Source organism: Oncorhynchus nerka, linkage group LG5 (genome assembly GCF_034236695.1).
Source record: "Oncorhynchus nerka isolate Pitt River linkage group LG5, Oner_Uvic_2.0, whole genome shotgun sequence".
In the NCBI taxonomy this organism is placed as follows: domain Eukaryota; kingdom Metazoa; phylum Chordata; class Actinopteri; order Salmoniformes; family Salmonidae; genus Oncorhynchus; species Oncorhynchus nerka.
In genome coordinates, this window is record NC_088400.1 from 43,461,240 (window position 1) to 43,749,597 (window position 288,358).

The following is a 288,358-nucleotide window of genomic DNA, read 5'->3' on the forward strand; positions in this document are numbered from 1 at the left end:
GGTGTGATGTTCGGATGTACCAATCCTGCGAAGGTGTTGTTACACATGGTCTGCCACTGCGAGGATGATCAGCTGTCCGTCCTGTCTCCCTGTTGTGCTGTCTTTGGCATCTCACAGTACGGACATTGCAATGTATTGCCCTGGCCACCTCTGCAGTCCTCATGCCTCCTTGTAGCATGCCTTCACGCAGATGAGCAGGGACCCTTGGCATCTTTCTTTTGGTGTTTTTCAGAGTCAGTTGAAAGGCCTCTTTAGTGTCCTATGTTTTCATAACTGTGACCTTACTTGCCTACCGTATGTAAACTGTTAGTGTCTTAACGACCCTTCCACAGGTGCATGTTTATTAATGGTTTATGATTCAATGAACAAGCATGGGTTTAAACCCATTACAATGAAGATCTGTGAAGTGATTTGGATTTTTACGAATAATCTTTGAAAGACAGGGTCCTGAAAAAGGGACGTTTCTTTATTTTTTTATCAAGGGATAAAGACAGCATCAGATATTTTGGCTACACATACAGTACTAATACAGTTTGATCTCTCGGATACTTTCTCCGGTGAGATATATTCAGCCTCTTGTGAATGAAAGGATATTTTTTTAACACCGAGAGACGGAAGATTAATTATTTTGTATGTTTCTTATTTTTTTACTTGGTCAAATGTTTGGGGGAAACCTTGCTTCCCTTGGCAACCATGAATACACGCCACTGCATGCAACATTATGGACTAAATGTTCAAATCCTGTTGCTGCAGGATTTTCTTTCTGTGACAATACAGATCAAATTACGATCCTATATATAATATTTCTGACTGTTTATGCAACAACATGCCAAATGAATGTTAGCTTTTTGAGAAGGTGGCACAATGTCTAGGTCGGTACTTTATTTGTGAATAATGGCTTATGCCACTGAGTTGAATTCAGTCTTGTAACTGTGAATAGAATATGGTTGCAAAGGAAAATGTGGAAATTCACTTACCTCATACCTCTGTCTACGAACATGTGCTTATCCAACAATGCACAAAATCTTATTTAGGATTCATTTGGATCCCCATAGTATACCTAAGTGGGTAACTGCTCGGAATTCTAAGGTCAAGACAAAGATGTGCATGTCCTAATAGATTCACTTATCTGTTTTTCAGTATTAAAAAATGTACTCAAAAAGTCCTATTTTTATCATTCAACCCCAATTCCGTTCTCCCTCCAGAAATCCCTGCTTGAGCTTCTTCTGACAATGCTCTCAATAGGGAATTGGCTGCTGGTCTTACAAATCTCCACCTTTGCAGTTCCTGAACCTCCAACAACAAGTGAAACCGTTACCTTGTTTCACAGTGCTGCAAGGGCTTGACACAAACCGCTGCCACAATGCACAGCACAACTCGATAATCCACGAGGGAAAGTACCAGACATCTACAAAAAGAGCCTTGGTTGGTCATATAATAAGTCTCTTTCGGTTAGACTTGTATATCTTCTTGCATATTGTTGGGGCACTGTGACATAAAAGAACAAGAGACCTGTTTAATTCTGGGCGAAGAAAAGAGACTATAGACTTCACTCCCTTTCTCCCACTTACATAATGTGATATCCATACACTTACATAATGTGATATCCATACACTTAGATAATGTGATATCCATATTGTTCATTCTATTTCCATGGCTGTTTGCTAGGTATGTGGGACTCCACCTTGGGCCATATGCAAGGTGAGCCAGTTCTACAAACAACGTGCGAGTGCCTCTTTCACAAACAATATTTTTTTTATTTTACCTTTATTTAACTAGGCAAGTCAATTAATAACAAATGGCCTACCAAAGATCAAAAAGGCCTCCTGCAGGGATGGGGGCTGGATTTAAAAATGTAAACAAATGATGTAAAAATATAGGATAAAACACACATCAGGACAAGAGAGACAACACAACATTACATAAAGAGAGACCTAAGACAACAACATAGCATGGCGGCAGCACATGACAACACAGCATGGTAGCAACACATGACAACAGCATGGTAGCAACACAACATGGTATCAGCACAAAACAGGGTACAAATATTATTAGGCACAGACAACAGCACAAAGTGCAAGAAGGTAGAGACAACAATACATCATGCAAAGCAGCCACAACTGTCAGCAAGAGTGTCCATTTGAATGAAGAGATTGAGATAAAACTGTCCAGTTTTAGTGTTTGTTGCAGCTCGTTCCAGTCGCAAGCTGCAGCGATCTGAAAAGCCGAGCGACCCAAGGATATGTGTGCTTTGGGGACCCATAACAGAATGTGACTGGCAGAATGGTTGTTGTATGTGGAGTATGAGGGCTGCAGTTGATATCTCAGATAGGGGGGAGTTAGGCCTATGAGGGTATTATAAATAAGTATAGAGTGCAGTGATGTCTCCTTTTAAGGAGCATTGGTGGCAAATCTGATGGCCGATTGGTAAAGAACATCTAGTCGCTCGAGAGCATCCTTACCTGCCGATCTATAAATGATGTCCCCATAATCTAGCATGGGTAGGATGGTCATCTGAATCAGGGTTAGTTTGGCAGCTGTGGTGAAAGAGGAGCGACTACGATAAGAGGAAACCAAGTCTAGATTTAACTTTAGCCTGCAGCTTTGATATGTGCTGAGAGAATGACAGTGTGCTGTCTAGCCATACTCCCAAGTACTTGTATGAGGGGACTAACTCAAGCTCTAAAACCTCAGAGGTAGTAATCACACCTGTGGGGAGAGGGGCATTCATTAATGCTCTGAGCATGTGGACAGTTTCCTCAGCAAGACATACACAGGGGTTGTCCAGGGCCCTGAAAGGCTAGAAAGCTGCTCTCTGCTGGGTTTGAAACATCAGACAGACCTGGCAGCTCAACCGTGAGATAGGTGCCATTCAGACAGCCTTCACCCACCGCTGTGCATTCGTCTGCCAAAGGGCATGTCCTGCCTGCTAGAACAGAAACCACCCATTGACAAGCAGTGCAATGCACACCTTGCAGAGCTGAATATCTTACACAATCATTGTAATGTAGCCCGCTAATAAACTCAAGTGAAATCACCTGCTGAAATAATGTGCTTTTTTTTCTTTACATGCAAACTGAACAGTTTGTCAAAAAAAGAGATTGACAGTATCGTGTGGATGTCATTGTCAAATAATCAAAGACCATTGAGTGAGCCTATCAAGGTGAGAATAGGCCGTCAAGCTGTGCAATGCATTGCTTGCATGCAAATGACGCGGTGTCATTGTAATGATACATTTGCACGGTCTCAAGGCCCAGCAGTAACTAACATATTGTATATCTTTAGGGAAGATGCTTTCCTTTGTGATAGGATTTAGACATCCTGTGAATGCACTCAAAAGGCATTGCGGTTCCATACTCTTTCATCGTTTCCCACATACGTACCGTATTTAATCTCACCCAGGTATGAAGAAAAATACGTTCTCTACGGTAAATGTTCAGTCTTCACCTCTGGATCTAATCGACTTATCATAACCCATGTAACATGCTAAATTAACCTTCCCTGATTCAATATGCACATGTCCATTCCTATTTACAGTGTTTTACCTCCTGTGTTTCAAGTTTGGATTCTGTGTGGCAAATTAATCTGAAGGCCACTGAGTTCTATTTTCAGTTCCGCTGTTTATGCCAAAGGCAACATTATGCAACATTATATAAAAAAAAGTATATTCTCAAGATGGATTTAGCGTAAAAAAAAGAGAACCCCCCCCACACTCCTATATAGATTTGAATGCATTGATGTAATACACTCAATAGGTTATTAAAAATGCCATATTCAACCATTGAAAAATACTTTGGACATGGCTAGTGCATTTCATGAGACCACACAGGTAATTATTGCCATTGAGTGTACAAAAATAAGTGATCTAAAGGCTCTGTGGTAGGGAATGGTCTTGGAATTGGGAGGTGTCATTTTTGGACCACTAGTTCCCCATTCTCCATAGAGTTGTGAGCACCAGCCCTTCTGCACCCTGGTAGTAGTAATCATTTTTACAGCCCTTACTTAATTAAAATGTTAGATCCATTGTAGCAATATGCGGCCGAGTTCTCACCAAATTAAAAAGAAATTAGGATGGAAGATGTGTAGTTTATGGCTTAATCAAGCCTTTACATTGGTTCCAATAAAGCATAGCCACAGTCGAATATTGTTAAAATATTTCTTGATCCATGAGTCATGTCAAAAAACGATTTGATATACAAGTGCATGGCCAGCTGTTTTGGACTTGTTAATGCTAGCCCTCCTGAGCATTGGCATCTGTTGAAACCAGATATGTGAATAACACAAAAACATGTAGACGGAAACTGTGGATAGATTGAAAATAGTAATAAAAGAATTAAGTTTGAACTCAACGGCAAACGGTTGTTGTTAATATACACATGAACATGCTGGTCTTGAGGCAAAGGTAGTGCAGCGGTCTAATCATGTGACCCTATGAGCTATCAACAGCTCCTGTAGGCAGAGATCAATCAAACCCACATTGCTGGTGGGTGCGGTATATTTCATTTCCCTGTTGCCAAATAGAATTGCACAATGGCCTTGTGTTCTAGAGGCTCCTCTCCAATCACAATAAAACATATAGGTTGATTTCAGTGCAGTGGTTTTTTAAACAAAGATACTGCGTCAAAAAAATGTTCTACAGGTTTGACGGAATCCAGAGTTCCAGAGCCAAATTTTCACCTCTTCCAAACAACCATCCCCGGTCTGCCATGACACTCACATGGAAGTGAGACAGCAAATGAATTAATCAGCCTCCCGGGCGATGCTGATGCCATCTATGCAGCTGGGAGCACATTTTTGCTCGATATATCCTCAGCAACATCTGCCATAGCAAAACCTTAGCCCTGTATTTTAACACAGATAACACCTTTAACACATGCACATAATGACACACACAGTGTCTGTGCTTCCTATTTCCCTTCGCCGCCACCTCTGTCTTCCATCCAACTCAAGTGTGACCCTTCGTAGGAATGCACCGCAACTCAATTAAACTGTAACAGTGATCTGTGAGAGTACTCTGGTTTCTGCTGTTACATTATTTACGATACTAAACGTTAAAACTGATGAAAGTGGAAATCAGATTGGAGAAAGAGAGGAAAAGTCTGTGTTACACCTCATGGCGATGAAGTGTTTGGGAATATGACGTTTGATTTTTCCCCCACATCTCGTCCGGCAGCGGTTCCTTTTCCGACGTGATCACATTTATTTCCAAACAGTCCCAATCTCTCCCTGCCACATCCTCACAGGGTGCTTATTGAAAACGTGACGGGAAAGGAGAATGGGGGGGGGACTCAAGAGAACTCAGAACCCTGTTTGGAATTCGGTTGGGCCATACACATACAACACAGGGTTGGCATTTGAAACTGAGCATTTAGCATTTAAGCATGTTTACTTGACGCGTTTGACATCTGAGAGTAATTTTCTGTCATCCTTTGGAGGATAGTGTCCCTCGGAGGTGTCAAAGGAGCGGGAAAAACAGGTCAAAGGTCAAATCAATCAAACTCTATTTTCAAAAGAAGCAGGCGGTATACCATGCCTTCAAAGTATTCACACCCCTTGCCTTTTTCCACATTTTGTTGTGTTACAAAGTGGGATTAAATTGGATTTTAATTGTCTATACAAAATACTCTGTCAATGTTTTTAATTCATGGAAAATAACACTAATATAAAACAATACAAGCTCGTGTCAAGTTGGTTGTTGATCATTGCTAAACAGCCAATTTCAACTCTTGCCATATAGATTTTCAAGCCGACTTAAGTCAAAACTGTAACTAGGCCACTCAGGAACATTCAATGTCAACCTGGTAAACAAGTCCAGTGCATATTTTGCATTGCGTTTTAGGTTGTTGTCCTGCTGAAAGGTTCATTTGTCTCTCAGTGTCTGTTGGAAAGCAGACTGAACCAGGTTTTCCTCTAGGACTTTGCCTGTGCTTAGCTTTTTCCTTTTCTTTTTATCCTAAAATGTCATAGTCATTGTCTATGACACCCATAACATGATGCAACCACCACCTTGCTTGAAAACATGAAGAGTGCTAGTCAGTGATGTGTTGGATTTGCCCCAAAAATAAAGCTTTGTTTTCAGGACAAAAAGTTCATTTCTTTGCCACATTATTTGCAGTGTTAGTTTAGTGCCTTAATTGAAAACAGGATGCATGTTTTGGAATATTTTTATTCTGTACTGGTTTCCTTCTTTTCACTCTGTCATTTAAGTTAGTATTGTGGAGTGACTGCAATGTTGTTGATCCATCCTCAGTTTTCTCCTATCACAACCATTTAATTCAATAGAATCACCATTGGCCTCATTATGAAATCCCTGGCCTCATGGTGAAATTCCTTCCTCACCGTCAACTGACTTAGGAAGAATGCCTGTATCTTTGCAGTGACTGGGTGTATTGACACACCATCCAAAGTCTAATTAAATACTTCATCATGCTCAAAGGGATATTAAATGTCTGCTTTCCCCTCCACCATCTACCAGTAGGTGACATTGTTTCAAGGAATTGTAATACCTCCCTGGTCTTTGTCATTAATCCGTGCTTGAAATTCACTGCTCAACTGAAGGATCTTACAGATAATTATGTCTGGGGTACAGAGATGTGGGAGTCATTCAAAAATCATTAAAACTTTTCCTTATTCATTCATTTGTAAAAAAATGTCTAAAAACATAACTCCACTTCAATCAAATGTATTTATAAAGCCCTTTTTCCATCAGCCAATGTCACAAAGTGCTGTACAGAAACCCAGTCTAAAACCTCAAACAGCAAGCAATGCAGATGTAGAAACACTTTGACAATATGGCACAAAATCTAAAAAGATTTTAAATTCAAGCTGTAACCAAACAAAATGTGGAATAAGTCAAGGTGTTTGAATATTTTATGAAGGCACTGTATTGTATTTACTCCATTTCTGACTAGTTGGTCAAACTAATAGCATAACTATAACTATCTCCTCTAGAATACATACAGTAAAATCATTTTAGCTGAAAACAAGATTCCTTGACCCATCAAAAAGTAACACGTGTGGGAATATTTACAGTAAATATGAGTACAATAAAAAATGTGAAGTTAAATATTATTTTCTTACCTGGCAGGGCCTCTGATAGTAGATGTCCATGGAGTGTGACTAAAGAGTAGTTAAAAGTCCCCAGTGGAATACACAGGTCACTTATTTCAAGATTCCGATGTCTGTAATAATTAAAAAAAGAGAAGAAATTTAAGCAGACATAGGGTAGGAGCTTTCCCGGAAGTAGCACAAGTCTAAGCAGTAACAAGCCCATCGAACCAAGATAAACATCCTTGAAGACTGTCAGCCCAAGGAAGACAGAGGAAGGCCACTACGTTGAAGAAGGAAAAGACCTCTGACATGCATAGTATCTTCCTTCAACGCTTGGGCAGATTGATCGTTTTTCTGCCCAAACGGCTGCCAAGGGACGCTTCATTAAATCCTAATTTCTCTCGGCACTGTAACCCCGACCGACTGGCCAAGGAATTTTATGAGAGAATATCCTGATTTAACTCCTAACTGTCATGTTTTGGCGACAAACGTGAGTATCAAAGCAGGGGAAGGGATGGAATTAATCTGTTGACCACAATTTATGGCATTACAAAATTATTGGCACCCCGGTTGCATAGCCTGCCAACAAATGCTTCTTGTAGCCATACATGAGCTTGCTGCACCTTCTAGTAGCAATTTGGCCCACTCTTGAGCAGCAAATTGCCTCTAATTCTTGTTTGAGGGGTTCCCTCCGCCAACTGCTGTTATCAGATACCACCGTAGGTTATGGATGTGATTCAGATCTGGGCTCTTTGCTGATCACTCCAGAACAGTCTCACGTTTTTTCTTGAATCATTCCAGTTTTCTTTTGATATGTTTTTGTGTTGTTGTCCTGCTGGAAGACCCTCGACCTTCAACAGAGAGACAGTTTTTGGACACAGGATTGAACACTGTACTCCAAAACACTTTCATAATCTGCCGATTTCATGATGTCTTGCACACATTCAAGTCTCCCAGTACCAGAGACAGCAAAGCAACCCCACAGCATTATTGAACATCCCCATGTTTGATTGTTGAGAGGGTGTTCTTTGTTTTGTCTTTGGTAAACATGCTGAAGGAGACACAAGAAAGCCTGATTGAATTTCATTTTTTTTTTTTATATACAAGCCTAAATCATGGGGAAAATGTTCTGTGGACCAATGAAAGAAAATTAGGCAATTACCGCTGAGTTTACTAATGACCAAATAAAGGGAAGGGGGATACCTAGTCAGTTGCACAACTGAATGCAGTCAACCGAAATATGTCTTCCGAATTTAATCCAACCCTTCTGAATCAGAGAGGTATGGGGGGCTGTCTAAATTGATGTCCATGTCATCGGTGCCCGGGGAGAAGTTGTTGTTCGGGGTTAACTGCCTTGCTCAAGGGCAAAACGGCATATTTTTCTACCTTGCCGGGCGGGGAGCATTCAATGAAAATAAGACCCTACAATCAAGCATAGAGGAGATTGAATAATGCTGTGGGGTTGCTTTGCTGTCTCTGGTACTAAGGGGATTTGAATGTGTGCAAGGAATCATAAAATCAGAAGATTATCAGTTGTTTTGGAGTCCAATGTTCATCCCAGTTTCCAAAAACTTCCATTGAAGGATGTGGGTCTTCCAGCAGGACAACGACCTCAGACACACATAACACAATCACCCAGGAATAGTTCAAGAAGAGATGCTGGACTGTTCTGGAGTGGCCAGATCTGAATCACATCTAAAAACCTATGGCACGATCTGAAAACAGTAGTTGGTGGAGGACAGTCATTGAAGAATTAGAGAAGTTTGCAAATAAAAGGTGTACCAAATTGCCAGTAAAAAGGTGCAGCAAGCTCATTGATGGCTACAAGAAGTTTGTCTGTAGTTATCTTGGCCAAAGGCTGTGCAACTAGTACTAGCTTTGGAGTGACAATAATGTTGTCCATGCAATTTGTCTTCATTTTCTGTAAACTAAACTTGTATGCATACATTTATTTAAAATAAAATTGCTTCTGCAGTATAGAAAATCCAATTACAAGATGTGGTAACCAAAAGTTGTTTTTAGTTTCAACTTATTTTAGAAGAAATAGGGAACCATTTAAGAAAAGTGTAAATGTGTCAATATATTGGGCCGCAACTGTACATGATTAGTCAACCAGTTTTTTAAATTAGTAGTCCCAGGATGCTACAGAATAGATCTGCCTAATGAGGGGAGGAGACTCAGTTTGCTTGAAGCATTTAGTGAGGAATACTTAATGAGATGTTAATAGGATGATGCAATGTTGGACAGAATACAGTAAATGTTGAAGTGCATTTACACTCCCATTGTGTGGATAAGAGCGTCTGCTAAATGACTTAAATGTAATGTAAATGTAAATGTAATGACTACTATTTATCCCATTCATATTAAATGAAATTTAGAGATGTGATGAAAGTCAATTACGATGACCTTCTTATTATGTTGCTTTTATCAGTCCCAGGTGTAGATAAACCTGATAAAATACATGTTTTAAATGTGACAATAAGTAATGATGAAATGCACTCAATAAGTAAACAATGAATTGCACTCCATGTCAGTGAGTGAGATGAGTTTGCTCCCAGAGGATAAGCCACTGATATGTTAATATGACTGAGGAATAATACAATTCCTAGTATCAAGTCATCGAGAAATTCACTTAATAACACTCGAGAATTGGATTAAGATCTAGAGTCTAACTTGTGTTCCATACAGTGTTGGTTGTTCAACTGGTGTGGTCGCAATTATAGGCTACATCAACCAGAATAAACCCAAATAGTACTTGTATTTAAGCAAAAATGACTTACAACGACACTTTCCTCATAGCCTACAATTAAACAAGGCTGTATGGGGATTTTGAATATATAAATTAAACTCCAACTGTGTCTCTGATTTTGGAAATTTTGCTCCATTTCTCCCCATATGAATATATTTTTTGCTACAAAGTTTGATGCTAGCATGTTTGCTAATTTAACTATGCTATCGCTGGTCCCATCAAACATTCTGTTTGGAATGTGAAGAACAAACACCAGAGTCTGGTAATCATATACAGTTCATTCAGAAAATATTCACACCCCTTGACTTTTTCACATTTTTGTTGTATTACAGCCTGAATTTAATATAGATTAAATTGAGATTTTGCGTCACTGAACTACAAACATTACCCTATAATGTCATCGTGGATTTTTTCTTTTCACGTTGATCAAAAATAAAAAGCTGAAATATCGTGAGTCAATATGGTAAGCCTAAATAAGGAGGTTTTCCAATTGTTAGCAGAGAAGGGCACCTATTGGTAGATGGGTTCAACAAAAAGCAGACATTTAATATCCCTTTGAGCATGGTGCAGTTATTAATAATTACTCTTTGGATGGTCTATCAATACACCCAGACACTACAAAGATACAGGCACCCTTACTAACTCAGTGGCCAGAGAGGAAGGAAAACACTGAGGGATTTCACCATGGTGATTTTAAAACAGTTTTGGAGTTTAGTGGCTGTGATAGGAAATAACTGATTATGGATCAACACCATTGTAGTTACTCCACAATGAAAAGAAGGAAGCCTGTACAGAATAAAAATATTCCAAAACAAGCATCCTGTTTGCAATTAGTCAATAAAGTAATACTGCAAATAATGTGACAAAAATAGATTTGTGTCCTGAATACAAACCATTAACACAACACTACTGAGTACCACTCTTCATATTTTCAAGCATGGTGGTTTTTGCATGATGTTATGGGTATGCTTGTTTTAATAGTCACAGTGGGTACAAATCTCAAATGCACTTCCTGATAAACTCATTCACTGTATCGGTATATGTGTCGATATTCTTTTCTGAAACTACTCTGAACATATCCCAGTCTGCATGATCAAAATAATCTTGAGGCGATGATTCCGATTGGTCAGACCAGCGTTGAATAGTCCTTATCATGGGTGCTTCCTATTTGAGTGTCTGCCTATAGGAAGGGAGGAGCAAGATGGAATTGTAGTCTGATTTGCCGAATGGTGGGTGGGGGAGGGACTTATATGCATTCTGGAAGGTTGTATAAATAACAATGGCCGAGAGTTTTAGCAGCACGAGTAAGACAATCAATATGTTGATAGAATTTCGGGAGCCTTTTCTTCAAATTTGCTTTGTTAAAATCCCCTGCTACAATAAATGCAGCCTCAGAATATGTGGTTTCCAGTTCGCAAGTCCCGTGAAGTTCTTTGAGGGCCGTTGTGGTATCCGCTTGAGGGGGGGATATAGACCACTGTGGCTATTATTGATGAAAATGATCTCGGGGGATAGTACGGTCAGCATTTGATTGTGAGATATTCTATGTCGGGTGAACAGAAGGACTTGAGTTCCTGTATGTTATCACAGTTACACCATAAGTTGTTAATCATAAAACATTTACCTCCACCCTTCTGCTTCCCGGAGAGATGTTTGTTCCTGTCGGCGCGATGTACTGACAACCCAACTTTACAGAGTCAAATAGTATATCTCGAGAGAGCCTTGTTTCCGTGAAGCAGAGTATGTTTCCAATCTCTGGGGTCTCTCTGAAAGGTGACTCTCGCCTTGAGCTCATCCATTTTATTATCCAGAGATTGGACATTAGCGAGTAAAATAATCTGAGCGGTGGGTGGTGTGCACGCTTCCTAAATCAGACCAGATGACCGTCTCGAGTACCATTCCTCCACAGGCGTTGTTTTGGGTTAGCCTCTGGAATGAGTTCAATTGCTCTGGGGAGAGCAAACAAAGGATCCACTCCAGGGAAGTCGTAATCCTGGCCGTGATGATGTTGGAATTTCTGGTGAGTTACCGCTGCTCTAATATCCAAACGTTCTTTCCGGCTGTATGTAATGACACAAGACAATTCCTGAGCTAATAACGTTAAAAATAATACGTAAACAAACAAAATACTGCAGAGTTTCTTAAGAGCTAGTCGCGATGCTGCCATCTCCTGCAACGCCACCATCAAAGAAACAAGTCATATTTTGAGTCTATACAGTGTTTGTTTACATTTACTTTGTTTACAAACATTGGAGAATATAACAAGCTTGTATTTTGATTTTAGATGGGGTACGACAGTTGAACTAAGCTCATGAGGCATTCATAAGTTATATTCTTCTCGAATCTATGGGTATGTATCATTAATGTATGCCAATGCTGCCTATGACTGGAACGAATTACAAATATCTCCTTCACAAATGTTAAGCACCACCTGTCAGAGCTGCTCACAGATAACTGCACCTGTACATTGCCCATCTGTAAATAGCCTGTCCAACTACCTCATCCCCATATTGTTATTTCTTCTTTTGCTCCTTTGCACCCCAGTATCTCTACTTGCACATTCATCTTCTGCACATCTATCACTACAGTATTTAATTGGTATATTGTAATTACTTCGCCATCATGGCCTATTTATTGCCTTATCTTACCGCATTTGCACACACTGTATATATACTTTTTTCTATTGTGTTATTGACTGTATGTTTGTTTATTCCATGTGTAACTCTGTTGTTGTTTGTGTCGCACTGCTTTGCTTTATCTTGGCCAGGTCGCAGTTGTAAATGAGAACTTGTTCTCAACTAACCTACCTGGTTAAATAAAGGTGAAATAAAAACAAATAAAAAATGTGTATGTACATAAATGGATGCAGCAACTAAGGATTCTAGCTTTAAATGTGTGAATGATTTTTGCCATTCCGCAGGTCTTTTAAGGATCCCCTTCCACCTCCTTCATGGGGAGCGGTTAGTTAGTCTAGTGAACATTTAGTATTGGCCAAATAAGTTTAATGTTTTAACCAAGTTAAGTAATTTCTGCATCTGTTTAATTTGTAAATATATCTGTGGGTCCATTCTTCCCCATCACGTGTTCTCTAGGCCTAAATACATACCACCTATTTTGTCTCCTGATTTTCTGCTCCACACCAGCCAAAAAGGACGATGGGTCCTCCGTTTTAACAAGGTCTTTGTCATTTTCAGTTCTGCTACTGAGGTGCACACATTGAACTACGAAATTAAGCTGCTCCTTCATTGTGCAGGCTGGAAATCGATGGCTGTTGGTCATCCAGGAAATCCACAGTAAGTTTCCAATGTGGCAATCTAAGATAGCAGTGTGGGCACTCAACTCTGTGGTGGCTTTAAAGCAGACAGCATTTCCTTGTAATCTCCAAATTGGTCAGCAGAATGCCAATCTCCAAAATGGACAAGTTAAAGTTCCGGTATAACTTTTTAAACTCAGCTTGACAAAGCAGAAAGGCAATTGACTGGGACATAGGCCTACAATATACTGTAGTAAACCATTACACAAAAGAGGCAAAGGTCTGGTCTGCTGAACAACACAATTATTACATTCCTGGAATTTCAGAGCATTGGTCTTGTGTTTCCCCCTGTAGTTCCAGCATGTCAAAACATCAGATTTTTTGATGGTATGCCAATTATAGCTTAGTTCACCTGAGTGTGCACTGACAATGTTCTAGAAAAACAAACAAACAAGTCTTAATTGCTATCAAAATCAAACCGAGACTTCCCATCCGTTCATTGCCTTGTAAATGACTCACGACGCACAGATTGGAATAATCCGCCATTGGACGATTTGGAAGACTGGAGTCGCGGAGGAATTGCGAAGCGGAAAATGAGTTCAGCTTAATTGGAGAAAATACTTAATAAGAGTCCCTTATTAAGGACTGTAATCAGCGGCACAGAAATGGCCCAGGTAGGGAGATAACACGGTCAAAGGGATCAGCATTAAAGCTTTCCAAATGAGAATAGAGAATCGTTTTTTGTGGAGATTCTAAACTGAAGCCTGATGGCGAGTATGATAAGAAGGATGTCTCTGGTGTCCCTCACACATCAGTCACTTTATTTTGAGGCTAAATGAAGGTGTCATTTTAGGAGAGATGCCTTAGTTGAACAGAACAAAAATGGCAACAGTATGTATATTCAATAGGCCCTAATTTATGGATTTCACATGACTGGCCAGGGGAGCAGCCATAGGCCCACCCACTTGGGAGCCAGGCCCAACCACTGGGGAGAAGGCCTATGTCAATCAGATTTTTTTTCTCCATAAAATGGCTTTATTACAGGCATAAATATTCCTCATTACCCCACAACCCCATCTTCAGACAATCCCGCAGGTGAAGAAGCCGGATGTGGAGGTCCGGAGCTGGCGTGGTTACATGTGGTCTGCGGTTGTGAGGCCAGTTGCACTTACTCTCAAATTCTCTAAAATGACTTGAGGCGGCTTATGGTAGAGAAATTAACATTAAATTATCTGGCAACACTCTGATGGACATTTCTGCAGTCAGCATGCCAATTGACACGCTCCCTCAAAAATGGAGACATCTGTGGTATTGTGTTGTGTGACAAAACTGCACTTTTTAGAGTGGCTTTTTATTGTCCCCAGCATAAGGTGCACCTGTGTAATGATCATGCTGTTTAATCAGATTCTTGATATGCCATGCTTTTCAGGTGGATGAATTATCTTGGTGGAAGAGAAATGCTTATTAACAGGGATGTAAATAAATTTGTGCATAGAATTTGAGCAAAATAAGCTTTTTGTTCTTATGGAACATTTCTGGGATCTTATATGATATGGGACCAACACTCTACATGTTACGTTCAGTATAGATAGATTTTTAAGTGTTACTCAGAAGTATACAGCTGTAACCTCATAACAGCCCCGGACAGTGCTGTTTTAGGAAGGTCACAACACCTAACGCCATTAACACACTGGTAACAGAAGACTGTACAATATGGCTTTGTTATTCCAGAAATAAACATTTTAAGCCTTTGGAATGAGGAGACTGTACCTGTTTTTAAAACCTGGTTAGTTGAAGTCACCCGTTTGCAATATATAGAAAGGATTTGCCATGTTATCTCTGACAGATATAATACATTCGTGAAGATATGGCAGCGCTTTATAGCATATCTTTCACATGATGATGGGCAACACAACATACAACCTGCAACCCACTCTGATCCACGGTAATTATTTTAATGCCTAGCATAATCCTTATACTGTACAGTAAGTCAAATGTCAATGAAGCAAGTTGTCAATTCCTTAAGAGCAATGTTGTGTTCTGTTTTTCTGTTTTGTTTTGTTTTTTCTGTCTCCTGTTGAAGGGTGGGGGGGTATTCTCGATGTATTGTTTGCCATCATTATCTGTCTGTTTGTAAAAATCGAAAATTCATAAATCAAATATATTTAAAAAAATGTAAAACTACGTTAGATTTCTTTGAATATGTACGCTATTGAAAAAGCGTTTACATTGTCTGGCATTAAGTAACTTTTGGTTTGTCATTTTGCTTCAGTTGTTTCTCTTCCTGACAATACTTTAGTGTGAACAGGTTTCTAACTATACAATTAAACACCAGGTGAATAAATGAGTGTACCTTTCAATGAAAGTATCAACACGCGCCACACACATTTCCTGTCATCTCACCCTATCCCTTCCTTCTCTTTCTCTCTCCACCAAAGAGAGAAATTGTGCTTGGCACAGTCCTGACCTCCCCCCCGTCTCAGACCAGAGTTTATTCAACTGGGGAGCCCATCTCCATTTGTCTATGATAGATCAGATATGATTGACTAAGACAAATAGCTGGCCTCAGAGTGCACATCAATCAATCTAGATTCCTCTTCTCGCCACAGACAAGAAGCCACAGAACCAGCCCTATTGTCTACCTTCTTACACAGCACCCTGTATCTTTTGTTTGATAAATACCCATGTATTAGATGACTGTGAGCATCCTTGTTTGTTAAGTTTTGTAATGCAGTTTCCATTGATCTACAGGTGTCTGTCTCTGTTTATGTTTAATCCCATCTAATTAATGGTCGCTGTCGTCTCATAGAAATCCTAAGAGAAAGGTAATGAGGTTATTTCCACTGGGAATACTGTGAGTACAGCAGCATTGTTGAGCTTTTTGTCTTAGTCTACACAGACACAAGTCATTAATCAATGTTTCTTCTTTCTCATAGCATCCTGAGACCCAGAATTCTTTTTTAGGGGGGATATAGACTACATGACCAAGAGTATGTAGACACCTGCTTGTCGAACATCTCATTCCAAAACCATGGTCATTAATATGGATTTGGTTTCCCCTTTGCTGCTATAACAGCCTCCACTCCTCTGGGAATGCTTGCCACTAGATGTTGGGACATTGCTGTGGGGAATTGCTTCCATTTAGCCTAAAGAGCATTAGTGATATTGGGTGATTCAGCCTGACTCGCAGGTGCCGTTCCAATTCATCCCAAAGGTGTTCGATAGGGTTGAAGTCAGGGCTCTGTGCAGGCCAGTCAAGTTCTTCCACACCGATATCAAAAAAACATTTCTGTATGGACCTCACTTTGTGAACAGGGACATTGTCATGCTGAAACAGGAAAGGGCCTTCACCAAACTGTTGCCACAAAGTTGGAAGCACAGAATTGTCTAGAATGTCATTGTATGCTGTAGCGTTAAGATTTCCCTCCACTGGAACTAAGGGGCCTAGACCCTTGGCACTATGCATTCGGTCAGGTAGTGATGTCCTGGCATCCACCAAACTCAGATTCGTCCTTCGTCCTGCCAGATGGTGAAGCGTGATTCATCACTCCAGAGAACGTGTTTCCACTGACCAAGAGTCCAATGCCGGCGAGCTTTACACCATTGTGCATGGTGATCTTAGGCTTGTGTGCGGCTGCTCGGCCATGAACCCCCATTTCATGACACTCCAGATGAACAGTTCTTGGGCTGACGTTGCTTCCAAAGGCTGTTTGGAAATTGATTGTGAGTGTTGCAACCAAGGACAGATTATTTTTACGCACTGCAATCTTCAGCACTCGGGGTTCCCGTTCTGTGAGCTTGTCTGGCCTACCTTTTCGTGGCTGAGCCACTCCTAGACGTTTCCACTTCACAATATCAGCATTTACAGTTGACTGGGGCAGCTCTTGCAGGGCAGACATTTTACAAACTGACTTGTTGGAAAGCTGGCATCCTATGATTTAAAAAAAATGTTTAACCAAGAAGAGCTCATTGAGATTTTAAATATCTTTTTCAAGAGCGTCCTGGCCAAGATAGGCAGCACCAAGTCATTACAAAAATTACAGACAAACAACATGAAAAACCACAAGTAATCTAGTAAAAACCATAGAATTCACAAGAGTATAACAAAATCAAAAACAGCTAATTAAAAACATTGACACGTCAGGGAATCAGTCTCAAGATCATTAATCAGTGATTTAAAAATACCAATCGGGACAAATTCTTCCAGTTTAAAAGTATTTTGTAAGGCGTACCACGACTATGGCGCAGAGTGATGGTGCTACGTTGGAAGTCACTGAGCTTTTCAATAAGGTTGTTCTACTGCAACTGTTTGTCAATGGAGGTTGCATTGCTGTGTGCTCGATTTTATACACCTGTCAGAGACGCATGTGGCAAAATAGCTAAATCCACTAATTTGAAGGTGTGTCCACATACTTTTGTATGTATAGTGTATATATATTTTTTTATGTAACACAAGTGTTTCGGATTGAAAAAACAAACAGATTAGCATAATTATTTAAAAACAAAATGTATATTTTATTGTAAGTGCAAAATTGTCCTCTGTAGTGGTCATTAGGACGTACAGTTGAAGTCGGAAGTTTACATTTACACTTAGGTTGAAGTGATTAAAACTCTTTTTTCAACCACTCCACAAATTTCTTGTTAACAAATTAGAGCTTTGGCAAGTCGGTTAGGACATCTACTTTGTGCATTACAGACAGATTAATTCACTTATAATTCACTGTATCACAATTCCAGTGGGTCAGAAGTTTACATATACTAAGTTGACTGTGCCTTTAAACAGCTTGGAAAATTCCAGAAAATTATGTCATGGCTTTAGAAGCTTCTGATAGGCTAATTGACATCATTTGAGTCAATTGGAGGTTTACCTGTGGATGTATTTCAAGGCCTACCTTCAAACTCAGTGCCTCTTTGCTTGACATCATGGGAAAATCAAAAGAAATCAGCTAAGACCTCGTAAAAAGCATTGTAGGCCTACACAAGTCTGGTTCATCCTTGGGAGCAGTTTCCAAATGCCTGAAGGTACCATGTTCATCTGTACAAACAATAGTACGCAATTATAAACACCATGGGACCATGCAGCTGTCAAAACCCTCAGGAAGGGGTCTCCTAGAGATTAACGTACTTTGGTGTGAAAAGTGCAAATCAATCCCAGAACAACAGCAAAGGACCTTGTGAAGATGCTGTTGGAAACAGGTACAAAAGTATCTATATCCACAGTAAAACGAGTCCTATATCAACATAACCTGAAAGGCCCCTCCGTAAGGAAGAATCCACTGCTCCAAAACCGCCATCAAAAAGCCAGACTACGGTTTGTAACTGCACATGGGACAAATATTGTACTTTTTGGAGAAATGTCCTCTGGTCTGATGAAACAATAATAGAACTGTTTGGCCATAATGACCATTATGCTTGGAGGAAAAAGGGGGAGGCTTGCAAGCTGAAGGACACCATCCCAACCGTGGACGGGTGTGGCAACATCATGTTGTGGGGGTGCTTTGCTGCAGGAGATATTGGTGCACTTCACAAAATAGATGGCTTCATGAGGAAGGAAAATTATGTGGATATATTGAAGCAATATCTCAAGACATTAGTCAGGAAGTTAAAGCTCAGTCACAAATGGGTCTTCCAAATGGACAATGAACCCAAACATACTTTCAAAGTTGTGGCAAAGCCCTGACCTCAATTCCATAGAAAATGTGTGGGCAGAACCGAAAAAGCGTGTGCGACCAAGGAGGCCTACAAACCTGACTCAAAACCTTTACATTGCAGTCAATGGGTACAGTAGGTGAAAATTTGTTGCAGCTTTCAGGTGTCCACGACAGAAGACATTTCTTGATAATATCATTTCTAGAGATACCCTAACAGTCAAAAGTTTTAGAACACCTACTCATTAAAGGGTTGTTCTTTATTTTAACTATTTTCTACATTGTAGAATAATAGTGAAGACATCACAACTATGAAATAACACATGGAATCACGAAGTAACCAAAAAAGTGTTAAACAAAACAAAATATATTTTATATTTGAGATTCTTCATATATATATATATATATATATATACTTTTTCTTTACATAGTTGAATGTGCTGACAACAAAATCAAATTTATCAACCCATGGAGGTCTGAATTTGGAGTCACACTCAACATTTAAGTGGAAAACCATACTACAGGCTGATCCAACTTTGATGTAATGTCCTTAAAACAAGTCAAAATGAGGCTCAGTAGTGTGTGTGAACTCCACGTGCCTGTATGACCTCCCTACAACACCTGGGCATGCTCCTGATGAGGTGGCGGATGGTCTCCTTAGGGATCTCCTCCCAGACCTGGACTAAAGCATCAATTGGATTCAGGTCTGGGGAACGGGTGGGCCAGTCCATAGCATCAATGCCTTCCTCTTGCAGGAACTGCTGACACACTCCAGCCACATGAGGTCTAGTATTGTCTTGCATTAGGAGGAACCCAGGGCCAACCGCACCAGCATATGTTCTCACAAGGGGTCTGAGGATCTCATCTCGGTACCTAATGGCAGTCAGGCTACCTCTGGCGAGCACATGGAGGGCTGTGCGTCCCCCCAAAGAAATGCCACCCCACCCCATGACTGACCCACCGCCAAACCGGTCATGCTGGAGGATGTTGCAGGCAGCAGACTCTGTCACGTCTGTCACATGTGATCTGTGTGAACCTGCTTTCATCTGTGAAGAGCACAGGGCGCCAGTGGCGAATTTGCCAATCTTTGTGTTCTCTGGCAAATGCCATACATCCTGCACGGTGTTGGGCTGTAAGCACAACCCCCACCTGTGGACGTCGGGACCTTATACCACCCTCATGGAGTCTGTTTCTGACCGTTTGAGCAGACACATGCACATTTGTGGCCTGCTGGAGGTCATTTTGCAGGGCTCTGGCAGTGCTCCTCCTGCTCCTCCTTGCACAAAGGTGGAGGTAGCGGTCCTGCTGCTGGGTTGTTGCCCTCCTACGGCCTCCTCCACGTCTCCTGATGTACTGGCCTGTCTCCTGGTAGCGCCTCCATGCTCTGGACACTACGCTGACAGACACAGCAAACCTTCTTGCCACAGCTCGCATTGATGTGCCATCCTGGATGAGCTGCACTACCTGAGCCACTTGTGTGGGTTGTAGACTCAGTCTCATGCTACCACTAGAGTGAAAGCACCGCCAGCATTCAAAAGTGACCAAAACATCAGCCAGGAAGCATAGGAACTGAGAAGTGGTCTGTGGTCACCACCTGCAGAACCACTCTTTTATTGGGGGTGTCTTGCTAATTGCCTATAATTTTCAGCTGTTGTCTATTCCATTTACACAACAGCATGTGAAATGTATTGTCAATCAGTGTTGCTTCCTTAGTGGACAGTTTGATTTCACAGAAGTGTGATTGACTTGGAGTTACATTGTGTTGTTTAAGTGTTCCCTTTATCTGTATTGATTTTTTTGAGCAGTGTATATATATACACGTATTTTGAATGGTTTGCGTCTCAATCAACCACATTCGCCGATGTTTCCCTTCCGCCTCTGTGGTGAAAGTTGTCAGAGCTAGAGCGGTGTTTGTCAGACCTTGTGACATCCAGAAAATCGGTCTTCTCCGATCTGCCAACTTCTGTCTGTAGTGTCCAAACAGTTTAGGCTACACACTAAAATCACCTCTCTGTGGAAAGTTAAGTTTCTCATGCCGTTTTGCTCTAGGACGCCCACAAGCATAACACGTCTAGTCTAAAAGTAGCCCGGTTCCAGTTTAAAGCGAGATTGAGTTTATAGAAACTTTGTCAGCAGTGCAGTTTCAACTTGGTGCAGAGTCTCAACTCACGTCTCTGTAACAGAACCATAAAACTCCCCTCCTGTCTGTCCCATAGCCCATGCTGTACCTTGCCACTTTTCCAGGTAGAATTTACAGTTTTGCTTTACATTCCCCTGCTAGAATTGTTTCACTGTTTAATTGTGTTGCTTTCAAGGCCCAGCGTCGTATCTCAGTTTGTCCCAGACAAGGCTGAGATGAACTTGTGGCTTTCAAACCTTCCAGTCCACTTCAATTCCCCTCTGGCTTGGTCACCATTGTGATTCCATTATGTGGCGGCAGACTGAAGCAAGTCTAAGCTTGTGCATTCAATTCGACTTGATGACACAAATCTGCCGAAGGAGGTTTTAGGCACAGCTGCATTGATCCACAGCTTAATTCGATTACACTCATACTGAGGACCATTAACAGCAATAATTTCTACTTCTGTTACATTGTGATGTTGAATTGCATTGTGTTCGGTCCTCAGGGACACTCTGGCATAGCCAAAGTTAGCCATCTAGATTCGCACTGACCATAAACATTTTACAGTTAGGATACTTAGACCAGGACGTGCAATTGCTTTTTTTGTACAATACGAAGAGATTGACCTTTTTATCATACTCCGTTAAGACAACCAGCTGGAGAAACAGCCATTGTACCACATGCAATTAATTGCTGCCTCCAAACTAGAACTAAATTAATGGCTTTTGTGACGTCAGCAGATACTCCACGTCACATTTAATCAATCTGAATATCTCTCTCGTCGTTGATTTCAATGGGGTGATTGGGGTCATTAATGTCAAGGACAACACATTTCTGTTTTATCTATAAGAGTGAATTCAGTGAGTTCATCCGAGCAGGATTTTTACCGTCATACAATCAAATCAATCACTTTTCAGGTTTTGAGATAAACCGGGTGGTTGCCTAGATACTATTTGCTGGATACAAAGACGTCATTTGTTGTTTTGGAGAGTGAGTGACACACCAAAAACAGAGAAAACATTGTCAATGGGCTACATAGCCTAGGAATTATTTTAGTTTCTTCCAAAAAGTCAAACAGAGGTCAGTATTCATATTGTGAGAACTTCAATATAAAAGCGATATTCAAGAGATCAAATCGATATGTCAACAATGAGGATGAAACAAACAAATGGAACTTCAGCCTGGAGGCACAGTCAGCAAAGTGTCAGCGAGTCACAAACATATGCAGACAGAGGGAAAGAAGTTGAATGCAAATTTACCTGCTGGGTCCCTCGAAAAAAGAAAAAAAAATATCCAGATAAAAAGAATGCCTGGAAAAAAAGATGGTTGTGGGGGACAAGGTAAAACTATTAAAGAGAACCTTTTTGGAAGATAAAAGCCAGTAGGGAAAGGGGGGGGGGGGAACAGCATGTGCCGTTGGCCTACGTTGAGAGTTGTTGATGAGAGCTTGGTGAATAAGACACAGTAATGCAACGTGAACGCTCTTCCTACACCGAGGTTATTACATTAGTACTCATACCGGCGCTGTGTATGAGTCAGACTCCGACAGTTCTCGACCGCAGGACTGGCTTCATTAGATGAATCTTACACAATGGGCAGGAAGAACGCAAAGGCAGACACCCCCAGGAGACAAAGTGCTCTTTTCCATCCGCAGCATTGTCAAGCTTCAACTTAAGCTACTGCGGCTATTGAGGAGTGTTAAGTCAGATCTGATCCAAACAGTTATGAGTTGCTGTTTTCAAGATGATGGATCCTGGGAACCACTGCTAGATGTCAATTGTTTTCACAGAAGTATTCAAATTGATAGGTCCCTCAGCATCAGTAGGTGGGGAGAAACTCCAAATACCTCAGAGACATGCAGAATATATAGTCAATTGCATAATTTCTACCACACACCATTATCCATATAATGTCAGCACAAATGGCACCTGCTTAAAGATGGCTCAGGCCAAAAATAACTGCCTCCCTACAGGATAGTAGGGTATTTCAGAACATGAAAATAGTCACGGTATAGCATTCTGGAGGAGATTTCTAAGTCATGTTCTGCTTGAATCCCAAACGTCATGGAGTCCTAAAGGGTCTCTAACCTGGTCACACAAGGGCTGCATGTACCTTTACCAGCGACGATCAACAGCTAGAGTGACAACTGTTATTATGCATTACAGCTGCATCATAATGCATTAGAATTGCAGATTTTAAGTAATGTGTTACCAGAAGGCTTTGCACACAAAGAAATAGAGACATAAAATAAACTTGTTCCCCAGCGTGTGCAAGCACGTGCACTCTCTCTCTATATATATATTTTACCCACAGACACGCTCTCATTAACACACACAGGAAGGCACACACACGCGCATACACACACACCATGTGGTGTTGTTGCAAGCGCAATTAACTTAGGGAGGTGATTTATACCCAGTGGCCTAAACAGGAGCGTGTGTGCCGTCTCTGATGTGATAACACGCTACCAAATCCGTATTTAATTGGGACGCTTTCCCCCCAACATCTCCTCACCCGATGGAAAGACAACAGCGAGCAAATAATACAGCTAAGACATGATCTGGGAGGAATTAGGGGAAAATACACTAAACCAACAAGCCGACAGATGTACTGTATATCTGAGTTAAAGAAACAACAAGTCTTTGAACGTGTAATCCTCCACATTCTGTTCAACTGATTAGCTTTTCCATGCTCAGCAGCTGGCACTTTTGCCCAATTTGTCTGGCTCCAAATATTAAGTGGAATCATGTCCGACACAAACTTCAAGCCAAATGGACAGTAAAAATGGTCGGCCACCAGGTATTGTGAGGGATCGCTTCACGATTAAAAAGGATTTCATGGAAAAGGATTACTGGAAAAGGTTTAAGGAAATGCATCGTAAATTCCTGCTCTCTTTTACCTTCAAGCTAATTTGTTGTGGAGACGTACACTGCATGGATGCCCATCTTTGCCTGAGCTCTTTATACAGCTAATCTATTTTGGATACACATTTGACAGATTCCACTGTCCACAGACTCCACCGCCCCCCTCTTAGGTTATTGTATTATTACTGTTTAGTGAGTGAAGCTTTTAATAATTAAATAAATGCATAACAATCAGGGGTAGTGAAAATGATCCATTTGAAATGGTTTTGCATTCCTTTGTTGAGAATGCTTCTCCATTTGGAAGAGAGAGAGGGAGAGAGAGATGCAGTAAATGCAGGCTGAGAAAGTATAGTAGCTTCAATCAGTATATGTCATGGTTGAAGTGACACAGAGTTGAAACATGCTTCAGTAGAGGCATTTGAAAGTGGAAAGCAAACAAAGCCCAGTCGGAGGGAAAATCATGTTTACCTGACAGTCAGCATCTACAGATGTAGGATCTTAATTTGAGCCAGTTTGCTACACCAGGAAAATAATCCTGCAGCAACATGACATTTAAATTATTATGTGGATTATAATTCATGGACATTGTTGTAGAGGGAAAATCAAGTCTGAAATGTGAAACTGAAAATTACAAACTTCAGAAGCTTTTTTAAATGTCAAGTACACTACAAGTTGTACATTTCCTGCATTGCATGAAGTTCTCCTGCAACAGCTTGATCAAATTAAGATCTTGCAAGGTATATTGCACACTGCCCTATCCCACCTGGACAAGATGAATACAATTGTGAGAATGCTATTCATCGACTACAACACAGCCTTCAACACCATAGTGCCCTCCAAGCTCATCTCAGGGCCCTGGATCTGATCCCCTTCGTGTGCAACTGGGTCCTGGAATTCTTGACGGGCCAACCTCAGGTGGTGAAGGTAGGTAACAAAACCTCTGCCACGCTGATCCTCAATATTGGGGCCCCCCATGGGTGTGTGCTCAGCCCCCTCCTGTAGTCTCTGTTCACCCATGACTAAGTGGCTACGCACGTCTCCAACTCGATCATCAAGTTTGCTGATGACACAACAGTGGTAGACCTGATTAACAACAATGACAAGACAGCCAACAAGGAGGAGGTGAGAACCCTGATGAAGTGGTGCCAGGAAAATAACCTCTCCCTCAATGTCAACAAAACAAAGGAGATGATTGTGGAATACAGAAGACAGCAGAGAGAGCACGCCCCCATCCACATTAAAGAGGCCACAGTGGAGAGAAGTTCCTTGGTGTGCAAATTACTGAGGGCCTGAAATGGTCCCTCCACACCGACAACGTGGTGAAGAAGGCGCAACAATGCTTCTTCAACCTCAGGAGGCTGAAGAAATCCGGTTTGGCTCCCCAAGCCACAGCCTGTTCACCCCACTACCATCTAGAAGGCAGAGATAGTACAGGTCCATCAAAGCTGGAACCGAGAAACTAATAAACAGCTTCTATCTCCAGGCCATCAGACTGCTAATTAAACAGTCATCACTAGCCGGCCTCCACCTGGTAACTTGCTCTGAACCTAAGACACTGTCACTAGATAGCTACCACACAGTACTCTACCCTTCACCTGCAACCTAGAGACTGCTGCCCTATATACAGTACATCGAGTCATTAAACACTGGTCACTATAATTATGTTTACATACTGTTTGACCCACTTATATGTATATACTGCATTCTAGTTACGGTTCATCCATTATAACTACTGCTGTACACACATTTTCTAGTCATATACTGTCCATACTGTCTATACACACCCTTTATAGATATACATATTTATATTCCGGAGTTTGACATTCATCGCTTTGTTATTGCTCGCTCTGATATTTCTTAATTATTGTTATAATTTTTGGAGGATTAAATGTGTATTGTTTTTGTTAGATATAACAGCTTTGTTGGAGCTAGAAACATAAGCATTTCGCTGCACCCACGATAACATATTAAAATCTTTGTGCTAGACCAATAAACTTTGATATGATATAAGAGACGCTTCGCTCATGCTATTAGCAGAGTTTACCTTAGGCAAGGCTATGTTTACCTGGCTGTTTTTGACAGATACACTCCCTTACATATTTAATTGGATTTGAGATCAAATGTTTTATATGAGGTGACAATACAGAATGTCACCTTTTATTTGAGGTTATTTTCATACATATATTTTTTGCATTTTAGAAATTGAATCACTTTATGTATTTCGTCCCCCCATTTTAAGGTTTCATAAGTATTTGGACAAATTCACTTATACAGTTGAAGTTGGAAGTTTACATACACCTTAGCCAAATACATTTAAACTCAGTTTTTCACAATTCCTGACATTTAATCAGAGAAAATATTCACTGTCTTAGGATCACCACTTTATTTTAAGAATAATAGTAGAGATTATTATTTATTTACACTTTTATTTCTTTCATCACATTCCAAGTGGGTCAGAACTTTACATAAATTCAATTAGTATTTGATAGCATTGCCTTTCAATTGTCTAACTTGGGTCAAACGTTTCGGCTACCCTTCTACAAGCTTTGACACCATACATTATTTACCATTATTTTATTTTAGGCACAGCATAATCCGAAACCCAACCAAAACAAACTGCAAATGCATCCAATACATTTGTAGAGTCACCAGCTTGATGTAGTCATTGCGTGCTAGGACTTTGGGACCAAATAATGCAACTTTGACTACTTTAATACCCTAAAGAAGAGCGTGTCAAAGACATTTCCCCTAACCACTAAAAGATGACACAATAATTCAATTCTGCTTCGTTGATATTAATATATTTCCTTATTCATGAACACTTGTACTCTTATAACTGACCTATCTAGGGAGAAAAATGACATCAATCCTCTTGTTGGTAGACCTGCAGCATTTTCCATCAACCCCGAAGTCTTGTGAAAATTGAATTTCATGGTCGACAAAAAAGCAAATTGGACACCTGTCCATGCATTTGATTGATGTAGTCCGCCCCCTCCCCCCACCCCAAAAAAAGTATTGATGTGGATCCCCAATATACTGTAAGCACTATGCCTGTACATTGTCCTTTGATGGTGTGTGCCCTTTAAAGTGACTTCAATATGACTGTGCCTAGTTAACCTGTAATGTAAATGTTATGGTTGTCACTTAATATTGCTCTCACACTGTACATTTCTGTCTAATAAAATAATTGAAGACTGAACTATGACGGTTCTTACACTGCATGCTGTCCAGAGTACAAGTTCATCGCTGTGTCCTATGGTCACAACACCCTTGGAGAAAGGTGAGCTAACGTCACTGAGCCTACTCCTGGACTACAAAGCGAGGTCCTCCGTTGAACAGGTCATGTGCAACATGCAACCCAAAGACCTATGCATAGCCATGACATGTCAGAGCATAGGGATTGCTGCTGTTTTGCCACCTCTATAGAGAACAATAGTAATGGTGTATTTTTGTAGGCACTAACGGAGGCTAACTCAACCCTCGGCTCGTTGGCCAAAGCCTATGGGGAAATTAAATGTTGTTTTTTTGACAAACTACAAAAGTAAGGTCTGTGTTAAACACAGGCTTAGGAGATCTGATACGTTTTGATCTATGAGATAATCTTCATCAGCTAACGTCACTTTTGAAGAATTTCCATAATCAGAGCAACCACATGAAGCACATAAAGGCTTCATAATTCATGAAGGTCATTTTAACGGACTGATATTATCTGACAGAACAAAACGTGTATGATCTCATAAGCCTGTGTTAACAGACCTTGTTTTGGTGTATGGTGTAACACCATTCTATCCCCAGTTATTGCCCCCATAGGAATAGCCAACAAACAGAGGTAGAAAACGCTAACTCATTTCAGTTTTTTAGGACTACAAGCTGGCGAACTCCGTTGATTGACTTGTTAATGGATGATTCTAATTGGCAGATTGTATGCTTCTCAGCCACAGAAAGCTGGAGTCAGCATACAAGGCCCACCTAGGAGTGCCGGGCCCCAACTTGCAATAAGGGACTGCCTTGTGTGTACTTTATGGTACTGATGAGTATGAATTATTCTTTGTCTTTGTGATAATGGCCGCACATTTCCAAGGAACATCCCAGTGTCTGTGTTTGCTCTGCCAATCTGTGTGTCTCTCCTTGCAAACCTCTTGTCGTTTGCACAGTGTTCTGCCCTAAGGAGTCCCTTGTTCTTTCTTTTATACAAGATGTTGAATCGTTAATTTTACTGAGTCTGACAGACAATTATTCATGCCCATTGAATTAAGTTGTATTTCTGTCCAAACAACAGTAAGAGGCAAAACTTGGTCACGCAGTCACGTTCCAGTCTTGTTTAATTATCGTCTTTCTTTACTTTATTCTTATTTTGTTCCGAAAGTGTACTTTTGTTTTACCGCTACTCTGTAATACAAGGTTTGTGACGATGGCTGGCTACCGGAACTCATTACAAGCTCATTAAACCCAAATTATTCATTCATTTCTGTGTTTCTACTTTCTGTATTACAGAGGCAAAATAAACCAAAACATAGACATTTTCTGTTGCTGCATTATAATAACAGGATGGAAATAAAAAATAAACACCGTAACTTCTGAATGACCAAATAACTCACAAACACCCACACCCCTAAAATGCAAAAACCTCAAGATATATGTTGTTTTCAAATGATGTTTTTGTATTCCTGCATTAGTGGCCTCAGCTGTCGATGACGATGGCCCCATCAAAACATCTCAGCTTTAACATTCAATCTTCCGGATAGCAATCTCCTACATGCTAGCGCAAAATGTCAGCTGTTATCTTTTTGATTTTCATTGGAATCTTGACAGGCATATATATTTTGCCATCTACTCATTCTGCTCACCTTGTTGCTGTTGACAGAAGCTGACAGAAAGTTGTACTTGCCCTTAACAGGGTCATTGTTTCATCTGAATGTCAACAACAAACAAAACCAAGATACCAAGTTACACATTTCTATTCTATTATTTTTCAATCTACTTATCAACCTGAAAGCAAATTGGACAACATTTGGCTGATAGGATAAGAGGAAAAGCTTAATCGAGGAGCTCAAGAACCAAATGCAATATCTTCTTCCACATACACCTGAAACACTTCCTGCTACTGCAAAACACTAGCTTTGCACTCAAAACACATTTGGCCATTGGTAACTAAAACATGCCTAAATTCAAGTGAATTAAATAGTTAGGGAGATATTCTGGAGGTCAGGCAGTACTTTGTGCTGTTTGACTGGTCACAAATATATGTGGTTTGCCCATGAGCAGTAGCTCCATAAATTAATTCTAACAATCCGAGTTGCCCTGTGGCCAAATCCCTAGCATGCTACTTTCTATTCAGACGGCATGCAGGCCTAGTCAACATTGAGCACAACTGAAAATATAACTGCTGTAATTGGATTGAAATACAATTTGTTGCTTTCAATATTAAATGTAACCTGCCTGAGCATTTCCAAAATGTGTAACTGGTGTATACCAATGACATTACTTATGCAGAAGCTGATTAATTTCTAAAAAAGGTAATGTTGTTTTTATTCAATGTTTTTGACTGTTTGTTTTGTATGCTCCACCTTTGAACCCTGTGATCAAAACACCATGCCCTAGTATCTGCTGGGTCTCCTCTCATCATTGCACCCTCGACAGTGACAGATGTTGACGTGACATCCGGCATGAAAACGTAGTATTTACAGAACATCTATGCTAGGTCAATGTATTTTTTCCTCCATACGTCTCTTTCAACTTTGCATAACTGACAGTAAATGGAGTCGTAGTGAACCTCTCTCTGCGTACCTCATAAGGGACCGAGCCAACTTAACCAGCACAGCTGAAATGAGGCAGCCGGTGAGTGAGTGGCTCGGCCCCCTTAACTCTCCATCAACTGTTTACCAGCGAGCCGCTGTGTCACTCTGATTTGTGTGGAAGGCCGTGTGAGGAGGCAGGTTGGAAAACAGAGAGGCCCGCCCGCGTTCCGTGAAGCCTGGGCCCCACTAATGGTGCGCAGCACAGGAGCATTTCCCATCATGGCAAACCGTGGGCGGTCGTTGATTTCCCTTCCTTATTTACTTATTTGTCAGATAATATTCCGATTTTTAGCCATTTGGCTTTTTGTTCGGTTCCTGGATAGTTTTAGCTTTCTTGTCTTTCACATATCTTCATGCCTCAATGTTGAGTTGAGATCTGGGTCCCCAGTAGGCAAAACTGGTTGCATCGACGTCTTTTGTCACGTCTAATTTGTCTTTTAACTAGAATAGGGTCATTATGACATCCCATGCACATTTTATCTGGAAGGTCTATCTTGGAGGTCTATGTCTATTGGACACTCATTTTACAATTAGGCTACATCTCAATCAGGGGTTGACATTTATTGGCTCTATAAGACATCTCTTCCAACATCTCTTTTCACAAAACACAAGTATGAGTATGCTGAGGGGTTCAGTGCATTTGGTCAGCCTTTTTTATACCACAGTCCAGTCCAGTTTTGATTAAGGATGCAGTGAGGTGCAACATAACAGATGAGTAGATTTGTACCATTATCACATTGGACAAACTCCAACCATATCATCTTTCAGCAGACACCAAAGACATAGAGACTTGCAGAATGACTTCCATCTTAGAAATATTACCTTCTTCTAGTAATTTATGATAGTGATGACTGTGAGACATTTTCCACAAGTACTGTGTGATCTTGACCTGAAGTCATAAAAAGTGCCTTTATCCTCTGTCATCCGAGCAGATCACATCCATCTTTATCAAATGTGTCAAAGGGAATACATAACAGCAACTCATGCCTAATGAACCACAGTATATGCAAGTTAACCTAGTTAACAATAAGGACTGGAAATACTAACAGCCACAATATGCTATGAGATCAGGTGGGAAATATTTGGGTAAACAATGTCATTTGTGAACATGGTTTAGATCAATGGGAGGCAGTGACACCGTTTTACTTTCGACTCGCTCTCAGTCTGTTATTTCCTCTCTCTCCTCTCATTCTCTCTCCCACCCCGGCTCTCTCTCCCTCTCGCTCTTGTGGATACCAAAGGATGAAAGGTTCACTGGCCCTACCGAAGCATTTGCATCTAGCTGGGGTCTTGGTTCACTGACATTCAGCAGACACATTGGTTGTGGATCTATAGGGAGATTAATCTTCACTTTGCATCACATGCCAAGCTTCTTAGATGTCTGGTGATTGCTGACTGCAGACCGATCCTGTTACTCTTTTCTTTTTCTAACCAACCCAAAGACTGTCTGAGCTGTCGGGGAAATAGGTGCTCTCTGAGCCTGTATTCAATCTTGTTCTTGTTCATTTGTGCGTGTGGGTGTATGTGTGTTTGTTTTATTGAAATATCAAAGTCACAAAGCATAATTTAGTTGTTGCATGGTAAATAAATGTAACAGCAAAGTGAACAAGTAAATATTTAGACATACTCCTCCTTCTTCAGGTTAATTATGCTCTTCTCCCAACTGCTGTTCTTTTAGAATTGCTTCTCAGTGTGCGCTAAACCTCCACAGGATCGGTGTCCGTCCACCGGGATGGTTGAGCTAATGTGCGCTAATGTGATTAGCATGACGTTGTAAGTAAACATATGGGCAGAAAACTTTAATTATTGTATAATTGTATAATTTACAGTATCTATTACAGTGAAAACTGCAATTGGTTTGATACATTCACCTCTGAAGATAAATAATGTACTTACATTCAGTCATCCTGCTCTGATTTGTCATCCTGAGGGTTCCAGAGATCAAATGTAGCATAGTTTTGTTTGATAAAATACATTTTTATATTCAAATGTAGGAACCGGATTCTAAAGTATGAACCCATGCTGGGAGTTCATGAACCCTTGCTCTTAAACTTGAACTTTTCTCAGAGATCTTCTTATGCTACTTTGAGCTTTATTCAACTGCAGAATGGTACTCGGAGCCTACCACATCTGGAGGGCTACCTTAATTTACCTCATACAGTATGTGACTGGGTCTACATGTTAGTCTGTAGTGATGCCCTTTCTGTTTAAATATCACTGGAGCAGGTCAGATGAAACATTATGTTGATAGGCAGTCTGAGATTCAGCAAGGATTACATTTAGATGTGTTCTAATATAGTCTCTTTAGTGAGGCACATCATAATTGTATTAATCAAATGTGTAAAAGAGCAGTTTTTGCTTTGTAGTTAGGCCGCATGTACTTACAAGGAGTCCTGTCTCAAAATGGCCACCAGCCATCTCAGTAATGTGAAGCATCAGGAGATGTCTGGCATCTTCTCTCATCTCCCAGTGACTTTCAACCACGGAGCCTACTGCTATGCTAACCATCAGACAATTAATTTAACCACCAAAAAATGGACAGCTGTGCCATATAAATCGCAAAATTAGTTGGGAAGAGATTTTCCATGTGCAAATTCCATGGCACAAGGTTTACTGTGCTGTTACTGAACTGATATGCAAAACGACGGTGGATTCAAAACTTTAAATTATTATACAAAATTATTTCAACCAATAGAATGTTATATATATGGGATATACAACCATCCCAGCTCTGCAGATATTTCTTAAAAGAAACAGAATCATTAGATCATTTGTTTTGGTACTGTCCATATGTAGCTTGTTTTTGGCCGAATGTCCAGGAATGGCTGAGGAATTGCAACATTTACCTGGAGCTAACTCTGCACATAGCACTAATGGGTGATTTGAAAAGTCATAGTCAATCAATCAATCAATCATATAATAATACATTTAGCAAAAATGTTTATCTTTGATTTACAATCTGTAGAAACTATGAGAATAGAAATAACATTTGTGAAACATTACAGCACAGTTGAAAAAATAAATGGCAATTTGAAATTCAATATTTATGGTGTTAAGAGATAGATGGGAGGGGTTGAGGGGAGCTAAAGGGGGGGGGACTAATAAGAACAAGTTAACTAATGTCAAATATACTGTGTCCGTAAAATGTATATTGGTTCTGAACGTTTGTGAAACGGCACAGTTAAACATATATGGCAAACAGCAATCAAATTGGATGGTCTTCAGAATTAGGTAGCGGAAAGATAGGAGTAAAAACAGACAAAGATAACTATTGTAAAATAGATTGTGTTCGTAGAATGTATATAGTATGCATAAGCTGGAAGTAGAAGCCTAAGTGTTGTTGTTCATTAGTTTACTCCAAACATCAGACAATTATGCAAATCACTAGCCAAGCTATGCAAAGAATGATTGGTGGAATCTATATTCTCTCTCCTTTTTGTCCAGGTAGCGACTAGCGAGTGTAATGATCAAGGCAGGTGTTAATGATGGTGAAGCCGAAGGTTCTCTACAGCCAGAGAAACCAAGAGCAGAGCTTAATGGGGTGAAAAGCTTACTTTTGGAAAAAAAGTTCATTATGGCCTTTCACAATCAATAGGGAGAGTGAAAGAACCCCCAATGGGCTATGCTTCAGTTCTCATAAAAAGGGGAGAAGCAACACATTGCTTTTCCCTCTTTGTAGGAGTGTTTTACTCTACCCATTGATTTCAATTAACTTCGTATTTACTGAAAGTTGAAAGTGGCAAGCTGTGTCATGTTAATTTTAATGGTACCTGATTCCAACAGAGAAAACAAAGGCATTGTCATGACCTGGTAGGACAATTAAAAACACAACCACACTGGATCAGAAACATAGGTGATGAAATACTACCCACCAAAGAGAAGGAAAATGTCTCCGCAATTTAACACATTGTCTGATCGAGGCTCACGTGCTTTGTGTGTTTTTCACTACTTTCATGGTGTCCATATTTGGACAGCCTTATCGTCACAAGTAGTTGGTGTCAGCTTAGACACTATCATGTATTACTGCGAACCTTGAGTAAGAAGCAAACAATGCAAAGACATTGCACATAACATTCGTAACATAACACATAACATGAAACAAAGTCTTCGGGCGATACTATATAACTGTATGTGTGTATGTTATAGCCTCTTAAATAAAACATCTACAATAGATACATCCCATATGAGATATATTACTCCAGATGCTGCATACAACCTCTGCATATTTTTGAATGATGATTTGGACTTCAGTTACAGATCACCATTTATCACCAATGATAATACTAAGTACTAGGTCCAGCAAATTCTATGTAAAGACACAATCCCTAAGGATGTAAAAACCCAAAGCAGTATGTAACGAAAGAGACCAATACCATTTTTGCAGAGACCAGCAATGCCATAACATTATTTAAAAGACTGTTGAAGTGAGAACAAGGATGACAGCTTGAGCTGTTAGCACAAGTTAAATGTAATTTCCCATTATTTGCAAAAGAAATGGCTCATGCTGTACTTTCAGAGTGCATTACTGCCAGCCTTTATACATTGTTTTCATGCATAATGTTTCAGGAGAATTGTATGTCTAGTCCCCAGACAATTTTTACAGCTTTTTCACTGATGTTTTTTACATTGCAATTATGCATTGCTATTACAATGCAAATTCATTTGTTTGGGGAAAATACCGATTTCTGCTCAATCAGTGGCTGCGTTTCTGCACAATGTTTTATTGAGGTGGTGGAACTAGAATACTTGGCTGCTGCAAAGAAATACATTGTTTTAAAAGAACCCTCACTATGCTAAATCTGTCAATGCCTATAGATAGCATCCCCATAAAGGACATGTAACAAATAACAAACTTTAGCGAGACAGCCAGGCCCAAGGTTTTCTGGTCAGGCAGATGGTACCCCTCCTAAACAACTGTAATTAAATGTTGCTCCCCACATCCTGCACCCCTCGTCCCATAAAGCCATTGGGTTCTATCTCGCCAGCCAATAAGACCCTAATGGCCGTAGTGGATGCAACCGACCCCTGGTTAACACCGGGTAATGATGCCATTACTGCCCAGAGTCCGGTGCGCCAACAGCCCAATCCCAGCTGGATCTCGGAGCCCCAGTGAGCCGTGTGAGCCTGTGCGGGTGGTTAAAAGCCACCCACACAGGCTCACCACAGAGGGAAGGGTGCCATCAATTTCCAATGTCAATGTACAAAAGGTTTGGATGTTTGGAGACAGTCATCCTCCCCTCACAGACAGAGACAAACAAGGGGAGCTTTTTTTAAAGGGCTCTTCCGATGATTTAGCCCACACCAGCACTCCCAGGACCACATGGTGTCTTGGCCCAATGCTGACACTGTCTCTAAACGAGCCCCAAACGATTCCTATTAATTAGAGTCTGTCTGGGTGACAAGCTAATTAATGCCTGTATTATTTTCCCTTATTTCGGAAGAGATAAACATCATCAAATGCAGAAGTTGTGGAACGATTAGCTCATTAGCCAGACCAAATGTCAGTAGATGCATGACGAGATCAGAGAGCTAATTCTGCTAGCGCCTCTTGTGTTATGCATACTGTAAAAGTGTATAAAGTTCAATAACAACAGCATATGTTGTTTACTGAATTTCTTATTAGTAGATAGCACATTATTGGCACAAAGCTGCCAAATTGTAGGTTTTTCAAGACTTCAACAAAGGAAGAACTTTGTGCTTTTCTATTGCTCTCCCTTGGAATTCTCAGGTTCAGAAGACATGGTTTCCATGGTTATGGATGTTGTAGCCATGACCTTTCTCCAGCCATCTGTGATGTTTTGTTGCTTTGAGCTTCACAGCAGTTTCATTGAAGTTAATTGGTCCTAGTATACAGGTCGAACATTGACCGAAAAAAAAAAATGGTGTCCAAGTTATGACGGCTGTCGAGATCTCCCTGGCAGGCTTCCTTAAAGAGCAACTGAATTCATTGATTCCCCATGTGTTTTTCTGTTGCTCATTAATCCTTAGGAGTCTATTGACGCACCCGTGCGACAGTTGAAGTAACACAATGAAAAAATCCCCATCAAAATCCGTCATGTTAAGCTATAGACATCCGTTCTTGCATGGGCTGCATCTCAGTCCATGTCGGCCTTCCGCATCTGCGGTGGAAGCTGGCCGAGATACAGGTGTATTTGTCAGTCCATGAGACGTCCCATAAAATCAATCTCGCGCAAACAACCGTAGCGTCCAAACGGCCTACAAACTGTTATGACCACTGTATGGAATCTTGATCTTCGACTCTCTCCAACTTTTGTCTGTAGCAACCGAACCATTTTAGCTACACACTATACCACAGGAAGTTGGTGGAACTTAATTGGGGAGGACGGGCTCGTGGTAATGGCTGGAGCAGAATATGTGGAATGGTATGAAATACATCAAACATATGTTTTCCTTGTGTTTGATGCCATTCCATTTGCGCCGTTCTAGCTATTATTATGAGCCATCCTCCCCTCAGCAGCCTCCACTGATATACTGGAGAACAATATAAAGTGTAAAGTGAAACCATGTAAAGTGTTGGTTTCATGAGCTGAAATAAAAGATCCCCAAAATGTTCCATATGCACAAACAAGCTTATTTCTCTCAAATATTTGTTTACATCCCTGTTTGTGAGCATTTTTCCTTTGCCAAGATAATGCATCCACCTGACCGGTGTGGCATATCAAGAAGCTGATTAAACAGCATGATCATTACAAAGGTGCACCTTATGCTGGGGGCAATAAAAGACCACTAAAATGTGCAGTTTTGTCACACAACACAATGCCACAGATGTCTCATATTTTGAGGGAGCATGCAATTGGCATGCTGACTGGAGGAATGTCCACCAGAGCAGTTGCCAGAGAATTTTATGTTAATATTCTCTAGCATAAGCTGCCTCCAACGTTGTTTTAGAGAATTTGGCAGTAATTCCAACCAGACTCACAACCGCAGACCACGTGTAACCACGCTAGCCCAGGACCTCCACATCCGGCATCTTCACCTGCGGAATCGTCTGAGACCAGCCACCCCGACAGCTGAGGAGTAATTATATCAGTAATAGAGCTCATTTGTTGGGAAAAACTAATTCTGATTTGCTGGGCCTGGCTCCCAAGTTGGTGGGCCTATGTCGTTTCATGCCCACCCATGGCTGCTCCCCTGCCTAATGTGAAATCCATAGATTAGGACCTAATGAACCTTATGTCCACTGTAACTCAGTAAAATCATTGAAATTGTTGCATGTTTGCGTTTATATATTAGTTCACTACGGAAAGGGGAGACTCTCAAGAACGGGATGGTGTGCTCCGTAGGTAGACCATACAAACAAATGGCAGTATGGCGGTAGTTTTGTGCCAACAAAATAAGAGGCTAAATATGTGCCCCCAAACAACTTTAATATTTATTGAGCTAGATATAGGACAGACACTTCAAACCCTTATGCCTTATGATTTATTCTTTGACTTTTTTGCCATTTCTTAATTTATTTTTCAATGCGTTCCTATGGGCTGTAGTAGGCCGAATTCAATATTTTTTCATATTTTTTATAAATATATTTTTTTGATACCTGAGTGACAAAATTGTTTTTACCTTGGATAGCCTTGGCTAGTCAATAAATTACACAATGTAAATGAGGCAATATTTTCATGTTGCAGACCTTTTAGTTCTCAAAAAAAATGCTTTCAATATTTGTACATGAATTTCTACAATTTATAGTTGGTTTATAATTGTTTAAGTCATTGAAATTTAGAGCTATTGGAATTGAAACATATTGTCCCATGTACATTGTATAATTTGCCGATGGTCCATAACTAGCCCCATAGGGATATCCAAAGTCAACTCGAATTTACCACAGGCCTTACAATCGGTTCTCGTGCAGCTGCACTCTCAGTTCATGATTACTTGTGTGCCAGCTGTGAGCATGTGTGCAGAATTTAAACAAACCAAACCTTAATTTATGTTGCGATGCAGCCACAACCACAAGTCGGACGAGACTGGCTTTATGACCAAAATTATCCTATTTACACTTTGTAGTCCATTTTGACAGTAGAATACATTTTTCTGACTATCGATGCCATAGTTTTGTCACAAAACACTCTTGGCATTCTCTCAACCAGCTTCATGACTTAGTCACCTGGAATGCATTTATTAACAGGTGTGACTTGTTAGAAGTTAATTTGGTGAATTTCTTTCCTTCTTAATGCGTTTGAGCCAATCAGTTGTGTTGTTGTCACGCCCTGACCTTAGAGAGCCTTGTTTATTCTCTATTTGGTTAGGTCAGGGTGTGACTAGGGTGGGCAAATCTATGTATCTATTTCTTTGTTGGCCTAATATGGTTCCCAATCAGAGGCAGCTGTTTGTCGTTGTCTCTGATTGGGGATCATACTTAGGCAGCCCTTTCCCACCTTAGATTGTGGGATCTTGTTTGTGTGTAGTTGTGGTCTGCATTGCATATAGCTTCACATTCAAGTTTGTATTTTGTTGGTTTTTCGGTGTCATTTAAATGAAGAAAAAATATACGCCTACCACGCTGGTCCAATCCATCTTTAAACGAGCGTGACAGTTGTGACAAGGTAGGGCTGGTATACAGAAGCTAGTCCTCTTTGGTAAAAGACCAAGCCCATATCATGGCAACAACAGCTCAAATAAGCAAAGACAAATGACAGTCCGCCATTACTTCTAGACATGAAGATCATCCAATCCGGAAGATTTCAAGAACTCTGACATTTTCTTCAAGTGCAGTCGTGAGGCTCTCATGAGAATCACCAAAGGAAAGGAAGACCCAGAGTTACCTCTGCTGCAAAGGATAAGTTCATTAGCATTACGAGCCTCAGATATTGCAGCCCAAGTAAATAATTCACAGAGTTCAAGTAACACTTTTTTTGGTAACTACATGAATCCATATGTGTTATTTCATAGTTTTGATGTCTTCACTATTATTCTACAATGTAGAAAACAGTACAAATAAAAACCATTGAATGAGTAGGTGTGTCCAAACTTTTGACTGGTACTGTGGACTGTTTTATAAATGAGAAGTTGTTTTATAGGGGCAGTTGCTCTTTAAGAAAAACAATATTTCAATCTTGAGGTTGTTGATCGAGATGTGGATGTGTTATGTTTGCTATGTCATATCCTGGCGTTAATGTTGTTTGCATTCTGTTTTCTAGATCTAGCTACGTATCTTTGATGGAAGTTGTGTTTGTGATGCTAATGTTAGCTCGCAAATGTGAGGACGTTTATAAAGAACAACTCTCATTCTTTCAACATAACTTTTGCGACAATGTCTTATATGTTGTTGTCTGAACATCTCAGAGGCATTGCATGCTAATTGTTACTTCTGTTGTTTGTAAATAAATGGGCGGTTACAGGTTGATTCTGTTGTAGGTTGATTCTGGTGAGCGATTGGATAGCGTGCACCGCTGCACACCGGGCAGCTGTTATGTTGTGACATACTTAGCTACAAAAATCTCACAACTCTGTTTTGGATTGGGTTGACTTTATTACCAAAATGACCCTATTTACACTTCTGAGTATATTTTGGCACTGGAATAAATATTTGACTAATATTGATGCCACATAGGCTCTTTTCAACCAGATAAGTTGTTTTTTTACAGCCTGTGCTCTACTAGCAATTAGCATGTTAGCTTTGTCCCCATGTGTCAGGTGTGTAGAACACGGAAGCTCCAATTTGGAAGGCGACTGCTCCTTCTGCAATTACTCCACAATGATGAATGGACTGTGTGACGAGGTCCTGAGTAACAGACGGTAAAAAACTGGAAAACACACAAGCTCTGACCTCTCTCTGTGACCAGTAGCCAGCCTTCTCTTCACTACACAGAAGATAAGGAGAGACGGGGAACTAGGTATGTCATTTCTGCAGGTAATTGCTGATGGTAATCATAGGCATATTTGATTGAGGGAACAACCTCTGGTATTTTTTTGGCAGTAGAGGAAGCCAATGGTCAGCTACCCTGTTAACCATGCAGAGCTAAGCTGCATGCACGCTCACGCTCTTCTTCCACGATCTATTCTTATCAGACAATTTAGTGGTAAATAATGTTTAACTATATAAATTCGATAAACCTGACTGACTCCATTTAACATTATCGTGAAACCATGTGCAATCAAGTATTGTGTTTAGCTGACTAAGATCCAGGTATGGTCCTGAAAAGTGAATACAAAATTCAAGTATTATTTGTAAAATAAATGAAATCACGTACATAAAGCTTAAAGCTTAAGTTACAAAGCATTAACAAGTATTACAAGGCATTATTCTAGGCATGATCAGAGAGGGAGAGAGAAAAGTCATAGCCTGAAAGGAAATGCCCCAAGCTTCCTTGGGGTGGATAGGAGAGAGAGAGAGAGAGAGTGTTTCTGACCAGCACAGGTCAGGAACAAAGAAGAGAAAGAGACAATGAATCTCCAACCCCTTTATAATATCTTGGTTGTTTGTATTCAAAATCTGAGTTGCTAACCAATAGGATACTGTTGAGTCAACTTCCAATCAATCAGATATCAGACCTACTGGATGTTATCACAACAGAACCTCTGCAATCCAGAGATGTGACAGAATCTGGGCCAGGGAGAGATAATGCAACATTCCTAAGGCAACACAGAGGAAATCTTTGCACTTCAGGGGCTGGGCCAGCCTACAACAACAAAACACAACCTATAAAAGCACAAACATTTTTGGGGGGTGCAAAATACAACAATCCTATTTTCCTAGAAAATGTAAACCTGTAAACCTTTTATTGAAATGAGTCCTGTATTTATTAGACCATATTCAGTGAGTTTGTCGGTTTCTGGCCAGATGACCATGAGCAGAGAACGCATTGTGATCTGATGCTGCATGGTGTCATCTGATTGAACACCTGTGCGTTGTGGTATAATTGAGACGCTTAGGCCGCTAAATGCAATGGGAAATCCGATTAGAGCATGGACATGTTGATTGCATAATGGCGCACATCTCTAAAACTGAATATACTAGGCGGAAGATGCATTTTAATACCAGGTGTGAACCCAAAGTCCATATGCATTTCTAGACATAGCTGTTTTATATACTGTATCTGGTCTACACAGTACCCACATGTACAGTATGTGTGTTTTGGTGTGTTAGTTTGTATTTTCTGTGTGCTACTGCGGAAACTCAAGAAAGTATCCACCCAGTATGGACTCTAAGTATGACGTTGGATAGGCAAACAGTTTTTCTGAGGTTTTCTTGCTCACATCCCAAAACTTACAATTATCCTCTCTCTCCAGAGTACACTTTGTCTATGATTGCTGAACAAATTACATACTTCTAGAACTCTTTCATGCTATCCTAAAGGAATGGCTGACTTTATGCCTTCTTTTCTCTTAAGCAAACTACTGTAGCTATTCATCTACCGGGCTTGTGTCCCCACCTTCTTCCTTCACTATGTTGCTGAGTAACTGTATTGATTTTCCGTTGGTTTGTTTTATTTCCTTTCGCACATTCCCTTTGTTGTGGAACATCTTTCAGTTGGCACCAATGGTTTTCCTTCTGCCTGTATCTGTGAGAATAGTTATGTCTGCGAGGGAAGTTTGCGATTTCATGCCTTTGCCACTTAAACTATATTCTCCTTAGCCTTTCTTTGGTCTCTTTTTCAGATTGTTTGTAACGGTGACTTGCGATTGAAGTCTGAAGGTGAAATAAGTGTTTTTGTCACAGACTGTTTCTGTTGCCTTTTTGACATAATACATTGGATGTCATAAGGTGAACGCACCAATTTGTAAGTCGCTCTGGATAAGAGCGTCTGCTAAATGACTTAAATGTAATGTAATGGATAAAGTGAAGCTATTTGGTTGGAGGACACCAGCATGACCATGTCAATAATGATGTGTTTGTATTCTCTGGAGAAATATTGCATTTCGCAGTAGCATACATCACAACATCATCATCGTGGTTTTGGGATTACAACCAAGATTGGTAACACTTTAAATTAAGTTGTCCCTATTACTATGTAACTACACAGTAATAACTGTAGTAACAACAGTAGTTAGATAGTAGTTGTACATATGTTTAACTATGTAATTACATGGTAATCGGGTTGTTGCGGTATCAATAATTACACAATTGGAACAAGGAATGTGTAATTACACATTCATTTGAAGGTTATTCTACCTGTGTAACTACTGATGTTATTGCACAATTTCGTGTTCAACTATGTAACTAATGTTTTGTAATTACACATTTGAAAGTCACCTGTGAATTACCATATTAATAACTCAAACCATAATATGACCTAATTAAATCAAATTGTATATGTCACATGCTTTGGAAACAACAGATCTGGACTAACAGAGAAATAAATTCTTAATTACAGTACTTGCCATTTTCCACACATTTTGTTACGTTACAGCCTTATTCAAAAATGAATTAATTCAATTTACACACAATACCCCGTTTTCTTTTTTTTGGAGTTGCTAATTTTAGAAAATACTCCTTAATTACATAAGTATTCAGAGACTCGAAATTGAGCTCAGGTGCATCCTGTTTCCATTGATCATCCTTGAGATGTTTCTACAACTTGATTGGAGTTCATCTGTGCTAAATTCAATTGATTGGACATAATTTAGAAATGCACACACCTGTCTATATAAAGGCCCACAGTTGACAGTGCATGTCAGAGCAAAAACCAAGCCATGAGGTCAAAGGAAATGTCCGTAGAGCTCCGAGACTGGTCGAGGCACAGATCTGGGGAAGGGTACCAAAACATTTCTGCAGCATTGAAGGTCCCAAGAACACAGTGTCCTCCATCATTCCTAAATGGAAGAAGTTTGGAACCACCCAGACTCTTCCTAGAGGAAGGCTCACCTTCCAACAAGAGAGGAGCTTGAGGATCTGCAGTGAAGAATGGGAGAAGCTTAAAGTGTCATAACCAAGACTACTCAAGGCTGTAATCGCTGCCAAAGGTGCTTCAACAAAGTACTGAGTAAAGGGTCTGAATACTTATGTAAATGTGATATATATTTTTATTTTTATGAATTTGCAAAAATGTTTTTGCTTTGTCAGTATGGGATATTGTATGTAGATTGGTGAGTGAAAAAAACTAGGATTCTGAATACTTACTGAATGCACTTTATTTATATAGCCCGTTTTACATCAGCTGATGTCACAAAGTACTATACAGAAACACAGTCTAAAACCCCAAACAGCAAGCAATGCAGATGTAGAAACACGATCAGTCCACTATAGTCCATGATCAGCTCCTTTGTATTGCTGACGTTGAGGGAGAGGATATTGTCCTGGCACAACACTTCCAGGTCTTTGATCTTCTCCTTGTAGGCTGCTTCGTCATTGTCTGTGATCAGTCCTACACAATTGGAACAATTGATGTTGGAGTCGTGCGCAGCCACGCAGTCGTGGGTGAACATTGAGTACAGGAGGTGACTAAGCTTTTGTACTACAAGTGGCCACTACCATCGAATCCACATCTAATAGCTGGGATGATAAATAGGCTTGGACCTTGCAACAATTGAAACAAGGCACACACTGTCATTAAATACCTGTCATTTTCAGTTTGCAATGTTATTTCAATTTTTTTTTACAATTGCACTTTGCACACTACAAACCTCTAAAAACAAGACAAATCAAAAAACAGAAATAGCATTTGGCTCTCATTTTGGCTGCAAAGGAGTGTGTTCTTATTCAAAAATGAATAAGAAATATCAGTTTTAGCAGAAGGACACAGACTTGGAAATGTGTGTTTGCGTGCGGCATGAAGACATTACTCACCTGCCAAATCGGTTTCCTATTGAACATACTTCTTTCCGTAAGAAATAATATAGTTTGATTACATTTTAGGCTATCTGAGGAGTAAATAGAAATGTATTTTGACTTGTTGAAACAAAGTTTAGGGGTAGATTTTCGGATTCCTTTCTCTGCACGTTGAACAGGTGGATTACTAAAATCGATGGCTCCAACTAAACTGACTTTTTGGGATATAAAGAAGGATTTTATGTAACAAAACAACACTACATGTTATAGCTGGGACCCTTTGGATGACAAATCAGAGGAAGATTTTCAAAAAGTATGTCATGCCCTGACCATAGAGAGCCATTGTTTCTCTATGGTGAAGTAGGTCAGGGCGTGACTGGGGGGTATTCTACTTTATTATTTCTATGTGGGGTTCTAGGTTAATATTTCTATGTTGGTGATTTGTATGATTCCCAATTAGAGGCAGCTGGTCATCGTTATCTCTAATTGGGGATCATACTTAAGTAGCATTTTTCCCACCTGTGATTGTGGGATATTGTTTAAGTGTAGTTGCATGTTAGCACTCCATTTCGTCACGTTTCGTTTAGTCTTTATTGTTTGTTGTGTGGTTCCCTTATTTCGAATAAAAGATATGGAACCCAGATCACGCTGCATGTTAGTTCGAGTTTGCTTCCAACGAATACCGTGACAAAGTAAATGAATTTTTAATCGTTATGTGAATTTATGAAACCTGTGCCGGTGGAAAAATATTTTGATGCCGTACGCCATCCTCAAACAATCGCATGACATGTTTTCATGGTAACAGCTACTGTAAATCAGACAGTACATTTAGATTAATAAGAATTTACCAATATAAGACACTTATATTTCCATCAATGTTTAAGGGACTCGTATCCCTAAGAAGTTCATTACTCTCCACACAATACCCCATAATGACAAAGCAAAAACTGTTTTTTATCAATATTTGCTAATTTACACAAAATAAAAAGCTGAAATATCATATTTACATGGGTATTCAGATCCTTTACTCAGTACTTTTTTGTAACACCTTTGGCAGTGATTACAGCCTTGAGTCTTCCTGGGTATGACACTACAAGCTTGGCACACATGTATTTGGGGAGCTTCTCCCATTCTTCTCTGCAGATCCTCCCAAGCTCTGTCAGGTTGGATTTGTAGCGTTGCTGAACAGCTATTTTCAGGTCTCTCCAGAGATGTTCGAAGTCCGGGCTCTGGATGGGCCACTCAAGGACATTCAGAGACTTGTCCCGAAGCCACTCCTGCATTGTCTTGGCTGTGTGCTTAGGGTCGTTGTCCTGTTGGAAGGTGAACCTTTGTCCCAGTCTCAGGTCCTGAGTTCTCTGGAGCAGTTTTTCATCAAGGATCTCTCTGTACTTTGCTCCGTTCATCTTTTCCTCGATCCTGACTACTCCCAGTCCCTGCTGCTGAAAAACATCCCCACAGCATGATTTGGTTTGGTTTTTGCTCTGACATGCACTATCAACCTTATATAGACAGGTGTGTGCCTTTACAAATCATGTCCAATCAATGGAATGTACCACAGGTGGACTCCAATCAAGTTGTAGAAACATCTCAAGGATGATCAATGGAAACAGGATGCACCTGAGCTCAATTTTGAGTCTCATAGCAAAGTGGCTGAAAACCTATGTAAATAAGGTATTTCTCTTTTTTGTATTTAATACATTTGCAAAAATGTCTAAAAATCTTTTTTCGTTTGTCATTATGGGGTATTGTGTGTAGATTGCTGAGGATTTTTATTTATTTAATCCATTTTAGAATAAGGCTGTATCGTAACAAAATGTGGAAAAAGTCAAGGGGTCTGAATACTTTCCATAGGGCACTGTACTTTATATCATTGCTTAGTGAATTATATTTCCTTCACCTTCTTAATTCAAAGTCAAGACAATATGTCTTAATATCTTTGGTTGATTTTCCGTCCGAGACAATTACTCACATTCAATGTGACAACCAGGAGATCGATCGTTTGAAAACAACCCGTCTTAAGTGGTTTACAGCTGAAGATGAGCAAACTTTCACTTTCTTTCTCATTGGAAAGAATGTGTCAAAAGTGTCCTACTTCGCACAGAAAAATGACAACGTGTATTGAGACATCACTATTCATTGAGTAGCTAGGAGCAAGGCCAATGCTGGAGTTCCACTTGTGAGGTGTGTCTTGACTTCCGACACCCTGCAAGCGATCTATAAAACATCCAGTCCCCTCAGGCTGTTGGGCAGCTCACTTAAATACATCAATACTGTGGGAAATGAGACACAGAGAAATGGCTTCTAAGGACTGAGGAGTTAGACAGTTGACTGAGATGGCCATATGTCTTATTTAAGCTGCTCTACTCGATGCACCACAGTTAATCGAATGATCTCTCTCTCCATTGGCGAACACCTATTGTATGGGTCTCAGTCAATACATGGGGTTCAGCTATTCCAAAAGATACATGACATTAGCACGAAGGCTCGTCGTCACTGAAGTGAATGTTTCAAGGATTACCTTGGCAGTCGATTGTCATCCTTTCAATAATGTCATCAAAGGCCACCGACAAAAAGTTGAGAACAAAGTCTAATCTCCTCGTTAGAAATACTAAGGTTCACGCGTCAAACTTCTGATGAACTTTACCAAAAATATTGAACAATACCTGTACATACTACATAGCGCTATAATGCAGACAATGCACGTTTGGGTTTAGATGTGCTCCATCAATGTGTCATTTCGCCACGTGTTTTTTTTCAAGGTCATTGTGACGCCAGCTAATTTAGTGTGTTGCTCAACCAAACAAATGAATGGGTGGACTTGATGAAATTCCAGCTCATCTTCAGTCAAGTCAACTCGGCAAGTGTAATTCAAATTAACTTCCAGTCTCCTCACCAAATAGAACTCCACTTGACAGTCTGTCAGCATTGTTAATAGATTATTCCAGATCATCTTCAACACAATTACATTTTCAACACATTTTTTTTTCCATTCCCTCTGTCCTCAGCTGGATATATTCTGGAGAGTGCACAAGGTGTAGAATTTGTTTTTATAATGTTAAATATTCAGATCATTTCCCAGCATCTCTCCTGGAACATTGACCTGTCAATCAAACATCAGAGTGCATAGCCCTCACAGTCAAATCCCATTTATTGGCTTGGCAACAACAAAAAGATAAGTGTACAAGGAATACAAATCGACTGGCGAGAGAGAGAAAGAGAGAGAGAGAGAGAGAGAGATAGCTGAATGAGTCTAAGATTAAAGTTTCATAGATTACTCATGACAGGTGGGCCACAATTATCAATTTCCCATTTAGTGTTTGTGCCTCGGTAACTGGAATTGATGCAGTATAAAAATGCTAGGTTCCAAAGGTTAAACTACTCAGTCTCGACTAAATCAGATAAATAAATTGATGCGAGTCGTGATATTTGGTCAATTGAACAATGCACTGTCACAGAGAACTTAGTACGCTGCCGTGTGTGACATTAGCCTTCCTGCAATCCTCAACTCTCTCTGCATCTAATGCAAAATCTCAGGTGATTGATTTGTCAGAAGGTGCCATCAGGTGTTTACGTCTCAATTTTGTTATCTCTTCAGCAAATTATCAACATGAAATGTCATCCTGGCACGTTTTTGCAAAAAAGGTCAACTGTCAGAGTAGCTGATGTTTTTCTCAGTACATTGCATTCAATGGGAAAAGGTGAGTGTCACAAGGTTTATGTTTTTGTCAATGCATTGCTTTTAATGGAAAAAGATGAGCATCACAGGGTTGACGTTAATCTCAATACATTGCAGTCAATGGACAAGATGATAGTGAGGTAAGGGGAGAGGGGAGAGAGAGGGCAGGGAGTCAACAGACAGACCGAGGTGGGAGAAAGGAGGGAGAGAGAGAGGAAGGAGAGAGAGATGTGAGGAGGGGGATGCAGGATAGAAGGAGGAAGAGAATGGAGTAGAGGAGTGAGAGAGAAAGGGGAGAGTGAGGGATGGGTAGAGAAACAGGGAGAGGGTGAGGGAGACGAGGGAAAGGGAGAGAGAGAGATAAGAGGAGGTGGAAGGAGGGAAAGAAGTAGGGAGATAAAATGTAGAGGGAGAGGGAGAAGGATGAGAGAGAAAGAGCGGGAGAGAGAGACAGAGGGTGAGAGGTTAGAAAGAAGGGGGAGGGAAGCGAGAGAAGAGAGCGGGGGATTAAGAGAAGGTATAGAGTGAGGTAGACAGACATGAGATAAACAAGAAAAAAGTCAATCCTGTGGATACATATATTTTCCCATTTAATGTATTCATGTTCACTTTGCAGCTGTGTGCCACCCATGGCACCATGCTGCTTACTGTCAGTTTTCCCGGGAGATCCACCCATGCAGCACCTCAGCCCTGCAGTTATGCTCCTTTAAAAAGCAAATGATGTGGGATGCAGCCAGGGAAGTGATGATTGTGTATGTTGAAACGGAGCAAACCAAGAAAAGACATTGAGTTCACATGAGTAAATTAAACAGGTACAGTATGGAATGGAACAGGTGTACAATGTCCATTTTAGGACATCTGGGCTACTCGATAGGATGAAAGGTGAAAGGTGAGATGACAGAGCACACCAAACAAAGCCATTGAGTTCACATGGGGAAATGGAACAGGTATGAAACAAGTGTATGTTGTCCATTTTATGAACTACTTGATGTTCCCAACGCTCTATTCCATAGCAACACTATACTGATGGCTTCAACATGGGTTATTTTGAGATCCTTTACAATCTGATTCTTACATACAATGATCGATAAATGTACCCCTTTATACCATAACATTTTATCCTGGTGGAGTAAAGCCTCATAAAGGGTCTATGTGTTGTCTGACTATATGAATAACAATGGTCCCTAAAACAAAAATGTTGTCATTTTATCTAGGTAAATGGGGGACTTTAACACATGATGGTTAGCTGTGATCAGTCTGGTTGGTGTACGCTTTGGAAGAGATCATAGGGCATTGAAATATTGTCATTAAAGAGCTGACTTTTCCCGGAAAAAAATAGGGCTACCAGAACTCCAAATGGTAATTATGTTGGTACCTCATTTAGGGCTGCAATTGTATCATTTTCTGTCAGTGTTCTCCCACCTGTGTCTGAACCCTCAGTTGTTATTATCCACCTTGGTAGCACAGTGGGGCTTTGAGTTTCTCATTTCATTTGCCTCCTATAGCAGAGGAGCTTTTACCACCATATACAGACGCTTCACACTTGGAAAACAGTAAATCCACTTTGATGAAGAGCTTGATTTTTTCCTGAAGATTAGAACTCAGGACCGGCTATCTTAATCTTATTGTTAGCACTTTGCCTGTGCCCTAGGCAGTAGAAACCTGTCTCTAAGTAAAATTTAAGGACTCCCTCTTTATTGAAAGCCTAAGTACAAATTGCACTGTTCGCACAAAATATATAGAAGAAGCGCTTTATTATCACAACATCTACCTTCTACACTGGACAATTCATCTTGATGCACGACAGCGGCAGAGAGAAGATAACAAATTCAGCCGGGGACAAACACAAGTTCATCTTTTGAGGGAGAGACTTCAGTGAGACATTCTAGTCAAAGGGTTCTCTTCAAACAGAGAAGAGCGTAGCCGTGTAGCATGGGCAATTTAATCACTTTGAAACATGAATCACTCCTACTCTCTTTGAGGAACACTTGTCAATATTGATTAGCCCAGCCCTCTAGAAAACAGCCTTTTTAAGTCCCTCCTCATGCCATAGACCTGAGCTTAATCAGGCTTTGCTTAAGAACGGAGCTGCTAGGAGTCCTTTTGTTACATAATGGATGGGGCCAAGTTACACAACTCACTCACTCTGTGGCACCTCACTCTCTCCTCCTCTCTTTCACTTCTTCATTTTTTGAATGCTCTACTGGAGATGCCACACTGCTATGACAACCGACCTCATTGACCCTCTTTATGTTTTCAAATCAGCGAGTGTAATCGGCACCTATTTAATGTGTTTTGGCATTCTGTCATATGATTTTCAGCAGACGATGGAGGATCCCATCTGTTTATTTGGCTCAGTCAGGACCAATAACACACCGGGATAGAACAAAGAACCCCCTTGAAAGACAGTCTGCAGTCTAGGGAAGCTGAAGGATAGGGACACAGCGAAATGACACCACCTCCCCATCTGGCGAGGTGTGTAGGGTGGGGATCTTGCCCTTGAGTCTTTGGGAGCCATGTAATTAAGGAATTAAGGCACACACCAAGTTAATAAGGCATTACAGTTCAATCAGCAAGTTAGTCACTAACGGGAGACTAGGTGAGGCGACTGCTTAAGCAAATAATGAATTTCATTAAACTATCAGGGATATGGAAGAATACCCCAAGGCTTAAAGATGGCAAAGACCTGGATCATTGGATCAAATGGATATTATGATAATGATCCTACCTAAGACTGCATTTACAGTAATTCAACAATTGTTTTTTGGAGTGTAGAGTGTGAGAAAATGGTGGGGCTGACATTTTGTTTCATTTACTGGCCAATATGCGAAGGCAATTTAAGAAGCTCATACCAAGGATAATTTTGTCATTTGATTTGGAAATTTTAAGACCCCTTGAAGGATAAAAAAATATTGAAAAAAAATTGGATGAAAATGTTTATTTGGCCTTACTGCTGTTAGCACATGTAAATGCAATGAATAACAGATTGACTAAATAGAACGACAGATAGTTCCACCAAAAAAAATGAAGGACGTGTCTGTCCTATATATGAGAGTAATATACGAAACATCAGGATTATTTGTTGTTGGTGTATTTAACCCCTTATTATTGGCACAAACTGGTACCAGGGGACCTTCAGACAAGTCTTGTGAGGCCTGTGGGCATCCTAGACCAAAACAATCAAAACAATCAACATGTACGTAGTCCATAGAGGGGGTCATAATAGTCTGCAGGCCAAACCTTTGTACGCCACTGACGATTTTTGTGAGAAGAGATTTTCAGGATGTCTCATGTTCTCACAAACATACCTCTAGCTGTCAACTTTCCCCGCAGATGCGGAAGTGCGACATCTGCGGATGCTGTGGATTGAGATGCATCCAACGCAAACAAATAAATATATATTTTGCTTAAACTGACGGATTTTTGATTGGGACGGATTTTAACGTGTTATTATGCTAACTCGATTTCCGTGGGGGTGTGGACATCGACCCTACGGGGTTAAATTGCGGACAGTGTCACTTTGTTCCTTGTGTCACCTAACGGAGACGGAAAAGAGAGCGAGGAAAAATGTCTCCTGTTCAATTACAAGAGCTGAGAAGAGTCGTTGTCGAACTGTCGGAGTCGAGCACAGGAGGTACATCCAGTAAAAGTGAAGGACAGTCATGCGATTAAAATTGCCGGTCGTTCACGAAATGAAAATAAATGGTTTACTCTCAAGAGGACAAAGAGAGTTACATGGGCTACATGTGGGTTTTACTCCTGAACTTCAATAAGGACTGTTAACATTTTGGCTGTGATCAGCACATGTGGAACAGTCACAGTTCAGGTTGTTGAGGAGAAACACCAGTCTGAACTTCATTCTTTTAATGACTCAGCTACAACGTGTAGTCTTGAATGTGAGTCTAAATAATTCAGAAATGGAGAGGAAAAGCTTTGTTTGATGAGCGTCCTCTTGAAAATTGGAGAGAGAGAGAGAGAGAGAGAGAGAGAGAGAGAGAGAGAGAGAGAGAGAGAGAGAGAGGAAAACATGTAGAGAGAGAGGAAAACATGTCAGTGGCAAAAATGATTTCATTATTAATATGTTGCCTGACGACGTTAGGGTTGAGCAGAAAACAGAAGGAAAACACAGATGGATAGACCCTTGGCTCTGGGCCTTGAGACCAATCAATGCCCTTCACCTTCATTTTCTGCACATTCTTTTCTTGGGGGAAAACATGATTGATGAGCATTAGTGTAAGATTAGCAAAACAATGTTTTAATGATTGATAACCACATACTGTTACTCCATGAATGATGACTGACCTAAAATATGCCCTCTGGTGAACTGATTGGAGAGGCTAGGTTTTGGTAATTAGTGGCCAATTAGAAAAACGCCAGAGATCAACATGGCATGTTTTTCCCTTCTCCCTCTCCTGAATGCAGGTGGTGTAGTGTTAGTGCACATGTGTTGTAGAGCGATGGGGGGGGGGGGGCTCTAATGTAGTATTGGAAGGCCCCCGCTCTTCAAACATTCATGTGGGAACCGCTCCAGGTAATGTTCCCTAATTGGGTGGAGAAAACAGCGGCCTGAAAAATCCATGGTGAAACATACAATTTGGTGCACTTTTTTCCCATTTTTTTCTCAACGTTCAATGTAAATTACGACCTGATGTATACTGAATTCATAATGAGGGGTTTTTCGCAAAAATTGCATTTTTCTTCCTCCAATGCATGTAGTGCATGATTCCTTTATAGTTTTGTTTCTACAATGTGGTATATTTGTTTATTTGATCCCCATTAGCTTTTGCAGAAGCCTCAGCTACTCTTCCTGGAGTCCACAAAAAAAACAAAAAAATATGGCAAGTTACAAAACACTGATACACTTATAGACAAGGACAGTCACACCAATGTAAAATACATTTAAAAAAAGTAAAGTGTGTTTGTGTGTGGTTCAAATGTTCCGACTGTCACTAAGAATTTGTCACCTACTTGTCCTCAGAATGCTCCATTTGCAACCTATTCTTCCTGCTGCAGCCTGCGTTGAACATTTAGCCCATAGTGTTTGGTATAAGAAGAAATAATTGTCTCCCGTAGCCTTACCATTTGTTCATTGCTTTGGAGTCTACACCTAAAGCAAATACAAGGTTTTTTTCCAGTCCACTTTCTACTGAACAGAACCATAAGGGAATACACTCTGCTCTGCATTCAACAATCACCTTTCACATTATCTTCAATCCCAATGAAATCTGTTTTCATATATTTTATTTAACTAGGCAAATCAGGTAAGAACAAATTCTTATTTACAATGACGGCCTGCCTTGTTCAGGGGCAGAACGACTAATTTTTACCTTGTCAGCTCGGCGATTCAATCTAGCAACCTTTCGGTTACTGGCTCAATGCTCTAACCACTAGGCTACCTGCCGCCCCATTGAACTAACTGGTTGGGCCATACATGCATGTGGAAAGATGTATGATATTGACTACTCTTTTCAATCAAATGGGTCACTTTTCCAACAGTAAAGAGTTGAACATAGTTGTCAATGTCTATTCAGACAACAGTTGTTACACTGTATATGAGTCCTGTTTGGAGATAGGCGCTATACTGAGATACCTGACTTTTGCCTACCATTGTATATCTAATTAAGATCTTCAATGAAAAACATGTGTGCTGTGATATGAAACACTTTATTTTATTATCAGGAAATCCATAATACTTAGATAAATATAATTTAAAACCCCTACAGGATCGCTTGGTCCCCCGCGGGATGGTTGAGCTAATGTAAGCTAATTTAATTAGCATGAGGTTGTAAGTAACATCAACATTTCCTAAGACATAGACATGTCTGATATTGGCAGAAAGCTTAAATTCTTGTTAATCTAACTGCACTGTCCAAGTAACTGTAGCTAATATAAGTGAAATAATGCCATGCTATTGTTTAAGGAGAGTGAACAGTTATGAACTTGGAAATGTATTAATAAACCAATTAGGCACATTCGGGCAGTCTTGATACAACATTTTGAACATAAATGCAATAGTTCATTGGATCAGTCTAAAACTGTGCACATGCACTGCTGTAAATTCCACCTGGGCTGAATAATACATTATGGCCTTTCTCTTGCATTTCAAAGATGATGGTACAAAAAAAGGCAAGCCAGATGGCCCTGCTCTTGAGTCAATATTCATTTTCTGAATTATAATATATGTCTTATTCAAACAGTACAGGACTTGACTTTCAATAGTTTTTTGACAGTTTCTATATTTGGTGTCATTAGTTGCTCACCGCAACCTATTGTCAGGGATGAATTAATTGATAGTGGACACTGGACATCAATTTGCTCAGAGAAACAAATAAACATCGAATAACTGATGCTACCAAGAAAACTAGCAACACTAGGTAGCCCGCTAAGAGAAAAGCAAACAGTCCAAAGGCAGTGGATTTAGTAGAATTGTTTACTGACATACTGTAAAAGTGATATTAACAGCTTTCATAGACTTGGCCTCTATTGGTTTGCCTGTCATGATATATTGCTTGTTTGTTCTTTTGCTCTTAAAGCACTTTGAGATTCTATGAAAAGTGCTACAGAAATGTAATACATTATTAACAATAGTTTTCTTTCTTGTGATGGCAGGAGATGTGCATTTCCTGTAATATTGCATGTAAATAAACTCAGGTAAAAAGTAATAGAAATTACTATCTACTGCAGAGTGCCACAAATATGATATTCTAATAACCATATTACTAATAATAGGCAAAGCTGTCTGACTGTGATATAATAATACCCCATTGAATATTGCTATGCAAAATGTGTTTTTTTTAAAACATCTCATTGGTATATAGCGTGAGCTGCTATTTTCTGCGTTCATCTTACGTAAAATGAAAAATATTTGCTTATTCCGACTCAGAGAGGCTCAGACAAAACTGTAGAGGTTTTCAGGGTCTTCTAAGGTAGTAAGAAGCTTCTTTTTTTACCAGAGCTTCCAAGCTTCCATCTCCACAAGATGAGGATGCCAGAGAGGGGCATTAAGGGGAGATTTCCCAGCAGCATTTGCTATAATGTTGAGGTAGGGCCACCCGTCCTTTTGTGATTATTGCCGTATTCAACGGTCTCCTCAAAGGCTTTATCTTGTTTTCAAACAGGAGTATGCCTGCTGATTACCAATAGTGTTGCTGTCGCCTTACCACATTCCTTCACAAAAGAAAAAAAGAAGAACAAAAGATGATGAAGGAATATGTACAAATATGTGATTAGCAGTTTACCGTGGCAGATAAATATCTATGTTAGAGTTTAGGATATGCACACTCCGTAGGCATAGTATACATTCAAGTATTGCGGTTGTCTTATTGTATAGTTGTTCCCCCAAAGCAAACCAGACACGGTTATATTTCAAACCACAGAGTGGATGTAGAATTTTATCAGAGGAAACATTGGGTTTTCCTCAAAATATATGTATTTGCCATTGACTTCATCAAAGGAGACCCATGCTCCAATTTTAGTCAAAGATGGCTTCATTAATCTTTTACAGGGCACATCCATTTGTATTTCAGAAAGCAAACTTCATATGACTACAAATATCTTTAAAAAAAATATATATAGAAAATAAGTCAACAAGAATTACTGTTGGTGCATGTAGGTCATGTTTACTGTCATCGATGGATTTATCGCATTGAGCCTGTAACAGTGATTCAGGGAATTCAGTTTTGTGACAAACTCTCTTTGCAGAGTTATGTTTCCTATTTCATAAGGAGGTAGAGCAATACAATTAAAACAGTGCTTCAGAGTACCAACTGGTTTATTATTCCAGGTTTTGTTGCCTGTGCCTAATGTAAAAACACCCCTGCATAATGCAGTCATCCGTGTAACGAAACCACAGTATTATTATTGTATAATCAGTGGCTTTCTTACTCTTTGACGCCAATATAAACATAGAACAAGAAAGAGTTTAGCTCTGGCGACAGAAATAATTGGCTCTGTGCTGTGCCAGAGTCTCTGTTCCAATGTGCAATGTCCTACCATTCCCATTACAATTTGGGAACATTTAATGGGTGGGATTGGGCAGCCTGATTGGCACAGGCCTCTGGTCAGCTGTTATCTTGTTGCACATAATGGGAGGATTTGTATTGGGTTTGAGTAATAAAAAAACGAAGGGCCCTGGGGCCCTATTCACCTAGAGCCACCGCTGTGTCCTGATGCTTAAGCCCTCCAGCAATGAATTATTCTGCCTCCGTTTTAAGGCTACTGCAGTAGAATGACAAATCCACTGTGTGCTATTTTCCCGGGAACACTGATCATATCTGATTTTATTTGTTATATGTGTCATTGATGTAACCCAGTATTGCTACAATCGAATAATTTATACTGACAATTGACATTGAAAACATACTAATGCTGAAACTGTCAGTGATAATCATATGAAAAACATTTGAAACCTTCATGAAAATTGTCAATGGCTGAATATGGTAACAAACATAACAGGATGCATGCCATTGCATTTATGCCTTATTTTTGCATGTTGTATACAAATTGATAACCTAGAGCTCGATGGCTTTAAAGAGATGCATTGCATTTCAGTTTCTTCAAATGCATTGCATTTCATTGTAGTTCAGTCTTTCAAATGTATTGCATTGCGGGCTCTACTGTACATTGCATTTCAGTCTTTTCATTTGTTTTCATCTGATCTCTTGATAATGCAAATTTGACACGTGGATGTCAAGTCTGTGTAATTTTTTTAAAGTGCTTCCACTGTTAGAATGCATATACATGTATTAGTATTTGAATCTGTGAAGGACACACTTGCACATTTTGGAAAGCCACCCACTGATTTTCCCTTTTCTTCCCATGTGATGCGTCTGTGTATAAGTACCAAGCCCAGATCAGACAGACTGATCCAGACTGAGCTCAAACAGGGAAGGCAGTGGTACTTTTCTCCATGTCACAGTTCCAAAACTGATTGAAGTTGCTTTTAATCGACTTTGACTATATCACGCGTCCTCCCCCTTAATCCTTGCTACCAAGTGAAAAAAAATATGTTTTTTCTCTGTTTAAAATAATATTCAGTGGCCGTGGCCAATAATGTACATTGTCTATGATTTAACTTTTCTTTTTTTGTGGGGTCATGAAGCTAAGGATGAATAGTCAGGGCAAACGTGGCTATCAAAATATGTAATACGTTATCCTAGCATGAATTCTGCCGCTTTAGCCCTTACATTTCGGCCTCCATTACACTGACAAACTGTAGCAACTTACCATATCAGAAGATGTTCAGACTACATGGTTCTTTTCCGGCTAAGAAGACAGAAGATGAGGGGCCATGGAACAGTCAGTCTGAAAGGCAGTGAGAGAGAGAGAAGGGCAGAGTTAGCATCAGGATTTCGTTAATGGTTAGGATTTTGGATTTAGCCTGTCAGGCCAATGGTCACTAAGTCATTCCAACAGTGTCTAGCCACGATCTAGCAACTTCTCTCGAAAACCATTATTTCTTAAAAGACGGAGAATGTGATGTGAACAATGTAAAGAGGAGCCTCCTGCAGAATTTGCAATGAAGTTAACTAAATAGCAGAATTAGTATGAAACAAACAGGTTCATTTAGGAGGTTTAAAAGAGATCAATTTCAAACCAAAAATTAGATACTGTTGGTTCCACCAGTGGTGTAGTACTGCTATTTTTTTTTATTGACGTCATTATTTCCACAATCAAAGTTTGTACCGACAGATGTAGCCTATTGAATAGCCTATCATTACAGAGCTCTCCAACCCTTTTCCTAGAGCGCTACCACCCTGTAGGGTTTCACTCCAACCCCAGTTGTAACGAATCTGATAAATTTTATAAACCAGCTAATTATTAGATATAAGGTTTGCTAGGTTAAGGTTGGAATGAAAACCTACAGGATGGTAGCTCTACAAGAACAGGATTGGAGAGCCCTGTATAGAATAGGCATCAAATGCATCCTCCAATTGCAACATCTGCCTATGCCCACACATATTGTCTCAAGAAAATGTTATATTTTTAATACCCTCAAAACACCAAATTAGGCATACCTAATTTCAAAATAGGCCATCACTGGCAATAGGAAATGATAATGCTTCACGTTTTACTGGTGAAACATCTGCATGCCAATCATTTGATTGATCTCAATCAGTTTCATGGGAATAGCCTATACATTTTGATCGATCTTCTTGAATTACTGTTTCGTGAGGAAATGAGTGCAGATGGTGTTAACAAACTATTAGCCTTTCTCGTATTTTGTTTCAATCAAATCATACACTACATTTGGAAAGTGATCAGACCTCTCTGACTTTTTCCACATTTCTTTTTTACATTACAGCCTTATTCTAAAATTGATTAAATAGTCCCCCCTCATCAATCTACACACAATACCCCATAATGACAAAGCAAAAACAGTTTTTGTTAAAATTTCGGGCAAATGTATAAAAATATCTGAAACATCATATTTACATACAGTAAGTATTCACATACAGACCCTTTACTCAGAAGCACCTTTGGCTGTGATTACAGCCTTGAGTCTCCTTGGGAATTACGCTACAAGCTTGGCACACCTGTATTGGAAAGTTTCTCTATTTGGAATTCTTCCCTGCAGGTCATCTCAACGTCTGCCAGGTTGGATGGGGAGCGTCCCTGTACAGCTATTTTCAGGTCTCTCCAGAGATGTTTGATCGTGTTCAAGTCCGGGCTCTGGCTGGGCCACATAAGGACATTCAGAGACTTGTCTCGAAGCAACTCCTGCATTGTCTTGGCTGTGTGCTTAGGGTCATTGTACTGTTGGAAGATGAACCATCGCACTGGCCTGAGGTCCTGAGCGCTCTGGAGCATGCTTTCATCAAGGATCTCTCTGTACTCCTGGCTAGTTTCCCAGTCCCTGTCACTGAAAAAGATTCCCACAGCATGATGCTGCCACCACCATGCTTCACTGTAGGGATGGTGCCAGGTTTCCTCCAGACATTACTCTTGGAATTCAGGCCAATCTTGGTTTCATCAGGCCATATAATCTTGTTTTTCACGGGCTGTCATGTTCCTTTTACTGAGGTGTGACATCCGTCCGGGCACTCTACCATAAAGGCCTGATTGGTGGAATGCTGCAGTTGTACTTCTGGAAGGTTCTACAATCTCCACAGAAGAACTCTGAAGCTCTGTCAGAGTGACCATCCGGTTCTTGGTCACCTCACTGACCAATGCACTTCTCCCCCGATTGCTCAGTTTGACCGGGCAGCCAACACCAGGAAGTGGTTTGTTGGTTGCAAACTTCTTCCATTTAAGAAAGATGGAGGCCACTGTGTTCCTGGGGACCTTCAATGCTGTAGACATTTTTTGGTACCCTTCCCCAGATCTGTGCTTCTACATCATCCTGTCTCTGAGCTCTACGGTGAATTTCTTTGACCTCATGGCTTGGTTTTTGCTCTGACATACACTGTCAACTGTGGGACCTTATATGGACAGGTGTGTGCTTTTCCTTATCATGTCCAATCAATTGAATTTACCATAGGTGGGCTCCAAAAATCTCTAGGATTGTCAATGGGAACAGGATGCACCTGAGCTCAACAGCAAAGGGGCTCAATACTTATGTACAGTGCCTTGCGAAAGTATTCGGCCCCCTTGAACTTTGCGAACTTTTGCCACATTTCAGGCTTCAAACATAAAGATATAAAACTGTATTTTTTTGTGAAGAATCAACAACAAGTGGGACACAATCATGAAGTGGAACGACATTTATTGGATATTTCAAACTTTTTTAACAAATCAAAAACTGAAAAATTAGGCGTGAAAAATTATTCAGCCCCTTTACTTTCAGTGCAGCAAACTCTCTCCAGAAGTTCAGTGAGGATCTCTGAATGATCCAATGTTGACCTAAATGACTAATGATGATAAATACAATCCACCTGTGTGTAATCAAGTCTCCGTATAAATGCACCTGCACTGTGATAGTCTCAGAGGTCTGTTAAAAGCGCAGAGAGCATCGTGAAGAACAAGGAACCCACCAGGCAGGTCCGAGATACTGTTGTGAAGAAGTTTAAAGCCGGATTTGGATACAAAAAGATTTCCCAAGCTTTAAACATCCCAAGGAGCACTGTGCAAGCGATAATATTGAAATGGAAGGAGTATCAGACCACTGCAAATCTACCAAGACCTGGCCGTCCCTTTAAACTTTCAGCTCATACAAGGAGAAGACTGATCAGAGATGCAGCCAAGAGGCCCATGATCACTCTGGATGAACTGCAGAGATCTACAGCTGAGGTGGGAGACTCTGTCCATAGGACAACAATCAGTCGTATATTGCACAAATCTGGCCTTTATGGAAGAGTGGCAAGAAGAAAGCCATTTCTTAAAGATATCCATAAAAAGTGTCATTTAAAGTTTGCCACAAGCCACCTGGGAGACACACCAAACATGTGGAAGAAGGTGCTTTGGTCAGATGAAACCAAAATTGAACTTTTTGGCAACAATGCAAAACGTTATGTTTGGCGTAAAAGCAACACAGCGCATCACCCTGAACACACCATCCCCACTGTCAAACATGGTGGTGGCAGCATCATGGTTTGGGCCTGCTTTTCTTCAGCAGGGACAGGGAAGATGGTTAAAATTGATGGGAAGATGGATGGAGCCAAATACAGGACCATTCTGGAAGAAAACCTGATGGAGTCTGCAAAAGACCTGAGACTGGGACGGATATTTGTCTTCCAACAAGACAATGATCCAAAACATAAAGCAAAATCTACAATGGAATGGTTCAAAAATAAACATATCCAGGTGTTAGAATGGCCAAGTCAAAGTCCAGACCTGAATCCAATCGAGAATCTGTGGAAAGAACTGAAAACTGCTGTTCACAAATGCTCTCCATCCAACCTCACTGAGCTCGAGCTGTTTTGCAGCTCAGTCTCTTGATGTGCAAAACTGATAGAGACATACCCCAAGCGACTTACAGATGTAATCGCAGCAAAAGGTGGCGCTACAAAGTATTAACTTAAGGGGGCTGAATAATTTTGCACGCCCAATTTTTCAGTTTTTGATTTGATAAAAAAGTTTGAAATATCCAATAAATGTCGTTCCACTTCATGATTGTGTCCCACTTGTTGTTGATTCTTCACAAAAAAATACAGTTTTATATCTTTATGTTTGAAGCCTGAAATGTGGCAAAAGGTCGCAAAGTTCAAGGGGGCGAATACTTCGCAAGGCACTGTAAATAAGGTTACTCTTTTTAAATATAAACAAATAAAAAATTAAGTCTATAAACCTGTTTTCACTTTGTCATTATGGGGTATTGTGTGCAGATTGATGAGGAAAAAAATGGATTTAATCCATTTTAGAATAAGGCTGTAACGTAACAACATGTGGAAAAAGGAAAGGGGTCTGAATACTTTCCAAATGCACTGTATATCCTGCCTAGAGGCTCTGTTGAGCTTTGGCGCATGTGATTTTCTGTTGTTGGCTTTTCAGTTTCAGGTAACTATCCTAAAATCTCATTGGAAATGAGCAGGTGTTTTTGGTGTAACAGTAAAGTTATAGGCCTGCTATGCTAGGACATTTTATTCGGTTCTGTTATGCAAAATATAAATGAATTGCTTTGTGATCTTATGAGATATTGATTCAGCTTTGATCTAACTTTACTAAACAAGCACCATTGTGAGAACTGGTCATTTTCTATTTCTAAATATAATAGTGATGAGTAGGACTATTAGAAGTAAGAAACAGATTTAAGGAGTGTTATTTTAAATGATTGGAACACCCATTTATGTTTTTAACGGATAACGCTAAATCAACTTTGATTTGCTTACACACATGGTTACAATATACCCTATTTTTTTTATTTAACCTTTACTCAACCCAGACGACACCGGGCCAATTGTGCGCCGCTCTATTGGACTCCCAAACACGGCCAGTTATGATACAGCCTGGAATCAAACCAGGGTGTCTTTAGTGACACCTCTGCCTTAGACCACTTGCTCCACTTGCGAGCCCATTGCAGAATAAAATAAAACAGATAGGGGAACTATCAATTCATATAATTTACTTGCTTAGATTTAATCATCAAATCAATTGACCAAGTATTGAACATAAATCATTACTAAATAAAATTGCAGGAAATGTGTTTGAAAATAGCCATAAAATCAAGCTTTCAATACAACACTGGGGCCAAGCTTCCTGACATCCAGGACCTATATACTAGGCTGTGTCAGAGTAAGGCCCAAAAAATGGTCAAAGACTCCAGTCACACAGGTCATAGACTGTTCTCTCTGCTACCGCATGGCAAGCGGTACCGGAGTGCCAAGTCTAGGACCAAAAGGCTCCTTAAAACCTCTTAGGGCTAGGGGATAGTGTTCGGAAGTTCGGATGAATGACGTTCCCAAAGTAAACTGCCTGTTACTCAGGCCCAGAAGCCAGGATATGCATATTCTTGGTACCATTTGAAAGGAAACACTGAAGTTTGTGGAAATGTGAAAGGAATGTAGGAGAATGTAAAACAATATAATACAAAATAACGGTGCATATAATTGGTAGCATTGAATAGAAAACACTCTGAAGTTTCTAAAACTGTTAAAATAATTTCTGTGAGTATAACTGAAATGATATTGCAGGCAAAAACCAGAGGAAAATCCATCCAGACTTTCTTTTTTAGGTCACTGTCCATTTCAACGCTGGTCAAATAAATAGCTCACAGATTGTAGTTCCTATGGCTTTCACTAGATGACAACAGACGTTAGAAAGGGTTTCAGGCTTGATTTTTGAATAATGAGCTATAATTTGTTGTTTTTCAAGAAGGCTCTCATTTTGACTAGTCTTGTGGCGCTTGTGGATGAGGGTGCGCACCTCGTTATTTATCTCCGGTATTGAACATACTACATTCCATCTTAAATTTGATTGTTTATTTACATATTAGGGCACCTGCGGATTGATTAGAAACTTTGTTTGACTTGTTTGGACAAAGTTTATTGGTAACTTTTGGGATTCCTTTGTGTGCATGTTGAACTAGTGGAACGGGAGGATTACTGAATCAAATGCGCCAACTAAAGTTACTTTTTTGGGATATAAAGAAGGACTTTATTGAACAAAACTACCATTTGTTGTGTAGCTGGGACACTTGGGATTGCAAACAGAGGAAGATCTTCAACGGTAAGTGATTTTGTGACGCCTCTGCTGGTTTGGAAAATGTGTCATGCTTTTGTATGCTGGGCGCTGTCCTCAGATAATCGCATGGTATGCCTTTTTGAAATCTGATAATATGGTTGGATTAGCAAAAAATTTAGATTTTAAATTATGTAGGACACTTGACTGTTTAATATTACAATTTTGTCATTTGAATTTGGCGCGCTCCAGGTTAACCGGATGTTGTCGATTTTGATTCTGTTAACGGGATCCATGCTCTAAGAGGTTTTAACAGCTTCTAACCCCAAGCCATAAGACTGCTGAACAGTTAATCAAATGGCCATCCAGATTATTTACATGTACACTCCCGCTTTGTTTTAACACTGCTGCTACTCGCTGTTTATGATCTATGCATAGTCACTTTACAAGTGAGCTCGTCTAACCTGTACCCCCGCACATTGACTCGGTACCAGCACACCCTGTATACAACCTCGTTATTGTTATGTAAGTTTCTTGTGTTACTTTTTGATTAACTTTATTAAATATTTTCTTAACTCTATTTCTTGAACTGCATTGTTGGTTATTAAGGGCTTGTAAAGTAAGCATTTCACTGTAAGGTCTACACACGTGTCCGGCACATGTGACAAATATGATTTGATTTGGTTTATTAATGCATCTCAATAAATAATTTCCTAAATGCATTATTAAATTTAACATTGCCCGATTCACATTTTCAATTTCCCACCATGATCAGCCTGGTCTCATAGACTAGAGACGTAACATAGTAAATGTAAATCCAGTACGCTCAAAAAGTAAGACATGTTATGTGTGGTGTGGTTGCAGATGGTTACTTAAGGCAAAAAGTGAACATCTAGCAACCCAAATGTTAAGAGATCAAATCTCATCACAAACAGCTTTAGTATTTTAGCTAATTAGCTACTTTGAAACTACTTTGAAACTAACTTGAACCCTTTTAGCTAACCCTTCCCCAAGCCTAGCTAACGTTAGCAAGCTATTAACCTAGCTAGAATTCATAACATACAGTATTATATGTCTCTGCAAATTTATAACATATTGTATTTTTTCAAATTCATAACATATATTACAAATTGTAATTCTTAGCATATCATCGAAATGATGATGGACATCCACAAAGGTTGCCCTGACATATCACGCTAGAACACGCCCTGTGTCTCAGCCAATGGCCAATATATTCTAAATATCCAAAGCAGGGCTATAGCAACTTCTAGAGAGGGTCAGGCTCTTGGGCTTTGCGGTGGACACTCTGGTTTTGGTGTCCTCGGCAGATTAGTTTGGAGGTAACCAGGTGGTCACATATCATATTGGGTTCCACAGCGCAAGATGGGGGTGGTGGAGTTTTATGAAAAAAAATTACATTTTTTGTCAAGCCTCCAACGGGCCTCTGCAGTGCACACATGTAGCCTACAGTTCTTAATCATTCTCGCCACCGCCAGAGAGACGACAGGGGGATAAAACACAATTTGCCTACCTCTAGGCTGCTGTAGCCTACATATTTATTTGGTTTGTCATTCTAATGTTTTTCAATGAATTGTTGTGGTAATTCAATTCAAATTATGACACACTATTACTGTGCTGGAGATTTGTACAATGTGATTTGAAGTTGACACTTCATCTGAACTGGTTTAGTAAACGTTACCCCCATAGACCCATATTAACCCTGACCCATATTAAGCCTAATCGTGGACTGAAAAGCACATGGGCTGAAAAGTCTGTGTTTTGGAAACTAGCAAGAATATATTCTCTACTGGCAATTCTCCTGCATCTAGCAACTCTAGATGTTACCTTGTCATTTCCTTCACAGCAAATGTTATTATGGTGGCAAAGTCGTAGAGCGCTGTGCTCTCATTAATGGTAAACTGTTTTGAATATCTGACAGTGATATCGCCATTGATTTCCTCTTTTTGTATCGTACTTGGCAGCTTTTTCCCACCCCAACATAAGCACGTCTCTTATGTTTTATCATGTTGCGTCTGAAATGAAGGGAAAAGCACAATAACCTCTCACTGAAAATATAAAATGGGGAATCTTTTTGACAGTCGCATGCATTAAAATTAGCTTGCTTTCACCATTGCCCGGAAACTTACGAGCCAGCAGAAATTCGTATGACAGGGAAAGTCAAATAGAGCAGAGGCTTTCTGGCACAAGCCTTTTAATGACTGGATGTAGTAGTTGGTAGCGTATCCCTACGCCTTTAAAATGGTAGCTTGCAGAGGTTAGAGCCTGCAGACTACTGTGGCTTGGCACAGGTGGAGGGACACAAAGATGCCTGACTTCTTTACCACAGCCGTTGGCTTAGTCTGGCCCCACTCTCATCCCCAAGAAAGAGGGATAGATAAAGGGAGGAAGGGAAGGATGGATGAGGGGAAGGTGGGAGTCTGTACTGGTTGGGGGTAGGCGGCCGTCCAGAATGGAATCCTGAGAGGTAAATCAAGATCAGGATTACTCTCTAGTCTAACATGAAACCCATCACACACACACAAATATACGAACACACACACACACACACACACACACACACACACAAACACAAACACACACACACACACACACACACACACACACACACACACACACACACACACACACCAGGCTGCCAGACTGACACTGTAATGGCAGTGCCCTAAGATTGAGATCTTCACTCTTCACTGACTCTGTCCCTCTGTGGAGAAAGCTCAGTGGAGAGAGTTCCCCCCTGTCTTCCCCTGGTAGTGGCCCAGATTGTGAGGCTTTCATTTGGCTGAGGAGGAGGTTGGTGGTTCAGGGAGCTCGGATGGCTGGACTGTGATGCTTGCAACAACAAGGTTGTTGGATTTTCCCATCAAATACTGAATCTTTAATCGACCATAATGTTAACTGATTCCATACTTGCTGTACTCTATCGATTTGGATACCATCTACATATAAAGTCCCAGTCAAAAGTTTGAACACAGCTACTCATTCAAGGGTTTTTCTTTATTTTTATCATTTTCTACATTGTAGAATAATAGTGAAGACATCATAAATAAAAAATAACATATATGGAATAACATAGTAACAAATAAAGCGTTAAACAATTATTTTTGATTCAATGTAGTCAAAGTTTGCCTTGATGACTGCTTGGCACACTTTTGGCATTCTCTCAACCAGATTCATGAGGAATGCTTTTCCAACAGTATTGAATGACTTCCCACGTATGCTGAGCACTTGTTGGGTGCTTTTCCTTCACTCTGCGGTCCAACTCATCCCAAACCATCTCAATTTGGTTGAAGTCGGCTGATTGTGGAGGCCAAGTCACCTAATGCAGCACTCCATCACTCTCCTTCTTGGTCAAATAGCCCTTAAGATGTGCATTGGGTCATTGTCCTGTTCGAAAAACAAACAATAGTCCCACTAAGCGCAAACCAGATGGGATGGAATATTGCTGCAGAATGCTGTGGTAGCCATGTTAAGTTTGCCTTGAATTCTAAATAAATCACAGTGTCACCAGCAAAGCACCCCCACACGATCACACCTCATCCACACATGCAGAGATTATCTGTTCACCTACTATGTGTCTCACAAAGACCATCCTAGGCCATCCAATACAACACTTGAAGTGGGGGTCAATTGAAAAGGATTGCTCATTGAAAATACACAGGCTTAACTCTGGGGTAAAGTATGCTTGATGGTTGGGAGGAAAATACTTTTTCCCCCTAGCATTTCAGCCCCAAAAAGGCTTTCCCCAAGCGTGCTAATCAGCTTGCGAGTCTCCCGGTGTGTTTTCACACCCCCAAAGGCACCATCTTCTAACTCACGCCATGCAGATTTTCCATTCAGCCACTCTTTCTCTCTGCTATGAGCGCCTACATATTCGCCTTGCTCCTGGAGCTTTGCACTGCTTTGCCGTTTCTGGCACTGCATGCCTTACCTCCATCCACTTCCCTTCTTTCCCTCCTCCCCCTATCTGTATTTCACTCCCCTTGTTCTCTCTTTGTGTTGCTCTCTCGCTCATCAAATCGCATTGTGTTTTGCTCGTCCTCTCCCCATGTGATTGTGCGTTCTTGTTCCACAGATTCAGCCAGACTGCTCGATACAGAAGCATTGGGTTGTTTTTGTGCAGTTTTCTGTTTTGTCGTTTTGAATGTATTTTCAGCTCTCTTCTCTATGATATGACCTTCTCATCGTTGAAGAGGCTTGCGTGCCTCAAAGAATATGAGCTATGCCAGAGCGGCATCTTCGCCTTGCAAGGTAAATTATAGTGGATATGTTAGGGTTAAAGGTCCAGATGAAAGCATAATAGTACTCTATTTTGGAGTTTAGATGTTGTGAAGAAAACGTTGTTGCTACAGAAGAAAACACAACGCTCCATAGTCCATTAAAGACAATGTGGTTGTTAGGCTGCATGTTCAACGAGATATTGGTAATTTATCATGCATAATGCTTATTCATAATGAAGGAGTTTTCCGCGTTGGAGGGGAGAATAGGCTTAACATTTTCACATCATAAGGGTAAATACACACTTCAGACGGTGTGCCTTTGGACTGGCCTTCAAAAGTCTCCTAACATTCATCACACTGGCTTCCTGTGAGGTATTTGATGTAGCCTTGATGTAGCTGCGGGGCTAAGAGCTAACTTAACGCTCAAGTTTGTTTTTGTCATCTTGGTTGCATCCAGCCACCAAGTTTTTTTTTCTTCTTCTCCCCAATCAAAAATAAGTCAATACTCAATCATTGAAGTCCATCTCACATGAGCTTCGAGAGCCTTTTGAAGCTGTCTGATAGTCTTGCTCTTAATACTTTCTCAGGATTTCCCAAAGGCCAGTAAATGATTTATGGAGCTGAAAGCCAGTGTGTCTGAGAAGAGCTAGTTTCACCTTTGGGAGACGCAGTCACCACCAGAATGTATACAAGAGACAGTATGAGGGCCTCAGTTAGCATTAGCGTCACATAGTTCTGTGCATCCTGACAGACATAGCAATGCAGTTTCTACAGATATCAATGCTTTAATTTGCCTCCTTCTTGCAGGCCCTTTCTGTTAATTTAGATATGGCACGATTGAGGTTCAGTTGAATTTTCCGTTGTGTAACACAGAAAGTTAAACATGCAAGAAAATGGAGGTACAGTGTACTTTCTGCTAGCTACAAGCTCCCACACACACCTTTCTTCAAACTTATGATACAATATCTTGGCTATTCGGTTCAATACAGGAGGCAGCTTCAATTGATTTGGCAGGGAGAAGACAACTTAAATTGAGATCTCTGCTGTTTTTCAATAAATTATCGGGAGTGGTTTTGTAAACAGTGTCACATTTCCCATCTGGGAATCCGTGGCACATTTTATCATGCTCCACGTCTTCCGAGACGGAATGTAGGCCATATAATAAAGAGTCCAAAAGAACATCAGATTCCGTTAATGCTATGAATGTGGTGGCAAGGAAAGGTGCAGTTGCAGAGCTTTCATACATTGACACAGGAAAATGCCTGAATCAAGAGACATTGGTGGAAAGAGGTTAGCATTTTTTTTTGGGGGGGGGGGGATGATCTTTGTTAGACTGTAACTTTCTCACTCATCAATATTCATGATTCGTTCATGATTATCCATAATAATGGTAGCATCCACACTGTTCAGAAAACATCTTATTTACAATAAAAGTGACTCCAAATTGACACAATACCTTATTCGCCATTCCATTCCTATTGTGAAAAACATAATCTGAAACAAAACCAAAACAAACTGCAAATGCTTCCACCAAGTTTGTAGAGTCACAATCTTGATGTAGTCATTGTGTGCTAGGAATATGGAACCAGACACTAAACTTTTGACTAGTATCATACACCATAAGTGAAGTTGTCAGTGGAAAATAATCTTCAAATGGGGGACTAGATACATAAGGTGCTTTCATTTCTAAACGGTAAGTATGAAAATACCCTCAAATAAAAGGTGACATTCTGTACTGTCGCCTCATATGAAACATTTGATCACAAATCCAAAATGCTGAGGTGTATAGACATTTTGTCTCCACTGTCCAAATAAATACATAGGGTAGTGTATGTACGTCTGTACAATTCCATTTGGAATTATCAAATATTTTATTGATAATTATTTCACAGGATGTATATTGATGTAAAGCAGAAACCATGCTGTTCCAATTCTAGAAGAGCTTTGTGTACAAAATGCAATGTGAATACTTCCCTCTCAATTTCAATGAGGCAACCATCAAATATTATATAGAAAATAAAGGAATTCATGCTAAATTATGGATTTCACCCTTGCAATCTCTCTCAAGTGTAGAAAAAGATCAACGGCAAAAATAACTTTGATAATGATAGCATTGACGCAATTTAGTGAGCATAAATGAGAGGTTGTCTTTTTCCGTCTGCTTCGATGGGATCATCTATAATCCTCTTTACATGCTAATGTGCTACCACTGGACCGGGAAGTGGAGCCATTTGCAATGTTTGCAATTAAAATTGTACTTTCATTTTCTGTACACTCTGTCAGAGGCGGTATGTATTGAAGTGCCTGAGGCCTCCATAGATTCACTGAGCTATGGTTTGAGAAGAACTGAGGACGAGAGGCAATATCGGCGTAAAAATATTAATACACATATATCTGTGGAGCTGTTCAAGAGCTTAAGTCTATTTGCTCTAAACGACAACATTTCTCATTCACTACTGTGAAGTTCCATCATTTTAATTAGTTTTGTTGGAGTTGCAGACTTTGTTTTTCCCTGATGAAGAAGTAGTATAATGCCCAGGCAATCCATTACTCCCACTAGTGGTGCCTATTATCTGTGATAAGTACTGTAGAATATGTCTAAAATATAATGCAGAGTCAATTCATTTCATAGTGAACTTTGTATTTGACACATTGATGAGGTCAAGTGAGGGATACAATGAAAAAGAGTGTTTCTGGATGGTGTTCCATGTAGACAAGGGGACAAATAGATAAGACACTGACAACATCTGGTTGTTTACATAGACAACTGGCACTGTTTATAAAGTAGACTCCCGTCATTTTGTTAGCTTATTTCAGTTGATATATGCTATAACAATCACATCCCACTGGGCACAGACATCAATTCAATATCCATTCCACGTTGTTTCAACGTAATTTCATTGACATGATTTGGAAACAACATTGATTCAACCAGTCTGTGTCTAGTGGGGATTTAATACAATGATGGCTGTTTAAAAAATTTAAAAAAGACACATTGAGACATTCCGAATGCACTTGAATGAACAAGGTGAGCTTGGAGCATGTAGTGTAAAAGAAAGTTTCAAAAAACCGAATGCAATTTGATGATGTTTTTGCATATACAGTAACCAATTGTAGTTCAAAAACAGCACACAATCCTCATGTGTGTGTGTGTCGAAACATTGCCACACCTGTAATTTGTCAACTAGAGCACATAGTGGCATTTTGATATGACACCAGTGGATATGGTGTTTTATACCGGCCATAAATCAATACTCTAAAGGGATGAAAATAAAGGAAAGAAACTCATAAATCTTTTTAGTGACTGAGCATCAATACATTTTAAGACTACTGTCTCCTCCGTTCAACTTGCACATTTACATAGAGACTTTCATTTAATATAGTCCGTTTTCAGTTCCACATAACTACTTCCCTAGCACCTAATACAATATCTCATATGCACCTACAACGAGAACCTAAACATCTGCCTTAATGTTGTGTTTTTGTTCTATAAGTTTAATGAGATCCTATTGTACAGGAGAAGTGTATTTGTGAATAATTGAAGAACCAGGCCATTTCCCTGCATGTGAAGGAGGAAGTAAGTATGGGTATTGTCAGGGGTACAGCAGGGGGAAGTCGGTGGGGCCATATCCTGGAACAGACTCCACTGAGTATACCGCATACTGAGTTATCTGCCATCATAAGCACATTTAATAGTGGCATGGCTGTAGGCCTCCTTTTCCTTTGATATAGACTGGCTTTTGTTTTCGTCGATCAGAACAAAGTAAAGTTCTTTCATCGCTGTTAATCACACACACTCAACCTTTTAGATCTTTAATCTTAATCTTGTCGAGAGTCGTTAATTTGAAGGGGAATCAATTTCAACTGAAAGTAAATATATGTAATTATAAGACATGCAGTGTGAGGCTACGATTCTAATGTGTAGTATCCACCTAAGGGTTTTACAATAATTTGGGTATATTTTATGACAATTATCATCAATGAATTACACGTATCAGGAGAATCTCTGTCTTGAATACCATTGTCATGCATAAAATACATTGATTCATTTGGATTCTCTGCTTTTTCCTTAGGATAGATCTATTGCCAGGGACCTGGAAGTCAATGAGACTCTAATGCCAAACAAAGCCTCTCCAGGACAATGTCAACACTGCAGCTATAATGAGAATAATGCTACAAGACTGTATTGACATCTTATAGACATCCTGATATTTTCTTTGCCATCAATTAAGCTTCCCATCCCAAGGGCAAATCCATAATGAAACATCAGGACATTATTAAGTTGAGAGGTCATTGTTAGTCACAAATGTCAGGGAAGCGTTGTCAAATGTGCTAAGCAATGCATTGGACATGGTACAGTATGTCGGATGAGACCACAATAATACTGCTTTCACTTAGGATTAACGGAATTTTGTCTGTTACCAAAAATTGGGCAATGTTTATATGGCCTCCTTATGCTGCATTTAGACTAGGGACGCAAAAGCCGCAATACCAGTCAGCATAGCGAGACAAAAAAAGCAAGGAAGACGGTGACTGCAAAAGTAAGCCAGCATGACGGTATTCGTTGAGTTCAGTAAACAAACAATACAAATCAACATCAGGTAGAAATAAACGCTACAGCAGACAGCAAAAATATTCATATTTGAACTTTGGCAGCAAGTCCCGTCTACCGTGGCGGCTGAAGGCATTCACTGCCAGCCTCAACGCCATTTACTGCCATGCTGTCATTGTAAACAATGACAACCTGTTTTTTTATTTTTTTTTTTATTTTTTTACCTTTAACTAGGCAAGTCAGTTAAGAACAAAATCTTATTTTCAATGACAGCCTAGGTGGGTTAACTGCCTGTTCAGGGGCAGAACGACAGATTTGTACCTTGTCAGCTCTGAGATTTGAACTTGCAACCTTTCGGTTACTAGTCCAACGCTCTAGCCGCTAGGCTACCCTGCCGACCCAAAGGATTGTGGGCTTCCTGTTTGTTTGCCGTCTACCATATAAATGGGCAGTGGCTCGGGTGGTTGTTGTCCTTGATGATCTTTTTGGCCTTCCTGTGACATCGGGTGCTGTAGGTGGCCGAAAGGGCAGGTAGTTTGCCCCTGATGACGCTTCGGGCAGACCACACCACCCTCTGGAGAGCCCTGTGGTTGCGGGCAGTGCAGTTGCAGTACCAGGCGGTGATACAGCCCAACAGGATGCTCTCAATTGTGCATCCGTAAACGTTTGTGAGGCTCTAAGGTGCCGCGCTACATTTCCTCAGCCTCCTAAGGTTGAAGAGGCGCTGGTGTGCATTTTTTACCACACTGTCTGTGTGGATGGAACATCAGTTTGTCAGTGATGTGTATGCCAACATGAAGCTTTCCAACTTCTCCACTGCTGTCCCGTTGATGTTGTTTCCTGAAGTCCACGATCAGCTCCTTTGTTTTGTTAATGTTGGGTGAGAGGTTATTTTCCTGGCATCACACTCCCAGGGCCATCACCTCCTCCCTGTTGCCTGTTTCGTCATTGTTGGTAATCAGGCCTACTACCGTTGTGTCGTCTGCAAACGTAATGATTGAGTTGGAGGCGTGGGTGGCCACTCAGTGATGGTTGAACAGGGAGTACAGGAGGGGGCTGAGCACGCATCCCTGTGGTGCCCCAGTGAGGATCAGCAAAGTGGAGGTATTGTTTCCTACCTGCGAGGGTTAACACGCTTAAATGTCTTACTCAAGTCGGCCACAGAGAAGGAGAGCCCACATTCCTTTGTTGCGGGCCGCATTGGAGGTGCTGTGTTATCCTCAAAGCTGGTGAATAAGATGTTTAGCTTGTCCAGAAGCAAGGCTGGTTTTCCCTTTGTAGTCCGTGATTGTCTGTAGACCCTGCCACCCACGTCTCGTGTCTGAGACGTTGAATTGCGACTCCACTTTGTATCTATACTGACATTTTGCCTGTTTGATTTCCTTATAGAGGGAATAACTGCACTCTTTGTATTCGGCCATATTCCCAGTCACCTTGCCATGGTTAAATGCCATGGTTCGCGCTTTCAGTTTTGTGCTGATGCTGCCATCTATCCACTGTTTCTGGCTAGGGTAGGTTTTAATAGTCACGGTGTGTACAACATCTCCTATACACTGACTGATAAACCCAGTCCGCGTGATCAAAGAATCTTGAACCGTGGATTCCGAATGGTCAGACCAGCATTGAATAGTCCTTAGCACGAGTACCTCATGTTTGTTTCTGCCTATAGGAAGGGAGTAGCAAAATCAAGCCGTGCTCAGATTTGCCGAATGGAGTGTGGGGAGGGCATTATAGGCATCCCTGTAGTTGGAGTAGCAGTGCTCAAGTGTTTTAGCAGCGTGAGTACTACAGTCAATGTGTTGATAAAACTTCACTAACGTTTTTCTAAAATTTGCTTTGTAAAAATCCCCAGCTACAATAAATGCGGCCTCAAGATATTTGCTTTCCAATTTGCATAAATTCCAGTTAAGTTATTTGAGGGCTGTTGTGGTATCGGCTTGAGGGGGAATATACACGGCTGTGACTATAACCGAAGAGAATTCTCTTGGGAGGTAATACGGTCGGTACTTGATTGTGAGGTATTCTAGGTCGGATGAACAAGGACTTGAGTTCCTGTATGTTATCAAAATCAAACCATGAGTAATTAATCATGAAACATACACCCCCGCCCTTCTTCTTTCAGGAGAGATATTTTCTGAGAACCCAACTGGCTGAACGGACTCAGACAGTATATCCCGAGAGAGCCATGTTACCATCAAACAGAGTATGTTATAATCCCTGATGTCTCGCTGAAGGAAATCCTTGCCCTGAGCTCGTCAACTTTATTATCCAGAGACTGAACATTAGCGAGTAATATACTCAGAAGCGGTGGATGGTGTACGCGCCTACTGAGCATGACATTGGGAGAACAAAGACCACTTTCGAGTGCCTCTTCTCTGCCGGCGGAGTTTTGGAACAGGCTCTGGGATCAGATCAATTGTCCTGGGAGGTACAACAAAGGATCCGGTTAGGGAATGTCGTATTCCTATTCATAATGCTGGTAATGCTGGTGAGTTATCTCCGCCGTGATATCCAAAAGTTATTCCCGACTGTACATAATAACACTAAATATTTCCCGGGCAAATAATGTAAGAAATAAGCACAGCAGCTCTATCCGTCAGCACCATTACTCAGTGGCATTCTCACAACCAGCTTCATGAAGTAGTCACCTGGAATGCATTTCAATTAACATGTGTGACTTAAAAGTGTCATTTGTGGAATTTCTTTCCTTCTTAATGCATTTGAGCCAATCAATTGTTTTGTGACAGGGTAGGGGTGGTAAACATAAGATAGCCCTATTTAGTAAAAGTCCAAGTCCATATTATGGCAAGAAAAGCTCAAATAAGCTCAAATAAGCAAAGAGAAATGACAGTCCATCATTACTTTAAGACATGAATGTTAGTCAATTTGTAAAATTTCAATAACTTTTACATTTTCTTCAAGTGCAGTCACAAAAACCATCAAGTGCTATGATGAAACTGTCTCTCATGAGGACCACCACAGGAAAAGAAGACCCAGAAGTTCCTCTGCTGCAGAGGATAAGTTCATTAGAGTTAATTGCACCTTAGAAATGGCAGCCCAAATAAATGCTTCACAAGAGTTCAAGTAACAGACACATCTCAACATCAACTGTTCAGAGGAGACTGCGTGAATCAGGCCTTCATGGTTGAATTGCTGCAAAGAAACCACTACTAAAGTACATAAATAAGAACAAGAGACTTGCTTGGACCAAGAAACACGAGCAATGGACATTAGACTGTGGAAATCTGTCCTTTCGTCTGATGAGTCCAAATTTGAGATTTTTGGTTCCAACCATCGTGTCTTTATGAGACGCAGAGTAGTCTCAGCCTCCAGTATTTATGCTGCAGTAGTTTATGTGTCGGGGGGCTAGGGTCAGTTTGTTATATCTGGAGTACGTCTCCTGTCCTATTTGGTGTCCTGTGTGAATTTAAGTGTGCTTTCTCTAATTCTCTCTTTCTCTCTTTCTTTCTCTCTCTCGGAGGACCTGAGCCCTAGGATCATGCCCCAGGACTACCTGACATGATGACTCCTTGCTGTCCCCAGTCCACCTGGCCGTGCTGCTGCTCCAGTTTCAACTGTTCTGCCTTATTATTATTTGACCATGCTGGTCATCTATGAACATTTGAACATCTTGGTCATGTTATGTTATAATCTCCACCTGGCACAGCCAGAAGAGGACTGGCCACCCCACATAGCCTGGTTCCTCTCTAGGTTTCTTCCTAGGTTTTGGCCTTTCTAGGGAGTTTTTCCTAGCCACCGTGCTTCTACGCCTGCATTGCTTTCTGTTTGGGGTTTTAGGCTGGGTTTCTGTACAGCACTTTGAGATATCAGCTGAAGTACGAAGGGCTATATAAATACATTTGATTTGATTTGATTTAGGTGAACGGAGGATCTCTGCATGTGTGGTGCCCACCGTGAAGCATGGAGGAGGAAGTGTGATGGTGTGGGGGTGCTTTTCTGGTGACACTATCAGTGATTTATTTAGAATTCAAGGTTCACTTAACCAGCATGGCTACCCCAGCATTCTGCAGGGATAAGCCATCCCATCTGGTTTGCACTTAGTGGGACTATCATTTGTTTTCAACAGGAAAATGACCCAATACACACCTCCAAGCTGTGTAAGGGCTATTTGCCCAAGAAGGATAGTGGAGTGCTGCATCGGGTGACTTGGCCTCCACAATCACCCGACCTCAACCAAATTGAGATGGTTTGGGATGAGTTGGACCGTAGAGTCCTTCAAGACTGTTGGAAATGTATTCCAGGTGAAGCTGGTTGAGAGAATGACAAGAGTGTGTAAAGCTATCAACAAGGCAAAGACTGGCTACTTTGAAGAATATAAAATAAAAAATATATCTTTTTGTTTAGCACTTTTTTGATTACTACATGATTCCATGTGTTATTTCATAATGTTGATGTCTTCCCTATTATTCTACAATGTAGAAAATAGTAAAAATAAAGGAAAGCCCTTGAATGAGTAGGTGTGTCTAAATAGTACATGTCCTTGAATAAAACATTAACATTAACTTTAAGCAGTGGTGCATTCCACCGTGCAGAATGCTGCAGCTGTTAATATGCTCCCCTTGTACTTTCTGCCATGATCCGAGTGACCATTACATGTAATAAGGTAAAGAGGATGGCCGAGGACCATGTGTCATAGAGCATGAAGAAGACTAAGGAGCAAAGATGTCCTTATAGGATCCTGTAAGAGCTTTATGAGCCTGACCCTGATTTAGGCCATATGTAGTGCAATTACTGTAAATAGTAATGAGACAAACACTTTAAGGTTGAATGTAAACATATTAGGCTTTTTGTGAGCAGATTGAGTGCTGGGAATGAACTTTTGTACAAGCACTATGAAGAAAATGAGGTCAACTGCTCAGACAGTTGAGAAAACAGGCTTTCTTCATGATTTTATTCGCAGGAAACCCTGCGCTAGAAAGGTTCATGCTAAATTGTAATTATTTCGCTCTATGGCCTATTTATTGCCTTACCTCCCTACTCTTCTACATTTGTACACACTATACATTTTTCTATTGTGTTACTGACTGTACGTTTGTTTATGTGTAACTCTGTGTTGTTGTTTTTGTCGCACTGCTTTGCTTTATCTTGGCCAGGTCGCAGTTGTAAATGAGAACTTGTTCTCACCTGGCCTACCTGGTTAAATAAAGTTGAAATAAAAATAAACATAAATATAAAATATTACTAATAATAATTGATTATGCAAGTATAAACACACTCATTGTGCATGTAAAAAGGGCTCAAGTCAAATAGTCTCCAACAGTGTGATGTTGTGAAGAATGTCTATTACACGTTACGGTGCTGTTTTAGATTCAGTATCGATGTTGAAACCAGAAAGTTCTGGTGTGGCCATCACTGGTTAATGTTTGCACAATAATCAACGACAGAACAGCAATAATCTCAACGTTTAGCAATGTCTCGCATGGAAACATAACAAAGATGTTATTCAGGGGGAAAAACTCTATTTTGCCTTTTTTCCCTCCATACCTTTCCACGGTGTGTCTTATCTCTGTTCTGCAGTGTTTGCCATTTTTGTTCTCCCAATGTCATGCTACAATTCATCCACAATCTGCTTCTGTTCTCTGAAACAAATCACCAAGCGTCTCTTTTTTGTCTTTGTGACAACAGTCGGTTTCTTATTCAGGCTCTCAACCCCTTTGTCACAATGTCTCTATTCTCTACCCACCGTCTGCCCCTTGTTATTTATGGAATGCAAACCTACAGTGGCAGTGAGAATGAACCTGGTGCTAAGCACGTGGCCAGACCTCCCAGGCGGGCACTGCCAAGGGAAGATTATGGCACCAACCGGAGCCTTCTGCCACCTCTTAACATCCATGCCAACTCCCCTTCAACCCTCCAACATAGCTAACAATGTTTATATGCAGGGGGAATGAGTGAATAAGAAAACAATGGCTCCCATATTGGCATGTTTAGTGATTTGCCGTCACCTTAGACCGCGTTAGTAATCTCTCTGGGCTCGTTCATGTACAGACATGTTTCAGCAACAAAAAAAACGAACAAATAAAAAAGTAAACGTAACTGGAGTCATTTGTCAAGTAATTTTGCAGTGCGGCGGTGTGATCATAAGATTGGGGAAATTTGTTGTCTAATGCTTCAATGATTTAAATCAAAAATAGTTTTTGATTAATAAAAGGATTAGTGTCTTCTGCATCGACCTGATTTCTCATTATTTTTCAAATCCCCTCTACAAGATCCTATACTGAAAGAACATTCTGCCTGTCTTCCTTTTAGAAACCCCTTCACTGCATTTTGATTCATAATTTATGAAGGATAAAATTGGCTTCTTTCATTATATCATTTTTTTAAAGCGCCCACAAAGAATTTTCGCTGAATGCTTTGCAACACCCCCCCCCTGCAGTCTAGTGTAAGAAATACAAACAGAGTTGACTCCATTTCCTATCCCTTCGCTATCCTGAGGTAGCTGTCAAACTGTCAACCTGCTTGCAATGCTACTCCCACGTTCCCTGTTGCAATCCATTACAATGGGGGTGAGCTTATCCTCTATGGAAGCCTGTGCTGGCCTCCTACTATTGATTTGCTGCAGGTGTAGGATGACTGTGTCGTGAAACCGAGGAGAGAGTTGCCCGTCTTCCAAAGTCAGGAGAGCTGGAACCCGGATATAACACTCCCTAGCCAGGTTGAGACCAGGGACACAAAGAGCCCCAACCTTTACAGCAAGGCTTGGTTACCCATAAACCCAATTTACCATCAATATCCCCTTGTGACTTTCCTGATAAAAAAACAGGCAACACGTGCTACAGCACATGGACAGCGAGAGCAGATGCTTGATGATGGCCAGTATCGAATTAGGGCTGTTAATGATCCGTCTGTTTTCCAGTATACTTATACTGCAGTCAGTCTGTCTACTGAGAAACAGCGGTGATGTAAGAGAGAGTAGGGAAAGGGAGGGGAGGTACAAAATGTTTTCATGGAGTTTTGGTGCCCAAGGAACTGTAGCTAACATAATACATGACCATCCCCAACATCTGTAGCATCCCATTCCATTGTCCAATGCTGCCTAACCACAGAGCAAATGTTCCACTACTGTTCCATAAATGACCAGATGGGGTAGAGAGAGGAAACTGGAGTTTGTTTGCTAACTGGCCTGCCAACCGCCAACATTCTGGCATCGTGCTTTCGACGCGGCGCCCAAATCCTGAATCACGTGGAAAGGGGGGCGACAGATGTTGTGTTCAGAGGGAATCCACCAACATATTTCCCCTCCAGGTCATGTCTGCCCGGCTTCATCCTCTCCCCCTACATTGGGGGAAAGTAGCAACTAGCAAGAGCACTCCATCCATGCATCCTTCATGTAATACACAGCTTTAATAGGGTTTACTCATGCAGTCAAGAGAGATATTGACCAACCAAACATGTATGTGACAAGGCAATAAAGCATTGCAGTTCAAGCTGCATATAAAGGGGGCTCTCCTGGACCTTGATGGTGTTGTCTCGTAACCTCAAGGACTCAGGCTCAATGTTGTTTCCATGGATCAAGAAGAAGGAGGTCTGTTTCCAATCCACGGTAGGTTCACTGGATCCCACCTGTCAAAGACAACCAGCCTCATGATCACTCATTCTCAACAACCCATTAGGCTACTCTGTGTAACTGCTTTCCAATCCAACAGTAGGCGTTTATTGAGCCACAGCCCTGAAGCTTGTCTAATTGGATAGGGTCTGTTGTTCCTGTACCCCAGACATGTACGGGCTGTTTATATGATTGAGTGCGTATGCCCACTCGTTCCAGTCCAAGACTGGAACGAGGAGTATAGGACCCCCAAGGTGGCTAATCAGCGGCCTGGAGGACTCAATGTTTAGTAAAAATGATTGCCTTCTTTTCTATTCCCAGCTAACAATTCTAGGGACAGAGAATATTTTTGTTACCTGTAATGTTCCCCTGACGTTTAGTGTCCAGTTTTTTGATCTTTGTTAGCAAAAAACCTTCTGAGAAACTATTTAACATGTTTTGATGTTAATAAGAGTTAGGAGAACCGTTTCTAATATCATGCAGAACATACCCAGAATTTGCCATGTTCTCTAGAAACGTTTTATTGGACGTTGCAAGAACATTCATGTATCCAGGTTTTCTGAGGGTTAATGTCCAATCACGTTCAAACATATGATGTTCTGTCATGGTCCCTCCCTTGGAGGTTTTTGTCTAGTTTCCCAAATTGTTTATGGGGACATCACTAGAGACGTTTTTAGGTCGTCGCCTGATGGTCCCAAACAAATTGTATCCCCCCAAATTGCTTGTTTCTTTACACACCACCCCTTGTTACTGTTGCCGAGTGCATCAGGGCCCTGATTGGTGAACCACTGATCCATTTATCAATCAAATTCAAGAACAAAAACATTATAGGGCCCTTTTTAAATCAGAATATGTCATAAAGTGCTTACACAGAAAGCCCATCCTAAAACACCAAAGTGCAAGCAATGCAGATGTAGAATCATGGTGTCTAGGAAAAAGTCCCTAGAAAGGCAGGAACCTAGGGAGGAACCAGGCTCTGAGGGGTGACCAGTCCTTTTCTGGCTGTGCTGGGTGAAGATTATTCGAGCACATGGCCATTAAGGCCAGATCGTTCTTTAAGATGTTACAATGTTAATAGATGATCAGCACCGTCAAATAATAATCACAGTGGTTGTAGAGGGAGCAACATGTCAGCACTGCAGGAGTATATGTCAGTTGGCTTTTCATAGCCGAGCATTCATAGCCGAGAGTTCAAGACAGCAGGTGCGGTAGAGAGGGAGAGAACTCTCCCTCCCTTACTGTATGGTGAGAAGGTTAGGGACAGCCCCACACAAACAGTGCTTTTAAAATATACTTTTTTCAACTCACATATTTGATAACATTATGCATTTATACAGTAATTATTATCCGGGATCCGGGATGGGGAGCTCTAAGAGGTTAACAAGTCCTCAACTAGGATTTGAACTCACAACCTCTTGGTTCACAGCATTCCAATCTTCCTGCTATGCTAATCTTCCTGGGACCAGGTTGAAAATAAAGTAAAATCACAAGTCAGGTGTATTTAATATGCTTTGAACGTTGAATGAACATTCAAAACTTGACAACTTAGTTTAACGTACTAAAAGTACAAAACAAGATACAGTACTTGGGGCAAATTTCAATAGTTTTGCCAGTGCAACTACTAGTTTAACTGGTTAGATATAACCGAACATTTCCGCCTAAATTGTAATTATTTATCACGAAAAGGCCATAAACAATAACTATTAGTGCAGCATACTCTAATAAATATTTTAATTGCACCTTTCTGGTAGTTATGAAAACTCACTTTTGAGGACATAAGGTCAAGTATATAATACAAATATGAGGAAAATATTATATATGATGTAGTTTCTATTCAACAAAAGTGGTGGAATACAGCTTGAAGTTATTGAAATGCTATCTTAATACAGCAACAATTATAAAATGACTGATCGTAAGACTGTACCTTCCTTATAACTGTAAAATAAATATTATTATACAAAATTGGCACATTTTCATATCATTGACGACAGGGCACAGCGTCCTCTGAGCGACACATAGATGCCATTCAAATGCCTGCCGACTCATTACAAAGTGATTTTGTCCCTCTGTGACCAAGAGAAAGTGGTCTTGTTTCTTTGAAATTATTTTTGTATTTTTTCATGTTGAGAGTCTGTATACGAATAAATATGGAAATCTGTCTAAGAATACCACAACAAGACCGATATCACTGCATTCACAGGCTGCCCTCTTTAATATGTTGTCTCCCACATGGGGCTCCGTTGCTCAGCCAGAGAAAATCAAACCCTTGTCTGGACAGGCCAGAAAATGTGATGTGTCACTCCCTATTCAAATGAGGTGTCAGATTTCACATTGTCCATCTCATTTCTTTCGGGGCATCAGCAGCTGAAGACAGAGGCTCCTCTCTTCAGCTGAGTACAAAGCAATTGATGTTGCGCCATTCACAGAGCACTCTGTCCACAAAAACTGTCGGTAAATGGTCCAGAAATGATACAATTCCCCTAAATAAGGGACTTTACATCGAAGAGGTTTAAGCTATGTCCTGGACAATGTTGTAGTCATAAAAACAATTAGAAAAGGCTATTGAAATGCCACGCATATCTTGTTTTGTACTTTTAGTACTTCAAACCAAGTTGTCAAGTTTTGAATGTACATTGAACGTTTAAAGCATTCTGAATTCATCTGCCAAAAAACAAGTAGTTGCATCGGCAAAACTGGGAAGACTAGAAATAATAGAAGATGTATGAATAATAACAATAGTGTTCTTGCTGACACAAGCACATTGATTACCCTATATTTTATCCCATTGTAAGGATTGAGAATTGTTACATCAGCTATTGTGAAAGACCAAATAAGTTCAACAGATGTTGACAGAGCCTTCATTTGGGCCTAATTTTAATTTATTAATTGAGATACAGTTGAAGTTGGAAGTTTACATACACCTTAGCCAAATACATTTAAACTCAGTTTTTCACAGTTCCTGACATTTAATCCTAGGAAAAAGTCCCTGTCTTAGGTCAGTTAGGATCACCACTTTATTTTAAGAATGTGAAATGTCAGAATAATAGTAGAGATAATTATTTAGTTCAGCTTTTATTTATTTCATCACATTCCCAGTGGGTCAGACGTTTACATACACTCAATAGGTATTTGGTTGCATTGTCTTTAAATTGTCTAACTTGGGTCAAATGTTTCAGGTAGCCTTGCACAAGCTTCCCACGATAAGTTGGGTGAATGTTGACCCACTCCTCCTGACAGAGCTGGTGTAACCGAGTCAGGTTTGTAGGCCTCCTTGCTCACACACACTTTTTCAGTTCTGCCCACAAATGTTCTATATGATTGAGGTCAGGGCTTTGTGATGGCCACTCCTATACCTTGACTTGGATGTCCTTAAGCCATTTTGCCACAACTTTGGAAGTATGCTTCGGGTCATTGTCCATGTGGAAGACTCATTTGAGACCAAGCATTTACTTCCTGACTGATGTCTTGAGATATTGCTTCAAAATATCAAAATAATTATCTTCCTCAGGCTGCCATCTATTGTGTGAAGTGGACCAGTCCCTCCTGCAGCAAAGCACCCCCACAACATGATGCTGCCACCTCCGTGCTTCATGATTGGGATGGTGTTCTTCGGCTTGCAAGCCTCCCCCCTTTTCCTCCAAACATAATGATGGTCAAACAGTTCTACTTTTGTTTCATCAGAACAGAGGACATCTCTCCAAAAAGTACAATCTTTGTCCCCATGTGCAACTGCAAACCGTAGTCTGGCTTTTTTATGGAGGTTTTGGAGCAGTGGCTTCTTCTTTGCTGAGCGGCCTTTCAGGTTATGTCAATATAGGACTCATTTTACTATGGATATAGATACTTTTTTTTACCTGTTTCCTCCAGCATCTTCACAAGGTCCTTTGCTGTTGTTCTGGGATTGATTTGCACTTTTCGCACCAAAGTACATTCATTTCTAGCATACAGAACGCGTCTCCGTCCTGAGGGGTATGACGGCTGCATGGTCCCATGGTCTTTATACTTGGGTACTATTGTTTGTACAGATGAACGTGGTACCTTCAGGCATTTGGAAATTGCTCCCAAGGATGAACCAGACTTGTGGAGGTCTAGAATTCTTTTTCTGAGGTCTTGGCTGATTTCTTTTGATTTTCCCATGAAGTCAAGCAAAGAGGCTGAGTTTGAAGGTAGGCCTTGAAATACATCCACAGGTACACCTCCAATTGACTCAAATCATGTCAATTAGCCAATCAGAAGCTTCTAATGCCATGACATAATTTTCTGGAATTTCCCAAGCTGTTTAAAGGCACAGTCAACATTGTGTATGTAAACTTCTGACCCACTGGAATTGTGATACAGTGAATTTTAAGTGAAATACTTTGTCTGTAAATAATTGTTGGAGTAATTACTTGTGTCATACACCAAGTAGATGTCCAAACCGACTTGCCAAAACTACAGTTTGTTAACAAGAAATTTGTGGAGTGGTTGAAAAACACATTTTATTCACTCTAACCTAAGTGTATGTAAACTTCCAACTTCAACTGTACATTAAATACACCACCAAAAGTTGATTTGATTAGCCCTAGCTACATGCAGATTCATACTACAGATATGACAATGTTTGTACTGGTAGTAGTATGAGTTGGGATTATCAGCTAGCTACCGTTTACACCTTCTGTATTTTGCGCATGTGACAAATAAAACATAGATTTTATTTAATGTAGTGTGTGTTTACCAGAGCAAGAGACAGTAATGTGAAGAACAACATGACCTGCACCAAAGTCAGATTAGGATATAGTCCAAGGACTAAATATAGTGTATTTTTATCTGCAGTTTTTCCTTATTGTAGGCTACCAAATTTACCACTTTTAGTCTTGAAATCTTTGGATGTTTACTATTTCATGAACATGTGAACTACACTACTACTCCCTCTGTTTGGAACATGGCCTCACATGTGAATCCTTAAAGACATGGCTGGGGCTAAGGCCTAATGATGCTAGGTGTCAAGTAAAGTGTTACCATTTCAGTTTATGTGACAAAACAAGCACTCAGTGTATCGAGAATCACTGTACCATCTATTCTGCATAGAAATACATTTTCAATAATCTAAAATGTTGTATTTCGAGCTGTTTGAAGCTGGTGTACAAAACCGAAAGTAAAAGATGCAAAATCAAAACTTAATGTGAAGAATAGAAACAGCGCACATAGAAAAGATCTACCACTTCGTAGACTTGCTTTCAATGCGAATGACAGATCGATAACTCTATGTGAATTTGGTAGGGTCACCCAAAAGATTACATATTGTAGCTTTAACAATTTCCACCGATTTAAATAATAATAAATAATAATTACTGGAAGAACTGTACAGATGGCAGCTTTGGTAACGGAAGAACTGTACAATCTCCCTCTGGTTGGTTTTTATGTACCCATGTTTCCACAAAATTCTGTTACATATCTGCTCTGGATTAAGATTCAAGGATGTCTGTAGAAAGAATGAGGTGTCAGCTATGACATGGAATTTCTATGGGGGTTATTGAACTACAGTAGGTGATGTGTATTTAGACCCGGCAATTAACAGAATTACATTATGGGTCGCTGATCTGTAATACAGCCAATAATTATGGATATGAATGTAATTCTCCTCATATTTGGACATTACAGCACAGCAGAGCAGAGTAGAGTTCATTACAGTGCAGTAGAGTACTGTAGAGTCCAGTACAGTAGAGTATAGTTCAGCACAGTAGAGTACAGTACAATGTACTTTATTATGCTGTACTGTACTATACTTTTCTTTACTGCACTATACTGTATTGTACTGTACAACTGTATTGCATCGGACTGTAAATCTACTATGCTCTACTCACTATACTATCCAAACTTGTGAAACATACGTCTAGGATAGGTTCAGATTTGGTCCAGTCCGGTCCCTCAGTGGACATTGAAGGGACATTTCATTGCTGCTCTTTCACTGTATATGTCCATTAATATGTTATTAACATATAATATGTCTCATAAAAATGTAGAATATGGGCGTTTTTGCATCTCACCTGTAGAAACATGCCATCTACATTTCCTGGTTGTAAGCAAACCACAATATCCAGAATTCATACTGGTTTCAGGACTACCACCCCTGCCGAGGTGTCTCCAGTTGTCCGATCCCATCAGAGTCCGAAAAACAGTGTTATTAGTAAGAAGGGGATGGTGTGGATGAATAATTGGTCTCTGTTGGGGGTGGGTATTGTGTGTGAAGGTTAGTATGCATGATTGGCAGTATGCATCTATTGACACGAGGAGGATGGGTGGATATAGTACCTTGTTTGAGTGTGTACTGATGGCGACAAAGTAGTAAAATGTTGGCTAATGTTACACTCTGATCTGTTTCACCTGCCTTTGTGCTTGTCTCCACCCCCCTCCAGGTGTTGCCTATCTTCCCCATTATTCCCTGTGTATTTATACCTGTGTTCTCTGTTTGTCTGTTAACAGTTCGTTTTGTTTGTGAAACCTACCCGCGTTTGTTCCCCTGCTCCTGTCTGTTTCTTACTCCTGTTTCCTAGTCCTTCCTGGTTTTGACCCTTCTGTCTGCCCTGACCCTGATCCCGAGCCTGCCTGCCGTTCTATACCTTTTCCCACCTCACTGGATATTTTTCCCCTGCCTGCCCTGACCCTGAGACTGCCTGCCGTTCTGGACCCTTTGCAACTTCTCTAGATTTCTGACCCCTGCCTGCCTTTGACCTGTCGTTTGCAGGCCCTTGTATTAGAAATAAAATGTTGTTTCTTCGACACTGTCTGCATCTGGGTCATACTTGAAATGTGATAGCTAATCACTGACTAGTGCGTGTCCTACAGACTAATCCTGCTTCTGATGATGATCTTGACACCAGCTTTAGTAGTACAGATCCTGTAGACCCATTGGATGAAAGCTTTCAGCCGGGAACAAGATCAAGCTCAACATCCTCTGACTCACAAAAGGAAAAGACTGCATGGGGCTGGCTTTGGCAAAGGTGTATAGTCTATGACTCCAAGGTCATAGAGCTCATTAAGTTCTGCCAGACCAGCTGCAATTGCCCAACACAAGACAAGCTTCTTCAGGACACTGCCTGGAATATTCAGCCAACACAATATCCACATTCAGTAAGATGTATGTTGTAGTATAATATCAGAATACCTAGTATGCTCACAACTGCATTGCAGTATAGATATTGCTAGCTCATGTACATATGTGTAGAGACGTGTCGTTTTAATGTCATATGTTGAACAATGTTGAACATCCTTTTACTGTCTACTGTGAGTATACTAAACATTAGGAACACCTTCCTAATATTGAGTTCCCCCCTCCCGCCTTTTGCCCTTAGAACAACCTACATTCTTCAGGGCATGGACTCTACAAGGTGTTCGAAAGAATTCCACATGGATGCTGGCCCATGTTGACTCCAATGCTCCCCACAGTTGTGTCAAGTTGGCTGGATGTCCTTTGGTTGGTGAACCGTTCTTTTTACACACGGGAAGCTGTTGAGCATGAAAAACCAAGCAGTGGAGTGGAGATACCAGTAGAAAGGGTACTCCAGAAATGTTGCTGCTGACTTGTTGGCAAGTGAACCATGGGAAGACAGAAAGCAACATTCCGTCTTCCCCAAAGGATGGGTTATGTTGTTGTATTTTCTATTGTAGTTGACAAAAAGAGTAGCCATTTTTTGGAATCAATAGCTAACCAGTTAGCGCTAGTTACTTGCCTGGCTTGTGGCTAGCTAGCCAAGCAGCATACTGGTTTCTTGGAAAGCAAGCCAACCAACTAAAGTAGAGATCTTTACAACTTTTGATCACAAATCATCTCTCATCGGCCCCAAGCATTACCTCTGCCCCCAGTACTGACTGGTGATCAGCCCCCAGCCCATTTCCCACACTGAGTTGCAGTGCAGAATTAGAAACAATCTTCATGCAGGACCTGGGAAGCTCTATCCTGGGCCCACCTCCAAGACCTACTCCACTAGCTTGCTCCTCACCGACGCCACAGAGCAGCAGAAGTTGTAGCAGGGGTGTGAGAAGGGAGAAAAAAGCCACAGACTCTGTCCTTGACACATCACTCGCAAAGACATTGCAAATGATTAGAGACATATCCCTAAGAAGATATGGAGAACGTCATGTACTGAGCCAGCAGCTTGTCACAGAGGTAAATAAATACAAATATATACATTTCCTCTCTTCTGAGGTCCTTTTTCCCTCCTCTCCTCACCAGGCACACTGTTCTCCAGAAACTCATAGTTTCCCCCCCTATTCTCATCCTCTCCACAGGGTCCTGGCCCCTGTTGCTGATTTCATGGATGAACTCTCGCCAAAACTCCAGGAGGAATTCGATGACCAGGTGCAAGAGATTGTGCATGACTTCAAGAAGAGGACATGGACCACAGTGACATTATTAATTTGTTCTGTTGTTCAGACATCTCAGGAGTCAGACACGAGAAACTTACATTTTTATTGCATAAACAGTTGTTATGTACGTGTCTGTTTATAAGGCACTATTTTAATATCGTTCCTAAAAATGTATATTTCCCATATATATTTGTGTCTACACTATTTATATTTGATCCTTTTGTTGTTGACATGTCTGTTCATAGCAGACACTGTGTACTATTGTTCAGAAATATTTGACACGCATTTCCATAGACACTTGTTTACATGTCTGTTCTCAGCAGACACTTTTGTATTGTGGCTTACTTTCAGAAGCAAGAATAAACATTTATTTGTCTGCTGAAAAAGCTCTGTTGACATTTCTCAATACAAAAGTATTTCAATGCATTATATTTGAACCATATTTGAATCAAGTGCTGACAACATAGAGAACAGCTGTGTTTCACAGACCTTACAGGCGTTCTTCTACTCGTGGTGTAGTTCAATGTAATATAAATTACTTCACACTGAGATGTCTCAGAATCAGGTTTGAATTTTATTAACACGTTTAAAACTCTACTGGTTCACAGTGCACACAAAGAACTGAGTCTTTGCGTCCATTAAGAATCCTCACCCTTGCAGCCATGATGACGAATGAATTCTCTGACTCTCTGACAATGAGAGTGGTGGTAGTTCCAGGTACGCCCAGGTTTATTGAGATGGACACCTGTGAATGACAGGTAACAAGAGAATGTCAGATAAATATTTGGTAAACAAAAACACCATACAATTTTCCATGAACCATAATCCAAAAGCATTGATAACATGGAACTTCTCATACAGAGGTGCGTACATGTATGCAGTAACAAGGGAAATAATAAAAGAAAAGAAACTTTATATAATCAACATACCTGGATAAGGGCACATGAGCTTCTATGTAGGGGGAAAGCTGCATCTCCCAGGAAAACATGAGAACTTGACGTTATGGTACCTGGCAAGACAGCTGGCAGTGGTAAATCCAGGGTCTCTTGAAACACACCACCGTAGCCCTCTCTGCTGTAATGCCTCTACATCCACCATTGTGCACCTGTAGCGGGCATCTTCTCTGTCTCAGTATCTCGCCTATTATATGTGTTGCTTCGCACAAATGACATTTTCGCACCAGTCAAGTGTTCCCTGTATACAATATTTTATTCCCCTACACTTCCTTGTTTGGGTGTCTACTGTCCCGGGGAAATATTGTCGCTTTCCCTCCCTTTTTTTCCAAGCGAATATATTTTTGGGAGAGCATGCAAGCACACTAGCCAACAGCCGAACTGAAGCCTGCTAACGCCTTTAGCCTTTGATCGTGCTGGACCTCTCAAGTTGGACCTCTCGGGCTAGGCCTCTCTCGAGGAGGGAGAAGACCCTCCATCTTCAGTAGGGCGACAACAGGGCCCGGACCTTTGCCTTTAATGACAAGAACTGGTGAGCTGATAAGTTAAGGAAAGTAGTTTTAGGGAATACTATCTGTAATCAAGTACAGGAATTGGAAGGATACCTAGTCTTTAAAGAGCCTGAACGGTATGTTTAAGCTGACCTTTTTTCAAGGAACCAAGGAGAAGACAATTAGAGCACAGCCTCTGCAACTCAAGCAAGGAGCCAACAGAGAATAGCAACAAGCTATTCTCAGGACCAAAGAAGCAACCTGAACGAGGAACCACCCAACTCAACCAGAGACACAGCCATCTTCTTCCTTTGTTCTCCTTCATGCGGCCTGAACAATCAAGAAGCCACAACACATTTCTAAGAAGACTGAGTATAACATCACTACATTTTCAGGATCTCCAGGTCTTCAGGTCCTGTCTTTCATTCCATTTCCTACCTTTTCATGATCCTTCTCATTACGTTTGGAAATATTTCGATTAATGTTTTTAAATGTGACCGAGTGGCTCAATTCAATCCTATTTATCAACATTTTAAATGTATTTATTTTATTTTATTGGAAAACAATGTGAACAATGGGAAAGTAATTCTGCTTTGAAAGTTTATAAACTTGAAACCTCAATTTTGAGAAAATGGCCCTTGAATGTTTTGTTAAACCTACTGGAGTGCTCTTCTTTGTCTACACCCATGGTTCACACCCACTTAAGCCTCAGCCCCAACCATCTCTTTAAGGATTCACATATGAGGCCATGCAGTGAACAACCAAAGATTTGAAGACTAAAGGCTGGTTTATACTACATCTATCGACAGTTGTCACATCATCATGAACATTCTTTGCCATCCGACATCAAACTTGTTGTTGTCGTTCTGAAAAAGTATAAACACAAAAACTACAGGCTGCACTAGTGCATTTTAACACCATTAAATCCACCCGTTTATAAATGAATTGAGTATAGGTTTCACAATTTAATCACATGGTAATAGGGTTGTTGCAGAATCAGTTATTAGACAATTGGAACAAGGAATATGTCATTACATATTTACTTGCTGAAGGTTATTCCACATGTGTACCTACATATGTTATTACACATTTTCTTGTTCCCGTGTGTTACTACTGTTTTGTAATTACATGGTTGAAAGTGACCTGTGAATTACCATGTTAATAACTTGAACCAAAATCTGATCTTACAGAAGATGACGCCGGCAGCTCTGCTTCTAGCTCCCACAAACATTTCGCTACACCCTCAACCAAAAGGTGCCGATACCAGGGTTGATAAATAGGCTAGGACCTGGTAACAACAATTGTAAGACGGCACACCCTGTCATGACCTGGCTCAAAGGCTATGTAAGATCAATGTAGTTTCATAGGATATACTTGTAATTAAACTGAACAAAATAATAATGCAACAAGCAACAAATTCAAAGATGTTACTGAGGTACAGATCATATAAGGACATCAGTCAATTTAAATAATTAAATTAGGCCCAAATCTATGGATTTCACATGACTGAGAATACAGATATATGCACATGTTGGTCACAGATGTGGCGTTCTGCATTAACATCGAATAGCCCCTGTGATATGCAACTTTTCAGGGAAGTTAGGAACAAATATACACAGGCAATTAGAAAAGCTAAGGCAAGCTTTTTCAAACAGAAATTTGCATCCTGTAGTACTAACTCAAAAAAGTTCTGGGACACTAAAGTCCATGGAGAATAAGAACACCTCCTCCCAGATGCCCACTGCTCTGAGGCTAAGAAAACACTGTCACCACTGATAAATCCACTATAATTGAGAATTTTAATCGTTTCATTTCGATTTTTAAAAACGGCTGGATGCATTTCCACATGAGCTAGGCTGTAGTAACCCTACCCCGGATCAACTGCCCGGCACCAAAATCTGATCTTACAGAAGAACCCAGCTCTGCAAAGCCCCCACCATTTACCCAAATCGATAGCCGATGTTCTAAAAGAGCTGTAAAATCTGGACCCCTGTCAAATCAGCTCAAAGGGCTAAGACAATCTGGACCCTCTCTTTAAACTGAAAAATTATCTGCCAAAAATTCAAAGTAATGTTATTACCAGCCTGTTCAACCTCTCAATTTAAATAATTAAATTGAGATTCACAAAGATTGGAAAGACTGAGAATCATATGCACATGTTTCAGATGGTTCTGGTGACACTCCAGCCCTGTGAAACTGCAACAGACCTATAACTATCCTACCCTGTCTTTCTAAGGTCTTCAAACAGAAATTAACAAACAGATTACTGACCATTTGGGACACTAAATCCATGGACCATAACTTCTCCAGATGTAATCTGGTTTCAGAGCTGGTCATGGGTACACCTCAGCCACGCTCAAGGGTCTAAACGATATCATAACCGCCATCGATAAGCGACATTACTGTGCAGCCGTATTCATCGACCTGGCCAAGGCTTTCGACTCTGTCAAACACAACATTCTTATTGGCAGACTCGACAGCCTTGGTTTCTCAAATGATTGCCTCGCCTGGTTTACCAACTATTTATCTGATAGAGTTCAGTGTGTCAAATCGGAGGGCCTGTTGTCCGGACCTCTGACAGTCTCTATGGGTGTGCCACAGGGTTCAATTATCGGGCCGACTCTCTTTTCTGTATACATCAATGATGTTGCTCTTGCTGCTGGTGATTCTCTGATCCACCTCTATGCAGACGACACCATTCTGTATACTTCTGGCCCCTCCTTGGACACTGTGTTAACTAACCTCCAGACGAGCTTCAATGCCACACAACTCTCCTTCCGTGGCCTCCAACTGCTCTTAAACGCAAGTAAAACTAAATGCATGCTTTTCAATCGATCGCTGGCCGCACCTGCTCGCCCGTCCAGCATCACTACTCTGGACGGCTCTGACTTAGAATACGTGGACAACTACAAATACCTGGGTGTCTGGTTAGACTGTAAACTCTCTTTCCAGACTCACATTAAGCATCTCCAATCCAAAATGTAATCTAGAATCGGCTTCCTATATCGCAATAAAGCATCCTTCACTCATGCTGCTAAACATACCCTCGTAAAACTGACCATCCTACCGATCCTCGACTTCGGTGATGTCATCTATAAAATAGCCTCCAACACTCTACTCAACAAACTGGATGCAGTCTATCACAGTGCCATCCGTTTTGTCACCAAAGCCCCATACACTACCCACCATTGCGACCTGTACGCACTCGCTGTTTGGCCCTCGCTTCATACTTGTCGCCAAACCCACTGGCCACAGGTTATCTACAAGTCTCTGCTAGGTAAAGCCCCGCCTTATCTCAGCTCACTGGTCACCATAGCAGCACCCACTCGTAGCACGCACTCCAGCAGGTATATCTCTCTGGTCACCCGCAAAACCAATTCCTCCTCTGGTCATCTTTCCTTCCAGTTCTCTGCTGCCCATGACTGGAACAAATTGCAAAAATCTCTGAAGCTGGAGACTCAAATCTCCCTCACTAGCTTTAAGCACCAGCTGTCAGTACAGTTTACAGATCACTGCACCTGTACATAGCCTATCTGTAAACAGCCCATCTATCTACCTACCTCATCCCCATACTGGTATTTATTTATTTATTTATTTTGCTCCTTTGCACCTCAGTCTCTCTACCTGCACATTCATCTTCTACCGATCTAACATTCAAGTGTTTAATTGCTATATTGTAATTACTTCGACACCATGGCCTATTTATTTCCTTAACTTACCTCATTTGCACTCACTGTATATAGACTTTTTGTTTTCTTTTGTTCTACTGTATTATTGACAATATGTTTGGTTTATTCCATGTGTAACTCTGTGTTGTTGTATGTGTCGAATTGCTACGCTTTATCTTGGCCAGGTCGCAGTTGCAAATGAGAACTTGTTCTCAACTAGCCTACCTGGTTAAACAAAGGTGAAATAAAAATCAAATGAAAATAAAAAATACCTTTAAAGAAGGTAGGGGCGTGGATCAGAAATCCAGTCAGTATCTGGTGTGACCACCATTTACCTCATGTAGCACAACACATCTCCTTCGCATAGAATTGATCAGGCTGTTGATTGTGCCCTGTGGAAGGTTATCCCTCTTCATCAATGGCTGTGCAAAATATATGATGAAGAGGAATATGTTAGTTAACGTATAGATAAATGTTTGTTTATATTTTTATGTCATAAAGTTAATTTATGAAAATTGCTGTTTAGTAAGTTATCTGACTAGCTAGCAGCTAGCTAGTGTTGGGAGAATGAATTTGTAAGTTGTGTTGTTTAATGTTATAGCGACTCCTGAGAAAACCAGCAAACTAGGCTATCATCTTGTGAAACAGTGGATGAAGGAATCTAGCTAGCTAAATCATTTACTGCAAATTGAATGTACAATTGTGTAAGCTTGCCTTGCAATGCAGCTGTAGTTACATAGCTAACTATTTACTGGCTTATTGTGTAGTGGAGGATAGAAATAACTGTATGCCTATGGATGTGTAGCTAGCTACATTATGTAGCCGATCTGTGTATGGACCCTAAAACGTTTGGTATGAATATTAGTTCAGAACCTATCTATGATCCGCAACTATCATAGTTGTTGTATCAACTTCAAGTTTGAATGGCATTAGGGGCGGCAGGGTAACCTAGTGGTTAGAGCGTTGGACTAGTAACCGAAAGGTTGCAAGTTCGTATCTCCGAGCTGGCAAGGTACAAATCAGTCGTTCTGCCCCTGAACTGTTCCTAGGCCCTCATTGAAAATAAGAATTTGAAGGGCCTCCCGGGTGGCGCAGTGGTTAAGGGCGCTGTACTGCAGCGCCAGCTATGCCATCAGAGACTCTGGGTTCGTGCCCAGGCTCTGTCGCAACCGCCACGCGACCGGGAGGTCTGTGGGGCGACGCACAATTGGCCTAGCGTTGTCCGGGTTAGGGAGGGCTTGGCCGGTAGGGATGTCCTTGTTTCATCGCACACCAGCGACTCCTGCGGCGGGCTGGGCGCAGTGCGCAGAAGAACTGTAAAACAACTATGATCTTTTGGGTTGCCAGGTGCACGGTATTTAAAGCCTTTTACTTTAAAATGGTATATCATTTGCAATGGTTTAATTTGCAGCTCGCATCCAACTTCCGGGTTGGATGCGAGCTGTGTTAAGAAGCAGTGTGGCTTGGCTTGGTTGGGTTGTGTATCATGACTCTCAACCTTCGTCTCTCCTGAGCCCGTACGGGAGTTGTAGCGATGAGGCAAGATAGTAGCTACTCCAACAATTGGATACCACGAAATTGGGGAGTTAAAGGGGTAAAATAAAATAAAAAATAATAATATTTAGTTCTTAACTAATTTCCCTAGTTAAACAAAGGTACAATTAAACCTATTTGTAACCAGTCTGAATGACTAGTTAGTGGGGTGTGCACTAATGGTGTTTAAATCAGTGACATCTCTAGCTCTGTTCCCCTTGCTCTGCAAAAGCTTTTGCGGAGCAAGGGGTAACGGTGCTTCGAGGGTGGCTGTTGTTGATGTGTGCAGAGGGGCCCAATTAGGGGCGAGGAGAGGGACGGAAGCTATACTGTTAAGTGGCTACAGAGTACTTTATGCTGAAATACAGATAATGAGAAGATACTGTATGTGACGCAGACACCTATCGGAGTGTACCTGAAAACCTGTGTCTCATTTTGGTTATTGCAAGGCTAACCCCAGGGAAATCATGACTTGGCAGCAACAGATAGCAACAGGTAGTCAGTGAAAAAGGCTGTGTTTATGTTGTGTAAATCTCATATGGATAGAGTAGAATATAAACACTTTATTGTGCCAAGGATGCAAGTCCTATCTATATACATGTACTGTAGTTATTACCACACATGAGATTCCCACAATGTCGCCTGACATTTTTTTGCTCTCGACAAAAAGACACAAATGTACCTCAAATAGCATATAACAGTTTGCCTGTGAATAACCACACCTTCATACAAACGTGCTACTGTATGAAGAATTCTTGACACACAACCGAAGATGCTGCCATATCCTGCCAGCACGCCCACAATCAAGCCACACAGGAGCAGAACGATGACGCGTGGAAGAGAGAAAGGAATGAGATGGGAACAACTTGTTGCAAATTGGGGAGAGGGGCTATTAGCTGAACAATAGACTAGTCAACTTTTACTAAAGAATAGTCTAATAGTCCCCCCCCATCACAGACCAGATTTGCCCTAACGACCAAGGGGTAGCTTGCTACTCAATGTAATAAAGTAATGACTTTAAAATAAGTTACCTTATACGTTATGTTGGCTGACAATTTGTTAGCTGCACTGTCCTTACGAACCACATAGCATATCAGAGAGTAAAATAAAATTTGATGTGATCATTACAGCAGTATGTACCGGTATGTTAGCTAGCTACCTAACATTAGTAGTTATACATCAAATTTGCCAGTATATTAACTATAGGCTATCTAACTACCCAATGTTTATTGACTTGATAATTCTCGTCATTCTTAGCTTAGCTAAATGGTATAGTCGTTGTGCTTTATCAATGGGCATTCGGGTCCTTTCGTAAATTCGTTCTGGCTATCTATTGGCTGGACAATGGAAATCAAAATTCATCCAAGGCTGAAAATGTCTTAAGAAGGTTGGCTAAACTGGAACACAAGCGTGAACCCATAGCAAATGAATGGAATCGAATGTTCACAGAGCTTGTTTTGACTGGAGTGATGCTTAGAATTCCATAAAAAAAATGTATCCCTTTTCATTTAACCACTACAATCTGTTCGTCGGACGAAACTGGAAAAAAAAACACTTGTGTAGAAAGTAAACATCCGCACCTCGATGGTATCAACTGTGCTTATGTTTGCGTAATGAAAAAGTAGGGAGAAGTGTAAGAAATATTCTGGTCTAGCGATCGATGACAAACAAACTCGCTGCCCAGACTTACATAATTACAAATAGGAGAATCTCCTGATTAAAATGGTGCCAGTGTAACAGTTTTGCTTCTGTCCCTCTCGTTGCCCCTACCTGGGCTCAAACCAGGGACCCTCTCTACACAACGTCAGCCACCCTAGAAGCATCATTAACCATCGCTCTACAAAAGCTGCGGCCCTTGCAGAGCAAGGGGAACAACTACTTCAAGGTCTCAGAGCGAGTGACGAGCTAGCCATTTCAAACCGGTTGCACCCGACTTGACAAAAACAAAATATACACATTCAGATATTTGGCGAAATAGACCGGCATGCCTATCCACGCTCAGCGTTCCAAGGGCAAAAAGTATTTTGGGGCTAGCATTTGATGACAACTGAGCTAGCTGCCCAGGCTTACATAATTAGAAAGCAGAGATTATCATGATTGAAATGGCGTCCGACTTGAAAAAAATAAAAATATACACATTATGAGATATTTGGCGAAATAAACAGTGATGCCTATATGTCCCCCATAGGAAACAATAGTAAGACTGCAGAGTTCCAATATTATTTTTGTTCTTTACATTTTAACTATAAAACAACGTAAGCAGGTCTCATTGTCAACAATAGCGAAGCAGGCATTGTGACGTTGCACAATAGGCTGAGAATAGAACATTTGCAAGGCGAGTTGGTGCCACGGTGCTCGATAGAACTAATCGGAGCTGGCAGGGTTAAAAATGCACTAAAATAAGGACTGTTTTTTTACGATTACTTCAAAACGACGGCAAGCAGCTGCGAAATATGGTCATATTATGAAACTGGGCTCCACGGAGGATGCAATGAACACGTTTTTGTCAGAAAAGAACGTTGTTAAAAATGTAATGTGTCCAGCCTACTATCGACATGGATTTCAGAGCACTCTTGTCTGTGTACCAGAGCGCAGAATACCAGAGCACAGTAGCCTAATAAACAAATAACCACATTTCATGAACAAATTATTAGATAAAAAAATACTCTTTCAAAATGCAGATATTGATTTAGTTATGGATCCATAACAAATTACTATGGGAATAAATATCACTGATTTACAGAAATATTGGTACAAAGTTGTCTAATGAAGGCAAACAATGTAGAATCCTCCAATCCTATAGCCTACTCCCGACAATCACGTTGTCCAGCACCATATTTTCCATTCCATCCTAATGGAAACCCTTAGGGATTAGTTTTTAATTTTTCTCTGAATGTAAACACCATAATATTAATCAAATTAATTAAGCCAAATTTCTTAAAATCATTCCCATATACTATGTTATTACAAAAAAGGTTTAAAATTCTCTGGTAATGCCAAAACGGAATACTATCAAATACTTCTTAAAGATGCCCTCTGGTGGTCAAACTAGCAATAATTTGCAGTAACAGAAGAAATTGCTGAGAATTAAATGACGTGCCTCAGAATGCTGCAGCTGCACGCAGGGTGTTCCACAGTATGACACAACTTTTAAAGGAGGAACCACTGTATATTGGCGCGAACTGGAACACGCTGTCTTACACGTCGATCCAAAGCATCCCAAACATGCTCAATGGGTGATATGTCTGGTGAGTATGCAGGCCATGGAAGAACTGGGACATTTTTAGTTTCCAGGAATCGTGTACAGATCCTTACAACATGCGGTCGTTCATTATCATGCTGAAACATGAGGTGATGGCGGCAGATAAATGGCACGAAAATGGGCCTCAGAATCTCATCACGGTATCTCTGTGCATTCAAATTGCCATCTATAAAATGCAACTGTGTTCGTTGTCCGTAACTTATGCCTGCCCATACCATAACTGAAGGAATGAGAAATGAAACTTGAGACATATGTGGCATTGTGTTGAGTGGCTTTTATTGTCCCCAGTACAAGGTTCACCTGTGAAATGATCATGCTGTTTAATCGGCTTCTTGATATGCCACACCAGTCAGGTGGATGTATTTTCTTGGCAAAGGACCAATGCTCACTAACAGCGATGTAAACAAATGTGTGCACAAAAAGAGAGAGAAATATGTGTTTTGTGCGTATTCAAATGTAGGGGATCTTTTATTTCAACTCATGATACATGGGACCAACACTTTACACGTTTCTTCAGCAACTTCATGTAAAGTGAAGTTACATTTGAATGTCTTTGCATTTAAAATGAAATAACTTTTGCAGACAATAGGCTAACCAAGAGACTGTCTAATGAAAAGTATGCAGATGTTGAGTGTATCACCTATTGAGCGATAAAAGAGATCCTCTCCCTGTGTGATCACAACCTTCTCTGGCTGCTACAAATTATGCTCCTACTGCGGTTCCTAATGCTGCAGTTATTATAGATCATAAAAAGCTAATTATAGTTGCATGTATGTTTCAACAGCCCAAATTATTACAGTTATTAATGTTTAGCTGGCTAGCTACATTAGCATATCATTTGGCAAGCTAACATTACCACTCACTTGCCTCATTTAACTTTTTTTGCCTCAGCTTACTTCACATGTCTGTGTACAATAGCCCATGAAACACTAATGCATTTGAGGAAGAGAGGGAGTAACTTTACAAACTTGGTTGCTTTATTACAAAACCTAGCAAGGTAGCACGGGCAATAAGGATGTGACAAACGTTAAAACGATAACGTAAAAAAATCATGCATTTCAACGTGACTTCACAATGCAAATGGTCTACATCGCGATTCCTGTGGAAAGAGACTGAAGATTGTGTCATTTATGGCGAGATCCTTGGTCTTCATGGTGCCGCTTGCTTGGTGGTGCCCCTTAGTGGTGTTGCAGACTCTGTGGCCTTTCAGAACAAGTGTATATATACTGAGATCATGTGACAGATCATGTGACACTTCGATTGCACACAGGTGGACTTTATTAAACTAATAATGTGACTTCTGAAGGTAATTGGTTGCACCAGATCTTATTTGGGGGCTTAATAGCAAAGGGGGTGAATACATCGCCAAAGATGGTCTCAGTGCTCAAATGCACGTACCACTTTTCCGTTTATTATTTTTTTGAATTTTTTTCAACAAGCAATTTGTTTTACATTTCACTTCACCAATTTGGACTATTTTGTGTATGTCCATTACAAGAAATCCAAATCAAAATATACTTAAATTACAGGTTGTAGTGCAACAAAAAAGGAAAAACGCCAAGGGGCATGCGTACTTTTGCAAGGCACTGTATCCCCCCACCTTCCTCCATATCACACCAACAGATAATTCTTACTTAACCTGTTGCGACGAGCAATCCCGTATCCGGGAGCGTAATTATAGCCTCAAGCTCATTACCATAACTATTCATGAAAATCGCAAATGAAATGAAATAAATATATTGGCTCACAAGCTTAGCCTTTTGTTAACAACACTGTCATCTCAGATTTTCAAAAAATGCTTTCTAACCATAGCTACACAAGCATTTGTGTAAGAGTATTGATAGCTAGCATAGCATTAAGCCTAGCATTCAGCAGGCAACATTTTCACAGAAACAAGAAAAGCATTCAAATAAAATCATTTACCTTTGAAGAACTTCGGATGTTTTCAATGAGGAGACTCTCAGTTAGATAGCAAATGTTCAGTTTTTCCAAAAATATTATTTGTGTAGGAGAAATCGCTTCGTTTTGTTCATCAAGTTTGGCTAAGAAAAAAAAAACGAAAATTCAGTCATTACAACGCAAACTTTTTTCCAAATTAACTCCATAATATCGACAGAAACATGGCAAACGTTGTTTAGAATCAATCCTCAATGTGTTTTTCACATATCTATTCGATGATAAGTCACTCGTGGCAGTTTGGTTTCTCCTCTGTTCAAAATGGAAAAATGCACGCACCTGGAGATTATGCAATAGTTTCTACGGAGGACACCGAGCGGACACCTGGTAAATGTAGTCTCTTATGGTCAATTTTCCAATGATATGCCTACAAATACGTCACAATGCTGCAAACACCTTGGGGAAACAGAAAGTGAAGGCTCATTCCTTGTGCATTCACAGCCATATAAGAGAGACATTGGAACACAGCGCCTCAAAAATCTGGCTCACTTCCTGTATGAAATTTCATCTTGGTTTCGCCTGTAGCATTAGTTCTGTGACACTCACAGACAATATCTTTGCAGTTTTGGAAACGTCAGAGTGTTTTCATTCCAAAGCTGTCAATTATATGCATAGTCGAGCATCTTTTCGTGACAAAATATCTTGTTTAAAACGGGAACGTTTTTCATCCAAAAATGAAATACTGCCCCCAGAGGTTCAAGAGGTTAAGTACATACAGTATTACATTTACATTACATTTAAGTCATTTATTCAAGTAATGATTTTATACTGACAAGTGTTGCAGTCCATATATTAATATTGTCTGATTTTGCACCATGCAGTCGAGAGATTGACAGTTCAAGTTTTGCTATGGCTATGAATAAATAAATCCATTGCTGATTTGGCAGAGTGTGTGGCAACCATTCATAAGGCAACCATTTTCTTGGCTGCTGTTATGCCAGCAAGTCAAATCCTTCTCTGCCTGTATGTTAAGCTCAGTGAAGAGTCATCATTAAGCAGTAGCACATTGAGAAGACATGGGTTGGTTTAGATAAAATGATGAAGCCAGAGATTGTCAAAAGGAGAAAACCTCTGGGCACTCTCAAACCACATGAACAAATGTGCCAGGATTAGACAGAGGGCAGAGCACACAGACAGGGATTGAGTTGATGTTCATCTGGAAAAGTATTTTGAGAGTCGCATAACTATGGGCAAAATTGAAGTGGGTAATTTGGTGATTTGGGTTCTTGATGACCAGACACTACTCCAGTTAATATCTACTGCTGATGTATCTTTGTTCCATTTCGAATGAATTGGTAATTAGTAATATGTTGGTTTGAGTAGGAATATATATGGGTGCGTTCGTAAATTCACTCTGTCTATCTACTCCGATTTCAAAGCACTCTCGTCTGATTGTGCAAGAGCGCAGAATAACTGATGAATTTACGAATGCGCAACACCCGACTGGTGTCAGTAAACGTTGGCAAGAAAACTCATTAAATTATTGCCAGCAGCACATTTAGTCACTAATGCTCTTGATAACATGAACTCATCCTATCCAGCTCTGCTAGGGCGAGTAAAATGGTCAGAGTGAGGTGTTCTCTCATTTGTGTCTGGAAGTATCTAGCAAGCTAGCCAACTTTATCCAGTTAGCTTGGGTGCTTGACTGCAGTTGTGAAGTCAGAAAGCTTGGATCAACCCTACTCCTTTGCCAGTGTCCAGTGTACGCTCTGAGAGCGAAACGTTCTGAATTTATGAACAGACAATCTGACAACGATCTGAATTTATGAACGACCCAGAGCACACTCTGACATACTGGAGTATATTTATGAATGCACCCTATATAATTTGGAGACTATGCCCTTACCCTCGCTGTCATTATTTTGTGGAGAGGATGAGATACTAGATCTGAACCGCAGGGTACTCTATAAGCACGGAAAGCAGAAGCTGGAAAGAAATCAATTTTGAAAAGCAGGCAGATCGTAAGTCTTGGAACGCACGTAGCTGCAACTGTCCACAGTGTCAGAGAGAGTATGAATTCCCCTCTATCTCCAAGCTGGAAAGGATATTGGCTGGCCACCCAAGAGGAGACTAGAATTATTAAACAATGGTATATGGGGGTCATGATTAATAATATATTTGCAATGTCTCCCCATTGAACGTCGTATTGTAAGCATTTGAGGGATGATAGGTTTTTGACTTTTGAAAGAGATCTTGGAATATACTTTGGAATATGCTTTTTCAGTTCTGCCCACAAATTTTCTATGGGATTGAGGTCAGGGTTTTGTGATGGCCACTTCAATACCTTGACTTTGTGGTCCTTAAGCCATTTTGCCACAACTTCGGAATTATGCTTGGGGTCGTTGTCCATTTGGAAGACCCATTTGCGACCAAGCTTTAACTTCCTGTCTTGAGATGTTGCTTCAATATATCCACATAATTTTCATTCCTCAAGATGCCATCTATATGGTGAAGTGCAACAGTCCATCCTGCAGCAAAGAACCCCCACAACATGATGCTACCACCCCCGTGCTTCACGGTTGAGATGATGTTCTTTGGCTTGCAAGCGTTCCCCTTTTCCTTCAAACATAACGATGGTCATTATTGCAAAACAGTTCTATTTTTGTTTCATCAGACCAGAGGACATTTCTCCAAAAAGTACCTTCTTTGTCCCCATGTGCAGTTGCAAAGTGTGACTGCCATGACATCGTTTTCCAAGCTGTTTAAAGGCTCAGTCAACATAGGGTATGTAAACTTGTGACCCACTAGAATTGTGATACAGTCAATATTTATTTAAATAATCTGTATGTAAACAATTGTTGGAAAATAACTTGTGTCATGCACAAAGTAGATATCCTAACCGACTATAGTTTGTTTGTGGAGTGGTTGAAAAACGCATTTTAATGACTCCAACCTAAGTGTATGTAAACTTCCAATTTCAACTGTACATAATAGTCTCCTGATCTTTACTATATCTCTCAGATTTAGGACAGACGCTTCAGAACAAATTTTCTTTAGATTTTTTTGGGGGAGAGTGACTGTTGTTTCATGTTTTGAATCTGTTGTTCAGTGCATTTCTATTGGCTAATAGCAGTAATGCCAAAATCAAAGTTTCATCAATTTTTTAAAATTGTATATTTCTTTGAGACCTTAAGTGGTCTTAAAATTCAAAATCATATGTCTAAATGATCCTTGGTATAACAATCTTAAAATAAAATAAACTCAGCAAAAAACTAATGTGCCCTTTTTCTGGACTCTGTTTTTCAAAGATAATTTGTAAAAATCCAAATAACTTCACACATCTTCATTGTAAAGGGTTTAAACACGGTTTCCCATGCTTGTTCAATGAACCATAAACAGTTACCGAACGTACACCTGTGGAACAGTCGTTAAGACACTAACAGCTAGTAGTGTCTTAGGCAATTAAGGTCACAGTTATGAAAACTTAGGACATTAAAAAGGCCTTTCTACCGACTCTGAATTACATCAAAAGAAAGATGCCCAGGGTCCCTGCTCATCTGTGTGAACGTGCCTTAGGCATGCTACTTGGAGGCATGAGGATGGAAGATGTGGCCAGGGCAATAATTTGGTGGAGTAGTGGGGTAACATCTTGCAAATATGGTGTAGTCCATGAGGAGTAGATGCACTGCAGTACTTAATGCAGCTGGTGGCCACACCAGATGCTGACTGTTACTTTAGATTTTTACCCCCCCTTTGTTTTGATTTTGACCCCCCCAGGGACACATTATTAAATTTACGTTAGTCACATGTCTGTGGAAATTGTTGTCTATGTCTCAGTTGTTGAACCTTGCTATGTTCATACAAATATTTACACATGTTAAGTTTGCTGAAAATAAACGCAGTTGACAGTGAGAGGACGTTTCTTTTTTTGCTGGGTTTATAATAAAATATCCAACTAAAGGGAGATATGGTGGTCAGAGTTGTGAGCAAGGATAGGAACACATGTGGAATGATGGACTGCCTGAGCCAGGGGTTCTAGTGACAAAGCAAATAGTAAGATGCTTGGAGGACATGATTGCCTTTTCCCCCGGGCAATGGGGAATTGTTTAGAACCTAATTTCCCAATAAGCACAATATTGGATGGATTAGAATACAACACTTTGATCATGCTAATAATCTCCAAAGGCCATACGTTTAAGGTCTGTCCAGAGGTCCTGCCATTCAAGGCGATCAAAGGACTTTTTGTCAAGTGAGAGAATAGCAGCAGGTAGTTCCACATCTGCAGCTGTGTCAATGATGTGTAAACTGACAGCTGATGTTGTCAGATGCCAGACAAGTTTCTATGAAACCAGTTTGATCATGATGAACTAAATCTGTCATGTAAGGTTTAAGTATGCGTCCCAATAATTTTGCATATAAACTAAAATCTGAATTTTTAACAATGTATCTGCATTTTTTTTCTTCAGGAAAAGCAAAATAATTGCTGTGTTTGAGTCTCTCGAAAATAACCCTTTGGTTCTAGAAAACTGAATCATATTTAATAGTGGGTCCCCAATTGTTCGCAGAAAGCAGTCAATAACTCAGGAGGGATTCCATTATAGCTTGGTGATTTTACTATGTCCATGCTTTGTACTGCCTCTTCAAGCTCAGCCAAAGAGATTGGCGTGCAATCAGTTGTGCTAGTCAGTATCTGGTTCTTTCTACTAAACTTTTCTATTTAATTTTATTTGTTTTCAAGTGAAATACCTTCTGGAGGTGTGCGAGTTCATGGACATTGCAAGGACGAACCCCCAAAGCTTTGTGTCTCACCGCTTGCTCTCAGCATATGATTTTGGCATCATTAACAAGATATTATTGCAGAACATTCACTCCCTCTTACCATGGGCCCAGTGATAGTGGAGCTAGCTCAAACTCTGGCTGCCGACAAAGTGGCTTTGAGTGGAATGAAGTTTTCTTGAACAGCAGCTTCAATTTAAAAAAAATAAAAAATTTAACCTTTATTTTACTAGGCATGTCAGTTAAGAACAAATTCTTATTTTCAATGACGGCCTAGGAACAGTGGGTTAACTGCCTGTTCAGGGGCAGAACGACAGATTTGTACCTTGTCAGCTCGGGGATTTGAACTTGCAACCTTCCGGTTACTAGTCCAACGGTCTAACCACTAGGCTACCCTGCCGCCCCTTCATATAAAATGGTACATGGCTTGGAACACACCTTCTCAGAGAGGACCTTCGTGAATACCAGGAGGTGTCCTTTTTCCATCAACCTAGATGAGAGCACTTCCAACAGCAACGAAAAGGTTCTCTCCATTCTAGTCAGATATGTCAATTAAGCTCTGAAGAATGTAGCTGAACACCTGGGATCTCTTGAAGTTTTGAAGGGCAATGCTGCCAGCCTAGAGACTGCACTGCTGACGTTTTTCCAAGACCACAACATCCCCTTTTCGAACTTAATCAGCATGATGATTGACCCCTGCAGCGTTATGAGAGGAAGGAAGACAGGACTGGAGACAGGAGTGTGACAGAAGCATTCAGAAGCACCCTCCTAGATGTTGATGGAGACACCTGCCACCATATTAACAATGCTGCAAAAATGTTTACTGCCCCTTTTGGGCATTTAGTGGAAGAGCTGTTCACTGACCTACACACTGACCATCAGTGGCCTTCAGACGAGATAATTTCAACAGATATAGAGAAGTATAAATCTGAAATATACTAATAAATAGCCTAATGAAGTAATGGGCTAAATAAAATGTATAAAACTTTTCTATTTAATTTTATTTGTTTTCAAGTGAAATACCTTCTGGAGGTGTGCGAGTTCATGGACATTGCAAGGACGAACCCCCAAAGCTTTGTGTCTCACCGCTTGCTCTCAGCATATGATTTTGGCATCATTAACAAGAGACTGCTGCCTGAGTACAAGGTCCTCTACTTTTGGTTCCTGAAACAAGGCAGACCAGACCCTATACAAAGACCCCCTCCAGAAGATCTATGAGGACCACAATGTCACCAAGAGGGCAAAGGCCAGAATACATTTCAGAATACATCTGCAAGAAAGGTGAAATTAGTCATGTTTTAGTTAATATAAACCTTTATAGTTTGTTCCCTGTCGAAGTTTAGAAACATTTAAGCATGGGTGTCAGCCCCCAGAATGTTATATGTATTCTATACTGTATGTAGCCTAAAGACCCTATTTTAGTCTAAATTAGTCTCTTTCAGGAATGATGCAACTAGGCAAGGACCGGAAGCAATGGGTGCTGAAGAAGATCTGGTACGAGAACCACACCACAGACCTCCAACGCAATGTTTACCTTGGTGTGCTTCCCATCTTGAAGGAGTACGTGATAGTTTTTACATTCCTGATAGACAAACAAAATACGCCTATCCTCTCTGGGTCTCATCAGTTGGAATGTCTTACAAGCAGAACATTTGCCCCAAAAACTGTAAACCAGTTTGTTCTTAAAATAGATTATTTAGCATTTTACAATAACACGCCATAATGCATACACACGGCAGCCAACCCTCGTCCACAAGCTGCATGACAAGCAACTTGAAGTGATCACCACTTGCATGGCATGCTTCGTCAAGGCTGAGCATCTCCACACCACACCCAAGAAGCTCATAGAGATGACATTTTATTGACAAGATGCTGCCTTCCAGAGAGTTGTATGTTGGACTAGTGGCTGAAAAACTTAAGGCAGAAAATCCAGGACACCCGGTTAGTAAATGTATAATGAGAAATTAAATACGAAACACTTTTTCTCTGTGTAAAAGATTTTCATTTGCAAAATATTTTGTCATAATATTTTCCAGATTGTGTAGCAGTTTTTTTGACGCAGTGAAGACTGCACACAACTGCAGCTTACATGCAGAAAAAACTGCCCCAGGACAGCAGGACCCTGCAATCATTTTCTGCTATGGGATCCAATGGTGAAAGGCCATTCACAGACTGGCATCCTGCTAAAGTAGCTTGTGGGGAGAATGGGCCACCCAGTGCAACCCAAATGTGATGTGCCATTGGAAGTCATTAAATGTAATGTGGGCTCCACCCTTCCCGCTTACAAGGATGGTGAGGACACAATGGTCTAGTGGTGGGCTGAAGTCATGAACACTGGAAAGTACCCAAGCCTGAACCAGGTTGTACTAGGGGCTTTCTCCATCTTCCATGGTCCTATGGTGGAGTCTTAATTTAGTGTGATGGGAGACATCATAGACCATCATTTTCTACATTGTAGAATAATAGTGAAGACATCAAAACTATGAAATAACACATATGGAATCATGTAGCAACCAAAACAGTGTTAAACAAATCTAAATATATTTTATATTTGAGATTCTTCAAACTTTTCCACACTTTGCCTTGATGACAGCTTTGCACATGTGTTATTTCATAGTTTTGATGTCTTCAATGTAGAAAATAGTAAAAATAAAGAAAAAACATTTAACTTTCAAACTTTTGAAACTTTTGACTGGTACTGTATATCTCAGTATCAATGCATGCATTTGAAATGAGGCAATCAATGCCAGACAAGGATGATCTAGAGATAAAGTGACACTGTAAAACAACTCGACACTTCGGGTTCTTCATCTGCGATCCATTCTGCTCATTACCCTGCTCTTATTTCACGATTTCGGGAGCAGCGGACTGACTCGACCCCGTTACAGTATTTGGACGGGCTTGCGCTGCCGCCTGCCACACTAACGTTTTCAATACAATTTCCAGTTACAACCCAATCGGAGGAGCCCAACGTATGACAGCTGTGGTAAAGCGATAAATCATGAAAAATAAGAGGGGAGGCAGGGAAAAAAAACTATTGCATGTAATTATGACTTTCTGCACAATGCCACTCGGCTCGCAGCCACGCTCGCTCTTTGATTGCCGCCGTCACACACCTCATGACAACAGACCCAGGTGTGCGTGTGTGGGGGCCCGACCATATGGTACATTATCCTGGCCTTTAGCAGTCCCTTTCAAAAACACCTACCATCTGCTGCATGCATCAACTATATCATTGCCTGTCCCTAAATTACCATGGATTATTATAATTAGAAGTAAGATATTAGTAACATTAGTATTGTTTTATATGTCATAGTTATTTATTTATAGTGGTGCTATGCATGGGGGTGATTTGAATAATTCATTTAATTAATCAAACTATACCTGTGTGATGTGAGTTGATGCATTGCTTCCATTTAAGTGTTCTGAGGATACGATGTTGGAATACCCAAAATATGTTACATTTTCTATCCTTTGTCAGAACATTGATTTTGGTCTTACCTTTTAGTGTTTGACAAGATTTCATATTAATCAGAGTGTAGAGACAGTTGAAAATGACAATGACAAAGTGGGAAATCAAACCAATCAAAGAAGCGCTGATTTTACATGGAGTATGTGTTGCAAAAGACACATCTTCTAATATAAACCTGTCTTTGAGGGGCACACTTCAAAATGTTATTTATTTGAACTAATTCCTGTAAAATGGTCATCTACTCTGCTGGAACTAGAGAGCATGTTGTAAATGGTTCTCCAAAAATCTGAGAATAAATATCTAATCTCTGCGAGTCATTATGAGACTTTCATTGCAATGCTTTCAGTGGTAGTACAAAGCAACTCCAATTCATCCTGTACATGTACCTTCCCCTGAAAATGGGAACCATAAGTATGATGGGTTAATTATGTTTGCACCCAAATGACTGGTAATTCAATGTCTAGCATGGCCTGTATGAAAAACAGTTGACACAGTATCTCCCTGTATTTTAGTAAATGGCTGCTGCTGACTATAGGTAGGGTGGAGAGTCATTTAGGAGAAATTATCATTCCCTCCTAATACCCCTTGTATAAATCGGTGTGATTTCCATTTCACATTTCAAAACTACCAATAGGAAATTACAATGAGATTATTCATATTGGGCTGAATTGGGACAGTGTCTCTGATGAACAGCCATAGAATCCAAGTCTCTGGAAATCCATTCAACAGACAACATTATCACACTGTTTGACTTTCTAGGGGTTCCAGAGGATGTAGGATACATCACAGACACTAAGAAGAAAGGGATTATCGGGAGGGGGGAGACAACGTGGAGGGGGAAATAGGAGAAGGCGAATTTGAGGGTGGAGACAATATGGTGGAAATCCATGAGTTAGCAAATAATCCCATTCTCCATCAGCACAATGTACGAGCCACAGGCAGCGCTCAAACGGCTTTAGCCTTGAGTCAGAAATAGTTCCTCCTCTGTTATCATGTCCAGTGCTTAAAAGCCACTTAAAGTGCCTGCAGAATCTGTGTGGAAGGAGGCTCCCACTCACACGATGTTAAAAGTGCAACTCTACAGTAGCTCCCATGAAAGGGTCAAATACAGCAAGGCAAATGCCATTGCTATCTTTTACTTCTATGGAAATATCTTTAATAATTTATCACATTGCTTCCTCAATTCATTTATTGTTTGCCTTTGTTATTCCCATTTTCTTGACAACAGTAACATTTGTATTATCTACTTCACAGAAACCATTGTTAGCTAGCATGCTAAACGCTTAAAAAGATCAGCCATTTTAGTTTCTCATAGTGTTTTTTATATAACCCTTATTTTACCAGGTAAGTTGACTGAGAACACATTCCCATTTACGGCAACAACCTGGGGAATAGTTACAAGGGAGAAGAGGGGGGATGAATTGTAAGCTGAGAATGATTAGGTGACTGTGAAGGTATAAGGGCCAGATAGATAGTGACCACAGAGACTCAGGACTGGTGCTACCCTCTGTTTATAATTTATGCATAGTCACGTTAACTAATCCTACATGTACATATTACCTCAAATAGCCCGACTAACCAGTGCACCCACACATTGACTCTGCACCGGTACCACCTGTATATAGCCTCGCTACTGTTATTTTTTACATTATAAAAACATATATTATTTACTTATCTATTGTTTACCTAATACTTGTTTTTTACTTTTGGTTAAGGGCTTGTAGGTAATCATTTCACTGTGCACTTGTTGTATTTGGCGCACGTGACAAATAAACTTTGATTTGGTTTGGCCCTCCCAACACTTTCCAGTCAAATGGGAAAACATTGTCAACATTCATGAGCTAACTCATAAAGGCATTATTCAAATTCTCCACTACTGTTTAATTATATTACAAATGTCATATTTTGGGCAATGACTATTTGAAAGTGAATTTAGAATTTGTTGCAACACACCTATATAGCTACATTGATAATAACTTTATTCTGACATTAATATAATCCTTGCCTTTGAGTTGATAAAAAAAAGATCTCTATAAAGTGACTCCTCTTCTTATGAACTGTATTGGTGCTCAACAGCTTTAAAATGCGGAGGCCTATCTCTCGCCAGACAGAAAAATAGGATTGCCTTTCAGATTAACAGACACAGTTCTTGTAAACGACTGAGCGTTCCCATCATTGGGAGGCTCAGAGGCTGCTATCTTCTCTACAATACATTCTGTCCATTACAATGGTTCATTTGCTACATTAGTTCATTCATGCTTATCTTTGTGAGGAAATTCTGATTGAGTATTGGTTGCCACTTTTTCTCAATCATTCCAATATGCATGACCCTGTTAGTTTTTTGGAACCAGTCGTACAAACTACCCCAATTACATGCAAGTGTACTTCTCAGCATAACTTAAAGTAAGATTACCAATATTGTACCCATTTACAGTACATTAACTTTATTTAAGAGTACGTTGTGCAGAAATGAACCAACTGCCACTCAGGTGTAGTGGCCTATGGTAAAAACACTAATCACCCATATTTGATTGTAAGTAGAACAGGTGAAATCCTCTGTATTCAAATTCTGAATAAATAAGCAAGTACTCATATGGCTCACATCTCACAGTGTACAGTACAATGCCTACCTCAGGAATGTTCCAGTTTCAAAAGCTAGATGTCTATAATCAACTGAACCAACTGAACAGAAAGGATTATGCCATGCGGAAATGAGGAGACTTATCTAGGACAGCTCCACTGAAGTCCTTGGTGACGCATCAGCAGCATCCCTTTAATTAAATCCCAGGTCGGCGTACATGCTAAGAAACGTGCATATCACTCACAATACAAGTGCTATTACAAGGAATCGGTGTCCATCACTATGATAGCATATGATGCTTGCATTTCTTGAGGTAATGGGGATAAATAGGATAAAACAGGTACTTTCACATTCTATGATATACAATGTGAAATATACAATCCTTATGACGTTGAACACAAGCCTCATGTCTTCCACTGAACTATCAACATCATTATATGTTATAACTGGCCATAATCACATACTGTACAACACTGTTTAAATGTGCTAGTCATGTTGGAAAACATTTAATGGTGGCCACATTGACAGACATTGACAGACAATGGAGTCTCTGCTGTTAGAAAGTTTACTTCCAGCATGTACTTTTCCTACCAGCTCAGACTTTGCTGTTGACTGCTTTGTTGAGGGAAAATGTACTTGTTGCAATTGTGATATGTTGTTGTCTCGCCGAGCTATTTTAAGATCAATGCACTAATGTAAGTTGGTCTGGATAAGAGCGTCTGCTAAATAACTAATATGTAATGTAAAATGTCTTCCCCCATTCCACCCACCCATTGTAAGCAGTGTAATAATTGTAATTAGTGCAAATTGAACACCTATTTTGACTTGCTGCTCACATCACTGCAAACATGACAACTGTTATAAATGTAATCATAGCAGAGAAAGTGCTGTAAGATGAGGGATGTATTTTAACCTTCATTGTGCATTAGAGGGGAGTAATTTTTGTCATGGCAGACCTGGTGATTTCCTCCAGTAATGAGACCATGCGGTTCCCAGATTTTCTGAATCAGTCTCTGTCTGGGCTCCAAACCTGTTCCAAGAATTTGGCCAGAGCATTCCACATCCAGCTGCTGCTTCGCTTAACATTTTCCAAGTTTGCTATGTGACCCAGCTCTGTCAAAAAAAACTGGTTTAGGGATTCACTTTTGTCTCAGTTTGATGCACACATACTACATGTACATATTTTTTAGGTATGTAAATTGTAAAGGCTTTTGTGTAAGATTAGCTATCGCCATTGCAATCGTCTAATGGGGATCCTAATAAATCAAAGGTCAGTGCTCAAATTCTGTTTTTCTACTGACATTCTTTGCAAGTAGCAGTCCTGTAAAACCAAATGTGTAATTTAGATTTGAATACAGGAATGCATTGCTGGAACTGAAGTGTCAAAAAGGTCAGAGCTAGCTAAATGTCAGCAGTTGGATCTATAAATCAAGAGTTTTGTTTTGGATGGTCACAGATGAACCGATACTGACCACAAAGGATGATGGTCTGCCATTGGTCTCAGCTGGGCTCTGCAACGGTGGCATGGCCACTCAAGATACTGCTCCTGCCCACACAGGTGGAGTCCCCCAGGGGAGTGTTCTATGCCAACCACTGTTTTCTGCACCTGTTCTTTCAATCTCCTAAATATTCAGAAAGAATTGCTGAAGTGATACAGCACTACGTATCCACTAAGCTGAAGTGCATAGAATGTAAAAGAAAAATGGAAAGAGCAACAAAAACATGAATGGAGATATACAGTGCTTTCAGAAAGTATTCAAACCCCTTGACTTTTTCCACATTTGGTTACATTACAGTCGTATTCTAAAATTGATTAAATAAATAAAAATCCTCATCAGTCTACACACAATACCATAAAAAGACGAAGCAAAAACAGATTTTTAGAACATTTTGAAATGTATTAAAAAAAAATGTATACATTATTTACATAAGTATTCAGACCCTTTGACATGAGACTTGGATTTGAGCTCATCCTGTTTCCATTGTTTATCCCTGAGATGTACCTGCAACTTGAATGGAGTCAACCTGTGGTAAATTAAATTGATTGGACATGATTTGGAAAGGCACACACCTGTCGATATAAGGTCCAAAAGTTGACAATGCATGTCAGAGCAAAAACCAAGCCATGAGGTTGAAGGAATTGACCGTATGGCTCCCAGACAGGATTGTGTTGAGGCACAGATCTGGGGAAGGGTACAAGAAAATGTCTGCAGCATTGAATGTGCCCAAGAATACAGTGCCCTACATCATTCTTAAATGGAAGACATTTGGAACCACCAAAACTCTTCCTAGAGTTGTCAGCTCTAGAGTTCCTCTGTGGAGATGGGAGAACCTTCCAGAAGGACAAACATCTCTGTAGCATTCCACCAATCCGGCCTTTATGGTAGAGTGGCCAGACGGAAGCCACTCCTAAGTAAAAAGCAAATGACAGCCCGCTTGGAGTTTGCCAAAAGACACCTAAAGACTCTCAGACCAGACTCTCTGGTCTGAAGAAACCAAGATTGAACTCTTTGGCCTGAATGCCAAGATTCACGTTGGGGGGAAACCGGGCACCCCTCATCACCTGGCCAATACCATCCCTATGGTGAAGCATGGTGGTGGCACACTAATCAGTGTCAAAGGAAAGATGAAAGGAGCAAAGTATAGAGAGATCCTTGATGAAAACCTCAGACTGGTGCGAAGGTTCACATTCCAACAGGACAACAAAACTAAGCACACAGCCAAGACAACGCAGGAGTGTCTTCGGGACAAATCTCTGAATGTCCTTGAGTGTTCCAGCCAGAGCCCGGACTTGAACCCGATCGAACATCTCTGGAGATACTTGAAAATAGCTGTGCAGTGATATTCCCCATCCAACCTGACCGAGTTTGAGAGGATCTGCAGAGCAGAAAGGGACATACTCTCCAAATGCAGTTGTGCCAAGCTTGTATCATGTTACTCAAATAGACTTGAGGCTGTAATCACTACCAAAGGAGCTTCAACAAAGTACAGAGTCTATGACTTTAGACACACCTACTCATTACATGGTTTTTCTGAATTGTTCCTATTTTCTACAATGTAGAATAATAGTGAATACATCAAAACAATTAAATAACACATATGGAATCATGTAGTAACCGAAAAATGGTTAAACCAAAAATGTGAGAAATACAATTTGATTTGATGAGTAAAGGGTTTGAATACTTATGTAAATGTGATATTTCCATTGTAAATTTTATCTGCAAAAATGTGAAAAAACTATTTTTGCTTTGTCATCATGGGATATTGTGTGTAGATTTATGAAAAAAAGTTTTTCTCCATTATATAATACGATTGTAACATAACAGAAAAGGTCAAGTTGGTCTGAATACTTTCCGAAAGCACCTTAAAGTGTTTTTGTGTATTTGTATTTGTTCTGTAAAAGTTTTAGCCTTGGCATAAATGGCCAAGAGAGAGAACAGAGGATCTCAAAATCTCTGCGCAAGAAACACTTGTCAAGACAGTGCTGACAGACATGGCAGCTCAGCTTCAAGCTCCTAAGCAACTTTGCAGTATTTCGTTTTTTTGTGTCACTACCATTACGACCAGGAATTTCCCAAATGTGATCCTTTGTTCGCACCTCCCAGAGGCTGCTCCATGATGCCGCCGGCGGAGAAGAGGTACTCGAAGTGAACTTTTAGTCTTACACACAAGGCGAGCACACCATTAACCGCTTCCGAGTATATTACTTGCTATTGTTCAGTCTCTGAAAAAGTTGACGAGGATCTCCTTCCAGAAAGACATTAGGGACTGTAACATACTCTGTTTCACGGAATCATGGCTCTCTCCGGATATACTGTCCCAGTCCATATAGCCAGCTGGGTTCTCAGTAGATAGCACAGACAGGATTAAAAAACTCTCAGTGAAGAAGAAGGGCGGGGGTGTATGTTTCATGATTAACCGCTCATGCTGCGATTGTGTGTCTCAATTCATTTTGTTCATCCGACCTAGAATACCACACAATCACATTGCAACTGTATTACCTCCCAAGAAATTATTTTCGGTTATAGTCACTGCCATGTATATTCCCCCTCAAGCCGATACCACGACGGCCCTCAAGGAACTACACTGCACTTTATGCAAACTGGAAACCACATATCCTGAGGCCACATGTATTGTGGCTGGGAATTTGAACAAAGCAATTTTGAGGAAAACGCTACCGAAGTTCTATCAACACACTGACTGCAGTACTCGCACTGGGAAAACACTCAACCACTGCTATTCTCTCTTCCAGGATGCCTACAAGTCCCTGCCCTGCCCTCCCTTAGGCAAATCCAATCATGACAAAATGTTGCTCTTCCCTTCCTATAGGCAGAAAGGAAGTACCCGTGCTAAGGTCTATTCAAAGCTGGTCTGACCAACCGGAATCCATGCTTCAAGATTTTTTGATCACCTGGCTTGGGAAATGTTCCGTGTAGCCTCGGAGAATAACATTGATGTATACATGGACACAGTGACTGAGTTCATCTGTAAGTGTATATGGGATGTTGTTCCCACTGTGACTATTAAAACCTACCCAAACCAGAAACCGGGGATAGATGTCATTATCCGTGCTAAACTGAAAGCGTGAGCCACCGCATTCAACCATGGCAAGGTCACTTGGAACAAAGTTGATTACAAACAATTTAGTTATTCCCTCCGTAATGGCAATCAAACGGGCAAAACGTCAGTACAGAGACAAAGAGTCGCAATTCAACGGCTCAGACATGAGATGTATGTGGCAGGTCTATAGACAATCATGGATTACAAAGGGAAATCCAGAAATGTCGCGAACACTGACGTCTTGCTCCCGGACAAGCGAAACACCTTCTTCACCCGCTTTGAGGATAACACAGTGCCATCGACACGGTCCGCTCCTAAGGACTGTGGGCTCTCGTTCTCTGTAGCCTTCGTGAGTAAGATATTTAAGCATGTTACCCCTCGCAAGGCTGCCGGCCCAGATGGCTTCCCTATCCACGTCCTCAGAGCATGCGCAGACCAGCTGGCTAGAGTGTTTATGGACATATTCAATCTCTCCCTATCCCATCATTCTGTCCCCACTTGCTTCCACCCTTGTTCCTGTCGCCACGTTGCACTCACTTCTGTCATCATGAAGTGCTTTGAGAGGCTAGTTAAGGATCATATCACCTCTACCTTCCCTAACACCCTAGACCCACTTCAATTTGCTTACTCCCCCAATAGATCTGCAGACGATGCAATTGCCATTGAACTGCACACTACCCTATCCCACCTGGACACGAGCAATATCTATGTAAGCATGTTGTTCATTGACTGTAGTTCAGCATTCAACACCATCAAGATCGGGGCCCTGGGTCTGAACCCCGCCCTATGCAACTTGGTTGTGGATTCCTGACGGGCCACCCCCAGGTGGTGAAGGTAGGAAACAACAACACTTCACTGATCCTCAACACAGGGGCCCCACAGGGGTGCATGCTCAGCCCCCTCCTGTACTCCCTGTTCACCCATGACTGCGTGGCCACACATGCCTCCAACTCAATTATCAAGTTTGCAGACGACACAACTAGAGTAGGCTTGATTACCAACAATGATCAGACAGCCCACAGGGAGGAGGTGAAGTGGGATGCCAGTAGAACAACCTCTCCCTCAATGTCTACAAAACAAAGGAGCTGATCATGGACTTCAGGAAAAAGAAGAGGGAGCAGCCCCTATCCACATTGACGGGACTGCAGCGGAGAAGGTGGAAAGCGTCAGTGCGCCGAGGAACTTGAAGATCTGAAATGGTCCACCCACACAGACAGTGTGGTGAAGAAGGCACAACGGCGCCTCTTCAACCTCAGGAGGCTGAAGAAATTTGGCTTGGCCACTAAGATCCTCACAAACTTTTACAGATGCACAATTGAGAGCATCCTGTCGGGCTGTATCACAGCCTGGTATGGAAACCACAGGGCTCTCCAGAGGGTGGTGCAGTCTGGCCAATGCATCTGCCTTCCAGGACACCTACAGCACCCGATGACACAGGAAGGCCAAAAAGATCGTCAAGGACATCAACCACCTGAGCCATGGCATGTTCACTCCGCTATCATCCAGAAGGCGAGGTCAGTACAGGTGCATCAAAGCTGGGACCGAGAGACAGAAGCTATTTTTAAATAGCTGTTAAATAGCCATCACTAGCCGGCTACTACCCGGTTACTCAACCCTGCACTTTAGAGGCTGCTGCCCTATATACATAGACATGGTCTCACTGGTCACTTTGATAATGGAACACTAGTCACTTTAATAATATTTACATATTGCTTTACTCATATAATAATTTACTTTATTTCATATGTATATACTGTATTCTATTCTACTGTATTTTAGTCAATGCTACTCCGACATTGCTTGTCCTAATATTTATATATTTCTTAATTCCATTATTTTACTTATCTAATTATTTTTAGATTTGTATGTATTGTTGTGAATTGTTAGATATTACTGTACTGTTGGAGCTAGGAACACAAGCATTTCGCTACACCCGCAATAACATCTGCTAAATATGTTTATGTGACCAATAACATGTGGTCTGATTTGAACAGGTAAATGGGCCACTTATCTTTACAATAAAATATAAGGAACGGGGTTTCTGTGAAGTGATGCAGACTGCCGACAGAGTATTTGTGTGTAAGCTTAAATTGACCAAATCAGTGAAGAAACATCAGCTCCCTGTACTGCATGTGAACCGCTTGTGAACCCCTCAGTTAAGAATAGATCCTGAGAGGTATTGGATTGTTACAACAACCCAAAATTAGGCAAGACATACATAACTGGAAAAAACACAATATAGATTAGGATTTTAATAAACATTTCATCTTTCTGCATGCAAACTGTGATGTATGTTTGTTGTGTGCTGATGACCATTGAAGAGCCCAATTAATTAATAATAATAATTAACACTTAGGCATTATTCCAGTACGTATACATTGTTTCAAGTACATGTTGTACATGTTGTCCACACCGACACATTTGATTGTAAATCTTGCACTTCTTCGGGAATATGTTCCCCGCAGACAAGACAACTTGCAACTAAAATTAAATGGTGTGAGCCACTCAAGGTTGAATTCTGTGTGCAGCTAATGAGACAGACAAATGGGAATTGAACTGCAATGTGGGGATGCTAGTGCTTGGCCCTCTATAACAATCAATAACATTGGGCCTACAGTTTATGAAGAACCGCAAATTATAATCTTAAACATTAAACGCATCATCAAGCAATCAAAAAAATGATGTGTTTTATATTCTTGGAGAACAATGCAGGTGGCTCTTAGAGCCGGTTTTGTTCTCTATGCTGGCAGTGCCAACGCTGACTGTGGCATTCCCACTCTGAGAGTATACCTCCCGCTACCGGCCATATTATCTCCTCCATCTTGCTGCTGCACACAAAGTGACCTAGTTCTCCAGTTAATGAAACAGCGCTCCCCTCTTTCAACAAAGTAGTACATGCAAGAGTATCTGATCTCAACACTGCCGAGAAGACATTTGGGCAGTGCCCAAGTGAAGTACACACAGAACTGGAATTAAACACTTATTTGCAAGGTTCACTGAGACAGATTTTCAAGTACCTGGTTGCCTGGCAAAAGCATTGTGCTTCTGTGGGAAGTCAAACTGGTGGTTTTGATCACATCTGTGGTATGGCCTCATGATTACCATGATTAAGTCAACTAAGCAATACACTATTTTTCTTCTTTGACCTTTATTTAATCTTTTGATGTTTCAATTATTGGGTCTGATTTATTTCAACTGTGTGAGGAATCAATTCACCACATCTTGATAACATTCCCATCACAGCTAAAACTATAATTGCAATAGCTAAGGAGACAATTGCTCCTACATGCAGACAGGACGTGAATCAGGCGACATTCTGCCAATCAACATGGTGAAAGGGTTACTCGATCACTCAAGGTTTTTAAAATACCCACATTGATTGACAGCAAGATGGATTGCTGCCAACCGTGCAACATCTCAAATTAGCCATGCAAGGCTTCCTCACTTTCGAATCAACAATCTAATGACAAGAGCCTTTCTGATGGTCATAACCAACATCCTCCATGACGTCTTGCCGTGCTCTCCGTCATGGCAAGGGTCAATTTACACAATACAATTGTGGTTGGCTGTTGGCTGTTGAAATCTGCCTCTTGCTATCTGAAGAGGCCCTGAATTGATCCTGACAAGTGAACCAAAATTACTAGTGTTTATTAAATGACAAAACATTGAATTACAAAACAGTAGCTTTAACAAACATAATCACACCTATTAATTTGACCATCATTTCTATAATGTTATTATAATAATTCAGGGACCTCATGATATGATATCACAATACGTATTTGCCAATACAATATGTACTGTGATTATATATGTATCACGATTATATACTGTCTGTATTGCGATTAGATATTGAGATTTTATTGGGATTCGATGTTCCAATCATATTGTTCACTATATGTCTGACACAGAGGGACAAGAGAGAGCCATAATGCAAGTAACTGTTGATCAGTCATGGAAATAAGAGTGCTGAAAATATACTGGCACACCAGTGAAAAAGAAGATTGAGGCCAAGCTGTAGGAGGAGTGATACAGAGGTTTTGGGGCAGGTACAGACGACTAGCGCTCGTTAACGCTAACTACCTAGCTCCTTTTTTTTAGAGAATCGATACATGTAGTCATAGAATCTAAATAATAGAATCAAAAATAATATTGCGATACTCTACTGTATCGACCCCCCCCCCCATCCCTAATATGCACAGGTTTTTCATTTATGTCACAAAGTTATTACTGTGTAATTACATGGTCCAGTTGTAATTAATGTACCTAACCCAAATGGTTTTATAGCCATGAGGCAATAGTGTTATCATTTACAAACTAGCCAGTCATATGAACACTCCTTGTAACCAGCTGGATTGTCCATTGTTGCCTGAGATAAGCTTATGCATTGTGAAGACTGGTTAGTTGAGTAATGAAGTGAAACCAACACATGTACAACGACCTATTCTTTCATTTACTTGATGGGTGCATTGACCTAATTCAATAGGTTCCAATCTCATGACCAACATGTGACTACTCGACAAAGTATATACAGTGAGGGAAAAAAGTATTTGATTCCCTGCTGATTTTGTATGTTTGCCCACTGACAAAGAAATGATCAGTCTATAATTTCATTGGTAGGTTTATTTGAACAGTGAGAGACAGAATAACAACAAAAATCCAGAAAAACGTATATAAAAAATGTTATAAATTGAGTTGCAATTGAGTTGAAATAAGTATTTGACCCCTCTGCAAAACATGACTTAGTACTTGGTGGCAAAACCCTTGGCAATCACAGAGGTCAGATGTTTCTTGTAGTTGGTCACCAGGCTGGCACACATCGCAGGAGGGATTTTGTCCCACTCCTCTTTGCAGATCTCCAAGTCATTAAGGTTTTGAGGCTGACGTTTGGCAACTCGAACCTTCAGCTCCCTCCACAGATTCTCTATGTGATTAAGGTCTGGAGACTGGCTAGGCCACTCCAGGACCTTAATGTGCTTCTTCTTGAGCCACTCATTTGTTGCCCTGGCCGTGTGTTTTGGGTCATTGTCATGCTGGAATACCCATCCACGGCCCATTTTCAGTGCCCTGGCTGAGGGAAGGAGGTTCTCACCCAAGATTTGACGGTATATGACCCCGTTCATCGTCCCTTTGTTGCAGTGAAGTTGTCCTGTCCCCTTAGCAGAAAATCACCCCGAAAGCATAATGTTTCCACCTCCATGTTTGATGGTGGGGATGGTGTTCTTGGGGTCATAGGCAGCATTCCTCCTCCTCCAAACACAGCGAATTGAGTTGATGCCAAAGAGCTCCATTTTGGTCTCATCTGACCACAACACTTTCACCCAGCTGTCCTCTGAATCCTTCAGATGTTCATTGGCAAACTTCAGACGGACATGTATATGTGCTTTCTTGAGCAAGGGGACCTTGCGGGCCCTGCAGGATTTCAGTCCTTCACTAGTGTGTGTGTAGTGTGTTACCAATTGTTTTCTTGGTGACTATGGTCCCAGTTGCCTTGAGATCATTGACAAGATCCTCCCGTGTAGTCCTGGGCTGATTCATCACCATTCTCATGATCATTGCAACTCCACGAGGTGAGATCTTGCATGGAGACCCAGGCCGAGGGAGATTGACAGTTATTTTGTGTTTCTACCATTTGCGAATAATCGCACCAACTGTTGTCATCTTCTCACCAAGCTGCTTGGCGATGGTCTTGTAGCCCATTCCAGCCTTGTGTAGGTCTACAATCTTGTCCCTGACATCCTTGGAGAGCTCTTTGGCCTTGGCCATGGTGGAGGGTTTGGAATCTGATTGATTTATTGCTTCTGTGGACAGGTGTCTTTTATACAGGTAACAAACTGAGATTAGGAGCACTCCCTTTAAGAGTGTGCTCCTAATCTCAGCTTGTTACCTGTGTAAAAGACACCTGGGAGCCAGAAATCTTTCTGAATGAGAGGGGGTCAAATACTTATTTTCCCTCATTAAAATGTAAATCAATTTATAACATTTTTGACATGCGTTTTTCTGGATTTTTTTGTTGTTATTCTGTCTCTCAATGTTCAAATAAACCTAACATTAAAATTATAGACAGATCATTTCTTTGTCAGTGGGCAAACATACAAAATCAGCAGGGTATCAAATACATTTTTCCCTCACTGTATACACAGTACCAGTGAAAAGTTTGGATACACCTACTCATTCAAGGATTTTCTTTATTTATACAATTTCTACATTGTAGAATAATAGTGACGACATCAAACTATGAAATAACACATGGAATCATGCGGTATCAAAAAAAGTGTTAATCAAATCAAAATATATTTTATATTTCAGAATCTTCAATGTAGCCACCCTTTGCTTTGATGATAGCATGGGAAACTCTTTGCATTATCTCAACCAGCTTCATGAGGTAGTAACCTGGAATGCATTTCAATTAACATGTGTTAATGTTAAGTTAATGTGTGGAATTTCTCCAGGGACTGGGAGACTAGTCAGGATCAACAGAAAGAGGAACGGAGCAAAGTACAGAGAGATCCTTGATAAAAACCTCAGACTGGTGCGAAGGTTCACATTCCAACAGGGTAACAACCCTAAGCACACAGCCAAGACAATGCAGGAGTGGCTTCGGGACAAGTCTCTGAATGTCATTGAGTGGCCCAGCCAGAGCCCAGACTTGAACCCGATCGAACATGTCTGGAGATACTTGAAAATAGCTGAGCAGTGACACTCAACCATCCAACCTGACAGAGCTTGAGAGGATCTGCAGAGCAGAATGGGAGATACTCCCCAAATACAGGTGTGCCAAACTTGTAGCGTTTTACCCAAGTAGACTTGAGGCTGTAATTGCAGCCAAAGGTGCTTCAATAAAGTCTATGACTTGGGTGACTTAGGACACATGTACTCATTACATGGTTTTTCTTAATTTTTCCTATTTTCTAAATTGTAGAATAATAGTGAAGACAACAGAACAATTAAATAACACATATGGAGTAATGTAGTAACAAATAAATGATTAAACAAAAAAATACATTTTTATATTTGAAATTCATCAAAGAAGCCAGACTTTGCCTTGGTGACAGCTTTGCACACTCTTGGCATTCTCTTAACCAGAGTCACGAGGTAGTCACCTGGAATGCATTTCAATTAACATGTGTGCCTTGTTAAAAGTTATTTTGTTTAATTTCTTTCCTTCTTAATGTGTTTGAACCAATCAATTGTGTTGTGACAAGGTAGGGGTATACAGAAGATAGCCCTATTTGTCAAAAGACCAAGTCCATATCATGGCAAGAGCAGCTCAAATAATGAAAGAAACAGGACAATACATCAATACTTTAAGACATGAAGGTCAGACAAGAACTTTGAACGTTTCTTCAAGTGCAGTCACAAAAACCATCAATTGCTGTGATGAAACTGGCTCTTATGAAGAACTCAATAGGAAAGGAAGACCCAGAGTTACCTCTGCTGCAGAAGATAAGTTCACTAAAGTTACCAGCCTCAGAAATTGCAGGCCACATAAATGCTTCAGAGTTCAAGTAACATACACATCTCAACATGAACTGTTCAGAGGAGACTGTGTGAATCAGGCCTTCATGGTGGAATTTCTGCAAAGAAACCACTACTAACCTCTTGGGGCTAGGGGGCAGAATTTTCACTTTCAGATAAATAGCGGGCCCACTTTCAACTTCCTGCTACTCATGCCAAGAATATAAGATATACATACATATCGTATATTTGGATAGAAAACACTCTGAAGTTTCTAAAACTGTTTGAATCATGTCTGTGAGTATAGCAGAACTTAGGTAGCAGGCAAAACCCCGAGGACTAACCATTCAGATTTTTTTTTTGAGGTCTCTGTCTGTTCAGTGAGTTCTCGTTGGCAAACAATATTTCTTATTGTCCGGTTGTGCTTCATGCGTTGGTGACAATGTATTTGGATCTAAAAGAGAATGTATTCGCCAGAGACCAAGAGACTGTGTTTTGTATTATAATGTATGTATCAAACCAAATGTCGAACCATTTAGTTTCTCAATGGTCCTTATGGAGAGACACATTTTACCAATGTGGAGGACACTGCACGAGACTTCTGTTCCTGTTTCATGCCTATTGTGCTAAAGGACATTTTGATCTACATTTCAGCGTGATTCTGGCCCTGTAAACACACAATCCCTCACACACGCTCCTCGTATTATCTGAGGCAAAGTCGGTCTTGCTGTACATTGCCCTCCCTCTGTGCCAAGAAGATTTCGCTCTGTCGTCAGGATGAGAAAAAAAGGCATGAAAACCATTTCCTCAAAGAAAATCTCAATCTCGGGCTACAAGCCCGATCATCTGGCTTTGTAAATAAAGAGAACTACAGAGGAAGAATAAATCTGCGCTTTTTTTTTGCAAGAGCATCTGCTGTCTGTTGCTCAGGTTGCTCACAACTTTGGGAGGAGACGGCATCTGACTCGAAAAAAACTGAAATTGTAAATCTCATCAATGAGTCGTGACAGATAACATGGAGTGCCGTGCTCTATCAACTGCTAGGTAATGATCATGTAATTTGCCGCTTTTTCTGCTGTCATAATACTGTGCATGAACATTACAAAGGCGACCCTTTGTCATGCAACATCTCTCCCCACGATCCCGTCAAGGAACGGGATGTTGAATACACATTTTCCTTCTCCCTCCCTCGCTCTCCTCCTCTCTCCCTCTATCACTGTTTAAATCGGTACAACCATCCAACTGCCTTTTTCATGTCTCTTCAAAGATTCCCCCCCCCCCCAACCAACTTGAAATATTTCGCTTATTGTTCTTTCAACAATAGCTTACAAACACAAATAATGAAGTCTCAGCAGGCTGACACAAAGGAGCGAGCGTGCACAGTGGAAATGATCAAATATGGCCTTGAGCCAAGCGCACCTTTGTAGATGGGCTTTGTGTTGCCATTGATCCTTGGGTGGCTACACCCGAGGAATACATTATTGATGTACTTTTTGTAAATTCTGAAAGGAGCAAGTCACAGGCTTTAATGGGGCCAGATTGGCATCGTGCTATCAACACCGGAAGAGGCAGTACGTGGGTGCCTCAAGAGTTAAAAGCATACTATATGACCAAGGGAGCACTGTAGTAGAGGTTGTAATCTCTGACTGTGCAGTAATTGGTGAGATTTTTATTTTACCTTTATTTACCTAGGCAAGTCAGTTAAGAACAAATTCTTATTTTCAATGACAGCCTAGGAACAGTGGGTTAACTGCCTGTTCAGGGGCAGAACGACAGTATGGGGTTTTGAACTTGCAACCTTCCGGTTACTAGCCCAACACTCTAACCACAAGGCTACCCTGCCACCCCAAAAATTACACCTCAACCTAGCCAAGCCTCTGCCATCACTTTGCACATGAATGGCCTGGGCATACAGTTGGAAGAACTTGTATGCAGTATGATGCACATTATATCACAAGATAATATCTCCACAAACAAGTTTCAAGATGTCTGCTCCCTTTGTAATAGAACACAACGGCATGGTCCCTAATTTTTAGCCAAATGTTGCAATCTCCTCATCCAAAATTTGGCAAATCTTTTCAAAAACAGATGGTGGTTGGTGGCTGCGATATTTCCTCATCTACTGTAGCTGTTGAAGATGGCGTAAGGGTTGGCACAGAAAATGGGTTGTGCACAGATGTACTTTTTGGATCACTGTCGCTTAGCATGTGCCGTGAGTGGGTTGAGGTTGAGGGGTGAATCACATTCTGTATGTGTTGTGGCTTACATACAGACAGAGGAAACCATTATGCATACTATGCAGTAGAATCAAAATGCATTTATTCCAATATAGCAGTGCATAAACCTTACATGTCCCTTTTCACTAAATCTACGTTGGACGTCTATTCAATAACATGTAGCATGCAGAAGGATAGAGCTTATAAATCTAAGTGCTAATTCAAATAAATGTTTAAGATCAAGTAGGCTTTAAACATACTCACTGCAGAGCACATACACGCGCTGATTTTTCAGCAGAGGCAATGGCATCCCCTATTGAAATTCTGGGAGAGTTCTCCCTAAGCCTTACAATCACAGACAAGCTCCTGTTGAATAATTGAGCTACATGACACGCCACTGTTCTCATTCAGTATATCCTACTCACTTCCTCTGTCTTCACTGTTTCACTCACGTCCTCCAGACAGAAGAGATTAAGGGGTGTGTGCTAACTAACCCTGATGGAACTGACAGACCATCGCCCTATAGTGTCCCTCAAGACCACCGATCTGATGCAAAGTCGATTTATAACACACTATAGCTTTGTTTCCATACCAAACCGATATCTGGAAATTCACAGGATAGGATGTGTCCCACAAACACAGAAGAGTATAAATTTACTATGAATATCAAATGTACACCCCCCCACATACACTCAACTCCCTACTCCACCAACCTCCCATCCCCCCCATAGAGCTCATTGTCTGAGCCACTGTGATGTAACCCCCCCCATTCTTCCATCAGTATGTATGGGAGCCGGCATGTGAACAGTGGACCCAGAGCTGGACAGAAAGGCTCCCCCGCCATCCATTATTCGATCATCTGCAAAGCCCAGGGGCCCAGGAATTTTACAGTAATGCAAGCTCATTGATTTATAATTCACAGCCACGCTGGCAACCAAGGGTCGGAATTACACATGTTGACAACAGCGACGGCACTTGTACATGAGGATGTAAAGGTCATTATCTAGATGCCGTGGCTTTTTTTTACGGCTCCTCTGACAAAGGGGGTGCATTAGTGTCTTGTGTGTATGCAATTCCACTAGAGGGAAGGTGCATTCTGGGTCCTCCACAGTGTTGTAAACATGATTGTTTAAACTTTGTCAACATTCAAGAGGTGCCTGTTCATTCAGCATACTGTTCCATCCCCGTTTAGCACAGTAGTGTGTGTATTTATGTACTTTGACGACATATTTGTTGTACACAAAACCATATACAGTACTGTATACATGTTTTATCTCATTCTCATAAGCCTGTTGGTTGTTTCGGTTGTTCAAGAATAGGAATTGGATATGTCCATCAAGAACCCTGCATCCAGAACCCTGCACCCCCCCCAATCACCGATCGACCACACGCACGCACATGCACGCACATGCACCTACACACACACACACACACACACACACACACACACACACACACACACACACACACACACACACACACACACACACATCAAGCATTCATCGTGAGACTCTTGACTTGTACCTGACTTGTCACATAACATCCCATAACATCCCCCTATAACCCACCAGTGAACACTGCTACTATGACACAGGATTACCTCCTGCAGACAAGACACCCATCTCTTTGAACGATGCAAAAACCTCTTGAGAGCTACCATTTGACAACAAAACCTCCAGTATCGTTCTGAATAGGCTCAGAGAGTTGTTGAGCTTTTCTCGGTTAAGCGTGTTTCTCGGTACAGGAGTATCACAGTAGCACGGGGGCTAATGATTCCCTCATCCCATTGACAGCTAAACTCAGATTAAATGTAAAAATGTACAAATCTGGGAGAGATTAAAACGACAAGTGACTCAGCACTCCCTCTCCATATTCACCCTCAGTTCACACAACAGACTGAAAGTAGAGGGGGGAGAAGATAGTGCAACACTTCATATCAAGAAATGTAAGTGAAGGCAAAAATAATGCCTTTAATGTCAATGTCGTGGTAAGGTGAGATGCAAATACTATAGCACTTCATAATTTAAAAAACTGCATGGGCAACTACTTTCATAACATACTGATTTCATAACATACTGTAGTTATGGGCAAATGTTTCTTAATGTAATAAATGTATGATGTCCATATTAGGACAGCCTAAGTCTGACCTGAAGGAAGTGCTCTCCTTTTATCTCTGCACCATAAAAGGAAGGTGTGGTACGTTGTCATAATTGGTGGAGGATCTGTGTATTTGAGGGGGTGGATGTGTGTGTTACATGAATACAAATCATAATCTCTATGGTGAACTAGCGATACAACAACCTGATGCCCCCTAGAGCTTTGAGGCAGGATCTTATCGCAACACTTTAAAGATCCATGGGCTCTCTCTCCTCTTCCCTCTCTCGCAGAAAGAAAGCATGTTCCTCTACAAGGTGCAATTGCCACATGGCAGATGAAACCCTTGAATGGGACTTAACCCAGCAGCATCTCATCAACCAAGATGTAGGGAGACTGGCCACTGATGCTTGGGTGGGAAAGTGACAATCTCAATATAGAGAGTCTTCAAGGCATGCCCGTTGTTGAAACTTACAAACATCCGCGATGTGGTCTACTGCTCTGGCAGTGTAGCCCTGAAGGGAGTGAGGATCAGTGACCTACACTAACAAGACTAAATCCAATGCCCTGCTGAGAAACTATTCATACACTGGCAGTCACGGCTAAGAGAATCTGTCTGGTATATAAGCTATACTATAGTGTTGCTGACATCCAACCCAATCCAAAGGCGATAAAAAAAATCTGAAATTTGATTCTCAGTATTTTTCTATCAAATTTTCTGTTATTCTTTCGAGATGGTCTTTTCTGATTTGTCCAAGTCCAATAATTGGATAAGTGGCTGAATAGTAATAATCACTAACATTATGTCAATGAAAATTTGAAAACCATTTCTTGGATTAACACAAAAGGACATTAGATTCTAGAATCCAATTTACAAATCAAGATTAGACATTTGCTCATACTCAGCCACTCAACTCTAATCCACTGTGCCAACTAAGACAACATCCTTTACCAGGACAACATGTCTTACCAGGACCACATTGCTTACGAAGACAACAAATGCTGCAAGGAGTTAAATATTCAACTGGCTCCCCACCTTGATACCACACACACAGCACTTTTGTAACCGTCTAAAGAGCAAAGCGTTCAATACTCTAAATACCAGGCTTCGCTGCTGGAAACCGAGGGCAGAGAGAAAGAGGGGGTAAGTGGCAAAGTCGTCTTAAGGACACATCAAAGTGGCTGATGAAGGCTAAACACAAAATGGATGGTCCTGCCATTAGACTTGTGCCCGTATAAATCTTATAAGGAATAACGATATAGGCTGGTTATTACAGTTTGTACATATTTCATTACATGTAATTAGTAAATGAGGAAGTGATAGTCCAGCATTAGAAACATGGTACGACTGTAGAAATGGGTTGTTGTGTCCATGTTGGGATGTTTAGTGATCAAATGTATTAACTTTTATATAAAGTTGAACGTCTCATCACTTTCAATGTTTCTATGTTTGATAGTGCATTCTACAACAAAAAAGCACATTGAATGTCATATTTCTTATACAAGAAAAAAATTTGTTGCACCAGTCAGTCACCTAAGTAACAGTGTTTCGCCAACTTGCTAGCAAGTGAAGACAAGACAATGGATTCTTAATTTTACTTTCACCACAAATGAGAACACAACAAGAAAATCCAAGAATCCACCAAAAAAAAAAGTTTTTTTAAAAAGTAAGAACTAGTGATTACAGGCTATTGTGAAATGGTAGGACCTGCTATAGCCAACTAGCTAGCTATGTGACTTTTTCTCCACAACCAAAACATGATGTTCTATTTTTAGCTGATATGGGAATTAATACACAAGCAGCATATCAAACTGAGATAATACATCTGATTATTTCACATGGAGATGTAGGAAGCTAAAACAGCTAGCTTGCTATGTTTGTAGCCAGTGTAAAGCCAGTAATAAGGGTTGTGTCCAGGCACTCCGTAATGTATTGTGCATAAAAACAGCGCTAAGCCATTGTATATTGGCCATATACCACACCCCTTGGTGACTTATTGTTTAAGTATATTACTAGAACTACCCAATGCAGCAACATTCTGTATCACAATTCCAATGGGTCAGACGTTTAAACAGCTTGGAAAATTCCATAAAATTATGTAATGGCTTTAGAAGCTTCTAATAAGCTAATTGACATCATTTGAGTCAATTGGAGGTGTACCTGTGGATGTATTTCAAGGCCTACCTTCAAACTCAGTGCCTCCTTGCTTGACATCAAGGGAAAGTCCAAAGAAATCAGCCAAGAACTCAGAAAAAAATGATAGACCTCCACAAGTCTGGTTCATCCTTGGAGCAATTTCCAAACACCTAAAGGTACCACGTTCATCTCTACAAACATTAGTACACAAGTATAAACACCATGAGACCAGGCAGCCATCATACCGCTCAGGAAGGAGACGCATTCTGTCTCCTAGAGATGAACGTACTTTGCTGCGAAAAGTGCAAATCAATCCCAGAACAACAGCAAAGGACCTTGTGAAGATGCTGGAGGAAACAGGTACAAAAGTATCTATATCCACAGTGAAACGAGTCCTACATCGACATAACCTGGAAGGCTGCTCAGCAAGGAAGAAGCCACTGCTCCAAAACAGCCATAAAAAAGCCAGACTACGGGAAAAACAATTAAGATGAATAAATAATAAAGGGGGTCAATTTAAATTGTCCGGGTAGCAATTTGATTAACTGTTCAGCAGACTTATGGATTTGGAGTAGAAGCTTTCCAGGTGCCTTTTGGTAACAAACTTGCGCTAGGTACCAAGTTGTGATGCAGCCAGTCAAGATGCTCTCAATGGTGCAGATGTTTAACTTCTGATGTTGCATGCCAAGTCTTTTCAGTCTCCTGAGGGGGAAGAGGTGTTGTTGTGCGCTCTTCACGATTGTGTTGGTTTGTTTGGCCCATGATAGAAAGAACTTAAAGCTCTCGACCCGCTCCACTACAGCCCCGCCGTTGTGAATGGGGGCATGTTTGGCCCTCCGTTTCCTGTAGTCCACGATAAGCTTGTTGATGAGGGAGAGGTTGTTGTCTCTGACCTTCTCCTTATAGGCTGTCTCATCGTTGTCTGTGATCAGGCCTACCCCTGTTGTGTTGTCTGCAAACTTAATGATGGTGTATGCAATCGTGGGTGAACAGGGAGTACAGGAGGGGACTGAGCACACACCCCTGAGGGGCCCCTGTATTGATATCAGCGTGGCAGATGTGTTGTTGCCTACCCTCACCACCTGAGGGCAGCCTGTCAACGCATGCCTTGTGAATGTTAGCCTTTTTAATGGTTTTACTCACATCGGCTACGAAGAGCTCAATCATTACCTGAGATTACTGTAGGATACCACTGTGTTTTACTGTTTAAATTACAGAAAGGTGTTACAGTGTGCTGTAAAATGAATATATGATATTTTACTGTGTATTCTATGATAAACTACTGCATTCAGTTCATACAGTGTCATACTGTTGATTAATACAGTAAGTTACTGATAAAATTACAAAAACGCTGACAGTGTACGTCCTCTCATTCCTGCTCCCGACACGTTACCCATCTGACCCTTACTAATGCTTCCTGTTGACAAACCCAGGAGGGTTGAAGGGGACTTTGCTAGAGGTGACCCGCAACGCTAGTCCCCGGCAGTTCACTCAGAGAGGTCGTGGTCCAAAGTGACACTGTTGACAGGGTCACTGTCAACAGGAGTTGTCCATGATCTGTCCTCAAGCCCCAGCCTCTCCTTGTGTGCTCTTCCCAGAGGGATTTGCACTGCCACCAATGGTCACTCTGCCATCCACCACTGGAGCAGGGGCCAGAGGATTCTGCCACGCCATGCCCTTGCTGGCCACGGTGAGCTCATGTGGCAAGGACACTGTCCTGGTTTCATGCACTTAATAGAAAACAAGTTTCCTTTTGTTTATGATTTTCGGTGGGTGAACTGTGAAACCATCACTACCCTTGGTAGCACTGCTGCTACAAGCGGATCACATTTTAGAGAACCAGTGGTGCTCCATTTCACAAACCAATGTTTGGCTAACCACTTTGATAGGAGTCAATGAGTATTCATAAATCCATTAGACTTGATCTCCATTCAACACAAGGTCCTCTAGAAAATGTCTTTAAGAAAGCTGGCTGTCTATACGGTACAGATGTGGGACATCTGAACACTGGAATAAACATGTACACTATGTAAAAAGCCAGCATGTGCTTTGTGGCCCGATCTGTGTAAGCATGTAGCTAAGTAAAGCCTGAAATGTATTTATAATTAGCCTGAAATGGATTTATCAGCGGTGCATCTATCAGCCTGTCAGATATTGAATATTCATCCAAGGGATCCGTTTAACAAGAAACAGTGGAGGAGAAAACGTTTTCAAGCCCAAATCAAATTAATTTCAGAAAAAAAAGATGGAAGACGGTCATTCATGTTGGTGCTAGACATGCCAACAAGACACTGAATGTGTCTCTTTTCATAATGACCTGCGTATTTCTGTCACCAAGCCACAGTATGACAATGCCATTCAGGCTCCTCTCTGTACCCGACAAAGGTCATTGTGTCGAAAAACCTGAAACCCAATGTTGACAGCACAGAGAGCATTGATTTTCCTATTCCTTAATGGACTGTCTAAAAATATGCCACTGTGCTCGGGCCACGTATTCCCTTTCACACAGTTCAACCACGCTACTTCTGACAGACAAGTCAACCTCCTATAATGGCACATTTTTTGCTTCTACAGTATGGATAATAACAACTCTGTTATATTACAGTAATGTTCTACAGAGTGCTTTCAGACAGTTGGACAGGAGGCCTGAAGTATTGACATTTTAGGATGGGGGCATTTAAGAACAGTACAGTTAATAGCCCGGGACAGAAAGAAGATCTTTTAATGTCCACATAAAAGCTGAGACGCCTGTGAATCTCCGAAGAAAGCACAGAGGATGCTCTGGAATAATTTCCTAGTCTAAATCAACGCATAGAGTTACCTTCTAATGGCTAGCAAACATTGAATATGACTGAATCTCTACAGCGAAAGTGGGCCTTCTTATTCATCATTGAAGGGTCTGACAAGTCCTCTTGATGTATGAGTAGTTTATAGTTACATAGCAACCCAGGTAATATGACTTAAGTGCAATCATTCCAGTTCCTCTGTGGCTACTCTAACCACGATTGTCCAATCCTTCCAAGCACATCTTACACATGTGCTGTATTAGCTGGAAGTCTTCCTTCCCTGAAGTAATCCCTGGCTTTATTCTCACTGATGCAGAGTGCTTGTTATTAGCCTTCACTGTCGTGCCTGTAAATGTATCCCTCTCACTAGTCACATTTAGTTCTGTAGAACTCTGAAGTGCAATTGTTTTTGCGTGACCCATCTGCACATTCTAATTTAATTGGAGTTTAGTACAACTGCCACACTGGCATACAACATAGTAGCATAACCCTAAATATTGTATGCTTGTCTGCATCTCGGCTAAAAATCTGGGTAAAAGATCGATAGGAATGTAAATCTTATTCGTTACACTTAGTAATTGCTTGCTTTTCTAAAGTCTAGCAACCTTGTCAGCAGGCATGCCAGCTAAGGTAGTTAGACCACCTACACTCACTTGATTGATAGCCTGAAGTGGCTTGGTAGCTAGCTATGAGGTTGGGAGATTGGGAACCTATCTAGCTGGCTAGCTAAAAGTGGCTAGTATTACAGAGAAACAACAAAACATTGTGTTTTCATTCAAAAACAATCCCCCTATTCTTTCAGAAAACAGATTCTGGTTAAATTGTAATAAGTAATATTGGCTATAAACAAGTCTTAACAAATTCCTGATTAAAATATAAGGCATAATTCAAAATATTTCATCTATGTGATTCCAAAATGCAGAAACTATAGAAAATGATTAATTATAGTTGGAAGCACTTACGTCATATTTCAGCTGCTTAGTGATGAACATTTATACTGATTCAAACCGTACCTGTATGTAATAAATCAAAAGCACAGGATTTTTTACATCAAATTTGTTTTCTTCTCTCATTTCTACCACTTGTTAATGTGTCGTCTACGATTCTGATTATTGACTGGAAAAAAATGATAACTCCCTCTATGCTCCATCAATACTGTATGATTCAGTGGATGCATTATTCTACTGAAATGGAAGACCAAGTCTTTGACTCCTTTGCCAGCATCAGACAGAAAAAAACAGACCGCACCTTTTCCCTTTACAGGAGTTGGAGACACACACGCAAACAAGCATACGCACACGAACATAAACACACACAAGCACACGCACACGCACACACACACACACACACACACACACACACACACACACACACACACACACACACACACACACTCAGATGCAAACATACCTGGACTAAATCATTTAGCAGATTCAAAAAGCAGTGAAAGCAAAATCGCCATTGCTTATTGACAGTGAAAAGCAGTACAAGGTTTAATGAGATCCAATTCAGATCTTCCTTTACCCGTGTAACCCCGGATCGTAGTCTGTGCGTCAGTGCTGACATGGTTAACACTCAATAAAACATCAAAGCGGATGAAGCGCACAGCTCTGGACACACATACACTCACACACTCAACACCCACACACACACACATAAAAACACACGTCTGCCATACTGCTCATTAGATTACACCTATACCTGGACTGTGCAAACAAAAAGATGAATAGCCAACAGTCTCTTTCACGAGGTAACATGTGAAAACACACGTTAATTCCAATACCAGAGCTTTGTCACATTGATGGGCAAAATCCTATATTTGAAATTTTGTTTATTTTTTATTTTTGATTGAACCTTTATTTAACTAGGCAAGTCAGTTAATTAAGAACACGTTGTTATTTACAATATTGATTGACCAGCATTATATTACAGATGAGAAATAGCCAGTCCTATCAGTGGACATTTAGCAACTGTATCTCAGGAACTGTCTTCAACTTCCATCCACCCTCTTCTGCCTGGTACACCCCCTCTAGCCCCCTGTTGGTGTCTCTAGAGGCAAAAGCATTTAGTGGTCACTGGTTTGCATGCTACACGAGGTAGCGTCATAATAATCCTCCCCAGCAGGGGCAGGCTTTGACAGGTACAGGCTATTTATTATTCAATCATTTTCAATATTTCAGGGCAGACAGGATGTGCATGCAATCATAAATATTTCAGCCTGTTCCTACAAAAGATATATCGATAGGGAGTTGCTGTAGATTCCCTCTAACAATGTTGCATTATATTTAAAGCCCCCTCTTTTATATCCCTCAATCATCCTATGAATCAGTTTCTTCTCATTTGCATTCAACAAGGACCTTGAGGAGAGAAAACACATGCTTATCTACGCGTTTCATCACACTTTCAGCTTAGCAGGAACAAAAGATGGGCATGACCGTAGGACAGAAACGATGCATTGCATTACAACATTTTCCTTGAAAAACTCGCAAGGAACTGATGGCAGAAGTATGATGCGGGGCATTTAAGACATTCGGGCAGCATTCGAAACAACGACAACAATCTGTTTGCTGTCTGATACGATTAAAGGGGAAAACAGCCCTTCATATGCAGAGTGGCTATGGCTGTGCAGCTGTGACTCGGTGGTGGGTGGTAGGTGGTGGTGGTTAAAATACAAAAGTAATCCCATGGCCCATAGACATGGCCCTTACAAAGACGAAGGCAAACACCAGTGGTAATTATGACCTTCCACCCAGGCTTCCTGCTGGAAGCCACGATGCAGAGATCGAGTCGCCAAAGATAAATTGCTTTCCACACTGGCATCATATCAATCATGCATAGGGATAAGGTAAGAGGAAGAGAAATCACAGAAACTTTTCATTAACAGCCTGGTGATGATTCAAACGCACCTACCTCTCCGTCTGATTCTTCTCCCTTTTTTTCTTCTGCTGCTGAGTATTGCAGCAACCTAATACAGGAGGAGTACAGTAGCTGGCTGGCTGATACACCGGGAGAGTTCAAGATAGGTCCTTACCTTGAAATGCCATCCAGGATCCAATAGTCCACAAGATTAGCTGACTGAAGCTGAGAGCTCCAAAAAAGAAAAGGATGCTTCTCAAGTTCACCTGGAACAGGAGCCTTTGAATTCAAAATACCGTTAAGCGTTTTTTTTTTTCTCTCTAAATGATGTCTTTCACTGCTGTGTGCTCCTACTTCCTTTATTTCCCTGGTTGTGCTGTATCTTTTCTGTTGCGTCCCTTGGTATTCCACCTTATTAAACCAAAACGCTGATTGGATCTTCTCCTCTTTTGTTACAGACAGGCAGGCAGCGATTAATTGCGAGATCCACAGAGGGAGAACACTCCTCGAGCGCACTGGCTTCCCTGAAAATGACTAGAGGTAGTCTGTGCTCTCCACACCTCGAAGATGGGAGCTGTCTTCTGTTCAGCCCAGCATTGGGGGGAGGGGTCCCCCAGAGTGCAAACTTTCAGACACCTCTCATCACCCAATAGGAGGTAGAAGTGGATAGCGAACTCTTCTTGTATAATATTCTCAATTTTTTCCCCTTCCAATTTGCCTTGTTTTGTTGCTCTCCCCTGTAGAACGCTGTCTGCTGAGAAGTGGAAGAATGAACGCTGCTCTCTCTCTCTCTCTCTCTTTCTCTCTCTCTCTCTTTCACACACACACACACTCCCCTCCCTGCAACTCCCACCCCCTTGTTTTCGCTCCTTTCTCTCTCTCTCTCTTTCCTCCCTCTTGCTCTCTCTCCCATGTCTGTCGTCTGACAATTACCTCTTTGGCATTCACAGTCATGTCAGATAGAAAAGGTTCGCCGCCTGCACTTCTTAGGATCCCTTAGGGATACAAATAATGGTCTGATAAATATGGGAAGCTAAATAGAGAGTGAGTAAAGAAACAACATGAACATTAATGAAGGAACGAGAAAGGAGAAAGTGACTCTGACTAACCTTTTTTTCCTCCCATTATTACTGACTCCATGGAGCTTTGGTCTTTTTCATCTCTCTTTTGCAAATGCCTTGTAGTGGATCAGGTCAGGAATTGATGTTGGCCAACTGTCAAGAGAGATTGAAGAGGGAGACGAAAATAGCAGCAGTAACAGACCAGTGCTCTGAATCGAGGCAAGGACAATCCACGAGATTTAGAAAAGCGTGGATTTTTTTTACAATTAGCAGCCTAAACAAATTGCCAGCAATTCCCTTATCACTCAGTGCACATACACACAGAATATTACCCTGGACGCGGAAGCTGAATGAAACAATATGCACAACAATTAGAAACAAAAGAAATAGGTCCCTTGAACATTTCAAGTGGAGCATCGGCATGTATCTAAGCTATGTCTTTACACTTGATTACTAAAGTAACGTTCAGGCGTAATCCGTTTGTCATGTATTTAGGAATAGCATGACAGCATGTGTGTGTTATTTTTACAAACCAAGCATAAATAATGACTGATGATTATCACCTCAGGAATTAAATTGCTGGGAATCGTGCCAGTGTGAGAAATTTCACTTTTTGTTTACTACATTCATTTTTCTCACATAATCTTCACGCTTTCAGAACATTTATCCAACAAGACTCACGTGACTGATGCTCTTATACCCGTGTAATGCAGTAATTACTCTGGTGACAACATGTTGTGACAGTTAAGATAGTGTTGTTACTAGAGTAATTACACAGGTAAAAGAGCATCTTAATGTAAAGTGTTACAGACAAAAGGACATTAGATCATGTTTTACATAGATCGTGATAACAGGAAGGAGCATGACATTGATCTCTATAAGTCATTTAACTATGAAGCTAAAAGATGAAGAACCCTCAACCGGTCCACTGACCTCTGCATCCTTTCAATCATCACCATTACACTCCTGTCTTTCCTAGAAAACACATCCATTGGCACACTCAATCACAGCCAATGGCACACATCAAATGGCCCACCCAACTACCGACTCCAGTCTATCAAAGAGTGTGGTTGAAAATGTAACTGGAACTATTCACATCACAGACCAGCTATCTAACCATTATAATACAAGAGACCGAATCATTAGCAGGTTTTTAATGCTCGCTCCTTTCTTTACTGTTGAACTACAATCACGTACTGTGACAGTAATTTCTATGTTATAACTGTGCTGTTACATTGCACCAATGATAAATAACATTTTACAATGTTCTAGAATGGGATGTCAAAGCAATCAAATTGCAAACATAAACTCCTCAAAATCGAATTGATGGGCTCCCTGAAGAAGACATAACAACCCAGAAGTGAAATGGTTAGACGTAGGACATATTTTGACATTGGAGTCCAAGTTTTTAAAGGACAGAAGCCAGACCTAAGAGTGCTCTGTGTGGACTACAGTGCTCGCTCTACAGTGTCCGCCTAATGTGGGACAGCTTGCAGATAAGCCCGGGTAAGCCTTCTGGCTCAGACACTGGCACGGGCCTCTCCGCATCTCATTATCCAGGTGGTGCCATTTCCAACACAACTCTCCATGGTCCAAACCTACATTCCTCTAAACAGCAGTGGCACGCACACAGCCCATTTGCAATTCTGCGAACATCATTAGGACTCAAGTTGCTTTGCAAACTGCTCATATCCAGGGCATCCTATTTATATAATCGTTATACATAAAAGATACATAGACACAGGTGGTATGAATGGCTACTTATCTGACGTACAATATTCTTGGAATGGTAAGTGGTAGCTTTACTTGAAGCAGACTACGCTTAACTTGTAAGGCTTTCTTCAAGGGAACAAGTTTCAAGTTGTATTAGTGGAATGTAAAGCATACACATGGTATACACCGTCCAACGGAATGCTTACTTTCAGGTTCCTTCTCGACAATAAATAATAAAAGTTAAGAATACGAACATAAAGTAAAAGGATAAGTAGTATAAAATACACATCATCCAGTATTTGGCATATCTTAGTGACGTAAATGATAAATGCCAGACAGATACAGTACCAATGGTAACAGCAGGATAAAATAGGTGGGATTAAAAATATACACTTGTTGAGCGTCAAAAGAAGGGCATTGTGTTGGTGTTGTTAGTTGGCAACTAAGAAATGGGTTTTGTCAGTCACATTTAAGCATCTGTGCTAGACGTTATTCACAATCGCTGTGTTGCCTCCTTGGACTCTCCAGGCAATTTCTTAACCACTCACCCTATGGGTCTGTTTGTCTTCTCTGCATTGTCAGCCCAAAGAGTCCCACTGATTAAACCTAGGGATTTCCACAAAGTGCTTGTCTGCCACTTTTGCCTCAAGGTACACGAAGCAGCTCGTCTCTACCTCATTGATCAACAGTGGAATTGATATTGAGACATGTAAAGGCATAGCTAATTCGGGTATCATGGTTCATTAACTATTCCTCGTTATGAATAAGATGAGAAAGACACCTACTGTACTCTTCAATAGAGTGTACCTGTCGTGCAAAGGGAAAACTCAACCACAATTTGAGTTGTTCCTTAAGTACATTAAACGTTCACCATTGAAATTATTTTGAGTAAAGCTATTGTGATCTGGTTTGTCTTTCTACTTAACGGTGTCAGCATTACAGTGCAGTATTCAGACCCCTTCACTTTTTACACATTTTGTTACGTTACAGGCCTATTCTAAAATGGATGATATTGTTTTTTCCCCTCAACAATAAAACACAAAATCTTTCATAATGACAAAGAAAAACAAGTTTTTTAGACATTTTTGAAAATGTATTAAAACTTTAAAACTGAAATATCACATTTACATAAGTATTGAGACTTTACTTAGCATTTTAGGGTATGACGCTACAAGATTGGCACACCTGTATTTGGGGAGATTCTCCCATTCTTCTCTGCAGATTCTCTCAAGCTCTGTCAGGTTGGATGGGGAGAGTCGCTGCACAGCTGTTTTCAGGTCTCCCCAGAGAGGTTTGATCGGGTTCAAGTCCGGGCTCTGGCTGGGCCAGAGCTGCATTGTCTTGGCTGCATTGTCAGAGCTGCATTGTCTGCATTGTCTTGGCTGTGTGCTTAGGATCGTTGTCCTGTTGGAAGGTGAACATTCACCTCAGTCTGAGGTTATGAGCGCTCTGGAGCATGTTTTCATCAAGGATCTCTCTGTACTTCCCTCGATCCTGACTAGTCTCCCAGTCCCTTCTGCTGAAAGAAATCACCACAGCATGATGCTGCCACTACCATGCTTCACCATAGGGATGGTATTGGCCAGGAGATCTCTGGTGCCTGGTTTACTCCAGACGTGACGCTTGGCATTCAGGCCAAAGAGTTCAATCTTGATTTCATCAGACCAGAGAATCTATTTTCTCATGGTCTGAGAGTCCTTTTGGTGCCATTTGGAAAACTTCAAGTGGGCTGTCATGTGCATTTTACTTAGGAGTGGCTTCTGTCTCGCCACTCTACCATAAAGGCCAGATTTGTGGAGTGCAGCAGAGATGTTTGTCCTTCTGGAAGGTTCTCCCATCTCCACAGAGGAGCTCTGTCAGAGTGACTATTGGGTTCTTAGTCACCTCCCTGACCAAGGCCTTTCTCACCGATTTCTCAGTTTAGCCTGGCGGCCAGCTCTAGGACGAGTCTTGGTGGTTCCAAACTTCTTCCATTTAAGAATGACGGAGGCCACTGTGTTCCTGGGGACCTTTTATGCCCTCCCCTTCCCCAGATCTGTGCCTCCGACACAATCCTGTCTCTGAGCTCTACAGACAATAACTTCGACCTCATGGCTTCGTTTTTTGCTCTGACATTCACTGTCAACTCTGGGAATTTATATAGACAGGTATGAGCCTGTCCAAGTCATGTCCAATCAACTGAATTTACCACAGGTGGAATCCAATCAATTTGTAGAAACATCTCAAGAATGATCAATGGAAACAGGATACACCTGAGCACAATTTCGAGGGTGGGTCTGAATACTTATGTAAATAAGGTATTTCTGTTTTTTATTCGATACATTTGCAAGTATTTCTAAAAACCTGTTTTCCCTTTGTCATCAATGGCTATTTTAGAATAAGGCTGTAACATAACAAAAAATGTGTACAAAATGAAGGGGTCTGAATACTTTCTGAATGCACTGTACATATTAGTCCTACAAAACAGACCAATTCTTGCCTCGAAGCAGTCACTGTATGTTAACTCAGTTAATATGCAGGTAGGCTTTGAGTCTGCCCTCTGGTTCAGACAATCTACAAAGAGAGATGGGATTACTAGCAGACCGAGACAGACCTCTCAATTATAAAATGTATGCTGAACTTCATGAAGTTTAATTTATGACCTCAGGGAACTTTTGATCACTACAGACTCTTTATTGTATCAACAATCCTCAGATTCTATACTGCTAGTCCCTTTACAGCATGCTACCCCAATCTTCATCTGTGTGAGGACAGACGCTTGGAGACGAGAAGCAAGTACAGGGAGTGAACATGATGGGCAGCCTGGTGCCCCTTGAGCGACAGAGAGGGGGAGCGGGAACAGGCTTGACAGTACTTTCTAGGGGCGCCCCCCGGCGTCCCACCTGGGCGAGCTTGACGGACCGAGACACGGGAGTCGGACAAACCGGCTGAGGCGTGGGACCCCAACGAGCCGGCTGAGGCGTGAAAGCCTGACGATCCCGCTGAGGCGTGGGAGCCTGAAGAGCCGCAGCATGACCTGGGATGGGAGCCTGCCAAGCCAACCGAGGCAAGAAAACCTCCCAAGGCAGCTAAGGTGTGGAAGCCCGACAAGACAGCTGAGGCAACCCCGGTTCCTTTGGCAGCGACACCTGGACCCGACGTCACCAACACATACAAAAAAACAAAAAAAACTCCCTGATGTTTCGAATTGTGGTGTCAGCATTCTGTGTGGACAGACGCTTGCAGACGAGAAGCAATTACAGGGATTGAACATGAGCACCAGAGCGGGAGCAGGCGTGACAATGTGGATGGATGTTAATAAACATAGGGCTGGTTTCCCGAACACAGAATAAGTTTAGTCCTGAACTAAAAAGCAGATTCTCCATTGGGCAGGCAGAGGTCAGTAATCCAGGGCAGCGTCAGAAAGGTACAGAACGGCAGGCAGGCTCAGGGTCAGGGAAGGCAGAAAAGTAAAAACCGGAAGGACTAGAAAACAGGGACTGGAGAGAACTGGAGTATGTGAAAAAAACACACTGGTAGGTTTGACGAGACAATACGAACTGGCAACAAATGGGTGACACCCCAGGGGGGTGGAGACAAATACAAAAGACAGGTGAAACAGATCGGGGTGTGACAAAATTGAGGTGAGAAATGCTGAGCACATTGCAAAATGAAGGTTTATAGAAGAAGTACTGTTTCCCAGAGATAACCACGTTCTTTCTTTTGTGTCTTCTCTTGACGGCTCTTGTGCGATGTCAAGAACTCTATTTTTTGGACGAGTGTTTTGCTGATTTTTATTTACTTATTTTATTTCACCTTTATTTAACTAGACAAGTCAGTTAAGATCAAATTCTTATTTACAGTGACGGCCTACCAAAAGGCAAAAGGCCTCCTGCGGGGATGGGGGCTGGGATTAAAAATTAAAACATTTAAAATATTTAAATATTTGACAAAACACACATCACGACGAGAGACAACACAACACTACATAAAGAGAGACCTAAGACAACAACATAGCAAGGCAGCAACACATGACAACACAGCATGGTAGCGACAACATGATAACAACAGAACATGGTAGCAGCACAAAAATGTACAAAAATGATTGGGCACCGTTAACAGCACAAAGGGCACGAAGGTAGAGACAACAATACATCACGCAAAGCAGACACAACTGTCAGTAAGAGTGTCCATGATTGAGTCTTTGAATGACGTAAATGATAAATGCCAAACTGTCCAGTTTGAGTGACTGTTGCAGCTCATTCCAGTAGCTAACTTCAGCGAACTGAAAAGAGGAGTGACCCAGGGATGTGTGCTTTGGAGAGGAGTGACCCAGGGCTGTGTGTGCTTTGGATAATATGACTGGCAGAACGGGTGTTATATGTGGAGGATGAGAGCTGCAGTAGATATCTCAGATAGGGGGGAGTGAGGCCTTTATAAATAAGCATCAACCAGTGGGTCTTGCGATGGGTATACAGAGATTTTACAGAGGTGTATAGAGTGCAGTGATGTGTCCTATAAGGAGCATTGGTGGTAAATCTGATGGCCGAATGGTAAAGAACATCTAACTGCTCGAGAGCACCCTTACCTGCAGATCTATAAATTATGTCTCCGTAATCTAACATGGTTAGGATAGTCATCTTAATCAGGGTTAGTTTGGCAGCTGAGGTGAAAGAGGAGCGACTACGATAGAGGAAACGAAGTCTAAATTTAACTTTAGCCTGCAGCTTTGATATGTGCTGAGAGAAGGACAGTGTACTGTCTAGCAATACTCCCAAGTACTTGTATGAGGTGACTACCTCAAGCTCTAAACCCTCAGCAGTAGTAATCACACCTGTGGGGAGAGGGGCATTATTCTTACCAAACCATATGATCTTTGTATTGGAGGTGTTCAGAACAAGGTTAAGGGTAGATAAAGCTTGTTGGACACTAATAAAGCTTTGTTGTAGAGCATTTAACACAAAATCCGGGAGGGGCCAGTTGACTATAAGACTGTATCATCTGCATACTGACCATTTTGACATGTCAGATGGTACTTTAAAGTAATCTTGGCTGACACTACATTGGCCTGTCAGTTAACAAGTGCCCGGTTGTGACCCCAACAACGACTAAAAGGCTCAAGTTGGGATACTGTCCAACTCTTTTGAGACCATTTGAATTTCAGTAGTGTTTAACCTTCCCGACCCACACTACCTCACACTGTGTTTATAAACAGTAGGTTATTTTAATCCCTTGAGTCAGAGTTAATATTGACTACGTATGGCTGTTGTGGGAAGCTATTGACAGAGTCATTGAACTGTTAATAATGTTTTCCTGTGGTCAATATTAGTCTATGAGCTCTTACTGTAAATATATGTATTCAGGTCTTAAACTGAGTAGAGAATGGTTTTGTAGATAGTACAATTTGTGTACTACAAATTATATCAATATGATGCGGTTGAATAGCCCAGACAGCCCAGAAGACTACTCTGTCCTTCCAAAATGACCCTTGTCCCTTAAGGATCGGACCCTTTTTATCAATTTTCGCCTGAAATGACATACCCAAATCTAACTGCCTGTAGCTCAGGACCTGAAGCAAGGATACGCATGTTATTGATACCATTTGTAAGGAAACACTTTGAAGTTTATGGAAATTTGAAATGAATGTAGGAGAATACAACACATTAGATCTGGTAAAAGACAATACAAAGAAAAAACATGCTTTTGCATTTTTGTTGTTTGTTACATCATCTTTGAACTGCAAGATAAAGTCCATTATATAACTAAGGACTCTAGGCACAATTTGGATGTTGGCCACTGGCAGCAGTGTTTGTGCAAAGTTTTAGACTGATCCAATGAACCATTGCATTACAGTTCAAAATGTTGTCTCAAGTCTGCCCAAATGTGCCTAATTGGTTTATTGATAAATGTTCAATTACATAACTGTGCACTCTCCTCAATCAATAGCATGGTATTATTTCACTGTAAAAACTACTGTAAATTGGACAGTGCAGTTAGATTAATAAGAGTTTAAGCTTTCTGCCCATATAATAATCTATGTCCTGGGAAATGTCCTTGTTACTTACAATGTCATGCTAATCACATTAGCGCACGTTAGCTCACCGTCCCGCGGGGGGGACACCGATCCCATAGAGGTTGAAAGGAACACATTTGTACTTGAATTCATCTCAATGACTTTGAGTTATTTTGGCCACAGTATACATACTCTGAATATTCCTTTAATAAAGTACAATAGAAAAATCTTGAGGTTCAGGTTAGAATCAAGTGCAATGTATATTTTGTATTTATTTTATGTATTTTTTATTTCACCTTTATTTACCAGGTAGGCCAGTTGAGAACAAGTTCTCATTTACAACTTCAACCTGGCCAAGATAAAGCAAAGCAGTAAGACAAAAACAACAACACAGAGTTACACATGGGATAAACAAATGTAGAGTCAATAACACAATAGAAAATCTGTATACAGTGTGTGCAATTTTATTTTTTTACACCTTTATTTAACTAGGCAAGTCAGATAAGAAGAAATTCTTATTTTCAATGATGGCCTAGTGGGTTAGTACCTTGTCAGCTCAGGGGTTTGAACTTGCAACCTTCACAGTTACTAGTCCAAAGCTCTAACCACTAGGCTACCCTGCCGCCCCAAATGAAGTAAGAAGGTAAGGCAATAAATAGACCATAGTGGCGAAGTAATTACAATTTCGCAATTTACACTGGAGTGATATATGTGCAGATGAGGATGTGCAAGTAGAAATATTGGTGTGCAAAAAGAGCAGAAAAACAAAATCAAATACGGGGATGAGGTAGGTAGTTGGTTGGATGGGCTATTTACAGATTGGCTGCGTACAGCTGCAGCGATCGGTGAGCTGCTCTGACAGCTGACGCTTAAAGTTAGTAAGGGAAATATAAGTCTCCAAATTCAGTGATTTTTGCAATTCGCTCCAGTCATTGGCAGCAGAGAACTGGAAGGAAAGGCGACCAAAGTAGGTGTTGGCTCTGGGGATGACCAGTGAAATATACCTGCTGGAGCGTGTGCTACTGATGGGTATTGCTATGGTGACGAGTGAGCTGAGATAAGGCGGAGCTTTACCTAGCAGAGACTTATAGATGACCTGGAGCCAGTGGGTTTGGTGACAAATATGTAGCGAGGACCAGCCAACGAGAGCATACAGGTTGCAGTGGTGGGTAGTATATTGGCCTTTGGTCACAAAACATATGGCACTGTGATAGACTGCATCCAATTTTCTGAGTAGAGTGTCGGAGGCTATTTTGTAAATGACATTACCGAAGTCAAGGATCGGCAGGATAGTCAGTTTTACGAGGGTATGTTGGCAGCATGAGTGAATGAGGCTTTGTTGCGAAATAGGAAGCCGATCCTAGTTTTAACTTTGGATTGGTGATGCTTAATGTGAGTCTGGAAGGAGAGTTTTCAGTCTAGCCAGACACCTATGGATTTATAGTCGTCCACATATTCTAAGTCAGAACCGTCCAGAGTAATGATGCTCGTCGGGCGGGCGGGTGCGGGCAGTGACCGGTTGAAGAGCATGCATTTAGTTTTACTAGCATTTGTGAGCAGTTGGAGGCCACTGAAGGAGTGTTGTATTGTGTTGAAGCTCGTTTGGAGGTTAGTTAACACAGTGTCCAAAGAAGGGCCAGATGTATACAGAATGGGCTTGGGCCAGTTGCTGTAGTAGTGCAGAGCTGTTGGACGGGTTGGGGTAGCCAGGTGGAAAGCATGGTCAGCCGTAGGGAGATGCTTATTGAAATTCTCGATTATCATGGATTTATAAGTGGTGACAGTGTTTCCTAGTCTCAGTGCAATGGTGGGCAGCTGGGAGGAAGTACTCTTATTCTCCATGGACTTTTACAGTGTCAAGGGCAGTCTGGAGTGAACCAAGGGCTATATCTGTTCTTAGTTCTTAGAATGAATAGGCCATTTATATACTGTGCCAAATATTACCGTCAATAATACACTAATAAGGACAGTGAAATTCATAGTGAAAATAATTTACAGGACAATGAAATGGACATATCATTTTACCTTTAAAGGAAAGTAAGAAAGTACCCTTTTTAAAAACATGTTCTACCAAGTCACCAGTTGATAGACATTGCAAGTCATTGATTGTATTATCCACTTTTTTGGGAGAACTGTCCATTTTTACGACGTGTGCTACTCAGACACGTGGGTGCCTTTACTGCCTTTTCCATGAGCCTGAGATATCTAGTGATGATGATGTCTATTAGTATTCTGAAGCGGGATGGTTGTAAGATCAGTCTATGCTTTGTCTCCCTGTCTGCACGAGAGGGACCAAGTAGCCACAATTGACTGTCGACAGGAAGGACAATGACCTCCATTTAATGGTAATTAACAGATATGATGGATGAAAATATAAAGCCTCCCAACCTTCCGGAATATCTGATAGAGAAAAATGCACTGTTTGCATTCATTTGCATACTGTAATGAGTTGGCATCGAGCTAGGGAAAGATTAATATGTTATTATCTTTATACTTTTTTAGGATGGAGGGTAGGTACAAAGTAGCAATGGCTTGTTGCACACGGAACCCCAGTAGGGGATGTGAGTCACATTTACTTGTAAGAACCATCTGAAATATTATTTTCTCTGACTAAATGGTGCTTTTATGGGTAGCAGATATTTGCATAACAGTATAACCACTCCCCTATAATAATTTTCCCTCTCCTTACAGTGTGAACTACCGGATACTGATCATAACATATTCTATTGCACTGTTGCCTGTTCAGATGTTTATGTACTAAAGGTAGGCAGAGAGATTGAGTAATAGCACATTAGTCAATAATATATAAAAGAAAGGCAGAATGACACATTTAAACTATTACGGTGCATCGTAAATCAATAATGACACAACTCCTCTTGTGGGTTGACATATGCCTATATGTTTTTAATGTTGGTGTTTTAGTCTATCATTCAAAAGTCACTGATTGGGTTGCACAGTTCAGCTCTATTGGAAGGAGGGCCGCTGTTAAGCAATTTGGAGACATTACCAGTTTTACATTCACTTGAACTCAACTAATAAACACCATGTCTGGCCTACCTCGCGGTTGTCCATGATGAACCAAAGTCTACATCAGTTATCTCCCATAATAATAGTCCAAAACCTTCGTAGCCTCGAGCTGTCTGTGCCATATGGCTCGTCCCTGGGTGGCATATGCAGCTTGTTTTGGTCAATACAGGGCAAGATTAAATGTACCGGCAATCTAGATTCAACAAGTTGTGACCATGTTGGAGAGACACTCTTATTCCGAATCCAATTGGATTAGTGCAGCTAATGCTTACTCATTCATTGCACTGCTGAACGGGAGAGATTTTACGCCACTTCCTATAAATCCAGTCAGCCCACGAGACAGCCACAAAGTGGAAGGACTGGACAGCGTCCTCCTCCATTGAGCTGGACATCAAGATGGTATTTTTAAAGTTCTGGACGGGAAGAGTTCCTGATCCTGACGTCAAACTGTTTCTAAACAGGTACTGTACTATTTTACAACCTGCAGTGAAACCTGTGGATGAATTCAGGATATGGAATAGAATATGGTATAGAATACGCATGGATAAAACCACCAGTGGGCAGTCTTTAACAATCCCTAACTCAATCTTCCTGGGCCCTTACAATGGGAAGTTCTCTTACCCTGGGCAGACCCCTCTGTGTTACATCTGCCAGGAGCTGAAACACCAGGTCAAGGATTGCCTGGATGTGTTGGAGATGCGGGGACTTTGGACATAAATCCAGGGACTGTTTGTCTCCAAGCAAGTGCACCATGTGTGTAAAAGAGGGCCACAACTCAGTCTTATGCCTACTAAGCAAGGTTTGGTCCCCAATCCAGCACAGAGGAAGATCTGTAAGAGGAGAGAGAGAGAGGCAGAGCCACCGACCCAGAGCCATGCTCCCTTCCCCACAAGAGTGAGTTCCCCCCCTCCTCTATGATCTCTTCCCCACCAGCATTGGTCCCCACCACTCAAGCAGGTGGAGTGAAATGCCATTCACACTTCACAATCTAAAGTCAAGGAAAAAAGAGAGATGAGAAACCTGTTCCAAGTAGAAGGTAAGCAAATAATCTAAACAAGTTTAGAATAAAAGACTTTGCAAACATTGATGATTTAAAATTGAACTGCTTCCTTAGAGGAATGAAAATAAAAGTGATAAATGTATAGTGTACTGTATAAAGCACCTGATGCAAATAAGAAAAAGCGATTATTTACGAAAGTAAGAGGCTCTTTATGTGTGGGACATTCAATAATTATAGGTGAAGATTTTAGTACGGTGACGGAACCAAATGATCGGGTATCTCAGACAATTTCCGACATTTAAATAGTAAAAGAGTAATAAAAAAAATCCCATAAAAATGTGTCTGTTTAAGCTAGCCATATCATACATGGGCCGCATCTCAATCCAACCGCATCGCCAATGGAGGCCTTGCGTATCTACGGCCATGAGACAATCCCCAAAAGTCGGTCTTATCACAAAAACATCTGTAGCGTCCGAATGGATTGGTCTACAAACTAATATGTTGTTCTCTGTTTGCTCGGCGACCCAAACAAGCGTCAAGGGACATGTCCGAAGTCGGTACCGCAGATCTGTCTGTAGTGTCCGAAAAAGTCTGGGCGATACATTAATATGACACCTCTATGGAAAGCTGAGACTCTCACGAACACGTGTACATGTCGGTACCAGTGTAGAAATGAATGGATGTATACAGTGCTTACGGAAAGTATTCACACGCATTTATTTTTTTCCACATTTTGTTGTGTTAAAGTCTGAATTAAAAATGGATTAAGTTCATATGTTGTGTCATTGGCCTACACACAATACTCCATAATGTCAAAGTGGTATTATGTTTATAATTTTTTTTACAACCAAATTAAAAAATGAAAAGCTGAAATGTCTTGAGTCAATAAGTATTCAACCCCTTAGAACCCCTAAATAAGTTCAGGAGTAATAATGTCATATAATAAGTTGCATGGACAACTGTGTTTGAAAATAATACTGTTTAACCTCTCTGCGCACGGAACCCGGTAGCGGGCTGAAATTCCACAACATAAGGTGATCGCTACATAAATAGTCATATTAAACTATGAAAATACAAGTGTCTCACATGTATCGGAAGCCTAGAATCTTTCTAATCAGATTTAAAAAAGGATGTACTGCGAAAGAATACGATGCGATTATCTGAAGAGAGAGCCCCATAAAAAAAACTATTTCAACCAGCACAGGCTAACAAAATCACAAACTGCATTAAAATAAATTGTTTATCTTTGACGATCTTCGTCTGTTTGCAATCTCAATGCTCATTGTTACACAATGAATTATCTTATGTTTGATAAAAACACATTTTTATAGCCTAACACAAAACATTTTGTGAACGGCTTGTGTCGTGAATTCCGTCTCATTCCATTTTCGACGACACATTTGAGGGTAAATACCCACACAAAACGTAACTTTTCCAGTCATGTTTGGTTTGTAACACAACCAGACCTGATGGGCCATTTCGCGGGAGGTATTGACTGAAAGAAACCGATTTGAAGACAACAAGTAATGACATCACTGTGCACCAATGATATGACCATTGTTTTGTTGATTGACTGTATTTTAACCCAATGACCACTGATCATCTTGAAATATAGCTGGGTAGATAGCCAATGAGCTGAGGTAAACGGCAATATGCAATGGTTATGTGTTGGAAGACCAACCCATGTAGTAAAGGCAGGCGTAAAGAGAGTCATTCACTATTGAAGTTTTATACGGGAAGGAGCTACGCATATTACGCACAGCATTGTTTGGTAAACGCGCAGATTCAGCTGTTTATATATCAATCAGTATGGCGACTAAGTCAGGGAAAGCTAAATCGAAGTCTAGATATACAGGTGTACACACAATTTTAGAAGAAATTGATCGGAAAAGTGAGACAGAGATTGTTGTAGGACGATTCATTTAGCGATCCCCAAGTGGAGAAATATTTTTTGAATGGAGAGGACATGTTTTGGACTGGTTCTTCTCATGCTAATGCCCTTGTTTGAAATTAATAATATAAAATATTATTTGTGATTTATTTTAATTTTAGAAGCAATATATAAAATGTAATGCAATGAAATGTGAGATGCGTGTGTCTGCCGCCCCATCCCAACCCACATGAAATAGCCTATTTGAGGCTGTTGAGGGGAGGGCAGGCCCACAACAATGGCCAAAGTTAAATGGAGACAGTAGATCTAGCTGGTCTGTCGTAATATAATAGAGACAGTAGATCTAGCTGAAATGTCATAATATAAAAGAGACAGTAGAACTAGCAGGTCAATAATAATATATCCAACCTTATGTTCCCTGTAATCTATATATATATCTGTTTATTATACCTGTTGATACTCACTTCACAGCAGAAAGAGACTGCTATGGCACCTGGCATCAGCAGCACAATATTGTGTAGAGCTTTGGCAAAGTGGGTGGGGTTATATCCTTCCTGTTTGGCCCTGTCCGGGGGAGTCCTTGGATGGAGCCACAGTGTCTCCTGACCCCTCCTGTCTCAGTCTCCAGTATTTATGCTGCAGTAGTTTATGTGTCGGGGGGCTAGGGTCAGTTTGTTATATCTGGAATACTTCTCATGTCCTATCCGGTGTCCTGTGTGAATTTAAGTATGCTCTCTCTAATTCTCTCTTTCTTTCTCTCTTTCTTTCTCTCTCTCGGAGGACCTGAGCCCTAGGACCATGCCTCAGGACTACCTGACATGATGACTCCTTGCTGTCCCCAGTCCACCTGGCCATGCTGCTGCTCCAGTTTCAACTGTTCTGCCTGTGGTTATTATTATTTAACCATGCTAGTCATTTATGAACATTTGAACATCTTGGCCATGTTCTGTTACAATCTCTACCCGGCACAGCCAGAAGAGGACTGGCCACCCCACATAGCCTGGTTCCTCTCTAGGTTTCGTCCTAGGTTTTGGCCTTTCTAGAGAGTTTTTCCTAGCCACCGTGCTTCTACACCTGCATTGCTTGCTGTTTGGGGTTTTAGGCTGGGTTTCTGTACAGCACTTTGAGATATCAGCTGATGTACGAAGGGCTATATAAATAAATTTGATTTGATTTGACTAACATAGAAAAACAAACATAGACTGCCCACCCAACTCACGTCCTGACCATACTAAAACAAAGATAAAATAACAGAACTAAGGTCAGAACGTGACAATAGAGTTAATCACAGGCAAATTCCTAGATGGGAACCTGGTTCAGTCTGCTTTCCAACAGACACGAAGAGACAAATTCACCTTTCAGCAGAACAATAACTTAAAACAAGGCCAAAAATACACTGTAGTTGCTTACCAATACTTTGTTTAATTTTTTTTATAAACATTTTTTTGTTGCTTACCAATATGTCATAGAATGTTCCTGAGTGGCCTAGTTACAGTTTTGACTAAAACCGTCTTGAAATTCTATGGCAAGACTTGAAAGTGGCTGTCTAGCAATGATCAACAACCAATCTGACGGAATGCTTTAAATATTGTATAACCCAGGTGTGCAAAGCTTTTAGAGACGTACTGTACCCAGAAAGACTCAGAGCTGAAATCGCTGCCAAAAGTGATTCTAACGTATTGACTCAGGGGTGTGAATAATTATGTACATTTGATATTTCTGTATTTCATTATCAATAAATGTGCAAACAGTTCTAAAAACATGTTTTCACTTTGTCATTATGGGGTATTGTGTGTCGATGGGTGAGAGAAAAATATATATTTAATCCTTTTTAAATTCAGGCTGAATTCAGAATACTTTTCTCTGAGACAGTACTTTATTTGTGAATTATCTGCTTAAGATATTTTTCTCCGTAGTGGCTAAGCTTTCATCACGGGCAATGGCCACTGTATGCCTACTAGTACTCAACTCTAATGTTTTATGAAATCCATCTTATCTAGACAGCTTCTATTTACTAGTTAATAGACCAGACTTTGTGATAACGAAAAGGGAAAATTGCTACTTCAGACAGGAGAGAATAGGGCTTGATATGTTTTTTTCAGCTATGATGCTTCTGCTATGGAGGAAAGAGAAATTGAATCATCCAGGTGCTAACAAACTGCCATGTTCCCCACCCCTGGGGACCTCTACACGTTGTCTAGAAAAACGACTGGGGCAGCACCAGGCTTTGAGAAAAGCGCTGAAATCCCTCGCTGATGGGAGGGTGCCCGACAGCTATGGAAAAATCACTTATTCTTCCAGGAGACCATAATTAGTGAATCATATCTGGTTAAAGAAGTGTGAAATAGAAAATAGGTCTCATTTGTGCTATGATGTGTTTGTGGCCTCCGCTTGTTTCTCCCTTCCACTTCCATAACAAAGCAATCAAAACAAACAAATTATATAACACGCTGCTTCCGTAGTTGTCGACTTGGCATACAGATTCTTATGAATTCATAAGAGGAAGTGACTAAGAAGTTACAATAAATGAGCATTTGTCCCACTATTGATGCTGTCATGCTTTTGGAGAAGTTTATTATGGGATATGACTAAGTTGTAGGTTCGATTTCTAACATGCAAGGTAATGCAAAGCTCCTGTGCTCACCAGCTACAGCCACTGGAATAGGTTCACAGAATGTCAGTGAGGGTTTATTTAAACAGAGTTTGAAGTCCTCTACCTGCCAACCAGTGGCGACCCGTCATTCAGAACCCCACATGTTTTGCTTGATTGTTTAGTATGTTATTCTGGCATTAATACGTGTCACATATCAGTTTGCAAACAATGTAAAAAAAATTATATATCATTGAGTTAATAAAGCCGCATACAAACATGGTCTCTTTTTTGTTTTCTTGAGTAAGGCAGCTCCAAAATGCAGGTGTTTCAGCCTTGCTCAGTGCTATCTGTGGTGGTGGAGCAAGCCAGCAGAAAATATGGAGTTTTGCTCCGTGATTGGCTAAGCGTTCTGTCACTCATGGGGAAACTAAGTCACCACCAAGTCTAAGGGTAGAGCTAGAAAAATTTAGCCCCTTGGGTGCTGCCATGGAGTTACATTAGAAGTGCACATCCAAGAAGGTTCAAGGTCATTGACCGCAGAGAAAATGAGGTCAAATCATGTTATATGTACAGTAGCTTTCATTGGACTGATCATCTCACCATCATGAGTCAAGTCAAATGGCAAATCCTCGTCATACGAAGCACTCCTGTGCTCCTAATCTCAGCTTGTTACCTGTATAAAAGACACCTGGGAGCCAGAAATCTTTCTGTTTGAGAGGGGGTCAATAACTTTTTTCCCTTATTAAAATGCAATTAAATTTATAACATTTTTGACATGGGTTTTTCTGGATTTTTGTTGTTGTTATTCTGTCTCCCTCTGTTCAAATAAACCTACCATTAAAATTATAGACTGATCATTTCTTTGTCAGCGGGCAAACATACAAAATCAGCAGGGGATCAAATACTTTTATTCCTCACTGTGTTTGAGTGCTGACTTGGTGTACAGGGAGAACACTGTACGAACAGCCCATATTCTGAATTTTGTCGCTGTACATTTCAAAAGTGCTAAACAAGTTGTTATATTGACTATGTCCGTCCTAGCTTGATCATCAATGTCTTAATCGAAATTACGGATTGCCTCTTATGCGATTGTCGTCCCCCTATGCATAGTTTGTACATCTCAATTGTCATTAGAAACCACATTTGCTGAAGCAAGTCAGCCATATCAGCTATGTTTTTATTAAAGGCAGTAAATGAGGCTGAATGAACTGTTTATCTGCCAGACAAGGCTCCGCTTATAGCCAGGTGTAGCAGTGGTAAGATTTTAGGACTGCTGTTGGGACAGCTTTATGTAGGCCCTAACAGTTTGTGGGCACCATTTGTCACCTTTATAGTGCAATTAATGTATTGTTTATTGTTGTGGTTTTGCAAGCATGCATCCCACATTATTATTATTTTTGCCCAACCAAGATGTACATGGTAAAATCACCACTGTTGCCAACACATCTTTCACATAATTTAACTTCTTGCGTCGAGCCATCCCAGATCCGGGATCGTGAATACAGCCTCAAGCTCATCACCATAATGCAACGTTAACTATTCATGAAAATCGCAAATGAAATGAAATAAATATGCTAGCTCTCAAGCTTAGCCTTTTGTTAATTAAAAAAAATGACATTACGTTATAAAACGCTATTTTTTTCCTTGATCACACAGTCTTCATAGATCGATATCTAGGCTATATATGGACCGATTTAATCGAAAAAAGACCCAATAGTGATGTTTATGGGACTTCTAGGAGTGCCAACAAAGAAGATGGTCAAAGGTAATGAATGTTTTATATTTTATTTGTGCGTTTTGTGTAGCGCCGACTATGCTAATTATTTTGTTTACGTCCCCTGCGGGTCTTTTTGGGGTGTTACATGCTATCAGATAATAGCTTCTCATGCTTTCGCCGAAAAGCATTTAAAAAATCTGACTTGTTGCCTGGATTCACAACGAGTGTAGCTTTAATTCAGTACCCTGCATGTGTATTTTAATGAACGTTTGAGTTTTAACGAGTGCTATTAGCATTTAGCGTAGCGCATTTTATATTTCCAGATGTCTAGATGGGACGCCTGCGTGTCAGGTAGGAGTAAGAGGTTAACAACACTGTCATCTCAGATTTTCAAAAATATGCTTCTCAACCATAGCAAAACAAGCATTTGTGTAACAGCATTTAGCGTTAGCATAGCATTTAGCGTAAGCATTCAGCAGGCAACATTTTCACAAAAACCAGAAAACCATTCAAATAAAATCATTTACCTTTGAAGAACTTCTGATGTTTTCAATGAGGAGACTCAGTTAGATAGCAAGTGTTCCGTTTTTCTTGAAAGATTATTTGTGCAGGAGATATCGGTCCGTTTTCTGCGTCATGTTTGGCTACCAAAAAAAAACGAAAATTCATTCATCCAAACGCCAAACTTTCTTCCACATTAACTCCATAATATCGACTGAAACATGGTAAACGTTGTTTAGAATCCATCCTCAAGGTGTTTTTCACATATCTCTTCATGATATATCATTTCTGGAAGTCTCCTCTCTGGCTCAATCACATGGATGAATGCGAGCAGCTTTGGAGATTACGCAACAATTTCAACAAAGGACACCGGGCGGACCCCTGGTAAATGTAGTCTCTTATGGCCAATCTTCCAATGATATGCCTACAAATACGTCACAATGCTGCAGACAACTTGGAGAAACGATAGAAAGGGCAGGCTAATTCGTGGCGCTTTCACAGCCATATAAGGAGACAATGAAAAACAGAGCGTCAAAAATCCTGATCATTTCCTGTTTGAAGTTTCATGGTTTCTTGGTTTCGCCTGTAGCATCAGTTCTGGGGCACTCACAGATAATATCTTTGCAGTTTTGGAAACGGTAGAGTGTTTTCTTTCCAAAGCTGCCAATTATATGCATAGTCGAGCATCTTTTCATGACAAAATATTGAGCTTAAAACGGGCACGAGAGCGTACAAGTCGCAGTGGTGGGAGGTATATGGGGCGTTGGTGACAAAACGGATGGCACTGTGATAGACTGCATCCAATTTGTTGAGTAGAGTGTTGGAGGCTATTTTGTAAATGACATCGCAGAAGTCAAGGATCGGTAGTGTGGTCAGTTTTACGAGGGTATGTTTGGCAGTGTGAGTGAAGGATGATTTGTTGAGAAATAGGAAGCTGATTCTAGATTACATTTTGGATTGGAGATGCTTATTGTGAGTCTGGAAGGAGACTAGCCAGACACCTAGGTATTTGTAGTTGTCCACATATTCTAAGTCAGAATCGTCCAGAGTAGTGATGCTGGACGGTCAGGCAGGTGTGAGCAGTGATCGGTTGAAGAGCATGCATTTAGTTTTACTTGCATTTATGAGCAGTTGGACGCCATGGAAGGAGAGTTGTATGGCATTGAAGTTCGTCTGGAGGTTAGTTAACACAGTGTCGAAGAAGGGCCAGAAGTATACAGAATGGTGTCGTCTGCGTAGAGGGGGATCAGAGAATCACCAGCCGCAAGAGCGATGTGATTGATGTATACAGAGCAGAGAGTCGGCCCGAGAATTGAACCCTGCGGCACCCCCATAGAGACTGCCAGAGGTCCGGACAACAGGCCCTCCGATTTTACACACTGAGAAGAAGAAGAAGTAGTTGGTGAACCAGGCGAGGCAGTCATTTGAGAAACCAAGGCTGTTGAGTCTGCCTATACGAATGTGGTGATTGAGTCGAAGCCTTGGCCAGGTCGATGAATAAGGTTGCACAGTAATGTCTCTTATCGATGACGGTTATGATATTGTTTAGGACCTGGAGCATAGCTAAGGTGCCCCCATGACCAAATCTGAAACCAGATTGCATAGTGGAGAAGGTACAGTTGGATTCTAAACGCTCGGTAATCTGTTTGTTAACTTGGCTTTCGAAGACCTTAGAAAGGCAGGGTAGGATAGATATAGGCCTCTTGCAGTTTGGGTCTAGAGTGTCTCCCCCTTTGAAGAGGGGGATGATCACGGCAGCTTTCCAATTTTTGGGAATCTCAGACGATATGAAAGAGAAGTTGAAGAGGGGTTGCAACAATTGTCAGATAATTTTAGAGAGTTTCCAGATTGTCTATCCTGGCTGATTTGTAGGGGTCCATATTTTGCAGCTCTTTCAGAGCATCAACTATCTGGATTTGGCTGAATTAGAAATGGGGAGGCTTGGGCGAGTTGCTGTGGGGGGTGCAGGGCAGTTACATTTACATTTACATTTAAGTCATTTAGCAGACGCTCTTATCCAGAGCGACTTACAAATTGGTGCATTCACCTTATGACATCCAGTGGAACAGCCACTTTACAATAGTTGACCGCTGTAGGGGTAGCCAGGTGGAAAGCATGTCCAGCCGTAGAAAAATGCTTATTGACATTCTCAATTATAGTGGATTTAATGGTGGTGACAGTGTTTCCTAGCCTCAGTGAAGTGAGCAGCTGGGAGGAGGTGCTCTTATTCTCCATGGACTTTACAGTTTCCCAGAACTTTTTTGAGTTTGTGCTACAGGATGCAAATGTCTGTTTGAAAAAGCTAGCCTTAGCATTCCTAGCTGCCTGTGTAGATTGGTTCCTAACTTCCCTGAAAAGTTGCTTATTACGGGGGCTATGTTTTTGTGCTGGTCAAGGGCAGTCAGGTCTGGAGTGAACCAAGAGCTATATCAGTTCCTCGTTCTACATTTTTTGAATGGGGCATGCTTATTTAAGATGGTGAGGAAGGCACTTTTAAAGAATAACCAGGCATCCTCTACTGATGGGATGAGGTCAATATCCTTCCAAGATACCCGGGCCAGGTCAATTAGAAAGGCCGGCTCGCAGAAGTTCTTTAGGGAGCGTTTGACAGTGATGAGGGGTGGTTGTTTGACCGCAGACCCATTACGGATGCAGGCAATGAGGCAGTGATCCAGGTCTCGGTTGAAAACAGCTGAGGTGTATTTGGATGGCAGGTTGGTTAGGATGATGTCTATGAGGGTGTCCGTGTTTACGGATTTGGGGTTGTACCTGGCAGGTTCATTGATCATTTGTGTGAGATGTAGGGCATCTAGGTTAGATTGTAGGATGGCCGGGGTGTTAAGCATGTCCCAGTTTAGGTCAATTAGCAGCACAAGCTCTGAAGATAGATGGGGGCAATCAATTCACATATGGTGTCCAGGGCACCTCTGGGGCAGAGGGTGGTCTATAGCAAGCGGCAACGGTGAGAGACTTGTTTCTGGAAAGGGGGATTTTTAAAAGTTGAAGCTCGAATTGTTTGGGTACAGACCTGGATAGTAAGACAGAACTCTGCAAGCCATCTCTGCAGTAGTCCTCTATCTGCCAACACATGGAATAGTTTTAAGATGGTCATAGCAAGGATCATTTGATTTAGAATTTTAGGAATCCTTTCAGTATAAACAAAATGAAATTCATTTATTTGACGAAATATTGAATTTATCCTTTCTGCTACTAGCCCATAGAAACACATTGAATTTTTTAGCTAGTTGAGAACAAGTTCTCATTTGCAACAGATTCATACATGAAAAACATATATATATTTTTGGGACTATCATAAGGAAGTTTGTTTTAAAGTGTCTGTCTTATACTGTATCTGAGAGATTAAAAGAATATCATGATTTAAAAAAAAAATGTTTACCCATATCCATATAAAAAAATTGGCACTAAACTACTTCCAAATACACTGAGTACACAAAACATTCATAACACCTGCTCTTTCCATGCCAGACTGACCAGGGGAATGCAGGTGAAAGCTATGATCCCTTATTGATTTCACTTGTTAAATCCACTTCAATCAGTGTAGATGAAGGGTTAAAGAAGGATTTTTAAGCCTTGAAACAATTGAGACATGCATTTGGTATGTGTGCCATTCATAGGGTGCAAAGCTGCTCTGTTTTTCACACAACCGTTTCCCGTGTGTATCAAGTATGGTCCACCACCCAAAGGATATCCAGCCAACTTGACACAATACATTTTGTCAGAGCATTTAGGTTTAAGTGCCTTGCTCAAGTGCATATCAACAGATTTTTCACCTAGTCAGCTTGGGGATTCAAACCAGCAACCTTTCTGTCACTGGCCCAACACTCTTAACCACGAGGCTACCTGCTGCCCTGCCATGAATGCCACATAATATTGGTTGAACTCAACTAGTGCTAAACAGGCTGTTTTAATTGGATATGCATACATTCAGTGATAATCAGTGATAATCAAATGTCAAATGTCCTAAAAAAATTATCCAGTCTCCTGGTAGCAGCATAAGGCCAAAGTAAATTAACTCAAAACGCATCAATGACATTGTTATTTTCCCGTACTTGGGCAAAGGATCGTTAAATTACTGTTATCTACATGTCACTACCTCAAGCAAAATGTCCATATTGCTTACCTAAGTATCACTGCGGATTTGTTATGTACTCAAGAGTGTTATTGGTGAATCAGCAAAAGCGCTCACATTTAACATAATGGACCATAAATTCACTATATATGGTTGGAAACAAAAGGTCATACTAGCAAAAACATTTCACTTGGATCTATTATCAAATTCAAAGTAATGAAAATAAGAGGCCTGTTTAGTGAGTGGATCTTACAGTAAGTCACATTAACAACTCAGTAATATGGAACGATTTTCAGATGCAGCTGTAAGGTCCTGTATTTATTTTCTTAGTCAACCTTGGCTTGTGTCTCATTGTGTTCTTGAACATAGCCCTGTTTCTTTGTGTTCTGGAATGTAGCCCTGTCTTTCATTTTTGTTCATTGATTTCACCTGTGTCAGTTACTCACCTGATCTCATCAGCTCCTTATTCAGTTCAGTTCATTCTGTTTGTGCCTTTCTGAGGTATTGTTCATTTTGATTCTACTAAGCATTTTACCTGCCCGTTTGTGAGAACCAGTTATAGCCTTCAGTCCTAGTTTTTGATTCATACCGTCCCTAGGAGGGGTGCGTTACTTGAGTGGGTTGAGGTCTGATGTGATCTTCCTGTCTGGGTTGGCGCCCCCCCCCTGGGTTGTGCCTTGTCTCAGGATGGTAAGTTGGTGGTTGAAGATATCCCACTAGTGGTGTGGGGGCTGTGCTTTGGCAAAGTGGGTGGGGTTATATCCTTCCTGTTGGCCCTGTCCGGGGGTGTCCTCGGATGGGGCCACAGTGTCTCCTGACCCCTCCTGTCTCAGCCTCCAGTATTTATGCTGCAGTAGTTTATGTGTCGTGGGGCTAGGGTCAGTTTGTTATATCTGGAGTACTTATCCTGTCCTATCCGGTGTCCTGTGTGAATTTAAGTATGCCCTCTGTAATTCTCTCTTTCTTTCTCTCTCTCGGAGGACCTGAGCCCTAGGACCATGCCTCAGGACTACCTGACATGATGACTTCTTGCTGTCCCCAGTCCACCTGGCCGTGCTGCTACTCCAGTTTAAACTGTTCTGCCTGTGATTGTTATTATTTGACCATGCTGGTCATTTATGAACATTTGAACATCTTGGCCATGTTCTGTTATAATCTCCACCCGGCACAGCCAGAAGAGGACTGGCCACCCCACATAGCCTGGTTCCTCTCTAGGTTTCGTCCTAGGTTTTGGCCTTTCTAGGGAGTTTTTCCTAGCCACCGTGCTTCTACACCTGCATTGCTTGCTGTTTGGGGTTTTAGGCTGGGTTTCTGTAGAACACTTTGAGATGTCAGCTGATGTACGAAGGGCTATATAAATACATTTGATTTGATTCACCTGCCTGTTTGCCTGCCTGTGACCACAATTCCTGTCTTCTGCAAAGGTGAAATAAACACCTGCGTGTGAATCTACACCTTTTTCCTCCCTGAGTATTCATGTCTGAAACTTTGGATAAGCTACCACAGAAGTTGACTCAACTACAGCATTACTTGTTAATCCATATCCAACCCCAGCTTTTCAATTCATTTTGTAATCACTAGAATCGAAACAAGGCACGTGGGCTCGAATTGCTCATCTCCCAACATATAGTTATTATTCAAATCTTCAGTACAGCTCCAGAATAACACATTGTCATTACACTTCCATAATGCATGATGCAATACATCTCATAATAACCTTAAATTGTGAAATATTGAGGATTACGGATAACCTCAATATTCAGGCAACAATACAGATGTGGTTGCATTTCTGAAGTGAGATGTCTTCAAGGTTCCTCTAACCTCTCAGTGGACTCTCTGTGTTCGTACAAAAATACAATCAAAATATCATTTTGATTATGTCAGAAAAATAAATGATGATTCAATGTTAGACAAATGCCTCAATCTCTAACTGACAAAACGTACTCTTAATATTAGATTGTTGTTCATGTATAAAGTACTGTGACAAAATGTATTGAAGGAAATATTACAGATTTGCACCATGGATTTGATATAATACCGGTGCAAGAATTACTCCCTACCCAACATGTATAATGTTCTGTCAAAACACTAAGAGAGACCACCTAATACTGCCACAACTCAGTGCTTAGTTTGCTAAAAAAGGGTTTAAGTGTCACCAGGGATGGTGTTGTCTGCAAAACAAGTTAATAATAAAGATTAAAGTTGCCCCTAGGCCTAAAGAACATTCAACAGCATGTGAAATAGTCTCTCTGCATCATTTAATCAACATTTTCATGCATTCACAACCCTCTGAGAAACATTATCAATTGTAATGCACAGATCCAGACCATCAGATTTACTGTTTCATTTGTCAAACTGCAGTTAGAATTACATATTGTATAATTTCCGGTGGTTTTGTTACAGTGTAGGGTCTCGCTACACTTGTTTCCATCAAATGTGAAGCTGGTAATCCTGGATAAAGGTGGATGGCAAACCAGGTGAGAGACATCCTGTGTTCCTTCAGGTGTAATGTTTCATAAACATCTGCCCTGCATTCTCATTTTCACTGCATTACCTTCAGTTGGTGGCATATAACTTCTACAGATGCACCATTAAGTGTATCCTTTCAGGCTGTATCACCGCCTGGTATGGCAAGAGCACCGTCCGCATCCACTGGGCTCTCAAAAGGGCCCAACACATCACCTCCCAGGGGGTACACTGCCTGCCGTCCAGGACATCGACAGCACACGGTGTCACAGGAAGGACAAGAAGATCAAGGACCTCAGCCACCCCAGCCACAGTCTGTTCAAATCAAATCACAATCAAGTCAAATTTTATTGGTCACATACACATGGTTAGCAGATGTTATTGTGAGTGCAGCGAAATGCTTGTGCTTCTAGTTCTGACAGTGCAGCTGTAACAGTATAACTCTAGTCTGTCCCCTCGCCGGGCTCGAAACAGGAACCCTCTGCACACATCAACAACTGCCTCCCACGAAGAATCGTTACCCATCGCTCCACAAAATCCACGGCCCTTGCAGAGCAAGGGGAACCACTACTTCAAGGTCTCAGAGCTAGTGAAGTCACCGATCGAAACACTATTAGCGCGCACCACCTCTAACTAGCTAGCCGTTTCACATCGGTTACACAGCAATGTCTAAAATGCAGTCTAATAATTCCACAACAACTATCTAATACACACAAATCTAACTAAGGAATGGAATAAGAGTTTAAACATATAAATGTATGGATGAGCAATAACAGAGTGGCATAGGCAAGATGCAATAGATGGTATAAAATACAGTATATAAACTCAACAAAAAAAGAAAACCCTTTTTCAGGACCCTGTCGTTCAAAGACAATTTCTAAAAATCTAAATAACTTCACAGATCTTCATTGTAAAGGGTTTAAACACTCTTTCCCATGCTTGTTCAATGAACCATGAACAATGAATGAATATGCACCTGTGGAACAGTTGTTAAGACACTAACAGCTTACAGACGGTAGGCAATTAAGATCACAGTTATGAAAACTTAGGACACTAAAGAGGCCTTTCTACTGACTCTGAAAAACACTAAAAGAAAGATCCCAGGGTCCCTGCTCATCTGCTTGAATGTGCCTTAGGCATGATGCAAGGAGGCATGACGACTACAGATGTGGCCAGGGCAATAAATTGCAATGTCCGTACTCTGAGACGCCTAAGACAGCGCTACAGGGAGACAGGATGGACAGCTGATCGTCCTCGTGGCAGACCACGTGAAACAACACCTGCACAGGATCAGTATATCTGAACATCACACCTGCAGGACATGTACAGGATGGCAGCAACAACTGTCCAAGTTACACCAGGAACGCACAATCCCTCCATCAGTGCTCAGACTGTCCTCAATTTTGTCTCACCAGAGGTGATGGTCGGATTCTCGATTATCAAAGAAAAAATTAGCGTTACACCAAGGCCTGATCTCTGGAGCGGGATCGATTTGGAGGAGGAGGGTCCGTCATGGTCTGGGGCGGTGTGTCACAGCATCATCGAGCTAGGCTTGTTGTCACTGCAGGCAATCTCAGTGCAATGCGTTACAGGGAAGACATCCTCCTCCCTCATGTGGTACCCTTCCTGCAGACTCATCTTGACATGACCCTCCAGCATGACAATGCCACAAGCCATTCTGCTCTTTCTGTGCGTGATTTCCTGCAAGACAGGAATGTGAATTTTCTGCCATGGCCAGCGAAGAGCCCAGATCTCATTCCCATCGGAGGGTGCGGGCTAGCGCCATTCCACGCATAAATGTCTGGGAACTTGCAGGTGCCTTGGTGGAAGAGTGGGGTAACATCTCACAGCAAGAACTGGCAAATCTTTTGCAGTCCATGAGGAGGAGATGTACTGCAGTACTTAATGCAGCTGGTGGCCACACCATATACTGACTGGTACTTTAGATTACGACCACCCCTTTTTTCAGGGACACATTATTCAAATTCTGTTAGTCACATGTCTGTGGAACTTGTTCAGTTTATGTCTCAGCGGTTGAATCTTGTTATTTTCATACAAATATTTACATGTTTCTTATTTTGCTGAGTTTACATGATATGTAAACATTATTAAAGTGACAAGTGATACATTTATTAAATTGGTAATGATTTCAAGTCTATGTAAGCAGCAGCCCCTCTGTGATAGTGATGGCTGTTTAACAGTCTGATGGCCTAGACATAGAAGCTGTTTTTCAGTCTCTCGGGTCCCAGCTTTGAATCACCTATACTAACCTCACCTACTGGATGGTAGCGGAGATAACAGACAGTGGCTCGGGTGGTTGTTGTCCTTGAATATCTTTTTGGCCTTCCTGTGACATCGGGTGCCGTAAGTGTCCTGGTGGACAGGTAGTTTGCCCCCGATGATGCGATGTGCAGATGGTACCACCCTCTGGAGGGCCGTACGGTTGTGCGCATTTCAGTTGCCATACCAGGCGGTGATACAGCCCGACAGGATGTTCTCAATTGTGCATCTGTAAAAGTTTGTGAGGGTATTAGGTGATTAGCCAAATTTCTTCAGCCTCCTGAGGTTGAAGATGTGCTGTTATGCCTACTTCACCACACTGTCTATGTGGGTGGACGATTTCAGTTTGTCCGTGATGTGTACCCCGAGGTACTTAAAGTTTCTCCTTCTCCACTGCTGTCCCGTCGATGTGGATAGGGGGGTGCTCCCTCTGCTGTTTCCTGAAGTCCACATTCATCTCCTTTGTTTTTTGTTGACGTTGAGTGAGGGGTTGTTTTCCTAACACCACACTCCGAGTGCCCTCACCTCCTCCCTCTAGGCTGTCTCGTCGTTGTTGGTAATCAAGCATACCACTGTTTTGTCGTCTGCAAACTTGATGATTGAGTTGGAGGGCTTGCAGTCATGGGTGAAAAGGGAGTACAGGAGGGGGCAACGAAGTGGAGATGTTGTTTCCTACCTTCACCACCTGGGGGGCGGAACGTCAGGAAGTCCAGGACCCAATTGCACAGGGCGGGGTTGAGACCCAGGGCCTCAAGCTTAATGATGAGCTTGGAGGGTACTATGGTGTTGAATTCTGAGCTATAGTTCATGAACAGCATTCTTACATAGGTATTCCGCTTGTCCGGATAAGATAGGGCAGTGTGCAGTATTATGGCGATTCCATCACCTGTGGACCTATTGGGGCGATAGGCAAATAGAAGTGGGTCTAGGGTGGCAGGTAAGGTGGAGGTGATATGATCCTTGACTAGCCTCTCAAAGCACTTCATGATGACAGAAGTGAGTGCTGTTGGGCGATAGTCATTTAATTCAGTCACCTTTGCCTTCTTGGGTACTGGAACAATGGTGGCCATCTTCCCCCCTACCATCTAGTAGTTTGAGATGTTAAATGTGCATGAAGGCTGGGACCGAGAGACTGATAAACAGCTATCTCCAGGCCATCAGACTGTTAAACAGTCATCACTAGCCAGCCTCCGCCCAGTACCCTACCCTGAACCTTAGTCACTGTTACTAGCTGGCTACCACCCGGTACTCTGCCCTGCATCTGAGAGACCGCTGCCCTATATACATAGAGTAATTGAACACTGGTCACTTTCATAACGTTACATACTGTTTTAACCGTAATGTATTCTAGTCATGGCTAGGGCGGTTGCTGTGAAACTATTAACACCACACTAGCAGTCATGAGTCGAGGTAATCTCCTTTTATGCACTCAAGACTTGCGATGGTAGTACCCAACGTGCTTACAACCATCAGGTCGCTAATGGCCTGGTACTTAGGGCTTTATGGTCACTCTAAATACTCTGACATCAATGCAAATCCAATCAAATATCACATCAAACACATCTAAAACAGCACTGTGATTGATCAATTTGAATAAAGAAATATACCAACAGGTTGAAACTGAGTGGAAAATATGGTCATTGAGGATGTTGTTTCAAAGCCTAATAATGAAATGGACATCACTTTCTAAGGTGTTAATGAATTCAAAACAAACATACGCATTTTAGAGCTTATGCATACACATAGGCCTACACAGTATATGAGTCTAGGCCCAAATTATTGTTTATTTTTTTATTAAAATAATTATTGTGTCTTTCTACAACACATAGCCTACCACATATTACGCACAGCAGAAAAACATACACAGTACTAGTCTAAAGTTTTGACAGATTTCCACCTGTCAAATGTCCATTGCTTGTGTTTCTTGTCCCAACAAGTCATTTCTCCTTTTTGGTATCCTTTAGTAGTGGTTTCTTTGCCTTTGCCTTTGCCTGATTCACGTAGTCTCCTCTGAACAGTTAATGTTGAGATGTGTCTGTTACTTGAACTATGTGAAACATTTATTTGGGCTGCAATCCGAGTTGCATTTAATTGCCGATTTCTGAGGCTGGTAACTCTAATGAATCTATCCTCTGCAGCAGGGGGAACTCTGGGTCTTCCTTTCCTGTGGCGGTCCTCATGAGAGCCAGTTTCATCATAGTGCTTGATGGTTTTGCGATTGCAATTGAAGAAACTTTCAAAGCTCTTGATAATTTCCAGATTGACTGACCTTCATGTCTTAAAGTAATGATGGACTGTCGTTTCTCTTTGTTTATTTGAGCTGTTCTTGCCATAATATGAACTTGGTATTTTACCAAATTGCCCTACCTTCTGTATACCACCCCAACTGTACCTTGTCACAACACAACTGATTGGCTCAAATGCATTAAGAAAGAAAGAAATTCCATAAATTAACTTGTAACAAGGCGCACCTGTTAATTGAAATGCATTCCAGATGACTACCTCGTGAAGCTGGTTGACAGAATGCCAAGAGTTTGCAAAGCTGACAAGGCAATGGGTGGCTACTTTGAAGGTTCTCAAATATACATATATTTTGATTTGTTTAACACTTTTTTTTTGTTACTTTCAATTCCATATGTGTTATTTCATAGTTTTGATGTCTTCACTGTTATTCTAGAATGTAGAAAACAGTCTAAATAAAGAAAACCCTTGGAATGAGTAGTTGTGTCCAAAATCTTGACTGGTATTCTTCATATTAACTTAATTACCTCGACTGGCCTATGACCCCGCACGTTGACTCTGTACCACCCACTGTATATAGTCTTGTTACAGTTAATTAATTGTTGGTCTTTATTTTATTTTATTTTTTTCTATTTTATTTTTTTATTTTGTGTATCATAAATTTTTAATTCAATTTATTTTCGTAAATATTTTCTTAACATGTATTTTTCTTAAAACAGCATTGTTGGTTATTAAGGGCTTGTAAGTAAGCATTTCACTGTAAGGTTGATTTCGGTGCATGTGACAAATAACATTTGATTTGACAAACCATATGTCGACTGGATTGATGCTATTGTTCTGCCAGATAGACATGTAGCTACAGTGCCTTCAGAAAGTGTTCATACCCCTTGACTTACTCCACATTTTGTTGTTTTTTGTTCATATACAAACAATAACCCATAATGACAAAGTGAAAATATATTTTTTAGAAATGTTTGCAAATTAATAGAAAATGGAATACAGTAAGATTTAATTTAAATAAGTACTCACACCCTTTGCCATGACACTACAAATTGAGCTCAGGTGCACACAATTTCCTTTGATCATCCTTGAGGTGTCACTACAACTTGATTGGAGTCCACCTGGGGTCAATTAAATTGTTTGGACATTTATTAGAAAGAAACACACCTGTCTCCATCATTGGGAAATTTTAAAAATATGGAATTACCCAGACTCTGCCTAGAGCTGGCAGTCCAACCAAACTGAGCAACAGGGCCAGAAGGCCCTTAGTCAGGGAGGTGACCAAGAACCCAATTACCACTCTGACAGAACTAAAGAGTTATTTGGCTGAGATGGTAGAACCTTCCAGAAGGACAACTGTCTCTACAGCACTTCACCAATCTGGGCTTTATGGGAGAGATGCCAGACGGAAGCCTGCCTGGAGATTTCAAAAAGACACAAAAGAATCAGAGCATAAGGCATAAGATTCTGTGGTCTGATGAGACAGAAATTGAACTCTTTGGCATGAATGCAAAGTGCTATGTCTGGAAAAACAGGCACAGCTCATCACCCATCTAACACCATCCCTACAATGAAGCATGGTGGTGGCAGAATCATGCTATGGGGATGCTTTTCAGCGGCTGGGATTGGGAGACTGGTAATGATAGAGGAAACAATAAATGGAACCAAATACAGGATAATCCTTAATGTGAACCATTCCAACAGGTCAATGACCTCAGGCACACAGCCAAGGCAATGCTAGAATGGCTTCAAAACAAGGATGTGAAAGTCCTTCTGTGGCCCAGCCACAAGCCCAGACTTGAATCCAATTGACACTCTGTTGAAAGCCTTGAAGATTGCTGTTCACCGCCTCTTCCCATCTAATTTAACAGAGCTTGAGAAAATCCCCAAATCCAGATGTGCAAAGCTGATACAGAGATACTCAAAGCTATAATTGCCGCCAAAGGTGCTTCTACAAAGTATTGACTCAGGGGTGTGAATATTTATGTAAATGTTTTTTTCTGTATTTCATTTTCAATAAATGTGCATACATTTCTAAAAATATTTTTTCACTTTGTCATTTTAGGGGATTGTGTGTAGATGGGTGAGATATCAATTGAATACACTTTGAATTCAGGCTGTAACAACAAAATGTGGAATAAATCAAGGGGTATGAATACTTACTGAAGACACAGTAGTTAACATTTAATTGAGATATGTTTTGGGAAAGCCTTTCCATCATTAGTAGAACTATATTTGTATTGTTCCTTAATTGTTTGAAACCAACGGAGGAAGCCACTTAGGGGTCTTGGTATAAAAAAGCAATGGCTAGTCCACTTCCTCTTTTTTTGCAAGCTAGTCTTGACTCCTTACGGAGTTGTGAAGCCTATCTCTTAGCCTAAAAATGGCATTCTCCTGATGTAGTCTACCATGACGGTCCCACTTGGCCGATAACATATTGCAGCCAAATGTAATTCTATTTAGTTAATTATATGCTTCAAAAGATGATCACCGACCATTCAATAGCTTATTTCCAGCTTCAGTGTTTTCATATGCCTCCGAATCACAAGGGCAAATAATAGGTAACAGGCATGCAAAACCCCTCAATTTGGCTTAGTAATTTCAACAGCCTGAAAACCCAGGAACCTCACTAGCAGTCATAAATGAATGATTCATGTTTACGATGCATTCCAAATAGGCTACACTTTGCACCAACTCTGATTCATGCCAATTGGATAACATGAATAGTTGTCCATTTTGTGCGTGTCGTATCCCGGCGACCCAGAATTATAACCCTCCTGCATAAAGTTAGGGAAATATACATCCAGTAAGACATGGTGCAGCCAAGTGCCTGGATATATATATTTTTTATCCTGAAAATGTCCCCAGTCCTTAATGATTACAAGCATACCCATAACATAATGCAGCCCCCACTATGCATGAAAATATGGAGAGTGGTACTCAGTAATGTATTGGATTGCCACAAAATGAACACTTTGTATCAGGAAAAAAAGTGTATTGCTTTGCCACATTTTTTACAGTACTACTTTAGTGCCTTGTTGCAAAACGGATACATGTTTTGACATGTTTTTATTCTGTACAAGCTTCAATCTTTGTTAATTAGGTTAGTATTGTGGAGTAACTACAATGTTGTTGATCCATCCTCAGTTTTCTCATATCACAGCCATTCAACTCTTTAACTCTTTTAAAGTCACCAAAGGCCTGTAGAGTGACTGGGTATAATTAATAACTTCGACTGAGGAACCTTACAGATAATTGTGTGTGTGGGGTACAGAGATGAGATAGTCATTCATCAATCATGTTAAACAATATAATTGCACACAGAGTCCACGCAACTTATTACGTGACTTTTAAGCAAATGTTTTACTCCTGAACTTATTTAGCCTTGCCATAACAAACAGGTTGAATACTTACTGAGTCAAGACATTTCAGCGTTGCATTTTCTTATTCATTCGTAAACATTTCGAAAAAAAAACATCATTCCACTTTGACATTATGAGGGGGTTGTGTGTAGGCCAGTGACACAAATCTAAATGAAATCAACTTAAAACACAACAAAATGTGGAAAATGTCAAGGGGTGTGAATACTTTCTGAAGGCACTGTACCTGCGCATACCCTCCGCAACACCACTGCTCAAACGTACTTCAAACAGTGGCTAGTTACACCAACATAGTTATAACGTATTCCATTTCTATGCACGCCATGGTCTGTTTGATGTTATTCATGAGCTGTAACTGAAAGTAATACAACTGCATGAAGGCTGAATGTGGCTATGAATATAAAGTGCTGGCTGTCATGCTTGAGTACTGTATGCGTACCTGGTCTTAATAATGAATTTTAATTCAACGTTGCCTAACGGTTATTACTTTCCCACACTTTTTCTCTCTCCGTGAAGTGGGCAGAGGAGGTGTGGATCTTTCAGCTATCTTTTAAGTGGTAATTAGAGTGTTGTGTTTTAAATTATTTCTGGCTTATAATTGTGATGCTTTTAGTCAAGTGAGAAAGGCTAATACAGTCCATGGAAAATATGCAAAGCCTATGTTTTCAATTACAGAAGATTTTGAACAGGTCTGGATAACAAATACGATTTTTACTGGCCTGTAATTATATTGCCACTGAAGTCCTCGGGATGATCTTTTATGATTGTCAAAATAGACTTTGCCTCTTGTAATGGATATAGCAAGTTAGTAACGACTCCTGTTGTTGAAGAGCTGTGGTAGTTTTTTGCTCTACTACTGTGAACTGGGCTTGAAGACCCTTTCGGATGTTGTGGAGACTTCATTGTTTATTATTTGCTTGAAACTCTGTAGTGATGTTCTATAGTCTGGTTGATTCATTTATATTCCATAGTTAATGCTTATTCAACTCTTCCTGACAAATTTCGATCTAAGATAAAATATAAAGTGACAATTAATCAAATATAACAAGACAATAAACAACAAACAAATATTGGAAAGCTGCAGCTGGAGTGGTGGGTGCGGAGAGAGCAGAGGATAATGGGGGAAACCGAACTTTATTGCGGTGTCCAAAATAAATGCCAATAACACCGAACCGGTGTTGTGCCAAAATGCTCCCCTCTGCTAGAAATCTCCCCCCCCCCTTCGTGTGAACGTGCACGCACTCAGTTCTTCATTGCTGCGACTTGCTTGCTAGAGATTTGTGAGGCTGCGTTTCATTTTATATTTTATGTCGGTTTGAACTTGGGGGAGGCACTAGTAATGTCTGCAGTTTTCGGTTTGGCTATTTTTTTCAAGTGTATTACTCCATAAATAAATCTCTTTGCTAAAATTCATCATCTCTCTCATGTCTTATTCGACTAGTAGTTGTTCTGAAATGTTTATTGCTTGCCTACATTTTACTCCCTCCACTATATTTAATATAACACACATACATTAATTATTCATTTCGGTTGCCTATCCTGATGTGAAGTTTGTTCTATAGAAAGTATTTGTCTCTGATGTGTTCCAGATAATTTTTTTGTGGCTAGAGTCAAATACTAACGAAATTGGGTGAGGGGTGGGACTGCAAGGCCTGGCCAGTAGTGTGTGCCACCGAAAGAAAAATTTGAGTATAAAGAAACATAAACATTGATTTTAGAAACATTTTGTAATGTTTAAGGAAAGAAAGATAATTCACAAATATTATCACACAATAACACAAAAACATCACAGAAAGTTAAGTTTGTTAACAAACGTTAAATAAGAAATACAAATGTTGATCTTTGCATAATAAGATATAAAGTGACAAATCAAATATAACAAGACAATAAATAACATAAACAAATATTTGAAAGCTGCAGCTGTCACACAGTGGTGGGTGTGGTGGGTGCGGAGAGAGCAGAGGATAATGGGGGAAACCGAACATTATTGCGGTATCCAAAATAAATGCCAAAAACAACAGGTGATAATCAAAAGTGTCCAACCCAAAACTGGGCACAAACAGACAGGACACACAACACGCACACCACCCTAGACTAACAGAAAACAAGCCCGCACCAAAGCAGGTGGGTCAAACAGGCTTAAATAGTCCTGAACCAAAACTCATACAAGAAACAGGTGCAACCAATAAGACATAACAAACAGAAAAGGAAAAGGGGATCGGTGGCAGCTAGTTGACCGGCGACGACGACCGCCGAGCGCCGCCCGAACAGGCAGGGGAGCCACCTTCGGTGGAAGTCGTGACAGCAACTGCTCGACTGAACATTTAGTCCACTTTTTATGGAAAGTTTTCCAGGTGATACCGTCACCTGGAACTCAAGCCTATCCTAGTCCTGACAGGCAGCGCAGACATAATCCTCCAATGATGAAATGGTTTTCATACAGGACTGGTGGAACCATCGTGGGCAGTGGTCACAACCAATCTGAAATGTATGTTGAAAAATGTTAATATATATAAAACATTGAATACGTTTTTCTTGAATTACAATTATTTCATTATCAGACAATGCGGATGATACTACCTCTAGAAATATTACTGATTATACAAATTCGTACTCTTAAAAATGCCCCTTTAGAAGTGAACAATCAACTACCCAGTTAGTGTCTTCCTCATTGTTGTCCAACTCCCCACAGAAGTGGCACAGTTGGCTCAGGTCATCTAGCAAAACAATGTCAAGCAGTATATACATCTTTACATGTATCTGAGCAAACAGGGAACAAGGCCATAGTATAGGTTTCTTGTAACATAATTATTTAAATACATGTGTTTTAGTGGCCATCTAGTCAGAAGTCGGATCAAAGAAAACCTTGAAAGATCCATTTAAATGTTTTTTCTATCTACAATTATATTAAATTAGAAATTGAACATACCAGTGTTTTGGAGGATAGTGACTGCCATTTCTTCTCTCATGATGTTAACATCTTTGTCCGTATTTGAAAAGACAATTGACTCCTCCTTCAGAACACATTCAGCAAACTGGGGGGAAAAAATCTGATGGTCATTTCAGTTTTCCTCAACAAAATGATGTTAAACTTAAGATTCGAATTCGCAAGTATACAACGCCACAGCTATAATATAATTTGACAGTTCTGTTTTGCCTTTTAGTCAGTATGCTTTCAGTAGGTTAACTGTACATTACTTATACTCTCATACTTACTTTCAAGGCAAAGACTCCACAAGAAGTAACATCTTGTTGGCATGGGTGAGGAAGGGTATCACACGCCCGTCTGGAGATATTACACCCCTTCACTCTCAGGAATGATCTGAACATATATGTTAATTAAAGTACATAATTTTGATACATTTTATTGATTACAATATGGAGATTAATAACAGAGGGGAATCGGAGAATGCAGGGATTCCAGCAGGGTGTGTAGTCAAATCTGGAGCTGACAAGGCTCTGACTTAGCATCTTGGGGGCATCACTAGATGGTATGGAGGAAGAAGCAGAACGTTCAGGTTAGGGCTGGAATGTAAAGGACGTGATCATCTCAGATGATATAACATCTGAGAACGGGCAGGCATTCCCTCGGATGTAGCATCGCCGCCTTGCTGATATGTGCTGTCATCCAGGTGGAAATGTCACCTGCATATCTGATGTAGGAAAAGATAAGAGATAAGTTGAGTGTCCTGTGAATATGTGTGTGTATGTGTATATGTATCTTGGTATATATTTTTTCAATTTTTTTCAATTAGTATTATCACTATTGTGTTTTGTGGTTGAGGGGTGGGGGGTGGTTGATTGGATGGTGGTGCTGGGGGTGTCCTATTGAGGGCGAAGGGACCTATTGGGGAGGCGATTCTTCATGGAGGCACATTCAGTCATAGTTTTGATTATTATAGTATTATACATTTATACATAAAAAAAATCTGATTATAACAATTTACTGTGATTATGGAAATGCAATCATGTTGACATACATTAACTTTCTTTTTCACCCAGAGTACAATTTGTTTATTTATTATTATTATTATTGTATTATTACCACTGTACCTACTAAAACAGAATAAAAAATAAAAAATTCAGGAAAAGCCATGAGGGAAAAGCACGATGGGATCAGGGATTGAGGGATGGGTAGAGAGAACAGTAAAGGGACCCGAACACTATTATTGCTGAATTAACTACTACCAGTGGCACACATCAGAGGACATGATAGGTTACCAAAATGATTCTGAAGTGTGCCAGGCCTTGCAGTTCCAAGATAGAAGGGGGGGGGGAGAATTTCGGAAGACAAAATGGACTTTCTGAAAACATCCCAACCCCCCTTCTAATTTCCTTAATTTTGTGGCTAGAGTCAAATACTTTCTGTGTATCAGAGTCAAATTCAGGATAGGCAACCTGTCACGTGTGCTCCCTCTCTGGCTTCTAGGTCACCAGGCTACTCGTTAGGGCGCACACCTGTCACCAGCGTTAATGACACTCAACTGGACTCCATCACCTCCTTGATTACCTGCCAGATATATGTCACTCACTTTGGTTTCTTCCCCCGTCATCATTGTTTCTGTTCCTGTTTCATGTCGGTGCGCTGTTTGTGCTTCTTGTTTTGTTCATTTATTTATTAAACGTATTCACTCCCGGAACTTGCTTCCCGACTCTCAGTGTACATAGTTACAGACAAAGGGAAGAGTCAGGGAGTAAAAAAAAAAAAGTTTTTGTTTTGGGGTGGTGTCAGGTCCGGGTGATGGAGCCGGATAATAAAATTAGTATTATCACTATTGTGTTTTGTGGTTGAGGGGTGGGGGGGGTGGTTCTGGGGGTGTCCTATTGAGGGCGAAGGGACCTATTGGGCGCCTCAGCCGGTTTGTAGGCTCCCATGCCTCAGCGGGTTCGATTGGCTCCCATGCCGAAGCTGGGTGAACAGGTTCCCCTGTCTCAGCCGAGGCAACCGGGGAGGTCTCAGGTCTCAGCTGGCTCATCAGGTTCACTCCTCACCCGGATCGTCAGGTTTCTGTGCCTCAGCGGAGGCAACCGGTCCTCTCCGGATCCCCGGGATCATCCCTGAGGTCTGAGTCCTGCGGCTGGAGCCGAACGCGCCGTGGAGGGGTACTGTCATGTATGCTCTCTCCCCGGCGCCAAAGGTCATCATGCTTCTGCGCCTCAGCCGGATCAACATGTTCCCGCACTTTAGCAAAGGTGACTGGTCCACTCCTGATCCCCGGGATCGGCATCTTGGTTGGCGTCCTGCGGCTGGAGCCGCGAATTGGGGAGGGTGTACTATCAAGTGTATTCCCTCTCTGGCCTCTAAGTCACCAGGCTGCTCGTTAGGGTGCACACCTATCGTTATGTGCATAATTACACACCTAGACCCCAACCCTTCTTGATTAACTCCCTTTAGTTTATTCCCCAGTCGTCATTGTTGCTGTTTCTTGTTGGTGCCCTTTTTGTGTTTCTTGTTTTGTTAATTAATTAATTAAATGTATCCACTGCCTGAACTTGCTTCCTGACTCTCAGCGTACATCGTTACAGTGACACGAATTCATGGTTTTATAAGTGTTGACACCGACCTGACATAATGATGCCCCCATCTCGGATTCTCCACTGTGCGTGCAATATCAAGTATGCCTATAGGGTATTTAGTATTATCTCAGTCAAATTATCCATAGCCTATAGGCTATGAAGTGCATGCTCGGAGAAGCATAGAGCAAAGCTATATTTCTAAGATGGCTGCTTGGAAGGTGTAAATAAAACAAGGCTGCTGTGAGGGAGAGTCCCATAGGGCAGCGCAAAATTGGCCCAGCGTCGTCCAGGTTAGGGTTTGGCTTGGATAGGCCGTCATTGTAAATACGAATTTGTTCTTAACTGACTTACCTAGTTAAATAAAATAATAATAAAATAATAATAAATAAATGACACAGCAAAGGATATTCCAAACTTGAGCCTGCTCTGCTCTTGCTGATCAAAAGCTTTTTTTTGTGTGCTGCCTAACCAATGGCTGTGCTGTATAGACCTACAGTGGCAGGAGGAGAGTAAGGGCCTCTTCCCGAAAATCATTTTTGATTAGGCAAGGTCCAAAAACTGCACTCTTGCATGCGGACTAACCTATAGCCAATGTTCAGTTCAGTTTAACCCCCTCAGGTCGCGGAAATCTAATTAGCACAATAAAAAAAAATCGCCATAACAGTATGTCAATTGAAGCATCTCAATCCACCGCATCTGCCTATGTAACACTTGCGCGTCTACGGTGAATGGTGATGGAGTGTTGTTTGTCAGATAATTATTCTCACAAGATCATCGGCAGGGTCCGAACTGTTTGGTTTGGGTCTCAGTTTTGCTCTACAACCCCCACAAGTGTCAGGGGGCTATTCTGAAGTTAGTACCGTCTTGTGTCAACTTCTGTTTGTAACGTCCAAACCGTTTGGGCTACAAACTAATGTGATTTGAAGGGGTTATGAGAGGGAGAGAGTTGTCTCCGGACTTGTCTCTGTGCTGGTGTGCTGTTTATTGCTACTTGGCTACCTGCCACACTTTTCACAACGGTTTAATCAAAACTCTGCATTTGACACCTTTACCAATGTCTTTGTTTTTTCTCGCTCAACTTGTTTTCACCCCGTGGTTCTACAGGACCTCCGCCAGCTCAAAAAGCTCATTAGTAACATTAACACTGTTGATGGGCTCCTGAGTGGCGCAGCGGTCTAAGGCACTGCATCTCAGGGCAAGAGGTGTCACTGCAATCCTTGGTTCAAATCCAGGCGGCATCACATCCGGCCGTGATTGGGAGTCCCATAGGGTGGGGCACAATTTGCCCAGTGTCATCTGGATTTTACCAGGGTAGGCTGTCATTGTAAATAAGAATTTGGTCTTAACTGACTTGCCTGGTTAAATAAAAAAAATAACACTAAACTGTCTAATTGCAGTTGCTGTACTCATAATATAGAGGAGAACTATCCCCCTTATGGTGAGATAGTCTCTCCTCCACCCGTCACGGGCTCTGAGCTGCTGACTCCATTGCCTGCAATATTACACGTTAAAAAATCATCCAGTGATCATACACTGCTTACTAGGGGACAGGTCTGCCAACGTAAAGGCTAATCTGAAAGCTAAAACTGGTGAGTATAGGGATATTATAATACACGTCGGCACCAACGATGTCAGGATGAAACAGTCAGAGGTCACCATGCGCAACATAGCTTCAGCGTGTAAATTAGCTAGAAAGATGTGTCGGCATTGAGTTATTGTCTCTGACCCCCTCCCAATTAGGGGGAGTGATGATCTCTACAGCAGTCTCACAACTCAATCGCTGGTTGAAAACGGTTTTCTGCCCATCCCAAAAGATAAACTGTGTAGATAAGTGGCCCTCTTTCTGGAACGAACCAACAAACAGGACCAAGCCTGGCCTACTTAAGAGTGACAGACTCCATCCTAATGAAGGGGTTCTCTAATCTTATCTATCAACATAGACAGGGCTCTAAATCCTCTAGCTCCACGATGAAATAGGGTGCAGGCCAAGCAGAATGCTATTAGCCAGCCTGCCAGCTTAGTGGAGTCTGCCACTAGCACAGTCAGTGGAGTCCGCTTAGCATTACATTTACATTTTACATTTAAGTCATTTAGCAGACGCTCTTATCCAGAGCGACTTACAAATTGGTGCGTTCACCTTAAGACATCCAGTGGAACAGCCACTTTACAATAGTGCATCTAAATCTTTTAAGGGGGGTGAGAAGGATTACTTTATCCTATCCTAGGTATTCCTGAAAGAGGTGGGGTTTCAGGTGTCTCCGGAAGGTGGTGATTGACTCCGCTGTCCTGGCGTCGTGAGGGAGTTTGTTCCACCATTGGGGGGCCAGAGCAGCGAACAGTTTTGACTGGGCTGCGCGGGAACTGTACTTCCTCAGTGGTAGGGAGGCGAGCAGGCCAGAGGTGGATGAACGCAGTGCCCTTGTTTGGGTGTAGGGCCTGATCAGAGCCTGGAGGTAGTGAGGTGCCGTTCCCCTCACAGCTCCGTAGGCAAGCACCATGGTCTTGTAGCGGATGCGAGCTTCAACTGGAAGCCAGTGGAGAGAGCGGAGGAGCGGGGTGACGTGAGAGAACTTGGGAAGGTTGAACACCAGACGGGCTGCGGCGTTCTGGATGAGTTGTAGGGGTTTAATGGCACAGGCAGGGAGCCCAGCCAACAGCGAGTTGCAGTAATCCAGACGGGAGATGACAAGTGCCTGGATTAGGACCTGCGCTGCTTCCTGTGTGAGGCAGGGTCGTACTCTGCGGATGTTGTAGAGCATGAACCTACAAGAACGGGCCACCGCCTTGATGTTAGTTAGCAAACCCCAATGAGACCGTGCCTGTTCCTCGATCTAGGTTGGGCAAAACTAAACATGGGATTTTTTGCTTTAGCAATCTCACTGGATTAAAGAACTCCTCCATTCCTGTCACTATTGAAAGAGATTGTGGTATCTCACATCTCAAAATAGGTCTACTTAATGGTCGATCCCTCACTTCCAAGGCAGTCATAGTCAATTAAATCTTGATGTGATTGGCCCGACTGAAACATGGCTCAAGCCTGATGAATTTACTGTGTGAAATGAGGCCTTGTATCCTGGTTACACTAGTGACCATATCCCCCGCTCATCCAGCAAAGGCTTAAGGTGTTGCTAACATTTATGCCAGCAAATTTCAATAAAAAAAATACATACACATTTTTCATATTTTGATCTTCTAGTCATGAAATGTGTGTGTTAACAACACTGTGTTAACAACCCTCCAGGCAAGCTTCAATGCCATACAACTCTCTTTCCGTGGCCTCCAATTGCTCTTAAATACAAGTAAAACTAAATTCATGCTCTTCAACCGATCGCTACCTGCACCTGCCCGCCTGTCCAACATCACTACTCTGGACGGCTCTGACTTAGAATACGTGGACAACTACAAATACTTAGGTGTCTGATTAGACTGTAAACTCTCCTTCCAGACCCATATCAAACATCTCCAATCCAAAGTTAAATCTAGAATTGGCTTCCTATTTCGCAAAAAAAGTATCCTTCACTCATGCTGCCAAACATACCCTTGTAAAACTGACCATCCTACCAATCCTCGACTTTGGCGATTTCATTTATAAAATAGCCTCCAATACCCTACTCAACAAATTGGATGCAGTCTATCACAGTGCAATCCGTTTTGTCACCAAAGCCTCATATACTACCCACCATTGCGACCTGTACGCTCTCGTTGGCTGGCCCTCGCTTCATACTCGTCGCCAAACCCACTGGCTCCATGTCATCTACAAGACCCTGCTAGGTAAAGTCCCCCCATATCTCAGCTCGCTGGTCACCATAGCATCTCCCACCTGTAGCACACTCTCCAGCAGGTATATCTCTCTAGTCACCCCCTAAACCAATTCTTTCTTTGGCTGCCTCTCCTTCCAGTTCTCTGCTGCCAATGACTGGAACGAACTACAAAAATCTCTGAAACTGGAAACACTTATCTCCCTCACTAGCTTTAAGCACCAACTGTCAGAGCAGCTAACAGATTACTGCACCTGTACATAGCCCACCTATAATTTTGCCCAAACAACTACCTCTTTCCCTACTGTATTTCATTTATTTATTTATTTTTGCTCCTTTGCACCCCATTATTTTTATTTCTACTTTGTACATTCTTCCACTGCAAATCTACCATTCCAGTGTTTTACTTGCTATATTGTATTTACTTTGCCACCATGGCCTTTTTTTGCCTTTACCTCCCTTATCTCACCTCATTTGCTCACATCGTATATAGACTTGTTTATACTGTATTATTGACTGTATGTTTGTTTTACTCCATGTGTAACTCTGTGTCGTTGTATGTGTCGAACTGCTTTGCTTTATCTTGGCCAGGTCGCAATTGTAAATGAGAACTTGTTCTCAACTTGCCTACCTGGTTAAATAAAGGTGAAATAAATAAATAAATAAAATAAAATCTATGCAGCCTACTTGTTCACTTTTCCAAGCTACTGTTTAGAGGCCTCCTGAGCTGTATACAGCCTTCCTTGCCGAGTTCCCTGAATTCCAATCCAACCTTGTTGTCATGGTAGATATTTTTTTATTATTATTGTGACTTCAATGTTCACATGGAAAGTCCTTAGACCCATTCCAATAGGTTTTTGGAGCCATGTGGGTGGGCTTTGTCCAACATGTCTCCGGACATACTCATTGCCACAGTCATACCCTGGATCTATTTTTTCTCAATGTTGCGGATCTAAATGTTTTTCCTCATAATCCTGGACTATCGGACCACCATTTTATTACGTTTGCAATTGCAACAAATAATCTGCTCAGACCCCAACCAAGGATCATCGAAAGCTGTGCTATAAATTCTTGGACAACCCAAAGATTCCTAGATGACCTTCCAGACTCTCTCCACCTATCCAAGGATGTCGTACAGTTAACCACCTAACTGAGGATCTAAATGTAACCTTGTGTAATACGATAGATGCAGTGGTACCCCTAAAAACAAAAAAACATTTGTCACAAGAAATTCTCCCTGGCATGCAGAAAATACCTGAGCCCTGAAACAAGCTTCCAGAAAATTGAATGGAAATGGTGCTCACCAAACTGGAAGTCTCTCGACTAGCTTGGTAAGACAATACCGTGCAATATCGAAGGGCCGTCACTTCTGCTCGATCATCCTATTTTTCAACCTAATTAAGGAGAATGAGAACAATCCAAAACTAAAAAGCAGCATTCCCCAAGAGGGGATGGCTTTCACTTCAACAGTGATGAATTCATGAACTTTTTCGTCAAAAAGATCATGATCATTAGAAAGCAAATTACAGACTCCTCTTCAAATCTGCACATTTCTCCAAAGCTCAGCTGTCCTGAGTCTGCACAGAACTGCACTCAAATGTGTTAATCCTGTATCTCTTGACACATTCATGAAAATAGTCATGGCCTCTAAACCTTCAAGCTGCATACTGGACCCTATTCCAACTAAACTACTGAAAGAGCTACTTCCTGTGCTTGGCCCTCCTATGGCTCCTTATCCTCCGGATGTGTACCAAACTCACTAACAGTGGCAGTAATAAAGCCTCTCTTGAAAAAGCCAGACCTTGACATGGAAAATTTTAAAAACGTTTGGCCTATATCGAATCTCACATTCCTCTCAAAATAATGTATATGAAACGCTTCACTCTGGTTTTAGGCCCCATAATACAGTAGCACTGAGACATGGTCTGGTAATTGACCACCTTCACGAAGGTGGTCAATTACCAGACCAAGACTCTGAATCTGTCCTCATGCTCCTAGACCTTAGTGCTGCTTTTGACACCATCGATCACCACATTCTTTTGGAGAGATTGGAAACCCTAATATATCTACACGGACAAGTTATTGCCTGGTTTAGATATAATCTGTAGGAATAAGGAATATCAGTTTTTCTCTGTGTATGGTTTGTCCTCTGACAAGGTTTCGTTTTAGGATAACTATTGTTTTCACTATATATTCTACCTCTTGGTGATGTCATTCAGAAACACAATGTCAACTTTCACTGCTATGCAGATGACACACAGCTTTACATTTCAATGAAACATGGTGTCTACCCTGGAACCCTGTGTTTCAGACATAAGTAAGTGAATGTTTTACTTTTAAACTTGGACAAACAGATGCTAGTTGTAGGTCCCAAGAAACAAAGAAATCTGCTGCTGATCTGACAATTAATCTTCATGGTTGTACAGTCGTCTCAAATATAACAGTGAATGACCTCTGCGTTACTCTGGACCCTCTTTTGACAAACTTATCAAGAAAATTTCAAGGACAGCTTTTTTCCATTTTTGTAAAAAAAAAAAAAAGAAACCTTGCCTTTGTCACTTCTAGATTAGTCTACTGCAATGCTCTACTCTCCGGCTACCCGGATAAAGCACTAAATACACTCCAGTTAATGCTAAACACGGCTGCTAGAATCTTGACTAGATACAAAACATTGGATCATATTACTCTAGTGCTAGCCACTTTTATGGAATGGTCTGCCTAACCATGTGAGGGATGCAGACTCGGTCTCGACCTTTAAGTCTTAAGTGAAGACTCATCTCTTCAGTTGGTCCTATATTGTATTTGAGTGTAGTCTGGCCCATGGGTGCGAAGGTGAACGGAAAGGCACTGGAGTGACGAACCTCCCTTGCTGTCTCTGCCTGGCCGACTCACTTCTCTCCACCGGAATTCTCTGCTTCTGACCCTATTACGAGGCCTGATTCACTTTCTTACTAGTGATCTTCCATCACTTGAGTGGGTTGAGTCACTGACGTGATCTTCCTGTCCGGTTTTGCACCCCCTCAGGCTCGTGTGGTGGAGGGGATCTTCGTGGGCCTTGTCTCAGGGTACTAAGTTAGTGGTCTATTGATATTCCTCTAGTGGTGTGGGGGCTGTGGTTTGGCAAAGTGTGTGGGGTTTTATCCTGCCTGGTTGGCCATGTCCGGGGGCCACAGTGTCCCCTGATCCGCCATCTCAGCCTCCAGTATCTATGCTGCAATAGTCTATGTGTAATTATCCTGTCTTAGCTGGTGTCATGTGTGAATTTAAGTACGATCACTCTAATTCTCTCTCCCTCCTCTCCAGCCCAAGGACCCTGTCTCAGGAAAACCTGGCCTGATGACTCCTGGCTGTTTCAACTGTTTTGCCTGTGGCTATGGAACCCTTATCTGTTCACCGGACATGCTACCTTATCCCGGACCGGCTTCTTTCGAATCTCTCTCTCTCACAACTGCTGTCTCGACCTCTGAATGCTCGGCTATGAAAAGCAAACTTACATTTACTCCTGGCCTGTTACACCCTCTACAACCACTGGGATAATTATTTGACCCTGTTGGTCATCTATGAACGTTTGAACATCTTGAAGAACAATCTGGCCTTCATGGCCACGTACTATTATAATCTCCACCCGGCACAGCCAGAAGAGGACTGGCCACCCCTCAGAGTCTGGTTCTTCTCTAGGTTTCCTCCTATGTTCCTGTCTTTCTATCGAGTTTTTCCTAGCCACCGTGCTCTTACAATGCAACGCGTTTACGATGAAAGGAGATATCTCCACCCCTACTCTTGTCCATGGTAGACTGCAAACCCACAACCTTCTGACCCGCAGCCCTGTGCGCTTTCAAAATTCCGTAATTGCCATTTAATGCTTACAAGACGAAGAACAGTTTCTAAAACTGCGTATCAAATGTATTTAAAACTTTAAATACACTACAGGTTTGACATGTCCTGCATTCTAGGAAAACTCTCCTTACTGTACTGTACTCTACTTTGCATCTACTGTGCAGTCCAAACTTATAAAACATAGAAGTCTATGATTGGGTCAGACCTACCAAATTTGCTCTTTTTTGGGTAAGGAGCTCAATAATAGCCAGTGTGTAGAATAATAACCATTTATGCAAAGGATGATATTGCATATTTCCTTTGTGTACCTATTCAGAATACATAGCCATGAAGAGAATGATATTCATTTCCATAATTATGCATTTCTGTATAGTACAGATCAGGGACCCATGATGTAATTCCGTTACTGTAAATATGTTACCGGGTGTAAATCCACTTCACTTACTGTAGTTCAATAAACAAAAGAGATTTCAAACTCAAGGTTTCATGTCATAGCTGATACCCATTCTTTGTTTCCGTCGAATTGCCCAGTACACCAATGTTTTTTTCCCGTTTTCTCTTTGATACTGTTGCCAAGCCTACATCTGCTCAGAGAGCTGTGAGTGGGACCAGCCTCTGCAAGGAGCTCCACGAGGTGGACTCATCTGTGCATTCCCTCACACATAAGGCTTATGGGTACCCACTAACCCGTTTCCCATTCATCGCTCCCTAGCTTTTGTTTACGCGATTTCCTGTCGAGTGCTATGGGAATTCCCAATCCCACCCTTTGGCCCCTTCAGTGCAAATTTCTGAATCTGCTCTGCGCCATTGTTGCTGGCATCAAAATTCAAGATGGTTCTAAGACACAGTCCCTGTCAACATTATCATCGCAAAGCTACTTATCGCTGGCTGGAGATTCATTTGGCCTGGGTTTGCAATGAATATAAATCTGGCCATGTTGTTCTTTATGACACCAGAGGCCCAGTAGTGCAGCAGACTGGGGGATTGATGGTGGACCGGCCATAATGAGAGTTGGAACCCGTCACAAATGGCCCCTAATTACAATTGTGTGCCCCACTGATTTATGGGATATGGCTTCCAATAACAGCTCGTACAGTATAGGCGAGGGACGATCTGGGACGTTCCACCAGTGCTGCATTCCCATTTCAAATCACAGTCCTCACATCAAAGGAACTCAGACTATCTCCCTGGTCAGAGTAAACAGATAAACTAACACAGTTAGGGCAACCAATCAGAAGTACTGATGCTCTCATACTCACAAGTTGGGCTGTTGTTGAACCTATTGGAACAGTAGTGTAATGGTTGATGCAGACTAAAATGACAGTAGAGCAAGTTTAAAGTGGGACCGAAAAGTTGTGTCACAAATTATTCAGTAGATACATATATTAGGGGCACTTGTTCTTTTCAGCAGCCATTTCAAAAAGCTATATCTACATCCAGCACAACTTCATATGATTCATTAATGAATTGCATTGCTTTCAGATGTTCTGCATTTTGAACAGGACATATTTTATCTTACTTTCAATTTTGGAAAAAACCTGCTGTCCTTTTTATACCGCGGTCTTGATAAAGGAAAAGTTAATGGGCATGCCCAATAAAACGTTCAACAGCGGTTAAGGGAAGTAATGGAAGGATAAGGTTGTGAATAGGTTGTTCAAATGTTAGTGAGAGCTGCATGTAAATCCCCATGGAGCCCAGATAACATATTTCACACACTACTAGGCCAAGGAAGCCAGAACTCCTCCTAAGGAATAACAGATGTAGCTTCGTATCCTCTAAAATGTAGTCCCACATGTCCTGAGGAAGATTCTTGTTCTCTTACTGAACCTTCTGACGAAGAGGAGTAGTAGGAAGGATCGGAGGACCAATGCGCAGCGTGATAAGTGTTCATAGCTTTTAATGAAGTACTAGAACACTGAACAAAACAATAAATAACAAACGAACAGTCCCGTAAGGTGAATGACAAAAACACTAAACAGGAAATAATCACCCACAACTCAAAAGTGAAACCAGGCTACCTAAGTATGGTTCTCAATCAGGGACAACGATTGACAGCTGCCTCTGATTGAGAACCATACAGGGCCAAACACAGAAATCCCAAAACATAGTAAAGGGAACATAGACAACCCACCCAACTCACGCCCTGACCATACTAAAACAAAGACATAACAACAGAACTAAGGTCAGAACGTGACAGAATGTCTTATTGTTCAAAATGTCTTATTCATGAGAAAGCAACACAAGCTCATTAGGTTCCTGTGCAGCAGTACTTCGCATTTTCGGAGCAAATGCATTTTTAAGTGCTGGGAAAATAATGTTTTAAAGTCAACTCAAGTAAAATATATATTTATATATTTAATGTGTTTTTCTCTGCCTGGTGGAGTATTTTGGAGGGTTCTTTGGCAAGTTCTCTCATGCACAACGATCATATTTGAAGAAAATCACACGGGTGAAAATTAATTATAGTTTGACCAATTCGACATGTATGCTCTCGTTGGTCCTCGCTACATATTCGTCGCCAAACCCACTGGCTCCAGGTCATCTATAAGTCTTTGCTAGGTAAAGCTCCGCTTTATCTCAACTCACTGGTCCCCAAAGCTACACCCACTCGTAGCACGCGCTCTAGCAGGTATTTTTCACTGGTCATCCCCAAACCCAACACCCTTTTGGCCGCATTTCCTTCCAGTTCTCTGCTGCCAATGACTGGAACGAATTGCTAAAAATCACTGAAGTTGGAGACTTATATCTCCCTCACTAACTTCAAGCATTGGCTGTCAGAGCAGCTTACCGATCGCTGCAGCTGTACACAGCCCATCCAAACAACTACCTACCTCATCCCCATATTTATTAATTTTCTGGGCTCTTTTGCACAGCAGTATTTATACTTGCACATCCTCGTCTGCACATATATCACTCCAGTGTTAATTGCTCAATTGTAATTACTTTGCCACTATGGCCTATTTATTGCCTTACCTTCTTACTTAATTTGCACACACTGTATACAGATTTTCTATTGTGTTATTGACTGTACATTTGTTTATCCCATGTGTAACTCTGTGTTGTTGTTTTTCTCGCACTGCTTTGCTTTATCTTGGCCAGGTTGCAGTTGTAAATGAGAACTTCTTCTCAACTGGCCTACCTGGTTAAATAAAGGTGAAATAACAAAACGTTTCAAAAAACATTCTTGTCAATCACATGGAGAGGGAAATAATCAAGTAAATTTAAATGCATACTTAAATGCATACGCCATATACAGTGGCAATTCTAACATGTAAATCCTGGTGGTGAAAAAATAAAACTAAGTGGGATGCATGCCAGCAACGACACTACACAACACAACACTAAACAATACATTAATTGCACTATAACTGTGAAAAATGGTGCACACAAACTGTTAGGGCCTACATAAAGCTGTCCCGACAGCAGTCGCAACATCTTACCACTGCTACACCTGGCTATCAGCAGATCCTTGTCTGGCAGCAAAACAGTTAATTCAGCCTCATTTACTGCCTTTTAAAAAACACAAGTGATATGACTGACTTGATGAAGACATTAATGAATGAGCTTGGATGGACGCGTAGCACTTTTGAAATGTACACCGACAGAATTCAGAACATGGGCCCTTCTTACAGTGTTCTCCATGTACACCAAGTCAGAACCGTAGGATAAATAAAGGGAGTATATAAGCAGACAATGAATTCTCTTACAATAATCGATTATTACATTTCTCTAAGACAGGTTATAGGATATATGTGCACCACCAAGTCAGAACGGTAGGCAAGAGGGGTAAATAGACCAAATTATTAGGGTAAGGCAAATGGGCTACTAACATCTTACTACACAACATACACTTAGTTTTACTTTCTTAGCTACAGTATACATATCTCCCTGGCATATTACATCATTTATGAAGCAGCATACAATACATTTTTGGACTATTGTTGTGCTGTGCTCACTTGAACAGGAAGATGGCACAGCGGTCCCTTTTTGGGCTGATTTTGTCATCAAAGTCTGGCATTCTCTGGAGTTATGGTACTTTCAAAACAACTGGGAACTCTGAGAAAGAAAGAGGCCGCATTTACAATTCCGAGTCAAAACGTATTTTTCCAGTCGGAGCTCGTTTATTCCTGACCTCCCAGTTGTCGTGAACTCACATGAAGTCAAGTTTTCGCAGTTCCGAGTTAACAGTTGTTTTGAGTGCAGCACAAATCATTCTTCACTGATAGCATGGCCAATGTTGAATGTTCATCATTTTACACTTGGAAAAGAGCCCTGTAATCCCAGATTTGGGACCACACAGCCATTCCACTGAATAGCAGGCTAGTGAATGCTTTGAAATGCTTACAGTTAGACACTGTCCCTGACTCCTTCCAAATCACTCATTGTTGATTTAGCAATTTCCAACTTGTTGTGTAATGTTTATGGCTGATTAGCACCAACATCTTTTAGCTATAATTTCTCTTCATTATTTCTCTTCATATGACAAGGATGAAAAAGGATTTGAAAGTGGATTGACAACTTGATTCATGATTACTGCTAGTCATGAAAATAAACTCAGCAAAAAAAGAATCGTCCCTTTTTCAGGACCCTGTCTTTCAAAGATAATTTCTAAAAATCCAAATAACTTCACAGATCTTCATTGTAAAGGGTTTAAACACTGTTTCCCATGCTTGTTCAGTGAACCATAAACAATTAATGAACATGCACCTGTGGAACGGTCACAAAGGTTAGTGATTCATTTTATCTCTTTCTACTTTTTGTGACTCTACTTTTTCTGTGTTTTTCTGTGACTAGGTGCTGACCTAATATAATAATTTGGTGTGCTTTTGTCGTAAAGCCTTTTTGTAATCGGACACTGTGGAGGATTAACAATAAGTTTATCTTTAAACAGCTTACAGACGGAAGGCAATAAAGGTCACAGTTATGAAAACTTAGGACACTAAAGAGGCCTTTCAACTGACTCTGAAAAACACCAAAAGAAAGATGCCCAGGGTCCCTGCTCATCTGCGTAAATGTGCCTTAGGCATGATGCAAGGAGACATGAGGACTGCAGATGTGGCCAGGGTAATGAATTGCAATATCCGTACTGTGCCTATGACAGCACTACAGGAAGACAGGACTGACTGCTGATCGTCCTGGCAGTGGCAGACTATGTGGAACAACACCTTCACAGGATCGGTACATCTGAATATCACACCTACAGAACAGGTACAGGAGAGCAACAATATCTGCCCGAGTTACATCAGTAATACACAATCCCTCCATCAGTGTTCAGACTGTCCACAATAGGCTGAGAGAGGCTGGACTGAGGGCTTGTATGCCTGTTGTAAGGCAGGTCCTCACCAGACATCACCTGCAACAATGTCGCCAATGGGCACAAACCCACCGTCGCTGGACCTGACAGGACTGGCAAAAAGTACTCTTCACTGACGAGTCGCGGTTTTGTCTCACAAGGGGTGATGGTCAGATTAGCGTTTATCGTCGAAGGAATGAGCATTTCACCGAGACCTGTACTTTGGAGCGGGATCAATTTGGAGGTGGAGGGTCCATCATTTTCTTGCTGCGGTGTGTCACATCATCATCAGACTGAGCTTGTTGTCAGTCCAGGCAATCTTAATGCTGTGCGTTACAGAGAAGACATCTTCCTCCCTCATGTTGTACCCTTCCTGCAGGCTCATCCCGACATGACCCTCCAGCATGACAATGCCACCAGCTGTACTGCTCCTTCTGTGCATGATTTCCTGCAAGACAGGAATGTCATGGCCTGTAATGGCCAGTTGCCCAGAAATGTCTGAGAACTTGGTTGAAGAGTGGGGTAAATTCTCACAGCAAGAACTGCAAATCTGATGCAGTCCATGAGGAGGAGATGTGCTGCAATACTTAATGCAGCTGGTGGCCACACCAGACTGTTACTTTTGATTTTGACCCCCCCTTTGTTCAGAGACACATTATTGTTAGTCACATGTCTGTTGAACTTGTTCAGTTTATGTCTCAGTTGTTGAATCTTGCTATGTTCATACAAATATTTACACATGTTTAGTTTGCGAGACAAAAAACGCAGTTGACAGTGAGAAGACGTTTCTTTTCTTCCTGAGTTTATGATGTTGACATTATCAGTTCAATCAAAGCTGTTGTACATATTAAGTGATTTGATGTCATTTTATCTGTGGCCAATGACCTTGAGCCTTCTTGGATGGTCACTTATAATGTAACTCTATGGCAGCTCCCAAGGGGCTAGAATGTTCTAGGTCTACCTTTAGACCTGGCGGTGACGTAGTGTCCCCATGAGTGACAGAACACTGAGCCAATCACGGTGCAACACTCCATATTTTCTACTGGCTTGCCCCACCACCACAAAAAGCACTGAGCTAGGCTGAAACACCTGCATTTTGGAGCTGCCTTACTCAAGAAAATAAAAAGTGACCATGTTGGCAATAGGTCACCACTGGCCATTGTAGCAGTTTCAGTGGTGGATGGAACGTATGTGCCTGCGAGGTTTCTTTGTTTTCTTGCTGCCGGAACCACTGACAGCAATGTGAAATATTCCCCATAGGCAGGACCATGGACAGCTCAGGGGGCAAATTCTAGATGGCAGCAGAACAGTCACACCTGTCTCCAGTTGTAATCAGAGCCAAACTGCAGACAGGTAAAACCAATAAGGGCCACAACCTAACCGCACCCTGGGCTTTTCTGTCTTTGTCTTCCCTTTGACCCAGACGGTGAAGGAGTAGGAGGTTATTGGAGAGACAGAATGTACGGTGGAGAAGGAGGATTAACTTATTATGGCTGGGGGCAGTATTGAGTAGCTTGGATGAATAAGGTGCCCAGAGAAAACTGCCTGCTACTCAGGCCCAGTTGCTAACATATGCATGTTATTATTAGATTTGGATAGAGAACACTCTGAAGTTTCTAAAACTGTTTGAATGATATCTGTGAGTATAACAGAACTCATATGGCAGGCAAAAACCTGAGAAAGAATCCAACCAGGAAGTGGGAAATCTGAGGTTTGTAGTTTTTCAAGTCATTGCTTATCGAATATACAGTGTCTATGGGGTCATATTGCACTTCCTAAGGCTTCCAATAGATGTCAACAATAGATGTCAACAGTCTTTAGAACGTTGTTTGATGCGTCTACTGTGAAGGAGGGGGGAATGAGAGCTGAATGAGTCAGAGGTCTGCCAGAGTGCCATGAGCTGATCACGCACGCTCACGTGAGAGTTAGCTGCGTTCCATTGCATTTCTACAGACAAAGGAATTCTCAGGTTGAAACATTATTGAAGATTTATGATGGAAACATCCTAAAGATTGATTCCATACTTCGTTGTTTCTAAGAACTGTAATATTAATTTTCGCTGGACTTGGCCACTCGTCGTGATTTTGGATTGTGTACTAAATGCGTGAACAAAAAGGAGGTATTTGGACATAAATGATGGACTTTATCGAACAAATCAAACATTTATTGTGGAACTGGGATTCCTGGGAGTGCATGCTGATGAAGATCATCAAAGGTAAGTGAATATTTATTATGCTATTTCTGACTTATGTTGACTCCACAACATGGCGGATATCTGTATGGCTTGTTTTGTTGTCTGAGCTTTGTACTCGGATTATTGCATGGTGTGCTTTTTCGGTAAAGCTTTTTTGAAATCTGACACAGCGGTTGCATTAAGGAGAAGTTTATCTAAAGTTCCATGCATAACACTTGTATTTTCATCAACATTTATGATGAATATTTCTATAAATTTATGTGGCTCTCTGCAAAATCACCGGATGTTTAGGAAGCAAAACATTACTGAACGTAATGCGCCAAATGTAAACTGAGATTTTTGGATATAAATATGATCTTTATCGAACAAAACATACATGTATTGTGTAAGATTAAGTCCTATGAGTGTCATCTGATGAAGATCATCAAAGGTTAGTGATTCATTTTATCTCTTTCTACTTTTTGTGACTCTACTTTTTCTGTGTTTTTCTGTGACTAGGTTCCGACCTAATATAATAATTTGGTGTGCTTTTGTCGTAAAGCCTTTTTGTAATCGGACACTGTGGAGGATTAACAATAAGTTTATCTTTAAAATAGTGTAAAATACTTCTATGTTTGAGGAATTTTAATTTTGAGATTTCTGTTGTTTTGAATTTGGCGCCCTGCACTTTCACTGGCTGTTGTCGTATCGATCCCGTTAGCGGGACCTAAGCCATAAGAAGAAAGGAACTTACGATTTCAACCTGGAATGAACCCCCAAAGATTGGAGGACCTTCCACTGGTGACAAAGTATTTACTCTCTTTGTTTTGAGTTTGGTATATGAGGAACGCTGCCAAAACCTGATAGTAATAAACTGGTTGAACCCTTCACTTGAACTGATGGTATATGTTTGTCTGTGTAAACCTTACCTTACAAAGTCCTTGGCACCGAAACCGCCACATTTCGGAGAATGTGGGCATGGCAGTGAGGATACACATACAGCCACAACAATGTTTTTGGGGTTCTTTTAAGGACAGTCAACCATGTAAGATCTTTTGAAGCAATTAGTCACTTCCAACAAGAAGCTAATCGGCAGCAAGGGGAAACCAATCACTTGTTATTAGAGGGACAAAGGAAGCGTCAACTGCAGATGAATATAGACATGCAAAAGTTAACTTTTGACCCATCACTGCGGTGAAAATTGCTCAACAGACCGCTGGTCTACCCATCGTGGCCACTCAGTATCTGCAGAAAATGACGTTGGATGATGACGTTGAGACTTTCCTAAAGACATTTGAGTGCATTGCAGAACGAGAGGAATGGCAACAGATTTTTTTATTTTACCAGGCAAGTCAGTTAAGAACAAATTCTTATTTTCAATGACGGCCTAGGAACAGTGGGTTAACTGCCTGTTCAGGGGCAGAACAACAGATTTGTACCTTGTCAGCTCGGGGGTTTGAACTTGCAACCTTCCGGTTACTAGTCCACCGCTCTAACCACTAGGCTACCCTGCCGCCCCGTGGCAAGAGATTAACTCTTGGAACTACCCATGCCGGATCCAGGAGAATTGTCATCAACTACACTAATTAGCATAGCGCAACGGTGAAAAAATATTACTAGAAAATATTCATATTCATTAAATCACAAGTGAAATTTAACGAAACTCAGCTTAGCCTTTTGTTAACCCTGTCATCTCAGATTTTGAAATTATGCTTTACAGCCAAAGCAAGACAAGCGTTTGTGTAAGTTTATCGATAGCCTAGCATATTATTATGTTCAGCTAGCAGCAGGAAGCTTGGTCACGAAAATCAGAAAAGCAATCAAATTAATCGTTTACCTTTGATGATCTTTGGATGTTTTCACTCACGAGACTCCCAGTTAGACAGCAAATGTTCCTTTTGTTCCATAAAGATTTTTTTAATACCCAAAATACCTCCGTTTGTTGGTCACGTTATGTTGAGAAATCCACCGGAAAAAGCGGTCACGACAACGGCGAAAAAAATCTAAATTCTATCCATAATACTCTACAGAAACATGGCGAACGTTTTTAATAATCAATCCTCTAGGTGTTTTCCAAATATCTATTCGATAATATAACAACCGGGACAATTGACTTTTCAGTAGGAGCGAGAGGAAAAATGACTACCTCTTTACGCAAGAATCACTCTGAGAGCCCTCAGCTGGCAACTTACGCAATGTAGTCGTTTACGCTCATTCTTCAACATAAAGGTGTGAAACTACATCTAAAGCCTGTAAACACCTTAGGGAATACGTAGAAAAAGGAATCTGGTTGATATCCCTTTCATTGCCCAATAGGGATGCTTAGGAACACAACGGTTTCGAAATAAGAGGCACTTCCTGATTTGGATTTTCCTCAGGGTTTCGCCTACAATATCAGTTCTGTTATACTCACAGACAATATTTTGACAGTTTGGAAACTTTAGAGTGTCTTCTATCCTAAGCTGTCAATTATTCGCATATTCTAGCATCTGGTCCTGAGAAACAGGCTGTTTACCTTGGGAACGTTATTTTTCCAAAATAAAAATAGTGTCCCCTAGTTTCAAGAGGTTAAATGGCTCCATTTCTTTGTGGAGACACAGAACAGGCGTGGTCTGATCTGAAAGCAACGGAAGCCAATAGCTATGACACACTGAAGAATTTTTTTATACGGTTGGTAGTCACTGTGTCTTTCAAGGCAGAGCGGTTCCACACTTGGACATATCAACCCAAGAAGGCACCGAGGTCACAGATGTTTGATCTGGTCCACCTAGCAAAAAAATGGCTAGAGCCCGCAACCCTCAGTAGTGGGGAAATCGTGGAAAGAATAGTGATTAACCACTACATCCGGGCCTTACCTTATGAGTTAAAGAAGGTTGTCCGCCTGTGAATGGAGTGGTGGACCTCATTGAGAGATGTCAAGCAAATGACAAACTGCTCAAACCCAGTCGGCTGGACAGAACCACCCATGAAAAGGGAGGCCTCAAAGAAAGAGGAAGAAAGACATCTCAAATGCAGACTCCCCGGAGTTGGAATGGAAATATCCAAAGATCGGATGGGTAACGTGGGCGCCAGGACCAGGTTTTCCAACCGGAAGCAAAGACTAGGAACAGAGGGGTGGATACCGACACCCAGGAGTGATATCGCTGTGGTGAAATAGGACACATCGCATGGAACTGTCCCAAGAAGGAGGAACTCAAACTGTCAAAATATTGTCTGTGAGTATAACAGAACTGATATTGCAGGCGAAAAATCAAACCAGGAAGTGGCTTCTATTTTGAAAGCTCCATGTTCCATAGCCTGCCTTCGCTCCATTTAAAGGGATATCAACCAGATTCCTTTTCCTATCGCTTCCTCAAGGTGTCAACAGTCTGTAGACATAGTTTCAGGCTTTTATTTAGAAAAATGAACGAGAAAGATAACATCCCATAGTGGATAGCTGGGTGTTCGCATGAGTTTTGCTTGCGCAACAGAGTGGGGCAGCCATTGTCTCTCCCTCTCCTACTGAAAAAGAGACAGTGCCGGTTGACATATTATCAATTATATATTCTAAAAACAACCTGAGGATTTATTACAAAAAATCTTTGACACGTTTCTGTGGACATTACGGATACTATTTGGAATTTTCGCCTGCGTTGTCGTGACCGCTCGAGCCTGTGGATTTCTGAACATAACGCGCCAAACAAACAGAGGTATTTTGGATATAAAAATAATATTTTATGGAACAAAAGGAACATTTATTGTGTAACTGGAAGTCTCGTGAGTGAAAACATCCGAAGATCATCAAAGGTAAGCGATTCATTTGATTGATTTTCTGATTTTCGTGACCAAGCTACTTTGATGCTAGGTGTTCATAATGTTTTGTCTAGTGATTGATAAACTTACACAATCGCTTGGATTGCTTTCGCTGTAAAGCATATTTTCAAAATCTGACACGACAGGTGGATTAACAAAAAGCTAAGCTGTGTTTTGCTATATTGCACTTGTGATTTCTTGAATATAAATATTTTTATTTTTATTTTTTTTAAATGTGGCGCTCTGCAATTCAGCGGTTGTTGATGAAAATTGTCCCGCTAACGGGATGGGTTGCGTCAAGAAGTTAATCACATTTGCAGCGCTAGACACACCATTCGATTTAATTGCTATGGATTTAATTGGACCCTTACCATGGTTAGCAACATTTCTTCAACATATACTGGCTGTAGTGGATTATGCCACTAGGTATCCCGAGGTTATTCCCCAGTGTACTGTCAACACCAAGAGCATCCCCAGAAAGCAGCTATAGATGTTTTCTAGAGTAGGTTTACCCTGAGAGATCCTGCCGGACCAAGTTACGGTGTTCATGTCCAAGATGACAAAAGATTTATGTAAATTGCTTCAAACTGTGCATGTCTCTCTAGTCGAGAGATTCAACAGATCCCTGAAATCTGTGTTCATAAGGATCATGGAGTGGGATGAGAGAAACTGGGACCAGTTGCTGCTGTTTTTTATGTTTGCCAGGCATCCACAGATTATTTTTCCCCATTTGAGCTATTGTTTTCCCACAGGCATTGGGATTGTTAGATGTGATGAAAGAGAACTGGGAACAACAGGCCAGGCCCCACAACACTGTTATGGAACACATCCTCTGACCCCGGTAGCTTGTGAGAAGACGGTCGGTTACAAAATGTGCAACTGCCCTTTGGACTTCATGGAGCCCCAGCCACTTTTCAACAGCTGATGGACCGCATTCTGCACCCACATCAATCCTATGCCTGGACGATTTGATAATCTACAGTCACACGTGGGAGGCGCACTTAATCCAATTAACAGCGGTCCTCGACGCCCTTTGTTATGCAGGACTCGCAGCCAACCCAAAGAAATGCATGCTGGGGGCAAGGGAAGACCCCCATTAAATGTACAAAAATGAATGGCAATTTATTGGCATTTGGCAAACCATATACACAATCGCAAATACCACTCAAATGGACGGCAGTTCATCAAACCATATTGCAAGTGGAACATGGCAATTGCCAAGTGTCATACCCCAAAATTCCCAAAGATAGTGAGCGTGCTCCACTGTAGATTTTCATATGGCAAATGCTCACCAAGTCAGGTCCCAAGGGTGAAATTTGGAAAATCTCAACAAATAAATATATTTTAAAACTCCAAGTGCTTTTTGGACCGTTTTTCGAAACATAAAAAAAAGGTCAATTATACATATGTAATAACTGTATGGACATCCATGTGTCTTATTTTATTGAGTTTTTTCATAAGACCTATGTTTTGTCCATTTGCAATATATGATCATAGGAAGTTGGCTTCCGAACCCAAAAGTCAGTGAACCATGTCCAAATGCCATACATAAGTATTGAAAGTACCAAATCAGGATGTTATGTCCATTTGTCATATATGATCAGAGGGAGTCGGCTTCCGAACCCAAAAGTCAGTGAACCATTTCCAAATGGCATTTGTACTGAACAAATTATATCTATCACAATGTGTAGTCCTGAATCAACCCAGAAGGTCTATTAGTCATGTTTGATCATAGGAAGTAAGAATTTCTTGTTGATTTTGATTTCAGCCTGTCCATTTGGTGATGGAAAATCCTTCATTAAATGCTATTGGAAATGGACCAATGTAAACTGTCGGGATAGTCGGGCAGTGATAGTTGATCCTGTCCCATCACTCATTGGTGTTGATTTCAGCATGCCCATTTGGTAATGGAAAATCCCTCATTAAATACATTGGAAATGTACCCTGTCCATTTGCAATGTTTTACAAATCAAATCAAATCAAATTTTATTTGTCACATACACAAGGTTAGCAGATGTTAACCAGTTGAAGCTAGGGGGGCGCTATTTCATTATTAGATAAAAAAAAACGTGCCCGTTTTAAGCGCAATATTTTGTCACAAAAAGATGCTCGACTATGCATATAATTGCCAGCTTTGGAAAGAAAACACTCTGACGTTTTAAAAGCTGCAAAGATATTATCTTTGGGTGCCCCAGAACTGATCTTACAGGCAAAACCAAGATGCAGCTTCAACCAGGAAATGAGCAGGATTTTTGAGGCTCTGTTTCCCATTCGCTCCTTATATGGCTGTGAATATGCTGTGAACGAGCTTATGCGCTCTGCCGTTCCTCCAAGATGTCTGCAGCATTGTGACGTATTTGTAGGCATATCATTGGAAGATTGGCCATAAGAGACTACATTTGCCAGGGTCCCGTCCGGTGTCCTTTGTCTACGTTGGTGCGTAACTCTCAGTGGCAAAACTTTTACCATGCGATACAGACAGCGAGGTATCGTTCCTGGAAGTGTGCATCATTGAAGAGATATGTGAAAAACACCTTGAGGATTGGTTCTAAACAACATTTGCCATGTTTCAGTCGATATTATGGAGTTAATTTGGAAAAAAGTTTGGCGTTTGGATAACTGAATTTTCGTTTTTTTTTTGGTAGCCAAACATGACGCACCAAACGGACCGATTTCTCCTGCACAAAAAATCTTTCAGGAAAAACTGAACATTGCTATCTAACTGAGAGTCTCCTCATTGAAAACATCTGAAGTTCTTCAAAGGTAAAATATTTATTTGAATGTTTTTGCTGGTTTTTGTGAAAATGTTTCCTGCTGATGCTAATGCTAAATGCTACGCTAGTTATCAGTACTGTTACACAAATGCTAGTTTGCTATGCTTGAGAAGAATATTTTTGAAAATCTGAGATGACAGTGTTGTTAACAAAAGGCTAAGCTTGAGAGTTAGCATATTAATTTCATTTCATTTGCGATTTTCATGAATAGTTAACGTTGCGTTATGGTATTGAGCTTGAGGCTATGATTACGCTACCGGATCCGGCATGGCTCAGCGCAAGAGGTTAATGAGAGTGTAGCGAAATGCTTGTGCTTCTAGTTCCGACAATGCAGTAATAACCAACAAGTAATCTAACTAACAATTCCAAAACTACTATCTTATACACACAAGTGTAAGGGGATAAAGAATATGTACATAAAGATATATGAATGACTGATGGTACAGAGCGGCATAGGCAAGATACAGTAGATGGAATCGAGTACAGTATATACATATGAAATGAGTATGTAAACAAAGTGGCATAGTTAAAGTGGCTAGTGATACATGTATTACATAAAGATGCAGTAGATGATATAGAGTACAGTATATACGTATACATATGAGATGAATAATGTAGGGTATGTAAACATTATATTAAGTAGCATTGTTTAAAGTGGCTAGTGATATATTTTACATCATTTCCCATCAATTCCCATTATTAAAGTGGCTGGAGTTGAGTCAGTGTGTTGGCAGCAGCCACTCAATGTTAGTGGTGGCTGTTTAACAGTCTGATGGCCTTGAGATAGAAGCTGTTTTTCAGTCTCTCGGTCCCAGCTTTGATGCACCTGTACTGACCTCGCCTTCTGTATGATAGCGGGGTGAACAGGCAGTGGCTCGGGTGGTTGTTGTCCTTGATGATCTTTATGGCCTTCCTGTAACATCGGGTGGTGTAGGTGTCCTGGAGGGCAGGTAGTTTGCCCCCGGTGATGCGTTGTGCAGACCTCACTACCCTCTGGAGAGCCTTACAGTTGTGGGTGGAGCAGTTGCCGTACCAGGCGGTGATACGGCCCATCAGGATGCTGTCGATTGTGCATCTGTAGAAGTTTGTGAGTGCTTTTGGTGACAAGCCAAATTTCTTCAGCCTCCTGAGGTTGAAGAGGCGCTGCTGTATGCCGAGGAACTTAACTTGCTACCCTCTCCACTACTGTTCCATCGATGTGGATAGGGGGGTGTTCCCTCTGCTGTCTCCTGAAGTCCACAATCATCTCCTTAGTTTTGTTGACATTGAGTGTGAGGTTATTTTCCTGACACCACACTCCGAGGGCCCTCACCTCCTCCCTGTAGGCCGTCTCGTCGTTGTTGGTAATCAAGCCTACCACTGTTGTGTCGTCCGCAAACTTGATGATTGAGTTGGAGGCGTGCGTGGCCACGCAGTCGTGGGTGAACAGGGAGTACAGGAGAGGGCTCAGAACGCACCCTTGTGGGGCCCCAGTGTTGAGGATCAGCGGGGTGGAGATGTTGTTGCCTACCCTCACCACCTGGGGGCGGCCCGTCAGGAAGTCCAGTACCCAGTTGCACAGGGCGGGGTCGAGACCCTGGGTCTCGAGCTTGATGACGAGCTTGGAGGGCACTATGGTGTTAATTGCGGAGCTGTAGTCGATGAACAGCATTCTCACATAGGTATTCCTCTTGTCCAGATGGGTTAGGGCAGTGTGCAGTGTGGTTGAGATTGCATCGTCTGTGGACCTATTTGGGTGGTAAGCAAATTGGAGTGGGTCTAGGGTGTCAGGTAGGGTGGAGGTGATATGGTCCTTAACTAGTCTCTCAAAGCACTTCATGATGACGGAAGTGAGTGCTACGGGGCGGTAGTCGTTTAGCTCAGTTACCTTCGCTTTCTTGGGAACAGGAACAATGGTGGCCCTCTTGAAGCAGGTGGGAACAGCAGACTGGGATGGGGATTGATTGAATATGTCCGTAAACACACCAGCCAGCTGGTCTGCGCATGATCTGAGGGCGCGGCTGGGGATGCCGTCTGGGCCTGCAGCCTTGCAAGGGTTAACACGTTTAAATGTTTTACTCACCTCGGCTGCAGTGAAGGTGAGGCCGCATGTTTTGGTTGCAGGCCGTGTCAGTGGCACTGTATTGTCCTCAAAGCGGGCAAAAAAGTTATTTAGTCTGCCTGGGAGCAAGACATTCTGGTCCGTGACGGGGCTGGTTTTCTTTTTGTAATCCGTGATTGACTGTAGACCCTGCCACATACCTCATGTGTCTGAGCCGTTTAATTGAGATTCTACTTTCTCTATACTGACGCTTAGCTTGTTTGATTGCCTTGCGGAGGGAATAGCTACACTGTTTCTATTCGGTCATGTTTCCGGTCACCTTGCCCTGATTAAAACAGTGGTTGGAGCTTTCAGTTTCATGCGAATCCTGCCATCAATCCACGGTTTCTGGTTTGGGAATGTTTTATTCGTTGCTATGGGAACGACATCTTCAACGCACGTTCTAATGAACTCGCACACCGAATCAGCGTATTCGTCAATGTTGTTGTTTGACGCAATACGAAACATATCCCAATCCACGGGCATTTACCATCACAAATTGGACATGGTCTAATATACTACAGAAATGTCCAATTTTTTATTTTTTTTATTTCACCTTTATTTAACCAGGTAGGCAAGTTGAGAACAAGTTCTCATTTGCAACTGCGACCTGGACAAGATAAAGCATAGCAGTGTGAACAGACAACACAGAGTTACACATGGAGTAAACAATTAACAAGTCAATAACACAGTAGAAAAAAAAATGGGCAGTCTATATACAATGTGTGCAAAAGGCATGAGGAGGTAGGCGAATAATACAATTTTGCAGATTAACACTAGGGTGATAAATGATCAGATGGTCATGTACAGGTAGAGATATTGGTGTGCAAAAGAGCAGAAAAGTAAATAAATAAATAAAAAAAACAGTATAAAAACAGTATGGGAATGAGGTAGGTGAAAATGGGTGGGCTATTTACCAATAGACTATGTACAGCTGCAGCGATCGGTTAGCTGCTCGGATAGCTGATGTTTGAAGTTGGTGAGAGAGATAAAAGTCTCCAACTTCAGCGATTTTTGCAGTTCGTTCCAGTCACAGGCAGCAGAGTACTGGAACGAAAGGTGGCCAAATGAGGTGTTGGCTTTAGGGATGATCAGTGAGATACACCTGCTGGAGCGTGTGCTACGGATGGGTGTTGCCATCGTGACCAGTGAACTGAGATAAGGCGGAGCTTTACCTAGCATGGACTTGTAGATGACCTGTAGCCAGTGGGTCTGGCGACGAATATGTAGCGAGGGCCAGCCGACTAGAGCATACAAGTCGCAGTGGTGGGTGGTATAAGGTGCTTTGGTGACAAAACGGATGGCACTGTGATAGACTGCATCCAGTTTGCTGAGTAGAGTGTTGGAAGCCATTTTGTAGATGACATCGCCGAAATCGAGGATCGGTAGGATAGTCAGTTTTACTAGGGTAAGCTTGGCGGCGTGAGTGAAGGAGGCTTTGTTGCGGAATAGAAAGCCGACTCTTGATTTGATTTTCGATTGGAGATGTTTGATGTGAGTCTGGAAGGAGAGTGTGCAGTCTAGCCAGACACCTAGGTACTTATAGATGTCCACATATTCAAGGTCGGAACCATCCAGGGTGGTGATGCTAGTCGGGCATGCGGGTGCAGGCAGCGATCGGTTGAAAAGCATGCATTTGGTTTTACTCGCGTTTAAGAGCAGTTGGAGGCCACGGAAGGAGTGCTGTATGGCATTGAAGCTCGTTTGGAGGTTAGATAGCACAGTGTCCAATGACGGGCCGAAAGTATATAGAATGGTGTCGTCTGCGTAGAGGTGGATCAGGGAATCGCCCGCAGCAAGAGCAACATCATTGATATATACAGAGAAAAGAGTCGGCCCGAGAATTGAACCCTGTGGCACCCCCATAGAGACTGCCAGAGGACCGGACAGCATGCCCTCCGATTTGACACACTGAACTCTGTCTGCAAAGTAATTGGTGAACCAGGCAAGGCAGTCATCCGAGAAACCGAGGCTATTGAGTCTGCCGATAAGAATATGGTGATTGACAGAGTCGAAAGCCTTGGCGAGGTCGATGAAGACGGCTGCACAGTACTGTCTTTTATCGATGGCGGTTATGATATCGTTTAGTACCTTGAGCGTGGCTGAGGTGCACCCGTGACCGGCTCGGAAACCAGATTGCACAGCGGAGAAGGTACGGTGGGATTCGAGATGGTCAGTGACCTGTTTGTTGACTTGGCTTTCGAAGACCTTAGATAGGCAGGGCAGGATGGATATAGGTCTATAGAAGTTTGGGTCCAGGGTGTCTCCCCCTTTGAAGAGGGGGATGACTGCGGCAGCTTTCCAATCCTTGGGGATCTCAGACGATATGAAAGAGAGGTTGAACAGGCTGGTAATAGGGGTTGCGACAATGGCGGCAGATAGTTTCAGAAATAGAGGATCCAGATTGTCAAGCCCAGCTGATTTGTACGGGTCTAGGTTTTGCAGCTCTTTCAGAACATCTGCTATCTGGATTTGGGTAAAGGAGAACCTGGAGAGGCTTGGGCGAGGAGCTGCGGGGCTGTTGGCCGAGGTTGGAGTAGCCAGGCGGAAGGCATGGCCGGCCGTTGAGAAGTGCTTATTGAAGCTTTCGATAATCGTGGATTTATCGGTGGAGACCGTGTTACCTAGCCTCAGTGCAGTGGGCAGCTGGGAGGAGGTGCTCTTGTTCTCCATGGACTTCACAGTGTCCCAGAACTTTTGGAGTTGGAGCTACAGGATGCAAACTTCTGCCTGAAGAAGCTGGCCTTAGCTTTCCTGACTGACTGCGTGTATTGGTTCCTGACTTCCCTGAACAGTTGCATATCACGGGGGCTATTCGATGCTATTGCAGTCCGCCACAGGATGTTTTTGTGCTGGTCGAGGGCAGTCAGGTCTGGAGTGAACCAAGGGCTGTATCTGTTCTTGGTTCTGCATTTTTTGAACGGAACATGCTTATCTAAAATGGTGAGGAAGTTACTTTTAAAGAATGACCAGGCATCCTCAACTGACGGGATGAGGTCAATGTCCTTCCAGGATACCCGGGCCAGGTCGATTAGAAAGGCCTGCTCACAGAAGTGTTTTAGGGAGCGTTTGACAGTGATGAGGGGTGGTCGTTTGACTGCGGCTCCGGGGCGGATACAGGCAATGAGGCAGTGATCGCTGAGATCCTGGTTGAAGACAGCGGAGGTGTATTTGGAGGGCCAGTTGGTCAGGATGACGTCTATGAGGGTGCCCTTGTTTACAGAGTTAGGGTTGTACCTGGTGGGTTCCTTGATGATTTGAGTGAGATTGAGGGCATCTAGCTTACATTTTAGGACTGCCGGGGTGTTAAGCATATCCCAGTTTAGGTCACCTAACAGAACAAACTCTGAAGCTAGATGGGGGGCGATCAATTCACAAATGGTGTCCAGGGCACAGCTGGGAGCTGAGGGTGGTCGGTAGCAGGCGGCAACAGTGAGAGACTTATTTCTGGAGAGGGTAATTTTCAAAATTAGTAGTTCGAACTGTTTGGGTATGGACCTGGAAAGTATGACATTACTTTGCAGGCTATCTCTGCAGTAGACTGCAACTCCGCCCCCTTTGGTAGTTCTATCTTGACGGAAGATGTTATAGTTGGGTATGGAAATCTCTGAATTTTTGGTGGCCTTCCTAAGCCAGGATTCAGACACGGCAAGGACATCAGGGTTTGCAGAGTGTGCTAAAGCAGTGAGTAAAACAAACTTAGGGAGGAGGCTTCTGATGTTGACATGCATAAAACCAAGGCTTTTTCGATCACAGAAATCAACAAATGAGGGTACCTGGGGACATGCAGGGCCTGGGTTTACCTCCACATCACCCGCGGAACAGAGAAGGAGTAGTATGAGGGTGCGGCTAAAGGCTATCAAAACTGGTCGCCTAGAGCGTTGGGGGCAGAGGATAAGAGGAGCAGGTTTCTGGGCATGGTAGAATATATTCAGGGCATAATGCGCAGACAGGGGTATGGTGGGGTGCGGGTACAGCGGAGGTAGGCCCAGGCACTGGGTGATGATGAGAGAGGTTGTATCTCTGGACATGCTGGTTGTAATGGGTGAGGTCACCGCATGTGTGGGAGGTGGGACAAAGGAGGTAACAGGGGTATGCAGAGTGGGTCTAGGGGCTCCATTGTGAACTAAAACAATGATAACTAACCTGAACAACAGTATACAAGGCATATTGACATCTGAGAGAGACATACAGCGAGGCATACAGTAATCACAGGTGTTGAATTTGGAAAGCTAGCTAAAAACAGTAGGCGAGGCTAATCCACTAGCACAACAAACAGCAGGTAAAATGGCGTTGACTAGGCAACGGGGCCGACAGGTAAGACAAACAAGCAGAAAGGAGTACCGTGATTAATGGACAGTCCAGCGTGCGTCAGCTATGTAGCCAAGAGATCAGTGTCCAGGGGGCAGCGGTGGATGGGCAGGGTGGATGGGCAGGGGGGCTGGGCTGGCGAGTGTTATCCAGGTTTTTAAAAAACTAACAATGACTAACTAGCTTGCAGCTAGTTAGCTGGTTAGCGTCTGGAGGTTCTTGAGTGTGTCATAAAAATAAAAATAAGAGTAAAAGTAATAGCGATTCCGTATCACATTGGGTGAGGCAGGTTTCCGGAAGGTATAAACAAATTAAAAATCAAAAAGAGATAGAAAGTAAATGGGGTCAGAGAGTGATTGGGACGCGGTGGTTCAGACGGTTAGCAGGCCTGTGCTAACAAGCTAACAGTTCGTAGGCCCGAGCTAGACAAGGTAGCAGTTAGCAGACCGGAGCTTGACAAGCTAGCCGTTAGCAGGCCGAATTAGCAAGCAGGGAGATAGCGAGGGCTAGAGAGTTAACCTTTGGGGGACGTCGCGATGGGGTGAGTCTGTTTATTCCTCTTCATGCGGTGAGCTGGAGATACAGCGATTCAGAAAGCTCGCGGGCCTTGGCCAGCAGATGGATCTTTGGCGATGTCGCAGCGGAAAAGCCTGTTGAAACCCCCTCGGACGATTATGTCGGCGGACCAGTCGTGATGGATCGGCGGGGCTCCGTGTCGGCAGTAGAGGGTCAGTAGAGGGTCCAGGCCAATTGGCAAATTAGGTATTTTTGGACCTCTTCGGCTAGTCGGGAGATGGGCTTAGCTCGAGGCTAGCTCCAGGCTAACTGCTGCTTGCTCTGGGACAGAGACGTTAGCCAGGAGTAGCCACTCAGATTGCAGCTAGCTATTTACGATGATCCGGTATAAAGGTTCAGAGCTTGCGGTAGGAATCCGGAGATGTGGTAGAGAAAAAGCAGTCTGATATGCTTTGGGTAGATGTCGCGCTGGTGTCCTAGTTAGCGTTGAAGACCGCTAGCAGTGGCTAGCTACTAGCTAGTAGCTAGTTAGCTGGCTAGCTTCTGATGAGGGTTCCGATTCTAAAGTATAGAAAAAGCAGATCCGTACCACATTGGGTGATGCGGGTTGCAGGAGAGTATATTCAGCCTGTAATTGGAAAGTGAGATTAAAATATGTACGAAATATATACAGAAAAAACGAGGAAAAACTATATTTACACTATACAGGACGGGACAAGACAAAACACACGTCCGACTGCTACGCCATCTTGACTCGCTCGTTGAACTCGAGATGGATGAGCAGTGATAATGGTTCCTCTCTATCGCTTGTTGGTGAAATGAGAGAGAAGTGGGACTAAAATGACCAGGCGCGCCCCCCATTGGCAGGACCCGGATCCCTTGGAACCCCCCGAAGCCATTAAGATCCATGTTAAAAATACGCTCCTGTTAATTAACTGTTAGATTAATTTAATTATTCTGTGTTGATTAACCAACTCTGTCCGTTTCTAAGAATTTGTAAGATTCTTATTTGCATAAAATAGACAGAGACCAGTCAACCAAAATTAGCCAATAGCGTTTATTCTCGAGAGCGAGTTCTCCCACTTAAAAAGATGAGGCCTGTAATTTTCATCTTAGGTACACTTCAACTATGACAGACAAAATGAAGAAATTAAATCCAGAAAATCACATTGTAGGATTTTTAATGAATTTATTTGCAAATTATGGTGGAAAATAAGTATTTGGCCAATAACAAAAGTTTCTCAATACTTTGTTATATACCCTTTGTTGGCAATGACAGAGGTCAAATGTTTTCTGTAAGTCTTCACAAAGTTTTCACACACAGTTGCTGGTATTTTGGCCCATTCCTCCATGCAGATCTCCTCTAGAGCAGTGATGTTTTGGGGCTGTTGCTGGGCAACACGGACTTTCAACTCCCTCCAAAGATGTTCTATGGGGTTGAGATCTGGAGACTGGCTAGGCCACCAGGACCTTGAAATGTTTCTTACGAAGCCACTCCTTCGTTGCTCGGGCGGTGTGTTTGGGATCATTGTCATGCTGAAAGACCCAGCCACGTTTCATCTTCAATGCCCTTGCTGATGAAAGGAGGTTTTCACTCAAAATCTCACGATACATGGCACCATTCATTCTTTCTTTTACACGGATCAGTCGTCCTGGTACCTTTGCAGAAAAACAGCCCCAAAGCATGATGTTTCCACCCCCATGCTTCACAGTAGGTATGGTGTTCTTTGGATGCAACTCAGCATTCTTTGTCCTCCAAACACGACGAGTTGAGTTTTTACCAGTTTTTACCTCTCTCATCTTTTTAAGTGAGAGAACTTGCACAATTGGAGGCTGACTAAATACTGTTTTGCCCCACTGTATCACATACATGTATAACCTCATAGTTTTAAATGTCCATCCCCCTCTCCGACAAAGACAAAGCAGCTTCAAAAGTCCAATCCAACCCACTAACGCACATACATTACACACTATATCTGGATTATCTCCTGAAGTCTCACCACAGTTTATTACCATTTAGCTGACAGAACCTGGAGGGGCTCTTGCTGTCCTATTTTATCTCCACAGAGTTATAGCTGGGTAGGTTCAAACATAGGTTAAGGAGTCTCTTTGCTTTCTTTCATTACACACATACATTCCTTCTTCCACAATGGTTATCATTTTTAATTACTCCTTGTCCATGCTACATGACCTCTTTCTTATGAACTAACATTATTAACCTTTTGTAACTAGGGGGCAGTATTTATTTTTGGATAAAAAACGTTCCCGTTTTAAACGGGATATGTTGTCACGACAAGATGCTCGACTATGCATATAATTGACAGCTTTGGATAGAAAACACTCTGACGTTTCCAAAACTACTGTCTGTGAGTGCAACAGAGCTGATGTTACAGGCGAAACCCAGATAAAAATCCAACCAGGAAGTGCCCCATATTTTGAAAGCCCTGCATGCCAATGACTCCTTATGTGGCTGTGAATGGGCAACGAATGAGCTTACGCTTTCTACGTATTCATCAAGGTGTCTACAGCATTGTGACGTATTTTTACGCATTTGTGTTGAAGAATAGCTGTAAAGGACCACATTGAGCAGGTGGTCACATGATGGCTCCCGCAGAAAATCTTGCGTTAAGTACACAAGTAGCCATTTTTCAAATCGCTTCTTATGAGAAATCAATTGTCCCGGTGGATATTTTATCGAATATATATGTGAAAAACACCTTGAGGATTGATTCCAAACAACGTTTGCCATGTTTCTGTCGATATTATGGAGCTAATTTGGAAAAAAGTTTGGCGTTGTAGTGACTGCATTTTCCGGTCGATTTCTCAGCCAAACGTGAAGAACAAACGGAGCTATTACGCCTAAAAAATACATTTTTGGGGTAAAAAGGAACTTTTGCTATCTAACTGGGAGTCTCCTGAGTGAAAACATTCAAAGTTCTTCAAAGGTAAATTATTTAATTTGATTGCTTTTCTTATTTTCGTGAAAATGTTGCCTGCTTGTAGCAGAGCCTAGCATACCTTAAGGGAAGATTTCGGCAGTACCTGTATGGTTAGTGAGAAAGTCCATATTGCAAATGTACGGTCCCTTACTAGACGTCCGAAATCGTTTGTAAAATTCGCGGACGGCGTCGGGCCGAGCGGCAGGGCCGGACCTACCAGGAAGTCATCAAATGAACTTTGTCGGACATTCGGTTTCCGTTTTACAAAAATAAATAAGATTTAGGTCATTTTTCTGCTGTCCCGGAAATTCCCACAAGAGGGCATAAGCAATCATATTGCTATTGGACAAAACATCACGATTCACGACGGGGCCTTATCTCGAAAACTGAAAATATTTAGAAGCCGAAACTCTGTGAGCGTAGGGGCGGCATAATGGGCAGTTGGCCCCGAACAAGATGGCGTCTAGGCCTCAACGGTTTTTGAGTTATGGCCATTTATCTGGGATTAAAGGTCCAAAATGAAAATAGAGAAATTATTTTTCCACTTCACGTCAAAGTCAAGGAGCCTCCGGTGTCAATAAAAAAAGAACCAGCCATTTATCTATCGTCATTTAAGAGAAATCGTACAACGACACGTTGGTGATGTTCACGGATAGGTGTTTTTTTTTTCAACGGTTACAGATCCAGTTGCAGGGTGTTCTTACGAATCTTTTTAAAGTGTGCTGCGGAGCTCTGCGAGATTTCTGTGATTTCCTATGATTTTCTGAAATAACACACACTCACTAAACCCTCCGTAAATAACTCAGTTCTTAACGTAAAGACTTAAAACTCAGGATTCTGTAAAGGCATACCACAATCATGATATGAGTTTATTTATAGCTTCCTGTGCCAACCGGAAGTGCCTTATATGGTGTCACAGTGGCAGTTTCCAAGGGTTAAAAAGGTCAGATCTTTTCAAAACTTCATATGTGTGATTAGGCAACCCCCATAAACTGTAAGTCAGTCATTTCTCCCAACAGATGTCAAAGAAAAGCGCTCTCTCACACACACACACACATAAACACACACACAGCAAGGATGGAGTGACAAAGTGCGGTGCTTAAAGACACACAAAGCCTACAATGGCATTTCCATATTCTCTAGGCCGTGCAGAGTTCAACAAGATGCCCCGCTTGACCGTAGCTCGCTCTGAGTGCAGTGACCTTGAAAAAAAGCAGAACCAAAATGAAGCCTGGCCCTCAATGTCATTTGCTTTTGGGTGACAGTGAGAGAACCGTTAGGGTGAGAAACACAATTCAACCTCAGGTATGTTCCTAAGGTCCTCCCGATCCGTGCAAGCCTAACGTTGACCGTGTGGCATTAACCCTTAATAGTTAAAAGAAGGTGTTTTACTTCAAAGAGTTTGCATTGACTTCTCTCCCCATAGGAATACATTGCCTGCACCTCTAAATTCAACCTGAAGCCTATGTGGGTTATGAATGCCTAATGAACCTGTCTTCTATGACAGTCCATCAGACCACTACGAGGTCTACCTGTGTCGATTCTAAGCTTCCTGGAGCAACCGGAAGTGGTTAAATTGACCCAAAAGGTGTTTTGATGTACATAACCTTCAAAAGGTAAAAATGACTACATTCAACCCTGTGTAGATCAGTCAATTCTTAACTTAAAGACTTCAAACTCAGGATTCTGTAAGAGGCTACCTCAGTCAAGACATGTGTTTACGTATAGCCTTTAATTGGGTCACACTGTCTGTTTTGAAGGGTTAAAAAAGTCACATCTTTCCAAAACTTCATATGTGGGACTAGGTAAACCTCATGAACTGTAAATCAGTCATTTCTCCCAACAGATGTCAAAGAAAAGCTCTAACACACACACACAGCAAGGATGGAGTTAAAAAGTCCGGTGCTCAAAGACACAGAGAGCAGGCATTGGAATAAACATAATCTCTAGGCCGTGCCGAGTTCAACGAGATATCCCGCTTGACCGTAGCTCGCTCGGTCTAAGCGCAGCGACCATTAGAAAATTAGGCCCAAAATGAAGCCTGCCCCACAACGTCATTTGCTTTTGGGTGACAGTGAGAGAACCGTTAGGGTGAGAAGCACAATTCGACCTTAGGTATGTTCCTAAGGTCCTTCCGATCCGTGCAAGCCTAACCTTGACCGTGTGGCATTAACCCTTAATAGTTAAAAGAAGGTGTTTACTTCAAAGAGTTTGCATTGACTTCTCTCCCCATAGGAATACATTGCCTGCACCCCTAAATTCAACCTGAAGCCTATATGGGTTATGAATGCCGTATGAACCCGTCTTTGGTAACAGTCCATCAGGCCAGTATGAGGTCTACCTGTGTTGATTCTAAGCTTCCTGAACCAACCGGAAGTGGTTAAAATCACCCTAAAAGTGTATATCCATACCCTGCCTACAGTTTGATAGACATAGTGCATTCAACCCTGTGTAAATCAGTCAATTCTTAACGTAAAGACTTAAAACTCAGGATTCTGTAAAAGCATACCCCAGTGAGGATATGTGTTGACTTATAGCTTCCTGTGCCAACCGGAAGTGCCATAATTGGTGTCTCAGGGGCTGTTTCGAGGGGTTAAAAAAGTCAGATCTTTCCAAAACTTCATATGTGTGATTAGGCAACCCCCATGAACTGTAAATCAGTCATTTTTCCCATAAAATTTCAAGGGAAAACTAAATCACACAGACACACAACTTGTAAGGAGGGACGTATTGGGGTGTGTAGAGACTGACAGTTCCTGCAATAGTTAGCTTTGTTCGAGCTAAAAAAGAACCGTCAGACCTAGAGTTCCGAAACTTTAGAAACCTGTTCTAGACCTCAGGTCGATAGTGCGTGGTGAGTTGGGTGGCTCTAGAAGGTTCTCGGACCGAGAAACAGCCTCGTACATTTGCAATGACTTCAATTCATTTTGACCATTACGAAAATGGCGACATTTAGAATTGTCTCAGAGACACAAGACTAGGTGCATTGAAACCGGCTCGGCCCATAGAGACGGACCCCAACGTTTCTGTTCGATAGCTCATTCAAGGACCCCATAGCAAGGCACGGAAAAAAGTGGATTTTCAGCACCAATTAGGGTTTTACTCGGGCACCGAAGGACCTATCGAGCCGAAACTCGGGATTCGGGGTCGCCTCACATAGGCCTTCACATAATGTCCGACCTGGACCCGCAGCTAGAACGTACCTATGTGTTTTACGTTTTTATTATGTTTTAAAATAAAGGCGCTGTGAATTATGGGCCTGTTCTGAGATATGTGATAGTTGGCTTCTAAATGAGTTGGAAAAAGTGGGTTTGGTGTCAATTGGTATCAGTTTGGTGTCAGAATGACATCTAATTGACTGATGGACACTGACTTGCTAGTTGACTTTTGTACATTAGCAATATGTTTAAACGGAGAGGGACCATCACCAAAATGGCATTCTGAAATCAACACAAAAAAATGGCATCACCATAGTCTCCAGACTGTGCCGAGTTCAACGAGACGCCCCGCTTGACCGTAGCTCGCTCTGAGTGCAGTGACCTTGAAAAAAAGCAGAACCAAAATGAAGCCTGGCCCTCAATGTCATTTGCTTTTGGGTGACAGTGAGAGAACCGTTAGGGTGAGAAACACAATTCAACCTCAGGTATGTTCCTAAGGTCCTCCCAATCCGTGCAAGCCTAACGTTGACCGTGTGGCATTAACCCTTAATAGTTAAAAGAAGGTGTTTACTTCAAAGAGTTTGCATTGACTTCTCTCCCCATAGGAATACATTGCCTGCACCCCTAAATTCAACCTGAAGCCTATATGGGTTATGAATGCCGTATGAACCTGTCTTTGGTAACAGTCCATCAGGCCAGTATGAGGTCTACCTGTGTTGATTCTGAGCTTCCTGGATTAACCGGAAGTGGTTAAAATCACCCTAAAAGTGTTTTTCCATACCCTGCCTGCAGTTTGATAGACATAGTGCATTCAACCCTGTGTAAATCAGTCAATTCTTAACGTAAAGACTTAAAACTCAGGATTCTGTAAAAGCATACCACAGTGAGGATATGTGTTGACTTATAGCTTCCTGTGCCAACCGGAAGTGCCATAATTGGTGTCTCAGGGGCTGTTTCGAGGGGTTAAAAAAGTCAGATCTTTCCAAAACTTCATATATGTGATTAGGCAACCCCCATGAACTGTAAATCAGTCATTTTTCCCATAGAATTTCAAAGGAAAACTAAATCACACACACACACACAGCTTGGAAGGAGGGACCCATTGGGGTGCGTAGAGACATACACTGCCTGCATTAGTTAACCTTGTTGGAACTTTTAACCTCATAGTCCGCCCAAACCCGTATGCGGTACCGTAACTACAGCCTCAAGCTCATTACCATAACGCAACGTTAGCGATTTCTAAAAATCGCAAATGAAATGAAATAAATATGCCTGCTCTCAAGCTTATCCTTTTCTTAACAATCCTGTCGTCTCAGATTTTCAAAATATGCTTTAGAACCAGAGAAAATCAATAATTTGTGTAAGAGTGGTGATAGCTAGCTTAGCATTTAGCGTTAGCATTTAGCACGCAACATATTCACAAAAACCAGCCAAGGAATCAAATAAAATAATTTACCTTTGAAGAACTTCAGATGTTTCAATGAGGAGACTCTCAGTTACATAGCAGATGTCCAGTTTTTCCTGAAAGATTATTGTGTAGGACACATCGTTCCCTTTTGTTACTATGCATTTGGCTACCGAAACTAACCGAAAATTCAGTCACCTACATGTGGTTTGTCATATATCTCTCCATTGAAAGCACCGTCCTTGTAGCCTGGTTTGTTCTGAGATTCGAATGGAAAAATACTGGGAGCTGAGTTTTGCGCACCAAATGCCACGCAGACACCAAGAGGGACACTTGGCAATTGTAGTCTCTTATGGTCAATCTTCCAACGATATGCCTACAAATACGTCACAATGCTACAGAGACCTTGGGGAAACAAGATAAAGAGTCCGTTCATTCCTGTCGCATTCACAGCCATATAAGGCGATCATGGAAAACGTAGCCTCAGAAATCCTGTGCATTTCCTGGTCGGTCATACATCTTGGTTTTGCCCGAAGCATTTGTTCTAAGGGACTCACAGTGAAAATCTTTGCAGTTCTGGAAACGTAAGACTGTCTTCTTTCCAAAACTATCAATTCCAAGCATATTCGAGCATCTTTTCGTGACAAAATATTGCGCTTAAAACGGGCACGTCTTTTTATCCAAAAATGAAATACTGCCCCTAGAGTACTAACAGGTTAAAGAACCGTCAGACCTAGAGTTCCGAAACTTTAGAATCCTGTTCTAGACCTCAGGTCGATAGTGCGTGGTGAGTTATGTGGCTCTAGACGGTTCTCGGACCGAGAAACAGCTTCGTACATTTGCAATGACTTCAATTAATTTTGACCATTACGAAAATGGCGACATTTAGAAATGTCTCAGAGACACAAGACTAGGTGCATTGCGACCGTATCGGCCCATATAGACAGACCCCAACGTTTCGGTCCGATAGCTCATTCAAGGACCCCGTTGCAAGTCATAGAAAAAAGTTGATTTTCAGCACCAATTAGGGTTTTGCTCGGACACCAAATGACCGATCGAGCCGAAACTTGGGATTCGGGGTCGCCTCAGCTAGGCCTACACGTAACATAAGAAATGGACCCGCAGCTAGAACGTAACTATGTGTTTTATGGTTTTTTTATGGTTTGAACCGAAGGCATTGTGAATTTTGGGCCAGCTCTGAAGTATGTGATAGTTGGCTACTAAACGAGTTGGAAAAAGTGGGTTTAGTGTCAGTTTGTATCAGTTTGGTGTCAGAATGATATCTAATTGACTGATGGACGGTGACTTGCTGGTGACTCTTGTCCATTTGCAATATGTTTAAACAGTGAGGTACCATCACCAAAAGTGACATTCTGAAATCAACCCTAACGAGCCATTGAGATGAACCAGAATCACTGCCCAGCCATCCCGAGTTCATCGGGCCAGTCAATTTCACATTCCTGCAGGATTTTTATAGCATGACAAATTCGTGATGGTACCTGCCCATTGAACCATATTGCAAATGCACAGTGACTTTGCAAAAGTGAGAAAACATAAACAAATGGACATGATGAAATCAACACAACGAGTGATGGAAAGGTACAACTATCACTGCTAGGCCATCCTGTGTTCATCAGACCAGTCAATTTTGCATTTTTGAGCATGTCAAATTTCATATGGTAAATGTCCATTGAAACATATTGCAAATGCACGTGCACTTGCAATATGATTGTATAGTGAAAAAACATCACCAAATGGACATGATGAAATCAACACAACGAGTGATGGAAAGGTACAACTATCACTGCCCGGCCATCCTGTGTTCCCATAGCGGGCATTAATATCAGAATGACCGGTAAATGCATTTATAACCATATTTTTATTTTTGGGTTACCAGTTGCACAACAATGCACGTGCATTTGCAATATGATTCTATAGTGAAAAACATCACCAAATGGACATGATGAAATCAACACAACGAGTGATGGAAAGGTACAACTATCACTGCTCGGCCATCCTGTGTTCATCAGGCCAGTCAATTTTGCATTTTTGAGCATGTCAAATTTCATATGGTAAATGTCCATTGAAACATATTGCAAATGCACGTGCACTTGCAATATGATTGTATAGTGAAAAAACATCACCAAATGGACATGATGAAATCAACACAACGAGTGATGGAAAGGTACAACTATCACTGCCCGGCCATCCTGTGTTCCCATAGCGGGCATTAACTAGTTGCTCCTACCCTCTACTTTTTTGAACATTTTGTTAAAAATCGCGCAACATTTCAGCTCCCTGCTACTCATGCCAGGAATATAGTACGTTCATATGGTTAGAATGTGTGTATAGGAAACCCTCGGACGTTTTTAAAACTGGTTAAATCACGACTGTGGCTATTACATAACGTGCGTTACATCGGAAAGCGCAGGAAAACCTGATCACAGAAAATGGAAATAAATATCCTTGCGCCACTTCCAGCAATTGTTAACAGTGAGCCGAATTAGATAAGACCGAGCATTCAACTCCCACAGCATCCCCATGCAGTCGAGTATCTTGTGAATTTAATCCTCTTTGATTCTTGGTTGAACCGAAAGAGGGGCACGACGTACCTCCGGTCTCCGCCCAGATCATTCCGGAAGAGCTCTCTCCTGAAATTTTTTCCAAGACGACAGCTAATGATATGTACATCGCCTACGGATGATTTTTATCGCTTATTAACGTTTACTAATACCTAAAGTAGCATTACAAACGTATTTCGAAGTGTTTTGTGAAAGTTTATCGTCTACTTTTTGAATTTAAAAAAATTACGTTACGTTGTGAAATCGCTGTTTTTCGTTTATCACACAGTCTACATATAACGATATCTTGGCTTTATATGGCCCGATTTAATCGAAATAAAGACCCAATAGTGTTTATGGGACATCTAGGAGTGCCAACAAAGAAGATGGTGAAAGGTAATGACTGTTTTCTATTTTATTGTGCGGTTTGTGTAACGCCGAAATGCTAATTATTTTGTTTACGTCCCCTGCTGTGCTTTTCTGTTGTAGTGTATTGGTGCATGCTATCAGATAATAGCTCTCATGCTGTCGCCGAAAAGCATTTTAAAAATCTGACTTGTTGCCTGGATTCACAAGGACTGTAGCTTTAATTTGATACCCTGAACCATATTGCAAATGCATGTGTATTTTAATGAACTTTTGAGTTTTAACTAATACTATTAGCATTTAGCGTAGCACATTTGCATTTCCAGAGCTCTAGTTGGGACGCAAGCGTCCCAGGTAGAGGTAAGAGGTTAATATCAGAATGACCGGTAAATGCATTTACAACCATATTTTTATTTTCTGGTTACCAGTTGCACAACAATGCACGTGCATTTGCAATATGATTCTATAGTGAAAAAACATCACCAAATGGACATGATGAAATCAACACAACGAGTGATGGAAAGGTACAACTATCACTGCTCGGCCATCCTGTGTTCATCAGGCCAGTCAATTTTGCATTTTTGAGCATGTCAAATTTCATATGGTAAATGTCCATTGAAACATATTGCAAATGCACGTGTGTAACGGTTTTCTAATGGTTATGAAGGAGAGTCGGACCAAAATGCAGCGTGTATATTACGATCCATGTTTTTATAGACAAACGTAACACGAATCTAAATACAATTACTACAAAAACAATAAACGTAAAGAAAACCGAAACAGCCTATACTGGTGTAACCTAACCTAGACAGGAACAAGGACACTAAGGACAATCACCACAATACAACCAAAGAATATGGCTGCCTAAATATGGTTCCCAATCAGAGACAACGATAAACACCTGCCTCTGATTGAGAACCACTTCAGACAGCCATAGACTTTCCTAGAACACCCTACTAAGCTACAATCCCACTAACATACACACCAAAACCCCAAGACAAAACACACCACAATACAAAAACTCCATGCCACACCCTGGCCTGACCCAATACATGAAGAAAAACACAAAATACTTAGACCAGGGCGTGACAGAACCCCCTAAGGTGCGGACTCCCGAACGCACCTCAAATACAACAGGGAGGGTCCGGGTGGGCGTCTGTCCATGGTGGCGGCTCCGGCGTGGGACGCGGACCCCACTCAAACACTGTCTTAGTCCCTTTTCCTCGCGTCCCTGGATAGTCCACCCTCGCCGCCGACCATGACCTAGTAGTCCTCACCCAGAACCCCACTGGACTGAGGAGCAGATCGGGACTGAAGGACAGCTCGGGACTGAGGCAGCTCGGGACTGAGGGGAAGCTCGGGAGTGAGAGGAAGCTCGAGAGTGAGAGGAAGCTCGAGAGTGAGAGAAAGCTCGAGAGTGAGAGAAAGCTCGAGAGTGAGAGAAAGCTCGAGAGTGAGAGAAAGCTCGAGAGTGAGAGAAAGCTCAGGAGTGAGAAGAAGCTCAGGAGTGAGAAGAAGCTCAGGAGTGAGAAGAAGCTCAGGAGTGAGAAGAAGCTCAGGCAGGCAGATAGATCTACCAGATCCTGGCTGGCTGGTGGTCTCAGCAGATCCTGGCTGGCTGGTGGTCTCAGTAGATCCTGGCTGACTGGCAGATCCTGGCTGACTGGCGGATCCTGGCCGACTGGCGGATCCTGGCCGACTGGCGGATCCTGGCCGACTGGCGGATCCTGGCCGACTGGCAGATCGTGGCCGACTGGCAGATCTGGCAGATCTGGAAGAGTCTGGTTGACTGGCAGATCTGGAAGAACCTGGTTGACTGGCAGATCTGGAAGAATCTGGTTGACTGGCAGATCTAGAAGAGTCTGGCTGACTGGCAGATCTGGAAGATCCTGGCTGACTGGCAGATCTGGAAGATCCTGGCTGACTGGCAGATCTGGAAGATCCTGGCTGACTGGCAGATCTGGCGGATCCTGGCTGACTGGCAGATCTGGCGGATCCTGGCTGACTGGCGGATCCTGGCTGACTGGCGGATCCTGGCTGACTGGCGGATCCTGGCTGACTGGCGGATCCTGGCTGACTGGCGGATCCTGGCCGACTGGCGGATCGTGGCCGACTGGCAGATCTGGAAGAGTCTGGCTGACTGGCAGATCTGGAAGATCCTGGCTGACTGGCAGATCTGGAAGATCCTGGCTGACTGGCAGATCTGGAAGAGTCTGGTTGACTGGCAGATCTGGAAGAGTCTGGTTGACTGGCAGATCTGGAAGAGTCTGGCTGACTGCTGCTACTGGCAGATCCTGGCCGACTGGCACTTCTGGCGGATCCTGGCAGACTGGCACTTCTGGCGGATCCTGGCAGACTGGTGCTTCTGGCGGATCCTGGCAGACTGGTAGCACTGGTGGCGCTGGGCAGACTGGGAGCACTGGCGGCGCTGGGCAGACTGGCGGCGCTGGGCAGACTGGCGGCGCTGGGCAGACTGGTGGCGCTGGGCAGACTGGGAGCACTGGCGGCGCTGGGCAGACTAGGAGCACTGGCGGCGCTGGGCAGACTGGCGGCGCTGGGCAGACTGGGGGCGCTGGGCAGACTGGGAGCACTGGCGGCGCTGGGCAGACTGGCGGCGCTGGGCAGACTGGCGGCGCTGGGCAGACTGGGAGCACTGGCGGCGCTGGGCAGACTGGGAGCACTGGCGGCGCTGGGCAGACTGGAGACTCCGGCGGCGCAGGAGAAGCGAAAGGCTCCGACAGCGCTAAACAGGCGGGAGACTCCGGCAGCGCAGGAGAGGAGACAGGCTCTGGCTGCGCTAAACAGGCGAGGCGCACTGAAGGCCTGGTGCGTGGTGCTGGAACTGGTGGTACTGGATCGAGGACACGCACAGGAAGCCTGGTGCGGGGAGCTGCTACCGGAGGACTAGAGTGTGGAGGTGGCACAGGATGGGCTAGACCGTGAAGGCGTACTGGAGATCTTGAGAGCAGTGTTGGCACAGGACGTGTAAGGCTAGGGATGTGCACAGGAGGCCTGGTGCGTGAGGCTGGCACCAACTTCACCAGCCGACTAACACGCACCTCAGGACGAGTATGGAGCGCTAACCCAGGTGCCATCAAATCCCGACACGTTCCGTCGGTCGAATTCCATGCAAAAGCACCAACACAGCAACTCCCTCATTTCTCTCTCCTCCAATTTCCCCATTAACTCCTTCACGGTCTCTGTTTCGCTCACCTCCAACACCGGCTCTGGTTTTGGTCTCCTCCTTGGCTCCTCACGATAAACAGGGAGAGTTGGCTCACGTCTGACTCCTGACTCTGCCACACTCTCCCTGAGCCTCCCCCCCCAAGAAATTTTTGGGGCCGATTCTCAGGCTTCCATCCGCTACGCCGTGCTGCCTCCTCATATCTGCGCCTCTCAGCTCTCGCCGCCTCCAGTTCCTCCTTGGGGCGGCGATATTCTCCAGGCTGAGCCCAGGGTCCTTCTCCGTTTAGGATTTCCTCCCATGTCCAGAAATCCTTATAGCGCTTCTCCTCTTTGGGCTGCTCCTGCCTGTTGACACGCTGCTTGGTCCGTTGGTGGTGGGTGATTCTGTAACGGTTTTCTAATGGTGATGAAGGAGAGTCGGACCAAAATGCAGCGTGTATATTACGATCCATGTTTTAACCTGTTGCTTCTACTCGGGACGCTTGCGTCCCAACTAGAGCTCTGGAAATGCAAATGCGCTACGCTAAATGCTAATAGTATTAGTTAAAACTCAAAAGTTCATTAAAATACACATGCAGGGTATCGAATTAAAGCTACACTCGTTGTGAATCCAGGCAACAAGTCAGATTTTTAAAATGCTTTTCGGCGAAAGCATGAGAAGCTATTATCTGATAGCATGTAACACCCAAAAAGACCCACAGGGGACGTAAACAAAATAATTAGCATTTCGGCGTTACACAAACCGCACAATAAAATAGAAAACATTCATTACCTTTCACCATCTTCTTTGTTGGCACTCCTAGATGTCCCATAAACACTATTTGGGTCTTTATTTCGATTAAATCGGTCCATATAAAGCCTAGATATCGTTATATGTAGACTGTGTGATAAACGAAAAAAACATTGTTTCAAAACGTAACGTCATTTTTTAAAATTCAAAAAGTCGACGATAAACTTTCACAAAACACTTCGAAATACGTTTGTAATGCAACTTTAGGTATTAGTAAACGTTAATAAGCGATAAAATTCATCAGGAGGCGATGTAAAGATCATTAGCTGTCAGTCTGGAAAAATGTCCGGCTAGAAACTCAACGAAAATATCCGGTCCTAGACCATAGGAGATACGGTGCGAAATGACAAGACTCTAGACACCGTGTGGAAGCTGTAGGTACTGCAACCTCAGTCAATTAATTGTGGTTCACCTTTATCAATGGGTTCAAGTAGCGCATGGATATATTTTCCCATTTTCAGTGATCAGTTTTTCCTGTGCTTTTCGATGTAAATGCTGTTCTGGTAAAGCCACAGCAGTGATTTAACCAGTTTTATAAACGTCTGAGTGTTTTCTATCCACACAGACTAAGCAAATGCATATACTATATTCCTGGCATGAGTAGCAGGGTGCTGAAATGTTGCGCGATTTTTAACAGAATGTTCAAAAAAGTAGAGGGTCGACTTAAGAGGTTAATAGACAAACGTAACACGAATCTAAATACAATTACTACAAAAAACAATATGTAAAGAAAACCGAAACAGCCTATACTGGTGTAACCTAACCTAGACAGGAACAAGGACACTAAGGACAATCACCCACAATACAACCAAAGAATATGGCTGCCGAAATATGGTTCCCAATCAGAGACAACGATAAACACCTGCCTCTGATTGAGAACCACTTCAGACAGCCATAGACTTTCCTAGAACACCCTACTAAGCTACAATCCCACTAACATACACACCAAAACCCCAAGACACAACACACCACAATACAAAAACTCCATGCCACACCCTGGCCTGACCCAATACATGAAGAAAAACACAAAATACTTAGACCAGGGCGTGACAACGTGCACTTGCAATATGATTGTATAGTGAAAAAACATCACCAAATGGACATGATGAAATCAACACAACGAGTGATGGAAAGGTACAAATATCACTGCCCGGCCATCCTGTGTTCCCATAGCGGGCATTAATATCAGAATGACCGGTAAATGCATTTATAACCATATTTTTATTTTTGGGTTACCAGTTGCACAACAATGCACGTGCATTTGCAATATGATTCTATAGTGAAGAAACATCACCAAATGGACATGATGAAATCAACACAACGAGTGATGGAAAGGTACAACTATCACTGCTCGGCCATCCTGTGTTCATCAGGCCAGTCAATTTTGCATTTTTGAGCATGTCAAATTTCATATGGTAAATGTCCATTGAAACATATTGCAAATGCACGTGCATTTGCAATATGATTGTATAGTGAAAAAACATCACCAAATGGACATGATGAAATCAACACAACGAGTGATGGAAAGGTACAACTATCACTGCTCGGCCATCCTGTGTTCATCAGGCCAGTCAATTTTGCATTTTTGAGCATGTCAAATTTCATATGGTAAATGTCCATTGAAACATATTGCAAATGCACGTGCATTTGCAATATGATTGTATAGTGAAAAAACATCACCAAATGGACGTGATGGAAAGGTATAACTATCACTGCCCGGCCATCCTGTGTTCCCATAGCAGGCATTAATATCAGAATGACCGGTAAATGCATTTACAACCATATTTTTATTTTCTGGTTACCAGTTGCACAACAAATGCACGTGCATTTGCAATATGATTGTATAGTGAAAAAACATCACCAAATGGACATGATGAAATCAACACAACGAGTGATGGAAAGGTACAACTATCACTGCCCGGCCATCCTGTGTTCCCATAGCGGGCATTAATATCAGAATGACCGGTAAATGCATTTATAACCATATTTTTATTTTTGGGTTACCAGTTGCACAACAATGCACGTGCATTTGCAATATGATTCTATAGTGAAGAAACATCACCAAATGGACATGATGAAATCAACACAACGAGTGATGCAAAGGTACAACTATCACTGCTCGGCCATCCTGTGTTCATCAGGCCAGTCAATTTTGCATTTTTGAGCATGTCAAATTTCATATGGTAAATGTCCATTCAAACATATTGCAAATGCACGTGCACTTGCAATATGATTGTATAGTGAAAAAACATCACCAAATGGACATGATGAAATCAACACAACGAGTGATGGAAAGGTATAACTATCACTGCCTGGCCATCCTGTGTTCCCATAGCAGGCATTAATATCAGAATGACCGGTAAATGCATTTACAACCATATTTTTATTTTCTGGTTACCAGTTGCACAACAATGCACGTGCATTTGCAATATGATTCTATAGTGAAAAAACATCACCAAATGGACATGATGAAATCAACACAACGAGTGATGGAAAGGTACAACTATCACTGCTCGGCCATCCTGTGTTCATCAGGCCAGTCAATTTAGCATTTTTGAGCATGTCAAATTTCATATGGTAAATGTCCATTGAAACATATTGCAAATGCACGTGCACTTGCAATATGATTGTATAGTGAAAAAACATCACCAAATGGACATGATGAAATCAACACAACGAGTGATGGAAAGGTACAACTATCACTGCCCGGCCATCCTGTGTTCCCATAGCGGGCATTAACTAGTTGCTCCTACCCTCTACTTTTTTGAACATTTTGTTAAAAATCGCGCAACATTTCAGCGCCCTGCTACTCATGCCAGGAATATAGTACGTTCATATGGTTAGAATGTGTATAGGAAACCCTCGGACGTTTTTAAAACTGGTTAAATCACGACTGTGGCTATTACATAACGTGCGTTACATCGGAAAGCGCAGGAAAACCTGATCACAGAAAATGGAAATAAATATCCTTGCGCCACTTCCAGCAATTGTTAACAGTGAGCCGAATTAGATAAGACCGAGCATTCAACTCCCACAGCATCCCCATGCAGTCGAGTATCTTGTGAATTTAATCCTCTTTGATTCTTGGTTGAACCGAAAGAGGGGCACGACGTACCTCCGGTCTCCGCCCAGATCATTCCGGAAGAGCTCTCTCCTGAAATTTTTTCCAAGACGACAGCTAATGATATGTACATCGCCTACGGATGATTTTTATCGCTTATTAACGTTTACTAATACCTAAAGTAGCATTACAAACGTATTTCGAAGTGTTTTGTGAAAGTTTATCGTCTACTTTTTGAATTTAAAAAAATTACGTTACGTTGTGAAATCGCTGTTTTTTTCGTTTATCACACAGTCTACATATAACGATATCTTGGCTTTATATGGCCCGATTTAATTGAAATAAAGACCTAATAGTGTTTATGGGACATCTAGGAGTGCCAACAAAGAAGATGGTGAAAGGTAATGACTGTTTTCTATTTTATTGTGCGGTTTGTGTAACGCCGAAATGCTAATTATTTTGTTTACGTCCCCTGCTGTGCTTTTCTGTTGTAGTGTATTGGTGCATGCTATCAGATAATAGCTTCTCATGCTGTCGCCGAAAAGCATTTTAAAAATCTGACTTGTTGCCTGGATTCACAAGGACTGTAGCTTTAATTTGATACCCTGCATGTGTATTTTAATGAACTTTTGAGTTTTAACTAATACTATTAGCATTTAGCGTAGCACATTTGCATTTCCAGAGCTCTAGTTGGGACGCAAGCGTCCCAGGTAGAGGTAAGAGGTTAATATCAGAATGACCGGTAAATGCATTTACAACCATATTTTTATTTTTGATTTACCAGTTGCACAACAATGCATGTGCATTTGCAATATGATTCTATAGTGCAAAAACATCACCAAATGGACATGATGAAATAAACACAACGAGTGATGGAAAGGTACAACTATCACTGCCCGGCCATCCTGTGTTTCCATAGTGGGCATTAATATCAGAATGACCGGTAAATGCATTTACAACCATATTTTTATTTTCTGGTTACCAGTTGCACAACAATGCACGTGCATTTGCAATATGATTCTATAGTGAAAAAACATCACCAAATGGACATGATGAAATCAACACAACGAGTGATGGAAAGGTACAACTATCACTGCTCGGCCATCCTGTGTTCATCAGGCCAGTCAATTTTGCATTTTTGAGCATGTCAAATTTCATATGGTAAATGTCCATTGAAACATATTGCAAATGCACGTGTGTAACGGTTTTCTAATGGTTATGAAGGAGAGTCGGACCAAAATGCAGCGTGTATATTACGATCCATGTTTTTATAGACAAACGTAACACGAATCTAAATACAATTACTACAAAAAACAATAAACGTAAAGAAAACCGAAACAGCCTATACTGGTGTAACCTAACCTAGACAGGAACAAGGACACTAAGGACAATCACCCACAATACAACCAAAGAATATGGCTGCCTAAATATGGTTCCCAATCAGAGACAACGATAAACACCTGCCTCTGATTGAGAACCACTTCAGACAGCCATAGACTTTCCTAGAACACCCTACTAAGCTACAATCCCACTAACATACACACCAAAACCCCAAGACAAAACACACCACAATACAAAAACTCCATGCCACACCCTGGCCTGACCCAATACATGAAGAAAAACACAAAATACTTAGACCAGGGCGTGACAGAACCCCCCCCCTAAGGTGCGGACTCCCGAACGCACCTCAAATACAACAGGGAGGGTCCGGGTGGGCGTCTGTCCATGGTGGCGGCTCCGGCGCGGGACGCGGACCCCACTCAAACACTGTCTTAGTCCCTTTTCCTCGCGTCCCTGGATAGTCCACCCTCGCCGCCGACCATGACCTAGTAGTCCTCACCCAGAACCCCACTGGACTGAGGAGCAGATCGGGACTGAAGGACAGCTCGGGACTGAGGCAGCTCGGGACTGAGGGGAAGCTCGGGAGTGAGAGGAAGCTCGAGAGTGAGAGGAAGCTCGAGAGTGAGAGAAAGCTCGAGAGTGAGAGAAAGCTCGAGAGTGAGAGAAAGCTCGAGAGTGAGAGAAAGCTCGAGAGTGAGAGAAAGCTCAGGAGTGAGAAGAAGCTCAGGAGTGAGAAGAAGCTCAGGAGTGAGAAGAAGCTCAGGAGTGAGAAGAAGCTCAGGCAGGCAGATAGATCTACCAGATCCTGGCTGGCTGGTGGTCTCAGCAGATCCTGGCTGGCTGGTGGTCTCAGTAGATCCTGGCTGACTGGCAGATCCTGGCTGACTGGCAGATCCTGGCCGACTGGCGGATCCTGGCCGACTGGCGGATCCTGGCCGACTGGCAGATCCTGGCCGACTGGCAGATCTGGCAGATCTGGAAGAGTCTGGTTGACTGGCAGATCTGGAAGAATCTGGTTGACTGGCAGATCTAGAAGAGTCTGGCTGACTGGCAGATCTGGAAGATCCTGGCTGACTGGCAGATCTGGAAGATCCTGGCTGACTGGCAGATCTGGAAGATCCTGGCTGACTGGCAGATCTGGCGGATCCTGGCTGACTGGCAGATCTGGCGGATCCTGGCTGACTGGCGGATCCTGGCTGACTGGCGGATCCTGGCTGACTGGCGGATCCTGGCTGACTGGCGGATCCTGGCTGACTGGCGGATCCTGGCCGACTGGCGGATCGTGGCCGACTGGCAGATCTGGAAGAGTCTGGCTGACTGGCAGATCTGGAAGATCCTGGCTGACTGGCAGATCTGGAAGATCCTGGCTGACTGGCAGATCTGGAAGAGTCTGGTTGACTGGCAGATCTGGAAGAGTCTGGTTGACTGGCAGATCTGGAAGAGTCTGGCTGACTGGTGCTACTGGCAGATCCTGGCCGACTGGCACTTCTGGCGGATCCTGGCAGACTGGCACTTCTGGCGGATCCTGGCAGACTGGTGCTTCTGGCGGATCCTGGCAGACTGGTAGCACTGGTGGCGCTGGGCAGACTGGGAGCACTGGCGGCGCTGGGCAGACTGGCGGCGCTGGGCAGACTGGCGGCGCTGGGCAGACTGGTGGCGCTGGGCAGACTGGGAGCACTGGCGGCGCTGGGCAGACTAGGAGCACTGGCGGCGCTGGGCAGACTGGCGGCGCTGGGCAGACTGGGGGCGCTGGGCAGACTGGGAGCACTGGCGGCGCTGGGCAGACTGGCGGCGCTGGGCAGACTGGCGGCGCTGGGCAGACTGGGAGCACTGGCGGCGCTGGGCAGACTGGGAGCACTGGCGGCGCTGGGCAGACTGGGAGCACTGGCGGCGCTGGGCAGACTGGAGACTCCGGCGGCGCAGGAGAAGCGAAAGGCTCCGACAGCGCTAAACAGGCGGGAGACTCCGGCAGCGCAGGAGAGGAGACAGGCTCTGGCTGCGCTAAACAGGCGAGGCGCACTGAAGGCCTGGTGCGTGGTGCTGGAACTGGTGGTACTGGATCGAGGACACGCACAGGAAGCCTGGTGCGGGGAGCTGCTACCGGAGGACTAGAGTGTGGAGGTGGCACAGGATGGGCTAGACCGTGAAGGCGTACTGGAGATCTTGAGAGCAGTGTTGGCACAGGACGTGTAAGGCTAGGGATGTGCACAGGAGGCCTGGTGCGTGAGGCTGGCACCAACTTCACCAGCCGACTAACACGCACCTCAGGACGAGTATGGAGCGCTAACCCAGGTGCCATCAAATCCCCGACACGTTCCGTCGGTCGAATTCCATGCAAAAAGCACCAACACAGCAACTCCCTCATTTCTCTCTCCTCCAATTTCCCCATTAACTCCTTCACGGTCTCTGTTTCGCTCACCTCCAACACCGGCTCTGGTTTTGGTCTCCTCCTTGGCTCCTCACGATAAACAGGGAGAGTTGGCTCACGTCTGACTCCTGACTCTGCCACACTCTCCCTGAGCCTCCCCCCCCAAGAAATTTTTGGGGCCGATTCTCAGGCTTCCATCCGCTACGCCGTGCTGCCTCCTCATATCTGCGCCTCTCAGCTCTCGCCGCCTCCAGTTCCTCCTTGGGGCGGCGATATTCTCCAGGCTGAGCCCAGGGTCCTTCTCCGTTTAGGATTTCCTCCCATGTCCAGAAATCCTTATAGCGCTTCTCCTCTTTGGGCTGCTCCTGCCTGTTGACACGCTGCTTGGTCCGTTGGTGGTGGGTGATTCTGTAACGGTTTTCTAATGGTGATGAAGGAGAGTCGGACCAAAATGCAGCGTGTATATTACGATCCATGTTTTAACCTGTTGCTTCTACTCGGGACGCTTGCGTCCCAACTAGAGCTCTGAAATGCAAATGCGCTACGCTAAATGCTAATAGTATTAGTTAAAACTCAAAAGTTCATTAAAATACACATGCAGGGTATCGAATTAAAGCTACACTCGTTGTGAATCCAGGCAACAAGTCAGATTTTTAAAATGCTTTTCGGGCGAAAGCATGAGAAGCTATTATCTGATAGCATGTAACACCCAAAAGACCCACAGGGACGTAAACAAAATAATTAGCATTTCGGCGTTACACAAACCGCACAATAAAATAGAAAACATTCATTACCTTTCACCATCTTCTTTGTTGGCACTCCTAGATGTCCCATAAACACTATTTGGGTCTTTATTTCGATTAAATCGGTCCATATAAAGCCTAGATATCGTTATATGTAGACTGTGTGATAAACGAAAAAAACATAGTTTCAAAACGTAACGTCATTTTTTTAAAATTCAAAAGTCGACGATAAACTTTAACAAAACACTTCGAAATACGTTTGTAATGCAACTTTAGGTATTAGTAAACGTTAATAAGCGATAAAATTCATCAGGAGGCGATGTAAAGATCATTAGCTGTCCGTCTGGAAAAATGTCCGGCTAGAAACTCAACGAAAATATCCGGTCCTAGACCATAGGAGATACGGTGCGAAATGACAAGACTCTAGACACCGTGTGGAAGCTGTAGGTACTGCAACCTCAGTCAATTAATTGTGGTTCACCTTTATCAATGGGTTCAAGTAGCGCATGGATATATTTTCCCATTTTCAGTGATCAGTTTTTCCTGTGCTTTTCGATGTAAATGCCGTTCTGGTAAAGCCACAGCAGTGATTTAACCAGTTTTATAAACGTCTGAGTGTTTTCTATCCACACAGACTAAGCAAATGCATATACTATATTCCTGGCATGAGTAGCAGGGCGCTGAAATGTTGCGCGATTTTTAACAGAATGTTCAAAAAAGTAGAGGGTCGACTTAAGAGGTTAATAGACAAACGTAACACGAATCTAAATACAATTACTACAAAAAACAATATGTAAAGAAAACCGAAACAGCCTATACTGGTGTAACCTAACCTAGACAGGAACAAGGACACTAAGGACAATCACCCACAATACAACCAAAGAATATGGCTGCCGAAATATGGTTCCCAATCAGAGACAACGATAAACACCTGCCTCTGATTGAGAACCACTTCAGACAGCCATAGACTTTCCTAGAACACCCTACTAAGCTACAATCCCACTAACATACACACCAAAACCCCAAGACACAACACACCACAATACAAAAACTCCATGCCACACCCTGGCCTGACCCAATACATGAAGAAAAACACAAAATACTTAGACCAGGGCGTGACAACGTGCACTTGCAATATGATTGTATAGTGAAAAAACATCACCAAATGGACATGATGAAATCAACACAACGACTGATGGAAAGGTACAACTATCACTGCCCGGCCATCCTGTGTTCCCATAGCGGGCATTAATATCAGAATGACCGGTAAATGCATTTACAACCATCTTTTTATTTTTGGGTTACCAGTTGCACAACAATGCACGTGCATTTGCAATATGATTCTATAGTGAAAAAACATCACCAAATGGACATGATGAAATCAACACAACGAGTGATGGAAAGGTACAACTATCACTGCTCGGCCATCCTGTGTTCATCAGGCCAGTCAATTTTGCATTTTTGAGCATGTCAAATTTCATATGGTAAATGTCCATTGAAACATATTGCAAATGCACGTGCATTTGCAATATGATTGTATAGTGAAAAAACATCACCAAATGGACATGATGAAATCAACACAACGAGTGATGGAAAGGTACAACTATCACTGCCCGGCCATCCTGTGTTCCCATAGCGGGCATTAATATCAGAATGACCGGTAAATGCATTTATAACCATATTTTTATTTTTGGGTTACCAGTTGCACAACAATGCACGTGCATTTGCAATATGATTCTATAGTGAAGAAACATCACCAAATGGACATGATGAAATCAACACAACGAGTGATGGAAAGGTACAACTATCACTGCTCGGCCATCCTGTGTTCATCAGGCCAGTCAATTTTGCATTTTTGAGCATGTCAAATTTCATATGGTAAATGTCCATTGAAACATATTGCAAATGCACGTGCATTTGCAATATGATTGTATAGTGAAAAAACATCACCAAATGGACATGATGAAATCAACACAACGAGTGATGGAAAGGTACAAATATCACTGCCCGGCCATCCTGTGTTCCCATAGCGGGCATTAATATCAGAATGACCGGTAAATGCATTTATAACCATATTTTTATTTTTGGGTTACCAGTTGCACAACAATGCACGTGCATTTGCAATATGATTCTATAGTGAAGAAACATCACCAAATGGACATGATGAAATCAACACAACGAGTGATGGAAAGGTACAACTATCACTGCTCGGCCATCCTGTGTTCATCAGGCCAGTCAATTTTGCATTTTTGAGCATGTCAAATTTCATATGGTAAATGTCCATTCAAACATATTGCAAATGCACGTGCACTTGCAATATGATTGTATAGTGAAAAAACATCACCAAATGGACATGATGAAATCAACACAACGAGTGATGGAAAGGTACAACTATCACTGCTGGTCATCCTGTGTTCATCAGGCCAGTCAATTTTGCATTTTGAGCATGTCAAATATTCATATGGTAAATGTCCATTGAAACATATTGCAAATGCACGTGCATTTGCAATATGATTGTATAGTGAAAAACATCACCAAATGGACATGATGAAATCAACACAACGAGTGATGGAAAGGTACAACTATCACTGCCTGGCCATCCTGTTTTCCCATCAGCAGGCATTAATATCAGAATGAGCATGTAAATGCATTTACAACCATATTTTTATTTTCTGGTTACCAGTTGCACAACAATGCACGTGCATTTGCAATATGATTCTATAGTGAAAAAACATCACCAAATGGACATGATGAAATCAACACAACGAGTGATGGAAAGGTACAACTATCACTGCTCGGCCATCCTGTGTTCATCAGGCCAGTCAATTTTGCATTTTTGAGCATGTCAAATTTCATATGGTAAATGTCCATTGAAACATATTGCAAAATGCACGTTCATTTGCAATATGATTGTATAGTGAAAAACATCACCAAATGGACATGATGAAATCAACACAACGAGTGATGGAAAGGTACAACTATCACTGCTCGGCCATCCTGTGTTCATCAGGCCAGTCAATTTTGCATTTTTGAGCATGTCAAATTTCATATGGCATTTGGCCCCAAAAAAAGTTACTTTTGAATTTGACTTTTGACTTCCTATGAAATCATATTGTAAATGGACAAATCATATTCCTTATGCACAAGTAAAAATGTTTTTTAAAAAGGATATTAAAATACAACTAAATTATGTTGATACAGTTCTTATACGTGTGTAATTGACACAAAATTTGAAAGAATTTCGAAAAACGGTCCAGAAAGCACTTTCTTAAGGGTGTGTCTAGTCTTTTACCAAATTTTGACATTTTTGACTTTTGACTTTTGACTTCCTATGAAATCATATTGAAAATGGACAAAACATATTACTTATGCGCATGTAAAAAAAAAAAAAAAAAAAAGATAATAAAATTGGACAAAAGTATATTCATACAGTTCTTACACATGTGTAATTGACAAAAAAATCGAAAGAATTTCGAAAAACGGTCCAGAAAGCACTTTTTTAAGGGGTGATAAGTTTTTGACAAAAAAATCATATTTTCAAAATTTTGCTTTTGGACGTTGACTTGGGTTACATTTCCAATATGAAAAACCACGGTGGAGCGGATTCGCCACCTGTTGAATTTTTAAAGTGTTACAACTGGCAATTGCCATATGGCATTTGCAATACACTTTGCATGAATCCACGCCGAATTGGGTGGTATTGGACAATGTGTATATGGTTTGTCCGATGCCAATGACTTCCCATTCATTTTTGTCCAATACAGGGGGGTATTCCCTTACATAGCATTATGCCATGATAAACTTTCACAAATGCTTGACTAGCGTTGCCTCTAAAGCATATTTTGAAAATCTGAGATGACAGTGTGATTAACAAAAGGCTAAGCTGTGTCTCAATATATTTCATTTGTGATTTTCATGAATAGGAAAATTGTCTAGGGATATTTATGGCTGCTGCGTTATGCTAATTAGTTTGAGGCTATGATTATGCTCCAGGATCCGGGTTTGATAGTCGCAAGAAGTTAATCAGATATAGTAAAACAGGGTAGAATTCAATTAGTTCTAGTTCTAGTAAAATGTACACATTGTTTAGTCATTATTCATAACAGTAACCCGTTCAGATTACCAGGTGCACGGCTGTCCATTTGCAATGTCTTATGATGGGCATTTACCATCAAGAATTGGACATGCTCTAATATACTGCAGAAATGCCCAATTGACTGGCCCGTTGAACTCGGCACGGTCGAGCAGTGATAGTTGTTCCTCTCCATTTGATTTCAGCATGTCCATTTGGTGATGATAAATCCCTCATTAAATACATGGGAAATGTGCAATTTCTTACAATGGGCATTTACCAACACAAATTGGACATGTTCTAATATACTGCAGAAATGCCCAATTGAGTGGCTTGTTGAACTCGGGATGGACAAAGAGTGATAGTGGTTACTCACCATCGCTCATTGGTGCAATGAGAGAGACTCTGTTGGTATTTTAAAGATTTTTTGAAAAACATCGAAAATGACCAGGGGCGCCCACTATTGGGTGGGCCCGGGTGGGGGGTGCTCCCTACCCGGCCATGGACCCCTTGCACCACCTAAAGGCATTTAACCTCTCTTGGGTAGGGGGCAGCATTTTCACGTCGGGATGAAAAGTAAACTGCCTGTTACTCAGGCCCAGAAGCTAGTATATGCATATATTGGATAGAAAACACTGTAAAGTTTCTAAAATGATGTATATGAGTATAACAGAACTGACATGGCAGGTGAAACCCAGAGGACAAACCATCCCCCCAAAAATACTGGTCAGCCTACTTTTATTATAATGTGAAATCCTCCCAGATTGCAGTTCCTAGGGCTTCCACTACATGTCAACAGTCTTTAGAAAGAGTTTCATGCTGGTTTTTGGAAAAATGAGCCTGTAATTGTAGTTTTTCTAGGTGGCTCCCATTTTGGCTGTAAGGTTTCCAAGCACGTGGAAGAGATCGTGTTCTTTGGCATTTTTCTCTCCGGTAAAGACAATAACGTTTCTCCGTTTTAAATTGTATCGTTTATTTACGTATTAGGGTACCTAAGGTTTGATTGTAAACTTTGTTCGATTTGTTTGGAAAAGTCTATTAGTAACGTTTGGGATTCATTTTGTATGCATTTTGATGGAGGGAAACTGGATGGATTATTGACTAAAGCGCGCCAGCTAAACTGAGTTTTTATGGATATAAAGGACATTATCGATCAAAAGAACCATTTGTGATGTATCTGGGAGTGCCAACAGAAGAAGATCATCAAAGGTAAGGCATTTATTATATCGCTATTTCTGACTTTCATGGCACCTGTCTGGTTGAAATATGTTTTTCATGCTTTTGAATGCGGGGCGCTGTCCTCAGATAATCGCATGGAGTGCTTTCGCCGTAAAGCCTTTTTGAAATCCGACTCAGTGGCTGGGATAACAATAAGTTAAGCTTTATTTTGATGTATTACACTTGTAATTTTATGAAAGTTAAATATTTATAATTCTGTAGTTTGAATTTCGCACTCTGCAATTTCACCGGATGTTGGCCAGGTGGGACACTACCGTGCACATAAGTTAATTTATCATCGAATCACAGTCTACAGACAGATAACACAGGTATACGTACACAGGGGATAGTAGGGAAGATGGGCAACACCTGGAGGGGGGTATAGACAAACACAAGGACAGGTGAAACAGATCAGGTCATGACAGTACCCCCCCACCTAGCATTCCAGCTGGGTGGATACCTGGTTGTCTAGGGTACCGGCGGGGAAAGTCGGCGATGAGACTCACATTGGCCCCCGAGTCGATGAGTACCTGGAGAGACTTAGACTGGTCGCCCCACAGCAGGGCGGCATAGAGAGGGGGGCGAGTAACAGGAGAAGAACAATTATCTCTCAGACCCACCAGTGTACTCACGCCAACGAATGAGCTAGTTCTCTTGAAGGGACAGGTAGACACAAAATGACCGGCAGTACCACAATACAGACAACTCTGGGTCTCAAGTCTGCTTACGCGTTTGGCCAGAGACAGCCTAGCCCTGCGGAGCTGCATCGGCTCGGGAAGAGATGATTCGGCAGTCTCCGGAGGTTCTTAGAGGGACACGGGTAAGCACGGATCCTTTCGGGGACGTCCAGAGTTTATCAGCTGCAAGGTGGAATCCCTGAGTGAGCGATTGGGACCACAATCAAACCTCTTCTTCCTCCTACGTTCCCGTAGCCGACCTTCGATTCGGATGGTTACAGATGAGTGAGTCGACATCCGTCAGTAGTTCTTGGGCTACCAGTCCATCCTTTACCTCCTCCGATAATCCATGCAGGAACGCTTCCGGGTTCCAGGTAACACTCCGCTGCTAGCATGCGGAACTCCACCATATAATCTGCCACACTTAGGGTGTCCTGCCGAAGCTGGAGTAACTTCCGGGCAGCCTCTCTCCTGGACACCAGAGCCTCAAACACCTTTCTCACCTCTGCCACGAATACCTCCAGACTGAGGCAGACGGCGGATTGTTTCTCCCACATGAGTGCCCTCCCGGACATCAGTTTAATAATATACACTATCTTCGAGCGGTCCGAAGGTAACGAAGAAGGCTGCAGACTGGGGTGACGGCGCTGCTACCCGGCCAAGTTATGGAGGGGCTGGGACGTTACCATTGTGGTTGGCTACCTAGAAGGCAATCCATGGACTTGCTCCCGCAAAATGTCCAATGCTTGGTCGTGACATTAGACTGTGGCCTGGAACCCTTCCATCATAAAGCGAAGCAACTCCTCGTGCCTACCAATGGTGTCTCCTTGGTAGGTTGAACTCTGAGGGGGAGTTCACATACTCGAACGGGCAACGATTGAACTTGTTGGTCACGAGGGTCAACTGTCATGGTCCAGAAATCATTCGCCACGACGACTGTGGAGAAGTACTTGATTTCTAAACGGGCCACACAGGAGCGCTGTGCGTCCTGAACACTCACTGATTATCTGTTTAGCTAATAGGGAGTCGATAATCTCTTGTACCTCTGCGTATGCTGCAAGATGAATTTTGCTTTGTCTCACAAACATAGGAGCTGCTCCGGGTGGCGTAGGAATACACACCACATGAATACCTGTAACATTGCAATCCAGCGAGTCTGTTGACCAGATCTCACGTTAAACAATTCCCTTATTAACTGATGTCATTGAGTGTCATTGACTAGTGTGTCAGCCTCTGACTGTTGCTGTAGCACCTCTGCGTGGAAACCAGGATGTGGTTTGGCTACATCGTACAGGTCTTCATCAGCTGGTGACGGCATGTCAATGGTGGGGAAATCATCTACTGTTACCTCACAAGAGTGTACCTCACATGCAGGAGGAGATGCGGTATCGTTCTCTGTGACTGTGAAGTATATTAACAGGTTTTGGTCAGAATCGACATCCAGCCTGAACATTGATGTGTAGTCAGGTGGCAATACTGGAGTTATTGCGATTGCTTTTGACGGACAAGTAAAACGCGTAACACCCTCGCCACATAGGACTAGGGAGGACGGAAGATGCCCAATCACGGGAACAACAAGTTCAAAATCAATGTTCCTAGCTGAGTGTGCCAAGGAATGGATATGTCCGATTGAGTCAGAATAGGTACCAGGAGGTAAGTGAATCTAGCATTTTGTTCCATCAGTGGGTTACCATTGATAGTTAGCCCCAAGTCGAGTAGTCGCAGAGAGTTTTGGAAGAACGCAGTGGTGCCATCCATCTGGTAGCCGGGCGCCAGTTTCAGTCTTACAGAAACCTTTGTGGTTCTTGGCTGAATCACCATGGCGGACTCAGTTATCACCTTGCATGCTTCAGGAATAGTCTGCCCGGATGCCATTCTCATTCGGGTTGAAAGACAAGGCATGTTGGTCTGGCTGTGCCAAGGACCAAAGAACTGGTGTATGGTATCGACTCTATAAGGGCGATTCGCGACATTTCTTTGGTTCCAATGCGGAGTGATAGCGCACACACCCCTATAACGATTAGTGTTGCCTGGGGAGTAGTTCCCAGTGGAAATCTTAATGTTTTCGGGAAACAAAGGGACGGCAGTTGACCGTTTTCTAAATTGCATTGGACATTTCCAAACTGATTGCAGATTTTTCTGACCAAGTTGCCAGTATGGCATCCTCAATCATAGGTGGCGTGTGCCTAAACAGCACTATCAGAGGAAGGCGCTATGTGTCGGCTGGTAAATCACCCAAGCCACACAAGAAAACCTCATGTTAAGTTAAGTTCCGAGTTGAATTTGTGACCTTGTCATTTGCCACCAATGGCGGACTCATGACCAAGTTCACCGGGGTTGCGTCAGTTGCTGATGTCAAACCCACGTCGCTGCACAATGTATGGCATGTAGCCTTTGGAAAATGTGGTGAAATCAACATAGCTGGCATAGTTATTTGTGACCAGACTTGGTTGGTTTTCCAATCCATTAGTGGTACCAAACGGTCAATTAAATCTATCCCAATCAGCATCCGTTCGGTGTCAATGCTAGTCACGTACACAGGGAGGATCAGTGACACGCTTCTGAAGTTCAGTTTAAATAGGAGACGCTTGGTTAGAGGCGAGGTAGCATGAGTGAAACCACAAAGTTTTGTGTCACAACGTTCCGTTTTCAACCAATGTTTTGCTGGGTCCACTGCCCTTTTGAGTTCCTCCAGTAAAGTTTCAGATATAAGGGAAAAACTTGAAAACCCGAATCTATCAGAGCATCACAGGTCAAACAGTCCAAAAAAACTGCTTTAAGGTATGGCCTGTTCCAGTTGATATTTCTCGTCATATCCCCAACAAAGTGGAGTGGGTTGGAAGAACAGAGCGGTTTGTTACGTGTCGATTTTCAAGACAGATATCCCTCCTTCGTGCCCAGTGGGTCGTCTATCTGTTGCAACGCTGCTTACCTTGTGCGTCTCCATATCTGTATCAAAGTCTGTAGACAAAACCTGCGGGCTTGTGTCTGGAACGAGCTGTCCCTGGATAGGGATTTGAGTGTGGGCGGGGGTAAGGGGAATGTTGACATCCTCGCAAATGGTGTCAATTTCAGAGGACTCGGTCTCCAACGATTTTACGCCTAGTCATGATGACTTATCCATGTCCTTTCTCAAATTTCTTCCGCTGCAGTACATATTTTTCTCAAAGCTTCTATATTGTTTTGGTTAACATTTTGATCGTTGTTGAACACTTTGTTGCCCTTGTTACCCTTGTATCCTGACCCTTTGTGAGGGTTAGGTGCAGAGACGTAGTGGCCAGGTCGATCTCTATGGGACCTGTTAGGTTGGGGACGTTCATCATAGCTTTCTTTACTTTGGTGTTATCAGTATGGTGGTTACTCTATAGCCACCCCCTTTGTGCGTAATCTTTACCGCACATGTCCCTGATGCCACACCTTCGAATTGGAGTGACTGTTCCCACTCAAGCTCGAAAACCGAACTGTCCGCACTCTTAGTCCGGCTTGTGTTTGATGCTTCAAAAGCTGTGCTCGCAAGATTTCGAAGTGCCGAGATTGGCAAACCAATGTGGGCAGTAGGGCCCAAGTAGTTGGGATACATGTTTGACAAAAACATTTGTTTGAATGGCAATAGCTATTCCAATCCTGTTTCAGTGAGCATGCCAAAGTAAGCTGAACAAAGCCTATGATAGTACGCTTGTGTTCATTCCAAGCTTGTGAGTCGCAGAACCACTGCATTCTATTTTCAAAGCCGTGGCAAGTTTAGCGCAGTCGTTTTGCACGTGTTGCTGTTGTAGACTGATAAACCTTGTCACGTGTCTGTTGGACATTCACTTCAAAAGGTGAAGTCTTTCTGTATTTTTAGCGTTAGAGTAGCCATCCAAGATGTCCTCTATGTCTGCTAAGAACGTCTATGTGTTGTTTGGCTTTCCTGGAACTGGGTCAAAGATTCAGAAGTTTTTACGATTTTGTCAAGTCGATCCTCCAAGTGCGCGGGGAGCATCTACACCCACGTGTGGGGAATTTTTGGCCGAAAGGCCAAGAGGAAAAACCAAGCTTTGGTTGAGTTGGCGAGGAGGCGCCATTTCAAAATGGGCCGAATGGTCAAGATGAAGAGACTAAACGACCCCTAAGAAAGGTGAAGTCTGAAATCTCCTGTCGTCTACATTCCCTCGTTCCCTGAGCTCCGGCTGTGAGCTAGGTTGCTTGGTTCGGTATTCTTGCGATTTCACGTGACTGTTCTGCTGTTCCTCCAGATGATTCCTAAGGGTGTTATTCTGCTGCATCGCAGAATCCACCTGGGAGTTGAGGATGTTTATCTTAGACACGTAGGTCCGTTCGGCCTCATACTTATCTGTCATGGTTTGCAGGGAGAGGTCTCGAGTGTGGAGCAAAACATCCAGTGATGAGATGTCCTCATTTTGCTTAGAGGTCACATTTTCCAACTTTCACACCTGGTTTTCTCATCCTTCATTAAATCTGTGACTTCAAGTTCTGCTGTGTGCCATCCAACTTGGTCATTGTGTTCTTTAACTGATCATCTTTGGTCTGCAGCTTTTGGAATAGAACATTATTGCTTTGATTGTTTTCATTCAAACTGTTCAAATTGCTTGCCCCTATTTTTAGCTAGTTGTCAGTTTCATCTAGTTCTGCGTGGACTTCATCATATTTATGTTTGGCCACATCGAGTTGTTCCTGCAGAATACGGATTGGTCAAGTGTTTGTTCACGTCCTTTGTCATAATTGTTAGCCAGATCTTTCAATTGATCTGTTATCAAACGCAGTCCCTAGCTAGCTGTATCTTGTCTTTGTTTACATTTACATTTACATTTAAGTCATTTAGCAGACGCTCTTATCCAGAGCGACTTACAAATTGGTGCGTTCACCTTATGACATCCAGTGGAACAGCCACTTTACAATAGTGCATCTAAATCTTTTAAGGGGGTGAGAAGGATTACTTTATCCTATCCTAGGTATTCCTTAAAGAGGTGGGGTTTCAGGTGTCTCCGGAAGGTGGTGATTGACTCCGCTGTCCTGGCGTCGTGAGGGAGTTTGTTCCACCATTGGGGGGCCAGAGCAGCGAACAGTTTTGACTGGGCTGAGATGGAACTGAACTTCCTCAGTGGTAGGGAGGCGAGCAGGCCAGAGGTGGATGAACGCAGTGCCCTTGTTTGGGTGTAGGGCCTGATCAGAGCCTGGAGGTACTGAGGTGCCGTTCCCCTCACAGCTCCGTAGGCAAGCACCATGGTCTTGTAGCGGATGCGAGCTTCAACTGGAAGCCAGTGGAGGGAGCGGAGGAGCGGGGTGACGTGAGAGAACTTGGGAAGGTTGAACACCAGACGGGCTGCGGCGTTCTGGATGAGTTGTAGGGGTTTAATGGCACAGGCAGGGAGCCCAGCCAACAGTGAGTTGCAGTAATCCAGACGGGAGATGACAAGTGCCTGGATTAGGACCTGCGCCGCTTCCTGTGTGAGGCAGGGTCGTACTCTGCGGATGTTGTAGAGCATGAACCTACAGGAACGGGCCACCGCCTTGATGTTACCTGAGAACGACAGGGTGTTGTCCAGGATCACGCCAAGGTTCTTAGCGCTCTGGGAGGAGGACACAATGGAGTTGTCAACCGTGATGGTGAGATCAGGGAACGGGCAGTCCTTCCCCAGGAGGAAGAGCAGCTCCGTCTTGCCGAGGTTCAGCTTGAGGTGGTGATCCGTCATCCACACTGATATGTCTGCCAGACATGCAGAGATGCGATTCGCCACCTGGTCATCAGAAGGGGGAAAGGAGAAGATTAATTGTGTGTCGTCTGCATAGCAATGATAGGAGAGACCATGTGAGGTTATGACAGAGCCAAGTGACTTGGTGTATAGTGAGAATAGGAGAGGGCCTAGAACAGAGTCCTGGGGGACGCCAGTGGTGAGAGAGCGTGGTGAGGAGACAGATTCTCGCCACGCCACCTGGTAGGAGCGACCTGTCAGGTAGGACGCAATCCAAGCGTGGCCCGCGCCGGAGATGCCCAACTCGGAGAGGGTGGAGAGGAGGATCTGATGGTTCACAGTATCGAAGGCAGCCGATAGGTCTAGAAGGATGAGAGCAGAGGAGAGAGAGTTAGCTTTAGCAGTGCGGAGCGCCTCCGTGATACAGAGAAGAGCAGTCTCAGTTGAATGACTAGTCTTGAAACCTGACTGATTTGGATCAAGAAGGTCATTCTGAGAGAGATAGCGGGAGAGCTGGCCAAGGACGGCACGTTCAAGAGTTTTGGAGAGAAAAGAAAGAAGGGATACTGGTCTGTAGTTGTTGACATCGGAGGGATCGAGTGTAGGTTTTTTCAGAAGGGGTGCAACTCTCGCTCTCTTGAAGACGGAAGGGACGTAGCCAGCGGTCAGGGATGAGTTGATGAGCGAGGTGAGGTAAGGGAGAAGGTCTCCGGAAATGGTCTGGAGAAGAGAGGAGGGGATAGGGTCAAGCGGGCAGGTTGTTGGGCGGCCGGCCGTCACAAGACGCGAGATTTAATCTGGAGAGAGAGGGGAGAAAGAGGTCAGAGCACAGGGTAGGGCAGTGTGAGCAGAACCAGCGGTGTCGTTTGACTTAGCAAACGAGGATCGGATGTCGTCGACCTTCTTTTCAAAATGGTTGACGAAGTCATCTGCAGAGAGGGAGGGGGGGGATTCAGGAGGGAGGAGAAGGTGGCAAAGAGCTTCCTAGGGTTAGAGGCAGATGCTTGGAATTTAGAGTGGAAGAAAGTGGCTTTAGCAGCAGAGACAGAAGAGGAAAATGTAGAGAGGAGGGAGTGAAAGGATGCCAGGTCCGCAGGGAGGCGATTTTCCTCCATTTCCGCTCGGCTGCCCGGAGCCTTGTTCTGTGAGCTCGCAATGAGTCGTCGAGCCACGGAGCGGGAGGGGAGGACCGAGCCGGCCTGGAGGATAGGGGACATAGAGAGTCAAAGGATGCAGAAAGGGAGGAGAGGAGGGTTGAGGAGGCAGAATCAGGAGATAGGTTGGAGAAGGTTTGAGCAGAGGGAAGAGATGATAGGATGGAAGAGGAGAGAGTAGCGGGGGAGAGAGAGCGAAGGTTGGGACGGCGCGATACCATCCGAGTAGGGGCAGTGTGGGAAGTGTTGGATGAGAGCGAGAGGGAAAAGGATACAAGGTAGTGGTCGGAGACTTGGAGGGGAGTTGCACTGAGGTTAGTGGAAGAACAGCATCTAGTAAAGATGAGGTCGAGCGTATTGCCTGCCTTGTGAGTAAGGGGGGAAGGTGAGAGGGTGAGGTCAAAAGAGGAGAGGAGTGGAAAGAAGGAGGCAGAGAGGAATGAGTCAAAGGTAGACGTGGGGAGGTTAAAGTCGCCCAGCACTGTGAGAGGTGAGCCGTCCTCAGGAAAGGAGCTTATCAAGGCATCAAGCTCATTGATGAACTCTCCGAGTGCACCTGGAGGGCGATAAATGATAAGGATGTTAAGCTTGAAAGGGCTGGTAACTGTGACAGCATGGAATTCAAAGGAGGCGATAGACAGATGGGTAAGGGGAGAAAGAGAGAATGACCACTTGGGAGAGATGAGGATCCCGGTGCCACCACCCCGCTGACCAGAAGCTCTCGGGGTGTGTGAGAACACGTGGGCGGACGAAGAGAGAGCAGTAGGAGTAGCAGTGTTATCTGTGGTGATCCATGTTTCCGTCAGTGCCAAGAAGTCGAGGGACTGGAGGGAGGCATAGGCTGAGATGAACTCTGCCTTGTTGGCCGCAGTTCCAGAGGCTACCGGAGACCTGGAACTCCACGTGGGTCGTGCGCGCTGGGACCACCAGATTAGGGTGGCCGCGGCCACGCGGTGTGGAGCGTTTGTATGGTCTGTGCAGAGAGGAGAGAACAGGGATAGACAGACACATAGTTGACAGGCTACAGAAGAGGCTACGCTAATGCAAAGGAGATTGGAATGACAAGTGGACTACACGTCTCGAATGTTCAGAAAGTTAAGCTTACGTAGCAAGAATCTTATTGACTAAAATGATTAAAATGATACAGTACTGCTGAAGTAAGCTAGCTGGCAGTGGCTGCGTTGTTGACTTTGTAGGCTAGCTGGCAGTGGCTGCGTTGTTGACACTACACTAATCAAGTCGTTCCGTTGAGTGTGATAGTTACCACAGTGCTGCTATTCGGGGCCAGCTGGCTAGCTAGCAGTGTTGATTACGTTACGTTGCTAAAAGAACGACAATAGCTGGCTAGCTAACCTAGAAAATCGCTCTAGACTACACAATTCTCTTTGATACAAAGACGGCTATGTAGCTAGCTATGTAGCTAGCTACGATCAAACAAATCAAACCGTTGTACTGTAATGAAATGAAATGAAAATGTGATACTACCTGTGGAGCGAAGCGGAATGCGACCGGGTTGTTGAGTGAGGAAGTTCTATTCAGCAGACGTTGGCTAGCTGTTGGCTAGCTAGCAGTGTCTCCTACGTTAAGGACGACAAATAGCAGTCTAGCTAACCTCGGTAAATTAAGATAATCACTCTAAGACTACACACTCTAAACTACACAATTATCTTGGATACGAAGACAGCAAAGACAGCAAAGACAACTGGTAGACGGTGGACGTTAGCTAGCTGGCTAGCTGGCTAGCTGCTGGGCAGATAGCAGTGTAGGCTACGTTAGGACGACGAAATACGATGATTACGCAATTATCTTTGATACAAAGACGGCTATGTAGCTAGCTAAGGAGAAATTGCTAAGATTAGACAAATCAAACCGTTGTGCTATAGTGAAATGTAATGAAATGTAATGAAAAGTTATACTACCTGCGAGCCGAGGTGCGAATGCGACCGCTCGCTCCAACCCGCTCCAACCCGGAGTCAACTTCCTGGTACTCTCCACCTGTCCCTTCAACTCCACAGCTTCCTGCTCATGCCTCTGCTGGGCACAGAGGTATTGGGCCACTGTCCATCTCTGCTGGTGGGCATAGTTTAGGGCTAAACTGGAGAGAACCTTCACAAGGCTTGTGCCTGCTGGTCTATTTTGAACTTCCTCTGTCGCAATTTCAGAATTTTCTTTGCTTATGGCATCGACATCTAACTCTCTGCATAGTTAGGATTTGCATCGCTGCTGTGGTCAGCGATCAATCTTTCTGTGGGTGAGGGTTCACTTATTAGCGGGGGAATGGGTGGCAACCCATTTTATAGCTTGCTCATTATTATGATGATCAGTTATTTCAATTCATGTAAAGTTTGGGTTTTGAGTTGGAAGTTGCAAACACGATTGAAATCAGTTTATAAACGTCAATGAATCATCAATACTGGATCAGTAATGTGGGAGTTGGGCTAATAATGAACTTGCAAATGCACATTTTATTGATTCATCAATTTGAATGATAAATCAAACCTGTATAGGCTATTTGGGAATTCAACTTTAATTAACCTGAAAGCAGTGCTGTATCTAAGTTAATGTGGAAAAGTTTAACAATGCCTCATTGGATGGAACCAATCAGTTCTTGTATTATCCCAATAAACCAATAAACCAGCTAAAAGGTAGTATGGCAATTTAACTTATTTATTAAATTGAACAAGATAATGATATCCAATCAGTTGAGATTAGTTGGATACCATACAGTGTGCCCCGTTGTAACAAATGTGAGCATATGGTTGCTGTCACAAGAAATAAAATATAAAAAATGTAATTACTCGCGATTTATCCCAACCAGAGGTACCTGATAGCAAAAGCTAAAGTCGTGCAGGGTACCAGCAAAGGTGGAGCTTCACAATATTGGGTCAGTAATGTGGCCGTAGACACCAATGAGCTGGTAAAAGCACATTTGATTGATTAACAAATGTTATTGATCAATGATACCTGTCTAGGCTATTTGGGATTGAACTTGAATTAACCTGAAGGCGTTGCTTTATCGAATGTAGAAAAGTTTAAAATGATGAACAGTGTAACCTGAATTATTTAAAAACGATGGCTGGTGATTCTTCACCTCCAGAGGTTACTAATAGCACAAGCTGAAATCACACTGGATTCCCGCACGGAGCGGGATTTCCCTTTGAACAAAGAGGGAAACAAAATTGCTGGTCCTCCTTGTTAGCTTAGCATTTGGTGCAATGCTTAGCTTCACTTGTGCGGAATCTTACTTTTCAGCACAATAATAGTCCCCTCCAACAAGAGAACAGTCTAGTAAGTGACGTCTCACATTCAACCTTTTCGACGTAGTTTGGATTTCTATGCTAGCAATGTTTCCGGACTATGCGGAAACATAAAAGAAATACCCACCTTGATCTCTTCACGTTACCAAAACACGAGAGGTAGAGAGATAATGACTTTGCTCCAGTCAAATGAACATATCTACTCAAATTTCCATAATGGCCGGCTCATATGTCCTCTGCTCTAGAAATTACTTATGACCGAGTCTACTCGCACCTGAACGTGATAGACAGAAATAACACTACGTAGGGCCCAACTACTATTATTCTCAGAATGCCTGCATCGGCTGGTACATATGCCCTAGCTCGTAGCGTTCAGTAAATCCACTACACACTGATTTTGTATGATATACAACGCATGGGGAAATCTCTCCCCAATAGTATCTGGGTGAGAAAAAACCCACACACGCCACTCTCAACAATAATCCGGCTTATAGCTATTGTGTATAAGTATTTTGCTTCACAATTTCTATAGACTGAACTCAACAGTGAGGCCTAGTTTTATCTCAGATTCCTAGCACGGGGGTGCCAAATATGTCATGATGTTGTATCATTAAGGTGATGACTGCTATTCATCGTGTTGATAATTACATGATTAAATTCATTTTTTATATTTTTAAATGTGAAATTTCACCTTTATTTAACCAGGTAGGCAAGTTGAGAACAAGTTCTCATTTACAATTGCGACCTGGCCAATATAAAGCAAAGCAGTTCGACACATACAACAACACATGGAGTAAAACAAATATACAGTAAATAATACAGTAGAAAAATAAGTCTATATACGATGTGAGCAAATGAGGTGAGATAAGGGAGGTAAAGGCAAAAAAGGCCATGTTGGCGAAGTAAATACAATATAGCAAGTAAACACTGGAATGGTAGATTTTCAGTGGAAAAAAGTGCAAAGTAGAGATAGAAATAATGGGGTGCAAAGGAGCAAAATGAATAGATAAATACAATAGGGGGAGAGGTAGTTGTTTGGGGATGGGCTACATACAGGTGCAGTAATCTGTGAACTGCTCTGACAGCTGGTGCTTAAAGCTAGTGAGGGAGATAAGTGCTTCCAGTTTAAGAGATGTTTGTAGTTCATTCCAGTCATTGGCAGCAGAGAACTGGAAGGAGTGGCGGCAAAGGAAGAATTGGTTTTGGGGGTGACCAGAGAGATATATCTGCTGGAGCGCGTGCTAAAGGTGGGTGCTGCTATGGTGACCAGCGAGCTGAGATAAGGGGGGACTTTACCTAGCAGGGTTTTGTAGATGCCCTGGAGGGTTTGGCGACGAGTATGAAGCGAGGGCCAGCCAACGAGAGCGTACAGGTCGCAGTGGTGGGTAGTATATGGGGCTTTGGTGACAAAACGGATGGCACTGTGATAGACTGCATCCAATTTATTGAGTAGGGTATTGGAGGCTATTTCGTAAATGACATCGCCGAAGTCGAGGATCGGTAGGATGATCAGTTTTACAAGGGTATGTTTGGCAGCATGAGTGAATGATGCTTTGTTTGCGAAATAGGAAACTAATTATAGATTTAACTTTGGATTGTAGATGTTTGATGTGAGTCTGGAAGGAGAGTTTGCAGTCTAACCAGACACCTAAGTATTTGTAGTTGTCCACATATTCTAAGTCAGAACCTTCCATAGTAGTGATGTTGGACGGGCGGGCAGGTGCAGGTAGCGATCAGTTGAAGAGCATGCATTTAGTTTTACTTGTATTTAAGAGCAATTGGAGGCCACGGAAGGAGAGTTGTATGGCATTGAAGCTCGTCTGGAGGGTTGTTTACACAGTGTCCAAAGAAGGGCCAGAAGTATACAGAATGGTGTTGTCTGCATAGAGGTGGATCAGAGACTCACCAGCAGCAAGAGCGACATCATTGATGTATACAGAGTAGAGAGTTGGTCCAAGAATTGAACCCTGTGGTACCCCCTTAGAGACTGCCACATTTGACATACTGAACTCTATCAGGGAAGTAGTTGGTGAACCAGGTGAGGCAATCATTTGAGAAACCAAGGCTATCGAGTCTGCCAATGAGGATGTGGTGATTGACAGAGTAGAAAGCCTTGGCCTGGTCAATATAAACAGCTGCACAGTATTGTTTCTTATCGATGGCGGTTAAGATATTGTTTATGACCTTAAGCGTGGCTGAGGTGCACCCATGACCAGCTCTGAAACCAGATTGTATAGCGGAGAATGTGTGGTGGGATTCGAAATGGTCGGTAATCTGTTTGTTGACTTGGCTTTCGAAGACCTTAGAAAGGCAGGGTAGAATAGATATTGGTCTGTAGCAGTTTGGGTCAAGAGTGTCCCCCCTTTGAAGAGGGGGATGACCGCAGCTGCTTTCCAATCTTTGGGAATATCAGATGACACGAATGAGAGGTTGAACAGGCTAGTAATAGGGGTTGCAACAATTTTGGCAGATCATTTTAGAAAGGGTCCAGATTGTCTAGCCCGGCTGATTTGTAGGGGTCCAGATTTTGCAGCTCTTTTGGAACATCAGCTCACTGGATTTGGGAGAAGGAGAAATGGGGAAGGCTTGGGCGAGTTGCTGTGGGGGGGGTGTTGTTGACCGGGGTAGGGGTAGCCAGGTGGAAAGCATTGGCCAACCGTAGAAAAATGCTTATTGAAATTCTCAATTATAGTGGATTTATCGGTGGTGACAGTGTTTCCTATCCACAGTGCAGTGGGCAGCTGGGAACTTTTTTGAATTTGTGTTGCAGGAAGCAAATTTCTGCTTGAAGCTAACCTTGGTTATTCGAACTGCCTCTGTATATTTGTTTCTAGCTTCCCTGAAAAGTTGCATATCACAGGGGCTGTTCGATGCTAGTGCAGAACGCCATAGGATGTTTTTGTGTTGGTTAAGGGCAGTCAGATCTGGAGAGAACCAAGGGCTATATCTATTCCTGGTTCTAAATTTCTTGAATGGGGCATGCTTATTTAAGATGGCGAGGAAGGCATTTATAAAAAATAACCAGGCATCCTCTACTGACGGGATGAGATCAATATCCTTCCAGAATACCCTGGCCAGGTCGATTAGAAATGCCTGCTCGCTGAAGTGTTTCAGGGAGCGTTTGACAGTGAAGAGTGGAGGTCGTTTGACCGCTGACCCATTATGGATGCAGTCAATGAGGCAGTGATCGCTGAGATCTTGGTTGAAAACAGCAGAGGTGTATTTAGAGGGCAAGTTAATCAGGCAACCATTAACTCAGTAACCTGGGGCACCATGGGAAAGTTTGTTTATTGAGTTACCGTTTCCCAAATTAACTCAAAGATGATCAGAATATTAATTTCATAACAGTTGCTAATTAATTAATTTCCTCTTAAGTCTCAGTCTGAACGTCGCATAATTCGTAAATCTGCACAAACCCGGGTCTCATTAAATCATTCCATACCACACCAATTGAGTTGATTTATTTATTTACTGGGTCAGAATTATAATGAATGTAGGTCTCCGTTCGGTATCTCTTCGACCAAGTTCCGCTTAGTGGAAAAGGTTTGGCTGGCAAATTTTCTTTCAATGGCAGCGTCTCCTTCGTTACCAGGTATTCTGAGAGTAGTCATATCAGAAAGCTAATCAGCTATCTCAACACTCCCAGCTTGTAGACAACCGATGATTTGAAGAGAATAACTGTCTGGTTCTTGAATACACCTTCTTAGATACAGTAATCAACCATAGCCTTGATTGTTAAGAGGTTCCTTTAACCTCATGTTGCGTTTGTTGGGTCGCAACAATTTTAGATCAAGCTGTGGTCCCTTTTAGTCTGTATGTAAATTCTTAACTCACAACCCTCAGGTCGCAAAGGGGCGTTTCCGTCTTTATGGCATACTCTCTGGGTTCCCTGGGGACGTAGCTCGTTACAAGGCAAGGTATCAGGATTTTACCCTGATCTAGTTTAGACAACTAAATTCACAGTTCATCTTTACAAAAAAAATATCTTTGATCTGGATATTTTCTACCAAATGCACAGTATGTAAACATCATGTACATGTTATGAAAACTCTTCAAGTTACAATGTTTTCGTTACAACGTCGTTATTGAACTTTTAATGATAATAATAATGACATTAATTTTCATATTACATCTATCATTGTTACCACTATTTTGGCCGATTACTTATATTGCTCCAAAGTCCATTTATTGCATGTTACAGTTCTGAGGTAGATTCTCCATAAGGCCCACACAAAGACATTCCAGTCCCAAACACTAACAGGACCAAGGATTTGTCTGCTGCCTTCAGATTTTCAATGGGTGTGAGGTGTCATAACATTCTTCTATACCTCTCCCCCTGTGCGGGAGTGGGGGATGCCCCTGTAGAACTGCAATCTGCAGCAACCTGATCCTCACAGGCCAGTCATGACACCAGCCAAACCCTAACCCGGGCCAATTGTGCGCTGCCCTATAGGACTCCCAGTCACGGCCGGTTGGGATACAGCCTAGAATCAAACCAGGGTCTATAATGACGCCTCTAGCACTGAGATGCTGCACCACTCAGGAGCCCCCAGGCTAATATTCTAAGCTAATACAAAAGTATGTTATTCAAAACTATTATTCTAGAATGTAGGAAATAGTAAAAATAAAGAAAAACCTTTGAATGAGTAGGTGTTCTAAAACCTGGTCGTGTATACTGCTCTGCTAACTAGCTAGCTAAAGTGTAATCAGTGGATAGCTAAGATAGAGAAAGGGGAAGTAATAAGTCATCATGGATTGGGCACAGGAATCTTGCTGGTGAACAGTAGTTGACAGTGTCGGCTACAGATGACATGCAGGAGCTTCGTGCAGGAAATTGTAGTCTTGCTGAGGTCTTCACTGTTGCTTCTCTGTTGCTTAGCATTTCACATTTCCGATAGTAGTAGACACATCACGAACATGGACTGGACTCGTACAGTATGTGTTCCAAGACTAGTCTGAAGGTAACCCGGTACCGGTTTCAAAATCGAATGGAAGTATGGGAGAAGTTCTGTGGCAACAAAAAAAGGGGTTAAACATGTGTCCAAAAAATAAATAAATGTTTGCTGCGCTGTCTTATATCTCCTAGATATAGGACAGACACTTCAAAACCTGATTATTTTTTGACTGTTTGTTTTGCCATTTATGAATGTGTTATTCAATGTGTTTCTATGGGCTGTAAGAGGTAAAGGCAAATTCAATATGTTATCCCAAAAATGTGTTATACTTACAATGGTTCTAAAATTCCAAATCAAATAGCTAAGTGATCCATGGTATGACCATGTTATGTATTCCATTTCAATGCTAAATTCTCAATGGCAACCAAACTACACCCATAACCCCTGTTCTAGTCAATAACATTTATTGTACACTAATCCTATGAATAAACAGTTTCTCAACAATAAAGCACTTGAATTTTCTAAGAATTTGTATTCACTTCTATTTTCTATTCTAAATACTCATTGACAATCAAACCACTTCCATTCTCCCTTTATAAAAGACATGCCCAAGGGACAATAAATCAAGCAAGACTGTTTCTGACCTCTGAAATCCCTGCAGTCAAAGTTACGCGTTAGGACCTGTGTGGCTGTCTAACCCAAGAAGTCATCCCCTTGTCACTCATGGTCTCGCCATCTCTACTGATGTATGTGAAGGCTTTTCATTCGAATAGCAACACAGGCTAAAAACACAGGCAACACTTGAGCTAATCTTGTCCTCTGACACGTCTTAATAAACACAGGGCAGCTTTTTTGTTTTTTAATTAGCATTGTTATTAATATTTTTTTAATCATTTCCCAGGTATAGCCTCACTTTAGGATAAATTAAGACTTACAGTATACTTGCAGAGATGCCTGTTGTCATGTAACTGGGCAGAGGTGCATTGTCCAGAGTCATACCTGCAACCAATCAGAACACACAAACAATTAATTCAAACAGACCAATAAGCTCAGGGTTTCAAATGACATGATTACTGCAATTCACATAATAGAGGAAGGTATGACTCTGAAGAATTCCCCACAGTTTATGAACAATTGATACACAAAACATGACCCCATTTTTGTTATAATTTCGGCAGTTATTATGCTTGAGTTCAACACGCTGTTAAATGAAATCGCAGTAAACATAACTCATTCTTCCAAAAAAAGATCAACGATGAAAATACTGTCAGGATAGCATTTAGTCCACAACACCAACAATACACCCCAATATTTATCCCATTTGGCTATCGCTACACTGCTTAAAGACAATTCTGTGCCATTGTTATTCACATGGTGTCTGTCAGATCTATCTCTGTGATGTCCTTTTGAGAGAAGCCAGTGACCTTTGTGGAGGTGCATCTTCATTTGTTGTATGTCTCTCAGTATCTCCTTTGCAAAGGTCACCTTGGCTGAATGAAAAGGTGCTGCATTATAGTTCTCAACTAATACAGAACTTAGTTTCAAGTGCTGGTATATGTTTATCCCAGTTCACATTAACAACAGATATCCCAATACATTCTATTTTAACTTCATGGTTATAATTTTATAACCAGTTTAACTTTGAACAATTTACAGTCTGATTACCTATTCATAATCCACACAAGTGGACAAGAGGCCTGCATGACATTCAATATCCCTAGAATATATATATAATGCTGTATATAAAGTACAAACGTTTGTAAAGTATGCCATTTGTGGTAGTAAATTCAAGTTCTTCCTCCCAGCACATTTATTTTTATCTAGAGCCTAAAAGAGTTATTCACCTGTCCCCATAGGATAATTCCTTGATGAACCCATTTAGGTTCCAGGTAGAACTCTTTCCACAGAGAGTCCTACCTGGAACCAATAAGGGTTTTCCTATGGCGACAGACAAATATTCCTTTTGGAACCCTTTTGTAGAGTGTAGTTTGACATCAACTTAAGAGGAGGCAGATATCTATATGGTAGGACTATATCCATGTACTGTATGTTACGTTGCCCATCATACATGTTTTCCCGCTGGAGTACCAGCTCTTGTGTACATTTTGTTGTTTAGCTTTAGTTTGCAGTGACCTTTATTTAAGATTGTGTGCAAGATGTGATCAAAGGAACCTGTTTTTCACATTTGGCGTGGTACCGGCAGGATCCCGGCATCCCACACAGACTGGTTTAGGTTTTCTAGAACGTCTGGTAGCATTTTAGGTGGTCGGATCTTCAACCATTTAAAGGGGGGTTAATGTCACGTTGCCCTCCCTTATAAACTCAGCAAAAAAATGTCCTCTCACTGTCAAATGCGTTTATTTTCAGCTAACTTAACATGTGTAAATATTTGTATGAACATAACAAGATTCAACAACTGAGAAATAAACTGAACAAGTTCCACAGACATGTGGCTAACAGAAATGGAATAATGTGTCCCTGAACAAAGGGGGGGAGGATTCAAAATCAAAAGTAACAGTCAGTATATGGTGTGGCCACCAGCTGCATTAAGTATTGCAGTGCATCTCCTCCTCATGGACTGCAATAGATTTGCCAGTTCTTGCTGTGAGAAGATACCCCACTCTCCCACCAAGGAACCTGCAAGTTCGCAGAAATTTCTCGGGGAATGGCGCTAGCCCTCACCCTCCGATTGTGTTTAATGTGATTGAGATCTGGGCTCTTCACTGGCCATGGCAGAACACTGACATTCCTGTCTTGCAGGAAATCAGGCACAGAAGGAGCAGTATGGCTGGTGGCATTGTCATGCTGGAGTTTCATGTCAGGATGAGCCTGCAGTAAGGGTACCACATGAGGGAGGAGGATGTCTTCCCTGTGATGCACAGTGTTGAGAATGCCTGCAATGGCAACAAGCTCAGTCCGATGATGCTGTGAAACACCGCACCAGACCATGACGGACCTTCCACCTCCAAATCGGTCCCGCTCCAGTGTACAGGCCTCGGTGTAACACTAATTTATTCGACGATAAACGCGAATCTGACCGTCACCCTTGGTGAGACAAAACCATCACTTGTCAGTGAAGATAACTTTTTGCCAGTCCTGTCTGGTCCAGCGACGGTGGGTTTGTGCCCATAGGAGACGTTGCCGGTGATGTCTGGTGAGGACCTGCCTTACAACAGGCCTACAAGCCCTCAGTCCAGCATCTCTCAGCCTATTGCGGACAGTCTGAGCACTGATGGAGGGATTGTGCTTTCCTGGTGTGACTTGGGCAGTTGTTGCCATCCTGTACCTGTCCCGCAGGTGTGATGTTCAGATGTACCGATCCTGTGCAGGTGTTGTTACACGTGGTCTGCCACTGCAAGGATGATCAGCTGTTCGTCCTGTTTCCCTGTAGCGCTGTCTTAGGCGTCTCACAGTACGGCCATTGCAATGTATTGCCCTGGTCACATCTGTAGTCCTCATGCCTCCTTGCAGCATGCCTAAGGCACGTTCACGCAGATGAGCAGGGACCCAGGGAATCATCCTTTTGGTGTTTTTCAGAGTCAGTAGAAAGGCCTCTTTAGTGTCCTAAGTTTTTATAACTGTGAACTTATTAACCTCTTGCTTCTACTCGGGACGCTTGCGTCTCAACTAGAGCTCTGGAAATGCAAATGCGCTACGCTAAATGCTAATAGTATTAGTTAAAACTCAAACGTTCATTAAAATACACAGGCAGGATATTGAATTAAAGCTACACTCGTTGTGAATCCAGGCAACAAGTCAGATTTTTAAAATGCTTTTCGGCGAAAGCATGAGAAGCTATTATCTGATAGCATGTAACAATACACTACAACACAAAAGACCCGCAGGGGATGTAAACAAAATAATTAGCATATTCGGTGCTACACAAACCGCACAATAAAATAGAAAACATTCATTACCTTTCACCATCTTCTTTGTTGGCACTCCTAGATGTCCCATAAACACTATTGGGTCTTTTTTTCGATTAAATCGGTCCATATATAGCCTAGATATCGTTATATGTAGACTGTGTGATAAACGAAAAAAACTGCGTTTCATAACGTAACGTCATTTTTTTAAATTGAAAAAGTCGACGATAAACTTTCACAAAACACTTCGAAATACTTTTGTAATGCAACTTTAGGTATTAGTAAACGTTAATAAGCGATAAAATTCATCAGGAGGCGATGTAAAAATCATTAGCTGTCCGTCTGGAAAAATGTCCGGCTAGAAACTCAACCAAAATATCCGGTCCTAGACCTGAAGAAATGCGCTGCCTTGCATGTGTTTGACCAAGAAAAAACTCGTAGGCAAATGACAAGACTCTAGACACCGTGTGGAAGCTGTAGGTACTGCAACCTCAGCCAATTAATTGTGGTTCACCTTTATCAATGGGTTCAAGTAGCGCAGCAATATATTTTTCCATTTTCAGTGATCAGTTTTTCCTGTGCTTTTCGATGTAAATGCCGTTCTGGTAAAGCCACAGCAGTGATTTAACCAGTTTTATAAACGTCTGAGTGTTTTCTATCCACACAGACTAAGCAAATGCATATACTATATTCCTGGCATGAGTAGCAGGGCGCTGAAATGTTGCGCGATTTTTAACCTCATAGTCCGCCCCATCCTGCATGCGGAATCGTTACTACAGCCTCAAGCTCATTACCATAACGCAACGTTAGCGATTTCTAAAAATCACAAATGAAATGAAATAAATATGCCTGCTCTCAAGCTTATCCTTTTCTTAACAATCCTGTCGTCTCAGATTTTCAAAATATGCTTTAGAACCAGAGAAAATCAATAATTTGTGTAAGAGTGGTGATAGCTAGCTTAGCATTTAGCGTTAGCATTTAGCACGCAACATATTCACAAAAACCAGCCAAGGAATCAAATAAAATAATTTACCTTTGAAGAACTTCAGATGTTTCAATGAGGAGACTCTCAGTTACATAGCAGATGTCCAGTTTTTCCTGAAAGATTCTTGTGTAGGACACATCGTTCCCTTTTGTTACTATGCATTTGGCTACCGAAACTAACCGAAAATTCAGTCACCTACACGTCGAACTTTTTTCCGAATTAACTCCATAATATCGACTGAAACATGAAAAACGTTGTTTGAATCAATCCTGAAGGTGGTTTGGCATATATCTCTCCATTGAAAGCACCGTCCTTGAAGCCTGCTTTGTTGTCTGATTCGAATGGAAAAATACTGGGACCTGACTTTTGCGCACCAAATGCCACGCAGACACCAAGCGGGACACTTGGCAATTGTAGTCTCTTATGGTCAATCTTCCAATGATATGCCTACAAATACGTCACAATGCTGCAGAGACCTTGGGGAAACAAGATAAAGTGTCCGTTTATTCCTGTCGCATTCACAGCCATATAACGCGATCATGGAAAACGTAGCCTCAAAAATCCTGTTCATTTCCTGGTCGGTCATCTTGGTTTTGCCCGAAGCATTTGTTCTAAGGGACTCACAGTGAAAATCTTTGCAGTTCTGGAAACGTAAGAGTCTCTTCTTTCCAAAACTATCAATTCCAAGCATATTCGAGCATCTTTTCGTGACAAAATATTGCGCTTAAAACGGGCACGTCTTTTTATCCAAAAATGAAATACTGCCCCTAGAGTACTAACAGGTTAACAGAATGTTCAAAAAAGTAGAGGGTAGAAGCAAGAGGTTAAATGCCTACCGTCTGTAAGTTGTCAGTGTCTTAACGATCGTTCTACAGATGCATGTTCATTAATGGTTTATGCTTCATTGAACAAGCATGGCAAACAGTATTTAACATTGCTTAAAAGTTGAGACTCAGAGCTACAAAATGGTATATTCTTTGCATTTTTGAGGATGAATGGAAAAATGATTCTGCTCTGAAAGTTGATGGAACTTGTAAACTCACTTTTGAGAAATGGCCTCTTGAATGTATTATTACCTACTGGAGAGTTCTCCTTTGTCTACACCCAATCAGCATTGTTCGCACCCTCTTCTGCCAGCCCCACCGATCTCTTTAAGGATTCACATGTGAGGTCATGTGCTAAACAGTGAGCAGTTTAGTAAAGATTAATCTTAGGTTTTATTACATACAGTCGGGAGGAACTATTTGATATAAGAGCAATGTCAACTCACCAACATTACGACCAGGAATACGACTCCCGAAGCGGATCCTCTGTTTGGCCCACCACCCAGGACAATGGATCGCAGCCAGCAACGCAAAACAAAGGCGCCACAGAAGGGGCAGACGAAGCGGTCTTCTGGACAGGCTCCGTAGACGGGCACATCGCGCACCGCTCCCGAGCATACTACTCGCCAATGTCCAGTCTCTTGACAACAAGGTAGACAAAATCCGAGCTAGGGTTGCCTTCCAGAGAGACATCAGAGACTGTAACGTTCTTTGTTTCATGGAAACATGGCTCACCGATAACAGTCGGTACAGCCACCTGGTTTCTTCACGCATCGCGCCGACAGAAACAAGCATATCTCTGGTAAGAAGAAGGGCGGGGTGTATGCCTTATGATTAACGAGACGTGTGATCCTAACAACATACAGGAACTCAAGTCCTTTTGTTCACCTGATTTAGAATTCCTCACAATCAAATGCCGACCGCATTATCTACCAAGAGAATTCTCCACGATCATAATCACAGTCGTGTATATTCCCCCTGAAATAACTTAATTAATTCAACTGGAAACCACATATCATGAGGCTGCTTTTATTGTAGCTGGGGATGTTAACAAGGCTAATCTAAAAACAAGGCTCCCTAAATTCTATCAGCATATCGATTGAGCGATATGTTTTTTTTTTGAGAAAAACCAGCCCCGTTGTTGACCACAATGTGTTGCTCCCAGACAGACTAAACAACTTCTTGCTCGCTACCAAAAACTGTGGGCTCTCCTTCACTGTAGCCAATGTGAGTAAAACATTTAAACGTGTTATCCCTCGCAAGACTGCAGGCCCAGACGGCATCCCAGACCGCGTCCTCAGAGTATGCACAGAACAGCTGGCTGGTGTGTTTACGGACATATTCAATCAATCCTTATCCCAGTCTATTGTTCCCACATGCTTCAAGAGGGCCACCATTGTTCCTGTTCCCAAGAAAGCTAAGGTAACTGAGCTAAATGACTACCACTCGTAGCACTCACTTCCTTCATCATGAAGTGCTTTGAGTACCATATCACCTGCACCCTACCTGACACCCTAGACCCACTCCAATTTGCTTACTGCCCCAATAGGTCCACAGATGACGCAATCACACTGCACACTGCCCTAACCCATCTGGACAAGAGGAATACCTGCTGTTCATCGACTACAGCTCAGCATTTAACACCAAGGTACCCTCAACTCGTAATTAAGCTCAAGACCCTGGGTCTCGACCCCGCCCTGTGCAACTGGGTCCAGCTGATCCTCAACACTGGTGCCCCACAAGGGAGTGTTCTCAGCCCTCTCCTGTACTCCCTGTTCACCCATAACTGCGTGGCCATGCACGCCTCCAACTCAATCATGAAGTTGGCAGACGACACTACAGTGGTAGGCTTGATTACCAACAACGACGAGATGGCCTACAGGGAGGAGGTGAGGGCCCTCGGAGTTAGGTGTCATGAAAATAACCTCACACTCAATGTCAACAAAACAATGGAGATGATTGTGGACTTCAGGAAACAGCAGAGGGAGCAGCCCCCTATCCACATCGACGGGACAGTAGTGGAGAAGGTGGAAAGTTAAGTTCCTCAGCGTACACATCACGAACAAACTGAAATGGTCCACCCACACAGACAGTGTGGTGAAGAAGGCACAGCAGCGCCTCTTCAATCTCAGGAGGCTGAAGAAATCCGGCTTGTCACGAAAAACACTCACAAACTTTTACAGATGCACAATCGAGAGCATTCTGTCGGGCTGTATCACCGCCTGGTACGGGAACTTCTCCGCCCATAACCGTAAGGCTCTCCAGAGGGCAGTGAGGTCTGCACAAAGCATCACCGGGGGCAAACTACCTGCCCTCCAGGACACCTATACCACCCGATGTCACAGGAAGGCCAAAAAGATCATCAAGGCCAACAACCACCCGAGTCACTGCCTGTTCACTCCGCTATCATCCAGAAGGTGAGGTCAGTACAGGTGCATCAAAGCGGGGAACGAGAGACAGCTTCTATCTCAAGGCCATCAGACTGTTAAACAGCCTTCAATAACATTGAGTGGCTGCTGCCAACATACTGACTCAACTCTAGCTACTTTAATAATGGATAAATGGATGTAATAAATGTATCACAAGCCACTTTAAACAATGCCACTTTATATAATGTTTACATACCCTACATTACTCATCTCATATGTATATACTGTACTCTATACCATCTACTACATCTTGCCTATGCCGTTCGGCCATCACTCGTTCATATATTTTTATGTACATATTCTTATTCTTTCCTTTACACTTGTGTGTATAAGGTAGTTGTTGTGAAATTGTTAAGTTAGATTACTTGTTAGATATTACTGCATGGTCAGAACTAGAAGCACAAGCATTTTGCAACACTCGCATTAACATCTGCTAAACATGTGCATGTGACAAATACAATTTGATTTGATAAAAGTGTTCAAAGTAATATCCTACAATGAGTAAAAATTCAAGGTAAACAAGTGTCCAGATAAATCTATTTTATAATATTAGATGACGTTTGCCCAGATGCACTTGTCTAAATTGATGGGGCATGTGAAAGAAAGGCTATAACCCCCATCCACGTCTTATCAAGTGGATGGGTCTCTACAGAAGGTGTAAACGGTACAGCCAAATGGTTCCTTGCATAGTAGCAATATCAGAAATATCAGAAGCTTCTAAAGCCATGACATCATTATTCGGTAATTTTCCAAGCTGTTTAAAGACACAGTCAACTTTGTATATAAACTTCACCCACTGTGATACAGTGAAATAATCTGTCTGTAAACAATTGTTGGAAAAATTACTTGTCATGCACAAAGTAGATGTCCTAACCGACTTATCAAAACTAGAATTTGTTAACAAGAAATTTGTGGAGTGGTTAAAAAATAAGTTTTAATGACTGCACGTATGTACACTTCTGACTTCAACTGCAGTTTCCTGAAACGGGACACATGTGGGAACTCCTTCAACACTGTTGTAAAAGCATTCCAGGTGGAGATGGTTGAGACAATGCCTATAGTGTGCAAAGTTGTCATCAAGACAAAGGGTGGCTACTTTGAAAAATGTCAAATATAAAATATATTTTGATTTTCTTAACACTTTTTGCTTACTACCTGATTCCATATGTGTTATTTAATAGTTTGTATGTCTTTAGTATTATTCTACAATGTGGAAAATATTAAAAATAAATGAAAACCCTTGAATGAATAGGCGTCCCAACTTTTGACTGGTACTGTAAGTAAATAAGGTACCAGTGTTTTATTTTTTATAAATTTGCAGACACTTCTAAAAGCCTGTTTTCACTTTGTCCCCATGGGGAATTGGATGTAGATTGATGAGGATTATTTATTTATTTAATCCATTTTAGAATACGTCTGTAACTTAACTAAATGTGGAAAAAGGGAAGTGGTCTGAATACTTTCCTTTGCCCATTCACCCTCTGAATGGTACTTTAGAAATACAAAATCCGTGTCTCAATTGACTCAAGGCTTAAAAATATTTTTACGTGTCCCCTCCCCCTTCATATACACTTTTTGAAGTGGATTTAACAGGTGGGATCAATAAGGGATCATAGCTTTCACCTGGTCAGTCTGTAATGGAAAGTCCTAATGTTTTGTACACTCAGTGTATATTTCCACACTGAGGTTGAAATAATTCTGTGAAATTGCGAAAATGATAATGCCATTTTAGTGTAAGACCTGTTTGAAAAGACCGATTCCTTCATTTATCTTCATTCAGAATAATTTGCGGAAGTGTTTTTTAAAATATTTTTATTTAACATTTATTTAACTAAGCAACCCAGCTAGCAATGAGGAATATGCCCCGAAGCAGCCCTCTCCCGGGACTAACTGATTGAATCAGCCCGGAATCAAAAGGAATGACAGCCCAGTATCGACCCAAGAACATCGGGCCGTTTCCGTCGACCGGAATTCAGCCGAATTTGCCGGCATCTTACCAGAATCCCCCAAGAAGTGGCCAGATGTTAATTTAATTAAATGTATACAAAATTACCAATAATACATTTTATACATACAAATTATACCCATCCACAAAAAATACATTTTGTGTTGGAGGAAACACCATACGGTGACCGTGTCAGCGTGCATGTGCAGGAGTCGCTACATCACGATGTGACAAGGACATCCTGGCTAGCCAAACGCTCCCCTAACTCGGACGACGCTGGGCCAATTATGCATCGCCTCATGGGTATCCTGGGCGCGGCCAGCACGGGTCTCGAACCAACATCTGTAGCAACGCAGTTTGCACGACCATGCAGTGTCTCAGATCATTGCATCACTCAGGAGGCTCCAGCCACAAAGATTTGAATGGTTATCAACTGCCGTGCACAAAGTATCAAAATACTTAAATACAACTACATAGGACTCTTAAAATACAATTAACATTTAAATACAATTATTTTTGATCACAAACAAAAAGAAAATATGAAAAAATAAATAATTGAATGTTAATTATATAAAGCGGCCCGTGAAATCATCTGCCAGAGAGTAGAACCAATCAGCCAGATTGGACCAGATAACACACACCGGAATCAGACCAAGCTCAATCCTCGCATCCTAGCCGTAAGTAATACTGCCGAAGGGCCACATGACATCGGCCGAGTCTGACTCTCACCCGAGTGCCCCGACTCTCAGCGGGAATTGGCCCAGATCCACTGTGCTAGCTGGGAAACCAGTTAAGAACAAATTATTATTTACAATGATGGCCTACCAGAAATAAGGGGCCCTGCTTCGGAAATCTATACACAAAACATGTTATCTAAATTATGTTTGAGGAACAAAGCATGCTTCTTCTGTTCCATGGACACACAAAAAATCTGAATAAGACCAGCTCTTGTGACTCTCACCGACGCCACCTCACCCATCGCCTCCATGATGCTCCTTATAATTTTGAACGAATCACCCAGGTAACATTGATCCAAAATCCTCACTCCGACTATAAACAAATCTAGGGATTTCTTTGTTTCCATCACAACTTTAATGATTTTGTTTCCTTTTTTCTTCACGACTGTAGCACACTCGTACTCACCCTATACTCTCATCTTCACCCGACTCACCATCAGTTTCGAACAGAACATCCATTTCTGCCAACCTTTCAAAAGTGCCCTCAGGTAGCTCGTTAGTCAATCAGGCCCCGGTGTGGGCCAACCTGGGCCAACTCACATTACCAAGGAAAAAATAATGTCTGCCAAGCACAAAACGGGTAAAAAAGAGAATGCTGTAAGTACAGAAATGTTTTGCTCAGTTGGAAATTAATATCCAACTAGTGACAAGTGTGTGGAGGTTGGAGTTTGTGACAGCAACTTTGTGAGCTTATTACAGCATTACATATTTCCTATGATCTTCTATGTGGAACAACCTCTTACCTTCTAACAAATATTGTAGCTTGTGAGCTTCATAGGGAAAAACAGTTCATGCATGTTCATGGGATTCTCAGCTTTTTATAGTTGGGTCATAATAGTTTGTAGCTTAAACCGTTCTGACGTTAGAGAGTTTATTGTGGGAATAACCATTTTCGGGATCCACCCTTGTCTCACAAACACTGCTCGAGCTCAGCCCCCGAGCTCAGCCCCCGTTAATCACACAGACTAATGGTTGGTATCAGTGGATGCTGAATATATAGATGAATCCCATGCACCAGCAGTCAGTATCTCAAACACAATGTTTAAAAGGGGTTAGAAGTTCAAAACGTGCTGGTGTCACCGTGGGAGTCTTACACCATAAAATGTACACAAGGGCTGGTACTCTAAGGGGAAAGTATTGCAAACTCAGCAAAAAAAGAAACGACCCTGACTTTCAAAGATAATTTGTAAAAATCCAAATAACTTCACAGATCCCCATTGTAAAGGTTGTAAAACCTGTTAGGGATAGGGGGCAGCATTTTCACTTTGGATGAATTGCGTGCCCATAGTGAACTGCATCCTACTCTGTCCTAGATGCTAATATATGCATATTATTACCATTGGATATAAAACACTCTGATGTTTCTAAAACTGTTTGAATTATGTCTGTGAGTATAACAGAACTCATAGGGCAGGCAATCTTCCAAACAGGAAGTGGAAATTCTGGGGCTGGTCGATTTTGAAGTCATCGCCTGTCCACATCCAAACAAGATATGGATCGGTTCGCACTTCCTCCGCCTTCCACTAGATGTCAACAGTCAGTAGAACGTGGAATGAAGCCTCTAGTGTGATGTTTGACCGAATGGGAGGGGAATGAGTCACTGGCCTGGCAGAATGCCATTTCCTGGTTGCGCAATTTTCTGTTGGTATCGCCTGCGTTCCATGACTGTAGACAAAAACGAATGCTCCGGTTGGAACGTTATTGGATATATATGAAAATAACATCCTGAAGATTGATTCTCTACTTAGTTTGACCAGTTTATTCGACCTGGATTATAACTTTTTGAAGTTTTCGTCCGAGTTCGCCTGGACCAGCGCCAGCTTTTGGACATGTGAGCTAAACGTGCTAGCAAAAGCAGCTAATTGGACACTAGTAATGGACAATATTGAACAAAATAACGGATTATTGTGGAACTAGGACTCCTTGCACTGCATTCTGATGAAAGATCACCAAAGGTAAGGGAATATTTATGATGTAATTTCGTATTTCTGTTGACTCCAACATGGCGGAGAAATATTGTCTACCTCTGAGCGCCGTCTCAGATTATTGCATGGTATGCTTTTTTCATAACGTTTAAAAAAAATCTGACACAGTGGTTGCATTAAGAACCAGTGTATCTTTAATTATATGTAAAACATGTATCTTTCGTCAAAGTTTATGACGGGCGGACTGGCGGGCGGCTCTGGCAGCTCCTGACTGGCGGGCGGCTCTGGCAGCTCCTGACTGGCGGGCGGCTCTGGCAGCTCAGGACAGACGGGCGACTCTGGCAGCTCAGGACAGACGGGCGACTCTGGCAGCTCAGGACAGACGGGCGACTCTGGCAGCTCAGGACAGACGGGAGACTCTGGCAGCTCAGGACAGACGGGAGACTCAGACAGGACAGACGGGAGACTCTGGCAGCTCAGGACAGCAGACTCTGGCAGCTCAGGACAGACGGGCGACTCTGGCAGCTCAGGACAGACGGGAGACTCTGGCAGCTCAGGACAGACGGGAGACTCTGACAGCGCTGGACAGGAAGAAGACTCTGGCAGTGCTGGGCAGGCGGGAGCACCTGTAGGGAGGAGACGGAAAGACAGCCTGGTGTGGGGGGCTGCCACCGTGCTGGTGCGTGGAGGAGGCACCGGATAGACCGGACCGTGGAGGCGCACTGGAGGTCTCGAGCACCAAGCCTGCCCAACCCTACCTGGCTGGATGCTCCCCGTAGCCAGGCCAGTGCGACGAGGTTGAATCGAACAGCACTGGGCTGTGCTGGCGAACCGGGGACACCATGCGTAGGGCTGGTGCCATGTACCCCGGCCTGAGGAGACGCTTCATGGAACCTGGCTCGATGCCCACTCTAGCCCGGCCGATACGAGGCACTGCAATGTAACGCACCGGGCTATGCCTACGCACCGAGGACACCGTGCACCTCACGGCATAACACGGTGCCTGCCCAGTCCACCTCTCTCCACGGTAAGCACGGGCAGTTTGCTCAGGTCTCCTACCTGACTTAGCCACACTCCCCGTGTGCCCCCCACCCAATACATTTTTGGGGCTGCCTCTCTTCCCAGCCGCACTGTTGTGCTGCCTCCTCATACCACCGCCGCTCAGCTTTCGCTGCCTCCAGCTCTGCTTTGGGGCGGCGATATTCCCCAGCCTGTGCCCAGGGTCCCTTGCCGTCCAGAATCTCCTACAATGTCAATGAGTCTTGAGATTTCTGCCGCTGCCCGTTACCACGCTGCTTGGTCCTTGGTTGGTGGGTGATTCTGTAACGGTCGTCGGAGGAAGAAGGTGAGGACCACAGCGCAGCGTGGTACTTGTTCATGTTATTTATTTCAACTGAACAACATCTTACAAAGAAACAAAAAGCACAACCGAAACAGCTCCGTCAGGTGCAACACACACTAAACAGAAAATATAATCACCCACAACTCAAGGGTGAAAACAGGCTGCCTAAGTATGGTTCTCAATCAGGGACAACAATTGACAGATGCCTCTGATTGAGAACCATACCAGACCAAACACAGAAATCCCAAATTATAGAAAAAAGAACATAGACTGCCCACCCCAACTCCCGCCCTGACCATACTAAAACAAAGACAAAATAAAGGAACTAAGGTCAGAACGTGACACCATCACTCTCCTTCTTGGTCAAATAGCCCTTACAGAGCCTGGAGGTGTGTTGGATTATTGTCCTGTTGAAAAACAAGTGAAAATCCAACTATGCGCAAACCAGATGGAATGGCGTATTGCTGCAGAAGCCATGCTGGTTAAGTCTGCCTTGAATACTAAATAAATCACGGACAGTGCCACCAGCAAAGCACCCCTACACCATCACTTCTCCTCCTCCATGCTTCACGGTGGGAACCACACATGCGAAAATCATCCGTTCACCGTGGTTGGAACCAAAAATCTCATCAAACTAAAGGAAAGATTTCCACAGGTCTAATGTCCGTTGCTTGTGTTTATTGGCCCAAGCAAGTCTCTTCTTTTTATTGGTGTCCTTTAGTAGTGGCTTCTTTGTAGCAATTCGACCATGAAGGCCTGATTCACAGAGTCTCCTGTGAACAGTTGAATTTGAGATGTGTCTGCTACTTGAACTCTGTGAAGCATTTATTTGGGCTCCAATCTGAAGTACAGCTAACTGTAATTAATGTATCCTCTGCAGCAGAGGTAACTCTGGGTCTTCCTTTCCTGTGGCGGTCCTCATGAGAGCCAGTTTCATCATAGAGCTTGATGGGTTTTGTGACTGCACTTGAAGAAACTTTCAAACTTCTTGAAATGTTCAGAATTGACTGACCTTCATGTCTGAAAGTAATGATGGACTGTTGTTTCCCTTTACTTATTTGAGCTGTTTTTGCCATAATATGGACTTGGTCTTTTACCAAACAGATGTTTTCTGTTTACCACCCTTGCCTTGTCACAACACAAATGATTGGCTCAAATGCATTAAGAAGGAAAGAAATTCAACAACAAGGCACACCTGTTCATTGAAGGTGACTTCCTCATGAAGCTGGTTGAGAGAATGCCAAAAATGTGCAAATCTGTTTTCAAGGCAAAGGATGGCTACTGAACAATCTCAAATATAAAATATATGTTGATTTTTTTAACACTTTTTTGGTTACTACATTATTCCAAGTGTTATTTCATAGTTTATGTCTTCACTATTATTCTACTATGTAGAAAATAAAGAAAAACACTTGAATGAATAGGTGTGTCCAAACTTTTGACGGGTACAGAAAGTATTCAGACCCTTTGCTATGAGACTCAAATTTGAGTTCAGGTGCATCCTGTTTCAATTGATCATCCTTAATGGTGGAGTTTTGGGCGGGGTGAGGAAAGGTGTGACTTTCAGGTTACAATAGGTATACAGCAGATCGCCGAATGTCCTCACTTTGATTATGCTGTACAGCATACTCTAGCACCATGATTAGGATCTCTATTAATTTAATTGAGCATTCAGAAGGAATGGAAAATCTACTGGAGACATTTCAAAAATACTGGTGGACTTGAGGATTTTGGTCATGGACAGTGCTATTCGCAAACACTATCATCAGATGCTTGTTTTACGCCGAACTCGAAAGCCCAGGAAAATGAACTGGTAGAGTCGACGACAATACTGTAAAGTAGGCCTAATAATGCTGAAAATAATGTTTAAATCAACTGCTGGTCTTTACTGTATACTGCACATGTTTACATTGTATTTCATTTCTAGCGAGACTATTCAAGCCATCAACTCACTGATGAATGACGATGATGAGCAATCGGCAATGGCAATCTGTAATCTGCTGGCATCATAGCATAGCATCGCTCTAATCACAGTCAAAAGACATTTGAAGAAACTAGTGTGGACTTACGGAAAGGCTCGGTAAGTAATGTTTTATATATATTATTATTTTTTAATTCTCAGAACCGTGTGTTCGCTTGTTTTCTACTGTTCTGTAGTCTCATCCCAATGATTTGTCTGACAAACAAAGAACTTTGTGTCCTGCAGGCTCAGGCATGGATCAAAGCTGGTGAGACATTCAATGACGTCATCTTCACAAACAAATCAACCATGGCCCTTGAGCAATCAAGCAAGCCGAGTACCAAGCATCTGCTCAACTCCTGATTTAAACCGGATCGAACTTGTTTGGCATCAACTGAAAACATTCATCCATAACTCTGCCAAGCCCACAAGCAAAGATGAGCTGGTCAAGGGCATCAAGATGTTTCGGCTAGAGAAATTGACAATACAACAATGCCACAAATTCATTGATCATCTCAGCAAGATTTTACCTGTGGTAGTGGAGCTGGGTGGACGTGCGACTAAAATGTAGTTTAAATAAACACCTGCATTTGAATGTATTTTTTCTCGTTATTTTATTAACGAAAGCATTAAGATGTTGATGAAGAAATACTGTACTGCTGTACATTGCAAGTTGAGGGATTTTCACAACAGTAGCCGGGCTATAAAAAGTCTATTGTCCTGCTAATAGGAAACATTTGCATGATGGGCTACACCTGCTACAGTGCAACAGTACACTTGTGAAAAACAAGTGTTTGAAAGCCTGTTTTCAAAATGCCTCCAGTTGTCAATCACTACTGTAAATAAAAACACAGCATCTTGTTTACATTCTTTATTGTAACCACAATGTCAATTACTATTAGAGTTTGGGATTTACAAATGTGCGCATTTCATTATTATTTACATTGTTTAGGTTCAAACATGCAGACTTTTTTCCTTTAAACGATTGTTTGATGTAGAATGCTACATTTTTGACAATCTTAATTCTATTAGGCTGTTATTTTATATAGGTCTAGGCTTGGAAGAAATAGACTCAAATTAAGCCCTCATTTTCTGTAAAGTCAAATTAAAATGAAGATTATTGCTGAAACGAATTGCTCGACTGGTGTAGGTTTTCTCCATCTGTTGGTGTCCAACACTTGCATAACAAGTTAGCTTTATTTTTAGCACCAGCCACTGTTCACCTCCTATTGATTGTGCTGCGCTTGCCACCAGTTGCTTTTTAAATCTAACCTTTGTTTAACTAGACAAGTCAGGTAAGAACAAATTCTTATTTGCAATGACGGCCTACCCCAGCCAAACCCAGATGTTTTGCACCACCCTATGGCACTCCCAATCACGGCCGGATGTGATACAGCCTGTATTCGAACCAGGGACTGTAGTAATGCCTCTTGCACTGAGATGTAGAGCCATAGACTGCTGCACCACTAGGAAGCCATGAGCAATATATATACAGTATATATAGAGTATATATATATATTTTTTTTTTCAGAACATTAACCGTGTGTAGGTAGATGTGGAAAGGTAGATACAAATGATTTGTTGCTAGTTGGGAGGGGGGGTTCACACCTAGCTCAAATTGGGGAGGGGAGGTTCACACCTAACTTGGCTTAGTAAAGGTTGAATAGTCTATTGTTTAGCTAATAGCCCATCCTAGAAACGTTGTTAGCATAATTCACAGCCTTTCCACTTGTTTTTAGCCACAATCGGCCCCAAACCCAATTAAGACATTTGGGCACAGTCGATAGCGTGCTGGACTTCGGGCTAGAATGTTGAGGGTTTGAAACCTGCTTCCTGCTTGTTTCATTACATTATTATGCCTGTCTCAGAGCAAATAGCCTGGATTGTTACTCCCATCTCGTTCCTGGCTCACTTCCACACGTCATTCTCCACCAGAGTGGCTCGCTTGTGGGAGTGCTGGCAGGATATGGCAGCATCTTCAGTTGTGCGTCAAGAATTCAGCATAGCAAGTTTGTATGAAGGTCTGGTTATTCACAGTCAAATAGTAATATGCTCTAAACCACTCTGGTGACAAACAAACTTTTCTGCCCTGTTTTCAGTCATCCACATGGCTGGGACAACCTCCTCAGATTAACACAGATGAAGGGAGTTAGATATGCATAGGAAGTGTAGTTAATTTTTTTTTCTGTATATATGAATTACAAATCAGCCTTTACTTAAATCATGTTTAACAGTATACCACCCTGCATCCCACTGCTGGTTTGCTTCTGAAGCTAAGCCGGGTTGGTCCTGGTTGGTCCCTAGATGGGAGACCAGATGATGCTTAAAGTGGTGTTGGAGGGTCAGTAGGAGGCACTCTTTCCTCAGGTCTAAAAAATATCCCAATTCCCCAGGGCAGTGATTGGGGACACTTCCCTGTGTAGGGTGCTGTCTTTTGGATGGGATGTTAAATGGGTGTCCTGACTCTCTGTGGTCATTAAAGATCCCATGGCACTTATCGTAAGAGTAGGGGTGTTAACCCTGGTCTCCTGGCTAAATTCCCAAGCTGTCCCTCATACCATCATGGTCACCTAATCATCTCCAGCTTACAATTGGCTCATTCATCCCCGTTCCTCACCCCTGTAACTATTCCCCAGGTTGTTGACGTAAATGAGAATGTGTTCTCAGTCAATTTACCTGGTAAAATATATAAATAGACATGTTTCTAGTCTTGCATAATCATTGATGTCGCAGGAGTTGTCAACACTGTTGAAGTGTATAACCGTAATACATATTGCACATCATGACACAGCATCACTCACAGAATGGAATTTGATACCTGGTATTAGATATGACTGAAAAAAACCTTGCTAAATATTGATTTATGTAAGTTAACTTTATGACAAAAAATATGCACAATCGTTTGTCTCTACATTAACATATTCCTCTCAATTGTACATTTTTTTGCTCATTATGACATAACATTATACATTTGCTTCCAGAGTAATGTTTTTTGTCAGACATCTTTGCTGAGGAAAGTCGCCAGCGATGGGTGGCAAAACTCAACAGAAATCTGCCAAAACAAGCTCAATTACTCAATACATGCACACACTCCTATTGCATATGCATTCACCTGTATTGTGTAGGGCTATGGCCTCTTGATTTACCCAGTTTTCAAGATATTTAGCATTGTAAACATAAAGTGGCATTTGTTTGATTTTAAAATTGAGGCATTAATGCATACATGCCTTTCTCTGGGAAATGATGTCATAAACATTTTGAAATGTACTGACATTAATATATCTGTATTAAATATCGGCCATTGGCCTCCTTGAACCCCCAAAATTGGTATCAGTATCGGCCAGAAAAAAATACATATTGGTCGTTCTCTAGAATACACATAATTATTTAGGCCTACATGACATTTATGCCCTCTTTTGTTTTTCTACACTAAACCGTTTTTCTATTGGTTTAGTGTAGCTTAATGATCTCAACTCCATCCCAATGGAGTACCTTTAGTGCTGACTGACCATTATCAGATCACTACTTTTTTTCCCAGTTGAATTAGCATGGTTGTGGTTTCCTATTTCTCTCTCACCTAAAGATTTACAGACTCACTTTCTATGCATTTGACACGTTTGTATGTTTCACTTTGTATCAGCTTTACACAGACATGGCAAACCCTCCCAGAACTCTACAAGTGGTGTTGGGGAGCCAATAGGTGGCACTCTTTCCTCTGGTTTAAAAAATCCCATTGCCCTGTGCAGGGTGCCGTATTTCGGATGGGAGGGGGGGGGGGGGCTAAAATCTGGCCCTCATAACATCATGGCCACCTAAACATCCCCCATCCACGCCCCTGTAACAATTCCTTAGATCGTTGCTGTAAATTATGTGTTCTCAGTCAACTTACCTGGTAAAATAATGGTTTTATATATATACATTAATTTACCAGTTCTTGGCACATTCCTCCTGACAGAGCTTGTGTAACTGAGTCAGGTTTGTAGCCCTCCTTGCTCGCACACACTTTTCCGTTCTGCCCACATATTCTCTATAGGGTTGAGGTCAGGGCTTTGTGATGGCCAACTTTGGAAGTATGCTTGGGGACATTGTCCAGTTGGAAGACCCATTTGTGACCAAGCTTTAACTTCCTGACTGATGTCTTGAGATGTTGCTTCAATATATCCACAGAATTGTCTTTCCTCGTGATGCCATCTATTTTGTGAAGTGCACCAGTCCCTCCTGCAGCAAAGCACCCCCACAACATGATGCTGTTACCCCGTGCTTTACGGTTGAGATCGTGTTCTTCGGCTTGCAAGCCTTCCCCTTTTTCCTCCAAACATAATGATGGTCATTATGGCCAAACGGTTCTATTTTTTGTTTCATCAGACCAGAGGACATTTCTCCAAAAAGTACGATCTTTGTCCCCATGTGCAGTTGCAAACGGTAGACTGGCTTTTTTATGGCGGTTTTGGAGCAGTGGCTTCTTTCTTGCTGTGCGGCTTTGCAGGTTATGTCGATATAGGAATCGTTTTACTGTGGATATAGATACTTTTGTACCTGTTTCCTCCAGCATCTTCACAAGGTCCTTTGCTGTTGTTCTGGGATTGATTTGCACTTTTCACACCAAATTACATTAATCTCTAGGAGAAAGAACGCGTCTCCTTCCGGAGCGGTATGACGGCTGCGTGGTCCCATGGTGTTTAAACTTGCGTACTATTGTTCGTACAGATGAACGTGGTACCGTCAGGAGTTTGGAAATTGCTCCCAAGGATGAACCAGACTTGTGTACATTTTTTTTTGAGGTCTGATTTATTTTGATTTTCCCATGATGTCAAGCAAAGAGGCACTGAGTTTGAACATAGGCCTTAAAATACATCCACAGTTACACCTCCAGAAGCTTCTAAAGCCATGACATCATTTCCTGGAATTTTCCAAGCTGTTTTAAGGCACAGTCAATTTAGTGTATGTAAACTTCTGACCCACTGGAATTATGATACAGTGAACTATAAGTGAAATAATCTGTCTGTAACAATTGTTGGAAAAATTACTTGTGTCATGCACAAAGTAGATGTCCTAACTGACTTGCCAAAACTCTAGTTCGTTTTCAAGAAATTTGTGGAGTGGTTGAAAAACGAGTTTTAATGACTCCAACATAAGTGTATGTAAACTTCTGACATCAACTGTATATACACTACCGTTCAAAAGTTAAGGCTTACATGAAATTCCCTTGTTTTTGAAAGAACAGCAAAAAAAATGGTCCATTATAATAACATTAAATTGAACAGAAATAGTGTAGACGTTGTTAATGTTGTAAATGACTGTTGTAGCTGGAACAAAATATTTTTAATGGAATATCTACATAGTTGTACAGAGGCCCATTATCAGCAACCATCACTCCTGTGTTCCAATGGCAGTTTTAAAAGGCTAATTGATCATTAGAAAACCCTTTTGCAAATATGTTAGCACCAATGAAAACTGTTGTTCTGGCCTAGACTAGTTGAGTTTCTGGACCATCAGAATTTGTGGGTTCGATTACAGGCTCAAAATGGCCAGAAACAAATAACTTTCTTCTGAAACTCATCAGTCTATTCATGTTCTGAGAAATGAAGGCTATTCCATGTGAGAAATTGCCAGGAAACTGAAGATCTCGTACAAACAAAGCTGTGTACTACTTGTTCTGAGACTTGTGTTTTGCAGGTACTATTTAATGAAGATGCCAGTTGAGGAATTGAGAGGCGTTTATCGAACTAGACACTCTAATATACTTGCCCTTTTTCTATTCTGGTTAGAGCCAGTTTGATCAACACCACTCTAGCTCTGCCACCTTTCACTGCAGATGCGGAAGGGCCATATCGGCGGATGCGGTGGATTGAGACTCAGACCATGCAAAAAGTTATCTAGCTTAAACAGACGGATTTTGATGGGGGTAATATGTTCATTAGATTCCTGCGGGGCTGCAGAAATTGTAGGCTAAGTGTTAAAAAGGCAGGTCTAATACAATTTCTGAATTGAAAAAGCTGTGATAGTGATGAGTGCAGTGAACTCCACTGAGGCAGGAGTTCAGATCTGGTCATTCTAATTGCCCCTCGATCTCTCTAGGACTTTTGAAAACATAGGCATTATTTGAATCATATTTTTTTAATGAGAAGACAACTGTTAAAGGACGCAGACAGATATGCTATATGTCAGGGCAGCTCTTTTTTGTAAATAAGGGGTGTTCTCTGTGTTCTCTAAACACTTGTTTTCCATGCACTTGTTATCCCCTCTTTTATTGTGGAGTAAATACAAATGTTCTTGATCATTCCTCACTTGTCTCCTACACAACCATTAAAGCATTTCGCCACACCTGCAATTACATCTGCTAACCACGTCTATGTGACCAATAGAATTTGATTTGACTTATTGGTAGATGAATAAAAAAAGCAGACATTAAATATCCCTTTGAGCATGGTGAAATTTTTAATTACACTTTGGATGGTGTATCAATACACTCAGTCACTACAAAGATGCAGATGTCCTTCCTAATTCAGTCTGATGGCCTTGAGATAGAAGCTGTTTTTCAGTCTCTCAGTCCCAGCTTTGATGCACCTGTACTGACCTCGGCTTCTGATGTACCTGTACTGACCTCAGATGATTGCGGAGTGAACAGGCAGTGGCTCGGGTGGTTGATGTCCTTGATGATCTTTTTGGCCTTCCTTTGACTTCAGGTTCTGTAGGTGTCCTGGAGGGCAGGTAGTTTGCCACCGGTAATGCATTGGGAGAGCCCTCTGGAGAGCCTTGCGGTTGCGGGCGGTGCAGTTGCCGTACCAAGCGGTGATAGAGCCCAACAGGATGCTTTCAATTGTGCATCTGTAAAAGTTTGTGAGAGTTTTAGGTGACACAACACATTTCTTTAGCCCCCTGAGGTAAGTGCTCTTCGTTGTGTGTTGTGTGTAAATCTGTGTTTGAAATGCACTGCATGATTGGGGGACCTTACAGATAATTGTATGTGTGGGGTACAAAAAAACTTGTTGAACACTGATATTGCACACAGATGGTCCGTGCAACTTACAGTTTGTAACAAAGTATTTTTTAAATTATACTGAACAAAAATATAAACGCAGCATGTAAAGTGTTGGTCCCATGTTTCATGAACTGAAATAAAATATCCAAGAAATGTTGCATACGCACAAAAATCATATTTTTCTCATTTTGTGCACACATTTGTTTACATCCCTGTTAGTGAGAATTTCTTCTTTTCCAATATAATCCATGGCCCTACAGAGGATCAGAGACAGGGAGGAACTGAATCCTACAGAGGTGCACCTTGTGTTGGGGACAATAAAAGGCCACTCAAAATGCGCAGTTTTGTCACACAACACAATGCCACAGATGTGTCAAGTTTTGAGGGAGGGTGCAATTGGGATTGTGACAGCAAGAATATCCATCAGAGCTGTTGCCAGAGAATCTAATGTTAATTTATCTACCCTAAGAAGCCTCCAACATTGTATTAGAGAATTTGGCAGTACTTCCTACCTGCCTCACAAGCGCAGACTGCACAACTGAATAATTTCTGCACAAACTGTCAGAAACCTTCACAGGGAAGCTCATCTGCGTGCTCATCGTCCTCACCAGGGTCTTGACCTGAATGCAGTTTGGCATCGAAACCGACTTCAGTGGGCAAATCCTCAACTTCGATGGCCACTGGCACTCTAGAGAAGTGTGCTCTTCATGGATGAATCCCGGTTTAGACTGTACCGTGCAGATGGCAGACAGCGTGTATAGCGTTGTGTGGATGAGTGATTTACTGCTGTCAACGTTGTAAACAAAGTGCCCCATGGTTGCGGCGGGGTTATGGTATGGGTAGGCATAAGCTTCTTTACAGTTATTGCATTGTAGTGGCTTATGGACAACTGCTGTTACTGCATACTTTACATAACCTAACTTTACGTGTAGGGATGTGCCCTTTATCAAGAAACAAAAGAACCGACAGACTTTCCTCCTTTTCCCCATATATCATGTGTTTCAGGCCTCCCACGACACTACGGCTATGACTCCTTTAATAACTGGTGCTCTACTCCACAGTTCAAAGCATAATACTTCGGAATTTGCAATTCTTGTGATTCCCAAAGCTTTTTGTGATTCCCAAAGCTTTCCGCTTTCCTCTTCAGAAACCCAATTAACCAAAAAGCCCACTCCTGGTCACTCTGTTTCCACTCTTCCCAACATATGCTTCACCTTCTTCGAAACCTCAAGCGGGTTCCCTAGGTATACATCCTTACTCAAAAAGCGCATCCCAACAAGAACCAAATCCTTATCCGACCTACACCCATCATCCATTCCAATTTTTAACATTTCCTTTTTGATAATTTCCTTCTATGACACTACGGTTTTCTATTCATCATCTTCAACTTTACTCAACACTGTTCTCAATTCAGACTTGGTATCCAATTCCGCCATGATCCTCCTTCTGTGACGACTCCAAACTATGACAAGGATGAACCAACATGGGGTTTATCGGTGGTTGGCATCCAACGTTATGGTGCATTACTGCCACCTACCTACCTGCCAGCCTGATTCCTTTAAAGGCCCAGTGCCGTCAAAAATGTGATTTACTTGTTCTTGTGTTTTACATATACTGAGTGTACAAAATATTAGGAACAAATCGAATCAAATCAAATGTATTTATATAGCCCTTCGTACATCAGCTGATATCTCAAAGTGCTGTACAGAAACCCAGCCTAAAACCCCAAACAGCAAGCAATGCAGGTGTAGAAGCACGGTGGCTAGGAAAAACTCCCTAGAAAGGCCAAAACCTAGGAAGAAACCTAGAGAGGAACCAGGCTATGTGGGGTGGCCAGTCCTCTTCTGGCTGTGCCGGGTGGAGATTATAATAGAACATGGCCAAGATGTTCAAATGTTCATAAATGACCAGCATGGTCGAATAATAATGAGGCAGAACAGTTGAAACTGGAGCAGCAGTACGGCCAGGTGGACTGGGGACAGCAAGGAGTCATCATGTCAGGTAGTCCTGGGGCATGGTCCTAGGGCTCAGGTCCTCCGAGAGAGAGAAAGAAAGAGAGAAGGAGAGAATTAGAGAACGCACACTTAGATTCACACAGGACACCGAATAGGACAGGAGAAGTACTCCAGATATAACAAACTGACCCTAGCCCACTGACACATAAACTACTGCAGCATAAATACTGGAGGCTGAGACAGGAGGGGTCAGGAGACACTGTGGCCCCATCCGAGGACACCCCCGGACAGGGCCAAACAGGAAGGATATAACCCCACCCACTTTGCCAAAGCATAGCCCCCACACCACTAGAGGGATATCTTCAACCACCAACTTACCATCCTGAGACAAGGCTGAGTATAGCCCACAAAGATCTCCGCCACGGCACAACCCAAGGGGGGGCGCCAATCCAGACAGGATGACCACATCAGTTAATCAACCCACTCAGGTGACGCACCCCTTCCAGGGACGGCATGAGAGAGCCCCAGTAAGCCAGTGACTCAGCCCCTGTAATAGGGTTAGAGGCAGAGAATCCCAGTGGAAAGAGGGGAACCGGCCAGGCAGAGACAGCAAGGGCGGTTCGTTGCTCCAGAGCCTTTCCGTTCACCTTCCCACTCAATCATATGACCCACTGAAGAGATGAGTCTTCAGTAAAGACGTAAAGGTTGAGACCGAGTTTGCATCTCTGACATGGGTAGGCAGACCGTTCCATAAAAATGGAGCTCTAAAGGAGAAAGCCCTGCCTCCAGCTGTTTGCTTAGAAATTCTAAGAACAATTAGGAGGCCTGCGTCTTGTGACCGTAGCGTACGTGTAGGTATGTACGGCATGACCAAATCAGAGAGATAGGTAGGAGCAAGCCCATGTAATGCTTTGTAGGTTAGCAGTAAAACCTTGAAATCAGCCCTTGCTTTGACAGGAAGCTAGTGTAGAGAGGCTAGCACTGGAGTAATATGATCAAATTTGTTGGTTCTAGTCAGGATGCTAGCAGCCGTATTTAGCACTAACTGAAGTTTATTTAGTGCTTTATCCGGGTAGCTGGAAAGTAGAGCATTGCAGTAGTCTAACCTAGAAGTGACAAAAGCATGGATTAATTTTTCTGCATCATTTTTGGACGGAAAGTTTCTGATTTTTGCAATGTTACGTAGATGGAAAAAAGCTGTCCTTGAAATGGTCTTGATATGTTCTTCAAAAGAGAGATCAGGGTCCAGAGTAATGCCGAGGTCCTTCACAGTTTTATTTTTAGATGACTGTACAACCATTAAGATTAATTGTCAGATTCAACAGAAGATCTCTTTGTTTCTTGGGACCTAGAACAAGCATCTCTGTTTTGTCCGAGTTTAAAAGTAGAACGTTTGCAGCCATCCACTTCCTTATGTCTGAAACATATGCTTCTAGCAAGGGCAATTTTGGGGCTTCACCATGTTTCATTGAAATATACAGCTGTGTGTCATCCGCATAGCAGTGAAAGTTAAAATTATTTTCGAATAACATCCCCAAGAGGTAAAATATATAGTGAAAACAATAGTGGTTCTAAAACGGAACCTTGAGGAACACCGAAATTTACAGTTGATTTGTCAGAGGACAAACCATTCACAGAGACAAACTTATATCTTTCCGACAGATAAGATCTAAACCAGGCCAGATCTTGTCCGTGTAGACCAATTTGGGTTTCCAATCTCACCAAAAGAATGTGGTGATCGATGGTTTCAAAAGCAGCACTTAAGGTCTAGGAGCACGAGGACAGATGCAGAGCCTCGGTCTGATGCCATTAAAAGGTAATTTACCACCTTCACAAGTGCAGTCTCAGTGCTATGATGGGGTCTAAAACCAGACTGAAGCATTTCGTATACATTGTTTGTCTTCAGGAAGGCAGTGAGTTGCTGCACAACAGCCTTTTCTAATATTTTTGAGAGGAATGGAAGATTCGATTTAGGCCGATAGTTTTTTATATTTTCTGGGTCAAGGTTTAGCTTTTTCAAGAGAGGCTTTATTACTGCCACTTTTAGTGAGTTTGGTACACATCCGGTGGATAGAGAGCCGTTTATTATGTTCAACATAGGAGGGCAAAGCACAGGAAGCAGCTCTTTCAGTAGTTTAGTTGGAATAGGGTCCAGTATGCAGCTTGAAGGTTTAGAGGCCATGATTATTTTCATCATTATGTCAAGAGATATAGTACCAAAACACTTGAGCGTCTCTCTTGATCCTAGGTCCTGGCAGAGTTGTACAGACTCAGGACAACTGAGCTTTGAAGGAATACGCAGATTTAAAGAGTCTGTAATTTGCTTTCTAATAATCATAATCTTTTCCTCAAAGAAGTTCATGAATTTATCACTACTAAAGTGAAAGTCATCCTCTCTTGGGGAATGCTGCTTTTTAGTTAGCTTTGCGACAGTATCAAAAAGGAATTTCGGATTGTTCTTATTTTCCTCAATTAAGTTAGAAAAATAGGATGATCCAGCAGCAGTAAGGGCTCTTCGGTACTGCACGGAAGACTTCCAGTTTGGTGTGGCGCCATTTCCGTTCCAATTTTCTGGAAGCTTGCTTCAGAGCTCGGTTATTTTCTGTGTACCAGGGAGCTAGTTTCTTATGAGAAATGTTTTTAGTTTTTACGGGTGCAACTGCATCTAGGGTATTGCGCAAGGTTCAATTGAGTTCCTCAGTTAGGTGGTTAACTGATTTTTGTCCTCTGGCGTCCTTGGGTAGACAGAGGGAATCTGGAAGGACATCAAGGAATCTTTGTGTTGTCTGTGAATTTATAGCACGACTTTTGATGTTCCTTGGTTGGGGTCTGAGCAGATTATTTGTTGCAATTGCAAACGTAATAAAATGGTGGTCCGATAGTCCAGGATTATGAGGAAAAACATTAAGATCCACAACATTTATTCCATGGGACAAAACTAGGTCCAGAGATATGTTGGACAAAACCCACTGAGTCGATGATGGCTCCGAAAGCCTTTTGGATGGGTCTGTGGACTTTTCCATGTGAATATTAAAGTCACCAAAGATTAGAATATTATTTGCTATGACTACAAGGTCCGATACGAATTCAGGGAACTCAGTGAGAAACGCTGTATATGGCCCAGGAGGCCTGTAAACAGTAGCTATAAAAAGTGATTGAGTAGGCTGCATAGATTTCATGACTAGAAGCTCAAAAGACGAAAACGTCAATTTTTTTTTTGTAAATTGAAATTTGCTATCGTAAATGTTAGCAACACCTCCGCCTTTGCGGGATGCACGGGGGATATGGTCACTAGTGTAGCCAGGAGGTGAGGCCTCATTTAACACAGTAAATTCATCAGGCTTAAGCCATGTTTCAGTTAGGCCAATCACATCAAGATTATGATCAGTGATTAGTTCATTGACTATAATTGCCTTTGAAGTAAGGGATCTAACATTAAGTAGCCCTATTTTGAGATGTGAGGTATCATGATCTCTTTCAATAATGACAGGAATGGAGGTGGTCTTTATCCTAGTGAGATTGCTAAGGCGAACACCGCCATGTTTAGTTTTGCCCAACATAGGTCGAAGCACAGACACGGTCTCAATGGTGATAGCTGAGCTGACTACACTGACTGTGCTAGTGGCAGACTCCACTATGCTGGCAGGCTGGCTAACAGCCTGCTGCCTGGCCTGCACCCTATTTCATTGTGGAGCTAGAGGAGTTAGAGCCCTGTCTATGTTGGTAGATAAGATGAGAGCACCCCTCCAGCTAGGATGGTGTCCGTCACTCCTCAACAGGCCAGGCTTGGTCCTGTTTGTGGGTGAGTCCCAGAAAGAGGACCAATTATCTACAAATTCTATCTTTTGGGAGGGGCAGAAAACAGCTTTCAACCAGCGATTGAGTTGTGAGAATCTGCTGTAGAGCTCATCACTCCCCCTAACTGGGAGGGGGCCAGAGACAATAACTCGATGCCGACACATCTTCCGTCTGGCTGCTCTACCATAAAGGCCTGATTTGTGGAGTGCTTCAGAGATGGTTGTCCTTCTAACAACCTCCTAATATTTAGTTACACCCCCTTTGCCATCGGAACAGCCTCAATTTATCAGGGCATGGACTGTACAAGGTGTTAAAAACATTACACGGGGATGCTGGCCCATGTTGACTCAATTGCTTCCAATAGCTGCTTCAAGTTGGCAGAATGTCCTTTGGGCAGTGGACCATTCTTGATACACAGGGGAAATTGTTGAGTGAAAAACCCAGCAGTGTTACAGTTCTTAACACACCCGAACCATGCGCCTGTCACCTACTACTATACCCCGTTCAAAGGCTCTTACAGTGCATTCGGGAAGTATTCAGACCTTTTGACTTTTTCCACGTTTTGTTACATTACAGCCTTATAATAAAATAGATGAAATTGTTGTTGCTGTTTTCAAATCAAGCTACATACAGTACCCCATAATGACAAACCAAAAAAGGGTTTTAGGAATTTTTGTAAATGTATAAAAAAATAATAAAAAAAAAACACATTTACATAAGTATTCAGACCCTTTACTCAGTATTTTGTTGAAGCACCTTTGGCAACGATCACAACCTTGAGTCTTCTTGGGTATGACGCTACAAGCTTGGCACACCTGTATTTGGGGAGTTTCTCTCCTTCTTGTCTGCTGATCCTCCCAAGCTCTGTCAGATTGGATGGGGAGCGTCGCTGCACAGCTATTTTCAGGTGTCTCCAGAGATGTTAGATCGGCTTCAATTCCTGTCTCTGGCTGGGCTACTCAAGGACATTCAGAGATGTGTCCCGAAGCCACTCCTGCGTTGCCTTGGCTGTGTGCTTAGGGTTGTTCTCCTGTTGGAAGGTGAACCTTTGCCCCAGTGTGAGGTTCTGGAGCAGGTTTTCATCATGGATCTCTCTGTACTTTTCTCTGTGAATCTTACCCTCAATCCTGACTAGTCTCCCAGTCCCTGCCACTGAAAAACATCCCTACAGGATGATGCTGCCATCACCATGCTTCACCGTTTCCTTCAGACATGACGCTTGGATTTTGGCTTCAACAGACCAGATAATCTTGTTTCTGATGGTCTGAGAGTCCTTTAGGTGCCCTTTGACAAACTCCAAGCGGGCTGTCATGTGCCTTTTACTGAGGAGTGGCTTCCGTCTGGCTGCTCTACCATAAAGGCCTGATTTGTGGAGTGCTTCAGAGATGGTTGTCCTTCTAGAAGTTTCTCCCATCTTCACAGAGGAACTCTGGAGCTCTGTCAGAGTGATCATCGGGTTCTTGGTCACCTCCCTGACCAAGGCCCTTCTCCCCCGATTTCTCAGTTTGGCCAGGCAACAAGCTCTAGGAAGAGTATTGGCGGTTGCAAATGTCTTCCATTTAAGAATGATGGTGGCCACTGTGTTCTTGGATACCTTCAATGATTCAGAAATGTTTTGGAGCCCTTCCCTGCTCTGTGCCTCGGCACAATCCTCTTGGAGCTCTAGGGACAATTCCTTCAAACTCATGGCATGATTTTTGCTGTGACATGCACTGTCAACTGTGGCAACTTATATAGACAGATGTGTGGCTTTCCAAATCATGTCCAATCAATTGAATTTACCACAGGTGGACTCCAATCAAGTTGTAGAAACTTCCTCTTAGTGATCCCTTAAGCTCGAATCCCGCTCGAATCCCGTTACCGGGATAGATTTGACAACATCCGGTGAAATTGCAGCTACAGAAATATAAATATTTAACATTCATATAAAAACAAGTGTAATACATCAAAATAAAGCATAACTTCTTGTTAATCCAGCCGCTGTGTCATATTTCAAAAAGCCTTTACGGCGAAAGCACACCATGCGATTATCTGAGGACAGCGCCCCGCATACAAAAACAGGCAGGTGCGATACGAAAGTCAGAAATAACAATACTATAAATGCCTTACCTTTGAAGATCTTCATCTTTTTGCAATCTCAAATGTCTCAGTGACACAATGAATTGTCATTTTGTTTGATAAATTCCTTCTTTATATCCCCAAAATGTCAATTTATTTGGCGCGTTTGATTCAGAAATACACCGGTTCCAACTCGCCCAACATGACTAGAAAGTATCTAAGTCACCTGTAAACTTGGTCCAAACATTTCAAACAACGTTTCTAATCCAACCTCAGGTACCCTAAAATGTAAATAATCTCTCAAATTTAAGACGGGATAAACTGAGAAGAATAACGAGGAGCGCGCCCTTACTCACATGCACCAAAATACTTTAGTGTATCTGAGTGACACATGGAAAGAATAGGACTACTTCTTAATTTCTCAAAAGAAAAACGTCAAACAATTTCTAAAGACTGTGGACATCTAGTGGAAGCCATAGGAAATGCAATCTGGGCCCTAATAAGTGGGTTTTGTCCAACATGTCTCTGGACCCACTCACTGTCACAGTCATACTCTGGACCTAGTTTTGTCCGATGGAATAAATGTTGTGGATCTTAATGTTTTTCCTCATAATCCTGGACTATCAGACCACCATTTTATTACGTTTGCAAATACAACAAATAATCTGCTCAGACCCCAACCAAGGAAAATCAAAAGTCGTGCTATAAATTCACAGACAACACAAAGATTCCTTGATGTCCTTCCAGATTCCCTCTGTCTACCCAAGGATGCCAGAGGACAAAAATCAGTTAACCACCTAACTGAGGAACTCAATTGAACCTTGCGCAATACCCTAGATGCAGTTGCACCCCTAAAAACTAAAAACATTTCTCATAAGAAACTAGCTCCCTGGTACACAGAAAATACCCGAGCTCTGAAGCAAGGTTCCAGAAAATTGGAACGTAAATGGCGCCACACCAAACTGGAAGTCTTCCGACGAGCTTGGAAAGACAGTACCGTGCAGTACCGAAGAGCCCTTACTGCTGCTCGATCATCCTATTTTTCCAACTTAATTGAGGAAAATACGAACAATCCGAAATTCCTTTTTGATACTGTCGCACAGCCAACTAAAAAGCAGCATTCCACAAGAGAAGATGGCTTTCACTTCAGCAGTGTTAAATTCATGAACTTCTTTGAGGAAAATATCATGATTATTAGAAAGCAAATTACGGACTCCTCTTTAAATCTGCTTATTCCTTCAAAGCTCAGTTGTCCTGAGTCTGCACAACTCTGCCAGGACCTAGGATCAAGAGAGATGCTCAAGTGTTTTAGTATTATATCTCTTGACACAATGATGAAAATAATCATGGCCTCTAAAACTTCAAGCTGCATACTGGACCCTATTCCAACTAAACTACTGAAAGAGCTGCTTCCTGTGCTTTGCCCTCCTATGTTGAACATAATAAACGGCTCTCTATCCACCGGATGTGTACCAAACTCACTAAAAGTGGCAGTAATAAAGCCGCTCTTGAAAAAGCTAAACCTTGACCCAGAAATTATAAAAAACGATCCGCCTATATCGAATCTTCCATTCCTCTCAAAAATGTTAGAAAAGGCTGTTGCGCAGCAACTCACTGCCTTCCTGAATACAAACAATATATACGAAATGCTTCAGTCTGGTTTTAGACCCCATCATAGCACTGAGACTGCACTTGTGAAGGTGGTAAATTACCTTTTAATGGCATCAGACCGAGGCTCTGCATCTGTCCTCGTGCTCCTAGACCTTAAGTGCTGCTTTTGAAACCATCGATCACCACATTCTTTTGGAGAGATTGGAAACCCAAATTGGTCTACACAGACAAGATCTGGCCTGGTTTAGATCTTATCTGTCGGAAAGATATCAGTTTGTCTCTGTGAATGGTTTGTCCTCTGACAAATCAACTGTAAATTTCGGTGTTCCTCAAGGTTCCGTTTTAGGACCACTATTGTTTTCACTATATATTTGACCTCTTGGGGATGTCATTCGAAAACATAATGTTAACTTTTACTGCTATGCAGGTGACATACAGCTGTACATTTCAATGAAACATGGTGAAGCCCCAAAATTGCCCTTGCTAGAAGCATGTGTTTCAGACATAAGGAAGTGGATGGCTGCAAACTTTCTACTTTTAAACTCGGACAAAACAGAGATGCTTGTTCTAGGTTCCAAGAAACAAAGAGATCCTCTGTTGAATCTAACTATTAATCTTAATGGTTGTACAGTCGTCTCAAATAAAACTGTGAAGGACCTTGGCGTTACTCTGGACCCTGATCTCTCTTTTGAAGAACATATCAAGACCATTTCAAGGACATCTTTTTTCCATCTACGTAACATTGCAAAAATCAGAAACTTTCTGTCCAAAAATGATGCAGAAAAATGTATCCATGCTTTTGTCACTTCTAGGTTAGACTACTGCAATGTTCTACTTTCCGGCTACCCGGATAAAGCACTAAATGAACTTCAGTTAGTGCTAAATACGGCTGCTAGAATCCTGACTAGAACCAAAATATGTGATCATATTATTCCAGTGCTAGCCTCCCTACACTGGCTTCCTATCAAGGCAAGGGCTGATTTCAAGGTTTTACTGCTAACCTACAAAGCATTACATGGGCTTGCTCCTACCTATCTCTCTGATTTGGTCCTGCCGTACATACCTACACGTACGCTACGGTCACAAGGCGCAGGCCTCCTAATTGTCCCTCGAATTTCTAAGCAAACAGCTGGAGGCAGGGCTTTCTCCTATAGAGCTCAATTTTTATGGAACGGTCTGCCTACCCATGTAAGAGACGCAAACTCGTTCTCAACCTTTAAGTCTTTACTGAAGACTCATCTCTTCAGTGGGTCATATGATTGAGTGTAGTCTGGCCCATGAGTGGGAAGGTGAACGGAAAGGCTCTGGAGCAACGAACCGCCCTTGCTGTCTCTGCCTGGCCGGTTCCCCTCTTTCCACAGGGATTCTCTGCCTCTAACCATATTACCGGGGCCACAGTGTCTCCTGACCCCTCCTGTCTCAGCCTCCAGTATTTATGCTGCAGTAGTTTATGTGTCGGGGGGCTAGGGTCAGTTTGTTATATCTGGAGTACTTCTCCTGTCCTATTCGGTGTCCTGTGTGAATTGAAGTGTGCTCTCTCTAATTCTATCTTTCTCTCTTTCTTTCTTTCTCTCGGAGGACCTGAGCCCTAGGACCATGCCTCAGGACTACCTGACATGATGACTCCTTGCTGTCCCCAGTCCACCTGGCCGTGCTGCTGCTCCAGTTTCAACTGTTCTGCCTTATTATTATTTGACCATGCTGGTCATCTATGAACATTTGAACATCTTGGTCATGTTATGTTATAATCTCCACCCGGCACAGCCAGAAGAGGACTGGCCACCCCACATAGCCTGGTTCCTCTCTAGGTTTCTTCCTAGGTTTTGGCCTTTCTAGGGAGTTTTTCCTAGCCACCGTGCTTCTACACCTGCATTGCTTGCTGTTTGGGGTTTTAGGCTGGGTTTCTGTACAGCACTTTGAGATATCAGCTGATGTACGAAGGGCTATATAAATACATTTGGAAATGTTTCCCTAGATGGAATGTGCTCGGGGTTTCGTCTGCCAAATCAGTTATGTTATATTCAGACATTATTTTAACAGTTTTAGAAACTTTCGAGTGTTTTCTATCCAATACTACCATCCAAATGCATATCCTAGCTTCTGTGCGTGAGTAACAGGCAGTTTGGGCATGCTTTTCATCCGGACGTGAAAATACTGCCCCCTAGCCCAAAGAGGTTTAACAGTCACCATTCTAAAACGAACAGTAAATCTAAAAAAATGACATTGTGACCAAAGAGAACAGACAAAATTGATATTTTTTATTTCACCTTTATTTAACCAGGTGGGCTGGTTGAGAACAAGTTCTCATTTACAATTGCGACCTGGCCAAGATAAAGCAAAGCAGTTCGACATACAACAACAGAGTTACACATGGAGTAAAACAAACATCCAGTCAATAATACTGTAGAAAAATATATACAATGTCTATATACAGTTTCCTAGTTACAAACACTTCTGACCACAACATGGCTTCCAAGATTGGCTTCCCGCTTCCTCACAATAAAAAAATATATATCATAAAAATAAAAAAAACTGCACTACACTGCCTTTCTGTTCAAAACAAACCAGATATGATCCCTACACAGGCCCAAGGAAAGTCTGGGAGGATGGGCTAGTACCGCATGGCAAGTGGTACCGAAGTCTTGAATCAACATGACCCTGAACAGCTTCTATCCCCAAGCCATAGGATTGCTAAATAGTTAGTTAAATAGTTAACCAAACAGCTACCTGGACTGTTATGTCCCCGAGCAAGTGAAACAAAAATGTCACTCAAACAGAAGGGGGAATTAACAAAGAGTCACTGACAACAACCAAACTCAGATAGGTGGGGTTCTAGGACAGGTTCTGAAAGACCTCATGGGATGTCCACTGAAAGTTGACTAGCAGCAACTGGTACCTAAAAGATACCCACAATGAACACCCCACTACATTTGCCTAAGAATATGCAAACACAATAAAAAACCACACCAAACTTAAAGACAGGAAGCAAATTAGTGGAGCAAAATGAAAACAGGGAGAGCCAGATAAAGATGGTATAAGCCTCAACATCTCTCAAGCCAAATGGAGCAATGGACCAGCCACTCTTAAATATAATCTTTGCCAGCACATGTGAAACACCTGACTAACAAGATGACAAGCCAGCACAGGTGTAAAACATATTGACTAAAGAGGTGACACCATTTGGAGCGGGCAACGTGCTAATATCCTAATGTACAACCTCAAAATAGAAATGGAAAAAACAAAGCCTGTAAAACCTTCCCCCTTAATACAACACATTTATCAAATATTTTTATTTGAGGGGGACAAACATCTACTCATTCAAGGGCTTTCCTTTATTTTTACAATGTTCTACATTGTAGAATAATACTGAGGTCATCAAAACTATGAAATAACACGTATGGAATCATGTAATAACCAAAAAATATTTTATTTTTGACATTCTGTAAATAGCCACCCTTTGCCTTGAAAGCAGCTTTGCACACTCTTGGCATTTTCTCAACCAGCTTCATGAGGTAGTCACCTGGAATGTATTTCTGTAACTTCTTATCTTCTTATGTTTCACTAACTTGCAGGGGCAGTATTGAGTAGCTTGGATGAAAGGTGCCCAGAGTAAACGGCCTGCTCCTCGGCCTGCTCCTCAGTCCCAGTTACTAATATACACATATTATTATTAAGTCTATAACAGTTTCTTTGAAGAGGGGGATGACTGTGGCAGCTATCCAATCTTTGCGGATCTCAGATGATACGAAAGAGGTTGAACAGGCTGGTAATAGGGGTTGCAACAATTTCGGCAGATCATTTTAGAAAGAGAGGGTCCAGATTGTCTAGCCCAGCTGATATGTAGGGATGCAGGTTTTGCAGCTCTTACAGGGTGGGGGGCCTTGGGCAAGTTTCTGCAGGGGGTGCTGAGCGGTTGGCCAGGGTAGGGGTAGCCAGGTGGAAAGCATGGGCAGCCGTAGAGAAATTCTTATTGAAATGTTCGATTATCCTAGATTTATCGGTGGTGACAGTGTTTCCTAGCCTCAGTACAGTGGGCATCTGAGAGGAGTTGCTCTTATTCTCCATGGACTTTACAGTGTCCCAAAACTTTTGGAATTAGTGCTACAGGATGCACATTTATTTTTGAGAAAGCTAGCCTTAGCTTTCCTAACTGACTGAGTGTATTGGTTTCTGACTTCCCTGAAAAGTTGCATATCGATGGGGCTATTCGATGCTAATGCAGAATGCCACAGGATGTTTTTGTGCTGGTCAAGGTCAGTCAAGTCTGGGGTGAACCAAGGGCTATGTTTGTTCTTAGTTCTACAATTTTTGAATGGGCCATGCTTATTTGAGATGGTGAGGAAAGCACTTTTAAAGAGCAACCAGGCATCCTGACTGCTCTGCGCTGAACAGGCAGGAGGCTCCGGCAGCGCAGGAGAGGAGACAGGCTCTGGCTGCGCTGAACAGGCGGGAGGCTACTGACGGGATGAGGTCAATATCTTTCCAGGATACCCGGGCCATGTCGATTAGAAATGCCTGCTCGCTGAAGTGTTTTAGGGAGCGTTTGACAGTGATGAGGGGTGGTTGTTTGACTGCGGACCCATTATGCAAGCAGGCAATGAGGCAGTGATCGCTGAGATCCTGGTTGAAGACAGCAGAGGTGTATTTAGAGGTCAAGTTTGTCAGGATGATATCTAAGAGGTTGCCCATGGTTATGGATTTAGGGTTGTACCTGGTAGATTCCTTGATAATTTGTGTTGAAGGCATCTAGCTTAGATTGAGGGCATCTCTCTTAGATTGTAGGACGGCCAGTGTGTTAACTTGTTATGGCTGCAATCCCGATATCGGGATCGATATGACAACTACCAGTGAAAATAGAGGGTGCCAAATTCAAACCACAGAAATCTCATAATTACAATTCCTAAAACATACGTGTCTTATATCATTTTAAAGCTATTCTCGATTTTAATCCCACCAAACTGTCCGATTTCAAATAGACTTTTCAGCGGAAGCACTACAAACGATTGTTAGATCTCCACCAGACCACAATAAGCACAGCCATTTTCGAGCAAAATGTAGCATTCACAAAAAGCATAAATAAAGATAAAATTAATCACTAACCTTGAATTATCTTCATCAGATGACACTCATAGGACTTCATGTTACACAATACATGCATGTTTTGTTTGATAAAAAAAAATCTGAATTTACATTGGCGCGTTAGATTCACTAGTTCCAAAAACATCAAGTGATTTTGTAACGGCGTTCGTCTGTTGAAAGAGGAGCGGACCAAAATGCGGCGTGGTGGTTACTCATGTTCTTTAATGATAAATGAACGATACATGAAATAACAAATATATACAAAACAACAAACGGAACGAGAAAACCTATACAGCCTGTCTGGTGCTAACTAACACAAAGACAGGAACAATCACCCACAAAATACACAGTGAAACCCAGGCTACCTAAATATGGTTCCCAATCAGAGACAACGAGAATCACCTGACTCTGACCCCACTCCATAAATGTCATAGTTCCTCCCCCTCGCGTCCTGGGATAATCCACCCTCGCCGCCGACCATAGCCTAATAGTCCCCACTGGACTGAGGGGCAGCTCGTGACTGAGGGGCAGCTCGGGACAGAGGGGCAGCTCGGGACAGAGGGGCAGCTCGGAACAGAGGGGCAGCTCGGGACTGAGGCAGCTCGGGACTGAGGGGTAGCTCGGGACTGAGGGGAAGCTCGGGACTGAGGGGTAGCTCGGGACTGAGGGGTAGCTCGGGACTGAGGGGAAGCTCGGGACTGAGGGGAAGCTCTGGACTGAGGGGAAGCCCAGCACTGAGAGGAAGCCCAGCACTGAGAGGAAGCCCAGCACTGAGAGGAAGCTCAGCACTGAGAGGAAGCTCAGGCAGGTAGTTGGCTCCGGCAGATCCTGGCTGGCTGGCGGATCTGGAAGAATCTGGTTGACTGGCAGATCTGGAAGATCATGGCTGACTGGCGGATCTAGCTGCTCTGGCTGCTCCATGCAGACTGGCAGCTCTGACTGCTCCATGCAGACTGGCAGCTCTGGCTGCTCTATGCAGACTGGCAGCTCCATGCAGACTGGCAGCTCTATGCAGACTGGCAGCTCTATGCAGACTGGCAGCTCTGGCTGCTCCATGCAAACTGACAGCTCTGGCTGCTCCATGCAGGCTGACAGCTCTGGCTGCTCCATGCAGGCTGACAGCTCTGGCTGCTCCATGCAGGCTGACAGCTCTGGCTGCGCTGAACAGGCAGGAGTCTCCGGCAGCGCAGGAGAGGAGACAGGCTCTGGCTGCGCTGAACAGGCGGGAGGCTCCGGCAGCGCTGTAGAGTAGGAAGGCTCTGGCTGCGCTAAACAGGCGGGAGGCTCCGGCAGCGCAGGAGAGGAGAAAGGCTCTGGCTGCGCTAAACAGGCGGGAGACTCCAGCAGCGCTGTAGAGAAGGAAGGCTCTGGCTGCGCTGAACAGGCGGGAGAGGAGGAAAGCGCTGGCTGTGCTGAACAGGCGAGGCGCACTGAAGGCCTGGTGCGTGGTGCTGGAACTGGTGGTACTGAACCGAGGACACGCACAGGAAGCCTGGTGCAGGGAGCTGCTACCGGAGGACTGATGTGTGGAGGTGGCACTGGATAGACCGGACCGTGCAGGCGCACTGGAGCTCTTGAGCACCGAGCCTGCCCAACCTTACTTGGCTCGATGCCCACTCTAGCCCGGCTAATACGAAGAGCTGGTATGTACCGCACCGGGCTATGCACCCGCACTGGAGACACCGTGCGCTCCATAGCATAACACGGTGCCTGCCCGGTCTTTCTAGCCCCCCGGTAAGCACAGGGAGTTTGCGCAGGTCTCCTACCTGACATAGCCATACTCCCTGTGAGCCCCGCACCAATACATTTTTGGGGCTGACTCTCAGGCTTCCATCCGCGTCGCCGTGCTGCCTCTTCATACCAGCGCCTCTCCGCTTTTCCGCCTCCAGTTCTTCTTTGGGGCGTCGATATTCACCAGGCTGTGCCCAGGGTCCTTTTCCGTCCAATATCTCCTCCCAAGTCCAGAAGTCCTTTGATCGCTGCTCCTCACGATTAACAGGGGGAGTTGGCTCAGGTCTGAACCCTGACTCTGCCACACTCTCCCTGAGCCCCCCCCCAATACATTTTTGGGGGTGACTTTCGGGTTTCTTTCTGCGCCGCTGTGTTTTTCTCTTCGACTCCATTCTCCTATAGCCCTCTTTGCACTGCTCCAGCGAATCCCAGGCGGGCTCCGGCACTCTCTCTGGGTCGACCGCCCACCTGTCTATTTCCTCCCAAGTCGTATACTCTATACTCCTGCTGTCCATAACGTCCTCCCATGTCCATTCCTCCTTTCGCTGCTCCTGCTGTCGCTGCCTGTTACTACACTGCTTGGTCCGGGTGTGGTGGGTGATTCTGTAACGGCGTTCGTCTGTTGAAAGAGGAGCGGACCAAAATGCGGCGTGGTGGTTACTCATGTTCTTTAATGATAAATGAACGATACATGAAATAACTAATATATACAAAACAACAAACGGAACGAGAAAACCTATACAGCCTGTCTGGTGCTAACTAACACAAAGACAGGAATAATCACCCACAAAATACACAGTGAAACGCAGGCTACCTAAATATGGTTCCCAATCAGAGACAACGAGAATCACCTGACTCTGATTGAGAACCGCCTCAGGCAGCCAAGCCTACTCTAGACACCCCTACTCAGCCGCAATCCCAATACCTACTAAACCCCAATACAAAAACACACCACAACATAAACCCATGTCACACCCTGGCCTGAAAAAATAATTAAAGAAAACACAAAATACTAAGACCAAGGCGTGACAGATTTTGCATTGCTACATCGTTTCAACAGATATACTCATCATAAATGTAGATGATAATATATGTTATACACGTGGAATTATAGATATACCTCCGCTGAGTCAGATTTCAGAAAAAGTTTACGGAAAAAGCAACCCATGCAATAATGTAAGATGGCGCTCAGAACAGAAGGTTCCGTAACAGTCAGTAGAAACATGTCAAACAATGTACTGAATCAATCTTTAGAATGTTGTTTACATATATCTTGAATAACGTACCAACCGGAGAATTAGAATTACTTCAGATGAGTGGTGGAACGCAAGTCCTTCCCCTGTGAACGTGCCTGGTGAAAGCATGGTCCACTCATGGCTGTGGTGACTATTTCCTGTGTCAATCGACCCCCTCTTCACATTAGAGTCATCAGACAAGGTTCTATTGACTTCTGACATCTAGTGGAAGGCGTAGGAAGTGAAAACTCATCCATATCTCGCTGTAATTTCAATGAGACCTTGGTTGAAAATCTAGAAGTGGAAGTGGAAGGAAGTGGAATTTTTTAGGTTTTTGCCTGCTATGTGAGTTCTGTTATACTCACAGACATAATTCAAACAGTTTTAGAAAATTCAGAGTGTTTTCTATTCAATACTAATAATAATATGCAAATATTAGCAATTATGACTGAGGAGCAGGCCGTTTGATATGGGCACCTGTCATCCAAGCTACTCAATACTGCCCCTGCAGCCATAAGAAGTTAAGCATGTTCCAGTTTAGGTCACCTAATCAAATCAAATCAAATCAAATTTTATTTGTCACATACACATGGTTAGCAGATGTTAATGCGAGTGTAGCGAAATGCTTGTGCTTCTAGTTCCGACAATGCAGTGATAACCAACAAGTAATCTAACTAACAATTCCAAAACTACTGTCTTATACACAGTGTAAGGGGATAAGGAATATGTACATAAGGATATATGAATGAGTGATGGTACAGAGCAGCATACAGTAGATGGTATCGAGTACAGTATATACATATGAGATGAGTATGTAGACAAAGTAAACAAAGTGGCATAGTTAAAGTGGCTAGTGTCATAAGGATGCAGTCGATGATCTAGAGTACAGTATATACGTATGCATATGAGATGAATAATGTAGGGTAAGTAACATTATATAAGGTAGCATTGTTTAAAGTGGCTAGTGATGTATTTACATCATTTCCCATCAATTCCCATTATTAAAGTGGCTGGAGTTGGGTCAGTGTCAATGACAGTGTGTTGGCAGCAGCCACTCAATGTTAGTGGTGGCTGTTTAACAGTCTGATGGCCTTGAGATAGAAGCTGTTTTTCAGTCTCTCCGTCCCAGCTTTGATGCACCTGTACTGACCTCGCCTTCTGGATGATAGCGGGGTGAACAGGCAGTGGTTCGGGTGGTTGATGTCCTTGATGATCTTTATGGCCTTCCTGTAACATCGGGTGGTGTAGGTGTCCTGGAGGGCAGGTAGTTTGCCCCGGTGATGCGTTGTGCAGACCTCACTACCCTCTGGAGAGCCTTACGGTTGAGGGCGGAGCAGTTGCCGTACCAGGCGGTGATACAGCCCGCCAGGATGCTCTCGATTGTGCATCTGTAGAAGTTTGTGAGTGCTTTTGGTGACAAGCCAAATTTCTTCAGCCTCCTGAGGTTGAAGAGGCGCTGCTGCGCCTTCTTCACGACGCTGTCAGTGTGAGTGGACCAATTCAGTTTGTCTGTGATGTGTATGCCGAGGAACTTAAAACTTGCTACCCTCTCCACTACTGATCCATCGATGTGGATAGGGGGGTGTTCCCTCTGCTGTTTCCTGAAGTCCACAATCATCTCCTTAGTTTTGTTGACGTTGAGTGTGAGGTTATTTTCCTGACACCACACTCCGAGGGCCCTCACCTCCTCCCTGTAGGCCGTCTCGTCGTTGTTGGTAATCAAGCCTACCACTGTTGTGTCGTCCGCAAACTTGATGATTGAGTTGGAGGCGTGCGTGGCCACGCAGTCGTGGGTGAACAGGGAGTACAGGACAGGGCTCAGAATGCACCCTTGTGGGGCCCCCGTGTTGAGGATCAGCGGGGAGGAGATGTTGTTGCCTACCCTCACCACCTGGGGGTGGCCCTTCAGGAAGTCCAGTACCCAGTTGCACAGGGCGGGGTCGAGACCCAGGGTCTCGAGCTTGATGACGAGCTTGGAGGGTACTATGGTGTTGAATGCCGAGCTGTAGTCGATGAACAGCATTCTCACATAGGTATTCCTCTTGTCCAGGTGGGTTAGGGCAGTGTGCAGTGTGGTTGAGATTGCATCGTCTGTGGACCTATTTGGGCGGTAAGCAAATTGGAGTGGGTCTAGGGTGTCAGGTAGGGTGGAGGTGATATGGTCCTTGACTAGTCTCTCAAAGCACTTCATGATGACGGAAGTGAGTGCTACGGGGCGGTAGTCGTTTAGCTCAGTTACCTTAGCTTTCTTGGGAACAGGAACAATGGTGGCCCTCTTGAAGCATGTGGGAACAGCAGACTGGTATAGGGATTGAAGGGTACTTCCGGCGCCGACTGAGATGGCCGTCTCGCTTCGCGTTCCTAGGAAACTATGCAGTTTTTTGTTTTTTTACGTGTTATTTCTTACATTAGTACCCCAGGTCATCTTAGGTTTCATTACATACAGTCGAGAAGAACTACTGAATATAAGATCAGCGTCAACTCACCATCAGTACGACCAAGAATATTTTTTCCGCGACGCGGATCCGGTGTTCTGCCTTACAAACAGGACAACGGAATGGATCGCATGCAGCGACCCAAGGAAACGACTCCGAAAAAGAGGGAAACGAGGCGGTGTTCTGGTCAGACTCCGAAAAAGGGCACATCGCGCACCACTCCCCAGCATTCTTCTTGCCAATGTCCAGTCTCTTGACAACAAGGTTGACGAAATCCGAGCAAGGGTAGCATTCCAGAGGGACATCAGAGACTGCAACGTTCTCTGCTTCACGGAAACATGGCTTACTGGGAAGACGCTATCCGATGCGGTGCAGCCAACGGGTTTCTCCACGCATCGCGCCGACAGAAACAAACATCTTTCTGGTAAGAAGAGTGGCGGGGGCGTATGCCTCATGACTAACGAGACATGGTGTGATGAAGGAAACATACAGGAACTCAAATCCTTCTGTTCACCTGATTTAGAATTCCTCACAATCAAATGTAGACCGCATTATCTTCCAAGAGAATTCTCTTCGATTATAATCACAGCCGTATATATCCACCCCCAAGCAGACACATCGATGGCTCTGAACAAACTTTATTTAACTCTTTGCAAACTGGAAACCATTTATCCGAAGGCTGCATTCATTGTAGCTGGGGATTTTAACAAAGCTAATCTGAAAACAAGACTCCCTAAATTTTATCAGCATATCGATTGCGCAACCAGGGGTGGTAAAACCTTGGATCATTGTTACTCTAACTTCCGCGACGCATATAAGGCCCTGCCCCGCCCCCCTTTCGGAAAAGCTGACCACGACTCCATTTTGCTGATCCCTGCCTACAGGCAGAAACTAAAACAAGAGGCTCCCACGCTGAGGTCTGTCCAACGCTGGTCAGACCAAGCTGACTCCACACTCCAAGACTGCTTCCATCACGTGGACTGGGACATGTTTCGTATTGCGTCAGATGGAAATATTGACGAATACGCTGATTCGGTGTGCGAGTTCATTAGAACGTGCGTCGAAGATGTCGTTCCCATAGCAAAAATAAAAACATTCCCAAACCAGAAACCGTGGATTGATGGCAACATTCGCGTGAAACTGAAAGCGCGAACCACTGCTTTTAATCAGGGCAAGGTGTCTGGTA

General features: G+C 42.1%; 1 long non-coding RNA gene across 1 annotated transcript; it reads right to left on the minus strand.

Annotated features, from left to right (window-relative positions):
* Nucleotides 1-7,083: 7,083 nt before the first annotated feature.
* On the minus strand, nucleotides 7,084-134,121 carry LOC115129541 (uncharacterized). The gene is made up of 3 exons (XR_010463883.1): nucleotides 133,564-134,121; nucleotides 56,118-56,195; nucleotides 7,084-7,181 (listed from the first exon to the last, which is right to left on the minus strand). It is a non-coding gene; the product is annotated as an uncharacterized LOC115129541 (long non-coding RNA).
* Nucleotides 134,122-288,358: the final 154,237 nt, after the last annotated feature.